The 268,432-nt window shown below is 41.9% G+C and overlaps 2 protein-coding genes across 3 annotated transcripts; one reads left to right on the top strand and one right to left on the bottom strand.

Moving 5' to 3' along the window:
* The first annotated feature begins 7,047 nt into the window (after positions 1–7,047).
* bckdk (branched chain ketoacid dehydrogenase kinase) lies at positions 7,048–64,378 on the top strand. Its single transcript, XM_059655533.1, has 11 exons — positions 7,048–7,573; positions 13,312–13,380; positions 14,895–15,005; positions 19,971–20,018; positions 20,131–20,250; positions 23,148–23,246; positions 25,448–25,521; positions 34,156–34,284; positions 41,327–41,416; positions 56,008–56,163; positions 61,053–64,378. Exons 1-11 carry the CDS (start codon positions 7,319–7,321, stop codon positions 61,195–61,197), a joined length of 1,296 nt encoding a protein of 431 aa, XP_059511516.1. The 5' UTR covers positions 7,048–7,318; the 3' UTR covers positions 61,198–64,378.
* Positions 64,379–68,261: 3,883 nt separating this feature from the next.
* On the bottom strand, positions 68,262–221,309 carry LOC125464407 (lysine-specific demethylase 2B-like). 2 transcript variants are annotated; one of them, XM_059655238.1, is made up of 11 exons: positions 221,149–221,309; positions 172,185–172,409; positions 164,930–165,073; positions 152,939–153,025; positions 149,380–149,595; positions 136,449–136,487; positions 130,563–131,287; positions 86,735–86,898; positions 80,118–80,279; positions 77,769–77,987; positions 68,262–76,925 (listed from the first exon to the last, which is right to left on the bottom strand). In XM_059655238.1, exons 1-11 carry the CDS (start codon positions 221,188–221,190, stop codon positions 76,729–76,731), a joined length of 2,220 nt encoding a protein of 739 aa, XP_059511221.1. In that variant the 5' UTR covers positions 221,191–221,309; the 3' UTR covers positions 68,262–76,728. The 2 variants fall into 2 exon arrangements, with proteins under 2 accessions (XP_059511221.1, XP_059511222.1); XM_059655239.1 differs by having other exon boundaries at positions 149,380–149,541.
* Positions 221,310–268,432: the final 47,123 nt, after the last annotated feature.

The following is a 268,432-nucleotide window of genomic DNA, read 5'->3' as shown; positions in this document are numbered from 1 at the left end:
TTTAAGATCTCAGTTGTCTTCCGGCTCTACGTGCATTGCCACTTTGTTCCTAATGTGCAGATCTTTCCCAGGTTATTCTCCTGTTTCTAATATACATATAAAACTCCTTTGGATTTTCTTTTAATGTTATCTGTCTTTTCCATGTCCTTTCTTCAATCTCCTAATGTATTATGTTGCTGCCCCACACCCCACTTTCTATACTCCTCTTGGGCATTTGCTGTTTTGAGAGCCCAGCTTCTGACATGGGGGGGCACAGTGGTTCAAACCAGGGAGCCAGATTCTGTTCCACCCTTGAGTGACTCTGTGTCGGTTCCCTTTGGGTGCTCCAGTTTCCTCCCACAGTCCAAAGATGTGCAGGCTAGGTGGATTGGCCATGATAAGTTGCCTGTAGTGTTCAGGGATGTGTAGATTAGGTGGGTTATAGGGGGAAGAGTCTGGGTGGGATGCTGTGAGGGTCGGTGTGGACTTGTTGGACTGAAGGGCCTGTTTAAACACTTGGGATTCTATGATTCATATAGATCCCACATAGTCACTCAAATCTATGATTTTTTTCTCTCCCTTTATTCTAATCTTGTATGCCCCTTGACATCCAGGGTTCTGTGAACTTGTTGGTCCCACCCTCCACCTTTGAGAGGTTGGCCCTTCACTTGCTGGAGAAAAGATCTTGTGTATTTACCCTCTCCATGCTCTTCATGATTTTATAAACCTCTTATAAGGTCAGCCCTCAGCTTTCAACCCTCCAGGGAAAATAGCTGCAGTCTGTCCAGCTTCTCCCTACAGCTGAAACCCTTCAACACTGGCAACATCCTTGTAAATCTTTTCTGAACCCTTTCAAGTTTCACAACATCCTGCCTCTGGCAGAATGACCAGAATTGCACATAGTATTCCAAAAGTGGCCCAACCAATGTCGTATATAGCCGCAACATGACCTCGCTTTTTATTTCTACATGTATGACCTCATTTGAGGAGCCGTTTTAAGATAATCCATTGCTTCTTACTGCAGTAATTGACTCTTTGACTTATACTGCATCACTTTTGCACCCCCTCCTGCCTTACCTGAAGATTCTCCAGGACATCAAGCTGCCTGTCCTGTTCTCTTCCCCCCCCAACCTTGTCTCCACAACAGCAATGATGTCATATCTCTGTGTGTCAATTAGTACTCAACACATCTACCTCACACACAGGATGCCATGCATTAAAATAAATATAATCTGACTTAACTTCACACTAGCAGACCTCCCCACAGGGATGTTGGTCCTATTCTAGTTCAGCAGTAACCTGTCAGATTTATACAGATCCCACCTTCCCCAAAAGTGGATCCAGTGATCCAGGAATCTTAACACCTTCCTCCTGCACCAACTCTTTAGCCATACATTCATCTGATTCTGTCTGCCTATTCCTATATTCACTAGCACATTGCGATAGGAGGAATCCAGAGATTACAACCTCTGAGGTTCTGCTTTTTAATCTGCTTGCTAGCTCCTCAAATTCTTGTTGCAGGACCTCATTCCTCTTTCAACCTATGTTGTTTGTCCCGTTGTGAACCCCAATCTCTGACAGTTTGCCCTCCCCTTCTAGAAGCCTTACAGCCATTCAGTGACATTTTTGGCTGTTGCCCTAGGAAAGCAACATGTTAGTTTAAGGAAGGGTGACTGGACCTGAAATATTAACTCTGATCTTTTCTTCATAGATGCTGCCAAACCTGCTGAGCTTTTGCAGAAACTTCTGTTTTTGAAAGCAACACACCAGCCCTGGAGTCACGCATGCAGCTGCAGAAACACCTGACTGTATGCCTCACTATTGAGTCTCCTGTTGCCATTGTTCACCCTCTTTCTGCTTTCCATTTGGGCAGCTGGGCTTTGGATGCACTTCCCGGAGGAACTCTCACTATTGTCATTTACCAGCAAAGAAAACTGTTCTTGAGTGAGGTACACTCTGAACTTTTCTGACTACCAATCTTCCTGCTTGCAAACCAGCTTCTTAAAACCTCAACTATGGCAATGGGCACGGTTCAACATTTATCCACTTACCACAGCTAAGGTACTCTTAGACTTCCACTGCAAAGAATTGACAAGTATTTATTCTCAGAGTTTACTTGTGTTTGGTCACTCAAACTTGCGGGTTTTCTGTGGATTCAGTGACTCTTGGGCCCAGGCTCCAGCTAGGACATGTTGAGGCCAGGTCCCATGCAGCCCCAGGCCTGTGGCAGGTTCTGCCTTGGCTGCAATAGGCGAATAGGCTGCAGCATTGGTGGTGGAGGAGCCTAAATCCAGGACATTGGTGACTGATTACCCGTGGCAGTGTCAGAAGGAGTGTTGGATGGGGAACAAGGGTATGAGATCAGGCCCATGGATTCAGCTCAGTCGTGGACTTTTCCAACAGTGGAGGTGGGCCCATAACGGAGAGCCTGGCTGATGTCAAGCAGCATCTGGAGGACTAGCAGAGGAAGTACAAGAAGACGAGAGAGAGAGAGAGACAAACTCTGTTGCAGTAAATTCTTGCATTATATTCAGTGTTTCAAGATGGAGCTGGAGAGTGATGACACTTTACATTTAACACACAAAAAAACACTTCTTGCTGAATTTTTATATACATGTGACAATAAATCTAAATCCTGACCGATGGAATGAGCCTTAGTTGGATTGTTTCTCAGTTTGAGAATACACTTCACAACTTTTTAATGACTCTACAATATTTATATCCACCCTTCAATTGCAAAAATAACTTCTGGCTACCTTGGAATATCCCTGTGTGCTGTCAAAATACCTCTAACATACCTTCTCTAAACTTTGGTGGAATAACGACTATTAAACACCACAAGATACACTCTTGATCTATACAGTTTATTTCATATGTGTGAAATACTCCAGTAATGTCTTATCATCATACTCAAGACCAGCTGTTCATGATATAATTGAGCACTTTACTAAGCATTACATCTTTGAGTTTCTTCTCTAATTTCTCTGGTAGATACTGACATGCCAATTACATGTTTAAAGTAATTCACAGGTAACTCAGTGGCTAGAAATTAATTAGTCCTCCCTGAAAATCTCAAAAGGACATTGACATTTGCATGATTTGCTGACATGATATTTAGTTTTGCATGAATGGCTAAATTTATCATTTGGTTCTCATTAATCAAAGATCACTTTGTGCTCTCTTAGCGCTTTCTCAATGCCAGACATACTCCTACTGATGGCTACTGCAATTAACTCGTCCTAATTGGACTGTAGTTTTATGCTAACTTCTTCCCATCAGAGAAACTTTGTTCCGTCTTGCAAACTCTAGTAGCATGTAATAGGATCTAACATCATAGGAGTGCTGTTTCAGAAATAACTAGTGAGCATCGTAACAGATTTGCATAAGGAATTGTAACACGGGAATTTCTTGTTCTCTCCTGAACTAACAGTCATGGCTGCTCAATGGTGAAAATAAGTTGTGACTCATTTCTATTGTGGGCACTGGCATTACATCTTTAACATGATTACTCTCATCCTTTTTGCTGTTCTTTTTTCCCCTTGCAACTCTGACTGTATTGAACTCTTAATCTTCCGGCTTGATAACATTCAGTTTTGTTTCCTGACTGATAAATTTTAATCAATTTGTTCAGAGATGTTACTACTCACCTGTAGAGCAGGTGGGTCTTGAACTTGGCCCTCCTGGTTCAGCGGTAGGAACACTACCATGGTGCCACTAAAGCCCTTGACTGTTTCTATATTAACCATGTGCACATTTAGGATTCCCTGACTCCTGAATTAGCCTCAGATTGACCATAACTGATGCTTATCTGCAACCTGGAACTTTCTCAGGATGTGAAGCATTAATTACTGCTTTCACTCCTTCTGCACGCTGAGTGAAAATGAATGACTTTTCACAGAAAGAACATGTTGACTAGAGAAGGGGCATTTAGATGGGGCGTTGAGAATGGTGATGTAAATTTCTGACTTGGAGTTTGGCCAGCATGTCTTGAATCTCATGGAAATCGAATAGACTTCCTTTGCCAGCTCAGAAAAATAAAGATCTATTTGCGACAATTTCTCTCTGACATTTCCATGACTATGGCCTCATTGCAGGTCTCCTTCCACATCAGCTCACAGCCTTTACTCAGACACATGACCTGGATTTTAGTTCTTTAGGTCTCTTATGGATGTGTTTCCAAGGTCAGTTTCCAGGTGTGCACCATTGTCAGTGACAAGAGAGTTTGTTTAATTCAAAAATGTTCTCTGCAATAGTCTCACTTCACAACTGATCCCTTTCACAGCTCATGACCATTGGTAGAATCTCACCCTGGAGCATGGTATAATAGAATTTCAATAATTTCAGAATAGTACCGGGGAGAAGGGGGTCGTCTCACAGGTAACAATGCCTACATATCACCTCAAAAGGACTTGGATTCATCTTGCTGAGTAGAAGTTTTATTTTATCCTCATTCCTTATTGTATTCACTTTCAGCCAAAAGTGTAACGCCTGATTACAGGAGTTCTGAAATGGGTGATGCATACAATGTACTATAGCAGATTCTGCCTCATGCAACCAAGGCGATGCTTTGGCCGGCTGGATATTTTGGTGGTTTGTGTGTTCCTTCTGCAAATCCCCGCTGAAGTTTCTTGTTCTGATTGGTGACTCCTGGAGCCAGCCGTCTCCATAATAAGCCAGAGTGTCCCATCAGTTGGCTGAGATAATAAAATGTGAGGCTGGATGAACACAGCAGGCTCAGCAGCATCTCAGGAGCACAAAAGCTGACGTTTCGGGCCGAGACCCTTCATCAGAGAGGGGGATGGGGTGAGGGTTCTGGAATAAATAGGGAGAGATGGGGAGGCGGACCGAAGATGGAGAGAAAAGAAGATAGGTGGAGAGAGTATAGGTGGGGAGGTAGGGAGGGGATAGGTCAGTTCAGGGAAGACAGACAGGTCAAGGAGGTGGGATGAGGTTAGTAGGTAGGAGATGGAAGTGCGGCTTGGGGTGGAAGGAAGGGATGGGTCAGAGGAAGAACAGGTTAGGGAGGCAGAGACAGGCTGGACTGGTTTTGGGATGCAGTGGGTGGAGGGGAAGAGCTGGGCTGGTTGTGTGGTGTAGTGGGGGGAGGGGACGAACTGGGCTGGTTTTGAGATGCAGTGGGGGAAGGGGAGATTTTGAAGCTGGTGAAGTCCACATTGATACCAGTGGGCTGCAGGGTTCCCAAGCAGAATATGAGTTGCTGTTCCTGCAACCATCGGGTGGTATCATTGTGGCACTGCAGGAGGCCCATGATGGACATGTCATCTAAAGAATGGGTGGGGGAGTGGAAATGGTTCGCGACCGGGAGGTGCAGTTGTTTATTGCGAACCGAGCGGAGGTGTTCTGCAAAGCGGTCCCCAAGCCTCCGCTTGGTTTCCCCAATGTAGAGGAAGCCACACCGGGTACAATGGATACAGTATACCACATTGGCAGATGTGCAGGTGAACCTCTGCTTAATATGGAAAGTCATCTTGGGGCCTGGGATAGGGGTGAGGGAGGACGTGTGGGGGCAAGTGTAGCTTCCAAATCTTCCCCTTCCCCCACCACATGCCAAAACGAGCTCAGTTCGGCCCCTCCCCCACTGCACCACACAACCAGCCCAGCTCTTGCCCTCCACCCACTGCATCCCAAAACCAGCCCAGCCTGTCTCTGCCTCCCTAACCTGTTCTTCCTCTCACCCATCCCTTCCTCCCACCTCAAGCCGCACTTCCATCTCCTACCTACTAACCTCATCCCACCTCCTTGACCTGTCCATCTTCCCTGGACTGACCTATCCCCTCCCTACCTCCTCACCTATACTCTCCTCTCCACCTATCTTCTTTTCTCTCCATCTTCGGTCCGCCTCCCCCTCTCCCCCTATTTATTCCAGAACCCTCACCCCATCCCCCTCTCTGATGAAGGGTCTCGGCCCGAAACGTCAGCTTTTATGCTCCTGAGATGCTGCTTGGCCTGCTGTGCTCATCCACCTTCACACTTTGTTATCTTGGATTCCCCAGCATCTGCAGTTCCCATTATCACTGATACAGTTGGCCGAGATGTTAGGGTTTACTGTGAGAACATTCCTAAAGTGTTTCCACTGTCTTCTTGCTTTGACTGAGTTCTTAGTGGAACAGTTGCTTTGGCATAGGAACGAACGTTTTCACCCAGCAGAGTCGAATTAGCCCTTTCACGGTGTGCGAATTGACTCGGGAGAGGACGCCGCCGTAGTACTGCCTTTCCTTGACAGAATTGGAAGATCGTGTGAACGAATCGCTGCTGTCACTTGCTGCGGGTCGCCAAAGTGCTGCCCTACAAAGCTTGAACCTGTCTTGAGCGTGAGATCCAGACCCTGAAATAATCCTCAATTGTCCTCAGTGTGAGAGGGGGGCTCATTTTTTCAGGGTCTCGTTGTTGATTCAGTTGGACTAGCAGAATGGGAGCCGCTGGCAGTCAAAATTGAACACCTCCCCAACAAAGAGGGCAGTAGAGAAGGCAATATGACCTTACAAGACACCACCCTAATTTTCACCATGAACTGGTGAGAATTGATTGTTGATCCTGACAGTTGCTTCGGGACAGAAGTTGAGGACACGATTGTTTTTACATAACGGAACTTTGAATCTGAGCAGTTGTGACGCAGTGATGTTATAATCGCACATGAGCTCTGTTTACAGCCTGGTTCCGAGCCTGGTCAGTTCAGAGCTGGGCAGCCACAACAGAGAAAAAGCATACTGGAAACACGCAGCAGCTCCGGGCATCACCTGAGCACCAAGAAACAAAAAAACCAAAGTTAATGTTTCGGCTTTCATCAGAAAGGCAGCATTTATTAAATCAGGGTGAAATGAGCCGTTAAATATTTATGATTGAAAGTGCAAGCAAAAAACCCAAGCTGTTATACACGGGAAAGGGTGTTTTTATTTTCAGTTAATTGTAACCTCAGAAAAGCAGCATGGTGACGTCTGGTGTATCCAACGGCTGGGAGGACAGTCCCTTTCTTCCAATTGGTGTTGCTATTATTAATATTTAAATGTCAGGCTGCAAGAGGCCAATGAGTGAGGTTTGGGGGAAGGGGTTGGTGCTGTCTCTCTCTGCGTGTGGCTAGTGGAGTTACCTTCATGTGAGTGAGGGAGCTACTTTGCTGCTTGCGGCTCTGAGCCTGCAGCATGGACATGGACTGCGGGCCCTGCTGCGAGGCTAGAGCCAGCGGGCGAACTGGTCTGGAGAGCAGGGGCACCTGAATTGGCTGTTCATGGACTAAAACCAACAGCAGCCTACAGGAGGAGGAGTGGGGCTGGTGCAGCCAGCGGGCTGAAAGGGGAGCAAGAAAAGCCAAAAGGTGGAGATGATGGCAACGCTACCAGGGAGCCGAGTAGTCGCGTTGACCTTCATGTGCGGCAAGATGGGAAGTGCCACACAGTATCCAGTGCGACTGTATCGAGCGCGGGCTTCCCCGCTGAACCCCGCGAGCGGCGGCTGTACCCTGAGGAGATGCAGGTCCACCTCATCCTTATCCGGTTACTCCGAACTGGCCAGGGAAAGATCGAAAACGGTCACCTCATTCTACAACCAATCTGCCATTGACGCGGCAGCCACAAAGGTCAAAACCGTATTGCCTTTATTTGTATTTTTCTTTTTTTTTGTATTTAACCCCCCCTTCCCTCCCGATCCGTCATCAGAGGAGGCCGGCGTGAGAATTGCCTGTGTAATGATAGAATAACATTCTACACACACACACACACAGCCCAACAATAGAATTCCTAAAGACTGCACTAATTTCAAAGATCTTTGAACACGGGGAGCATTTGTTTAGGTTAGTGTGAAGACCTGTGTTTGGGGGACACACACACAAATAATCACTGTTCCAGGAACTTGAGCTGAAAGTTGTTGCTTGACCTTCTGATGAATGCTGTGACTGAAAGACTGTCTCCCCTCCCCCCATCCTGTTTACCACATAATGCCTTGATATATTTGCTCAGAATATTTTCCAAATGGGATGATCGAGAAGCCCGGAATCAGCCTAATCCGTGCCTTTCTGCTTGTAATTGATTATTCTCAATTCTACGTTCGGAAAAATTTTTTTTTTCTCTCTCTAAAACCTGATATTTTAACGAATTGTTCGGAAGAACTGGCGCCCCTCCTCTTGGAGGATCTGTGAATGCTGTTTACTTCAAAGAACAGCCACAGCATTTGTCTTTCAGACAGATCCGCCTTGCTTGTGAAATCTGCCTGACGGGCGAGACCTTTTTTTTACCCTAGATACTCCACCAGTATGTGGACAAGTTTTCTTTTGTTTGGAAAAAGACACCTTGTTTTCTGAAGCAATATGAGGACCAACCTTTGAAAATGTTAATCGATGCTCCCCAATCAATTAAGTTAGATAGGGAACAGGGAAACTGGTAACTTTCCCCAATTATTTCTACCTGCCTGTTTTGAGTGGGGAGGGGTGATGGAGTTTCCTCTGCACTGGTCAAAATCCTCTGGCCACTGAAAGTGTGGACAGCATGAGGACAACTAGAGAACTTCCAGGCTATGTTCTCCCCTCTCATCTGAACGTGGGTTTTTGTTTTTTGTTTAGAAAAATAAGGCCATTAGTCCCACATTTTTACATACTAATGGCCTTTGTGTAGAGAGAGAGAGAGGGAGGTTCTGGATGTGAGTTTGCTCGCTGAGCTGGAAGGTTAGTTTTCAGACGTTTCGTCACCATTCTAGGTAACATCAGTGAGCCTCCGACAAAGCGCTGGTGTTATGTCCCGCTTTCCCACGCAGAGCAGAGGAAAATCACCTATACAGCGTATTCAAAACGAATGGGTACCCTGTGAACACAGTCTGCCGATTCCTCAGCAATAAACCCAAACAAACAGACAAAATGGGCTCAGAAACCATAACCACTCTCCCCTACATCAAAGACATTTCCGAAATGACTGCCAGACTACTCGGACCTCTTGGCATCAGAGTAGCCCACAAACCCACCAACACGCTAAAACAGCAGCTAATGAGCTTAAAAGACCCTATACAGACAACAAATAAAACGAACGTCATCTACAAAATACCTTGCAAGAACTGTGACAAACACTACATTGGACAAACTGGCAGAAAGCTAGCCACCAGGATACGTGAACATCAACGAGCCACAAAACGACATGACCCGCTATCACTCGTATCCTTACATACAGATAAGGAAGGACACCACTTTGATTGGGACAACACATCCATCCTAGGACAAGCCAAACAGAGACATGCATGAGAATTCCTAGAAGCATGGCATTCCAACCGGAACTCCATCAACAAACACTTTGACTCCAAATCAATCTACCATCCCCTGAGAAAAAGAACAGGAAATGACATCAACCCAAGGAAACCTAACCAGATAAATAGAAAGCGGGACATAACACCAGCGCTTCGTCAGAGGCTCACTGATGATGTTACCTAAAATGGTCACAAAACGTCTGAAAACGAACCTTCCAGCTCAGCATGCAAACTCACATCCAGAACCTCAACCTGAGCTACAAATCTTCTCAACTCGCTAGAGAGAGAAGTGTATAGATAGCTGACAATAATACAGTTGGCACAGCAAAGAACTGGACATCAATTTAAAAAAAAAATTATTTGGCTTTTTTCTTGCACAAAACCTCCACAAAACATCGGTCACTTGTACAAGCCTCACTTCTCAGAATAGCTTTTTGTTATTTATTGTGTGCTGGCCAAGAGAAATCGGGCTCCATTTCAGTCATGTGCTCCTATTTGGTGAAGAAAGCTTCATGTGCACTTTCACAATACATATGGTCACGTGAGTACTTCAGAAACATCTAGCACAGCAGCCAAAGAGGCAAACGTTCACAGTCTTCTCTTTATCTTTCTATCTTACAAAAACAAGCCAAAGAATGAAGTAGGGCAGATGATAAGACTCAGAACTCTGCATGCTGGATCATATGCCCAGTGATAGTATCTATACTCACTTACTTGCTAATTAACCTCATCTAGAAACTGACTACATGTAGCTAATGTATTGAAGAATGCTGCTGTAACATTTTAATCTTCATTGTCATAGTCTAGTGTAATGTAGTGCCAGATTGAAAGCACTTTGTATCCCTGGAGAGGCTGGAATTAGAGTTGACAAATTGAATGCTTGAAGTAATCTTGCAAGACCAATCTATATTTACCCAAGCGGTGCCATGACTACGTTTTTGCCTTTAGTAATGGTGTCACATAAACTAGCAGTTCAGAATTGATGTGCCCTGTCCAAAGTACTGACAACTAGACATTTGACAATATATAGATTTGTTTTTTTAATATAATAAAGACCACAGTTTTTAAACAAAGCACCGTAAGATCAGTATGGGTGATCCGTGTTGCAATAACACATCCCATCAAATTCCAAGTTCACTTCTTGCTTATTTAGGATGCTGAAGTGACTAGTCCACCCTGAGAAAGGTGTGGTTCTCTCATTGCCAGTCCTCCACATGTAGTATGGTACAGAGCTGGTCATCAATAGAGCTGACCCCAGTTAGCTTCCCTGTCAACTGGCAACCAATAAGAATTTGCCAGGGTTTGCTTCCACAAGGAAGTGCACGAAGTATTTTCCATTGTGACCTGTTTTACACCTTTTCAAAAATCAACGTGCCCCCAGAGCCTAACAAAAGCAAACCAAGTGTTGTAATAACAAGATGTAGAGCTAGGTGAACACAGCAGGCCAAGCAGCAACATAAGAGCAGGAAGGCTGACGTTTCGGGCCAAGACCCTTCTAATGTTTAATTTATATATTAAATGAAGTTTGCATATTGTAGATCAACATACAATAGGCACAGATTCTCATCTTTATGTATGTTTTTAAAGTAATTTACTTGGCGCTTGTGCAGGACACACTTGTGAAGGTGGTGGAAGTTGTGATTACATTGGTTGTTCTGAAGGCTTGCCATAACGAATAAAAGCATTAATAAAGTTCTGTCAAATCTGTGAGTACTCCAGTGACTGTTATGACCTGGTGAAATATCCACACCTGCCTGCACCCAGTGTTCATGTGTTTGTACCTTTTTTTTATTTTATTCAGATTTGTTAGCAATCAAGGGTGGGGATTCTGGTAATTAACTTCATCCCTTCTGAAGCCTAGGAGATTAATGTGTAAATCCTGCTTATGTTTCTAAAACATTTGCTCTGCACATAGCAAGTTCCCTCATCAAATGGGTTTTTAATTACTGAAATCCTAGGTCAGAGCCATAGTCCATGTGGATGCAGCAAACACAGGGAGCACAACAGTGGGGGTGATCATTGGTAGGCCTCAGGTCTTTCTCTCCACCTCTGCGATGCACTCAGTGTGAGCACTGATTCTGCTGGCAAGATCATGGAGGTTCATTATCTATGATAGAGGAAGCACAAATGGAGGTTTGCATGACCCCTTCAAAGAGTGCAACATACTCTGGGTTAGGAACAAAAACAAAGTTGCTGGAAAAGCTCAGCAGGTCTGGCAGCATCTGTGAAGGAGAAAACAGAGTTAACATTTTGGGCCTAGTGACCCTTCCTCAGTTCTGAAACGTTAACTCTGTTTTCTCCATCACAGATGCTGCCAGACCTGCTGAGCTTTTCCAGCAACATCATTTTTGTTTCTGATTTACAGCATCCGCAGTTCTTTTGGCTTTTTTATACTTTGGATTAATGTCACATGGCTGTTAAGTATTGAGGTGGAGAAAGATATTAAACTGGCAACGCCAGGCGATTGTGACCACAATATATAATGACAATGTATAAGCATTGTATGTTGTCAAACTGAAATATTATCTTTTTTTAAAAAAAAATCCCAAGGAACTACAAATTCTGGAAGTCAGAAATAATCAGAGATTGCTGGCAAAACTCAGCAGGTCTGGTAACATGTGTAGAGAGAAAGCAGCGTAAACATGGAGTCCAGTGACCTGAACTGTTATGAAGAAGGGTCAATGGATCTGAAACATTAACACTGCTTTCTCTCCACCAATGCTACCAGACCTGCTGATTTTTTTTTAATCAGTCTGTGTTTGAAATTTGTCATACTACTTCTCCTCTAAGACTTAGCTTTAAGACTAAAAATCCGTAGTAATTTTAATATTTTGTTTCCAGTAGAATCATACTAGACAAAATGTTAACTCTGCTTCTATCACCACAGATGCTGCCACACCTGTGGAGATTCTGCAGCATTCTCAGTGTCTGTTTCAGGTTTTTGGAATCTGCAGTATTTTTGGTTTTAATCTTAAGTAATACATGGATAACATAAGAACTGAATGTTAATTGTTGTGAATGGTCGTTGACTAGATGGAGCCAAGTTTTTTTAATTTTAGTTTAAAAAAACACAGTTAGAGGAACATCTGCGACACCAGAAAGCTGTGTGTGCAGAGTTGGGAGAATCTACTCATTTGAGTGATTTGTACCGAACTCCCACTTTTGCCACTTTCGGGTTGACATACAGAGGGGCAGTGCTAATTGATTATAACCAAAGAGCACAAGTATAACTACATAAGTAATCAACGATATTCATGTGATCTCAAGTGTTCTTTTTTCAGCAAGATGATTGAACACTGAAGACCCTTTTCCTGTACTTTGTGTAGGATGCGCCCTGTTTCCTGGATAGTCACAAGTGGAAAATGCCTTCAGTTGTTTGAGTTTGAAGAACAGCTGTGCTCACTTCAGGGCCTACAGGGAACTAAATGCCCTGAATCTTAGATGGGGAAGTGGTCACCCTGCAGCTACAGAAGTTCAGGGTAGTAAGGATAGTAAGAGGGTGGTGGTCACGCTGTTTGGGAAAATACATGCAGAGCAGAAATCCACACAGTGTGACTTCCCCTCTAATCTGTCTGTGGAACTGAATAGAGAAAAGATGGTTTAAACCTGCTCTGCACTACAGGCCTCATTGTAGGGAGAGGTACAGAAATGCAGTGGTCGTAAGGTTTTGATAGAGGCATAGACAGTTGGTTCTGCTGATAATCTCATTGATGTGCAGATAGAGACTGGAAATTTCAGAGGCTTGTTGTAAATTTCTAATCCTCCTAGGCTATGAGAGTAATGCCAAGTGACTGAAGGATTTCGTACACATGTGACAAGAAAATGAGGGATAATGCTCACATTTAACAGACACTGTAGCACTCCCTCAGCACTGCACTGACACATCAAACTAGATTAAATGGTTAGCCAGTAAAGTAGGACTCAAACCCGTAACATCTGAGCGAAGAGGGCTACTACTGAGTGATAGCTGATGGCTGGGGAATGTTATCAGACTTTCTAACCCAAAAAAATGGAAAATAAGGGTATTATTTGCATGTTTGTTGGAACAGATGTAACCAATGGCTACACCTTCTATTGTTTTTTTTTCAGGCATCTGTACGTCTGACACCAACTACCATGTTGTATTCGGGAAAAACCCCAGACGGGAGTCATAACCTGGTAAGTTGCTTTTACTTGCAAGCCTGGTTAGGTAGCGAAGAATAAGATTAAAACAGCAAATGGGAGATGTTGGTCCCAACAACAGCAGCCTGCATTTCTTTAGCACTTCCATGAATCAGTGGTCCCAAAGCACATTCACCGATGCATAATCAAACAAAAGTGTTAATTATGATATTGTATCAGCAGAGAGGAGCAAAAGTGATTCTTGATCAACTGCACAGCCATATTTTTGTGCAAGTTTGAGTTATCCACTGCAACTGTCTTTGATGGAAAATTGCAAACGCATCATGTTTGATTCATTCGCAAATGTTGCCATGCAGAGCTCTATGCTGGAAGGTGCAGTTTACCTCCCCATTGAGTTCACCTCAAAAGGGATCGCCACTGTGTATGGGTATATATTTATTGACTTTTTAAAAATTGCACCCACTTCTTGCAATTATCATGAAGAAGTGGATTCATCAACAGTGTTCACCTGAGTGAAAGGTGGCGAACCAACTTGTGCAAGGGTAAATTGCCAACCTGGTTGATCATAAGGGCCCCTTCTGCCCACTCCTGTAATTTACCAACTGAACTGACTTTAGCCTGAGATGAAGTTGCACTTTATGGGCTCCTAAGAAGACAAGAATTTTTTAAAAGTGGGATCAGGCAGAGACCATTTGAGCCTCTGATGCTGTTCAGTGCCAGACGTGGTCAACCTTTCATCTCCATACTACTTGTCCTCCTTGATTTCATTATAGTTACCTTATGTACCCACGTGTGTTTTGCCGTGTTTCTGAATTCAAGTCATTTGACTTGTGTTGAAAAGAAAAATGATTCCAGCACCAACTTGCACATGCATCTCATCAGGGACTTTGTGGTATTCTGAAATTAACACTTGCACAAGTTGGTTTGCCACCTTTCAGGCAGTTTCTTATCCAATTCCTATATTCGCCTTTTGTGCCTGAAGTTTTAAATGTAAATATAATACATTTCATATAGATTCTTCAGAAGACAAGGGATGTCACATACTCAGCATTTTCTCAAAACATGTGAATTTTTCGAAGATTTGTAAATTAGTCAGGTTAATTCTGTCCTTTCAGAGTCCACGTTGTTTACACTACATTGAGTACTAAAGCGTAACCCCTTGTATATCGAGCTGTAGTTGGAGTTGCTGGTGAGTTGAGCGTTCACCTGCTTTGTGGTAAAGCTCTTATGCATTTGATTTGGAGCTTTTTGTTGCCTTCACCAATTTAAAACAAGGCTGCATATCCATGGGCAGAAATAATGCACCATGCAATTTTAGAAAAATAAATTCTTGAAGATTTGGGATACTTCCAGTGAAAGTGCCAAAGAAAGGCCAGCAATCTGTGGTTTGTTCAAGTGTGCTTTGGGAATCTTGGAACACAACTGGAAGTTAACTTGTGCAGGCAGTCCCCATGTTGTTTTTTCCTGTTTTGAGTGGCATGTGTTGTATGTAGTCATGCATGTGCATCAAACAAGTGATGGTTTAAGATAGTCATTTCTTCTTTGCCCAGCGGAGTGCCAAGTATCTATACAATGAGCTACCTGTCCGCATCGCCCATCGAATTAAGGGATTTCGGAGCCTTCCCTTCATCATTGGCTGCAACCCCACAATTCTGCAGGTGGTAAGTGCAACCCAATAACAAATGAATCTGTTTTTAGCCTTGCTGCTAAACTGAGAAGCCAGTGTTTAAGTTAGTAAAAAGAAATTTATCTGAACTTAAGCACTGCTATGGTTTTGGACACATTGGAAATCTAGTGTCGACAATTTCTGCAGGTAGTACAGAGAGCTTTTACTTTAATGAATACAAACTAATTATTTAAACTTAATAGTGGTGTTACTGGCCAGGCCAGCACTTACTGCCCATCCCTAATCGCCCAGAGGGTATTTAAGATTTAAGCAGATTCTGGATGTGAGTTTGGGTTCTTTGGGTACCCTATGAACACAGTCCGCCGATTCCTCAGCAACAAACCCAAACAAACAGACAAAACGGGCTCAGAGACGATAACCACACTCCCCTACATCGAAGACATTTCCGAAATGACTGCCAGACTACTTGGACCTCTTGGCATCAGGGTAGCCCACAAATCCACCAACACACACAAACAGCAGCTAATGAACTTAAAAATACCCTATACAGGCAACAAATAAAACGAACGTCATCTACAAAATACCTTGCAAGAACTGTGACAAACACTACATTGGACAAACTGGCAGAAAGCTAGCCACCAGGATACATGAACATCAACTAGCCACAAAACGACATGACCCGCTATCACTCGTATCCTTACATACAGATAAGGAAGGACACCACTTTGATTGGGACAACACATCCATCCTAGGACAAGCCAAACAGAGACATGCACGAGAATTCCTAGAAGCATGGCATTCCAACCGGAACTCCATCAACAAACACATTGACACCAAATCAATCTACCATCCCCTGAGAAAAAGAACAGGAAATGACATCACCAACCCAAGGAAACCTAACCAGATAAATAGAAAGCGGACATAACACCAGCGCTTCGTCGGAGGCTCACTGATGATGTTACCTAGAATGGTGACGAAACGTCAGAAAACTAACCTTCCAGCTCAGCGAGCAAACTCACATCCAGAACCTCAACCTGAGCTACAAATCTTCTCAAAACTCATTTAAGCAGATTGCTGTGGTCTGGAGTCACATGTATGTCAAACTAGGTAAGGATGGCAGATTTCTTTCCCTTTTAAAGGTCATTAGCGAACCAGATGGGTTTTTACAACAGTTGGCAGTGGTTACTTGGTACCTGTTTTAAGATGTAAAGACATTTTGCTGTTTGGAGGCATTGATGAACTATGCAGTTAAGCATGAACAAAATGGACTCTGCTAAGGTCAGGCAACGCGTGTTTCTAGCAAGTCAGTTACCTCCGTATTGCAGCTAAAGATCAAAGATCACAGTTTGGTTCAGTTAAACTCAACAAAAATTCCCCTTGAAGAAATCTCAAAACTACGGAGGAGAGAGGAATGTAAGTGTGCAAATTTTGAGAGAGAATTATTAAACTTGATAAATAATTAACCCTTTGTATCATAGTATTGTGGTTACATTTGGTCCAACCAGCCCATATCAGTATTGATGCTCTGCAGGAACCTCCTCCCATTGCTATCATTGGGATCTTTGTTTCAATTCTCCCTCTTGGTCATCAAGACTCTTACTAACTACATCCTACCTGTTCATCTCAACAGTCCCTTGTGGTAATGGGTTCCGCATTGTCGCCATTCTCTGGATGAAGTTTGTTCTAATTCCCTAAGCAATTTCTAGGTGACAATTGTATATTGTTGGCTTCCAGTTACAGATTTTGTCACAGGTTTTGACAGGTAGAGCAAACGTTTCTGCTTTTCTGCATAATTTTACATGTCTCTGTTATGTCAACATTTCCTGTTAGGTAAACTTGTTTGCTTTTGGTATTATCTCTGTAAATTTTTGTCTTTTTTTTTGGATCCTTTCCAGTTTCACTTTGACATTACTCAAAGGCAAGTCAAGTGATGAGCTGGTTTAAAACATTTGGAGCCCTTTTATAATGCTGAGCATATGAATCAAAAGAGAAGTTGAATTTTATCCGGCCTGTTCTGGTTTCCTTCCCTAAAGGGAAGGCAGTGAGCCAGCTGAGTTTGAGAGAGAACCTGGCAGCATTGTGCTCTGTTTTTACTGACAGCTTTCTGTTTCTGCTCCTGTTTTAAACTGTGTTCTAATTTTAATGCAGCCCCTTGGTGCGATTTTTAACTTGTGTCCTCTGGATCATTAGCACAGGCATCTTGATCACAAGAGCCACTAACAAGTGGTAAACAAGTGCTACTTGTATTGTATGCACTGTTACATTATACTAGAGAGCTTTTCATGTAGAGCTGCAACTAACCTTGTTGTAAGGAATGTCAGTGGGGAGTTAGGGAGGGGATTGGTCAGTCCAGGGAGGATGGACAGGCCAATGGGGCGGGTTGAGGTTAGTGGGTAGGAGATGGGGGTGGGGCTTGAGGTGGGAGGAATGGTTAGGGAGGCGGGGATTAGCTGGGCTTGTTTTGGCATGTGGTCGAGGGAGGGGAGATTTTGAAGCTTGTGAAGTCCACATTGATAGCCTTGGGCTGCAGGGCTCCCAACCTGTCCGTCCTCCCTCGACTGACCTATCCCCTCCCTAACTATCCACTTAGATTCACCTTCACTGGCTATAACCCTGCCTCTTCGACCTGTCTGTCTCCTCTCACCCTATTTTCTCCTTTTATCCAACTTCTATCCACCTTCCCCGTCTCCCTATTTATTTCACAAGCCCCTTCCCCTCCCCCATTTCTGATGAAGGGCCCCAACCCGAAACGTCAAACTTCCCTGCTCCTCTGTTGCTTGGCCTGCTGTGTTCATCCAGCTTCACACCGTGTTATCTCAGATTCTCCAGCATCGGCAGTTCCTACTATCTCTCTTGTAAGGAATAATACAGTTTTATGCAGAGTCTGTGATATGGTTACGTTTTCAAAACTTGGCCTTTAGTCATGTAGCTATGTGGGAAAGGTTGGCTGCAGCAGGTTGGGAAGCCACATTTTAAGAAGTTAGAATGATGTACCAGCAGTGGCTAGCATTTAAAGAATATATAATTTGCAACAAATATACATTCCTCTTTAATGTTCAAAGATCCAATAGGAAAAAATGGCCTATCTGTGGTTGGTGTGTGGAGTTAAAGATCAATATTAGGTCAAAGGAAAAGTCTTGCAATGTAAAACTGAGGATTGGAAGGAAAGTAGGATTCAAAGAAGGAGAAGCAAGAAATTTATAAGGAAAAGAGAGTAAGAGTGGACAAGCTAGAGATATGAAAATAAGTTGTAAACTCTTCTATAGTAGATAAACAGGAAGAGATCTCATAATGGGTCCATTAAAGCAGGGAAGGGTGAAGTTATCTCTCCATAGAAGGAAATGGAAGAGGTATCAAACGTATTTGTCTCTGGTGAAGAGAGATGCAAACCAATCTGAAAATGGTACTTAAAGGAATACCCATTAAGAAATAATACTTGAGATTTCAAGAGGACGAATCCCCTGCAACTAACACCCTGCATCCTCGTTGCTTACAATCCATAATCATAAAAGGAGGCTTCTCCATTGCTCCATCCTGGATCCCCATCATAGCCTCCTATCAACTTTAAAGCTCTTCTTAAGGTGGGTTGACGGCTTGTTTTCCCCCCTCCCCGATCCTTGGCGCAGCTCAGCCCGAGTTTATCAGCCTCCAGTTACAGACACTGTGCTGCAGTTACAGCATGCTGCCTTGCCAATTGAACCTAATTGATTCATTTGGTAATTTATCTTTAAATTCTTACTGGTTTTGGTTTTAATGAATTAGTTAGCCAGTTTAAGTTAGTAGTTTAGAAAAGTAACAGCAAGTTAGTTTCCTCAGTTGGTGAAAAGACACACTGGTTGAGTGTTAAACAATTTTACAATGACAGACCTGCTGCCTCCTGGTGTAACTCATTACTTCTTCTGGCTCATGCTCTGCCTTGATTCCTCTCAGATTCAGCTACCAATCTTTGTTTATTTCTGCCTTGCTCCTGTCCACTCAGTTGCTGTAAATGTGGTTAGTGAGGAACATGGTGAACTCACATGAACAGACGTTTCTTGGGAGCCTCTGTGCAGTGTGTACAAGTTATACTTTACCTTCTCTTTAAATTTATATTAGGTGCTGCACCCCCACACTCTGGTTAGTGAGCCTGAGCAGAGTCCATCACCAGGGGCTCATTCAGATGGCCATCAAGGAAGAAACCTCAATGGAAAAAGAAACAGGTTTTTTTTCACAACCCATTGTTTAATGAGGTTTTTATGACCTAAGTCTTAGCGACATGGTTATGGAAGTTCATAGAATCCCTGCAGTGTGGAAACAGGCCCTTCAGCCCAACATGTCCACACTGACCCTTGGAGCATCCCACCCAGACTCATACCCCTATAAATCCACCTAACCTGTGCATCCCTGAACACTATGGGCATTTTAGCGTGGCCAGTCCACCCAACCTGCACATCTTTGGACTGTGGGAGGAAATCGGTGCACCCGGAGGAAACCCACGTGTACACAGGGGGAATGTGCAAACTTCGCACAGACAGTCACCCGAGGCTTGAATCGACCCTGGGTCCCTGGTCCTGGTGAGGCAACAGTGCTAACTACTGTGCTGCCAGTCATCTCTTGATGACTGAATAGCCAATTTTTATCCAGTGAACAAAATTAGGTGACTTGATCCATCGCTGTTACTTGCCTGTTTTGATTTGGCAACATTAAACAAGGAATTGATTGATCTGATGACTCTGTTCTGTTGCTGCCCTGTTACTCAGTGCTCTCACTAAATCAATGTGATTGAGCCAAGCTTTGGTGATCAACAAATATGTTTTTGACTCTGTCAATCTCTACTTTCTTGTGTCTCCCTGCCCCAAATACAGGAAGTGTTAAGGTGAAGTGTGGCACATTAATGTGTGCCTTGCGACAGTCACACAGCTATGACACCTTTGAAAGATGGAGCATGATGTGAGGGAGGGTGAGCGTCATGTTGAATTTGAATTGTTTATTCATTTGGTAATGTGTTCCTTTATTTCAGCATGAGCTGTACATCAGAGCCTTTCAGATGTTGTCTGATTTCCCACCAGTGAGTATGGCTGCAGCTATTTACCCAATCCTCCCCTACCCTTTTTTGGAAAATAGGATTTTCCAGCTATCATGCAAAATCCAGCAATCCTCTCTCTCCTTTGCTCCCTTAGATCATTGACAGCAAGACAGAGACTCAGTACTGCAAGATGATTCGTCAGCTCTTAGATGACCATAAAGATGTTGTGACGATGCTGGCTGAGGGTTTCAGAGAATGTCGCAAATACGTGGAGGCAAGTAAACCTCATCGTTTTGATTCTGTGACATGTAGACCATCTAATGAAGTTTAATTTGCTGCTGTCTTATCTCTTTCTCAACTTGACTGGTCCTTCTTCCACTCCCCTGCTAAAATGAGCATGAGCACATTTATATTTTTAAATTGCTAAGCATTAGAATTCCATAAAACGTTCATCCTGAGCAAAGTAATGTTTGTCACTATCAGCTCAGTTGATGATACTTGACACTGAGCTTGGTTCTCATTCCACTTCTGTGAAATTTTATTCTTTTGGTCATTTTTGATAGAGTTGGTTGTTTAGTGATGGCAGTGTCCGTCCTGTGGGCTAGTCGTATGGCAGTACTGCAATAAGGCAGACTAGAAAGTGGCTACGTTTTGTGCCCTGACCTGGGATAATACTTCCAGTCTCTTTCCAGTCTGGCCCATTCAGGGCCCAATCCCTCTTGGGCAGCTCTGGACCCTCCCTTCCAACTCTATAAATGCTATCCTTATTCTCGCCCATATTTTGCCTTGCTGTGGTCCCTTCTATTTGCTGTGTCTTTGGTTGCCCATCCGTGTCTGTAATCCATGCATGTAATTACTGACTAGTGTACCTCATAAAACACCTACATTCAGTATCCTGATGTGCTTTAAGTGGATGTGGGGCAGCCATCTCTGTTTTGACAATCTGCCTTGCACAAATGCTCTCATCCTTCCGAAACCCCTCAATGCCTTCACTCCTCTTTTATAGGCTTGTAATTATACAGCACCTTTTCAGAACTTCAAGACATCCTGAATGCTTTATAGATGGAGTATTTTTGAAATGCTGTCATTGTCAGTAAAAATGCACCTTCTTGACCAAGATATTTTGGTCACTATTCCCAGCAACATTTTGATTTGGTATGGCATCACCTTTTTTTGCCTGATTAGGCGCTACTTTGGGAAATCTTCCTTGTATTCATGGTGCTAGGCAAATGCAAGTTGTTTTTGAAGGTGAGGAGGCAGCTGGCATGATGGAAGGATTTGTCTTTTGAACCGTCAATGATGTACATGCTTAAACAGCAGGAAACAATGAGCCTTGTAGCTATGCTGCCCACCTCCTTGGGGAAACTGAAAGCTGTGAGGCCCTGTGGAACTTTGTTTTGGTGCACAGAACAACACTGATGTCACAAGCCCCTTGCTGCTAAATGGCCTGGGCATTTCACTATGGTTTCGCCAAATATTTAGTGGAAGGTGCTGGAAATAACGATCAGGCCGTATCCGATAGAGCATAATGTATAATGATCTCCACAGTGCTGCATTGTGGCCCAACAAAAGTTCGTGGCAGGGTCTTAAACTTGAAATTTTGATTCTGCTTGGCCTATTTTACGTCCTGCTCTGGAGAACCACCAGCCCTAGGAGGGGAATTGTCTCCTTTTCTCTGCCCCTCCTCCCCCAGCCTAACTCAGCTTTTTAAAATTTTTTTGAACGTAAAGTTTCAAGCTGAATCTGCCAGTTATTTTGTGTTTCAGTCCTGTTAATTTGTGGTAGTAGTGTTGCTCGATGTAAGAAGACAAGGTCCTTTTTGTTTCGCTCCTGATTGTCATGGTTGTTGTCCAGTTTTTTAAAAAATAATTATTGGGTTGTTGACTCGTTCTGTGCCATTAATTGTTCTAGAACAGAAACAGACCAGACGTGAGGAACTCCCCAGGCATGAGAGCTTTAGGAAGTGGGTTTGGAGTCACCTTTTTTGTCTTACTCCTAGAGTGTTATTTATGCCACTTTCAAATTATTCAAACAGCCTAGGTTCAAGATCTACTTGCTCTGGGAATGTGTAGCAACATATTGAACAGGTTGATTAGAAAATAGAATTCTCCACAGGAAATCTTTTCCATTTGCAACATAAATATTTGGATCTTCTCCCTTTTGACAGCTGAAAGCCAGTCTAGAATCTGTGCAGGCTTGTCGGGCCGAAGGGCCTGTCCCTGTGCTGCATTGTTCTTTGCTCAGCAACTCTTTATTCCGGGAGTGTAATCCCAGAGCTCAGGCACTGCTGCTGTCAAGCTTCCCCTGTAGGAGATGTTTGCAGTGACCCAAGGGGAAACCTTGTGCAGTTTTCCTCCTTGAAGAGTCTCTGCTACCACAAGTACAGCTGGTTGGAAAAACATCAGCCTGTATCGCAACCCTCTGAGGCTGATTATGTTATCTCATGGGGCATTTTTTGCTCTCATCAAAGGTCAAACGTACACTTATGGCAGTAATTTGTATGTATTGAAGTTTATGGAGGGTGTAAGATGCGAATCTAACAGACATTTGGAATAGTTGAATCTGCATTCAGTTCTGGTCTCCCGACTATAGGGAGGATGTCGTGAAACCCGAAAGGGTTCAGAAAAGATTTACAAGGATGTTGCCAGGGTTGAAGAGTTTTAGCTATAGGGAGAGGCTGAATAGGCTGGGGCTATTTTCCCTGGAGGGTCAGCGGGTGAAGTTTGTAAAGTCATGAGGGGCATGGGGAAAGGTGAATAGTCAAGGTCTTTTTCCTTGAGGTGGGGGAGTCCAAAACTAGAAGTTTTAAGGTGAGAGGGGAAGTATTTAAAAAAGACCTAAGGGGTAACTTCACGCAGAGGCTAGTGCATGAATGGACTGAGATGCCAGAGGATGTGGTGGAGGCTGGTACAGTTATAATCTTTAAAAGGCACCTGGATGGGCACAGGAATAGTAAGGGTTTAGAGGGACATGGGCCAAATGCTGGCACATGGGACTGGATTAATTTAGGATATCTGGGCATGTGGGACCGAAGGGTCTGTGTCTGTGCTGTACATCTCAGGGACTCCGAAGAAGGTAACAAAAGTTGTGATGAAAACATAGGAGTAAGAAAATAGCTAACGCAGTGGTTTCTGTTGCATTTCATTATAAGATGATCCTTCAATTTTTTAGGATGAATCATTGATCCGTTCTTTTCTGGACAACACCCTGACGTCCCGACTGGGAATCCGTATGCTGGCAACACATCACCTGACCCTGTATGAGAATAATGTAAGTGTTCAGTATGATGAGGGAGACCTTCGCTGGTCTGTTGAAAATCCCACCATAATTGCTGTTTTTACTTGGGTTTAGTTCAGATTTTAGAGACCTGTTTACACAGCTTCATCCCATATTGCAGATTTGTTGAGCCAACATTTTGAGGAAGGACAGTTAAAATGTCAAGTTCTGATTTACGATGAGCTATCTTGCAGGAGCAATCAAGATGAGCAGCAACTTGTCTATAAGAGAACCTCACTGGTTCTTGGAAGTGAGCTGTGTGACACCATCTTTGGAACCGGAGAAAATGTGCAAAAACCAGGGGAGAGAATTGTTTAAAGGGAGGCATGCCGGGAACCCTGCATGGAGTGAGACCCGTGAGTTCAGTAAACGGTGTGCTGCTCTTCGAATGAGTCCACGTAGATAAAGTACTGGTAATGTTAATAATTAAGCTGTCTCCCACAGCAATCCGAGATAGTAGGAACTGCAGATGCTGGAGAATCTGCGATAACAAGGTTTTGAGCTGGATTAACACAGCAGGCTGAGCAGGAAAGCTGACTTTTTGGGCCTAGATCCTCCTTCAGAAATGGGGAAGGGGAAAGGGGTTCTGAAATTGGGAGCGGGGGGCGGTGCCCACAGCAATCACATTGCAGTAGAAAATGCGGAGAGTTCCCAGAAGTTACTGGGTGACTGCTGTGAAGGAGAACTGTACGTGAGAACAGAGTTCAGGCATGATAACAGTTGCTATTTTAGATTGTACCTTGACTTAGAAATTCCAAAATCCCTCTCTGGCAAATAATGGCTGATGATTTTCTGTGCTGTTGCTGTTGTATAGTCACCCTCCTGAAAGAGGCAGCAGAACACCCAAAGGAGGTATTGTCCAGGGTGTTTTTCTTGGTTGAGATTAAGAGGCTACACTCTCCTCTGCAAACTGTTTTGATGGAGGTTGCTGATGTTGAGAATCTCAGCCAGGTTTGACCTTTTTTCTATCTGAGTCTTCCTGGGGGAGCATGCTGCTGACACCACCAAGAAATAACTCTTACTGACTATTGGGGCAGCATGGTTGCTCGCTGGTTAGTACTGCTGCCTCTCAGTGCCAGGCACCGGGGTAAATTCCACTCTCCAGCAACTGTCTGTGTGTGGAGTTTGCACATTCGCCCTGTATCTGTGTGAGTTTTCTCTAGGTGCTTTTGTTTCCTCCCACAGTCCAAAGATATGTAGTTTAGGTGGATTGGCCATGGGAAATTGCCCATAGTAATCAAGAATTTGCAGGTTCAGTGCATTAGCTTTGTAAAATGCAGGGTTACGGGGATTGGGGGGAAGGGTTGGGTCTTGTTGAGATGCTGTTCAGAGGTTTGGTGCAGGCTCAATGGGCTGAATGGCCTCTTGCCGCACTGCAGAGATTTTCTGATCAGATGGGAAGCTGTTGTCACAACAGAAATGAAAGACTCGTGTTTACATTTTGCCTTTCAGTCCCTCTCAAAATTCCAAAGTGTTTTACAGCCACTTTTGAAGTGGTATGTGGTAGATGCAGAAACAGGTTTTTTGGTGATGTTGGTTGAGGGGCAAATGTTATCCAGGATACCAGGGAGAATCCCCCTGCTCGTTTCCAAAACTTCCCACTGAATCTTTTTCATCCACGCGAGAGAGCAGGTAGGGTAGTCTTTAATTCTGCATTGATAGATGCTGGTGTCAATAATGTAGCTCCTGGAGTACTGCACTGGAGAATCAGCATCTGCTCCTCTGCTGAAATCTCAACCTGTAACCTTCTGATTCAGAGGCAAGTGTATCATGGCTGACGCTTGGCTGAGACATTATCCCTTCCATGTTAATGCGTGCCTTTAATCAATCAGCTTTGACACTGTATGATATAGACATGACTGTGCTGGCTCAATGGAGTAAGACTTAATTATGAGAAGGTAAGACGGTTTCACTAGATTGTAGCACCTTGGAACTTGTTAGTAAATCTGTCCTCTCCCCTTCTCGTCAAGTCTCCCAAACCTTCTTATGGTTCAAATCGTGGAAAAACCATAGGCCCAAAATGCAAGTTACGTCTGTGGATGTATGTTAATATGGTGCGATGTAGTAACACTGGGATGGAACTGTATGACATAAACAGCACTATAGACCTGCCAGGTGGAAATGCCTCTTTCTTTGGAACGTAACATTGTTCCTGAAGTAGTTAAGCTTGTCGGTTTTTTGTGCTCTTTTTGCAGCCTGACTTTGTGGGAATTATCTGTACACGGCTGTCTCCAAAGAAGATCATTGAGAAGTGGGTAGATTTTGCTCGGTGAGTCCTGCCCAGTGTGATGTTAGTCATTTGAAGTTGGAAAGAGTAGAGGGCATGCTGTGACACTTCCAAAGATGAGTCATATTTGCCTTAAAACATTGGCACATGCTCCCCACAGATGATGCCAAAGCCACTGCGCTCCTTCAGCACTTTTTTTAATATTTCAAATCTGTGGTATTTAGACTGAGTTTATTTTTAAAGTTTGTTTTTTTTTCCGTGGCAACTATATGAGTCTTATCCAGGAGGCCCTGGTCTTTGTGATTTTTTTTAAGTAATTGCATTATCAGTATTGTCTGGAAGTGGATGGGTCATGCTAATCAGCTGAAGATGGAAAAGTATGGACTCCGTTTGATTGCGAGCTGGTTTTTCTGCTATGTCAAGGGCAGGGGAAAAGCTGACATTCCTGTCATTGCTGTTTGCGTGATGCAGTGCTTGTTTAAAACTAAATGTACAGTAGCCTTCTCCATTTGGCCAGAAACACGTAATCCCAGATGAAACATTTTCTTTGTCTTTAGTTTTTTCATTGTCTCATTCTTTTTACTCTTACTGTGCCCCCATCTCCTAATTCGGTGAATAATAGATGTTAAAACAGTGCAGTACCTACAGTTGTCAATGTGACTAGTTTCTGACGTTACCTACTTAAGAGCAAAGATAGGGAGGGGAATTGTACAAAAATCAGTCTGCTCAACTGGAGAGACCTGGGAATAGGCTCATATACGGAGCCTAAATCAGGTGAGTAGCCGACTGGATGTGGGTTGGCTGAGAGGGGGAGAGAACACTTTTTAGGATATAACCCAGTGCCATTTCTGGTTCTTTCGCTACAGATTTTGTCTGTATTGAAACACAAGCCAATGAGAGATCTGTTTGGTGAAAAAAGTGACTTTTTCTTACAATTTTTTTTTGTTTTGAAAAAGCATTGTTTTAATTAATAGTCATTTAAAAACATATTTTCTGTGGCAAATGATTTTGGTTCTATTAGCAGTGACCATGCCTTAGCTTTGTTCAAGTGGTGACTTGTAGAGGAGCCCAGTTAATGAGTTATTGGAGACCTGCTCACTTAATGGTGTTACTGTAGCCAATCCCATTCTCATCTCCACCTAAATCTTCTGGAAGACATCGCTAGGTGGTGATTTTTATTTTGTTTAGGTTATCTTCCGAAACATGCTTTTTTTCTTCCTTTTTCCCCTTTTGGGGAGATGGTGGAAACACTTCAGGGCTGATTGTCATGGACCTTCCTTCTGACTCACCACCAAGTCCTGACGTGGGACCTGAACCTGGACCTTCTGGCTCCAGTGGTAAATGCTACCATTGCACCACAAGGTCTCCTACCGGGTAGCGATGAGAAGTGGCTGTCCGTGGTCATTTCTTTCCTTTTGTAATTGTTGCAGGAACACTGAAGGCAGTGCTGAGATTCAGTTGCTCAAATGGTGCTCGACTGAAGCCACCCTTCCTGGTCTTTGTATAACACCTTTTTGTTTTGTGTCTTCATGGCATTAGAATTACTTCACGTTGAATGAACTACTTTTTAAGTGACCTCTTGTCCTGTGGGCAGTCTAAGCAGCCAGTTTGAGTACAGTGAGATTTTCCGAACAGTGTTGAGGTGACTGACCAGTTAATGCTGTTTGTTTGATTGACTCATGTTGACCAAAACACGGGAGAACTTTTTGATCCCTTTGCAACGAGCAGAAACTCTTTTAAACCTTTTGATTGTCCATTTCAGCTTGCTGTTAGCTCCCTCCGGAGCGCTCGACACACAAACGGCAGCTCATTCTGCTACTGTGGGGCTCTAAGTTGTGTCAAATCACATGACCACCTGTCACACCTTAGAACATCATGCCATCTAATTTACACACTTGACGGCTCTGTCATCTTAATATGTAAGATGCCCTCGCATCAAAAATAGTCCAATATAGTAGGAGGCCATTAGCCCAATGAGTTTATACCTGGTGTACTTCATTCTCTGCTTATTTCCCATATCCCTGTGTTTTCTTTATTCTCTTGTGGGATTTCAGTGTTGCTGGCAAGATCAGCATTTGTTGTCCATTCTTAATTGCCCTGGAACTGAGTGGTTTTCCAGGCCATTCCTTACTTGGTTAAGGGTTAACCATGTTGCTGTGAATTTGAAGTTGCCGCGAAGACCAGGTAAGCATGGCAGATTCCATTTGCTGATGTGCGGTAGTGAATTGATCATGATTCATGGTTTTGTGGTTTCCGTTACCAAGGCTACCTTTCATTTCCTGATGTTGCTGATTGAATTTAAATCCCACCACCATCCAGAGCGTTGGCTTGACCTCTGGGTTACTAGTTCAGTGACATTAACGCTTCACACCACCATCCCTACAGGATTGTTTTTCTTCAACTGTTTATTATATTCTCCTTTTTTGACAGCACTTAGAAGGGATTTGATAAAAAGTATTTTGAACTAAGAATTTAGATGGAGTGAGTGGTATCTCAGGGATTAGGAAACAGAAGGAAAGAATGAAGATAATGAATAAAACAACTAGGATCAACAATCTGCCTTAACTATTAATTCTGTATCTATCAATTTATCCAAATCCTAAGATTTCACTTCGTAAACACAAAATAGTTCTTCAAATTGTTGATCCTAGTTGTTTTATTCATTATCTTCATTCTTTCCCTCTGTTTACTAATCCCTGAGATACCAATCACTCCATCTAAATTCTTAGTTCAAAATACTTTCTCCTCCCAAACCTGTTCTGTGTTATCTTGTCAGGCTGCCGAGCAGAGGCGAGGTAGTTGGGGTAGAAGTGAATTATATTCTAAGAAATGAGATGGTTGGTCATGTTAAACACCCACCTGCTGCTCCTAGTGGGAGGCAATAGACTCTCCTTGATGGGTCAGCATGTTTGATGCTGTTATAGAGCCATACAGTATGGGAGCTGACCCTTTGGTCCAGCTAGTCTGCTCCTGGCCCATATCCCTGCAAACCCTTCCTGGCCATGTACTTATCTAAATGTATTTTTAAACAGTGTAATTGTACCCACATCCGCCGTTTCCTAAGGAAGTTCATGCCACATACAAAACACCCTCCTGAGTAAAACAAAAAAAATTAAAATTGCCTTTCATCGTCTTTTTTTAAATCTCTCTCCTTTCACCTTAAAAATATACCCCCTAGTCTTGAAATCCCCCATCTTAGGGAAAAGACAACTGCCATCTCCCCTTCCCCCACCGCATTCCAAAACCAGCCCAGTTCATCCCCTCCCCCCACTGCACCACACAACCAGCCCAGCTCTTCCCCTCCACCCACTGCATCCCAAAACCAGTCCAACCTGTCTCTGCCTCCCTAACCTGTTCTTCCTCTCACCCATCCCTTCCTCCCACCCCAAGCCGCACCTCCATCTCCTACCTACTAACCTCATCCCACCTCTTTGACCTGTCCATCTTCCCTGGACTGACCTATCCCCTCCCTACCTCCCCACCTATACTCTCCTCTCCACCTATCTTCTTTTCCCTCCATCTTCGATCCGCCTCCCCCTCTCCCTATTTATTCCAGAACCCTCACCCCATCCCCCTCTCTGATGAAGGGTCTCGGCCCAAAACGTCAGCTTTTGTGCTCCTGAGATGCTGCTTGGCCTGCTGTGTTCATCCAGCCTCACATTTCATTATCTTGGATTCTCCAGCATCTGCAGTTCCCATTATCACTGCCATTAACTCTTATCTATTCCCCTCATTATTTTATAAACTTCTGTAGAACTGCCTGTCAACCTCCTAAGCTCTAACAGAAGAAGTGACTGCCTGTTAGGTCTGTCTTTGTAACTCAAGCCTTCTGCACCCGGCAACATCCTGGCAAATCTCTTCTGAACCCTCTGTAGCTTCGTCTTCCTATAACTGGTGACCAGAACTAGGTCCCAACTTCTTCAGTCTACCCTCATCACTGAAGTTTGTCATCCCTTGAACCATCCTTGTCAACTGCTCTGCACTCTCTCTCCAATGTATTTGCGTCCTTCCTATAATGTGGCACCTAGAGTATACAGTACTCCAGCTGAGGTCTAACAGGTGTCTGAAGCAAGTTCAGTATCGCCTCCTGCCTCTAGGCCGATCCTTCCAGTGCAATGCTGAGAGTGCTCCATTGCCGATGGTGCTGCCTTTTGGAAGAGAACTTAGAGGCCCAGCCTGCCACCTTAAGTGAGTGTAAAAGATCCCACGGCATTTTTTGTGAAGTAGTGCTGAGGAATTCTCATTGTTGTCCTCAGGCATTTTTAGAATTGAAAAAGCACAGTCAATTTGGTCCATGTTATAGCTTTGTACACTATTATTAAGCAACCCTTTCCAAAAAAAAGTTAGTTCCACTCCCCTGCTTTATCCCTGTATAGCCCTGTGACTTTTTTCCTTTGGAAAGTAAGTATTAAATTCCCTGGATTGAATCTGTTCCCACAGCCCTTTCAGACAGTGCATTCTATAACATTGTAATATTTGTCCTCAGTGCCACTTAGTTCTGCTAATGACCTTCAATTTGGTGACTTGGGTTTTAACCATTTTTAGCCATTGGAAACCGTTTCACCCTTACAGCTCTAAATCCGACACATTCACAAACCCAGCAAACAATTAACCCCGAACCAACACCACCGAAATGTCGTTCAGCTGTTGTCCACTTCTTATAATGGAAGATTCCTGTCTTTAAGTGGATTGCCATGTTTCCTACACTGGCTACTTTTTTTCTTTTGAAAATAATAAGTACCAGAATATCTGTGAAATACCTTGGAAGCTCCTGAGGTCGCACGAGACACTTCACAATTGCAAGGCTGTATGTTCTCCGAAAGGTTGCAGCTAATAGGAGTGCTGTGCAGAGATTCACTGGGGAATGGGCAATCGGTACTGTTAACATACACCTAATAGCTTTGCAGTCACTTGCACGGGTACCAGGTTTTTGCTTCAATTTTTAAACTCCTAGTTAAATTCTGTGTGGTTTTTTTTCTATTTTCTACTCCTTCGTGACATGCACATTGCTGATAAAGCCAAATATATTGTTGCCTATTTCTGCTGCCCAGAATTAGGTGGTGAGTTGGTCCACAGCTATTCAGACAAAAAAAAACAGGTGTAGGTAGGTTGACTATGCTGGATAGGAAGGGAGCTCCAGAATTTTGACCCATCGGTAGTGAAGGAATGGCAACATAGTTCCAAGTCAATATGGGTTGGGGAGAAGCTTGAAGATGGTGCTCTTCCATTTGATTTGCTGCCCCTGTCTTTCAAGGAGGCAGAGGTCACAGGTTTGGAAGGTGCTGTTGGAGGAGCCATGGTGAACTTGTAGATGGTGCCCCTGTGCATCAGTGGTAAAGGAAGCGACTATTGAAGAGGGTGTCAGCCAAGCAGGCTACTTTGTCCTGGATGGTGTTGAACTTCTCGTGTTGTTGGAGCTACACCCATTTAGGCAAGTGGGGAGTATTCTGTCACCCTCCTGACTTGTGGCTTGTAGATGATAGACAGGCTGTGGGGAGTCAGTAGATGAATTGCTGCAGTATTCGTAGCTTCTAATCCACTCTTCGGCACTATATTTATATATGGATAGTCCAGTTTCTAGTCACTGATAATTTCCAGAATGTTGATTTTTGTGGGGGTACAGTTGACTTTAACAATGAGGAATGCAGCTGGAAATATTTCTTGTCCCTGTGACCTGAAATTTAAATTCCCTTGAAGTGTAAAGGAACAACTTAGAAATGGGCTGAGGATATTTGAATGTGGATTGCTTTACTGTAAGTGCAGAGATTTATTTCCAGCGCGCTAGAGAGAAAAGGCTTGTATTTATTTAGTGTGTTTATTACGTGTCTCAAATATTGACAAGTGTTTTGTGAACCATGACAGTTCATTGAACTGTTCTTAAATGGCAAACACAGCAACCAGTGGTGAACCACTCACACCTCCTTTTTGTGTGGCTTCAGCAGAATCCTTGCCTGCGTGAGTAAGGCCATTGGACCTTTCATGACCGTTAACCTAATGAGGATTGTTCAGGAAAGAAGAACCAGATAAAAAGCTAAAGTACAAAAAAAGTCAGAATGCTGACTGTGAGATTGAGAGTGGTTAGAAATTGGATTGGAGCAGCTGGTGTTGATATATAGTCAGTGGACCAGCTGTATTTCTCCTGTGCTGATGTTAAAGGTTGATACAAGTCATGGATTGCATTGGATTCTAGAACATTTAAATAGAGAATTCTGTAATGTACTTTTGATTAAGAAATGGTGACCACCTCATCAAGTGACATTAATTTGATGTGATGAATTCGATGACTAGCTTAGACATGGTCTGAACGTTGGCACGCTGTCTTTGTCTTCTGACGTCCATTTTATTTGCAGTTAAAGCTGCAGGCAACTTTTCCTTCTGGGTGTGGAGTTGAAATTTCAAGTCATTCGAAGGATACCCAAGTTTACGGTATCCTTCACCGCTGCCCTGTCCGCTTTTTTGTCAACATATCTGAGAATTTAGAAGAGATTTCTCATAGAATGAGAGTGTCATTGGCAAATCAGCGTTTTGCTTTGTCCATCCCTATGTAATGAGTGATTAAAGAGCCCTTGGAACTGGCCGGCTAAGAGTCCTCCACGTTGCTGGGGTTTGTAGTCATGTGGAGGCCTGCCTCGGTAAGGACTCAAATATCCATCCCTGAAGGGTTTTAGTGGGCCTGACAATTTATTTTTTTTGTTTGAAAAAATTCAGTGCTGGTTTTGTAAGACTGTCAGTTCTAGCTACAAATTAAAAATTGAATTTAATTTCTGCCATTTGCTGTGGTTACATTATTATCCTGGGCTTCTGGATTAATAGTGCTGTGTTGTTGTTGGTACGCTATGGTTTCTCTTCTACCTCCCTAACGTGTCCTGTGCTCCTCACTGTTCCCTCTGACCAGCTGTACAGATAGCTCTTTGCAAGGTTGAGATCAACATTTGACACGATTAAAATTCATTGTGCACTTTCTGTAGCAGTGATCATTGCCTGTACTCTCCTTTTTCATACTGTCATTTCTGGATGATACAGGTGAGCATTTTCTATTCATAGAATCACTACACTGTGGAATCAGGCCATTCAGCCCATTGAGTCCACACCAACCTCCAAAGAGCATCCTGCCCAAATCCCCTACCTTATCCCTACCCGCCGAGCCTGCACATTGCTGGACACTATGGGGCAATTTAGCATGGCCAGTCCACCTAAACTGCACATCTTTGAACTGAGGGAGGAAACTGGAGCCCCTGGAGTAAAACCCACACAGACACAGGGAGAATGTGCAAACTTCACACAGTCACCCATGTCTGGAATTGAACCCAGGTTCCTGGCAGTGTGAGACATCAGTGCTACTCACTGTGTCACTGTGCCATCCTGTGTCTTCGATGTTCTGGATGAGGACCCTCCCTGCATCTGCACCTCACTTGGGTGTGCAAGTTGAGGCTAGTTAGCAGCACTTCTCATGCTCCCACTTGCCTTCTCCATGCACCAAGTCTCTGGAAAGTTTGCTCTTTAATTGATGTTGCTGGGTGGTTATTGTGGTCTTAAGTAGCAAGGGACCAAATACTAACCTCCCATCTGGTGCTTTATAGCAGTTTCCTATGTCTTGGAATTTTTAATTTCACTCCTATTTTTATGGGTTTTTAGAAAGGTAGTTTTTGAGCACTATTTTCTATCTTTTATAGTGTTTTTTGTTGCTTGTAAAAGAAAGCAACAAGAATAAGTCAATCCTATAAATCCAATTATGTTTGAAGAAGAACTAATTTTTTAAAAAAATCTGTCTTTTGTTTTGAACTCAACTAAAATGTGCAAAAACAGACTTCAGAATGTCAGTCAGCAAGTTTTAAATGACAGCTGACAATTGTTTACGCAGAATTCTCTGGATTCTTATTAAATCCGAAGCAGCGTGTTGAGAAGTATCACCAGGAATGTCCTTGGCACTTCTGAGTTTGTACCAAGGACAGTGATCTGGTGTGTGCATTTCCTGGATGGAATGGGGGTGGGGTGAGATTTGAGGGGAGATCAGATCTGGGAGGAAGCCTGTTTGATCAAACCGCTACGAGGGTATCTGGAAAAAAAAGAGCAAATCCAGGAAGTTGTAGGTGGAAATCAATTTGAACACTGCAACATGATGAGCAAAAATTATATTAACCTCTCATCCTCTTCCACCTCTTTCAACAAACCAGATGCGTGCACAAGTAAAGACTAAAGTGAAATATGTAGGAATGCTCAGCAGGGTTCCCTTCTCCTGCCTCCTCCCTATAACCCTTGGTCTCTTTTTTTATTATAAATTTCATGCCCTTGAATATTGTTTAAAATGCAGCTTCATTAATTAGTCCTGATTGATTAAGCAGAGTTATGCAGCTTTCGGTACAACCGTATGGCAGTGATATTTTTGCTGCATTTCTTAGTGATTATTTATTGTTGTTCCTTAAGTGGTTTTAAATTGTGCAGTACCTAGATACTGCTTCGTTCTGTTTACCGGAAAAAAAAATTCAATAATTCTGCAATGTGATAGCTTTCAAGATTGTAATGGGCTGAATGGTCTAAGTTTGCTCCTGTATCTTATAGTCAGGCAGCATCTGTGGTAAAAGTTGCAGAGTTAATGCTTCTGTCACTCGGACATGAGCAGGCTGGAGTTTCATTTAAAAATGAGCATTGTCGTTTTTGTTCCCTTTCTTCCTCTAGGCGCTTGTGCGAGCATCAGTATGGAAATTCCCCACGAGTGCAGATAAATGGCCATGTGGCAGCCAGATACCCATACATCCCAATGCCCCTGGACTACATCCTGCCTGAGTTACTGAAGAATGCAATGAGGTGAGGCCTGTCTTTGCACGCAATGGAAGGTAATGATAAGAGAGTTCGGACCCTGGGGGCTGGGGATAGGGTCAGTTGAGCTAAGAGCCCCCATGCCCTAGCTGGCTGACCATAGAGAATGAGGGAAAATCCTGCCACTTGTTTTCAGCCCTCAGGCCTTGTTCCATGCTGCTTATTGGTTGCAATCATTAACTTGCTGTGATCCTGTGGTTTGTGACTTGGATTCTATTCTGCACGTCCTTGACTTCTTTAATTTCAAAAAAAGCTTCAATCATAAAATGATTTGCTTAATTACAAATGCAGTTTGGATCCATACAGTAGTATATCAAGGCAACACAAACATTGGAGTTTGACTCTATCCAACAAACCACAGGCATCTCTTTAAACATACATACCTCTTCAATTCCACTTTCTCCAGGGTAATTAGGGATAGGCAATAATTACTGTCCCAGCCAGTGACCTCCACATCTCAAAAATGAATTTTAAAACAAAAGGTTAGAGGGTGAGTTGTTGACGCACAGTCGGCTGCACTTGAGTGCCATAGATGGACTCGCATGAGTCCATCTGTGGAACCAGTCTAGAATTTTTCTTCGGAAGTGAAAGAGAAATTTTGTAAACCCCTGTTTGTTTAGGGACCAGGTTCTGTGGGATGGTTACAAAAGGCAGCCGTTCTGTCTGGGGAGCTGTAGAATTTTCCAGATCAATGGGACAGCTCAATGTTGGAGATAACATGGTGTGAAGCTGGATGAACACAGCAGGCCAAGCAGCATCAGAGGAGCAGGAAAGCTGACATTTCTGGTTGAGACCCTTCTTCAACCCAAAACGTCAACTTTCCTGCTCCTCTGATGCTGTTTGGCCTGCAGAGTTCATCCAGCTCTACTCATTGTTATCTCGGATTCTCCAGCATAGGCAGTTCCTACTATCTCTATGAATGTTGGAGATGCATCGTTTGTTTGTGTGAAGGAGGCAGGATGAGAAGTGCATTTTGTTTCTGTGAACAGCAGCAGTGGTCAGCACTGGAGAATACCATGGTGGGGATGGCGGAGGGAGGTGCAGCGCATTTCGAGGATAGCACTGGCGACATGCTGTCTGGATATTTGCAGCTGCTGTCACTGGTTAGCAGTGTTGGTGGGGGAGAAAACCAAGACTTTTTTCTTAAAAAAAATACCAAAATATGAGTCATGGAAACAGATCCTTTGGCCCAACTCATCCACACCGACCAAGTTTCCTAAACTTAACTGGTTCCGTCTGCCAGCATTTGGCCTGTATCCCTCTAAACGCTTCCTATTCACATATCCATCCAGATGCCTTTTATATATTGTAATTGTACCAGCCTCCTCCAGTTCCTGTGGCACCTCATTCCATACACGCACCACTCTGAGTGAAAAAAATTGCCCCTCAGTTCCTTTTTAAATCTTCCCCCCCCCCCCCCCACCTTAAATCTTTGCCCTCTAATTTTCAACTCCCCTAGCCTGGGGAAAACCTTGTCTATTCACCCTTTCCATGCCCCTCATGATTGTGTAAACCTCTGTAAGATCACCCCTCAGCCTCTGATGCTCCAGGGAAAATAGCCACAGCCAGTTCAGTCTGCCTTTTTGAATTTTTCTGTATCACAAAAGTTTGTAAGCGATGGAATCAATCAATAAACACACACTAAGCCCTTGGTGAGTTGCTACATCCAGGTTGTAGTCGTTTTTCATCTCTACCACCTTTTTAAAAAGAAGAATTCACAATCTGGTTGACTGTTGAAAGAGCTGTGACAGGAGTGCATGTTTGTGGCTGTGACCATCACCTTACCAGATGATAGCTCTGGAATCTCATTGTCCAGCTGGTGAACGTTTCGCTGTGGAAAGTAGCCCCACTGTTCAGAAGCAAACAGTCGTTGGGACAGTGTGAAGCAGGATCCAAAACCCTCCACCTTCCACCTGACAACTGGGAACGCTACCTTTACTCAAAGGCTGCCTCCTGTGCCTGGGTGAGGTGGTCTTAGCTGTGGGTCAGATACAACACAAACAAACAAAAGCTGGCAATGCTGCTACAAACGTCCCAGCAACTCCTACACCACCTTGGAACAACACAGGCAGTTCTCACAGTTTTAAGTGGTGGGGTTTTGTGAAGATTGGCAACGTTGACTCAAAGCTGTCTCATGTTCTGCCACGTCATGTTTGAGTGCCACCGCCCTCCCATTCTCTCTGATCTCTGCTGCCCGGAGAAATGTCAGAGCAGGCATTATTTGGAACAGTGACCCCATTTAAGAACACAATGTGAGTCCCACTTCTCTGGGAAGATCCCTCTGAAACCAGAATGATTAAAACTCCTTGATGTTGACCCTTACAGTTAGCAGTCGTGTTGTTGAGCTTTAACTTTGATTGTAAAAAGAAATATAGTTTTGAAACAATGCTTTCCAAGAATGTAAACTGATCCTGTTTATCACACAGGATACAGCTGGTGGCCAGAACCAGCTCTCACCCCTCCCAGTTCTGTACAGCGTGTACTTGGCACTGCTCTCTGACATGAAGCACTAAGCGAGGGGGTGGGGGTGGCTCTTGCCTGGCCATTATTTTTGTTTAAGCTTTACCTGCCTACACAGTAATTCATCTGAAGAGACAGTGTTAGGAGCTGTGTGGGTCTGTTATAAACTGATGACTTACTGGTTGGAAATAGTTTATCTCAGGGTCCAATTTAATTCCAACCTCTTCTTTAAAAAAAATCTATCAGGAAGCAGTTATTGAATGCTGACTATGTAGGATTCTCTGAAAGGGTTTCTAACTGTCTCCAGATTAGCTTTGACCGTCAGAACATTTTCAAATACCTAGAGCCCATGATGTCCTTCGATTCTGTTCTTTTTTGTATGTGATCCCATTTTCCTCTTGTTCTGAGCATTTCGTTGTCACTCCAGTATGATCTTTGAAACCAGGTGTGGTTCATGCATTGCCGTGCCCAAAAACTCACCCCACAGACTGTTTGTTTGTTTTTTTAATCTACCTGTTCAGGGGTGTTATTACACATCTCTGCAGCAGATATGATTTGAACACAGGCCCCCTGGCTCACAGGGAGGGACACTGGTACTGCTCTACAAAAGTCTGCCTCCCCACACCTCTGAACGTTCTTTTCTCTCACCTCATCACCAAATCACATGTCTTTCCCCCCCTCTGTCTATTAACCCCACTGCTCCATGACACTTGGTGTAAATGTTTTTATTTGCTCGCTCCCTACAATTTAAAATCTTCTGTTGGATTAGACCTATCTCAATCTGTCAAATTTCAGTTGCTATCCTCAACAAACATTAGAGAGAATGAGTGGAACATTTGCCTTGCCTTTCACTCATCACTTCAATTTTCGTACCTGTCCTATTTCACTTCCTTCATTTGTTTCCACTTCCAGCTGAGTCGTGTCTCTGTGTGTCTATTCTGCTTTTTGTTTTTTAATCTGCTGGAGTATTACCAGTCTCTCTCTCATGACATGTTTTATTCTGTCTCTTATCTGCTGGCTCTGGCCTCAGTACAAACAGCTTGTGCATGAGTAGCACTCTGTCATTTGTCCTCCTGAGGCACTGGCCCACTATCTGAATCTTTGACTCTGGGAGAAACTTGTAGCCTCCAAACTTATTCCATCAGGATTTTGCCTAATCATGTTGCCTACCTCTCCACAGAATTATTTGTAAACAGGGCTGGATCCCTAGTGTATATCTGACAAAAATATGAACTTTCCCTTTTAAAAAGGACCGGGTCTGATTTTGCTGTGTCAAGTTACAATGTACGCGGTGGAAATGGTAGGTGAACCTTTTGGTCACGTGTCAAACGTAGGCCATTCTGTTGGCACGGCTGAGCAGATGTATTGGAGCGGTTTCCCTGAATACTTGCCATTGCACTATCTGTGAAACTAAACTGCTAGTACCCCAACCATTGCTCACATTTCTTCCAGCTCCCATGAATCTGGCAACGAGTGCAATGATTAATGCAAGAGAAATGATCCTCCTTTTGGTGCCACAATACTAATTTGCAGAAATTGAATTTTCTCTGCTTCCTGCGGATTTTTAAAAAATATATCAACTCTCACTATCCAGCTGCTGTTCATTGTCAGTGATGACCTACTTTTAGATTTGGTCGCTTCCAGCGCAGACTCTTACTGCCTAACTTGGCAAGAAACCCCATTTTGTAAACATTTGCCTTCCGAGGTTTTCTCTCTTCTTGTGTCTTCACTTTATTTTTGAATGTTGTTTTTCTCCAGTTATGACATTTCCAGAGCAATTGACTTGCAGTGGGAGAGTTGCAACCTCTCAACTTTTAACTATTTTGTATTCTCTCTGTGAAAGTTTTATTTTGATTCACTTTCGTTATGTCACTGGCAGAGCCATAGAACATAGAACACTACAGTGCAGTACAGGCCCTTTGGCCCTCGATGTTGCACTGACCTGTGAAAACAAACTGAAGCCCATCTAACCTACACTATTCCATTATCATCCAAATGTTTATCCACTGACCATTTAAATGCCCTTAAACTTGGCGAGTCTACTACTGTTGCAGGCAGGGCATCACTTGCTACCAATCACTAGTTGCTCTCGAAGATGTTGAGCTGTTATCTTGAACTGCTGCAGACCATCTGATGTAGAGACACCCATAGTGCTGTTATGAAAGGAGCTGCAAGGTTTTGACCCAGTACTTTTCCAAGTCAGGATGGTGTACAAAGCTGTACGATACACCAAAATGGGTGGTACAGTGAAGATGATTATCGAAGAGTGCAACAAGATGTTTGATCAACAATGGCAGTGGGCCTAGGAATGGCAGATGCAGTTTAATTTAGATACATGTGAGATGACGCATTTTGAGAAGACAACCAGGGCAAGGACATACCCCACCAGGGCCTGACCATTAGCTGTGTGTGTCAAATAGAGAGACCTAGGGATTCAGGTCCGTAGTTCCTTGAAAGTGGCGTCACAGGTAGACAAAGTGGTGAAGAAGGCATTTTGGTACACTTGCCTTTATCGGTCAGACCATTCAGTATAGGAGTTGGGACAATCCTATTCTGGCTCTACAAGACATTAGTAAGACCATATTTGGAGTACTGGTGGATGCCTTAAACTGGAAAGGTCCAAAAGTGATTTCCAGGGATGTTACTAAGACTGGAAGGTTTGCGTTATAAGGAGAGGCTGTATAGGCTGGGACTTTTCCCTGGAGTTTCGGAGGCTGAGAGCTGACCTTATAGAGTATTTTTATTTTAAAAAAATCATGAGGAGCATAGATAAGGTGAATAGCCAAGGTCTTTTCCCAGGGTAGAGGAGTCCAGAGCTGGAGGGTATAGGTTTAAGGTGAGAAGGGAAAGATTGAAAAGGGACCTGAGGGGCAACTCTTTCATGCAGAGGGTGGTGCGTGTTTGGAACCAGAGGAATTGGTTAGAGTTGGGCACAATCGCAGCATTTAAAAGACATTTGGATAGGTGCATGGGTGGGATAGATTTAGAGTTATAGGCCTAACACCGACAAATGGGACAAGTTCAGTTTTGGAAACCTGATCAGCCTGGACGAGATGTGCCAAAGGGCCTGCTTCCATGCTGTATGACATTCTATAAATATATAATTGTCTGACAGCTATTGTGCAGATTATGTAAAAGGTCATGTGTGTGTATACATTTATATCATGTATTCTGACATTGACTTTAGATCATGGTTACGTGATAGAATTTCAGCACAGAAAATGGTCCAATGGCTTCCCAGTGTTTGTCCTTCACATGAGACTCCTTTTTTTACCTTATTCCATATCTTGTCTGTGCCTGTCTATCCCTCACTCCCCCTCTCCTTGTCCCACCCCCATGCACACACTCTCTGGCACAAAAAATGGTCCTATGACCTACCAGTGTTTATCCTTCACATGAGCCTCCTCTTACGTTTCTTTATATCGCCCTTTCTTTCCCCACCCCACCCCTCTCTTCTTAGCTACCTTCCTCATAAACATTTGGTTTTCACATTGACCACTCCATGTTGCCTTGGGCTGCACATTCTCACACCTGAGTAATGAAATTTCTGATCTTCAGACATTGGGTCCAAACTCTAGAATTCCTTCCTGGGCCTCTTAGGCCCTTCTATCTACCTTTCTTTCTTTCTTCCTTTCTAATATGTGCCTTAAAACAAGCAACTTTTCCAGACCTTGGGTCTCCTGAAGTTTCTTTTGCCGTCAGATGTATTTCTTAATATTCAGTTTTAGATTTTAATCCTGTTGTGAAGCATCTCAGAATCATTTTTTTTATTGCGTTTTAAAACCATTTTCATTCATGTAACAACTTTGTTAAATTCCTTATCGCTGGACTGTTAATCCAGAGACCTCGGTAATGTTCTGGGGACCTGGGTTCCAATTCCACCTCAGCAGATGATGGAATTTTGAATTCAGTACAATATCTGGAATTAAGAATCTAATGATGACCATGAATCCATCATCAGTTGTCGGAAAAACCCACCTGGTTCACTATTGTCCTTTTAAGGAGGGAAACTATCATCCTTACCTGGTCTGGCCTGCATGTGACTCTGGACCCCCAGCAATGTGGCTGACTGTTAACCGCCCTGTGGGCAGTTATGAATGGGCAATAAATGCTGCCTGACCAGTGATGCCCTCATCCCATGAATGAATAAAGAAAAGGAAGTGACTGTACACTTAGGACCAATATTTTTCAACTCCGAAGTAGAACCATGTTCTTTAAGTCTACCCTTGCCTTTCTCAAGAAAACTGACTTGAGGTAACGTAACACTTGTAACTGTCTGGACAAACTAAACAATTGTACCTTCAGTTTGGTCCCATCTTTGCCAATTGTTTTTGTAATATGGTGATTAGAAATGTGTGCTGGTGCCTGGTTCCCTCTGCCAGATACCTCTCGTTAGAACAATGAATTTGAATCCTTACTGTGTCGTTCTGAATCCATTTGTTTTAGAATGAAGTTGTTCATGCCAAATACAACTGGATGAATGTGTAAGTGCTGTTCAGTATGTATTCTGCTTTATCTCATGGGATTTGTTTGTTTGATTGTTTGTTTGTTTTTCTCTCTCCTTTCATAGAGCTACGATGGAGAGTCACCTTGACACACCATACAATGTCCCTGACATCGTGGTCACCATCGCCAACAATGATATTGATTTCATTATCAGGTAAATCAATATTTTCTTTCCCCCCAAGGTATTTCTACTTTTGCCTATTTCGAGTTGATGGCCTCCTCCCCTAACGTGGAATTTTATTATTTTTTTTGTTTGAAATGTTGTTATTCTTGTGTGAACTATGCACTTTGGTAATTACTCTTGGCCCCAGTTACTGTGGATAACTATGGGGAAACTGGATACCGTGATTATCTGTGCCAGCCCTTTGCTTGATCTGTGAGTGATGCTGTGTCTGACAGTCAGCTGAAAATGGGTGTTTGTTTCTAAAACTGCTGATTGCTGCTCTGAGACATGACACCTTCTCTCTCAGCTGGTATTTACCCAGTGGGAGGTTGTGACTAGCAAATGCTGGCATGTTTGCTCTCAGGCTCCTGGTACTGGGGTAGTCCTTGTCGAAGCACAGTCATTTTCTGATTGAGGGAGGCATCTAGAAGGTGGAGACTGAGCATTGACATAGCCTTGCTACCAATCCCTCTGTCTCACAGCCTACTTCCCAGATTCACGGTCAAGTGACTGGGTGTAACTCCAGCAGCTAACACCACTTCAAGTGGTGTTGCTAATGTCCATTTTAAGGAGGGAAACCTAGTCTGTCCTCCATGTGACTCCAAACTCTCAGCAACAGAGTCCACTGTTAACTGCCCCCTGAATTGGTCAAATAAGCCACTCAGTTCATGTGCATGGGGATGGACAATAAATGCTGGTCTTGCTGGTTCACATCTCGTTTAAGAATTAAAAACAAAATTGGCAAACAAAGTGTGAACACCGATTTTTAAACAGGAGGTAATACATTTTGAAAGGAAGAACAATGAGGTCACTTTTATTACTTGGCAAGTACAAGTCTAGGTGGAGTACAGCAACAAAGGCATCTGAGTACAAATACCTAAATCACACAGTTACACCACACATAAACAAGGCCATAAATTAAGAAATACAAACTCTCTAACTTAAACCTCTGTTGAAATTTGGTTATATCACATGGTGTACTGTATGCAGTTCTAGTTTATATTACATAATGTGTAAAAGACATTAGAGGTTTGCGTAGGAGATAGCAAGAGCTGCAGCTGTTGGATTCAGACTCTTCACAGTGTGAAGCTGGAGGAACACGGCAGGTCAGGCAGCAAAGGAACAGGAAATAGAGGGTTTACACCCTTCAGGTCTGGGGAGGGGGGCGGAAGGGAACTCTGAAATAAAGAGGGAAGGGGCATTAATCTGGAGGAAGGTAGGTGGGATGGTGATAGGTGGATGCAGCTAGGGGGTAGTGGGGGTTGGTCATTGGGAAGGGTGGGGCAGATAGATGGGGAAGAAGTTTTGAAATCTCCCTGCCCTGAGCCTCATGTCTTGTCCAACCCTCCCCCCCTTCTCATCCCCGACTCCCTGACCTGACACAACCAGTCCACTCCCACTCTTCCCACTGACCCAATCTCCAATACCCCCGCCTGCATCCACCTACTGCCAGCCTCTCATTTCCAAGCTCCCTTCCCCCTTCCCAGTCCAGATGAAGGGTGTAAACCCAAAATGTTGACTGTCCTGCTCCTGTGATGCTGCCTGGCCTGCTGTGTTCCTCTAGCTCCACACTGTATTGACAAGAGATTGACATAGTTGATTTGAGAAATACATGGCATGCATATCAGAAGAAGGAATTTTTAAGGAAAGCTTTGCTGCCTGAGCCAGTGTTTGCTGGCTTATTCCGAAATTGCCTTTTGAGAAGGTGGTGAGCTTCCACCTTGAACTGTTGCAGTCCATGTGATGTGATAGACCCAGTGTGCTGTTAGGAAGAGAGTGACCGTAAGGGAACAGTGATAAAGTTCCAATTCAGGATGATGTGTCTTGGCAATGACTGGCTGGTTATTTCACTCTTGAAGAAGCATGTCTGAGTGATCTAATAAAGATCATAAAATTGGGAAGAGTTTTGATTGTGTGGATATAGAGAATGTTTCCTCTTGTGGAGGAGAGAATGCCTTGTGGCCTGCCAACAAACATTTTGAGTGATGAGGAGGTAGATAGTTTCATTGGTAAATTTAGATGAGGAAAGTGGGGGGGATGCTGGAGAAGAACCTAACCACAAACCTCTTGTAAAGGGTTGGCCAAAAGGCTGTCTTTATGCTACATATCCTGTAAAAGCACATGTATTCCACACATGCAATATAGAAGTACAGGTGGAAGAGGAGCAGGGGTGTGACATAAATAAAGATATCAAGTAGTTTTATCACTTCCCACTTTAATAGCCTTCTCTCTTGCCTTGTCTCTCTACCCTTTGACGTACCAGAGTTAGCAAATATGATCCCTTTCTACCAGTATTTAATTTAAAAGCCTCTCTACTTCCCTAGTTATGCAGCTCATTGAAATCCTGGGTCCAGCGTGGTTCAGGTGTAGACTGTCCCAGTGATGGAGTTCCTATATTTCCCAGTCCTGCTACCAGTGCTTCAGGACGTGAGCCCATCTTGCTCTCTCACTCTCTCACCACTGGACCCCACAATCGCTTCTCTAATCTTAATCACCACCTTCCAGTTTGCACATGGCTCTGGTAATAATCCAAAGAGGCCCTGACTGTTAATTTAGTGCCTAACTCCTTATGCTGATTATGCAGAATCTCTTGTCCTGTCTGTCACTGATTATCTACACGGATTGTAACGGTTAGGGCTCAGTGGTTAGGTCTTACAGCTCCAGGGACCCAGGTTCAATTCCAGCCTCTGAAGCCCCCACATCCTGCAGCTGTCACACACCACCTCTTCTGCTTGAATTAACTTCTTAATTATATTTTCAATGGTGAGTTTCTTTATTTTGGATTTTTAAAAATTTAACTCTACCATCAGTTCCTTTATGATTTTAGATCATTTAGAAATAGAATAAACATTAACCGCATGGTACTTATCAAATAATTGTTTCTTCACTTGTGGTAGAGTAAGGACAGATTCCTAGAGGTGGATAAAGTGGAAATAGCAAAGCGAAAGTGCATTCCCTTCCCTTCCTCACTTAATTCCCTGACCTCTCAGAAACAGACCCTTCCTGAAAACTTGTCCATACCAAACAGATACCTTAAATCTATTTCCATTTGCCAGCATTTGGCCCATATCCTTCTAAACACTGCCTATTCATATACCTATCCAGATGCCTTTTTAAATATTGTAATTGTACCAGCCTCCACCACTTCATCTGGCAGCTTATTCCTCACACACACCATCCTCTGCATGAAAACGTTGCCCCTTGGGTCCTTGCGTTTGCAAACCCTGTCCCTCAGGATTCCCTCCAACAATTTACCTACCACTGATCTCCAGGTTCACAGGTCTAATGTTCCTGGCTTTTCCTCAAATAGTGGCACCACGTTAGCTGCCCTTCAGGCACCTCTCCTGGCGCCTATTGATGATATAAATATCTTAGCAAGGTGCCCCTTTTTTATATATTTCCCCTCCCACCTTTAAACCTGTGCCCTTACCCTGGGAAAAAGGACCTTCACCATGCACCCTATCCATGCCCCTCATGACCTATTATAAGCGTTTAGAATGTAACCCAACCCCCCCCCTCCCCAAGGCCTCTAACCCTCCTGGGAAAACAGCTCCGGTCTATTCAGCCTCGTCTATAGCTGAAACTCTCCAACCCTGGCAACAAGGTTGTAAACCTTTTTCCGAACCTTTTTCAAGTTTAACAACATCTTGCATATTGCAGGGAGACCAGAATTGAACACACTATTCCAAAAGTGGCCTAAACATTGCCTTGTACAGTTGCAACATGACCTCCAACTCCTATACTCGATGCACTGACCAAGTGTACCAAATCTCGCCTTTACTATCCTGTCTACCTGTGACTTCACTTTTTAAGAAACTATGAACTTGTGCCCCAAGGTCTCTTTATTCAGCAACAGTCCCTAGGAGTTTACCATTAATTGTCTAAGTCCTGCCCTGATACACCTTGCCAATCTGCCACTTCTCAGCCCATCTGATCACGGTCCTGTTGTACCCGGAGGTCACCTTCAATGTCTACTACACTAATTTTGGTATCATCTGTAAAATTACTAACCATATCTCCGACATTGACGTCCAGATCATTGATATAAATGTCGAAAAGCAGCAGACCCAGCATTGATTCTTGCAGTACACCACGAGTCACAGGCCTCTGGCCTGAAAAGAAACTCTCCACCACCAACCTCTGTCTCCTACCTTCGAGCTAATTTTGTATCCAAACAGTTAGTTCTTCCTGTATTCTGTGTGATCTAACTTTACTAAACAGTCTACCATCTTCTACCTTGTCGAACACCTTTTTCTGAAGTCCATATGGACTATGTCCACCACTCTGCCCTCAAACATCTTCATCATGCCTTCAAAAATCTCAACCAAGTTAGTGAGACACTATCACCCACGCGTGAAGACATCCCTAATCAGTCCTTGCGTTTGCAAACCCTGTCCCTCAGGATTCCCTCCAACAATTTACCTACCACTGATCTCAGGTTCACGGGTCTAATGTTCCTGGGTTTTCCTCAAATAGTGGCACCACGTTAGCTGCCCTTCAGGCACCTCTCCTGGTGCCTATTGACGATATAAATATCTTAGCAAGGTGCCCAGTAAATCTCTTAGGAGCAGGAAAGTTGATGTTTCAGAGCGGGACTCTCTTTTAGACATGACTGCGACCCAAAACGTCAACTTTCCTGCTCCTGATGCTGCCTGGCCTGCTGTGTTCCTCCGGCTCCACACTGTTATCTGTCTCCAGCATTGGCAGTTCTTACTATTTTGTATCTCATCCATTCCCTGTGGTTCCACACACAGGTGGTCTTGCTGATGTTTAATGTGGCCTGTTCTCTCTCTCACGTTACGGACTACAGGGTAACGATTTGTAGAATCCCTTTGGATTCTCCTTAACCCTCTTTGCCAAAGCTATTTCATGTCCCCTTTTTGTCTTCTTGATTTCTCTCAAGTATAGTTCCACTGCCTTATATACGCTTCCAGGGATTCACTTGATCCCTGCTGTCCATAGCAGGCATATGCTTCCTTCTTTTTCTTGACCAAAACCTCAGTTTCTTCAGTCACCCAGCATTCCCTACACCTACCAGCCTTACCCTTTACCGTAACAGAAACATACTGTCCCTGGACTCTTGTTATCTCATTTTTGAAGGTTTCCCATTTTCCAGCCTGTGAATATCTGCCCCCAATCAACTTTTGACAGTTCTTGCCTAATACTGTCTGATTTGGCTTTCCTCCAATTTAGAACTTTAAACTTTTAGGTCCAGTCTATGCTTTTTGGTCATACTTTGAAACTTGCAGAATTATGGTCACTGGCCCCAAAGTGCTCCCCCACTGACATCTCAGTCACACGGCCCTGCCTTATTTGCCAAGAATAGGTAAAGTTTTTTGCACTTTTTCTAGTAGATACATACACATACTAAATTTCTTGTGCACACTTAACAAATATCTCTCCATCCAAGCCCCTAATACTATGGCAGTCCCAGTCTATGTTTGGAAAGTTAAAATCCCCAACCATAACCACCCTATTATCCTTATAGATAAATGAGATCTTCTTACAAATTTGTTTCTCAATTCCCTGCTGGTTATTAAGGTGTCTATAGTACAGCCCCACTAAGGTGATCATCCCTTCCTTATTTCTCCATGTGCTAGGTAACCTCCACACCTCAACTAAGATCAATCTGATTAAGTATCCGAGATAGTAGGAACTGCCGATGCTGGGGAATCTGAGATAACAAGGTGTGGAGCTGGATGAACACGGCAGGCCAAGCAGCATTAGAGGAGCAGGAAGGCTGATGTTTTGGGCGTAGACCCTTCTGTTGTAATGAGGGAAATAAAAGTTGTAGGCCCAAAATGTCCGCTTTCCTGCTCCTCTAATACTGCTTGGCCTGCTTTGATTTAAGTATCCTGTTGTTGTTCCCAGTTGTTTAGTTTAAACATTTCCCTCATTATAACAGTGACTTTCACTCTAAAATTGGCAGTGATTTCACTCCAGACCTTTATGGATGCAAGGCATTATATAAAAGCCAGTTTTTTTTTCCTCTTACCCCAGATGTTTCGTTTCTGACCAGCTGCCTTCATCTCCCAAATAAACCTTTAGTCAGTACAGATCCCTGTCAGTGCTTCTGAAACCAGATGCATGAGTAAACGGAATTCAGACCACAAATATTTGTGGAATAGGATATAGGCTTAACTTGTCAAAATGTCTCGCATGTCACTGGTCTCACTTCCTGCTGTTGCTAAGCTATCTGACTGCTTGCTTGCTCAATGTAGAGTCGTATAGCACAGACACAGACCCTTTGGTCTATCTTGTCCCCGCCAATCAGACATCTCAATTTGACCTAGTGCCATTTGCCAGCATTTTGCCTGTATCCCTCTAAACCCTTCCTATTCAAATACCCATTCAGATGGCTTTTTAAAATGTTGTAATTGTACCATCCTCCACCACTTCCTCTGGCAGTTTGTTCTGTATATGTATTGCCCTGTGCATGGAAGAAGTTACCTCTTGGGTTATTGAGTCATACAGCACAGAAAGAGACCTTTTTGGTCCAGCTAGTCCCACCTGCCTGCATTTGGCCCATGTCTTTCAAACCTTTCCTTTTCATGTACTTATTCAAATGATTTTTTAAAACCTTTTAATTACCTGCATCCACCTGTGGCAGTTCATTCCACACACAGCATTCTGTTCAGAAAACAAAGTTGCCACTCATGTCCTTTTTTTTCCAAACTTCCTCCTCTCTACTTTTTTAAATCCATGTCTCCTAGTTTGGAAGCCTCCCCCACCCTAGGGAATAGACCTCTGCTATTCACCTTCTCTATGCCCAGCATGATTTTATAAACCTCTATAAGGTCACCCCTCAACCTCTACACTCCAGTGAAAAATGTCCCAGCCTATTTTTTTTATATATAACTCAGACCCTGTCTTTCTGACTGATAATGGATGAGCAGAGATCTCCTGTGGTTGGATATTGGGAAGGCTGAAGCCCTTGTCTTCAAAGGCCACTCCAAACTCTGTTCCCTAGCAACTAGTTTATCTCTCTGCTGTTGACTGTCTGTCTCAGACAAAGTAGGTCTATTTACAACTTCAGTGTCATATTTCACCCTGAGCTGAGCTTCCAAACACCATGTCCGTTCCATTATAGAAGGAGCCTATTTTCAACCCTGTAACATTGTCCAAATTTGCTGCTGCCTGAGCTGATCCGCTGTTGAAGCCCTCATTCATGCCTTTATCTGTAGACTTGACCATTTCAGTGGACTTGAGACCGACTTCCCACGTTCCACTCTCCATAAACATCTGAAACACAGCTACCTGGAACCTTACCAAATCCCATTTACCCAATTGTGCTTGCTGACCTCACAGTCAAGCATTGCCTTCGTTTTTGGAACTTTTGTAACCTTGTTTTCAAACCCTCACCCTATTTACCTCCCACCCCACTTGCCTCAAAGATGTCTACACTCCCTAATCCTGACCTGGTGAGCGTTCCAGATCTGAGCAGCTGTCCCACTGCTGGCTTTGCATTCAACTGAATATGCCTATATACCTTCCCTAAACACCTCCCAACTGTTTTCCATGTGAGCTATGAACTATTCTCATCAATATCTGTTGTTGTTATCATTTCTCAACCACCTTTTTGCTGCTAAACTCCCTTCCCAGTCACTGCAGCCAGCTCTGACCTCATTCCTTTGTACTTGTCCTTGTTTCAGCATTCCCCCACAGCGCCCCCCCCCCCTCATCAATTGCATTACAGCCAGTTCACATTAATAAAATACACGGTATAGTGGAACTACATGTGCTGACTTTGTCACACGCCCATATTATCTCCTGATTTATTCTGTATCCCACTGTGTAGCTACTGTTAGACTGATAGACGATCCCTACCGGTGTAATAGAATCTTAGTTATACAGCACGGAAACAGACCTTTCAGGATCTCTAAGTCACCCCTAAGCCTTTGATGCTCCAGGGTAAAGGGCCCCAGCCTTATTTGCCTTCTCCCTATAGATCAAACTCTCCAATCCTGGAAACATGCTTCTAAATCTTTTCTGAACCCTGTCAAGTTTAACATCGTCTTTTCCTGTAGCGGGGAGACCAGAGTTGCACACAGTATTCCAAAGGTGCCTAACCTGTACAGCTGCAGCATGACATACCAGCTCCTATACTGTATGCACTGACCAATGAAGTCCAGTGTACCATACGCTGCCTTTTAAAAACTACCCTGTCTACCTGTGACCCCACTTTCAAGGAACTATGCACCTACACGCCACATTTCTCTTTCTTTCTTTTTTTTGGCGGCATTCCCAGGGCTCCATCATGAACTGTATAAGGCTTGTGCTGATGCAATGCCTCACATTTATCTAAAGCAAACCAGCCTTCCTGCTCTTGTGATGCTGCTTGGCCTGCTGTGTTCATCCAGCTCCACACCTTGTTATCTCCTTAGCGTATTGGCCCATCTGATCAAGGTCCTGTCTTACTCTGAGATAACCTTCTTCACTGTCCACTACACCAACTCACATGCAGATAGTTTATATAAATTGAGAAGCAGTGGTACCAGGCTTTGATCGTTGTGGGACACTGCTTTTTCAAAGAAAAAACTCATGATATGATTTGCTGTGCACAAAACCGTGTTGCCTATCCCTAACGAATCCTTGCCGTTCCAAATACATGTAAATCCTGTCTGTTTCGAATCACCGACAACAACTTATCCACCACTGTCAGTGTCATCTCCCCTTTTTTATTCCCTCCATCCATGTAAATCCTACATCTTCTGATCCAAGATCACTTATTGCTCTTGTACCTATTCCATCCCCCACCAACAATGCTACCCCACCACCCTTCCTGCTTGTCCTTTTGAACTGTTACATACCTCTGAATGTTGAGTTCCCAGCTTTCATCACCGTGTTACAGACATTAAGGCATATGGTTACATGACCATTAACCTGGTACAGTTCTGAGGAAGGGTCACTGGACCAAAAACATTAACTAACTGGGATGTTTATTCACTGGTGCTGCGGGACCTACTGAGCTTCTCCAGCAACTTTCTGCTTTTGAACCTGGCATTTTCACCGTTAATTCATTTTGTTCTGAACATGACAAACATTCGAATAAAGAGCCCATTAGTTTTGCTTTTTTACCCTGTTTTCTGCCACCTTCTTCTCTCCCCCCACCCCCCCAACACACTTTGATCCTATTTACTGTTATTTTTCGTGTTTATACACGCTATCCCTTCTTGCCCCACTCTGGGTATCACTATCCAAACAGCTCCCCTGTAATGCTGGCATGACCTGCTCTCCCCTGTCAGAGTAGTTGAAGGTTGCCTCTACAACCTTAGTTATTCGATTTGCCAGAACACTGGTCCTGGTGAGAGGGTGGGGAGGTCAAATGAAACCCATCTCATCAGAACACCCCCCCCATCTGCCCCTGTACAGGTGCTAGTGCAGTATGAACTGAAACCCTGTCACGCATTTAACTCTGACTTAATTTACTCTGAGCTAGTTTGCCTTTGCCCAACGTAGCAATCCAGAGACTCTTACTTTGGAGCTTCTGCTTTTAAAGTTAACTCCTAACTCCCAGATTTTCTCGATTAACCTCCTTTCCAGTCCTGCTAGTGGTGTTGGTGCCAGGGTGGGCATTACTTCCTGGGACCCTCTGTTCCTCCTCCCAGGCCTCAGAGGGTACCCTTGACCCTGGCACTGGGCAGAACACCACAGTCCTTGGCACACTCACCCACAGCTGTAATAAGTTGTGGAGAAGTCTGGTTACACCACAGCTTTCATACTCTGCCTTATCTGCTTCCTCTAAGCAAGGCAGTGGAGATGCTGATTTTCTAAGGATGTGCCGTATTGCAGAGGAGAGACTGAGTGTGTTAGGTCTTCTGTATCTTGCTGGAGAAGTGAAGACTGAGGAATCTCTCTCTCGCTCTCTCTCGCTCTTTCTACACGTGCACACAGTTTAGAAGGACACCCTGTTACACAGGATTGGCAATGCAGCTTATTGAATGAGCCCCACCATTTAGTATGATCATGGCTGATGGAATATTACCCTGTGTCCCAGGGTTAATCAGAATCTCCCCTTTCAACATACTCCATGCTCTTCCACAGCCCTCTTTGCGGTAGAGAATTCCAAAATTTCCTCCCCCTCACTCCCCCCAAGGATGGTGCTGGCATTCTGGGAATATGGTTAAACATTCATCTGGATGAGGACTCTCTCCACTCCTATGGTGACATTGCTGAGGTTGACTTGAGAAGGAGTTGCTTATCCACTGTCCAGCAATTGAAGGTTCAAAGAGGAGAAAAGATCAGTAGAGTGAGGACATTTTCAAAGAAGGGAAAATAACCAGCTGTCATTGACCACCTGTTTTTATTTTTATCCTCTCTTCATCCTTTTGTATTTGTTCTGACTGGATATTTTCCCCTTAGAATTCGCTTGTTAATCAGTACCTTTTTCCCTAATTGTGAACTAACTGAGTATGACCGAGTGTCTGCCATGAGCCAAGGAGAAAATGGTCTGGAAGTCAGAATTTTGCGAAATGGATCAAACATTTTTACTGAGCTGTTCATGGAAATCTGAAGTTCCACCTTGGGAGAGGAGGCTCGCTACCTGTTTTCCTGCCCTGCCAAATATAAGTGGGACTTCCCTGTAGCCACTGCCCAAACAAGATTAAGCACACGATGGGGTGTGGGTGTGGTACAGGTGAGCTCAGTGGTTAGATGAGATTTTTAAAAAAGATCTTGTACTGCTTACTCCTTATACAGGCAACTTCAAAGGACAGCATAACTTGGTCAAGTGTCATTAGTGACCTATTGTTGAGGTAGTGATAATGGGAACTGCAGATGCTGGAGAATCCAAGATAATAAAATGTGAGGCTGGATGAACACAGCAGGCCCAGCAGCATCTCAGGAGCATAAAAGCTGACGTTTCGGGCCTGGACCCTTCATCAGAGAGGGGGATGGGGTGAGGGTTCTGGAATAAATAGGGAGAGAGGGGGAGGTGGATCGAAGATGGAGAGAAAAGAAGATAGGTGGAGAGGAGAATATAGGTGGGGAGGTAGGGAGGGGATAGGTCAGTCCAGGGAAGACGGACAGGTCAAGGAGGTGGGATGAGGTTGGTAGGTAGGAGATGGAGGTGCAGCTTGGGGTGGGAGGAAGGGATGGGTGAGAGGAAGAACAGGTTAGGGAGGCAGAGACAGGTTGGACTGGTTTTGGGATGCAGTGGGTGGAAGAGCTGGGCTGGTTGTGTGGTGCAGTGGGGGGAGGGGACGAACTGGGCTGGTTTTGGGATGCGGTGGGGGAAAGGGAGATTTTGAAGCTGGTGAAGTCCACATTGATATCATTGGGCTGCAGGGTCCGCCTCCCCCTCTCTCCCTATTTATTCCAGAACCCTCACCCCATCCCCCTCTCTGATGAAGGGTCCAGGCCCGAAACGTCAGCTTTTATGCTCCTGAGGTGCTGCTGGGCATGCTGTGTTCATCCAGCCTCACATTTTATTATCGTTGAGGTAGGTTGGATCCTAATGGAGAACTGTCAAACTGTGACACTGCTTTCTAAAGTGAGGTCAGGACCCCCTGCTTGAAAGACCAGCTGAAACACTAGTTGGGAGCTCGAAGACAGCAACACTCGCTCTTGAGTCATTTTGGACGGTTGTGCTCCTGAGCCAACAGGCAGCTGTACACTGAGATTGACATACAGACAGCTGCACAAGATGATAAGCAGACATGTGGGCAGCCGGACACGCGCACAAGCGGACATGCTCACAGGTAGACGGGCGCGCACAGGCAAACCTGCTTACAGGCAGGCGCATGTTAGATTTGTCCTAGCCTCCGCGCCAGCTGTCACTGAAGGGTTGCAACAATTTTTCAAGCCTCAGTGGGAACAAGTTTGGGAAGCTCTGTTTTATACAACTTCAAAATATACGAAAATCCTTCCCAGGCTTTGCAGTAACGTGTACTCGCTGTTGTTAGTTTAACATGGCCACTTACAAGTCTGTGCCCCTGACACTGCAGCACGTACTCAGAGCTTGCACTGGAGTAAATGCCAACTTTTTTTGTTAAGAATAACAACAATAAAAGGCTTTATGATCTTGATGCCACTGCAGAGCCAGCACTTCAAAGCAGTGGCCAGGCTCTGCCAGTGATCCAGTCACTGGAACTAACTGCAAAAACCAGCCAAGTGCCCAGGTTCAGGTGACTTGACACCAGCTGTTTGTGGAGTCACTGACCTAATGTGATGCGAGTGAGCAACTAGGACTTTGGTTCCTGATTGTTATCCCGCAATCCGTCCAGGAAGGCTGTGCGTGTGTGGAGGTGCAGGAAGATTGGGTTTGAGCGGTCATCCCTATTAGTTACCCCCCCAGTGATGTGATGTCTGAATGGGGTAACAAAGAGAGGATCTGTGACCCAGGCCCAGAGTAGCACCCACCTTTTAGAGAATAGGTCTGGCGGAATAATTGTCTTAAAACAAATCTTTATTGTGTTGGTGTAAATCTTATTCATCTGTACATTTTCTCCTGATATGAGTCTTCCTTTTGTCTGTTCAGACAAAAGATGAGGTGAATGTGCTCGATTTGGTTTTGAAATCTTTGACTAAGGAGAATGAGTTTCCATAGGAAATTGCTTTCCCTTAGACTACACATCTGTCCATAAATATACTGTTGCATATTAATAACCGTCACTGCATGTGGATTGTGCTGGTAACCATGGAGTTGGATAAACAGGTGACCAAAAGTGCGCTCCTGATACGAGCGCTGACTTGGCAGATTTACATCCCACACTTGGCAAACAGGAAGGCACGGACTTGCAGTGGCAAAGTCCGCTGTTGATGAAGTGGGTAGCAGTAGCTGACCTGTCAGAACACGGGACATGACATTACTGTAACAGATAGTAAGCCCACATTAGAAAGGTAATAGCTACAAGCTCAAGGCTGTTTAGTAGTCAAAGCTGTACAAAGTACAGTGAGTGTTGGAAAGAAGACATTGATTTCTCCTGTAGCTGAGCTTGTTAGTTAAACTTGAGCAGGTTGTGTTTGTAATTTTCAGGTTAATGTTTAATAACAGAAATGCACATTGGATTTCTCCACAATATGGTGTGCGCACCTGTCAGTCCATGTGCATGTCCTGGGCTCTGCATCTATGTACTGTGATTCACAATGCAGTGTGTGACTTTAGCTCTCCTCATTCAGTGTAGTTGAGATGAGGTGGTTTGATGGGCAGTGCCAATAAACACTTGAAAGAGACAAATCTGATTTGTCAGATAGTAAGAACAGTCGCTGCTGGAGTCTAAGATAACATTGTGGAGCTGGAGGAACACAGCAGGCCAGGCAGCATCAGAGGAACAGGAAAGCCGACGTTCCAGGTCGGGACCCTCCTTCTTAAAATTTTTTTGGTTTTTTTTCTGAAGAAAGGTCCTGACCTGAAACGTCAACTTTCCTGCTCCTCTGATGCTGCCTGGCCTGCTGTGTTCCTGCAGCTCCACACTGTTATCAAATAACATTTGCAGTGGGATATAAAATGTTGTTGGATCTGATTACGACCAGACATGCCCAAGAGTCGGTACGTCATGTGACAACTGAACCTCAAAGATGCTTATTCCCTTCCCCTGTCAGCTGACATGGCTGTTACAGCTGGCACACTTGGGTTCCTCGTCGTGTTGGTATTGGCACCCAGGACCAGGCTGCCCATCCTCCTCTGGAGCACCTTGACCCTGGCAGATATTGGCCACTGCTAGAGCCCAGGATGGCCAGGGTTGACAGTTCCTGGTCTAAAGAGGGGTGATGGACCAGGACAGGAATGGTGTTGGATAAATGTCCTTCCATCAGCTGTTTCCACATCAGGAGACCTCTCTGAGGTCTAAAGTAGATGTGTTTTCAGTTCTGTGTGTTTTGAGAGGATGCTTTAGGGTCAGTTTGTAGGGGTGTTCTTGCTCTGCCTTAGCATCAGTACCTCTGGTTTCCAGACGTCTACTGTACATGCCCAATTGATCAGACATGGGCTTCAAGCCCTGTAAACCTGAGATCCTGTTTTTAAAAAGCCTTCCTGAAATCATTCTCCCTCCTCGCCTCCACTTTTTAAGATGCTCCTTTAAAACTTACTGTGACTAAACAGTTCATCGCCCACACCTAAACCAAGCCCAAGATGGCAGTTTAATGAGGGAGCGGGATCATGGGGGAGCAGGTGTCTCTTGAGGAGCAGTGAGGGACTGTCAGCCCCTTTTACTGATTTTTGCTGCAGTAGGTTAATTGTGGGTGATCATTAACTGGGTTCACTCATTTTTTTGTCGTGGATTAACCTTCACCCTTCTGGAGCAAAAGATTGGGTTTTCAAGCAGTTAGCTTTTACCTTTCAATGACCACTTTGATGGGAACGGTCAAAACGGGATATACATATCATTGGTAAAATGACAGAATCAACATGCTTGAATTGATTCTAAGAACTTTCACAATGATTTTGGTGTTTTATTAAAACTACTCACAGCTTTGGCCAAAGATTGCCCCATGTACTGATAGCACACCCCACAAAAATAGAGGCACCAGTTGGCATCTCCTTGGGTCCATTTGGCAAATACTGACTAACAGCGAGGACAGAGTGAGACACTATACAGTAACACTCACCCTGCCCTGTGCTGTCACCCTTTTTTTTGTTGCAGGATCTCGGATCGTGGAGGTGGGATTCCTCACCAGATCATTGACAAAGTGACAGATTATCACTTCACCACGGCTGAGGAGAGCTCGCAGGATTCTGCAATGAACTCCTTTTACGGACACACAGTGAACAGCGGGCCCCAGTCTGGGCCAATGCACGGGTGAGGAGCAAACACAGATCCTTCGTCCCACTGGGAAGGCCCCATGCAGTTAGGTTAAATTGTACACTGGCAGAGAGTTTGTGCTGTCTGGAAGTAGCTTGTAGTTAATACGAGGTAGCCCTGGTACGAGACATTTGGACTTGGTTTTGAAGGAGACCAGAGGGTCCAGAGGAGGTTATCTTATGAAGAGAGGTTGACTGAGCTCGGACTTTTTTCATTGGAGAAAAGGAGGAGGAGAGGGGACCTAATTGAGGTATACAAGATAATGAGAGGCATAGATAGAGTTGATAGCCAGAGACTATTTCCCAGGGCAGAAATGGCTAACATGAGGGGTCATAGTTTTAAGCTGGTTGGTGGAAAGTATAGAGGGGATGTCAGAGGCGGGTTCTTTACAGAGAGTTGTGAGAGCATGGAATGCGTTGCCAGCAGCAGTTGTGGAAGCAAGGTCATTGGGGTCATTTAAGAGACTGCTGGACATGCATATGGTCACAGAAATTTGAGGGTGCGTACATGAGGATCAATGGTCAGCACAACATGGTGGGCTGAAGGGCCTGTTCTGTGCTGTACTGTTCTATGTTCTATTCAGTGCAATAATTCTGCCTGTACAGCTGCACTGACCAACATTGGCCATTAGATGGAGCTGGTCACTAACAATATTGTACATTTAAAGTACTAAAAAATTGCTATAATCTTGATGCAGATTTTTATTATGCAGGTTATTTCACTTAGGAATACAATGTACACTAGTACAGTTCATTATTCCAAATTTTAATTTCTCTACCTGAGAAATATATGAAGGACCATAACTCTGGTTTTAACATTGATTCCTGTTTGAAGTTGTGGTTCGCTTAGAGCTACAAGTGTAACTGAGCTCTTACTGTAACACCCACTCATTCTGTTCCTACATTCACACATCAGTGGCAGACAGGTTCTCTGTCCAGATTGCAGAAAGTCTGCTACACCTTGTCCAATTCTATTTACACTAATTTGGGAAGCTGAAAAGTAATGTCAAATATCCTTTTTTTTAAGGAAAAGGAATAAATTGTGTGGCTCTAAAACGGGGATTGAAATAGTCTGTATGCCCCAAACAATTGCTCCACAAGCCTCCAACTCCTTTTCACCTTGCCAATGACACATTTCTCCAATCTTCGTGGTTGATACACGATATATTCCGTATAAAATAATTAGTGAGAAATGACTTTATCCTGATGTTCTCTGTTAAAGGGGGAGCCCTGGTCAGTGGTAATTAATTCATGGTGTCTCTGACAAGTTTCCATGTTAAAGGGGCGAGGTGATACATGAGGGCACTTCTTGCTGCCTGCTGTTTTCTGGAGCAGTTTGTACAAAAAGACAGTAACTTTTCAAAATGGTGTAAGTGGAGGAAGATGAATGTTGTATGTAGCAGCAGTTTTAAGAGCTCTGTTGGTTATTTGCTCACCAACTCATTCCACTTTTTCAAATCTGCAGCAACAAGAGCTCCTGACCCCTTTACTGCTTCACTTTGTTAAATTGAATGTGTGCTTTTGGAGAATGTTGTCCCAGGCTGCCCGGAGGGGACATGAATTTGATTTATTGTCACACGTACCTAAGTACAGTGAAAAGCTTTGTTTGTGAGCAGTACAGGCGGATCAAAGTAAGCAAGGACATAGAGATCAGAGGGTGGAACCAAGTCTTTGGACTGAGTAAGGTGTACAGTGTACACTGCACAGGGTGTGTGCTAGGTAAGATGAAGATTAACAAGATGGGCATTATTTGAAGTCGGAGAGTCCGTTCGTCAGTCCAATAGCGGCAGGGAAGAAGCTGTTCTTAAACCAGCAGGTTCAAGGCGTTCAAACTTCTGTATGTTCTACAACCTGTGCCGTCAGGCAGGAGACCATTACTGGGATGTGATGGGTCTGATAATGTCCATGGGTGGCAGGTTGGCTTCTATGATGATCTGGGCTGTGCACATCACCTTCTGTAGTTTCTAACAGTCCTGGGCCGAGCAGTTTCCATACCAGAAAGTTTGCTTTCAATGGTGCATCTGTAGAAGTTGGTGAGGGTTGTGATGGAAATGCCGGATTTACTGAGCTGCCCGAAATGTTGTGCCTTCTTGCCCGTCACATCTACGTGGGAAGTCCAGGACAGGTGGTGAGTTATTGTCACCCCTAGGAACTTGATGCTCTCCACTCTCTCCATTGGTGTATATGGGGGGTGGGGGGGTTTTTGCCTCCTTTTCTCTCTGAAGTCAACGATCAGCTCTTTAGTTTTGCTGACATTGAGGGAGAGGTTGTTGTCATCATACCATAGCACCAAGACCTCTATCTCCTGTCTGTATTCTGACTTATCATTCTTTTGATATCTGTCCTACCACAGTGGTGTCGTAGGCAAACTTGTAGATGGCACTTGTTTCGAATTTGGGTACACAGTCGTGGGGGGCTGAGAAGGCACCCTTGTGGGGGTGGGGGAGTGCTCCAGTGTTGGGTGTTACTGTGGAGGGGGTGCAGTTACCTATCCTCACTGATTGCGGCCTGTGGGTCAGAAAGCTGAAGATCCAGTTGCAGAGGTTGGAGCCGAGACCGAAGCCTCAGTTTTGGGATCAGTCTGGATGGGATAATGGTGTTGAAGGCGGAGCTGTACTTGATGAGCAGGAGTTTGACATAGATGTCCTTGTTGCCCAGATGTTCCAGGGATAAGTGCAGGGCTAGGGAAATGGCATCTCCTGTGGATCTGTTACATCAATAGGCAAGTTGCAGGGGACTGAGGCAGGCTGGGAGACTAGAGTTGACGTGGGCCATGACCAGCCTGTCAAAGCACTTTATGATTAAGGAGGTTAGAGCTACTGGGCAGTAGTCATTAAGACACAAAGCACATGCTTTTAGGTGTGGGGTGATGGTGGTCTTGAAGCAGATGGATTCTTCTCCCTGTTAGAGGGAGAGGTTGAAGATGTCAGTGAATATCTCTGCCAGCTGGTCCACACAGGATCTAAGTGCACAGCCAGTGACACCGTCCGGGCCCATCGCTTTCCTTGTGTTAACTCCCAGGAACACCGATCTGACATCTGCAGCAGTGACAGGGGGAACAGGGGTGTATGGGGCTGGCAGGGCACATGACACCACGCTGCTGACATTCTGCTCGAATTGAGTGCATCAGGGTGGGATTTGTCCACTGTCAGGTACGGCTTCATTTTGCGTGCTGTTATCCTGTTGTGCTCCGAGAAGCTACAGCAAGGAAACCTCTAGAGCTGTATCATCAGAAATCTAGGTTCCCTGTTTAGCTACACAGCAAAAACCATATCCCCTGATCCCACTAAACCATGGCACCATCCTGTCAGCTAATTTAACATCACTGCAATCAGTAATATGAAGTCAGCCTACACAATGTGTCATTGAACTGAATGCACTCCACATATTGACATGTTTTGTTTCTGTTGTAGGAACTGCTCAGCATCCACACACTGGGGATAATTGGCTACAGTTCACAGGCCTGGCCCCTGCCCTGGGCGGAGGGGGGGGGGGGGGGGGGGGGGGGGTGCGGGGGAGCGGGTGTGGGGCTAGGGCTATGGCATGAGGGTCATTGAGGGTGGCAGTGTGTCTCTGGGAATTGATTCACACAAACACTTCCTCAACCCACTGTTCTAATCTGGAAGCTCCCAGTTGATAAGAATTAATCAAAAAAAATCTGTGACAGTGCAGAAAGAGGCCATTCAGCCCATCAAGTCTGCACTGGCCCTCTAAAAGCATCCCACCCAGACACAGTCCCAGCCCTGTAACCCCACGTGGGGTTTTTTTTTTACCACGGCCAATCCCCCCCCCCCCCCCCCCCCCCCGTCCCCGCCACCAACCTGCACACCTTGTGGACTGTGGGAGGAAACCGGAGCACCCAGAGGAAACCCACGCAGACACGGGGAGAATGTGCAACTTCACAGTTAACCCGAGAAGATAGACCCCCTCCCTTCCGCCTGCCAAGCCATCATGGGAAAGTCTTGTATCTCCTCCTTCGTATCCTGTTTTACAGGGCATGAGCTTTGCTGGCAACTGCCTTGATGAAGACCCTATCTGTGACTGGTGAGCCACAGCAATATTGCTGGCCATACAAAGAACTGGAGACTTCCCAGAAGAGGTTGATATCCCTCTGGAAGGATTGAACAAGCTATGGCTCTGTTCTTTAGCAGAAAAAAATCAGACAGTGCCTGATTGAGATCTTTTAAGACTATGGAGGAGTTTGATTGGGTTGACCGGGAGGTGTATAAATGTTAGTTAGTAATAAATTCACTAGGGAGTTACAGATCAATGTTGCTGTCCAGAAGTGGTGAGAATGTGTAATGTGTTCACAGTGAACAGTATAAATATGTTTTAAAGGGAAATCAGACAAATGGGAGGGAGAACGGTTTGGAAGGACAATTTAACAGAGTTGAGCAAAGTGGGGCGGGAGGAAGCTGATGTGTACAATAAACACTGATCTAGACCTGGGGTTGTTATCGAACAGCCTCTTTGTGGATGTTTCACATCAGGGCTAAGGTCATCTCTTGGATGTGTTTTCCACCAGTTTAGTTACTATTAATCCTGAAGTTTTGAGATGAGCCACTAACTCAAAACCAAGCTGATATTAGTCAGCAAATTACTCATGGTTTTAACATTTTAGCCAGTGACTGAATGAATCAAAGGGGCATGCAGATGATTAGAGATGACTAAAACAGTATAATTCTGGATGAAGCTGATCCCCTAATCTCCAGTGATATTCGGAATGAACACTGAAGCAGCATTGTAAACTGATGGAGAGTCCCTTCAGGCAGTTACCAGAATCGTGTAGTTGTTGCTGTAGGGGTTGTTGTCCCATCTTGTGTGTGATGGCTTCTCCGAGCAGGCTTCAGGAATAAAACTCTCCCTTTTCCTCTGTTTCTTGTCCAGGTTTGGCTTTGGCCTGCCTACCTCCCGTGCTTATGCTGAGTACCTGGGTGGATCACTCGCCATTCAGTCCATGCAGGGCATTGGGACCGATGTTTACCTGCGGCTCAAGCACATTGATGGGAAGGAAGAAAGTTTCCGCATCTAGGTCAAGAGCCGGTCCAGCTTAACCCTCTTCTGTGGAGATGATCGCTAGGTGGTTATCGCACTAACCCCATCGCTCCAAACACAACTCGACATGAACTGCAATAACTTTTGAAGACCTGCTTTTGGATGAGGACTAAAACCATCCAGGAAGGTTATCTTGGCTTCACTGACAGTGAAGGAGTTCAGATTTGACTTGCTGAACGAAAGGGCTGCGGGAAAATATTGCTGTGACAAGCAGTTATTTGACTTGTGTGAACGTGGACAGTGGACTCCTGTTAACTGACCCGATGCTAACATTGGCTACCAGTGATCATTTTGGTCAGCAGTGCCCTCTGCTGGTGTGTGTCTGCATTTTCCTTCCAGCAAGGGACAAATGGTTAACTGCCAATGTTAAGCAGAAAAAATCCCAGTCCACACTCTCTTTCTTTTTAACTCTTTGGATGTAGAGACACATTTATTTACCACAGTTTAAAATTCAGACATCATTGTACTATGCTTGTATTAATCTTTTCTAAGACTTGATGGTAACTATTTCTGAATTTGACAATCAATCAGAGGTTACCCATTTTCCTATTGAAGTTGCAGGTTGTGCTGAATGCTGGAGGCTTGATACGTTAATACCAACCCTGTGTGTGTTGTGAGGGGAAAATACAGTTTCATTCCAGATCAAACACTGTTTCATTTAATTTGTTATAAATTGAAATTGCAGTATTTTTAGATACTGGTGCTACTTATTTAATTTGAAGCTGCAGCACTCTCACTAATCAGAATTACAGGGTGTTTGTACAGTCCCTGCAGGAAGTAACTGCTCAAAGGGAGTTTGAAGCAATCTGTTCACACGTTTGATGTCACAGCACAGCAGTAACCCAGCTGTTATTACAGATTCAAGATGTGGGAATTCATTTTTGCAAACAGTATATGCTGCTGGCTTAGCCTTGCAAGCATCCTTTTTGGTTAAAGCTGTGTTACTTTCACTATTTACAGCTCAGATCCTGTTGTCAATTTGCCTTGTTATTCCTTTTTTTTGAGCTTTATGTTGTTGATGTTAGGTCCATGCACTGTCACCAGTTCCTCATGGGTTTTGCTCTTCTTCCTCTGGAATGCAGCCAAGTGTCTGGTCCCCCTTTGTCACACCTGGTTGCCCCATTACTGAACAGGCCTTTTAACTGTTCATCTGGGAATTTTTTTTTAAAGCTACTGGGAGCTGTGAAACATCCGGGTTACAAGTACAGAACAAAATATCATAACGTCGAATTGCCCGTAGGCCTGTTTTATCTCTTTCTCTCGGGGTTGAATAACGATGATCCCTTAAAAACCAAAATACACCATTTTAGAGTTTTCCCTCCCATCAGACGGAGAAAGTTGATTCATTTGGTCAGAATTGTGTTTTTAATGAATTATTTTTCTTTGAGTAACCTGTTTCCTTCTATATCCAACTTTAAAAAAAATTGTCCACTCTGAAGATTTGTTCCCCCCCACCATGGGTTGAAATATTCGATTCCTGATGGTGACAAATTTATAATAATTTGCATTTAATGTTCAGAAAGAGGTTAATAATAATAATAGAAACATGTTCACTAGCCTTCATGATGTTTTAATAACTTACTCACTTTGAGTTAAATGTTCCACACTTATAGGTCCAGGAAAAATCCAAAATGCTGACAAAGTAATTCTTTTTTGAAGTTTCCAAGGAAAAGCGACTGCCTATGTATTTATGGTATTGAATATAATGAATAATTATCAATAAATTGTCACAGAAAAGGAAAGTCTATGATGCTATGGAAGTCTCAAATTATGGCTTTATTTGAATTTTTAGCCTGTCTCTTGCTAGTTATCTGCCATCAGGAAATGTCACAAAAAGGCTGTAATAAAGTTTTTAATGAGAAATAAAAAGCACAAATTCTAAAGTTCACAGATTTTTACAGTTTTTAAATAGTAACAGCGAGACCAGGGACTTAAGTGAAGTCTCTCCCTTGCCCAGATTTTCTGGACAGCGAAATGTTAACTGTTCCTCTCTCCACAGATGCTGCCAGACCTCCTGTATTTCTCCAATTTGTGTGTCTTTTTTCAGTTCACTTGTTGGGGGTAGGAACACTGGCAAGGTCAGCATTTATTGCCCACATTTTGCCTCTTCCCTCCACCCCCCCCACCCCCAATCCTCTTATCAAACCCATTAGTTAGTGCTGAAGGAACTCCTACAGTGCTATAGTGGAGATTTTCCAGTCTATTTTTTTGGAGGAGAGAATGGTTCCCAAACACCCCTGCTGTTGTCATTCTGTGTGGCAAAGGTTAGTGTTTGGGTTGTTGGGGAAGCATGGTACACACTGCTGTCTGTGGTGCTGGTAAAGGGACTGAATGTTTTAAGGCGATGCATCAGGGTACTGTGTCCTCGGTGGTGTTGAGCTTTTTTGTTGTTGGTGCTGCAGTCATCCCAGCCTCTGAGTTGTTCTCCATAGCTGTCAAAGTGAAAAGGAGGAGTAAGCCGTGGTAACGCAATGTGATGGGGGGGAGGAGGTGGAAGGAGGCCCGTAGGCTACTACCGCCAATAACAGCAGCGACCCAGAGGGCCGGGAAGCAAGTAGCCATTCCGAAGAAGCACATTACTAGCTCCACCCCTTTCCCATTTCTACAACTTTGGTTTTTGGGACAAGTGTAAAATCTGACCAAAAGAAAAGCAAATGAGTCTGGCAGCTCAACCAATCCATTTACAGTGAAAGTTTTCTTGATAATGTCATAGTTGCAGTGAAGATTATTGTCATACTTCCCCATGGAAGACTTTGTGGTGAAGTACACAGCAATTATGCTCTCAAAATTTGTTATACAGAGATAGTTCCTGGATGCAAAAAAAAAGTTAATTTTGTGCATCAACCCTGTCTTTGCAGGAATTTAGAAACCAATTTGCTTGATTGTTAACAAAATGCTTGTGACAGCAGTGACTTTAAATTTATAGACAATGGGAAAGAAGAAAATGGAGTAATTGCACACTTGTGATGTGAAACCAAACTGCAGCACTTAATGGTGGTCTTGTTTGCACGTCAATTATGCAGAATACGTATTTTTTTAGTATTTAAATGTTTTGCAGGTCAGCTGTGAATTTTCCAAAGTTAGTGAGATATTTTGACCTCTGAATGTAATGATTTATGATTGTGAAGATACTTTGCATTAAACGTATTCATGTGAAACTACAGTTGACCGAGTACAGCACCAACATGATGCACTGTCGCAACAGCAGCAATACTTCTGAAACACCACTGACAAGAGGTAGGTGAGCTATCACCCAGATACTATAAATGGCCTTTAAAAGACAGGATGGAAAGTTTCTAAAGCATTCTTGTAAAACATTTCAGCTTGAAGTACTGATTATGAACAGTAATAAAATTTATAAAAAACCATTGAACACATTTACAATGATTTGATTCAAGGTTCCTCACCCTAAAATGTTTAAGCAGTTTACCAGATATGTAACCAAAATCAAAGCACTTTATAAACCCCTACACCACATACTCTCACTCTCACCATATGTGACTTTCTTTGACCCATAACTGAAGTGCAAGCTTGAAAAATGACAAATGTGAAACAGGCTGACAGTTCACTTTTTTGGTCATTTATGAAGGGGAAGGGAAAATCAACACTTCCAAAAAAAAAGTCTGGTTTTCAAGTAGTACACTGAAATGTTTCTTCGAGAAAACAGGACTTGAAGCCTGATGTTTCAGAAGAGCAATCCATTGCTCAAGACGTAAATTTTCAACAAAGCATTACAACTGTCAGCAATTTATAACCAAGGCAGTTGTTTCAACTTAAAAGCAAACATCTATCAGTTCAGGAAGCTGTTATAAAGACAGATTACGTTCAGCAATTTTAAACACCAGGCCAACGTTAGCATTTTGCTGCAGGGTGGCTTTTAAAAAAGTTCATGGTTGATGTTGCTGGTAGACTGTGCTCTGATAAGCCAAAAGAATTGAGAAAATTAGTTTGCCATTAAGAATTATTATGTCTAATGTCACTGAAGATTTAGCTATCGTATTAAGAAATCACAGTGCTTCCCGATAATTTAATTAGCACAAGTGATGTCTATAGCATTAAAAACACCACAGGACTTCATTCTTGTCAGACAAATTAACAAATTTAAAATCAAGGATGTTTTATTTTTAAAAATGAATGAGGCACACCAACAGCGATTGAATTTCTTAGATTATATTGAACATCTGAAGCTCCCATGGTGTGAACTGGCAAACATAACCACAGATAAATTGTCAAATTTAACTGGACTTATTAAAAAGCATCAAGGACAAAGTTGTATCAGAGATAATGGGAACTGCAGATGCTGGAGATTCCAAGATAATAAAATGTGAGGCTGGATGAACACAGCAGGCCAAGCAGCATCTCAGGAGCACAAAAGCTGACGTTTCGGGCCTAGACCCTTCATCAGAGAGGGGGATGGGGGGAGGGAACTGGAATAAATAGGGAGAGAGGGGGAGGCGGACCGAAGATGGAGAGTAAAGAAGATAGGTGGAGAAGGTGTGGGTGGGGAGGTAGGGAGGGGATAGGTCAGTCCAGGGAAGACGGACAGGTCAAGGAGGTGGGATGAGGTTAGTAGGTAGCTGGGGGTGCGGCTTGGGGTGGGAGGAAGGGATGGGTGAGAGGAAGAACCGGTTAGGGAGGCAGAGACAGGTTGGACTGGTTTTGGGATGCAGTGGGTGGGGGGGAAGAGCTGGGCTGGTTGTGTGGTGCAGTGGGGGGAGGGGATGAACTGGGCTGGTTTAGGGATGCAGTGGGGGAAGGGGAGATTTTGAAACTGGTGAAGTCCACATCCACTTGATGACATGTCCATCATGGGCCTCCTGCACTGCCACAATGATGCCACCCGAAGGTTGCAGGAACAGCAACTCATATTCCGCCTGGGAACCCTGCAGCCATATGGTATCAATGTGGACTTCACCAGTTTCAAAATCTCCCCTTCCCCCACTGCATCCCTAAACCAGCCCAGTTCATCCCCTCCCCCCACTGCACCACACAACCAGCCCAGCTCTTCCCCCCCACCCACTGCATCCCAAAACCAGTCCAACCTGTCTCTGCCTCCCTAACCGGTTCTTCCTCTCACCCATCCCTTCCTCCCACCCCAAGCCGCACCCCCAGCTACCTACTAACCTCATCCCACCTCCTTGACCTGTCCGTCTTCCCTGGACTGACCTATCCCCTCCCTACCTCCCCACCCACACCTTCTCCACCTATCTTCTTTACTCTCCATCTTCGGTCCGCCTCCCCCTCTCTCCCTATTTATTCCAGTTCCCTCCCCCCATCCCCCTCTCTGATGAAGGGTCTAGGCCCGAAACGTCAGCTTTTGTGCTCCTGAGATGCTGCTTGGCCTGCTGTGTTCATCCAGCCTCACATTTTATTATCAAGGACAAAGTTGTGTTTTTTTTAAAAAAGAGACAAGCCTAAGAAAGAGCATTTTTTTTTCTGAATTATATTACAGCTGGAGCCCCAAGCCAAAGTGTCCCAGACATTGATCATGTGCTATTGCACATTAGTCAACATAATGAGTTACCAAAAGGGGGAAATTAACAACTGCTAACCCTCAAGCAGCAGCAGGCAGATAATGCAAGAATCCCATGAATATACAGATTTTCCACACAGTATTCAGTGTCTACACTGATTAGTTAGACAGACAGTCAGTCTCTGGTGGGGTAGTGTGATTAAAAACAAAAATCAAATTTCTAACAAATGTTATTTGCTGCCGGGGCTGATGATCACCTGGGATAGTAAGCAGCATGCATTGCAGCAATTTGCCAAGGGTTCTTCAATAGTACCTTCGAATAAACTTACCAGTACAGGTAGGCTGTACCCACTAGCCTTTACAATGTCAGTGGATGCCGCATGCTCCATCTCAATGGAAACCTTGGCACAGAATTAACCATGGAAAAGAGCACAGAGCCAGGATTTATGTCCTTGTCCGAGGCCTACAGCTGATCACTTACAGCAGATCCAGGAACAGGCTTCCTGAGAGGTCCTGTGATCTAAAACAACTCCTTTCATCCACAGATTTGCAGCTGCCTTTGACTTTATAATCCGTTTCTGAAGCAGAGAAAGGAATCTGTAGCATTGCAAAACCAAGATTTTCATCACCATGCTATCATGTCCAGAAAGGACCACAAGAGGGCTCAAACCAGCAATCTTCTGATAACACTAAGATGCATGCCAATATTTGAACATTACCATTAGATCACATGAGAGTAAAACACTTTCCAGAGTTACAACACCCTGAAGTACACTGAGAGACTCTTTGGTGAGGTCTGAAGCACAACTTTAACCCCTTTGTATTTTTGAATTACCTTGTTCAGACATGTTATGATAGACTATGTGGGACAAAACCCTAGACTTTCTGGCCTGTACTTCCCTGTATTCACTCATCTATTGAATCTGTTGGGGCCATTCCAGTACTTGGGGAAAGATTACACAATCAAAACTAGCACATCCATTCTTTTGTACAATGCACTTCCTTGTTTAGGCACGAGGAGGAGCATTTAGCAGGCTTACATTCTCACAGGTGAACAGAAAACAAGCAGGTATTTGCCTAGCTTTGCTCTTGAATGCACTACCTAAAAAGGATTGAAAAGCAGAGAGACAAACAATGGACAAGAGGCGAGTAAAATAACTCATGAAAATATTGTTATCCAAAAGAATTATGTACAGGATTCCCTGTTCCAGAATGTGTTCACTTGCCTTCCAGATATCTTTTCAAACCATTCCAAATGGACGTGCGTGGCAGGAAGTGGGGTGAATCCACTTCTGATTTCCCTTCATTAGCCACAGTCTTGTCAAACACAAACTCATTGTGAAATCCTACACACCAAAAGGCACATTTCATACCGAGGTTCCAGGTCACAAAATGTAGCAATTAGAACAGGTGGAAAACCTTTAAATTTAAAGTAAAACTTTATTCAAGTGTAGTTGAGATTTCTGATGTATAGCATGTTTTTGTGCAGATACAAGAACCAATCAGCAGAATGTTACGTACAAGTGGTATAATGCCTACAAAACATCAAGGAAGAAATTACTCAAAGCTTTACAAAACTCTGCATTTATTTTCTATTACCTAGAAGAACACAGGGAACAAAAAGTCACAAACCGAATTGTTGGGCGATCCACATGAGCGTGTGTGGCCCTCACTAAGTATGACATATATATAAGCAACAGTAAAATGCAAGTCTCAGAAGATGGAGGGTCCCTTCGGCAGTCTTCCACTTTTATTTTCACTGCAGAGGACCCTGAATATACTTGGTCAATATTGGTCCACATTTAAATTGACACACCCTCCAGTATGCTGACCATTAAAGCCAGTTCAGCTGAAACCAAAGTGTGGTGTAACAACATTAAGCACGAACATAGATTGAACAGATATAAACAAGGCGGCCTTCTATTTCCCCATGTAGGAGGAGATTACAAGATGGACGGAGTGGCAAAGTTCACTCAAACCCTCATCTATTGTCAGATTTCACATGCTGGTACAACATGGTTAATGAGTTAATTAAACCTAGTTGAAAATATTTGAACTGAATCATACACTGAATATTTGGACTACATTTAAAACAGAATTTCATCAAAACCCTCAGGCTTGAAACATACAGAAGGGAGATCAACTTCTGTATAAACAAGCAACAGAAGCCAGAACTGCTTCAAATGTGTCATAATATACTGTGCCAGAGGCATGAATCTTAACTGGCAAGAAAACTCAATGGAAGGGGACAGGCTAAAATCAGAAACTGCACCATGTGACACAGCAATCTTTCATGCTGTAACATGAGTTGAGCTCAAACCTCTGGGACCACTCCTAATATTGTTTCTCTTAAAAAATATATACTTTTGATTGTCCTTTCATGAAATTCTGCATACTTTAAAAACACAGGAGGTTGATAAAAAGGAAAAACAGCACTCAAAGTACAACAATAGGCTTTAGTGTTTACTGCAGGTATGTGGCTAATTATTTCATCTCCGAGACAGTTACAGTCATGAAGATTTAGAATTTATTTTTACAAAAACTCCACACGACGATGCCATTCCCACAATACCTAGCAAACTGCTGTAAAAGTTCCAAACAACAGTTGAGTTCTTGACTTTCTCCCAGTCATCATTTGTTTCATTTTGTAAGCCATATCCTTCAAACTGCTGTGAACATTTCTACACTTATAGACAATAACATTTGTTAAAACAAAAATTGGAAATGATATCCCAAAAACAAGAATTTAAACTTCCCAGGAAATTTTAAATAAATGCAGTGAAGCTATTCTGAAAATGCAATAAAAGCTGCAGCCACCAAATAAAGGCATCCTTAATTTTTCTGGCTGTCCAGACACAATTGGAGAGATTTTGAGGTTATGAGCTCATTATATACACAATTACTGGTTTTAATGCAGACGTTTTAGGTGCACCTAAAGTGTCAGATATTCCATCACGTTAAGAGATTCAGTATTAGGGCAGCACCCTTGGTAAAGCATAGCTCAGGTCTCGTATTAAGTCAAGTTTAAGAGAACTGAGTTTGGGAATATTCCAATTGAACTCAAGCCTTCAACTGGTATGAAAGTACCAAGTGCTGTCCCGGGGTTGACCCTCCGAATATAGCACATATGCCAACCTGACTCCCAACAGACAAGGTGCACATTCAACCGCCGAGACTTACTAGACGCACAGATATTGGTCAGAATCAGATCAGAACTGTTACAGAACTTGTGCATTTTGGGAATAGGAATGATTTCTATTACTCCAAGAATAAAGTAAGCCTTCACAAACCAATTAGAAAAAACATTTTTCTTGGACATTCATATTACTACAATAAACACCACCTTAGCAGATCTAAATTGATAAATTTAAACAGCATCCTACAGCTTACTGCAGTTGATGACAGCCCTCAGCTCATTTTATTGCTTCTGTTAACCTGCATCTATTAACTGGTTAAGTCTGATAAATAGGCAGTGACATCATATAGACTCCATGCACTTTTCCACTAATGTCATCAAGTTTGGCTGTAGGTTTGTATTATTCAAAGGCTGTGGTAACATGCACAGACTTTAGTTTTATGGAATGTTATTTAATAGCCAGTTAGACTTGAATTCAAAAGAAATTTCCCCTCATAAATAGGATAATGAGACAGGAGGCACTATTCTAAAGGAGTAGGCATAAATCAACAGCATCATGCTTTGGTTTACCAAATTCAGTTATCTGGAGGGTTTCTCAAAACAAACTGAACAGCAATTTGCATTTATTTGAATATACTTTACACACAGAAAATGCATTTCAACTAATGTCAGTTGTAAGATTTGCAATGGCACTGAAGGTGAAGTACAAAGGATGAGCATTTATCGATGGCTTCACTAAGGCAAGTTTTGGTTGGGCTTTTAATTTTCTCCATGTGGCATTAATAGCTCCTTTTCACTGAATCAAATATGATTCCAGTATAGAAAGAGGCCATTCAGCTCAATACCAAGACACTGCAATCAGCAACAGCAACTCACCTGTACTTTCAGCTTCTTGCCAAATCCTTCATTAAATATTACTGACAGCTGCTTTATTAAACATCTGTCAAAACCAAATGAAAAACAAAGTCACGTTTGGAAAAGAAATAGAAACAGAGGGGATTTAAAATGTTCTTGAAGAGATGGGCATGTAATGCAGTGCATTAGGATAAGGCTGGCAAAAACAAAACTACAATATATGTTTTTAAATAATAACCATTGAATTTCACTACAAACACAACTTCACTCAGGTGAAATGATAGCATTGATGGCAGAATTCAGAACAAAATCTAGCTTCTTCGGAACAATTTTACACACAATTATATTCCCTGGTAGAAATTCCTAAAACAAAAATCGACACCTGAGTGAATAACTGTGGACAAGCATATGGACGTACATGGAATAGTGTAGGTTAGATGGGCTTCAGATCGGTACGACAGGTCGGCACAACATCGAGGGCCGAAGGGCCTGTACTGTGCTGTAATGTTCTAACCCTGCAAATTAAGAAAATAAAACTGCTGTGAAGACTTCAAACCAGAAATTGTTAGTTCCCAATGTACCAGGATGAAGTATATTCTACCGAATGAGCAAGGCCAATGAGGCAACAGAAGTGTGAAAACAGAAGTATGAAGGCCTACCTGATTAATCTTCATTGCCCTTATCAACATTTGTATCATATACTACACCACTGACCCCTAGCATAGTCAAGTAATCCCATTCATTCTTTGGCAATCAATGACAAAACAAAGACTGAAGATTCAGAGAGTGATACAGTTTGCTTTTTTGCCACTTAGGATTGTTTTGGAAAAAGGAACAAATTTACAACCAATGAAAGAAAACAGTGTTCAATTAGATATAAACATGAGAGGGTCCTGTGGCAGCCTTGCCATTTTGTCATCATAGCCATTCTTCTTCTTTCCAGTAGAATGCCCTGCAGCCTATCCAAGAGTGATTTCCTCTGCAATGAGTCAGTAGAATACATGGGCAATATATGTAAAATTTCTAAAAATGCTGAGTGGAATTGATAATTCACAGTGGACTGACAGTATAAAATTAGATGACGACAAATTCAAATGCTCAGAGGGATGTGGAGAAGAGCAATACTGCTGCATTAATTAACATACATATGGACGGTTGCTTGGGCTCCAAAAGTATTACGCTGTTGTGATATATAGAAGGCTTACTTTCCTATCAATGCTCCAGAGTCCTAGTCCTTTGAATGACACTGCCTGTCAATTTTGCCTCATTTTGGTGATATCCAGGGAAGGTTTATGGAAGTGAAATAGGAGCTTTCATAAGACAACACTGTATATTGAAAAGCACATTAACAACAGAAGGTCAGATGGCTGATTTTTTTAAAAAGCAAAATGAGCAAGGACAGATTTTAAAAAAACACATAAAGCCTCTCCATGTGTTTTAAAAACATCAGGCCCCCGAGAGTGCAATCCCAATTGTTTGCTTAGTATCTGTAAATGGAAAATGAAATTAAAAGCTTTCATTTAGTTTTTCTTGATACAATATATTTACCACATTCATACTGTCTGACAGCCACCAGCCACACATGATGCTGTGAATATTAAAAGATGCAGTGATTTCAGATGTTGGCAGTTCAATTAAACTAGCTTCCCAGTTTATTAGTAGGACCTTTCATTGATAGCACAGTGACACTTAACAAATAATTATTTACCAAGTTATTTGTTAAGTGACAGAAAATCAGATCACATTGAACTGCATACATTAGGTTAATGTGCAATGTCCAAGAGAGCATTCAATAGATAAAAGCAGTGTGTATGTCAACAATTATTTTAATCACCTCATGTTTACATTGTTACTGGCTATTTCTCAGTTTTCTATGTCATTCCTTTTTAAAAGTTTATATTTACAAAATTCACAAAGCAGTTTTGTTTTAAAAAAAAGGTAGGCTTAAAAAAATGAATCCAACTTTTTATGGATTGAAATCTTTTTGGATGGCAGCATTTAATTTTCCTTGCTTTTGATTGAAATATTCAAAGATTTTGCACCTAGACATGAGAACAAACGAAAGTAACAGACATGTGGATGATATTGCCCTGTTGTCATTAATTAAAACTAATAAAAACTAGCAATAAAACAACAGACAGGACAATATTATGAAAACATGTAAAAGGGGAAATTAATTTAACTGCTGCCATTCGTGTGTGTGTGTTTTGGAGATCCACTTTGAATTGGCAAACCAATCCACATTATTAAGGGTAAACAACTAAATGTTTTCCTAACAAACTACTGAATTAAAGCAATGATCCTGTGTGTTTATCTATTAGTCAAGAGAACAAACACTTTTCCAGCTAAAAAAATTAACTTTGTGCTTTAACAAAAACACTCGCACAGTTGATTTTTCCAATACCGATGCCAACATGAAGTCCAATGTCATGTTTCATCTTCCTAGTGAAATGACTAGTGGTGTAGTTTCAGGGAAAAAAAATTAGATGGCAGTTTTAAAAAAATAAATTCAGTGTGTGCCCTTTTTATTTAAGTGACCTTTTGAATCCTGTCTTCATACTAAAAAGGACATTCCAAACTTAGAGTAAACATTTTCCCAGGAGCCCTGCACATGAAGGAAGACAGACATGCTAAAAATGGTAGCTCAGAGTATAAAAGTAAACTTTTTTTTAAAATAGGAGGAGAAAAGAGCACGAAGGATTTAAGCACACATGCACAAAAAAAGACCCCTCAAATCCTGGAGGAGATTTTCTTAAAGTGGTATTACCAATTTTAAAAATAATTGAAATTGGATCTCCAAATTTGAATTTCCTTTGCATTAAAAACTGAATATTCTTAAAACTCTTTACAAACTAGTGCAAGAGGTGGGTTTAGTTTCTGCTGGCTACATTATCATAGAATATTTCTTTAATAAGATGCTAAATAAAATAATAGAAAATACATTTAATTTTCTAGTTGATATAAGAGTTTAACCACAGGAAATTCACAGAACAAGTAACCATGTGATGTAAACGTCTATGACACTGTTGCTAAAATTGCTTTTGTACTAGTCTCACGTGCGGATTTCCTTGCACCATTAGTATGTAAACAGATGCATCATTGTGTACTTATATAAAATTTATTTATGCACACAATTTGAATTCAGAGTGCACACATGAAAATGATAATCCATACTAGGCCAGCTTCCCTCTGTGACACCACAGCATAAACCAATACCACTGAAGCCAAAAGTTAATTAGAAATAAGAAGGCTAGACTTACAGAAAAATACTTTTGCTGAAATTAAAAAAGAAACATGTCCCCACTATAAAACGAGGAATAGAAACATCTCGTCTATAATCCTTTAAGAAACATTTGTCAGGTGTTGTCACACTAACAGATTAAGCATACACAGTTGACTGTTCATTTTACACATTCAGATCTTCATGTATGCAGCATGACCTATTAACCAATGTGTTTGAGAGCTTGCACTGCATAAACAGTGGAAAATGCTGCACTGTTTAAGAGGAAAAAAAAATTTTGTACAACAGACCAAGAAAGATAAAATTTCTTTAGAATATCACACAGGTTTTCAGTTTTTTTTTACTGACGATTTTATCTTTGGATCAAACAAAGCCGTCAATGTTTTGGTTTTATGTATAAATTTAATTACACACCCCTTAAAGTTTAGACTATTTCAAACCCAACTTTAACAATCGCCCTATTACTTACAGAAAGCAGCAGGTGCCTTAGTATAAATGTACAGAATTTTACAACTGCTGCTTTAATCAAGTACCATCTACATTCTAAAGAGTGTAGGTGTGGCAGAAATTTAGTACATTCTTGTACAATAAATTTGTTTTCTTTGTAAAGATGAGATATACAGAACAGATATTCTGTTTTAGCCATTAGACAGCATGCTGTGACCAGTACTTGAAATCCTTTGCTGCTAATATTTGTAGTAAGCAGAATACAATTGAGGACAAGCAGAGGGTTTACATTATTTTCAAAGCCAGATAAGAAGCAAGGCTGTAAGGAAAGTCCTCCATTTATCAAACATTTACTCACCCTCTCCAACAGTGCATAGACTAATGATAGAAGCTTAAAGATGGGTGCATGGTATTTGTTTGACATAAAAACATTTAAGCACAGTGGAAAATTGAAAAATGAGCCTCTTATTAAATTTAAAAAAAAACAAAATGAGAGTCTTTGCTCCAAAGGAGGAAAAACCTACAAACAGGCAATGTAAGAAATATTAAACATCCTGAACTCTCAAACTCCAAAAAGGGTTTTTGAAAAATAAAAATTCAGGTAGATTTTTGAGAACCAGTTCAGTTGATATAAAAGTCTTCTCACCAGAGAGGGCAGCAAACTAATTCACTTGTATAACATTTACGGTAGTGGGCATATTTGCCAGTAAAACACATATCCAATGTTAGGGCAAGGCCAAACAAATAAAACAGTGTTTTCTCAGTAAGCAGAAGTAAACCTGAGTTTGTATCAGTTGTTTCTTGAAAGGTGTGGCATGCCAAACTGCTCATAGTGTTTCTATTTAGTTCTGTTTTTGGCAGCATACTTAGATTAAGAAAAATTCTGCTATCGACAGATGCACTTTAAAATTTCTCATTGTTAATGAACCAGTCATGTTTACAGTTTTACATAAACAAGCTGTACGAATCTTTCTAGCACAGGGTAAGTTTGGGTGGGCATGGTTAATTACAATTAATGTTAGTTATTAAAAGCAAGTGCTTTGCACAACACAGATGGTTTCATAAAAAGGTCTTATTTTGTTGTTGCACTGACAATGAACCAGCTTTGAACTTAAGAGTATTGTGTTCCTGAGCAGTGACTGCATGATGGAATATTAATAAGTTGGTACAATTGGTGTCAAAAGTCCTACATGTTTATTTATCTAATGGTCTAAAACAGTTATCATGTTTCCATTTTGTCTATCCTACTTAAATGAGATAGAACAACTACTGGTGAAGTTGTTCTTTTCAAAGTAATAATTTTTAAAAAATGCAATCACTGCACATTTTGCATTTCTCAGATTAAAACACCACTTAATTAGGCCATGAGGGCTGCCATGGTGCATTTTTAAACACTATGAAATATGCACAATATCATTGCAGATTATTAATAAGTAAAGCACACCCTACAAAACACAACTTTGTAATAAAACATGTTAGACAACACAGCACACCCGTTTTTCACAATTCTGAGCAGAACTAGAATGTCACAGCAATCAATTTGGCCTCAATAAAATGACCTAGAATGTTTTGATCAAAGGAATAAGAAGTCAGTGACAAAAATCCATAACAGGAATGAATGAAGTCTGTTATTACCAGGAATTATTTCACTAACCAGGTTTTGCAAACTGACAACTTATTTTTCAGTATTAAGATAAACGTGCTGACTCTCAACCTATGCATCATAGGTTAAAACTGAAGTGCAGCAAAATGGAATGTCAAAGGAAACATCATACACTTCTTCAGAAGTGTAACTAAACAACACTTGTTGAAAGTACTGGTATTATTTTGGACTCTCCTCAAATTTAGACTTGGAGGAAATAGTGACTGTCTTTTCCAAATTAAATTGCAGCCCATCTTTAAGCTTTGTACTTTTTTTTCCAAACATGCATAATATCTTCATGTTCCGTGTATTTTTAAATATTCCCTAAATCTACCATATCACCGTTTTCTCTTCAAGGGGAAAAGGAGAGACGAGGAGGCGGGGGAAGAGGTTTACTACTAGAGCATAATGGTCAGAACCCTGTATTTGCAATACAAAAACAATTTTTTTTCCAAAACCATGCTTCATTTTCTAAGTGAAGGCAATTACACCAGTAATTACCCCCCCAAAAACTGTACAGCAGTCACTGGATCACTGACTTTGCCGGCAGTGAACGACATGATCATCATGACGACTCCAGACTATCAAGGCATGGCCCATAAATACACGTACACCCCAAGCAGCAGGCGGAGGCAATTCTGAAATAATATATTTGCACTGTCTCCATCTGGACTCAGAGGAACATTTCAGCAAGGCTTATGGGTGTTCGGGAGGCTATTTTGTCAACTGTAAACTTCTCCTCTTTAATAGTTTGTCTTCCATGAGTTCAAAGGGGGCAACAGCTGCCAGCCCTTCCACAAGCTGCTGACAGGCTTGGGGAGAAATCAGTTTGCAATTCCGAAGGTCAATTCGAGTAAGATTTGGGCAGTCTTTAAGCAGCAATAGGCACTGATCCGTTATTCGATTGCAACCTGGAAGAAAAAAAATGTTGAGAGAATTAAGACAACAGTATTTATTGACAATTATTAATTTAATACAGGCATTTCTAAATGAAAGCTCTTTTCATTCCTTCCCTTAGTTTCAGCACAGCAATGTCAAGCAGACATCGTAATTATTGATGTGTCTGCTAATTTGGTATGCAGTCCATCATCTTGGTGCTAAGTGCAGGTACTTTTACAGAATTGCACATTTTTTGTTTGTAAACAGTACAGACTGAGGCTATTTCGCTCACTGTAGATAAGGTGTAGAGCCGGATAACAGCAGACCTGTCAGCATCAGAGGAGCTGGAAATCTGACGTTTCGGGTCTGGACCCTTCTTCGCTCATTGTATCTGTGTCACCTTTCCAAATGAGCATTTTGTTTAGTGCCATTTTGCCCATCTTCTCCCCATACCGACACATGTGGCTACTTTTCAAATAAATGCCCATTCACCTGTGAATATCTTGGTCAAGCACACCTCCACCATTCACTGGCAGTGTATTTAAGGCCCCACCCGCTCATTGTGAGAAAAACCTTTTCCTCATATCACTTTTGTTCCTTGTACTAATCTCTAACATCCACACCATCAGTATGTTCAGATTACAACAGTCTATACAGAGGCATTTCTACTACTTAAACTATTTACTCAATCAGTTAGTAAAGCTTAGTCTTTGTTAATTACTTAGTATGATCATCACTGTGGACAACCAGTGAATTATTTAAAAACTACAATAACACCATTGCCTGAACTGGCTACATCTTTAAGATTATACTCATCCATTCAGTGACTATAAAAGAAATAAAAGATGTTGGTGAGATACTAATGATCTTTTTACCTGAAAGGTCAATTTCAGTCAGTGTTTCTCGTATAGACGATCCAGGCGCCGTCAGGAGGGCGATGGACTGATCAGTCATATGGTTGCACTGGCTGAGGTCCAGCTTGTTCAGCATTGGCATGTGACGAGTCATCAGTGCCAGTGAGCAGTCAGTGATGTCCAGACCAGCTAAGTGAAATTCTGTCAGGTTCCAGAGTTTGCTCTGATTGTGGTTCTGACCTAAGGAAGGCAGAGAAAGGGTAGCTGCTTTCAAAAATCATGTTGAGATTACAAATATTGACACAATCACAGACACAAAAGTAAAAGATTTCTAAGATAATAAACTCAAACATTTGGAAGCAGAGTAATTTCAGACATCAGCAAATGCATTTTATGCAAAATCAAAATGGTGGACAAAGGGAAGTGGAGGAAGTTGTAATAAAAGATAGTAGGAACTGCCGATGCTGAAGAATCAGAGACAACAAGGTGTAGAGCTAAATGAACACAGTAGGCCAAGTAGCATTAGACATGCCATGCGGTAGGGTTAAAATTGTTACAGAAATAGTAGGAACTGCTGATGCTGAAGAATCTGAGACAGCAAGGTGTAACAATATGTTTTGTCAACTGCCTTGAGTTTTTTGTTTTATTAGGCTGTAACTTGATTTTACACTCTGACAGATCACCATGACAAATCTTCAAAAAGCAGTTCCATGTAGACTGCTTTGATCCTTTTCTAGATCAGTTAAGATGTTGTCACATAGACTTTAGCAAGGCCTTCATCAAGGTTCCACACATTAGACTGGTTAGTAAAGTTGTATCATGTGGGATTCAGGGTGAGCTTGCCAACTGGATACAAAAATCGGCTGGTTGGCAGGCAACGGAGGGTGGTAGTACAAGGCTGTTGTTCAGACTGGGGGCCTGCAACCAGCAATGCGCTGCAAGGATCGGTGCTGGGTCCACTGTTGTTCGTCATTTATATAAACAATTTAGATGAAAATATAGAAGGCATGGTTAGAAAGTTTGCAGATGACACCAAAATTGGTGGTATAGTAGACAGTGAAGGTTATCCAAGGGTACAATGGGTCCTTGATCAACTAGGCCAATGGGTCGAAGAATGGCAAATGGAGTTTAATTCAGATAAATGTGAGGTGTTGCATTTTGGTAAGCAAACCAGGACAGGACTTGTATAGTTAATGGTAGAGGCTTGGGGTGTATTCTTGAACAGAGAGACCCAGGGGTGCAAGCAGTTTCTTGAAAGTGGCATCATAGGTAAGACAGAATGGTGAAGGAGGCATTTGGCACACTTGTCTTCATTGGTTACAGCACCAAATACGTAAGTTGGAACATAATGTTACAGCTCTATAAGGCATTGGTACGGCCATATTTGGAGTACTGCCTACAATTCTGGTTGCCCAGAGATAGGAACAATGAGATTAAACTAGAAAGGATGCAAAACCAATTTAAAGATGTTTTAGAGATTGGACAGTTTGAGCTATGGATAGCTGGGGCCTTTTGTCCCCCTAGAGTTTGGAGGCTGAGGGATGACCCTTATAGAGGTTTATAAGATCATAAAGGGGCATAAATAAGATGAATAGCCAGGTAATTTCCCCAAGGTAGGGGAGTCCAAACTAGAGGGTATAGATTTAAATGGAGGGAGAAACAATTTAAAACGGAACCTAAGGGGCAACTTGTTTCACACAGAAGGCGGTACATATACTGGAATGAGCTGCCAGATAAAGTGATGGAAGTGAGCACAATTACAACATTTCAAACAGCTACATGGATAGGAAAGGTTTACAGGGATACAGGCCAAGCACAGACAAATGGGACGAGTTCAGTTTAGGAAAACTGGTTGGCACAGACAAGTTGTGCTGAAGGGTCTGTTTCTGTACTGTATGACTATGACTGAAAAGCAACTGTTAATTCTGACTTGGATCTGAACCAAGATTTAATGCTGTATGTTTGGGCCTCATAAACCAGGTTCACTTTCCTTTTTAAAATCAAGCTTCCCACTTCTTAAATTATTACACTAAGAATGGATGTGGTTTTTGACGTGGTCAGTAGAGCATGGTGCAGAAAATGTTAACTGGATGCTGGATAGCAAAAATAAAAGAATATGAACATCTTAAAACACACTGACATCCATTTCCCATTATGTGGCAGTCTCAACTGTTTGAAGATGATGAAAATAATTATAGCTTAACAGACAGTAAGTCAAAATACCAGTGAAGAGTCATGCCAGGAACAGTTTAAATTCATACACATCACTGTACAAACAGAACTACAGTTCAGTGTTATGTTTTTCCCTACTGCAGTAAAATGCTAAAAAGTTGCCAATGGATTAGACACGTGTTAACTCTTCGAACTGACCTACTCTGCAATCTGTAGGTGGTGAAAGCAACTCTTTCATCTGTGAGTCTTTGAGGTCCTCCACCCAGCGAAGATCAAGCATGTGTAGAAGGGGGCAGCTCGCTGTACAAAGTGCAGAGATTGCACTCCAAATGCAACCTGCTAGTGCCAGGATTTTCAAATCTGTCATTTAAGAAAGTTTAAAATCAACTTAAAAAGTACGTAACAATACAGAATAGGCTGTTCATTAATCTTTAACCCACAAAATATCTGCAGACATAATTGAAGTAAACCTTCAAGTGATTGCTGCTTTCTGGATGATGTTCAAAAATTGCACAAGGTGCCATTTACCAGGACACTGCATTAGATGGAAAGTCCTCCATTCCAAGTAAAGCAGTGAGAGGAACCTTTAGCTGTTCTTCTCGGAATGGAGCTCCTTCTCACTCTGTGGTTAACCAAAAACAGCAGGGCTAGTCAGTACAAACCCTCCATGTACAGTAAAACTTTTTAAAATTTTCAAATACTGAGATTTCAACTCCTTCTTATCAATTAAAAAATGACAGTCACACTACTGACTTCACTGCTCATGTTGTACGGAGACATAACAGGTGCTGATGGAAGTTCAACTTCTTCTTCATGTCACATACCATCTTAAATTGGAACTATATTCCTTTTCTTCACTTTAATAGTGTCAGAACACTGGAACTCTCTTCCTAACAACATGGTACTTACTTAAACAGGATTGCATCAGTTCAGTGATACAGCTCACCACAACCTCTGAAGGATAATTATGGGTGGGTAATAAATGCTGGCCTTGTTTTTTATGCTCACATTCCTAAATAGATTAGAAAATGACAAACTGCATCATTAATATCGTAGATGATAGAGGATGTATAGTAACATGCCTTGTCACGATAACTGTAGCAGGGGCTCTCTGTTAGAATTGCCGATGACAGCTATTCAATTTGAGTGGGAAAAGTGAAAGCTCCCAAATACTGAATGTTAAGTCAGAAGGCATGTGGTGCTACCAATGCGTAGGGAGTGAAGCGTATGCTTGAAATTTCATGAGACCTATCTTTATTATATTTTGAAGTGAAATTCATCTTTGAATAGAAAACTGTTAAGGCATTCTGAATTGGTTTTGATTTGGGGTTTTACTGTTACAGTAAAAAAATTTCAAATCTCAAATCTGGTCACTAGATCCCTTTCACTAAAGTTGCAAGGGATTCCTTTCCTTTCAGGTTATGATCAACATAGGGACCAGAACACTTACATATGGTCCATTTTTTTTCCATACAATACTGCACTTGTATCCAGGACAGGACTGTGGAATGTGAAGACAGGGGTAATTAGCTATTTTTTAAAAAAATGCTTCAACCCCCTTTTGAAGTGATACCCCTCCGCCTTTCTATGCTTGATGTAGTCAACAATAAATAGTACAAATGTATTCCTTAAGCAGGTGAAACACAGGCAGAAGATAATCTTCCTTCAGAAGAAAACAGGAAGACATCTGACCTGTGGACGTACTTTCCAAATACGCTATATTGCACAAGATTTGGTTTCCTAATAAATTTGAATTTGTTTCTTTTAAATTCTTTCATACATTGAGGAAATCACTGGCAAGTACAACTGTTACTCATCTCTAATTCCCCTTGAGAAATGCTGCTATCTTGGATCAGTGCCATCTACATGGTGCAGTATGTCAAAGGAAGGAACAATGCAGCAAAGAAGGACCAGTAATTTAGTTTCACGACAGATGGGGTGTGTACACAGGAATTGCAAGGGTGTTGTTCTCATTCTTCTGCTGCCCTTGTCCTTTTAGGCGGTAGAAGTCACGGATTTAGAAACAGTAAAAGTGACTTGCTGCAGTTGTGCCTTGCTGTTGCTGCGCATTGACGATGGAAGGTGTGCCGATCAAGCAGGATGCTGTCTTGAAGACCTTATAGTTTCTTGAGTATACTGGAGCAGCACTCATCCAGGCAAATAGGAAATGCATGGGACAATTTGGGAGAGTCAGGTAGTGAGTTATTCACTGTAGAATTCCCAGCCTCTCACCTGCTTTTCTAACCACAGTCTTTATGACTGATTCAGTTGAGTTTCTTGCCAATGGTAACTAACAAGATGCTGATATGGGGTATTCAGCAACAGTAATACCATTAAACATCAAAGAGAAACAGTTAGTTTCTCTCTTGGAGATAGTCACTGCCTCACATTTACACGGCACAAATGTTGCAGCTTGCCCTCATTAGTTGGCTGAATATCATCCAGGTCTGACTGCATTTGGCCACAGACCTCTTCAATGTCTTAAGAATTCTGATTGCACTGAACACTATGTAGTCATTATGAAGAGCCTCACTTCTGATCTTGAGATGGAGGGAAGGCCATTAATAAAACAGCTGATCATGGTTGGGCTCAAGATACCACTACAGGCGTTCCTCAGGATTAAGTCCTGATACAGAGGTGACTGCCCTACAAAAATAAAAACACAACTACCTTCTTTTGTGCTAGTTATGACTCCAACCGGTGGAGAGCTTTCCCCAATTCTCATGTGAAATTTTGCTAGGGTACTTTGGTACCACATTTAATAAAATGATGGTTTGATATCAAGGGTAGTTAATCTTAGTCACCACTAGAATTAAGCTCTTTTGGCCAATTTTGAATCAAGAGTCTAATGAAATCAGGAATCAAGTGGCCCTGGTAGAATGTAATTGAGCATTTCTGAGCAGGTTCTTGCTGTACATGTGCTGTTCAATACTATTACCGACAACCCCTTCCATCATATTGCTGATGACCAAGACTAGACTGATGAGGCAGTAGTTGGCAGAGTTGGGTTTGTCCTGCTTTTTAGGGATGGAATGCACCTGGGAAATTTTCCTACATTGCCAGGTCAATGCCAGAGTTGTAGCCGTACTGGAACAGCTTTGTCAAGGCCACAACAAGTTCTATAACACGGGGTCTTCAACGGCATTATTGTATTCAACTAAGAGAGTCCATTCTGCAGTTAAAGTAAACGCTTTTAAGAAATATAGTCATTTGGCTCATAGTCTAAAACAAAGGTGATTATTTGATGTTGTATTTAACTCATTTTGTTGCAGTTTGTCTAACAGGAGCAGATAGATTGGAGATATTTGTAGGTACACATTAAGAAAATTAAGAGTGCATAAAATTTGCCAAACTACCATTTCCTAAGGGTATCATCTATTGTTCACTCATTTTTCACCATCTTATAGCCAGTGAGCAGCTTAAAGGCAAAGGATACACTGTACAGGGTTCCCCAACTTACAAATGCTTATACTTATAAACAAGATTTAATAGTACCATTAATTTTAAGGATTTTATATGCAAATGTTCGCTTACACCTATAAATAGGTATCTTATATTTCACTGTATTGTGTTCTGACTTATGCACAAATGAACTAATGAATGTATTGAGGAATGGATCCCGCTTGGAACCTGGGTACTGCTGTATGTGACTAATTGATACATTATAAACTTCATTCAAGGCAATCACCCTTTGGAATGCGAGGCATCACTCCATGTCATACAGCATTGTGGAATGATGAAATAAATTCCTTAACCTATTGCCGATTCATGATGTTCATGGAGAAATTGCTGTTATAGTTAACTTTGCAAAAATGCATGGGGCTCAGTTCATCCTCAGAATCAAAATTACACACCTAATAAATTCTACATGCCTAAGACATGGCGAAGGCTTCAGTGTTTCTGGTGGTTATAATGTCACACTATGATCCAAGAATACCTTCCCTGACCGTCCATCCTGACAAACTGATTACTGCTATAGCGAATCCTGTAATAAGGGAAGTTGGGCATCAAGTGTATCACATGGCTAAATGGGAGCCCTGCAACTGTATAAGTTAATTGGACAAATGTTACAGAGTTATATAAGTGTTTATACATCTCAAATCACAACAGATTTCAAATTTTGTTACAGTCCATTTAGATGGCAACAGTCTCTTGAGCAATATGGACTGAATTCCCCTCTATATCAGTGACTTGCAACGTCCTACAAGTACTTCAATTTGAATCATGAAGTGCTACAATATTAAGATATTTACATTGGCACTGCAAAAAGCATGAAGAGTGTGACCCTTCCCCACCCCTTTTCCCCAGGGATACTTAGGTTGCATCATCAGGCTCTGACTCAGGATTCAGGCTTCAATTAACCCTAACTCCAGTGACTATGAAAAGTGAAACCACTTCAAATTGACTTGATAGTCGTAAATAAATGCCCACTTTCACAATTCTAATCTTCTCATCAAATACGTCTTCAGTTAGCTATAAACTAGCTCCAAGCCAAATGTATTCTCTTCAAATTGGACTAATTCAAAGCAAAATCTTTAAACACAATCCTGAAGCAGTCTATCCAAACACATTACAGCAAAACTAATCTAGGCAACATAATTCAGGAGCTAGCTGAAATACTCCCCCCACTTGCCTGAATGGATACAGCTCTAACAACATGCAGGAAGTTGAACACCATCCAGGCCAAAGGAGCCTACTTGACTGGCACCATACCTTCAATTGTGCACTCCCACCAGTGATGCATCGTGACAGCTGTAAGAAGCATTGAAGAAATACAAGATAATAAAATGTGAGGCTGGATGAACACAGCAGGCCCAGCAGCATCTCAGGAGCACAAAAGCTGACGTTTCGGGCCTAGACCCTTCATCAGAGAGGGGGATGGGGTGAGGGTTCTGGAATAAATAGGGAGAGAGGGGGAGGCAGACCGAAGATGGAGAGAAAAGAAGATAGGTGGAGAGAGTATAGGTGGGGAGGTAGGGAGGGGATAGGTCAGCCCAGGGAAGACGGACAGGTCAAGGAGGTGGGATGAGGTTAGTAGGTAGATGGGGGTGCAGCTTGAGGTGGGAGGAAGGGATGGGTGAGAGGAAGAACAGGTTAGGGAGGCAGAGACAGGTTGGACTGGTTTTGGGATGCAGTGGGTGGGGGGGGGGGGAAGAGCTGGGCTGGTTGTGTGGTGCAGTGGGGGGAGGGGACGAACTGGGCTGGTTTAGGGATGCAGTTGGGGAAGGGGAGATTTTGAAACTGGTGAAGCCCATCGTCTCAGCCTGCTCCTGCCCCACCGAACTCATCTCCACCTATCTGGACTCCATTTTCTCCCCTTTGGTCCAGGAACTCCCCACCTACGTCTGTGACACCACCCACGCCCTCCACCTCCTCCAGGACTTCCAATTCTCTGGCCCCCAACACCTCATCTTCACCATGGACGTCCAGTCCCTATACACCTGCATTCCGCAAACCATTTCCACTCCCCCTCCCATTCTTTAGATGACATGTCCATCATGGGCCTCCTGCAGTGCCACAATGATGCCACCCGTAGCTTGCAGGAACAGCAACTCATATTCCGCCTGGGAACCCTGCAGCCATATGGTATCAATGTGGACTTCACCAGTTTCAAAATATCCCCTTCCCCAACTGCATCCCTAAACCAGCCCAGTTCGTCCCCTCCCCCCACTGCACCACACAACCAGCCCAGCTCTTCCCTTCCACCCACTGCATCCCAAAACCAGTCCAACCTGTCTCTGCCTCCCTAACCTGTTCTTCCTCTCACCCATCCCTTCCTCCCACCCCAAGCCGCACCCCCATCTACCTACTAACCTCATCCCACCTCCTTGACCTGTCCGTCTTCCCTGGAATGACCTATCCCCTCCCTACCTATACTCTCTCCACCTATCTTCTTTTCTCTCCATCTTCGGTCCGCCTCCCCCTCTCTCCCTATTTATTCCAGAACCCTCACCCAATCCCCCTCTCTGATGAAGGGTCTAGGCCCGAAATGTCAGCTTTTGTGCTCCTGAGATGTGCTCGGCCTGCTGTGTTCATCGAGCATCACATTTTATTATCTTGGATTCTCCAGCATCTGCAGTTCCCATTATCATTGAAGAAATACACCAAGGTTCCTCAGACCACCTACTAAATCCATAACCTCTTGTCTAGGATGATGCGGGCAGCAGATCAGGAGGGAATACTGTTGTGTGTCCACTCCCCTCCAAGCCACACACTACCCTAATTTAGAACTGTATTCAATGTTCCCGCACTGTCATTTGGCCAAAATCCAAGTACAACACTGAACACCAGAAGGAGGAGGAATTCAGGCCCTCAAGCTTGGTCCTCCATTTAATATAATCATGGCTGATCTTATTGTAGCCTCAACTCCACTTTCCTGCCTACTCTCCATCACACTTCAACCTATTACCTCCTTAAATTTATTCAATGTCCCAGCATCAGCCGCATATTGAGGTAATGGTTAAATCCACAGACTCATGACCCTTTGAGAGAAGTAATTCCTACTCGTACAAGTTTTCGATCTGCTACCCATTATCCTAAAACTATGAGTTCTACCCACGTGAACTGCAGTAGTTCCTGGGAATCTTCAGCATAGTATTTCTATGTTATAATTTTAAATGGAATGCCTACTGTAGGGAATGTTCTTAAATTGGCAAATTTAAATTAAGTTAGTACATAATTAAACTGTTCCACATTCCTGACTTGCAGTATTACATTTTTAACAAGGATGTTAATACAATCAGCCTTGTTCTAGAGATATCTGTACAAGCACAAGATATCTTCTCAGATTTCACAAATACATGAGCCAGGCTTACTCTGTAATTTGTTTATTAGCCAACTGAGTTGCTTTTTGGATATGTTTGTCCAGCTAAGGTTCAGTATGATGGGCTGTCTCCTGATGATCCCACTCAGCATAGTTGGAGTGATTGATTTGCAGCCACTCAGGTTAATTGTAGTCCACAACCGCTTGTCACAGCACCTGTAACCATTGAGAAAGAAACAAAATATAACTAGTGAAACCATGCAGTGGATACTGGGAAATTCAAAATAAAAACAAGCATTTTGATATTTAATACTAAGCACGTTCACAAGCACTCAAATTGCAGCCTTAAGAATGTAAATTAATTTAAGAGTACCAGGTTGTTCACTGTGTAATAAAATGAGTTAGCAGGTACACAAAATATGACTAGGTTTTGTGCACAGAGTGTCCAAGTTTATACATGATTTGTAGTTGCATACTGACTTTCTCATAGCAATGTGTACACAATAGCTATTTAAATTAATTCGTGACGGTTAGGACCACCTGGAATAAGTACCAAAAGGTGCCACATTGGAAGGGTGTTCTGTAAAAAAAGTTTATACGTAATATCACAATTCTGTCCCTCCCTGCCCCAAGACCACTCCTTAGTCCAAAAAAATTCAGTAAGTCTAACATCTTTAAGCTTAAAGATGTAATACACAGCAATACACAAGAAACACTATATTATTGTACACAGGCATTCATGACAGTAAATGTTAAAGTGCCAAAACTCAGATTTTACAAATCAAAGTAGATATGATTCAGAGAATTTGATGTCCTCACCCCTTGTACATTTAGCTAAGCCACCATTTGTTGCCCATCTCCGAGTGCCCAAAAGAACTGCCTTTTTGGGGTGCAGGGACACCCATGGTGCTGTTATGGAGTTCCAGGATTTTGACCCAGCAAATAAAGGAATGGCAATATAGCTTTAAGTCATGATGGTAAGCAACTAGGAGGGTGGAGTGATGTTCCTATATTTGTTGTCCTTGTTCTTCTGTGGGACAGGTGGCTTGGAAAGTGCTGGCAAAAATCAGCCTTGAGTTGCAGTAGTACATCTTGTAAATGGTACACTTCAGCTGACCAGCTAGGTCAGTAATGGTAATAAAATGTGAGGCTGGATGAACACAGCAGGCCAAGCAGCATCTCAGGAGCACAAAAGCTGACGTTTCGGGCCTAGACCCATCATCAGAGAGGGGGATGGGGAGAGGGAACTGGAATAAATAGGGAGAGAGGGGGAGGCGGACCGAAGGTGGAGAGTAAAGAAGATAGGTGGAGAGGAGAGTATAGGTGGGGAGGTAGGGAGGGGATAGGTCGGTCCAGGGAAGACGGACAGGTCAAGGAGGTGGGATGAGGTTAGTAGGTAGCTGGGGGTGCAGCTTGGGGTGGGAGGAAGGATGGGTGAGAGGAAGAACCGGTTAGGGAGGCAGAGACAGGTTGGACTGGTTTTGGGATGCAGTGGGTGGGGGGAAGAGCTGGGCTGGTTGTGTGGTGCAGTGGGGGGAGGGGACGAACTGGGCTGGTTTAGGGATGCAGTAGGGGAAGGGGAGATTTTGAAACTGGTGAAGTCCACATTGATACCATATGGCTGCAGGGTTCCCAGGCGGGATATGAGTTGCTGTTCCTGCAACCTTCGGGTGGCATCATTGTGGCACTGCAGGAGGCCCATGATGGACATGTCATCTAGAGAATGGGAGGGGGAGTGGAAATGGTTTGCGACTGGGAGGTGCAGTTGTTTGTTGCGAACTGAGCGGAGGTGTTCTGCAAAGCGGTCCCCAAGCCTCCGCTTGGTTTCCCCAATGTAGAGGAAGCCGCACCGGGTACAGTGGATGCAGTATACCACATTGGCAGATGTGCAGGTGAACCTCTGCTTAATGTGGAATGTCATCTTGGGGCCTGGGATGGGGGTGAGGGAGGCGGTGTGGGGACAAGTGTAGCATTTCCTGCGGTTGCAGGGGAAGGTGCCGGGTGTGGTGGGGTTGGAGGGCAGTGTGGATCGAACAAGGGAGTCACGGAGAGAGTGGTCTCTCCGGAAAGCTGACACCTTCCAGTCGCAAACCATTTCCACTCCCCCTCCCATTCTCTAGATGACATGTCCATCATGGGCCTCCTGCAGTGCCACAATGATGCCACCCGAAGGTTGCAGGAACAGCAACTCATATTCCGCCTGGGAACCCTGCAGCCATATGGTATCAATGTGGACTTCACCAGTTTCAAAATCTCCCCTTCCCCTACTGCATCCCTAAACCAGCCCAGTTCGTCCCCTCCCCCCACTGCATCACACAACCAGCCCAGCTCTTCCCCCCCCCCCACCCACTGCATCCCAAAACCAGTCCAACCTGTCTCTGCCTCCCTAACCGGTTCTTCCTCTCACCCATCCCTTCCTCCCACCCCAAGCCGCACCCCCAGCTACCTACTAACCTCATCCCACCTCCTTGACCTGTCAGTCTTCCCTGGACCGACCTATCCCCTCCCTACCTCCCCACCTACACTCTCTCCACCTATCTTCTTTACTCTCCATCTTCGGTCCGCCTCCCCCTCTCCCCCTATTTATTCCAGTTCCCTCTCCCCATCCCCCTCTCTGATGAAGGGTCTAGGCCCGAAACGTCAGCTTTTGTGCTCCTGAGATGCTGCTTGGCCTGCTGTGTTCATCCAGCCTCACATTTTATTATCTTGGAATTCTCCAGCGTCTGCAGTTCCCATTATCTCAGGTCAGTAATGGTGATGTCTAGCCACTCATGGGTGATGGACATTGAGGTCCTCCATCCGCAGCACAATCTGTTTTATGCCACCTTCAGGGCTTCTTCAAAGTGGTGCTCAACACAATGAAGTACTGATTGACCAGGTGGTTTTCTTATCTTGAAGCCTCATGAGTTCAGGAGTCAATTTCAAGGATTCCGATACAACTCCCTCCTGACCAGACCATTGTGTTGCCACCTCTGCCTGGTCTGAACTGCTACTGGGACGTGACATACTTAGGGAGGGTTATTAGTGCTATTTGGGATACACAGTCACACTCACCTGAATCATAACTTACAGACAGTGTAACTTGATTAATCAATGAGACAACATTCCCAATTTTGGCTCTAGCCATAGTTTTGCAGGGTTGACAAGGCTGATTTTGCCAATGTCATTTCCAGTGCCTAGGTCAAGACCAGGTGATATGACCTGTTTCATTCTTTGTGACACTTTGTGGTTTGATACAAAGAGTACCTTGGTATAACACTTCAGAGAACAGTGAAGAGTGACAGTCAAGCACATTGCTGTGGGTTTGGAGTCATACGTAGGCCAGATCAGGCAAGAATGGCATATTTCTATCCCTAACAAAAAAAAGCTTGGTAAACAAGTTTATTTTAAATATATATGGTGTAGCTTGTGGATGACAAAAATAGTTGTGAAGGCAAATGGCAAGGATGGTACAGAATGTGCAGAGGGATGCAGACAGGTTATGTAAGTGGGCAAAGACTTGGCAGATAGAAACCTTGTGAGCTTCCTTTCACAGGAAGTGTAGAGGAGCTGAATATTATTTAAATGCCTTGACTCCATAAAGCTGCTTATGGAATCCTCATACATAAAATTGCAAAAAGCTGGTATCCAAATTCAGCCGGTAGAAGGACAAGGCCTACATTCCATTTGCCTTGTTCCAAACATAGCACAGTACTGCTACACACAGCACTAGTCAGATCACAGTGAAATCTATGAACAATTTTGGGCCCCTTTTAAAAGGAAAGATACACTGGCATTTGAGAGTCTACAGAAGGTTCACTAGGTTGATTCCAGATATAAAAGGGACTGTTAAGAGGAGAGATTGTGTAAGTTTGGCCTGAACTCATTGGAGTTTAGAAGATTGAGAGGCAACCTTATTGAAAATACAAGATTCTTATGGCAGATGCAAAGAGATTGTTTTCTCTTGTGAGAGAGTCTAGAGCCAAAAGGGAATAATGTCAGAAAAAAGGGTTGCATGTTTAAGACACAGATGAGAAGTAAATTTCTTCCATCAGAAGCTAACAAATCTGTGGAATTCTTTACGACCTAGGGCTGTTGTATCTGGGTTGTTAAAAATCTCTCTCTTTGCATATATTTAATCAGTAAGGGAATGAAAGGTTATAGGGAAAAGATAGGAAAGTGGAGTTGAATGTTATCAGCTCCAACATCTTATATTCTCATGATCTAATTGACAATTGTTTCATAGTCAGACTGAGGGCCTGATCACTCACTAGTGGCCTGGAATCAATATACTAGCAGCAGTTAGCACCTCATTGATAGCACTGTATTCAACTGAGCCCCTGATTGGCTGGTGTCTTGATCCTGGGAAAGGCCCATTGTTATCAGAGATAATGGGAACTGCAGATGCTGGAGAATCCAAGATAACAAAGTGTGAAGCTGGATGAACACAGCAGGCCAAGCAGCATCTCAGGAGCACAATGAAGGAGGGTCTAGGCCCGAAACATCAGCTTTTGTGCTCCTGAGGTGCTGCTTGGCCTGCTGTGTTCATCCAGCTTCACACTTTGTTATCAAAGGCCCATTGTTGTCTAGCTAATACAACAGGCCTTCTCCAGAAGGGGCGACACAAGGCTCTCACTGACTCTCCAGCCAGACATCAAAATTTCTGTCAACTCCATTAAGTATCACCTGGATGCTTCATCATCATAATCTGCAAATTTTTAAGATAATGCTAAGTCCTGAGCATTAATTCACATGCCTTACATTTTCATTTTAAATTCTTTCATGGAATATGGGTGTTTTCTATTCACAATGACCTTTAAGAGATGTGGTGAGCTGTCTTCCTGAACCACTGCATTCCATCAGATGCAATCTGCTTTTAAGAACTGAGTTTAATTGTTTGCATAAATTACAGACTTAAAATTTTAAATTGTTATTAAACTACACATTTCATCTGTATACCAAGCAATGAAAAAAAACGTCAGATGTACTGTAGAGCTACCTAAATAGGAGTTATGCAGTTGAGCTGCATCGGTAAATTTCTCTTCCACTTGTGTTGTTTATCTCCTGAATAACCAGTATTATACTAGAAAGCACCAGCTGTGCTTTATCATGCATCTTCAGTTTTGTAATTCTGCAAAACACAGAAATTACAATCCTCTTGGCTGCTGAAGACAGTAGCTGGTGTTTCTACCTTGAATCTCACTAGATTAAGATAAAGTTGGAGGCATTTTGGCATCTAAGAGTGTGTAGGGGAGTATCCTGACTAGGCTACACCTGAGAGGTACAGGTTCAGGACAGGGTTGGTGTAACCAATAGACTAAGGAGAACCCAGATAAAATGAGAAATGTGTAATTGAGTCAATGAAGTACTGACTATTCAACAGCTATAACATGAGGACAAGAATAAAGATTGTCAGCTGGTGTGCCAGAATTCAGATTATGGTATCTTATAACAGGAGGATAAAAAGGTGGGTGGCTTTTGGAGAGGATGTAATAATAATTGCAGCGGGGGATATTATATTTTGTAAAAGGATCAAAATCCTACATGACATGTTGTCCAACTCATGCCAGATTGGAGGTTAGGTGGATCAAATGGATAGATTTGGATAGATCATAGCAGGAAACATGGAAATTAAGGGAAGAGTAGGAATACAACTAAGATTGTATTTCCTGAAATTTAGGCTATTACGGGTGTTTATTGAAGTCCAAGCTATTTAGAATAACTGATAGTTCTAGATTGCCCAGCCTACTCTAAGGGAAATAGTGCGAGAATGGGGGCCATTTAAGAGCTATGTTTAGGAATACTGTTCTTTAACACAAAAATAGTGGAAGAAGTTTGCAAATGTCTCTTAAATGATAGTGATACTAGCTCATCTGTTATTTAAGATATAAAATTGGTTATTAACCAGAAGTATTAACGGAATTTGGGCTATGAAGTCAAACCAAAGATCAGCATGATCTCATTGCAATACCAGGAGATAATGGCCCATTTCCTGTCTATGTTCCGATATGGTTTCGACCTCAATTAAATGGGCCTTTAACAGAACATAACACAAAAGCATTGAATGTCCATCTATTACCAACAATAAATGTACTATGGAAATTCTTCAGAAGCAAGGAAATGAAAGAAATGTGAAATTCACCAGCAGGTGTCAGCATAACAACATATTCCACCAAATGTGGACACTTGCTCAGGACAACACACTATGTTTGCTACATAAAATCTTTAACCAGTCATAATTAGTATTTACACTTTACAAAAATCTTAGCAAAACAAAATACAACTCTGAAAAGCCTTTCAAATGTAAAATGATCTACTATGGCATTGACCCAGTGTTAACTGTAATGTGAAAGACACCCTGTTTCAGAAACCTGATGCCTTGCTTTACATGCAAATAGCTGGCCATATTAACAAAATGCGGAAATCCACCATGTGAAAATCAGGACATTTTAAGAGTATATCAAAAAATATTTGAAATTTCTACTTAATTACACAATAGCTGTTGATTTTAAATTTAATTGTGCGTTCAGCTTTTTGGGATATTTTCAGCTACTTTACATTTTTATTAGCAGCAACATTACAACACCTGTTTGTAGAAATGTTCTCAAAGAAAACATTTTCCTGTGAAGTTTTCTGTATTAATCATCCCAATTATCATCATTTGGAAGAATGGTTAACACGTGTTGACAATCCAACTATTTAATTAGGGTACGTTCATGGTGCAGTGGTAATATCTCCCCGTCCCTGGGCTGGAAGGCCCGGGTTCAGGTCCTACCGCTCCAGAAGTGTGTAATAAAGCCTCTGAACAGGTTGATTGGAAAACGAAGGTGTTTTTAAGACAGCCCTCGTGGTGCAGTGTTAGCGTCCTTATCCCTGGACTGGGAGGCCCAGGATTAAGACCCACCTGCTCCAGAGGTGTACCATAATGTCTCTGAACAGGTTGGTTAGAAAAATAGGTGAATAAGTTTAAAAAAATTAAATTCAAAGGGAAAAGGGACTTTTGTAGCATACTGGTAATATCCCTTCCTCCAAGTTGGGAGGCCTGAGTTCAAGTACTACTTGTTCCTGAATTGTGACATAACATTTCTGATAACAGTTTGATTAGAAAATCTTAAATTCGGAGGGAGGACTCTTGTGGCATGGTGGTAATGTCACTTATTCTCAGCCAGTAGGTCCAAGTTCAAATCCCACCTGCTTCAAATGTGCATAACAACATCTCTAAACAGTTTGAAAGAAATTTAAATTATTAGTCTCACCGCTATTTGCTGCACTATACCCATGGGAACATAGGCAGGGTCCCATGTCTCTACTAACATGCTGTGGGAAGTGTGCTGAAGACAGAATCAGTGAGCTCAGCTCTCAATATAGTTGAGACTGCGAATGCAATATCAGATTTCCAGATCAAATCCAGAACCAGGCCACTTAAATTAAAATAGATATATAAACAACCTCTCTGACTACAGATCTCACTGGGTGGCACGGTGGCTCAGTGGTTAGCACCGGTGCCTGGCAGCACCAGGGACCCGGGTTTGATTCTCCTGTACCTGCGTGGGTTTCCACTGGATGCTCCAATTTCCTCCCACAGTTCAAAGATGTGCTGGTTAGGTGGACTGGCCATACTAAATTTCCCATAGAGTTCAGAGATGTGTAGACTAGGTGGGTTATAGGGGAAAGGAGTAGGGGTAGGAATAGGTCTGAGTGGGAAAGTCTGACGGTAGGTGTGGACTTGTTGGGCTGTAGGGCCTGTTTCCACATTGGAGGTATTGTGTTCTATCTGGAGAATTAACCAATGACAGCAAATATCAAAGGAATGTCTTATATTATTTTAATTTGGGGATGCGGGTGGATGTGAAAAGAAGGGAAACAGACTGGATGAAATTAGGAGTTGGATAAAGCCAGTTAAGAGGTGCTCTTACTTCCTTTGAGTCACCCAAGAATCTGTCCTGTGCCCATCCTATTTCTCAACTACAAGATGTCCAGTGTCATCATCCAGGATGAAGTCAGGTTCCATGCAGGTAGTGGTATACCCAACTTAACTGTATCACCATCTATCGTCATCTCCTCCTCCTCTTCACTGGCCCCCACCCAACTAGAATTACCTCTGATTTGTCACACTTCTTCTTTGACCTCCAATACTGGATCAACAGAAATTTCCTTCAACTCAATAATGAGAAAATTCAAGCCATTGAATTCAGTTTCCACGAGAAACTCCATGAGCCACCAACTTAATCCCTCTCCATAGTCACTGTCAGAGACTGAATTTATACTCTGTGCCAATGTTACCCTGAGCGAAACTTTCAAATATATTTCAGCTCCATCACTTCTAAAACAAAGTCAATTTTTTGCCTCGCCTGAGCTTAAATACTGCTGAAATCCTCATTTGATGCCCTGGTCATCTCTCACATTGACCATCCCAATGGTTTATGGGCCAGCCTCTCATCTTCGTTCTCCCCTCCATAAAATAGAGCTAATTTAAAACTCTACAGTCCATATCCTAACTTACTCAATTGTGTTCATCAAGCATGGTTGTGCTTGCTAACCTATGTTTGATATTGTTGGAGTTGGAACCAAATGAAAAAAGCTTAAGTCTAGTTTTCAAATTCCTCCATCCTACTTGTCTCCATATATCTCTAATTCCCCCACGACTCTCAATAGCTATGTACTCTTCCAATCTGAGCCATTTTTACATCTGTAATCTTAATCAATCTACTAGGGCTTATGGCAGAGTGATAGATGTTGTACATACTATTAATGTTACAGCTACTTGGCCATTGGATATGAATACATGCCAGTAAAGATTTTATCTAAAACAACAAACACAAGATGCCTGGGTTCAAGTCCCACATGCTCCAAAGGTGTATACTAACAGTGACATTGCCTTTACTTGCTTCAGCTCCAAACTCAAATTCCTTTCCTAAACCACATCGCCACCCTTTCCTCCATTAAAGACAGACTTGCATTTATGTCTGAATTATATTTCTTTTTATTATGTTGGTGGAAGAATAATTACTGCCCTGGATACCAAGGAATAATTCCTGTATCATACTTCAAAATAGTGCCATGGGATCTTTTTATGTTCACTAAGCAGATAGACGAGGGCTTGTTCTAATGCCTTATCCGAAAGAGCAGCATTCCCTTAGTACTAGATTGGAGTTAAAACCTTGATTTTGTGCTCAAACTCTGGGAATTGGACTCGAATCCAGGCTACTGGGACTCAGAGGCCAGGTACTACTAACTACTCTCAATCTGACCTGGAATCAGAATATTGACATGAACCATAAACTTTGTTCCTCCCTCCACAGGTGCTGCCTGACTGGTGAAATATTTCCTACATTTTAATGCCAGGATGAAAGAATTGCCTTAAGTGGAGAGATTGAGGGAATTTCACCTATACAATTACACCTCATTTAACACTCCTAACATGACCCTAAAAAATGTACACTAAAGTTAGAGCATGCTGAACAAAATTACTTGCCTGTAAGGAAACATTGGCATTTCACAAAACCTTATTAGCTGCCTTAAATCTAACTGGCCCGAAAATCCCCTAATTTACCAACAAGTTACCTTTTAATAGCCATCTCTCCCAATCCATCATTGCCAGCAAGACCTGGGAGAGGGCTGACAAATGCTGAAAGAGTTGCAAAGTGAACGTTTATGTTAAAAGAAGTCCTGAGTGTGCTTCACATTAAAACATCAAATCTAACTGGCAACTCGTGGGAAAGCAGTTCTGGAATGTCCCTAATGTATGAACCATGTTAAAAAATGAAATGGTGCTATTAGAACATGCTTTAAAAGGGATATATCTGAACTCTGGAGTTTAGAAGAGTGAGAGGTGATCACATTGAAAATTTTTGACAGTATAGGTGTTGAGAGGCTGCTTTTCAGATTGGGATTCTGGAACTAGCATGCATAGTCTTAATAAAATCGATTGTTTAAAATGGAGATGAAAAGCTATTTCTTCACCTAAAGGGTTGTGAATCTTTTAAGCGTTTACTGCCCTGTGTGTAGAAGAATTCCAGTCTCCAAATCTATTCAATGCTGAACCTGACAAGATTTTTAAATTTTAGGGTACTCGAGGGATATGGGCATTGGACAGAAAAGATCAGGTCAAAAGATCAGTCATGATCGTTTGAATGGCAGAGAAGATTTGAGGAGCCACATAGCTAATCCCTGCTCCTTTTTATGTTTTCTTTCAATCGGGGTCATTAAATTAATTAATTCACCAATGTCACTGCATCTCAGTTTAACAATTTTTAAATACAATCCATAGTTCAGCATTAAAACCAAGATTTTTTTCAATGGGTGATGTTGTACATACTATTAATGTTACAGCTACTTGGCCATTGGATATGAATACATGCCAGTAAAGATTTTATCTAAAACAACAAACACAAGTCATAATGCTTTCACATTTTAAAATTCCTCAGTTTTTGCCAAGCACTGATACTAATAATTCAGATTTCCAAAAAAATAGTGCAGTGATTAGGCACAGTTACTATAGTTACAGCTGGCATTCACTATTGTTCAAGTGCACATCTGTTTGAACTTTTTTCTCTAACTGGTAACTCGTGGGAAAGCAGTTCTGGTCAGGCAATCATCCACATAAAATAGTTCAGTTTTATATCCCACAAAGGAAAAATTGGACACTATTCAACACATGACTGCTGTAAAATGTTTTGTACAGAAATGGTAGAAATCTCATGACATTGCTCACAGTAAGCCAGTTAATATACTACTATATAAAGATAGGAGCATTTCATGTAGTGCACAATGCACTTATTCTGTTGCTCCTGTAAAGATTAAAATTGAAAGTCTGAGCATTGCTAAGTAAACAATGGACAATGCCATTTACAGGTTAATTGCTAAAGGAAATATTACCCCTCCCCAAAATCAATATTGTTAAGTGATTTCTGATACTGTGGATATTCTGCTGCAGAGAAATCTTCCAATATGTTATCCATCACTGCTATTGCTGTGTCAAACTTTTTTTTTGAAAACCTTGAAAATTGAGGGTATTTTTTGTAAATTGGACTGGCAATTACCTTTACAGTATCTTACTCAAATGCACATAGGTAGGAAAAGCTGAGAGTCGGGAGCAAAATCAAGTAATCAATTAAGCCACCAAGAACCCATTACCATAAGGAGGAAGTAGGGCATGGGTGAAGAAAAAAAACTGTTGTACCATGTTCCTGCTCAATTAGACAACTTTAAAAATTCTAGTAACAGTAGCTTAATTTTTAATAATAATCACTGCAGATAGAAATCTCCTGGACTCAGAAGCAGCTTTACTCCACATGGGGCTCACTCCAAGGTTACTGATCTTATGAATTCCAGAACAATGCCTGGATAACACTGACTCCTGACTTCTAAAATTAACTGATCGAAAACCCAGAAAGCACATTGCTTACTACCTTCTATTAGCAACAAGTAGTGGTGCAGTGCTTACAAATAGGAAGTTCACAGTTTGTTTTCAAAAGGGCATAACTGTCTGTATTGACAGTCTTGCTGTTTATGTATTAAAATGTGTCTGGTTTTATGGAGCCTGTCATTTGAAGTATGCTTGGGTGTTAACTGTAAGGTCTGCTACATTGCCAGCTTTTCTATTATTTTAAGTCACTGCATTAGCTATCTAGCAGAAAACAATAACCCACAGAACATTTTAAGGGAAGTCAAAAATCAAGTGTTTTTATTGATCGTGTTGACACAGCAATAGCTTTATATTCAGAAATACGTATAGCTATTTTACATTAACCCTTCATTGGCAATGGTTAGAGAAACAAAGTAGATTTGCAATTCCTATTAACCGAAAAAAGGACTCAGAAACCTGACTCTCTTGCCATATTTGACACATTTACTTCAGAGTTATTCAATCCCGAATTTCATTCCACATGCGATAAGGCAGTACATTTGGTGTATATAATCTATTGCTATGTTTATTGGAATTCAAAATTGTAAATTCTCGACCAAGGTTTGCTTTACTCTGTATTAGACTAACATTTTTCTCTCAGAAGTCTGGTCAACTCAAGAACAGCTGGCAAATATAACTGAACTAAATGAAACTGTCGCAGATTGACAAGAATGTAAGTGGCCCTGATGTAGGAAATGAGACAGGCAAGATTGCTATGTTCCAGGTGCTTTACCTAATGTTCACAGGAAACACTGCTTGTTCCCTTTTCTTTAATACGAATATGTGAAATGCAATTCTTAATCTGGTGAAGATAAAAAAATGAACCTTTTATTCCAAAGGCAGGGCCTCCTAAACAGTTGGCCATGACCCTCATGGGGTTGTGACAAGATTTCAGGTCTCAAGCTCTGAGCATCTAACAGTTGAGGCCTCTAAGTCCAAACTTGTTTCCTAACACTGGGCGTGACCCAACATTCACATTTTTGAGGCCTCTAACTGCTGCAAAAATAAAGGCAATGAGCAAATGTTTTTTTCCCCCAAACGCCCTTGCAACTTGAACACTATTCCCACCTCACTTAATCACATTCAGTGGCTGAAACTCATTATCTCGCTCTTAGAAAGCACTCACAGTATTCTCTGGTATTCAAGCAAGTCTGTTGGGGGATAGATTTCAGGCCACGGGGAGAAACTTCCAGGATAGAAAACGCTTGCTGTTCTTTGTTTTGAAATGAACCTATATGAGCATGTTACGACACATCTCTATGGCAGGTGGGACTTAAAACTTCCTTATGTGCAAATCACCCAGCAACTGCCAGTTATTGCACATGTTCAGCTAAACCAGTTACATGCAAAGCTCAGCATCTAAAGCTGGAATTTCTAGAGCAACCTTTCCACTCATTGTTCCATACATTGTTCTGAGAACATTTTTAAAAATGCTAGATGTTTTGCAGGTGTAACCGGGGACCATCTGGTAGATCTTCAGCGATGGTCAACATGTGGCTTAAGAGCTTTGTAGTTTTGGGCAATTACTGTTCTTTGACCATGATTGACTGCTGTGGTTTCTTGACCTGTGACAACTGTAACTGATGCAATGACTTAGTCACAAAAAGGTGGACATGCCATTTTCTGTGGAAGCAAAGTCTTTGGTGGAGCAAACTTTAAACTAACAGAAAATAGATTGAGATAACAGTGTGGAGATGGAGAAACACAGCAGGCCAGGCAGCATCAGAAGGGTCCCAACCTGAAACGTCAGCTTTCCTGTTCCTCTGCTGCCTGCCCTGCTGCGTTCCTCCAGCTCCACTCTGTTATTTCCGACTCCAGCATCAGCAGTTCTTACTATCTCTGCTAGGAAAATAGATTGAGTCTATTTCTGTCCAACAGCAAGCAATGAATAACATGGTCAATGGATTATGGTGACATGATGGTTAGTTGTGGATGACTGGGGTGAATTTGCTAAATCCAAGATGATATTTTGTTCCGAAGTTTACTTGCTGCTAGCACAGGAATTGTGGAGTTCAAAACTGAATAACAGTGAAGTTGTCGTAGTCCTACTTGCTTGACAGCGCGAGAGCGTGTGAGAGCAAGAGATAGAGAGCAAGAGCGCCAGACAGCGAGAGAGAGAGAGAGAGAGAGAGAGAGAGAGAGAGCGCGAGAGCGAGAGCGAGAGCGAGATAGTGTGAGGGACTACTGGTGGTAGTTTAACTGAAGGGTGACCATGCCTCAGGTAAGGAGAGAGGTTGAGAAAGAGAGGGTCCTTCATGGTAACCTCAGCTGGAAAGGGAACTGAACCCATGCTGTGGCATCACTCTGCATCACAAACCCACCATCCAGCCAACTAAGCTAACCAACCCTGGTAGGCTTAATAACAGTACAACTCAGGTGTGAAATACCAATTACTTAAATTGTTTTGGGGAATGAGAGAATAAAATCAAACCCAGAAAAATTCTGACATAAAAATAATCTAGTATGAACTGTTCTCTTCCTGGTCATAGATGATGCAAATTTACCCACTACTTCAGTCTAGAAGTATGGGAAAGAACAAGTCTTGTGGCATTAGATATGACTCCCTGAAGAATTACAATTCATTTTCATAATATTGATAATATCACCCCCACCAGCCTCCGCATCCAAAGCTATCATTTCTATAACCTCCAGCCGCATTCAGTAACCAGGTGCAAGTGCCGCTCCCCCATCACCATATCTCTTCCATTCCCAACACCTCCCCACATCCCCACAGCACCAAGTGTAACTCCTGCCTGTTTACCTCCTTCCTCCTCACGTTCCAAGGCCCCAGACATGCTTCCAAATGAAGCAGCGATTTAGCTGCCCTTCATCCAAACTGGTGTTCTGTATTTGCTATACACAATGCAATCTCCTCTATACTGGGGAGATGAAATGCAGACTGGGTGACCATTTTGCGGAATGTTCTATCTGTAAAAATGACCCCAAGCTTCTAAGTGCCTGTCACTTCAACATACCACTGCTTTCACGGCAACGTTTCTTTCGCAAGCCTCCTGTGGTGTTCCAGTGAGTCCCAATGCAAGCTTGAAGAACAGCATTTCATTTTCCACGGCAGACCCTATAGCTTCTAGGACTTCTAGAGACTGATTCCAGCCTTCCATGGTTTTTACCCACTGCTACACCCTGGTTCTGTCATGACATGGGTTGCTTTCAGCACAGCTGACCCATTCTCTCCTACCCTCAGTTCTCACCATTTATTCAGGTTATCTTCTGACCTGGCCTACTATCAATAATCTCCCTCTCTCTGGGCTCCGTGTCCACCTGTGCTCTTCCACGCCCAGCTCTAATCATGTCTTCAAAGTTACCACTCCTCTCCTCCGCCATCCCACCGTCCCCACCATCTCTTTATCAGTTCTGATAAAACAGTCACCAGACTTGAAATGTTAACTCTGCTTTCTTCCCAAAGATGCTGCCAGACCTGTCAAGTTTCACCAGCAATTTCTGTTTTTTCTGTTTTTGTACTGAAATCAGTCTTTGGTGTGCACAAGGTAGCAGGACAGATAGACAAAATATTTAAAAGGCACACGGGAAACTTGATTTTATTAACTCAGCAGGAATGTTATGCAGGATCTATGTAAAACCTAATAACTTTTAACTTCAGTGTTATGCTTTTAAAATTCAAAAAGCATCTTCAGTTACCTTGTTATACTCTTCCTGCTTTTTGGAGTTGCTCCACACATGATCCTCAACTCCATGCAACTGTCTGACACAGCCATTTGTGAAACCTTAGCCTCCTCCAGGAAATTAAGAAGGTTGGAATAGATGGACTTTTAATTAGCTCGGAGCTGAACTGGTCTAACAGGTGCAGGCCTGTTCTGAGGCCCACTCTCGTCTGGTCAAGTGAAGACGACATTGGAAGTATTTCCAATTGTGCAACATTACCGACTGAATTTTTAACTGACCTACTTCTGTTCTGATTCAGCCCTATATGTCCCAGTCTGCATTACGTTGAAACCAAAATTGAGAATTATTTAGGCTATATAGCCGATTATAAATATCACAAAACGTGAGTATTTAGTGACACCAGTTTCTGCAACCCATCAACCTCCAGGGCAGAGATAGCAGGAACTGCAGATGCTGGAGTCAGACAACAGAGTGTGGAGCTGGAGGAACGCAACAGGTCAGGCAGCAGAGGAGCAGGAAAGTTGACATTTTGGGTTGGGATCCTTCTTCAGAAATGCCCACTGACTCCCACAGCTACCTGGCCTAACTTCCTCTCATCCCCCCATTCTCTGGCAAGAATGTGATCCCCTAATTCCAATTCCTCCACCGACGTCGTGTCTGCTCCCAAGATGGAGCATTCGACTCCTGACCATCCCAGATGTCCTCCTATTTCAAAGACTGCAACTTCCCTCCTCTAGTGATCAAAAATGCCTTCAACAGCATCTCTTGCATTTCCTGCACTTCTGCCCTCAAACCAACGCCCCCACCAAAAAAAGACAAAGTCCCCCACCCGTCTTCACATATCACCCCACCAACCTCCGCATCCAGCGTATCAGTCTCCACCACCACTTCTGCCACCTACAATACAACCTTACAACCAAAGAGAGATTTCCCTCACCACCTCCTACCTGCCTTTTGTAAGGACCGCTTATTCCGCAACTTGTCAGCTCCACACTTCCCACCAACCCCACCATGCCCGTCACTGTTCCCTGCAACTACAGGAAGTGCTACATCTGCCCCTACACCTCCCCCCTCACCTCCATTCAAGACCCTGCACAATCAACTTGGTCTACTGTATCCACTACTCCCAATATGGCCTCGTCTACATCGGTGAGACCAAGTGCAGACTCAGACAGTTTCGTGGAGCATTTGCACTCTGTACGTGATAAACAACAAAACATTCCAGTCGCCAACCATTTTAACTCACCTTCCCACTCCCTTGAAGACATGTCCATCCTGGGCCTTCTCCAGTGCCAAAATGACACCACCACAAACTGGAGGAGCAACAGCTCGTATTCCGCCCTGGCAGCCTACAGCCCAATGGACTTAACATAGAATTCACCAGTTTTAAAATCTACCCAACCCAGCCTTATCCCATGTCCAACTCTCCCTCTCATCCCCGCCTCCTTGATCTAACACAACCTATCCACCTTCTCTCTGACCTATCGATCCCATCCATCCCACTGACCAATTCCCCACTACTCCCTACCTGCACTCACCTATCACCATCCCACCTACCTTTCCCCAGCCCCACCCCTCTCTCCATTTATTTCCCAGCTCCCTTGCCCCTCCCATTTCTGAAGAAGGATCGCAATCCAAAATGTCAACTTTGACGCTCCTCTGATGCTGCCTGGCCTGCTGTGTTCCTCCAGCTCCAGACTGTCTCAACTACAGAGTAGCTTTGTCAGAGCGCTTAAGCACTAAATAAAAGTAATTAGTTCAGTAATATCATTAAGAAGCTTTATCAGATTTTTTTCTAAAAGTCAACACCTCCTGTGTGAACAGCAAGTAATAAGATAACACACACACACACACACACACACACACACACACACACACACACACAGAGAGAACAAATAAACCCATCAAAGTGCTTTTTAAACAGGCTGGAACATGTTCATTTTATATGCTGTACAAAGTAAACTACACAAACATTTAGCGTTTCAATCAATCTAACTACTTCTCAGCAAACACATTGTCCTCTGAAATACCAGTTGCAAATATCAATTTATAAACTGCTATGGTGCTCAGTGTATTTAACATACGAAAGAGCAGTTAGCAGCTCTCATTCCAATTCAATAACAGCTATGAAATAGCCAGATTACAAGGGATATTTGTCATACAATGCTGTCGTTCAATAAATTTAAAATCAAACATTGCCAATATTTTTAATTATGTACCAAAAATTTAAAACAATAGTTTCAGATCCATATCAATTCATACTGCATCTCAATAGTCTTGTTCTAAATTGCTTCTCAGCTCTACGTCAGAAGCTTACACTACCGTCTCCACCAAATGAGCTGTCAGGTGACAAAGTAAATGCTACCAATAGGACACTAGAAACTGGTTTAGCTGTAGCAATTGGGAGGATACAAGATAATAAAATGTGAGGCTGGATGAACAAAGCAGGCCCAGCAGCATCTCAGGAGCACAAAAGCTGACGTTTCGGGCCTAGACCCTTCATCAGAGAGGGGGATGGGGTGAGGATTCTGGAGTAAATAGGGAGAGAGGGGGAGGTGGACCGAAGATGGAGAGAAGATAGGTGGAGAGGAGAGTATAGGTGGGGAGGTAGGGAGGGGATAGGTCAGTCCAGGGAAGACGGACAGGTCAAGGAGGTGGGATGAGGTTAGTAGGTAGGAGATGGAGATGCGGCTTGGGGTGGGAGAAAGGGATGGGTGAGAGGAAGAACAGGTTAGGGAGGCAGAGACAGGCTGAACTGGTTTTGGGATGCAGTGGGTGGAGGGCAAGAGCTGGGCTGGTTGTGTGGTGCAGTGGGAGGAGGGGACGAACTGGGCTGGTTTTGGGATGCAGTGGGGGAAGGGGAGATTTTGAAGCTGGTGAAGTCCACATTGATACCATTGGGCTGCAGGGTTCCCAAGCGGAATATGAGTTGCTGTTCCTGCAACTTTCGGGTGGCATCATTTTGGCACTGCAGGAGACCTTGGCAGGATAACTGGTTTATGAGTAGTTCACAGAAGCAAAATAATGTAGATGTTGGAAATCTTTATCCTTCAATCAACTAGAGTTTAACTCAACATTTGTTGTTTGCCCCTTTTCCTTGATTACAAGGATGGCAATACATTTTAAACAATCTGCAACATTTAATCATTTACTGAAGCAAGCTGTTAACAGTAAATGAATTTTAGTGCTACTGAGCTGGTTGAGCATTAAATTAAACTTCATACAGTTTAAAAACTCAGATTAAATGGGACTCATGTTCATTGCTCTTTACAGAAATATTACTGTGCAATTAGTTTAAGTTCACAGTAAATCAGTAAAATCTACATTAATTTCCTCTGTGATGATTAAACAGCACAGTCTTTGGAGGGGCAGAGTATCTCTGACTACACTACTTTAGCTGTTAAATGGTTTCTGATAGAAAGGCAGCACTGCTGCCAGGGACCAGAGTTTGATTCCATCTTTGAGTGACTGGCTGTGTGGAGTTTGCACATTCTCCTTGTGTCTGATTGGGTTTCTGCTGGGGGCTCTAATTTCCTTCCACATTCCGAAGATGGGCAGATTAGGTGGCTTATGCTAAATTGCCCCGTAGTATCCAGGGAAGTGTAGGAGAGGTGGATTAGCCATGGTAAATGCATGGTTATAGGAATAGGGTAAGTATCAATTCGATGGGCCAAAGGGCCTCTTTTCAGTGGAGGGATTTTATGATTATATGATCTAGAGATTATGAAAGGTGCAATGTAACGGCAAGGCCCCTTTCTTTCAGAAAAATACAAATGCACCAATTACATGCCCTATGCAAATAATGTAATGATCTTTCATGCCTAAAGGTCATCTTTTACATTTTCAATAATTTCACAGCTATTTCCAACGTTACATATAGGTCCAAAATTGAAGGTAGTGGTCACAGTGAGGCTGTCACCATACACGTAAACATTTGGGTAAAATTGACATCAACCATACAGCTGCTAAATGCAGAAATCCAGAAATTACTCTTTGCTACTTCAAATTGTAATGCGTCTCTTGAATGAAAGGATCCAATATGCTTCCCTGGATAATTAGTCACTAGTACTTTTCAGTATCCTGTTATCAACTCAGTAGATGTCAGAACGACATATCTGGAAAATTTTTATCGCAGCCTTTCCCAAGTCAATAAAAGATTAATGTACTGTTACATATGGTCTCACAAGACCTCGGGGGTTCACTGAAGGCATCACAAATGTTTACATTTAATTAAAAATTATTTTTTTTTACAGACAGAATCTATGTCTCAATCTGCGCAGTTTCTCTGCATTTACAAGTAAAACATAACAGAATTCTATATTCTATCCTGTTATAACAAATTCAATCAATATCAAAGTAACACTTGCAATTTAAAAATTACTGAAAATTATCAATGTATAAGTTTATCTATAGGATTAATCATTACAAATGAAAGAAAGGAAGTGTTTGAAACCCCAACCACAGTTGCACTTTGCCAAGCTTTGATGCTGAAACTGGACATGCCTGGACTTTGCTTTCACTTCTTTGTAGTCAAGAGTCAGGGACTTTGTGCATTAAATATTTAACTCCACAGAAAAACAATTTGAGCTTTGAATTTGAAGCTGTTAAATTCTGTTGTTATAAAATTAATGTATTTTCAGATGATTATTTGAGAACAGGGTCACCACAGCAACATTTTTGGCAGTCCTATTGATTGTGATAAACTATTTTCCAATAAAACAATGATGTGATAACTCTCCCACTATCTACAGCACTTGAACTACTGTTCACTACCACTTTCTCAAGGACAACTAGGAGGTGTGCAACGAGGTATGGGAAATAAAAAAAATCCAAAGAACTATGGACACTTGAAATCACAAACAAAATCAGAAATTGCTGGAAAATGTCAATAGGTCTGGTAGTTCAAAAGAAGGGTCACTGGACCTGAAACATTAACTCTGTTTTCTCTCCAGACTTGCTACCAGATCTGCCAAGTTCCTCCAGAAATTTTTGATTTTGTTTCTGATGGGAAATAAATGCTGGCCAATGATGCCCATATTCCATGAATGATTTTTTTTTTCCAAAAAAAAGTTGGAAGACCTCAACTTGACCACATTAAATATAGCTCAACCGTGGTGAACTAAGTGCAGTTCTTTTCACTTAAGAGTATTTAAGAAAGTACCTGCTTTAAAATGTAGTATGACTAATTGAACGCCTACACTGACAATCAAGAAAAATGTGTAACCATTTTAGTAGGGATAACTTTGCATCATCACCTGTTATTTACAATTCAACTTCCATCAGATATGGTTCTCTCTCAATTTGAGTAATTTTACTCTTTTTAAAAGTCATCTTGGCTTTTGCACTTTGCTTTCCTTATCTATACTTCAGTATTATCAATAACTGTTCAATTTATAGTTAGTTTTCACTACGTTCTTTTCCCTTCATGCCTTTCGATTTGAGGAGTATCTTTGAAAATTAAAAAGAGTCCTGTACTTGTTTTCACAGAGCCTAGCAGATGCCCAAAAAGTAATGCTCTCAATGACTGAATGCTTAAGTTGGTGATATATTGACATTTTGACATACATCCATCCTTGAAACATTTCACTAAAGTCATTTTACGTATTTTTAAACAGTCATAAATCATTAACTGATTTATGATCGACTGATTTATGCTTATTCTGTTGCTAAGCACTTGAATTACATTCCCTGCTATGTGAGTGACTTGCAATATTAACAAAAAGGGAAGGGAAGAACAAGTAATACATGTTGTACAAATTTCCATTTTATTTTAATCCAAACAAAAAAGGACAGATTTCTCAAAATAAATAACAAGGTGTACAGCTGGATGAACACAGCAGTTCAGGCAGCAGAGTAGGAAATCTGACGTTTCGGGACAGAAAGAAGGGTCCAGACCTGAAATGTCAGCTTTCCTGTCCTCTGATGCTGCCTGGCCTGCTGTGTTCATCCAGCTGTACACATTGTTATCTCAGACTCCAGCATCAGCAGTTCCTACTATCTCAGATTTCTCAAAAAATTTTTTTTTCTCCTAAACATTTTTTTTTGACAATTTGGAACACTCATGTTGGGTCTCTGGTGGTAGGATGCATCTTCAAATTGATACATTATCAATGCCATGGGACGCTGCACTGTCACTCAACCCAAAGAAATTATACTTCAACCTTTGGGACGGCACGGTGGCTCAGTGGTTAGCACTGCAGCCTCACTGCACCAGGGATCCAGGTTCAATTCTAGCCTCGGGTAACTGTCCGTGCGGAGTTTGCACATTCTCCCCATGTCTGCGAGAGTTTTCTCCGGGTGCTCCGGTTTCCTCCCACAGTTCAAAGATGTGCAGGCTCGGTGGATTGGCAATACTAAATTGCCGGCATGTTCAGGGATGTGTGGGTTATAGTGGGATGGGCGTGGGTGGGATGCTCCAAGAGGCGGTGTGGACTTGTTGGGCCAAAGGGCCTGTTTCCACACTGTAGTGAATCTAATCTAAATCTAATCTAATCTAATCTAATCTAAAACCTAAGGATGCAGGTACAAAAACTGAAATGAAACTAAGGAAATCACAAAACTCTCTTGCCTTCTCCCTATAACCCTGCACATGCTTCCCTTTCAAGTAATCTAGGCCCTTAATTTGTAAAACTAATGGAACAACGAAATAAGACACAATAGGATATAAAACTGAAGTTAAATTAATAACTTAATCCATAAATGGCAATACCCAATAAAACTGAACAATCCATCATGCATTAGCTCAATTTTGTAACCAATTTAAATAGTGAACACCAAATAATAAAATCTGCCATGATGCAATTAAGGGAGTGCTTGCCCATTAGGCTTGGGCTTCCCAAACTTGGAATCAGACAAGATTCTGTGCTGCAAACTCCAAGGCAGCAATTGTTGCTCTTCAGCTCCGAGTTAACAGCTGAGAGGCTCTTTTAAATCTGTGCATTTTCTAATGGAAGCTGTGGCCTAGATGATCAGTTGTAGAGACACAAATTCTTTTCTTTGAAACAGTCAGCTAGGTTTTCTTGCCTACCACACACTCTCAGCTGTCACAGAGGGGAAATTACAGCAACTTTCAAGGCTCCAACTAGGGTCATAGTTTGGGAAGCAATGCATGAGATTGTTGCCACACACCAATATCGTAATATACAGATTTTTAAATGACTTAATCCCATTTGAAGTTATAATGTTTCGCACTATTCAGCAACTTATTTATGTTAGTGTCCTTGATGTGAAAAAGTGCAATCAAATCTATTGACTCAAATGTATCCAATCATTGTCATTCTCAAGTTTATTGAAGAATCTGTTTACATACAGGCAAGAATACTGAGACTGCCCAACTAACAACTCCAGAATCTGATCTCACTGACTTTTTGCACGTGGTCATTTACACAACCCAATTTCAAAGGGAACCATAATAATTGCTTTCATTTTTAAAAATCTACAGATGATATTTTTACAAAATGAAATTGCCACTCTTAAAAACTGATGGTGAATGACTTAGCTACATTTGGCTGGAAGGAATGCTAAATGAAATACATTTTCAATTTGAAGCAAAACAGAAAACTCACTGTTTAAACAATTTTAATATATTTGATGCACTTTGGAAATAGGCAGTTGAAGCAGTTCACTGCAAATGGATTTTTGTTTGAAGATACAATACAGGATGAGCCTGAAAACAAACCAATGTTCTAATTTTTTTGGGTGGAATTTGGTTTCATTTATATCAACACAAAAATTGGAGGGACTTCACTTGCATGTTCTTATGGACCCAAAGCTTCAGTCAACATTCCCCAGCTTCAGCCTTCCATTTAAGTATCACTTTATTGATCAATGGCTGAATTTGCACAATTTCTTTTTAAAATATAGGGAAGTAGATCTTACTTTCACACAGTTGGTGAACCACAGATTGGTTTTGTCACAATACATACATAATCCACTAGGTCACTTGGACATTGTTACAGAGGCAAACTTATTCCTAAAACAATAATTAGAAACAATACCTACTATCACCAAGTCCAAATATGATACACTAAAATATACACAGATGAAGTAGTGACCTCGAAAAGATGCAGATTGAGCTTGCTAAACATCACAATTCCAAACAATCCAAGCTTGGAAAGCATTTTTGTTTCAAAACTCTCAGATAATATTGGAAGGATAGCACAAATGAGGTTTTCAGTCTGATAATGCTGGAAAGGTCAACAGTTGTTATTAAATGTGATCCCTGACAAGTGTCAAAATGAGATTTTAGATTAAGGTTTTCAGCAGTAACCAGCCTCAACAAAAAAGTCTATCAAAACATAATTAATTAATAATTAAAATACAAGGAACATTACTGCTTTGTTTCATTCTGTGTCACACACAACAGAAACATGTTGCGTTGCCTGAATTCATTTTGTGGTTAAATGTTGCAGTTGCATTTCAATGGCAGTTAAACATCCCAGTTACTCTGGCCAGAGTCCAGAACAGTTCCAGAGAAATTACAGTTGTTTGGCCTTATTACAGTAATGATAAAATATTTCAAAATTTAACTGCCTGCATGTGACAACTAAAATTTATCAAGCAAACGTTTGTAATGAATTGTGCGACTAACTTATTTGCCATTAAAGATAATCTCAGCACTCATTTTTCAGCTTTGGAAACAAATCTACATGGATAGAGAAGGATTTTAGCCACTTTTGAGGCCATAATGAGCCTAAAATTGTAGTTTAACTGGGGATTAAGATAGATATTCATCCAAGCAAAACAATTCTTCACAGGTTTTTATGCTAGTTTCTCTTTTTTTCCTGCCATCTGACCATCATACTGTCTCTAGGAATTTGATGCAGTCAAATCTCAAGTAGTACACATCTATAATATAAACTGTGGGACTTATATGTAGATTTTCTACTGCCATTTGGATGGCTTGGTTCTGGATTTTTATTCAGTAATCAGTGGCATTTCTGTATGACTGAAGTTAATCGTTAACTTGTAACCATTTCTGTAACCATGAGGAGTTCTTCACAGCTCTTGAAGCTTAGCCATACAGTGCACTAATGGACAATTTTAAATTTTTTGCAACCCAGAATGGTAAATAATGGGCCCCCAAAGGTTGTCAGAAAATTCTGGATATTTTTTAAGCTTAGGAAATGCCCATAACTGAGAGACTTATTTTCACGTTGGGCTTTCAATATGTTAGTTCCATGAAGACCTTTGAACAGGATAGCTGTACACAGCCGTTTTCCTGAGAAGGGAATGACAGATTTAGTGAGTTCAGTTATCTTGCAGTGAAAAAGTTAGTGTTAGTTTCAGTCTAAAAAGCATCAGGATAAAATCCTTGAATAGATTGTTTTAGCTGAGTTCACGGAAGCTCAGGTGTGGTAGCTCCAGGAAGAAGCTATTGCAGTTCCAGTCGGAAGGTCGCAGCTTCAAATGATTCAAACCTACCAAAATGTTAAATATAGGCATTCTGTTGTGAGTATTACAGAAGTGGTAGTAATTAGTAGTTTAAGCATTACACTTTAGGTTTTGTTTCTTTTCAATTTTTAAAGGAGTGCTTTGGGATTATATTTTTACTGCGTTTAAAATCTTTGGATATGCAAAATGAGTAGATTGTTTGGACCAAAAACAAAAAAGTTGTTGAAAGAGGTCAGCAGTTCTGGCAGCATCCGTGAAGTTAAAAAAAAATCAGAGCTAATGTTTCAGGTCCAGTGACCCTTCCTCAGAACTGATTATTTTCTTCACAGATGCTGCCAAGTCGACTGAACCTTTGTATAAGTCAGGAACAAAAGAGAAAAAAAAAAATCAGTTCTGAGAAAGGGTCACCGGACCTGAAACATTAACACTCATTTTTTGTCACAGATGCTGCCAGACCTGCTGAGCTATCCCAGCAACTTTGTTTTTGTTTCTATTTACAGCATCTGCTGTTCTTTTGGTTTTTAAGATAGTGTGAATCGTTCTACTGTATCTTCAATCCTTTTGTTATTAACTTCCATTTTGCTGTAAAAAGCAAAATTTGCAGCATTATGCCCTTGCATTTCAAGGAGAGACCACTTTAAAATTCAAGCTAATAAAATTAGAATCCACCAAGCCAGGTCCTGTAATAACATTAGCTGGTATTAGAACAATCCCAAGGCAGAATCTACATTAAAACTTAACCTTTCTCAACAGTTACTATAGTCCGTCTCAATTGTGCCAGAATACTATGAAATGCATTTAAAATGTCACAAATTCTCTGAAAATGTTAATCATTAAAATTGATATTATTGTCATACATCTTAAGATATTTACATTTATCTCAGAGGGTCTTATTCCTGACAATTTAAAACAACTTTGATTCTCCTAATAGAACAAAACTACTTTGTCCCTGATCTTGCAGTCAGTGACAAAAGGAACAGTCCTCTCGGTACATCATGCTGATATTGTCCTAAGAAGAGTTTTTAATTTTTAAATGGAGACGTGCCGTCGTCAGGTATCTGTTCCACAAAGGACCCTGAATAAGGGATATTATTGTTCTATCTTTGAGCAAGGCAAGTAGTCGTAAGGCTCTTGAACCAATAAAGAACATTCACTGAGTATTTAAACTAGGAATTATCAATGAGATTTAAACGTGTATTGTTAGCAAGATAAAGATTGGGAAATAAATTTTCAAGAGAGGCTTTTTTAAAATAAACAAATTTTTAAAGGATGTTCCCAGTACTAAATTCTGAGAGAGTGAGCCTCTACACTTGTAAAAAATTGCAATGCCAGCAAGGTTTATCAACAGCAATTATAACTGATCACATGATTAAAATAGGTTTATTTGTACCTAAGTACACTTTACCTAGCCATTTCTGCTGACTGACTATCTGGCTAACTATTAGGTAGGAATCACAACTTTGTGGCCTACTTTGATTTTAATGATCTCCTCATTTTGCTCAATGCCGAATCTGTGGACAGGATATTGTTACAGCATAGCCTGAGGAGCAGCAGGGTAACTTGAATCTTAGCATACACATTTTTTAGGTTGGAGCTGCGTATGTGCTTAGTCCAGAAGATTCTGTCTAATTTATTTCACAATCAGTGAGTATCATTAGTCAGAACAAAAAAATCCAGACTTATGAGTCGACAATGCACTACTGGATACACATTTAATTAGAACTGACAATAGGTACTAAATGTTTCCAGAAGTTATTTAAGCTTACATGTGGGAAGTCTAGGGGTGCATGGTCCTAAACACTAACATCCTAAGATGAAATTGTTTGATTGTACAGAAATAATTGGTTCTGGTATTGATAAAAATACAACTTCACAAGGCTTTCACAGGAGATTTATCCTCTTGTATATTAGGCTTAGAAATGAGGCTAAAATATTAATCTGCCTCTTTTTCTAAACACAGTGTGGGGATTTTTTTTAAAGTGCTACTGAAAACAGTAGAAATTAGGTGGATTTTACAGTGGGTAGATTAGGCATTAGATTATCTCTCAGGCAGTAAAGTTTGAAAATCACCCCCCGGTACACAGAGATAAAAAAATTAATTTTTATTAGATTTATCATAAACAAAATGAATTGCTTCACAAAGTATTTATAACAGATTTCTAAAGTGAATCACCACTTGTGAGTTTGAGGATAATTATTAAATTCCACAAAATAGCCTAGACATCCCTCCATACAAGTAATAAGAAAACTGAGATTAGAACATTACTATTAAACTCCATCTTATGTTTACTGCAAAAATTTTAATGACTTAACAACACAAACAGAATATTAGTCATTCACATACATGCAAAATATATCCATGTGTATGGTCATACAAGACAGATTTTATACAGCTTATGCGTGTCTCTTGTGTTTGAGAGTCAGTTACTCAGTCCCATTGGAAAAAAGGGAGAAATATACTTCTTTGACTATGACCATCCATCAACAATCATACTGCTGTTAAGTTTTTGGTTACTGACAGTCTTCAATATCTAAAACTTCACTATTTTATAAAGATTGAATTGTATCACATTTCATTTTTAAGATACAATAAACAGACATGGCACTCAACCCAGAATGAAACATGATACTTTAAAGGGGGGGAAAATGTCCAGAGCATGTTTTGTCCTCAATAAATTCCACCGCATTCAAACATGATCGATGAAATCTGCTATCAGTGTAACAAAAGATTGAAACTCTCAAGACAGCAGTATTATTTTACACCATGATAAAAGGCTAATGAGGTTATTTTTCTACTCCAGCAATGAAAAATACAGTCAGCATTGTCTATAGTTTACAGTCAAAAATCATTTGAATAGCAAATTCTGCAAAATTAGAAGTTTCCATGAACTTGAAAAATATTAAATGTATGTTTTGATGTAAATTATTTCTTCTATCTCTTTAAAAAGTGAAGATTGTCCCTTACTCGTCTTCTTACAGCTTTAATTGCTACAACACACAAAACTGCTGAACCTCTCTACAACAAGGCTTTTCTCAGACACTAGTTACAATCACAACCCATGTCTACATCAAAGTGTGAAGCTGGCTGAACACAGTAGGCCAAGCAGCATCTCAGGAGCACAAAAGCTGACGTTTCGGGCCTAGACCCTTCATCAGAAAGGGGGATGGGGAGAAGGTTCTGGAATAAATAGGAAGAGAGGGGGAGGCGGACCGAAGATGGAGAGAAAAGAAGATAGGTGGAGGAGAGTATAGGTGGGGAGGTAGGGAGGGGATAGGTCAGTCCAGGGAAGACGGACAGGTCAAGGAGGTGGGATGAGGTTAGTAGGGAGGAAATGGACGTGCTGCTTGAGGTGGGAGGAAGGGATGGGGTGAAGGGAAGAACAGGTTAGGGAGGCAGAGACAGGCTGGGCTGGTTTCGGGATGCAGTGGGGGGAGGGGTCGAGCTGGGCTGGTTTTGGGACGCGGTGGGGAAAGGGGAGATTTTGAAGCTTGTGAAGTCCACATTGATACCATTGGGCTGCAGGGTTCCCAAGCAGAATATGAGTTGCTGTTCCTGCAACCTTCGGGTGGCATCGTTGTGGCACTGCAGGAGGCCCATGATGGACATGTCATCTGAAGAATGGGAGGGGGAGTTGAAACGGTTCGCGACTGGGAGGTGCAGTTGTTTATTGCGAACCAAGCGGAGGTGTTCTGCAAAGCAGTCCCCAAGCCTCCACTTGGTTTCCCCAATGTAGAGGAGGTCACACCGGGTACAATGGATACAGTATACCACATTGGCAGATGTGCAGGTGAACCTCTGCTTAATATGGAAAGTCATCTTGGGGCCTGGGATGGGGTGAGGGTGGAGGTGTGAGGGCAAGTGTAGCACTCTCTCCGTGACTCCCTTGTTCACTCCACACTCTCTTCCAACCCCACCAAGCACTTCCTGCAGTTGCAAGGGAAGGTGCCGGGTGTGGTGGGGTTGGAAGAGAGTGTGGAGTGAACAAGGGAGTCACGGAGAGAGTGCTACACTTGCCCTCACACCTCCACCCTCACCCCATCCCAGGCCCCAAGATGACTTTCCATATTAAGCAGAGGTTCACCTGCACATCTGCCAATGTGGTATACTGTATCCATTGTACCCGGTGTGACCTCCTCTACATTGGGGAAACCAAGTGGAGGCTTGGGGACTGCTTTGCAGAACACCTCCGCTTGGTTCGCAATAAACAACTGCACCTCCCAGTCGCGAACCGTTTCAACTCCCCCTCCCATTCTTCAGATGACATGTCCATCATGGGCCTCCTGCAGTGCCACAACGATGCCACCCGAAGGTTGCAGGAACAGCAACTCATATATTCTGCTTGGGAACCCTGCAGCCCAATGGTATCAATGTGGACTTCACAAGCTTCAAAATCTCCCCTTTCCCCACCGCGTCCCAAAACCAGCCCAGCTCGACCCCTCCCCCCCACTGCATCCCGAAACCAGCCCAGCCTGTCTCTGCCTCCCTAACCTGTTCTTCCCTTCACCCCATCCCTTCCTCCCACCTCAAGCAGCACGTCCATTTCCTCCCTACTAACCTCATCCCACCTCCTTGACCTGTCCGTCTTCCCTGGACTGACCTATCCCCTCCCTACCTCCCCACCTATCGTCTTTTCTCTCCATCTTCGGTTCGCCTCCCCCTCTCTTCCTATTTATTCCAGAACCCTCTCTGAAGAAGGGTCTAGGCCCAAAATGTCAGCTTTTGTGCTCCTGAGATGCTGCTTGGCCTGCTGTGTTCAGCCAGCTTCACACTTTGTTATCTTGGATTCTCCAGCATGTGCAGCTTTCATTATCTCTCCCATGTCTACATCAGCTTTCTGCAAGACCTGATGAGCTAAGCACATCTATCAAGGTCCCATTATACTCCAAGATAATCTTCTTCACTGTCCACTACACCAATTTGTGTTATTTGCAAACTACTAACTATACCTCCTATATTCACATCTAAATTATTTATTAAATGACAAAGCAGTAGACCAAGCACAAATCCTTGTGACAAACCACAAGTCAAGGGCTCCAGTTTGAACACCAACCTTCTAATACTACTGTGTTTTCTACCTTCAAGCCAATTTTGTATCTCCTGAATCCCGTGATCCAACTTTGTAACCAGTCTACCATGCAGAACCTTGTTTTGCTGAAGTCCACATAGACAACATTTACTGCTGTCTTCACCAATCTTTTGTCACCTCTTCAAAAAACTCAATCAAGCTAGAGTGAGATACAATTTCCCACGCACAAAACTACATTGACTGTGCCTAATCAATCCTTGCCTTTCCAAATGCATGCAAATTCTGTCCCTCAGAATTACCTCCAACGACTTTACCACTGGTGATGTCAGGCTCACTGGTCAATAGTTCCCTGGCTTTTCCTCACCACCTTTCTCAAATAATGGCACCACATTAACAAACCTCCAGTTTTCTGGCACCTCACCCATGGTTGGCGATGATACAATTATCTCAGCAAAGTGCTCAGCAATCTCTTCCCTAGCTTCTCACAAAGTTCGAGGACACACCAGATCAGGTCCCAGGGATTTATCTACCTTTATATGTTTTAAGACCTCTAGCAACACCTTTCTTTTAAATTCATTTGAGCAATATGGGCATCGCTGGCCAGCCAGAATTATTTGCCCATCTCTAGTTGTCCTCGAGAAGGTGGTGGTGAGCTGCCTTCTTGAACCATTGCAATCCACCTGCTGTGGGTTAACGCACAATGCCCATACGGAGGGAATTCCAGGATTATGGCCATTTGTAATGAACCTCTTTTCAAGATATCGCTATTTATTTCCATGTACCCTAGCTTCTATGTCTTCTCCGCCATAAATACCGATGCAAAATATTCATTTCGTATCTCACCCATCTCCTGTGGTTCTGCACATAGATGACCATGTTAATCTTTAAGGGACCCTATTTACTCTTTTGCCCTTAAGGTACAAAAAGTCTCTTGGGATTCTTCTTAACTATTTGCCAAAGCTCTCTTATGTCCCCTTTTTGCCCTCCTAAGTTCCCTCATAAGTACACTCTGACTGCCTTTGTACTCCTCCAGGGATTCACTCAATCCCAGCTGTCTATTCTTGACATATGCCTCCTCCTTTTTATTGAGCAGAGCCTCAGTTCTTCCAGTCATCCAGCATTCCCTACACCTACCAGCTTTGCCTTTCACACTAACATACTGTCTCTGAACTCAGAGATAAATGGGAACTGCAGATGCTGGAGAATTCCAAGATAATAAAATGTGAGGCTGGATGAACACAGCAGGCCAAGCAGCATCTCAGGAGCACAAAAGCTGACGTTTCGGGCCTAGACCCTTCTGAACTCATTTCATTTTTGAAGACATCCCACTTCCCAAATGTCCCTTTACCTGTAAATAACCTCTCCCAATCAACTTTTGAAAGTTCCTGCCTAACACTGTAAAAATTAGTCATACTCCGATTTAAAACTTTAAGTTTTTGATCAATTCTTTCCCTTTCCATAATTATTTGAAAACTAGTAGAATTACGTTCACTAACCCCGAACTGCTCTTCCATTTATACCTCAGTCACTTGCCCTGCCTTATTTCCCAGGGGATCAAGTTTTGCTTCTTCCCCATACATTGAATAATTTCACAAACTTTGATAAAACTCAACTTTTACAATCTCAATGAGAGTAATGGGACTTGATTGCCAGCACCATACACCAGTGAGGTGAAACAATTCTTGTGAGTTGATGCTTAAAAAAGGTTTTCTTCATATTTTCTCAGCAAGAGGCAACTCTTTCCTCAGTAAGTAGTTTTCCCCAGATCATTTTCCCCCACAAAGACTTTGAATATCTTAGCAAATCATCTCCCCAACCTCACTCTTCACTTTCCTAAGGTGAGCAATCAGTGTTTGCAAAGCCTGCCAATTTGCCGGTCGTTTTATACACAGGCTAACAAAGCGTTCAGGACAGGTTTCTGTCGTTATCAGGAGTTACTATTTACTAGAAATGAATAGATCTTCACTACAGGTAAGCAACTACAAATTGTTGACAGAAAAATCTTCTAATTAAAACAGCAACTCCCTTATAAACATACTATTCATGCTGCCACTCTACCCATTGTTCATGAGCTTTAATTTTGCTGACAACCTTTTGTGTGAAACTTCAAACACGTGAGGTCCACATACATCACATCAGCTACTTCATCAAAAAGCTCAATCGAATTAAACATGGTTCACTCTGCTCTTAACAAATCTCTGCTGGCTTTCCTCAATAAGTCCACTTTGTGCCGAAGTAGTTTCTAAACTGTTCCCAAAGATAAACTGATTGCCTGCTGTTCTGCTTCTCTTTATACAAGGCTGAATAATTTCCAATCCTACGGTCCCCGACACCACTCCTCTCTTCGAGGTGGATTAGAAGAATTGGATCAGTGTCTCATTGGTTTTCAATCTTCCTCTGGTATCCTCAGCTGCATCTGATGCAACTCTGGTGACTTTAGAACTTTAAATATAGCCAGCCATTGCAATAGCTTCTCTGCATCAATTTTAACCCATCCAGTATTTCAAATACCTGCTCTTTTAATACAACTTGGATATTTCTTATTTCTTGGCGAGAGCAGATGACAAATACTCATCAGCCATGCCCTCTGCTTCTATGTGCAAGACTCCTTTTTTTGTCTCAAACATGCGTTATTACCTCTCCTTTTGCTTTTGGATTCCTTTTAATATTGGGTGCCTGAACTCTTTTCTTTTAAAGATAGCCCACTGTGACCTCACTCCAGAGTTCTGTCATTTCTGAGCATGATCTCAGTTACTGCCCCAACATCATACTCCTATAATGGATTACCTGCACCTGGAGCTCACCAAACTAATTTATCACATTGTATTCAAATAGACACACAGTAAATCTGATTTGGATACTAAGGAGTAGCTTAGAATCCCAGTAGTGCAGGCTCGGATCTGGAAGTCACTAACATATGACTTAGGGATGTATGGTCACCAATTCAAGTCTGGTTCCACAAGACAATATACGATATTGAAAAATTTAAGTGGGAAAAATTGGCACAAAAAGCCTAAATTCATGCTGAAACTGCTTAGATATGTTTTTAGATCTGCAACAAATATGAATGTTTTAATTCTTTTAACCCTGAAGAGTTGCACAAAACTAAAAATTACTCTGAAATCAAGAGGATGAGGAATTGGGATCTTTTTTGTTTCTAGAAGTAATACTTGCTGGTGTAAACAGATTGGAACTCATTCAAGTGGAAAGTTGAGGAACCTGCCGAACAGTAGTGAAAATTATAATTTATCATTTCCTCAACAGCTACAGAATGACAACAGCATTGACATCTGGGATATGGGGAAATATCAAGAACAGTTTTAGTACCCCTCTTTACGCTGTTTTGTGAAAAGGATAAGATTAAAAATATAGATTATAGAAACTATGGCAGTACAGTTTTTTTTTAAATGCAGCTATCAATACCAAATGAAAGTTAATCAATCAATCATTTTTATGTGATGCTAAAAAAACAGACTAATATTTAATTCCATGCAAATATAATACTGCATAAAGGAACAAAATGCACTAAAGTTTAGACAGTAAGGCATGTCTCCAATACAAATGTAATTCTTAGAATCATACGGTAAAGAAGCTGCCCCATTGGCTCATTGAGTCCACACCTACAACTGTTCCAAGTCTGCACCAGTCTCACTTTCTAGCAATTGACTCATAGCCTTGAATGTTATGACATTTCAAGTGCTCCTCCAAGTATTTTTAAATGTTGTGAAATTTCTAAAACTTTGTTTTAGAATACTCCTGTGAGGAGCCTTGATACATTTGATCACATTCATGTGATTGATAAATACATTGCTACCATTCAAATTAATCCATTAATTAACTAAACAACTTATTTCGTAACTATCATTTCCTTTTTTGGAGCAAAATTTCCTCTTCCCTTGAAGCAAAGTGCAGGCAGGCCTGGATTGCAAACAGATTTCATCCTAGAGTTCGTTTGCAAGTCCATTTGTACCCAAGTCTGAACACAATGTACGACAATATAAAAAGGAGCCATTCACGAGTGTCATAGAGTTGTACGGCATGGAAACAAACCCCGCAGCCCAACTTGTCCATGCTGACCAGATATCCGAAATTAATCTAATCCCATTTGCCAGCATTTGGCCCAAATCCCTCTAAACCCTTGCTATTCATAAATCCATCCAAACGCTTTTTAAATGCTGTAACTATATCAGCCTCAACCACCTCCTCTGGCAGCTGATTCCATTAACACACTATCCCGTGTGAAAAGGTTGCCCATTAAGTCCCTTTTAAATCCTTCCTTTCTCACTTTAAACCTATGCCCTCTAGTTTTAGATTCCCCTACCCTGGGAAAAATCCTTGGCTGTTCTCCCTAACTGTACCTCTCATGATTTTATAAACTTCTATAAAAGGTCACCCTCAGCCTCCAAAGCTCCAGAGGAAAAAGTCCCAGCCTATTCCGTCTCACCCTATAGTTAATTTTCCTATGTCTTTAAAATTACATGTCTGTATGGGATCACATTTGTAACTGTGAGCATTCACTAGTCAGTCATTCGTAAAATGAGGGAGCCCCTGTACAACAGATTCTGGAAATCCCACTGGAAATACTTAAATCAGAAGAACAAACAGCAACCAAGAAATAAAAATAATGGGCTGATTTTTTTTTGGACTAATTGCAAGTTGCATCACATTTTGTGGAAGGATTCTCGCCATATCTTATGATACACACCTCATTTTCTACCTACCAAGCCACACAAAATCTCACATCCAATTCTAGCCACAACTTACTAGGCACCATTCCTAGAACAACTTGTCACGCAGCAGATATCTGCCAAAAGATTGGCATCCCTTGCAACAGCTTTAAAAGACACACTTGGACAAATGTTGGCAATCAGCCATTACTGTCACCGGTATAGAGGCCGCAAGGCCAAACCACCCACAACACACAGTCCGCATGGCTGACGCTCTCTTATGCATACAACCCTGTTCTTTCACTTTGTCACTGTATAGTCAACAGGCCATAAGAAGAAGGGTCCTGACATGAAGCGTCAAACTTTCCTGCTCAGCCTGCTGTGTTCATTCAGCTTCACACTTTGTTATCTCAGGTCATGTAGTTTACTTGTTCTTAGGTACATCCTCTTTGAAGACCACCCTCCCACCCCTAAGCCCAACCTCCAACCTCTGGGGCCAACGAACATAGAACAGTACAGGTCCTTCGGCCCACGATGTTGTGCCAAACTTATAACCTAATCCTAAGGTCTGTCTAACCTCCACCCCTACCTTGTACTATCGTCCATATGCCTATCTAATAGCTGCTTAAATGCCCCTAATGAGGCTGACTCCACGACCTGGCAATGCATTCCACACCCCTACCAGATCTGCTATCCTCAAAGACAAAATTTCTTTTCTTCACAGACCTAAAATAGTTTACACTTTATTCTGAAGTTATGTCCCCTAGTTCTAGATTCCTCCTATCCAAGCCTTTGGAATTCATTTTTCATCTATCTTAAGAATTTTGACACATCTATCCTGGGCCACCTCCAGTGCCACAATGACGCTATATCCAAACTGGAGGAGCAACATCTCATATTCTGCCTTAGAGGTTTACAGCCCAATAGCCTCAACTGTTTCAAAATCTCCCCGCGCCTCTGGCCTCATCCCATGTCCAACCCTCCTCTCATCCCTGCCTCCTTGACCAGAAACAACCTGTCCATTTTTGCTCCACCTATTCACCCCACCTTCCCACTGACCAATCCCCAGTACCCCCTACCAGCATCCACCCATCACCATCCTACTTACCTTAACCCAGCCCCAACCATTCTCCCACTGTTTACTTCCCAGTTCTGCTGAAGGGTCCCGACCCGAAATGTCGATTTTCCTCTGATGCTGCCTGACCTAATGTGTTCCTCCAGCTCTAGCATCTGTAATTCTTGCTACCTTTAAGTTTCAATGAGGTGACAATAGTGATTGTAATTTGTACGTATTCCACTGGCTGGGAATCCCTTTGGGATGTCCAGAGATTGTGAAAGATTCGATTAATTCAGGCTCTTTCTATTCTAAGCAACTGCTAGACAAGAGGAGGAACAGGAAAAAGAAAATCATACAGCTCATCTAGATATTCAATATGATCATGGCTAATCCTGGGAGTTCAACTCCATTTTTCCACCCGCGCTCCAAATCTGCTGGTTCTCCAAGACCCTAAAAATCTGTTCAGCCTTCAACATTCAACAATCCACCAGTCTCAGAGTCAGAGAATTTTAAAGATTCACAACTCAATGGTGAAATTTCTGTATTTCAGTCCCAAACGGTTGGTCCCTTATCCTGAAACCTGCCTCCTTGTTCTGAATTACACACCCAGAGGAAATAAAGTCTCAATATTAAGTCTTAACATAATCTTGAAGATTTCGTTGACAATCTTCTCATTCTACCAAACCTCCAAAACAAAAACAGATCCAATTTATTCAGTTTATCATAGGACAACTCTCACATTGCTAAAAGCAATCTAGTCAACCTTTGCTGTACCTTAAATTGCACACAGTATTTCAACAGGATCTCACCGAAGTGCCATACAATTGAAGCAAGACTTATTTTGGGCACAGTTTTTCTGTGTGCCTACCTTTCCCATGGTGCAACAAATAACCTTCTCATAGATTATGTCAGACCTTAGAAGGCAATAGGAGTTCCAGTCTAATAGTGGTTTTTCTATTTGGTGCTGTTTATATTCACATTCTGATGGTCCAGTCTCTTTGTGTTAGCTTCCTAACAAATTATGGTATCCTTATCATGTAGCAGATTTATAGACTCACAGGAAGATGGGTGTATGATCCTGCAACTAGGGTGGGACTACAAATTTAGTATAAAAGTTTGGAACCAGCTCAAGAAAGCCTGACACCCAAAACCATGCCAATAATGAATTATTCTTAAATTGGTCACCTGTCCACATGTATCACTTGAAGTTACTGTTCAAATGTTAGGTAAAAATGTAATTTGTAAGAAGAAGTCAATTAAATTAGGAATTCTAAATATTGTACATTTGAAAGTGTGATTTTGAAGTTGCATTTATAGGATATTTGTTTCAGAAGAATCAAGCATCATCCTGAATTCGCCTTGCCAACCAGCTAATATTCCAATACTATTATGTAACTATTGCCTGAACGCAAAGCACTGAGCGGATCTGGGTACCTTAAGGAAGGATATACTGGCTTTGCAGGGAGTACAATGTAGGTTTACAAGCGTGATATCTGGAATTCAGGGTTGTTTATGAGGAGGAATTATACAAATTAGGTCCATTTTCTCTAGAATTTAGAAGTCCACGATCAAAGTCTTCAAGATATTAACATGAAATCACAGAGTACATAAAGACAAATTATTTCCTCTGGTTAGGGATTCTAGAACTAGGGGCTATAGTGTGAAAATTGGGGGCAGACTGTACAGGAAAAACATTGATAAGCATTTCTATGTAAGAAAAGTCGAAGATGTCTGGAACTCCCTTCCACAAAAGGCATTCGATGCTAGGTTAGTTGTTTGTTTTAAATCTGAGATAGATAATTTTCTTGTAAGTAAAGGTATCACAAGAGAGAGAGAAAAAAAGTGGATGCTAGAAATCAGAAACAAAAACAAGGTTTCTGGAAAAACTCAGCAGGTCTGGAAGTATCTATGAAGAAAAAGCAACGTTAATATTTGAACTTGAAGAACGGTCACTGGAGCCGAACTGTTAATTCTGCTTTCTCTCTACAGACGCTACAAGACCTATAAGCTATCAAGTGATATTGGGCCAAAAGCAAGTATACAGAGTAAGGCCAGAGTTCAGCTATGATCTCACTGAAAGGCAGAACGGCCTACTCCTGTTCCTATGTTCAAGATGCAGTTCAGCTTTAACATGGAAAACATTGCTTTCAAAGTGGTTGGGGATGTGCATTCAATATTGTAACATGCTGATTTCTTGACTTTTGATATCATTAATGTGAGCACTTAAACACAATCAGGGATGTTTACACTATGAATGGTAACTGTTTGAGCTACTGCGCCTATCCTGCTCTTTGTTAGAGGAAAAATCTAGTTCTACTGCTTTCTTTACAGTGATGAAAATATTTACGTAAATTTCCCATAAAAGATATAAATGATCTCCACCTCATGCTTCTGGTAGCCCAGCATTCCATTCTCCAAAAAACTCAACAGATGCCACAGTTTCTCAGTCACTTCCTTGTTTGGTTTATGCATGGGAACAAAGTAAGTATAAACCTGGTCTCCTCTTAAAAAGGGTCCTAACTAGATAGATATGGAAATCTAAGTTGCAGCTTGCGGAGACTCCTGAATTATACTGGTATCGTGGACTGAGATGGGACACAACTAAATGGAAATAATTTGATCCAATACTCACCAAGTGGGCACACGCAATAACTTCATGGTGATAAAAATCAAAGTCTTTCTTTGGAGTAGACCTACTTATAATGTTAAATCCTAAATATTAAAATCCTCAGAAATCCAATTCCATCAACTAGATACTTTCATAGTTTCATTTAAGTGTAAAGTCCTAAACTTAGTCATTCTAAGATATTGCAGAATGCAAATCTAAATTTGAGGGAAGAAGCCTCCTTGAGATGTATCAAAAATGATGGAAATGTCACTGCACTCGTTTATCTGTTATAAACTGTCATCGGGAGCTGTGACCAAGTGAACATGTCTACATGCTTTACAGCATCTTGACATGTGCCTAAAGAGGGTTGTACGAGGAAGATGTAGGCTAAGTGACAGCTGCATCTGGTTGTGGATATTTACTATGCAAAATATCCTACTCTCAAGCGCATGCCAATTCCAGTCTGTGCTCTGTGCATTCCTTGGGCTACAAGGTGATTCAGACTAAAACTAGTGACAATTACTATTGAATATTTAAAATATTATCTTTTCATTGCTTGCTGCCACCTAACTTATTCTATCATCTTGTAATATTTAGTGTCTAGAAGTGATGGGTTTCCCCCCCCCACCTTCATAAATAAAGCATTGTCTAACCATTCATATTGTCATTACTCTACAAGTAAACCAGTTAATTTATCTGGAGATAATTCTAAAGAAATTTAGAATGTTGCAGCTTGCCTCTCATCAGATTCCAAGTCCCAGGAATATATTTGAAAGGCTGCCACCCTTTTAACTTTGAAACTCCTACTCCTGCACAAGCCAAGTTCTTCACAAACTCCAAATGCACAGCTCCTTTCATAACCACAAGGAAAGAGCATTTCCATAATGACACCATGAACTACAATTTTCTTTGTATAAAGTTAGCATTCTAATTTAGGGTCCGTCCAGTAAAGAAGCAGCCTCCCAAAGGACAACCATTTTCAAAACCTCCAATGGCATAAAATTGATTATTCCCAGAGTTAAGCATTTAAAGTAACAGGAACTCCTCAAGCACACAAATACCTTCAGGAAAGTAAATTATTATTAGCTTGATATTAATATATGCTACTTAGTGAATCTAGGATTAGACTAACGTCTCTTGCTGATTCCCATTCCCTGCAACGTTTCAGAATCAAACAATTTCAATTCAGGCCTTTAAGCATAGTAGTCAAAACTTACGCAATAGCACGACAAGGAAAACTATGGCTTTGTTTACAGAAGTGATTTAAAAAGCTAGTGTGGAGGTATGCAATAAAACAGATGTGAACAGTCTTTTGTTTTGTGACAAATGTAATTGGACTGAAAGAGGTCTTTCAATGTGCACTAGTACATATTGCAAATTGGAACTATGTACAAAAGTCTACAAACAGGCTTGGGATTTATATTGCACTTTTGCTTGTATATATTGCACTTTTGATTGTATAGAAATAAGTAGATAAAAAATTATATATTGTCAAAGTCTGTCTAGCTTCCAGAACTGTACTTTACAGAAGAAAATCAAGTCTGGGAATAGCAGCACATCCCTCACCTTCCTGGACCTCTCAGTCTCCATCTCAGGCAACCAGCTTGTAACTGATGTCCATTTCAAGCCCACCGACTCCCACAGCTACCTAGAATACACCTCCTCCCACCCACCCTCCTGCAAAAATTCCATCCCCTATTCCCAATTCCTCCGCCTCCGCCGCATCTGCTCCCACGATAAGACATTCCACTCCCGCACATCCCAGATGTCCAAGTTCTTTAAGGACCGCAACTTTCCCCCCACGGTGATTGAGAACGCCCTTGACCGCGTCTCCCGCATTTCCCGCGACACATCCCTCACACCCCGCCCCCGCCACAACCGCCCCAAGAGGATCCCCCTCGTTCTCACACACCACCCTACCAACCTCCGGATACAACGCATTATCCTCCGACACTTCCGCCATTTACAATCCGACCCCACCACCCAAGACATTTTTCCATCCCCTCCCCTGTCTGCTTTCCGGAGAGACCACTCTCTCCGTGACTCCCTTGTTCGCTCCACACTGCCCTCCAACCCCACCACACCCGGCACCTTCCCCTGCAACCGCAGGAAATGCTACACTTGTCCCCACACCTCCTCCCTCACCCCCATCCCAGGCCCCAAGATGACATTCCACATTAAGCAGAGGTTCACCTGCACATCTGCCAATGTGGTATACTGCATCCACTGTACCCGGTGCGGCTTCCTCCACATTGGAGAAACCAAGCGGAGGCTTGGGGACCGCTTTGCAGAACACCTCCGCTCAGTTCGCAACAAACAACTGCACCTCCCAGTCGCAAACCATTTCCACTCCCCCTCCCATTCTCTTGATGACATGTCCATCATGGGCCTCCTGCACTGCCACAATGATGCCACCCGAAGGTTGCAGGAACAGCAACTCATATTCCGCCTGGGAACCCTGCAGCCATATGGTATCAATGTGGACTTCACCAGTTTCAAAATCTCCCCTTCCCCCACTGCATCCCTAAACCAGCCCAGTTCATCCCCTCCCCCCACTGCACCACACAACCAGCCCAGCTCTTCCCCCCCCACCCACTGCATCCCAAAACCAGTCCAACCTGTCTCTGCCTCCCTAACCGGTTCTTCCTCTCACCCATCCCTTCCTCCCACCCCAAGCCGCACCCCCAGCTACCTACTAACCTCATCCCACCTCCTTGACCTGTCCGTCTTCCCTGGACTGACCTATCCCCTCCCTACCTCCCCACCTACACCCTCTCCACCTATCTTCTTTACTCTCCATCTTCGGTCCGCCTCCCCCTCTCTCCCTATTTATTCCAGTTCCCTCCCCCCATCCCCCTCTCTGATGAAGGGTCTAGGCCCGAAACATCAGCTTTTGTGCTCCTGAGATGCTGCTTGGCCTGCTGTGTTCATCCAGCCTCACATTTTATTATCTGGGAATAGCTGGTCATTGATTCTATAAATGATTCAATAGATACTAAGAGTTATGCAGCACAGAAACAGACCCTTTGGTCCAACTTGTCCATGCTGACCAGACATTGTAAACAGATCTAGTTCCATTTGGCCCATATCACTAAATTTTTGTTGTTCATGTACCTATCCAGTTGCCTTTTAAATGTTGTAGTTGTACCCACCTCCACCACTTCCTCTGGCAGCTCGTTCTATACACGCACCACCTTCTACGTGAAGAAGTTACACCTCAGGTCCCTTTTAAGTCTTTCCTCTCTCACCTTAAACCTATGCCCTCTAGTTTTGTACTCCCCTACCCTTTTTTCAGGAAAAAAAAGACAGATCTTGGCTAATCACCCTGTCCATGCCCCTCGTGATCTTATAAACCTCTAAGAAGGTCGTGCCTCAGCCTCCAACCCTTCAGGAAAAACAATCTCAGCCTTTCAGGCCCTCCCTATAGCTTAAACCCTGCAATCCTGGCAACATTAATTTAAATCTTTTTGAACCCTTTCAACCTCAACATCATCCTTCCTTTAGCAGGGAGACCAGAATTAACAGTAGTCCAAAAACGGCCTAACCAATGTTCTGTACAGCCACATGACATCCTAACTCCTATACTCAGTGCACCATGAGTTTGCGAGAGATTCTGGACACATACTGAACAAAAGTGTTTTCAGGGAACCCTGGGGTAAAGGAAAGAGTTGAAATTAAAATACAGCTGAAGCTGAAGGCTTGTCCGAGGAGTCCAAAAGAGTGTCCGGTACCATATGCCATCTGGTCTAAAGTGGAAGCATAACTGGAAAGGCATGTGAATCTGGGAGCATTGGGACCAGTGGGACCGGTAACCATTGGTGAATCATCCATGCCAAATCATTCTTGTCTTAAACACAGGTAGTGTATTGAGGGACAAAAAAAAAAGTTGCTGGAAAAGCTTAGCAGTTCTGGCACCATCTGCGGAGGAGAAAACAGAGTTAGCGTTTCGGGTCCGGTGACCCTTCCTCAGAACGTAGTGTATTAAGGATCTGTGGTGACTTTCAGGTCAAGTCACTGGGTGCGGATCAATACCGATAGAGGGGTCTTTCCAACTACAAGCAACTGTCTTTGACATCATATCAGTGCAGCTCTATTCCAGAGTGTCACGGACCAAACTAAGTGGATTGCCAGGATCCCAGGATTATCTGGACAATATTGCGGTCAGAGTCTCTCCGAAGAGAAGCTTTGGAGAAACCTCAAAAGGAAGACTAAAAAGGTTCCAGGAGCACAGCCTACAAATAAGGGAGAAATGTGGGTATTTTAGGGACTCCACTGGACCACGTATAGTCCTTTGCAATCGATTACATGACACCAAGAATATGGAGGCTATTAGGAAGGTCCCTAGAAGAGAGAATGTGTCTCAACTGAGATTGTTCTTGGGGCTTGTCAATTATTATGGCAAGTCTGTCTCGAATCTGGCAACTGTGCTAAAACCCATCAAATGCTGAGAAAAGGGTGGCCATGGAAATGGACCCTGGTAATATGAGAAGGCTTACAGGAAGGTGGAGCAAGCCTGAGGAATGTTAACTGATTTTGATCTGAAGTTACCAATACACTTTTTGGGATTGGTGCTGCACATGGCGTCATACATCTTATTGAATGGAGGGGAAAGGTCTATCGCATTCACATTGAGGTCACAAACAAAATCAGAGGAGAATTATGCCAAACTTGAAAAAGGAAGGTTGGGCATCGTTTTTGGCATTAAGTTCACCCATTTCCTTTATGGCAGGCACTCCATACTGCTGACAAACCACAGGCAGCTAACCTCCATTTTTGATTTGTATATGGAGATACCTTGAATGGCAGCAGCATACCTGCAGAGATGGGCACTGACTTGGTCAGCCTATTCATAGGAAATCAGATACTGATGAGCAAAGGAAACACAGCAAAGCAGATGTCTTGGCAAGGCTACCGCTACCAGAAAGCATAGATGCTTCTGATTGGGACCTGAAAATTAAGGCTGTATCGCATCTATTTTCAAGTATACACCGTGCATTCACATTTGTGAACTTGCGTGTCCAGGCTAAGCAAGCTCGACCAGTGATCTTACTGGTTGCTCAACTCCTTATACAAAAACAGGGCCCCTCAAAGTAAAATAACTTCATATCAAAAGCAGATTTTTGCTACTGACTTTTTAAGCACCACAGAAGTTTACAATTGTTTTCAACTGACAGCAAAATAGGTTAAGATTCAGAATGCAACATGCATAGTAAGCAAACCTTTAGATCCATGTTAATTGTTTTATGTAACAAGTTATTTGAGAAGCAATCCAACTTACAAAACAAGAAAAATAAATACTAAACAAATTAAAAATGTCAGGATAGTAGTAGCGGTGGACATGGTGGTTATAAATTTCAATTCTTTAGGGGCACTTTTGATATAGCAACTTTCAAATATTCAATTTATCACAACTGTCACAAAAAGAATTCATTCACAGGATGCGAGCAACACAGACCAGTTATTTGTTGTTCCTTCTTGATTGCCCTTGAGAAGGCAGCAGTGGGCCATTTACTTGAAAGACAGCAGACCGTTTGGGATTGTTGGAAGGGAGTTCCAAGATATAATACAATAATTAATGTAATGCTTTGAATTTCCCCCACTGTATTCCAGTTCAGGAGCCTACATAATCTAAAACCAAACTGTACACTACAGTGACTATGTAAATTTCAGAGTGCCCATTCTTAAGCAAAATACTTCAGGAAGTGCAAGTCTAAAACAAAAAGAGAAGATGTTGGAAACTGTCAGCAGATCCAACAGCTCTGACAAAAGGCCATCACGCTGAAACCTTTATTTTGCTGAAACCTTATTTCTCTCTCCACACATGCTGAGACACCTAAATATTGCCAACATTTCTGGTTCCAGATTAGGCAAGTAATCATTAAGTTTTGACGGTACAGTCGCACAAAATCCTGTAGGGAAATAGAGGCTCACTTCATTTTTCTTTACAAAAAATCTTATGGCTGTATTTCATGTACAAGTAACTGGGTTACCAAAATTATGATTCATCAGGAAAAGGGAAGAACTGAATGACAAATACTGGCAGAATTCATTTCTAAGAACTTCTACAATTAAAATACACTTTTAACATCACTGCACTTACCATTTGCTCCAGGTCTTGCAAACTCTCATACAGATGCACAGATCCTTATGGCTGAGGTACCTGAATACTGCCAGCCACACTTCCCGTTGCATCACATGTGCTGAGCCACCAGCCAATGGTAAAGAATCAGGCTCAGGACTATCGGGTGGTGGTCGCACCACATGCCGCTCCATTTGAAATGGCTTAGGAGGAGACTGCACAGAAAGTTTGCTTAGTATCTGAGGACGAGGCAAACCGCCTAGAACTTTGTGGCAAAGTTGACTGGATGGTCCATTTTTCTTCTGCAGTGAAACATCCACTGTCCTAAAGGAGTTTTTTTTCATATTCTCCCCTCTCAGGGAATAATAGTTATTTTCTCTATCCTTTGAGGCCAAAAGCGAATTTGTTTTTACACTTTTTGCATTTTCTACATCATCTTCCTCCTCTTCATCATCTTCCTCACTAAAAATATCATTAGAAAGCCTTCTGAGCTTGGACCTTTGGTTATCAGCCTTTGCATTTGACCTTGGACTAGATCCATCACTGCTTCCTGTTGATCTCTCCAAGCTGGATTCTGATCCAGAACTTGAATTGGAGTCAGAATCAGAACTAGAGCTAGAGCTGGTTGCTTCGTTTCGGTTGACACGTTTCATCATTTGCCGTATCCGTTCTATTCTCTCTGCGTCTTCTGATTTTTCATGATTTGCTTTAGTGCATTCTTCAGAATTTGGAGTTGTTTTGCGTTTCTAAAGAACAAAAAATCAAACTAAACAGTTAAAAAGTTAAAAACCCTCAAAATGCTAAATTTCAAAAATCTGCAATGTCAAAATGTTTTAATTGTTACAGTAAGCTTCAAATGATAAAATGGTTAATTACTTTCCATTGTCAAAGAAATTAATGCTTCCACTTAATTTTCATTTACCTAAAAGAGGGCCAAACAAGAGGCAGGGCCTTGAAAAATCTGGCTCCTACTTTTGATTAAAGATCATAAATTTAGAGTTTGAAATAAGTGAAGCTACGGTGAATTTTGTTTAATCTATTATTTTTTGAAATGTGAAATTGTTTCCAAAGTAATGTTGACAAATGGAAATTAATAAGAGAGTAAAAAGCATCACTTCCCTTCTGGCTTTATTCTGTTCCAAATGAAGTTACTGCTCTTATATAAAATGTTTTAAAAACCTCTGTGAGTAATGAACTCTAGAATGCAGTAACCAGACAAATGTAGCAACCACTTGACCCATAGCATGCAAGTCCAGCAGTAAAGCTCATTGGTGGGGCTGGAAATGGAAGGAAAGTTACGCAAAACATCAATTGAATTCAGCTATCTTTCAAACGCACTATGAAGTCATTAGTGTCTCAACCAAAGGATGGGTCTCAGAATGCAACTGTGTAGCTGCATTATTTATATTAAAAGATCAGCTAAATTTCTTTCTCAAGAGTTGGACTCAGGCTTCAACTCATTTTTGCCACAGAAGCAACATCAAGATAAATACAACACAAAACACTTTCAAGAAGATCTGGTCCCCTTCACAAAAGTAAAAAACAATTTTAAAATGAGAGCGTTTACGCAATTTCATTAGATATCAAAACTAAAATAACACAATTAAAAAAGTCTGCGATAATGAACAAATTGTCAGGCAAGAAAAGAGGAGACAGACCATGATTTCCTTCTCTCTATTAGAAAATCTGCAGCATTGTACAAAATGATGCCGTTTCACTTTCTACAGTTAATCTAAGCAAATACAGGTCGGGTCTTGAATTTTAGCTTCTGGACTAAATGAGGATGAACGGTAAGTGAAACTGATAGTCAACTAAACAGATTTACAAGCCATTTCACCAAAACTGTACAATAATCAAGTAGGGCCTATGAATTTGATGATTGTGCAAGTGTAATGCTGTCCTGAACAATATAGCATCTGGTATTTTATTTAACACTAACCAAACTTTCAATCACAAAATATTGCATGATGACTATTGAACATTCAGAACGGTCTCTTCCTCAGTCATGGCATACAAGGAACAGGAAAAGTGCTCTTAAGAAAACATTTGGGACTGTCAGCTCGCACTTAAATGCATTATATACATGCCTAACCTTAGGCAAAGCAAAATAAAAAATGATTATTTAATCAAAGTGATCTTTAATATCTTGCTATAAAAGTAAAACTAATAGAAAATGCTGCAGACAGTCAGCAAGTCAGGCAGCATCTCTGAAGAGGTGGTAGTAAAATAGCCAGTTCTGGTCAAAATGGGAATAATTGGGGCTTAGTAGTAACAGTCTCACCTCTGAATCAACTGCAAGTTCAAGTCCTACTCAAGCCTGAAATCTGGGTTGGAACTTAATGCAGTATTGATGGAGTGCTGCACTGTCAGAATCTTTAGATAATATCACAACATATCACAAATGTGATATCACAAAACATATCACAAATCTCATGGAGCCATTTTTGAAGAAAACTTTGACAGTTATTCTAAGGCAAAGTTCTTCCCTCTCAAGCAACATCACACGGAGAATATCTGGTCATCATGTACCATTTGGGACTCGAAGTCCCAAAAGTTGTGGACACTAATTTATGTACTTTTCTATTGATGAAACAATAACCTGATTCTTTACTCAGCGATCAATTGTTTCCAATAACTGTTTTTGTTTTATATTTATCTATTTTGCTCACAAATGATTTCAAATGTTGGCACTACAGAATGACAGAAAGATGATTTAAATTTGCCTTTTCTTGTTAAATAGACGTTGCTTTATAGCATCCAAAAAATTACTGCAAAAGCAAAATATGTAAGTGATTATAAAATGCTACAGCAGCCTTGTCTGGGAATAGAATTTTGGTTCAATTAATATTGTGCTTGGGGCCAAAAAAATCTAAATGCAGAGACAGCATAAACTATAAATTCATAGTTCTACAGATTAAGATCGCCAAGTGAGCACTCAAGTAACTGATTGAGCACAAAATAAAGCAAATTACAGAGAGTTTAAGCTACCTTCTCTGGAAAGCTGAATTTGAAAGTCGCAATTGAGGATAATTTTTTTTAAGACCATTATGTCAGAAACAATGTATTTTAAAGGCATAACAGATATCAATACTTACTTCAGCAACCACAATACATGAGCAGATATCAGTAAGGAAAATAGAGATTTCTATTGTACTGTCCACAGCCATTGGATATCTCAAAGACTTGCAGCCAATTAAGCAGCTCCAAGATATAGTCATTTGTATAACTTACAGAATACGGCAGCCAATTTACATAGACCAAACGCACACAAACAACAATATGATAATGACTACATACACAGTTTGTGATGTTGATTGAGGAATAAATCTTGGTCAGGAGACCAGGATAACATTTGCCTTTGGAAGAGTAACATGAGGCTGTTTAATCCATCCAAGTCCAGACAAATTAGACCACAGTTTAACATCTCATCTGAAAGACAGCACCTCCTAGAATGTAGTACTCCGTCAGTAGTTGACTGTAGCATTAACCTTATTATTTTATGCTCAAGCCTTAGAGTGGGGTTTCAGTCCAGAACCTTGTAACTCAGAGGCAAGAGTGAGTTCAACTAAGCTTCCAAAGACACAATCGTACAATCCCCATTTGGCCAACAAGTCTACATGGACTCTCTTGAACAGCATTCTGCCCAGACTTACACCCCCACCCCCCCAACTGTATCCCTATATTTCCCATAGCTAACCCACATACCTACACATCCCTGGGCATTACAGGCAATTTAGCATGGCTAATCCACCTAGCTTGCACTTTATTGGGCTGTCCATACAGTCACTAGGGGTTGGAATTGAACCTGGGTCCCTGGCGCTGTGAGGCAGCAGTGCTAACCACTGAGCCACCGTGCCATCCGAACAATGCTCAATAACAGCCATGACCTTGTTAATCAATGGCAGCTACAGTAAAATTAATTAGCCATCTTTGTTGCAAGCCAACACTTAGATAACAAAGTTGAATACATTGACTCAACATTCATTATTTAAAATATGAAGAGTCATTTTAGACAGCATGCAAAATGCATAACTTTATAAATTCCTTATTATTCAACATCAGCAGCATGGTAGCTCTGTGGTTAGCACTGTTACCTCACAGCGTCAGGGACCTGGGTTCAATTTCACCCTCGGACGACTGTGTGGAGTTTGCACATTCTCCCCATGTCTGTGTGGGTTTCCTCTGGATGCTCCAGTTTCTTCCCACAGTCCAAAGATGTGCAGGTTAGGTGGATTGGCCGTGCTAAATTACCCATATATAGTGTTCAGTGATGCGTAGGTTAGGTGTTAATCAAGGGAAGTGCAGGGTTACAGGGTTAGGATAGGGTGATGGGTCTAGGTGGACGCTCTTTGGAAGTTCGGTGTGGACTTGTTGGACTGAATGGCTTGTTTCCCCGCTGTATGCATTCTAAAGTTAAGCAGATTGATGCAGTATCAAATTAATGATACTACTTGGCAAATTAACAAAACAAACAAATCAGGCAGCAGAATTTCAAATTTTGTTAAATTGGGCTAGGTGTTAAGTTGATAAGTTGTATGTTAACTTAAGTGTATCCTTGAAACGATACTGGCTCAAATCTCGAAATTGTCAGAGAGCATACATACAACTGAAGATTTGCATCATGACATTATGGACATCCTAATCATCTGTACATACATTGGAACTGGCTAGCCAGTTCCAAATTCCGTTAGACAATACCCTCACCACCCAGGACCCTGGATTAAGGCAGAGAGTTGGGTTAGATACACGTGATGAAGCTTGACAATTACCACGAAAATCTTCATTTGAAACCTGGCCTATCAACTGGATAACTCCATAACTAACTCCTCAATAACTGCATCAACCCCTAGCCTCAACTACCTAACAATTCACCCATGTATTTACTAATTCACACTAATTCATTTAAAGACCAGGCCTTTAATTACTTCCCAAAATGGAACAGATACAGACATAAAATAGGAAACTGTCCTTTCCTTTTCTCCATCACTCCAGCCCTCAGCTTCTGGAGTGGATGAAAGCTTATATCTATCAAGAAACTTAATTTAACTGACTGCAGCAGTAAATCTGAGGAAGTATTCCCTTATAGCTGGCAAGATCTCGGCTATGGTAGGCAAGCCAGTATGATACAAATGAAAGGGACATGCTTGTAAAAGATTTACTAAAGCAGCAACAGGTCAGCATACTGGGATTGATGAGAGTCTCCAGATTTAAAAATCAATAAAATGTACGTCATTACCTTATGGATTCTGTGAGTTCTCAACAAGGTCAACTAGCTCTATTAACTGATCCAAAACAAAATGAAAAGACATACACGTGGCCACACAGTATCAAGGTATTGCCTGGTGTCAGAACATCAACATCAGCAATAGTTAGTTCCTTCTAGAGGACAGCCTGGATGTTCAGAAAAATAAAGTTAAGAAGGATGGCGCTCAGCAGAAAATTCTTACCATTCACTACTGTGATTATGAGAGAACCTTGCACTCATTAGATACTCAGCTAATTCATAGAGAGACACACAAACTCACTGTGAGTTAGGAAGGAAACTATTTTTTATTTGGGCTTTAAAAAAAAAGAACAAACAAAATATAAACTGAAATGTTTCTAAATTATTTGATCACCCTAATACTTCTGGTGTCTTAGAATAACCAGCAGAACACTGAAACGGAGTATAACTGGCTTCATTTGTGGAGTTTGTCAAATTGAGTTGTACAGTAACTGCCATTTAGAGTATCAAATGTACAGCTTTGTGCCTTCAAAACTGAACAAACAAAAATATTGAAAGGGTACCCATTTTAAAAAAAAAATCAATCTTCTTAGTTAAAAAATATTTCATAAAATTCATCATTTTAACAGAGACACACCAAAGCTACATGCATGCAAATTTTAAAATCTAGCAATATTGCCTACCTTCCTCTTTTGAAGTTTGTCATCCTTTCCACCTCTTAGCTAAAGAAAAGGAAAGCACAAAATTGAACATATAATTAGCCATTAATCTGTAATAAGTGTATTTCTGTATAGTGAAAACAATGTTTCTGAAATGCCTAATAGGCATTTTGCATTGTAAATATATAAATCTTTGATTTTTAATAAAGGAAGAAATTAAGAACATGTGAAGCCAGTTTTGAAGTTCTGAGATCATTGGTGTCCTGTGACTTAACTCCAGATACCTGTCTTTGCCTCATGTTCCTTAATACCTTTGATTAACAGATCTAGCAACTTCAGATTTAAAGTTAAACAATGTTCCTAACATCAACTGCCGTTTGCAAAAGAGAGTTCCAAACATCTACTATCCTTTCCGCATTTCCTAATAGCACTTCTGAAAGATCTGGCTGTAATTTTTAAATACGTTCCCAAGTATGAGACACCCAAGCTCACAATTTCCCACCCACCCCTCAACTCAGTCTACCTGTCACATTTAAGATTTCTTGAAAATTGGATGCTTTACTATAGGCTGGTGGATTTGAGGGTAGATGATAGACAATGAGAATCTGTAAAAGCCACAGGATTGAAGGCACAGGATAGAAATGGAAGTTCATCAGAAAGACCATCATCTTGGCCAGAACTTGTTTGACAATAGTTTTTAATAGCATGGAGTTCTGTGAAGTCATCTTTCATTTATTGTAAATGTACTGATGCTGCAGAGACCAGCATTCCCTGATTAATTCTAATCACAAATACAGTTTACTGGTCTGTACTTTCTTTGCTTTCCTAGTTGTTTAACAAAAGTTAAGGTTACAAAGTGATAGAAGCTTTCACAACATCTGATGGTCCCTCATTCAATCATTACTAAATTTAGTTAGTGTTAGTATTTAGTATGCTAGAATAGCTACCCTTTGGATAGGGTTAGAACACTGTAGGGTTCTAAAAGCTTGTGAACCTCTCTACCTTCACCCCTTGTAATTGTCACTGTAACTATATGTGGTCACATGGTTGCTAATGAAAAACAAACACATAGTTAGAATATATTTATTTGTGATTTTATTTACAATGAAGTTTCATTCACACCATCCATCTAGCCTCCATTGGGTTTTCTTTTCCTTTCTCTCCCATGATGTCTAGGTGCAGTCTTGGTGTCCATGGATGGGGTGGAGAGAGCCTGTTCTATGAAGAAGACTGATCACCTAACAGTTTTGGGTGGGGACGTTTATGGTTGGAAGGCTCAGACATGCTCATAGGGTGTCCTGTCAAGATGCAGGCTCACTCTCAACTTGAAATTCTACAGGGTTGTGCATTGCAGGCAGAGTGAAGGGGTGCTGGGCACCTCTGGCATGTCCCACGAGAGGACTTTGGGGAATCCATCTGTGGCTCCTCCTCGGATTAGCTGCCTACTTACACCAACCTGTTTCCTTATGAGGCAGAGGCATTTGGAATGAGTCAAGGTCCCGCATCGCACGGTTGCCTTGCTATTGTTGCTGAGCACCATTGGCTGGAGCAATGCAGTTCAAGTCTGTGTGCATATCGATAGACATTCTGCATGCTGGATCCGGCTCTTCATGGCAGCCATCAACTGTCTATGCAGACAGCCAGTCATGTGCATGCCACTGTCATCACTGTACCGGTGGCATTGATGGACACCTCCAATCTTCAATCTAGTTTGCCAAGTGTCTCTGACGAATCTGCTTGCTGCTCCTGTGACTTTGCATTTTAATAAAATTGTTAATGACCAACAGCTTGAGGTTTTCTCCTGCTTCGGGCTGAGCAGATGGCTGGTCTCTAGCAGGTCTGAGTGCCAGCAACGTGGGGTATTTCTTCCTCAGCCAGCCGTGGAGATGTGCCAGGGATATGCTCCTGCCTCAAATCCTGCTGTAACATCAGATACCACTGACATATCTGTTTCAGAGCTGATAGGGATGCAGCGAACAACCATGCCACTGCTGCCTCCTGAGGGGTCTCAGATTTCTTCTTCAGGGTGGGAGGCGGTACTGTTGGCCAGAGAGACTGCTGTCTTCAGGGAACAGAATGTATGAATGCCACTGGTACCTGCAGATAAAGACAGTGGGAATTAGTTGCAAAATACACGTAGAAGCTTGAACACAGTAAGAATACATTTACCGTGATAGTAATGGGAGAGCCAAATCAATCTTACTTGGTTGATAGGACACGGAAGCCTCGCCATCCCTGTGTGAGATGTCTCCATTCTATTCCTCAAGCTCAAGATTCTCTCCTTGTCTTCGCACCCCACACAAGTATAATGCACCCTACCACTTGCTTTAGCCCCCTCTGTCCTATTGCAGCTGTTTTCTCCTGCAATGACATAAACAGAGGGATTGAGCGAGATGAAAGAGATTGGCACAGTAGTTAGTGTTGGTCAGTGCAGGAAAGGTGGTGATGTGCTCTAAATGAGTGAGTGAGTGAGTAGAAAATGTAGAAGGCAACAAGGCTTACATGTTACATATTAAAAAATGAAAGCAGTGATCTTGAGCTTTGACAGGAGTTGGTGCAGTGGAGTTTGAGAGAGAGAGTGAGGTAACAGAGAAGATTGTGTCACTCACCTTGGCAAAGCACAGATGATTAATCTTCTTGTAGTATTGTTGAGCATTCCCGAGGCTGTGAACACTGCACTCTCAGGTAGCCACTTCAAGCCAGACTGTCTCGCACCACGTAGTGGTTTCCTCCATGAGTAAGGAAACAAGATGACCCTCTTCTACACTATCTCATCACCAGGATCTCCAGGCCCCAATCAGCAAAGTGGCTTGCCAAACTACATCCAACAACCATCTCTGAAGCAATTCTGCCCATTCAGAACTGCAAGAGAAAGGTTAATTCCTGACTTGTAGTGGTGGACCAGATGCAGAGCTGTGTTTTAAGTATAGCCCCGTTGACAGGAAACCTAGACGGTCCAGACAGCAGCAAGCACTTCACTGCTGGTGAGTGCTTGATAACATGAGTGTGGTACGTAACAAATAAAGCAGCAGACAATTGCACAAGATGATTTACAAGAGCTCAGAGTGAAATTCTCCATGAAACTCCACAAAATTGATATTTTGCCAATATTAGGGAAAATTCAGCTCATGGAGTTAGTAGTTTCCTGACTACAGACATAAGACAAACTGATATATACATTTCCATGGTTTCCCTCTTGTACTTCTCAACATTGACAGCTGTAACTAGAGCTCACTGTAGAAGCACCCAAGTACTAGCATCAATTGTAGTCCATCAACATTTATTACTGAAACTAAACTTGGAATTCCAGGTTGAAGCATCTTTTTCAATTTGGCAATTGCAATCCTCTCTAATCCTGCAACAAATTGTTCACTCTATTGACAAGTTTAAGTGTCCAACAGACAACTGAAATTATAATTTTACACTATACAAAACAAAGAGTAACATTTTGCCCAAGTGAAACCCAGTTAAAATGAAGCTATAAAAGTAGATAAATCGGCAGCCTACAAATCAAATATCTTAAAAAGTTTTAAATTCTCGGAAATATTGAAAATAAGAGTAGGTCATTTGACCCTTAAGGCCCCTTCACCATTCAACATGATCATCCAACTCAATACCCTGATCCTGCTTTCTTCCCATACCTTTTGATCCTTTTAACCTCAAAAGAACTATATCCAACCTCTTGAAAACGATGTTTGGCCTCAATTGCTTTTTGTGGCAAAGAATTCCACAGGCTCACTACTCTGGGTAAAGAAATTGCTCATCAGACTAAAGTGGCCTATCCTGCATCTCGCTGGTTTTGGACATTCTGGCATTCAGGAACACCCTGCCAGAGTTTATTCCATCCAGTCCTGTTAGAATTTTATCGATTTTGATGATATGCCCCTCCTGGGTCAGTTTGCTTAGTTGGCTGGACAGCTGGCTTGCAATGCAAGAGTGATGCCAACAGCATCAGTTCAATTTACACACCAGCTGAGGTCACCATAAAGGGCTTCCCTTCTCAACCTCTTTCCTTGCCAGAGGTAAGGGGATCTTTCGGTGAAGACAAAACCAGTTGTGTCTCTCTCACATGCTCTCTCAAACTCCAGTGAATAAAGTCTGAACTGATCCAATCTGTCCTCGTATGTCAGTCCTGCCATCTCAGAAAAATCAGTCTGGTAAAACTTCATTGAATTCCCTCCGTAGCCAGAACATCCTTCCTCAGGTAAGAAGAACAAAACTGCACATAGGCGTAGTCTCACCAAAGTCCTGTTGTGTTGCAGCAAGATGTCCCTACTCCTGTACACACATGGTCTTGCTGTAAAGGCCAACAGTATCATTTGCCTTCATCGCTCACTCTGTGTCAACTAAGTGGCCAAGGATAGCCAAATCTCATTCCACTCCCACTTCTCAATCTATCACCACGACATGCAAGGAACTGATGAGTAATTGAAATCCAAGCACAGGTGAAACCAATGTTTTAAATTTCAATGTTAGCAAATGCATTAGTTTTCTCCTCCTTTAGGAGCCAAGTTACTATCCAGATATTAAAACGAAAATGTTTATTCCACATGGCTAAGAGACAATCGTGACAAGTTAACAGTGGTACTCAGCTAACTGTAGAAAGCCAAATGCAAATCTTGCAGTTTTTTTCCAATATAACAGCTGAACATTCAGCAAATCTTTTTTCAGATAAGAGGTGAGCCTATTTTCTGACTGTTAGAGCTGTTTCAGACAAAATCTACAAAAATAATTGTAAATGTGTCAGTTTAACTTCCAGCCAAGTATGGACATTCATCTCATTCATAAATACTGCGATGTTAAAAAAGTAAAAATGCTCAAGCAAGGAATATCCTGTTGTTTAATTGTGTAACACAAAAACACCCTCACCCCAGATTAAGAGTTTAACTTGGAAGACTAAAATCTCAAATATGTATGCTCTTTCTGATCCGGAGGTCTAACTTCAATGCCAAAGGTGGGAATGAAAGGTATTTTTAAAAATGCAGTGGTTCTAGCCAAAGTGTTAAATATTTTAGTCATATTTTATGCCATGCTTTTGTTCAAAATGTTCACCTCACTCCTTAGTCATTTAGTTTATTCAACTCCTAGGTTAAAATTTCACAATTAGATTGTGCCCTGATGCGTTCGTTAAACAATATTTACAATACTTAAATATTTACAATAAATCCCCACACATTAGGTTCAAAACATAACTTCGCTAAAAATTATTCCTTTAGGTTGTGTTTTCCATACCAAGTAAAGCTAGATGGTTAACTTGAGCAAAGAAGTTAATTTGCTGTGTTTACTTGTTAAAAGCTGTATCACAGCATCACATGCTGCTATTTTGACTTCATTACGTCACTTTGTGATAGGGGAATACAACTACAGAGAAGCATACTTCTACATTACAACTGTAACTGCATTTCAGAATTACTTCATTATCTGTAAAATTGGGTTGGATGCCCTGAAATCATGAAAAGCGCCATATAAATTCAAGTCTTTTTACATCCAGTTTTGAGCAATCACTTCATGTAGCTCGTAGGTTTTTTCTCCTGCCCAACGAGTGAATAAAAAGGAAAAAAGGGAAAATTTAAAGTTTAGGAACATTGGAAGAGGTTTGTTTTCCAACTCCCTCAAAAATAGCTTGATTATATACATGGACACTTAACCAGCGCATACCTTGAATTGACACTTTCCAAATTGGCATTTAGGATTGAGAATTATACTAAAATCAGGAAATGACCACATAACCAATATTCAAAACCAGCATGGCTGTCTTCACTTGTAACAATTTGGGAGCAAGTATATTGACTTGACAAGACCTTCAATTCCTTTTACCCCCTCTTCATATTATCAAAAAGATAAACGTTTACTTAAAATAGCATATTGATAGAGGGCATGGCAAATGACAAACCAAAAGGAGAACCTAATGTAGAAAATTGTTGAACTGCATTTGGCGAGGAAGTGAAGATATTTTAAAACTTATTTACAACATTTTAGTTATAGATTTCTTAGTTTCATCTTTTAGCAATGTAGATGACAATATCCTCAACTGTACGAGGTCTGCGCTATATTGTTCTATGACTCTTGGAACAAGAAAAGTGCCTCAAATCAACAGTCTACTTTTAATCTACTGTTGTTACAGAATTATTCTTAAAACTTCAAAAAAATCTGGAATGATAGAAGACTATGAAGGAATGGACACAGGGTTTAATCCGTTAGAGTTCTATTAACAGGAAAAAAAAATCAGGACTAAAAATAATATTTGTGTAAGTTACTGATTTTTGGACATTATTACAGACAATAATCCCTGAGTTTCCAAATTACATTTAGATGTCATTTAGAAAGTCTATATCAGATTGAATAAGAGTTTAAGTAAGGTTTGGAGATGGAGCAGTAGAGTTTAGTACCATTGGATCATTCCTATCCACCCAAGGAGAGAAACATCTAAACAGTTTAACACAAATTGAAAAGCTGATTGTTGTTGTCTGCTTGTTTAGTTAGCTGGAAGAGTCTGTGGCCATGAGTGAGCTGAAAGTTCTCCATTTGTTTGGTGCTTTGAGAACTTGGGTATGCGCAAATTGGTCTCTATATTTGCATATGTAGTGACTCTATTTGCAAAATGCCCTGGACCATCCTGAGGAAATATGGCACTCTACAAATACAATTTTTTCCTTTCAGAGACTTAGACTTTATAAATATGTAGCAGGACATGTGTGCCAATGCTCATGATCACCTACGGTGAAACAAGTAGCATGCGGGATAAAGATTCAATGGTAATTATTTTTTGATGTATTCATTGCGGCAGAATGGGAAGAGTATCCAAATGGACAAGCAAACCTCTGGCATGAATATTCATGATTGAATCTGTGACTGTTTCAATTCCATAACCTTCAATTTCTCTTCATTTTGCTTCAAAGTTGTTATGGATCATGTCATCATATGAAGCAGTAGTACCTTTTTTCTCAAAAAAAAGGCGATGGACAGTTGCACCAAGACGACAACTGCTTTACAGTATGCTTCACAAAACACAACAGCCCTTAGTCTTGTCAGATAAAAGTTCATGTGATAAACAGACCTAACTGCTTTATAGTCATGCATAGGACACATCGTGAGCACTCTTCCGTATTTTCAAGATCAATTTTAATTCTGGTCATGAAAATTCAACTATTGTAAAAGAAAATGTAATTGTGTATGTTCAGGAAATACAAGTTCAGGGCACCAGTGAAAAGTGCACAGTACAGAATAATGTATGAATGCAAAGTTTGGGCAAAGTCTTAAAATAGTCTCCTCTGTATGGAAGAATTTTAGCTTTCAGTAGCAGCTTTCTTTTGCAGTGTGCAAATTGAGCACAGCTTTCCAGCCATTCTCTCAGTGTACTATTAGGGCATTCATAAAAAGACATTTTCATTCAACATCTAATTTGGAGATTTACTTATTTGCTTATTGGCAGTGAAGACATTACACAACAACTCATGTTAAGCAATTCTTCAGATACAGTGGCTCAAATTAATTCACCTTTCTCTTTAGAGATCTTCAAAATGCAAATTTTGTTGATAGGCTTTTGTGTAAAACAAGCTTTTCCCAGTGATAATGAAATGAGGCTGGATGAATACAGCAGGCCCAGCAGCATCTCAGGAGCGCAAAAGCTGACGTTTCGGGCCTAGACCCTTCATCAGAGAGGGGGATGGGGTGAGGGTTCTGGGCTAAATAGGGAGAGAGGGGGAGGCAGACCGAAGATAGAGAGAAAAGAAGATAGGTGGAGAGGAGAGTAAAGGTGGGAAGGTGGGGGGGGGGGGGGGGGGGGGGAGATAGGTCAGTCCAGGGAAGACGGACAGGTCAAGGAAGTGGGATGAGGTTAGTAGGTAGGAGATGGAGGTGCGGCTTGGGGTGGGAAGAAGGGATGGGTGAGAGGAAGAACAGGTTAGGGAGGCAGAAACAGGTTGGACTGGTTTTGGGATGCAGTGGGTGGAGGGGAAGAGCTGGGCTGGTTGTGTGGTGCAGTGGGGGGGAGACGAGACGAACTGGGCTGGTTTTGGGATGCGGTGGGGGAAGGGGAGATTTTGAAGCTGGTGAAGTCCACATTGATACCATTGGGCTGCAAGGTTCCCAAGCGGAATATGAGTTGCTGTTCCTGCAACCTTCGGGTAGCATCATTGTGGCACTGCAGGAGGCCCACGATGGACATGTCATCTGAAGAATGGGAGGGGGAGTGGAAATGGTTTGCGACTGGGAGGTGCAGTTGTTTATTGTGAACCGAGCAAAGCGGTCCCCAAGCCTCCGCTTGGTTTCCCCAATGTAGAGGTAGCCACACCGGGTACAGTGGATGCAGTATACCACATTGGCAGATGTGCAGGTGAACCTCTGCTTAATGTGGAATGTCATCTTGGGGCCTGGGATAGGGGTGAGGGAGGAGGTGTGGGGGCAAGTGTAGCATTTCCTGCGGTTGCAGGGGAAGGTGCCAGGTGTGGTGGGGTTGGAGGGCAGTGTGGAGCGAACAAGGGAGTCACTGAGAGAGTGGTCTCTCCAGAAAGCAGACAGGGGTGGGGATGGAAGAATGTCTTGGGTGGTGGGGTCGGATTGTAGATGGCGGAAGTGTTGGAAGATGATGCGTTGTATCCGAAGGTTGGTGGGGTGGTGTGTGAGAACGAGGGGGATCCTCTTTGGGCGGTTGTGGCGGGGGCAGGGTGTGAGGGATGTGTTGCGGGAAATGCGGGAGACGCGGTCAAGGGCATTCTCGACCACTGTGGGGGGAAAGTTGCGGTCCTTGAAGAACTTGGACATCTGGGATGTGCGGGAGTGGAATGCCTCATCGTGGGAGCAGATGCGGCGGAGGCGGAGGAATTGGGAACAGGGGATGGAATTTTTGCAGGAGGGTGGGTGGGAGGAGGTGTATTCTAGGTAGCTGTGGGAGTCGGTGGGCTTGAAATGGATATCAGTTACAAGCTCGTTGCCTGAGATGGACACAGAGATCCAGGAAGGTGAGGGATGTGCTGGAGATGGCCCAGGTGAACTGAAGGTTGGGGTGGAAGGTGTTGGTGAAGTGGATGAACTGCTCGAGCTCCTCTGGGGAGCAAGAGGCGGCGCCGATACAGTCATCAATGTAACGGAGGAAGAGGTGGGGTTTGGGGCCTGTGTAGGTGCGGAAGAGGGTCTGTTCCACGTAACCTACCAAGAGGCAGGCATAGCTGGCGCCCATGCGGGTGCCCACGGCCACCCTCTTTGTCTGTAGGAAGTGGGAGGAATCGAAAGAGAAGTTGTTGAGGGTGCGGACGAGTTCGGCTAGGCAGATGAGGGTGTCGGTGGAGGGGGACTGGTCGAGCCTGCGGGACAGGAAGAAGCGGAGGGCCCTGAGGCCATCTGCATGCGGAATGCAGGTGTATAGGGACTGGACGTCCATGGTGAAAATGAGGTGTTGGGGGCCAGGGAATTGGAAGTCCTGGAGGAGGTGGAGGGCATGGGTGGTGTCACGGATGTCGGTAGGGAGTTCCTGGACCAAAGGGGAGAAAATGGAGTCCAGATAGGTGGAGATGAGTTCGGTGGGGCAGGAGCAGGCTGAGACGGTGGGTCGACCAGGGCAGGCAGGTTTGCGGATTTTGGGAAGGAGATAGAAACGGGCCGTGCGGGGTTGGGGAACAATGAGGTTGGAGGCTGTGGATGGGAGGTCCCCTGAGGTCATGATTTCCCAGCGACTCCATTTTCAAGTCTCAGATTTCTGCCTCCCCACCCAACCCCACACTCAAGTTGCCAACTCCAGAACTCCCATCCCTCAAATGAGCAGCAGGGGCCTTCAACTGTCGAACAGCTTTCATTGCTGCAAGTGTGTTAACTGAGGGCTTTTATAAGGAAGAAGAAACAATTTTTTGTGCAAATAAGGCTGTGAAAGGGTATGGTCTGAAGGACCTATCCCCACCAACAAAACACAAGGATTTAAAGGGGCCTCACAGCTGTTAGCTTTAGGTCCAGCTCCATGACAGCCTTGTTGCCACCCCATAATCTCACCTTGCGACCACAATGGGGTCATGACCAGTTTGGGAAGCCCCAACCTAAAGTCAGAGTTTACTGTTATGAATAGCATTCACAACTTTGATAAATCTCACACCTTTTATATTCTAGCCCCAATTTTAGTCATAATGCAGACAAAAGTATGAAAGTGTAAATCAGACGCTAATTGCACATAACAGCTAAACATAAATGAGTAAGTTGTTAATAAAGTTTCCTTGTACTCCGAAGCTTCACTCGTCTTATCTAGAATCATCACTGAAATAAATGAAGTGAATGTAGTCACAATCCATGTGACAGTAAACTGAGCAGGAAAATTTAGGGCTTACCCAATCCATTACAAGTTAACTCTTAATATAATGATAAATTTACGTGTTGGTAATAAGCAGCGTTAACTCTAAGAGTTAATTTTTACAAGTGGGGACTCAGATTTTAGTTATGTTGAAACTTTAAAAAGAAAAAGATATGAGTAAAACTTTCTTTTGTGCCCCTCAAACTCACCTCTCTTCACCCCCCCACCTTGTTTTTGCTTTCTGTACCTGGTTTTATCTTAAAAGCAGGAAGTGCCAATTAGAGTTGTGAATGCATACCCTTAATTCCTTATAATTCAAAGTTTCCAAAACTGGAGCCCTGATCCTCAGAGATTAAGCAAGCTGGAAGGTATAAAGGGAGCAATGGCTGCCATGAATCTAATGACTGTGAGGTCCCTTTAAATCATGCTTTCTAATGAAGGGCATGGTTCAATGGACAGGTTTTTGAGGCCTGATTCCTGGTGCAAATAGACTGCTAAAATATAGGTTCTCCTTTACAACCTTGACATACTTTGCAACAGACAGAACCCGCTCAGTGGCATAAACCCACAAACCTACTTGCTCTCCTCTCAACCCTGCACACTGCAATGAAAATCACCAAATCTTACTCCTGTGCCATGAGAAAACAGAGTCACATTGAGATCAAGTTTGGGAAAAACTGATGGAAAAAACTGAATTGAAAGAACCTTTAAGTGAGACAGTTATTTATCCTGTTCAGATTCCCTGCAGGAAGTGTTGCACCCCAATGGCTTTCTAATATAGGGTAACTGCAACTTTCAAAGCGGAATCCAATAGAATGCCTGAAAGCAAGTGTGCTGTCATGCATGTTTGGGTTAATTTGTTGCCAAGAATAAAATGCAGCCTAATGCAAGTTACACTTCATCATTGGCTGAGAGAAGAAATAGGGAAGTACAGGGACATGGACAAATTGCCATTAATTGGATTACTTTTTCAAAAAGAAAGAGGTGGAAAACCCTGCTGCATCTGAACAATTCTAGTAACAGCTCTACAGTTAAAATAAAAACACAACTTCCAAGCTGTAGGATTTCTGCAAGTTGCACAATTTTAACTTCATCCTTCAAATTGCATTTTGGCATCACTTACTCCATTTTTGGTTCTTTCATTCTATTTCATAAGTTTGATAAACACTTGTACTGTCAAGCTTGGCTGACAACCCAGATAAGACTATTGCAATTCAAGTTTTAATGAGAAACAGACTAAAGTCCGAAACAGGGTACAACTATTGAAGGCTCAAAGCCAGACCAAATCACGCCAGTAGGAAAAATAAGTGGTTTGGACAAACAAAACAAAATGCCAATTGCACCCAAGTGAATGTGATTATTTTAGAGATTTCAGAAAAGGTTTTATTAAAAATGAAGAGCAATATTTTCCTACACGTCCATCTTGTCTCTGGAAAAAAGCTCATTTCACAAGAGTTTTATACACACGTACCAGATATTTAATGAATGGTCTAAGGTTACTGATTCTGGATGCTCATGTAATCATCTGAGGCAGACACTGCATTTGTGGCAACCTCTGGGATAATTTGTGCACTGAATTATTAAGCCCATCCACTGCCTGGCAGAATATTACATCTGTACGCTTCTTCTTAACACATATCAACTGGTAGGTTTAACATTGCACAGAGTGAATCAATCTATATTTATTGACAAAAAAATCATATATGATCTTTGTTGCCCTGTCAGCACAAAACTGAATTTAAAATTTGATTAAGTTTACACATTTTTTTAAAAAATGGTTATTCTCCTTTGTTACGTTCTGTCTTTATTGACAAAACCTCAAAAAAGGTTGTAGAAGATGTGGATGGCCCACCAATATCATCACTGCAAAGCTTCAAACATTTTCTAACCAAGCCATGTTACTAAATAGAGATAATGGGAACAGCAGATGCTGGAGAATCCAAGATAACAAAGTGTGGAGCTGGATGAACACAGCAGGCCTTTCGTGCTCCTGAGATGCTGCTTGGCCTGTTGTGTTCATCCAGGTCTACACTTTGTTACTAAATAGAGTCCACTTGGGCAAATTGGTTTGTATTTAGTGCCACAACAAGGAACAAATAAAAAGACTGCAGTGTGTACTGGCTAAGATGTCTATTCTTGAAACATGTCATCTTCAAGAGAAGAAAGTTACAAGTTTTCCAATACTACTTCATTTGATTGAATTCACCATTTCAAGTACCTGAACAATTTCAATTTATCCAATTTATTAAACATCCAGATCAGCATAATCCTGTAACTGCGTTATATCCAGTGGGACATAGGATCCCGTAACAACACCTGCACATTCTAAAACCACAAATACTTTATGTTCAATTTGCTTGACTAATGTTCTAATTCAGAACATTATATTGTGCATTACAATAATTAAAGATAAAACAGGTATTTCCATAACCTATTTAGCTGCACCAACAGGAATACATCAGAGGTTCAATGGACTGCATAAATGACAACCTACATGAAGTATTTCCCTGCCAATAAGCCAACATATTGTGCAGGAATGCAAATGCATTTGCTTAGCAGTGCCCATATGTGATGTGAGTTCTTTAAGCTTGTACTTGGATAAGCACCTAATATATAAAATGCCAACTATTAACCAGTTTTAATCATAGATCTTTAAACAAAGTATTTTAAAAATTGCAATACCTTTTTACTTGGGCCCAGATCAGTTGGTAAATCTTTTTCTTTTCTTCGTTTGAGTCCTAGACCATCATCAGATTTCCGTCTGTTGGGATGATATTCCTCCACTTTTGGACGTCCAAGGTCTTCAGACTTTCGCCTCCCTCCATCTTCACCTTCTTTAAACTCCTTTAAGAGAGACCCAGGAAGATTGGAGGCGAATTTAAACCCAGGGCCTCTCTTCTGCATGAAGATCGGAAATGGGAATAAACGCACATTACCACCCGCGATTGCAGAGAAGCTTGCGCTGCGCTGCCTGGTGTGGTAAGTGGTCTACATATATTTTACTTTAATTCATTTGTCCCTTTGTGTTTTGTTTAAGTACAAAGCTACAAATGTCACAAGGATATTTTCAAAGTCACATTTCCTAAAGATTAGGCATGTACAATATCATAAGCATGTGCTTGGCTTAATCCAGATTGTTATGCAATATTTATAAACAACAATGTCCCATTTATTTCTTTAAAACTAATTCTAAACATTCATCAATTTTACTAAGAATTTTCAGCCCAACCTCAAATTCACCTGGTCCATCTCTGATACCTCCCTCTCTTTCCCCATCTCTGGTGACCGCCTCGAAACAGACATTTATTTTGAGCCCACTGACTCCCAGAGCTATCTAGACTACACATCCTCTCATCCACCTTCCTACAAGAATGTGATCCCCTACACCCAATTCCTCCGCAGTGTCTGTTCCAAGATGGGGTGTTCCACTCCTAAACATCCCAAATGTCCTTCTATTTCAAGGACCATAACGTCTTCCCCTCCGGTGATCGAAAATGCCCTCAACCATATCTCTTGTGCTTCCTGCACTTCTGCCCTCACATCCCTGGCCCCAACAAAAATAAAGACAGAATCCCCCTCATCCTCACATACCACCCCAGCAATCTCTGCAATCAACATATCATTCTCTGCCACTTCCGCCACCTGCAATACAACCCCACAACCAAGAAGAGATATTTCCTTCCCTATCCCTATCAGCCTTTTGTAGGGGCCACTCTTTCCGTGACTTACTCGTCTGCTCCAAACTCCCCACTAAGCCCTCCACCCCGGCACCTTTCCCTGCAACTGCAGGAAGTACTACACCTGCCCCACACCTCCCCCCTCACCTCCAAACAAGGCACAAAACAAACCACATTAGACAGAGGGTCACCTGCACATTCGTCAATGTGGTCTACTTTATCCGCTGGTCCCGATAAGGCATCCTCTAAAAAAAAAAATCGGTCACAAACCATTTTAATACCCCCTCCCACTCTCTGGGTGTCATCCATCCTGGGCTTCATCCAGTCTCACAATGACATCACCCGCAAACTGGAGCATCATCACCTCATTCTGCCTCAGGAGCCTACAGCTCAATGGCCTAAACATGGGTTTCCCCAGTTTTACAATCTCCCCACCCTGAGCCTCATCCAATGTCCAACCCTGCCCCACATACTTGACTTGACACAACCTGTTCATCTTCTACCACCCATTCCCCCCTTCCACCTCACTGACCAATCCCCACCACCCCCTATCTGCACTCATGTATCACCATTCCACCTACCTTCCCCAGCTCCACCCCTCCTCTCTATTTATTTCAGAGCTCCCTTCCTCCTCCCCTATTTCTGAAGAAGGGTCGCGACCCAAAATGTCAACTTTTCTGCTCCTCTGATGCTGCCTGGCCTGCTGTGTTCCTCCAGCGCCACACTGTCATCTCTAATTCTGAAAGTATGACCTTTTAGGTGTACCTAAAGTACAAAGAGACCTGGTAGAAATTTACAAAATAAGAGATATAGATTTAGTTACCAGTAGTTATCTTTGCCCTAAGATGGGCATTTCAATTGTAGGGAGCATTTTTTTTTTAAGATGAGAGGAGAGGAGAGGAGAGGAGAGGAGAGGAGAGATTTGAAATGACATGAGGGGAATTTTTTTTTAAATGGTGAGGATAGATAGCGTCTGGTATGAATTTCCTGAGGAAGTGATGGATATGGGTACAATTATAACATTTAAAAGGCATTTGGATAGGTACATGAATAGGAAAAGTTTGGAGAGATATGGGCCAGGATGAAGCAGGTGGGATGAGATTAGTATAGGATTATGTTCGACATGGACTGGTTGAATTGAAGAGTCTGTTTTTGTGCTGTATGACTGACTCTATGCAACTGTTCTTTTGAATGGTTAGGTTGTACTTACAGTACTAAACATGTTTATACAAAGTTCTATGAACATATCCATAAAATTAACACCAATAAGGATTAATACAAGTGAAATCTGGTAATGGGGTAACCTGGCATTTTCAGACTGACCACAGCTGCATAATGCAGGTCTCAAGCACCTTGTAGGGTTACTTGGAGGCAAGGGCGAAAAGTCCAGTAACAGGAAACCAATGTTGGATAGGCAAATCCATCCTCAGTGAAATTTCTATTTTATCTAAAGTCATTGAAACAAAGTAACTGAATGAGTATTAGTAATTTTTGATCCACTGTTTAAATTCACAAATGCATGATAATTTCATATGTTGGGAGTTCAAAGAACATCTGCCAGTTGGCCATGTTAGACAATGGAGCCAGACTTGTGAATATATGGTATTTCAGTAGCGGTTTCTTATCTTAGCAGCACAACAGAATGAAAAACAATGGACAGGAATAAAACCTCTCTTTGCTTGTTTCTGTCATTGTCTTTGCAGCCAACACCCAGAGAAAATGCAAACTGAGGAAATAACCAGTCACTGAGAATTCAAAAGGTATCCACAAACATCACTGCTAGGGAGACCATTAAACAGCTGTGATCTCACTTTGAAATCTAACACCTCAAGGACTTCAAGAGCTTTCAAACTGCATAATCTTCATTCTTCATGTCTATACCAGACAGACTCCTTTGTAAAATGTTACCTGTGTTTGCACGTATTTTGTTAACTTTTTCTCTCAGATTTAGAAGGTAATAAAAAGCCTTTTCTTTTACTCAATAAACTTTACTAAATTGGCTCCTTAATTTTGTCTAACACAATAATTTTAAATTAGAGTATAATGGCTGTATGTTAAGGAATCAAATTAGTCATTGCAAATTATTAAAGTGAGGGAATAAAAAGAGGGGAGCCAATTTACCCCTTATCATCTGGTCATTACAAGATAGAAAGGGGACACTGCATGATTGAATTTAGAGATTTGTGCATATGGAAACCCAAATAACTTTGTTTGTACAGCCCAAGATGGTCAATTAATAAAATAGTCAAATTGGTTTATACCAGATCTATAAAATGGAGGGAGGGAACAAAGAGCCAGATTACATGGAAGTTGAGTGTTGGTGGGGTAAGAAGAGAAAGATGAGAAGATCCTTCATTATGCAAGAATATGGAGATCTTATAGTAGAAATATAGAAACATGTAAAATTGTGAAACAATCAGAATTAATTTCAATTGCTTCTAGCTTAAAATAATTTCTGAACAAATTATTCATGCCTAAATCTCTCCCGTTTTCTAAGTTAGGTTTAGAATTCCTTTAAATCATGAACTTTCTTTTTAAAAAAAGTTTATTTCATCAACACTTACTTTGCCTGTTTTTCCTTCCTGGTTACATTTTGGACATTCCCAGCAATTTGGCAACTCATCATTTATAAGCCCTTCAGACTCCTCCACCTGATGTTAAAAGGAACATTGAATGTATCGTACACATGCATGAATCAAACAATATCAGATCAAAAATAGCTAGGTAACTGAAGCACATCACCCATATCTGTCAAATGTCTGCAACATAGCAGGCAAAATGTTAGCAATATTAGTGATTTTTTTAAAAAATGAACAAATGTTGCCTTATTTTGATTGAAGGAAAGGTTGAGCAATAATCAACTCAATTTTATAGTACAACATTCCGTTGCTGAAAATGTTAACATTATTTGCTACACATTTTAGTGTGTACGCAGTTTACTTTATCACTTTGGACTGGATTACAAAGGAGAGAAGAGTCAACAAACAACAGAGAACTCTTACTTTAATGAAACAACCTGACCAGCTGAAACATTCAGAAGCCTAACTCATTGGGAATGCTAAGTATCGTGATTTTAACAAGGCACTATGCATTGATGGACTGCAAACTTAACTTGATTGAAATGAGCCAGATAGACACAATTGATTGACAAGGCAATTTCCTGCACTCTGTCCATATCCATAATGTCATTAGAATCCAGAAATCTGTTGATTTTGATCTTGAACCTGCTCAATGATTGAGCTTCCACAGCCACCTCGGGTACAAAATTCCAAAGATTCACTATACTCTGAAAGAAGAAATTCCTCTTAAATCCACCTGCACCTTGTCCTGACATTGCATCCCCTGTCAGGAAAAGTATCCTAGCTATACACATCTTGCCACAGCCCATGAAAAACTTGTAACTTTCAATAACTCTCATTCTTTGAAACTCTAGGGAATATCGAACCAGTCTCTTCATTCAATTCCATTATCCCAGGGATTAATATAGTGCGCTGCAGTTCAACCCCCTCTATGAAAAGTATATCCTTCCTTAGATAAGGAGATCAAATCCGTACACAATATTTCAGGTGATATCTAACAAAGCTTCTATACAGCTGCAGCAATATGTGTTTACTTATGTACTCTAATTCCTTTGGAATGAATGCCAACGTACCATTTGCTCTCTATCACTAATACTTCGGGGGGGGGGGGGGGGGGGGGGGGAGGGAGGGGAGCGGTGGGGGCGGAGGTCGGGGGAGAAGGATTCCTTGTTGGTAGTGGTAGGTTGATGCAGTATACTTAGGTAGTCTGGCTTACCTGTGTTGCTGAGAAACTTCTCAGTCTCTGTCTCCAGTGTAGCAACTGCAATCTCTTTAGAACATAGAACGGTACAGCACAGTACAAGCCCTTTGGCCCATGATGTTGTGTCGACATAACATCCTACTAAGATCGATATACCCTGCATACCCTACATTTTACTATCCTTCATGTGCCTATCCAAGAGCCGCTTAAAAGTCTCTGAAATATCTGACTCCGCTACCACTGCTGGCAGCGCATTCCACACGCTCACCACTCACTGTGTGAAGAACCTACCTCTGACATTTCCTCTACACCTTCCTCCAATCACCTTTCAATTATGTCCCCTTCTAATAGTCATTTTAGGCATGTCTACTCTAAAAACTAGTGCAAAGATTTAAATCGATTCAGTATTAAGTGATTTTTTTTCATATGAGAAAGGTGCACGCCATCGAATATCCTCTCAAAAAAACTAAACACATCCCCAAATGTACCCATCTCACACATTCTGGGACAAACTGCATAAAGTATCATTATTTCAAATTCATTTTCATTGCTTTTGAACGCTGAATCTGGTTCTCATGCAGCCAGATTCAGAGTCTCCATATGATTCTCAGAATTGTACACTTATTGCTTAAGACAAAAGAGGAAACAATCAGCCTACTGGTTCATAGCTTCTCAGTAAAGCATTTCCCTCAAAAGGTCCATCCAATTTGCTTTTCAAATTCTCCCCTTCCAGCACCAACAACAGCATCAAATCCCCGGCCATAACTGTTCATGAAGTAAAAATGTTCTTCCTCAAACTTTCCCTGTATCAAGTCCAAAACCTTAAATCTGTGTCCCCCGATCCTTGCATCCTCAGTTAATGACAGCAGCTTTTCTTCGTCTATCATATTTAAACCTGGAATAAACTTGAATACTTTAATCCAATCTCCCTTCAATGGCACAGTATCGGGACAGCAGGGTTAATATAGCAAAAGTCTGAACTCAGAGCCAAACAAAAATAAAGTACATCATAGGAAGCAGGTGTGTGATTGGATAGTGAAAATTTTCTGTGAAATCCTATCAATCTAGTTAGGGAATTTCAAATCAGAGTGATTAGAACAAAATTGAAAATCGGTGAAACACAAGAGGAGGCATTCATTAGCTTTTTAAAAAAAATGCAAATAACTAAAATTCAAAAACAAAAGTAACAGGACAGGTGATGCGTTGCAACTCCAGTATGTGGCATCCCATTGATAGAACTGGAAAAACTCAATTTTACTTACAAATTCCATCCTTCTCTCTCATTCATCTGTTCCATGTCCAACTTCTTTTCCCTACCTTGACTTCCGTTTCCATTTCTAGGGTTAGACTGTCTTCTAATATCCAATTCAATCTAGCAGTTTCCATAGTTGCCTTTACAACATTTTAATCACATTCTGCTTCATGTAAGCTTCCATTTCAGTCTCCAAGTTTCTCAACCGCATCTGCTACCAACATGTCTTCCTTTTCCCTCAACTGAGGATTTCTATTACCATTGTGTTAGAAAGGGTCCTCAGTGGCATCAGACTCATCTTCCACATTTCTGCCTCACCCTTTGTCCTTCCCTCCCAGAACAATAGGGCTCCCTTGCCCTCACTTCCTACCCCAGTGACCTTGGTTTCAAATGATTCATCTTCTGCCATTTTCTCCAACTCTAGTAGACGTCATCTTCAAATACATCCTCCTGTCCCTGGTCAGCATTCAGTAAGGACTATACCTTGTTACATCCCCAACACTTCTTCACCAACCCCGATGGCACCATTCCTTCAATTGCAAAAGGTGCAACACTGTCCCTTTATTGCCTCAGTGTCCAAAACTTCAAAATACACCTTCCAAGTGAAGCAGCAATTTATTTGTACTTTTTTTCAAATTTAGTCTACTGTCTTCACATCTCCTCTATGGCGATGAGGCCAATTACAAACTGGGTACTAAGTACTGTGGAACACCTTTACTCTGTTTGCAAGAATGACCTTCACCTCCAGTCACTTGCTGTTTCAATAACCATATTGCTGGAAGGTGGAAGTCATTACAGCAATAACCATTTTTCTGTCCTAGATCTGCTGGAGCACTCCAGCAAGGACCAAAGCAAACTGGAGAAATGGTACCTCCTTTTCTGCTTGGATACTTTACAGTTTTCAGGACTCAATACGGGGTTCAACAACTTTAGACTGTGAACTCTGTCTTCTGTTTTGATAAGCCACGCCAAGTGTCTGGTTTGTGTGGATGCGCTTTCAGAAGAGCCAAACCCTCAGCAAACTGGTGCATGTTTAATAAAAATTATGAAACAGTTGAACTTGTAGCTTACGTTTTAGTGGGAGGGGGAAATAGTTTTCCATTTATAGGATATTGCAAGCATTCCTAGGAAAGTGGGGGGGCTGTATCATTGGGATGGCATTCATCTGACCACCGCAGGGTCCAATGGTCTAGTGAGTTGAATAATTATCTTGCATTACTAAGGTTATACAGAGGGTTTTAAACTAATGGGGAGCAGTCAAGGCACCATGAGGTAAGTTGCGAAGATGGAATTAAGCATATAAACTGGACGAATATGCCAGCAGTTAGAGCTAGAAGCGGCAAAACAGTAAAAAGACAAAGCTAACGATTTAGTTTTTTAACATGCCTAGCATTCACGGGAAAGTGGACGAACTGGCAAGTTAGATAGAAATAAATATATGCATGAACTAACCAAGGCTCAAATGATAATATTCTACACTACATGACTTTTCAGAAAGACAGGAAGCTAGGAAAAGGTGATGGGGTAATCCTATTTAGGATGACATTAGTATAATAGTGAAAGAAAAATGGAATTCCCAAGATAGAGATGCAGTTCGAGCAGCAACAAGGAATAGCAGAAGTAAATAAATGGTCACCAATTGAAGTAGTTTAAGTCACTAAAAGTAATTAGTCTAAGAAGGTGTATACAAGAAGAAATAATAGAAAGGGGTGCAGCAAGACAAATGCAACGCATATCATGGGTGAATTTCATCTATTTATAAATTGGATAAAATCAGATTACAAAAGGTTGCCTGGACAATGAGTTTGCAGGGTTTTATTTGGGTCAGTTTACAGAGTGTGAGCCTCACAGCGCGGAAACAGATCCTTGGATCTAACTTGTCCGTGCCAACCAGATATTCCAATCTGACATAGTCTCACCTGCCAGCATTTGGCCCAGATCCTGCTAAACCTTCATATTCATAAACACATCCAGAAGCCTTAGTGTTGTAACTGCAGCAGCCTCCACCACCACCTCTGGCAGTTCATTCTATAACATTCTATAACCTATGAGAAAAAGTTGCCCTTCGCGTCTTTAAATCTTTCCATTCTCAACTTAAAACTGTGCCCTCTAGTTTTGGACTCTCCTAACCTGGGGAAAAGACCTCAGGCCGCCATGATTTTATAAACTTCTTTAAGGTTCCTTGTCAGCCTCCTAAGTTCCGGGGGAAAAAAAAATCCCCAGCCTATTCAGCCTCTCCCTAAAGCTCAAATCCTCCAATCCTGGCAACATTCCTGTAAATGGCGAGGTTTGAGAAGATTTGTAGCTCAGGTTGAGGTTCTGGATGTGAGTTTGCTCGTTGAGCTGGAAGGTTAGTTTTCAGACGTTTCGTCACCATTCTAGGTAACACATCATCAGTGAGCCTCCGACAAAGTGCTGGTGTTATGTCCCACTTTCTATTTATCTGGTTAGGTTTCCTTGGGCTGGTGATGTCATTTCCTGCGTTGGTGACGTCATTTCCTGTTCTTTTTCTCAGGGGATGGTAGATTGGCTCCAAATCAATGTGTTGATTGATGTGCTGCACCTATACAGCGTATTCAAAAAGAATGGGTACCCTATGAACACAGTCTGCCGATTCCTCAGCAATAAACCCAAACAAACAGACAAAACGGGCTCAGAAACCATAACCACTCTCCCCTACATCAAAGACATTTTCAAAATGACTGCCAGACTACTCGGACCTCTTGGCATCAGGGTAGTCCACAAACCCACCAACACACTAAAACAGCAGCTAATGAACTTAAAAGACCCTATACAGGCAAGAAACAAAACGAACGTCATCTACAAAATACTTTGCAAGAACTGTGACAAACACTACTTTGGACAAACTGGCAGAAAGCTAGCCACCAGGATACATGAACATCAACTAGCCACAAAACGACCTGACCCATTATCACTCGTATCCTTACATACAGATGAGGAAGGACACCACTTTGATTGGGACAACACATCCATCCTAGGACAAGCCAAACAGAGACACGCACAAGAATTCCAAGAAGCATGGCATTCCAACTGGAACTCCATCAACAAACACATTGGCTCCAAATCAATCTACCATCCCCTGAGAAAAAGAACAGGAAGTGACATCACCAACCCAAGGAAACCTAACCAGATAAATAGAAAGCGGGACATAACACCAGCGCTTCGGAGGCTCACTGATGATGTTACCTAGCATGGTGATGAAACGCCTGAAAATTAACCTTCCAGCTCAGAAAGCAAACTCACATCCATTCCTGTAAATCTTTTAGAACAAAAAACAAAAAAAATTACAGTACAGGAACAGGCCCTTCAGCCCTCCAAGCCTGCACCAACATGCTGCCCATCACAACTAAAGCCTCCTATCCTTCCAGGGACCATATCCCTCTATCCCACCATATTCATGTATTTGTCAAGACGTCCTTTAGAAGTCACTATTGTATCTGCTTCCACATCATCCCCGGGCGTGAGTCCCAGGTACCCACCACCCTCAGTGTAAATAAAAACTTGCCTCGCACATCATCTTGAAACCTTGCCCGTCGCACCTTAAACCCATGGCCCCTGGTAACTGACTCTTCCATCCTGGGAAAAAGCTTCTGACTGTGCAATCTGTCCATGCCCTTCATAATCTTGTAGGCCTCTATCAGGTCCCCCCTCAACCTCCGTCATTCCAGTGAGAACGGCCCAAGTTTCTCCAACCTCTCTTCATAGTTAACATCCTCCATACCAGGCAACATCCTGCCAAATTTTTTTATATCCTCTCCGGCGACCAGAATGCAACACAATTTCTAAAATATAGCCTAACTAAGGTTCTATAGAGCTGCAACATTACCTGCCAATTTTTAAACTACACGCCCCAGCCGATGAAGGCAAGCATGTCGTATATCTTGTTGACTACCTTTTTCACCTGCACTGCCACTTTCAATGACCTGTGTACCTGTACACCCAGATCCCTCTACTTATCAGTACTGTTAGGGGGTCTGCCATTTACCGTAGATTTTCCATTTGGATTAGACCTTCCGAAATGCATTACCTCACACTTTTCTGGATTAAACTTCATCTGCCATCTCTCTGCCCAAGTCACCAACTGATCTATATTCAACTGTGTCCTGTGACAGTCCTCAGCACTATCCACAATTCCACCAACTTTTGTGTCATCGGTAAACTTACTAATCAGACCAGTAATATGTAAATGATTTGGGAAATGCATTACAAACAGCAAAAGATCACAACACTGACCCCCAAGGAACGCCACTAGTCACAGCCCCCCATTCAGAAACACACGCTTCCTCTGCTGCCCTGTGTCTTCTATGAAACAGCCAGTTTTTTAATCCATCTTGCAAGTTCACCTCTGACCCTATGTGAATTTACCTTCTGTATCAGCCTGCCATGAGGGACCTTGTCAAAGGTCTTACTGAAGTCCATGTAAGCAACATCATCTGCCCTACCCTCATTGATTATCTTCGTCACTTCCTCAAAAAAAACTCAACCAAGTTAGGGAGACACGACCTCCCCTTCGCAAAACCATGTTGCCTCTCGCTAATACGCCCATTGATTTCTGTCTTGAATAATCCTCTCCAATACTTTCCCTAGAATCCTCTCCAATAATTTTTTTGCACCATCTCAAGTTTAACAACATCCTTCCTACAAGGAAGGCTACCAAAGCTGTGCTCAGTATTCTAAAAGGTCATGTTGCAGCTGCAACATGACGTACCAACAATGTACTCAATGCACTAATCAATAAAGGCAAGCATGCCAAATATGTTCTTTACCAGAGATAACACGGTGTGGAGCTGGATGAACACAGCAGACCAAACAGCATCTTAGGAGCAGGAAGGCTGACATTTCAAGCTACGACCCTGCATTAGAAAATCACGAAGAATAAAAAAGAGGAGAGGTCCTTTGCAGGTCTGGGAGAGGGAGGCTCTGAGCTGGGGTAGGCTTGATTGCAGAGCCTGGAGATGCCGGTGCATTGCAGCGAGTGTGTGTTTCAGGACTCGCAGGAAGAAAAGCTTCTGAAGGGTCTCAATGTCCTGAACATAGATATTGTCACAGTTGGGGGCCAAATTGAGAAGGCTTGAATGTGGACTGTAGTCCATTGGAGATGATCTGGTTCCACAGGGAGGTACTAAGAAAGGTGATGTGACTGTAGTAACTGGTTTGCTTCAGGACATGGTCGAGCAGTTTCAAGGCCAAAGAGGTCATAAGAGAGTTGCAGTGGGAGAGAGATCCCCTGAGGTTTGTCTGGAGGGAGGAGGGTAACTTCTTCCGGTTAGGCATCCTTAGAAGAGGCTTTGCAGTGGGGTTAATATTGTATCAGGAACTGCAGACGCTGGAGAATCCGAGATAACAAGGTTTGGATCTGAATGAACACAGCAGGCCAATCAGCATCTTAGGAGCAGGAAGGCTGACGTTTCGGACCTAGACCCTTCATCAGAAAAGGGTTTTTCTGATGAAGGGTCTAGGCCCGAAACGTCAGCCTTCCTGCTCCCAAGATGCTGATTGGCTTTCTGTGTTCATTCAGATCCAAACCTTGTTATCTCCGATTCTCCAGCGTCTGCAGTTCCTATTATTTCTGATACCTTCTTTACCACCCTGTTTACTTGCAACGCCACTTTTAATGCACCTGTAGCCCTAGGTCCCCTTGTTCAGTAACACTTCCCGGGGTCCTACGACTAATTGTACGAGTCCTGCCCTGATTTGCATTATCAAACAGTAACAACTTACATTTATCTAAAAATTCCATCTGCCACTCCTTGGCCCATTGGCCCAACTGATCAGGGTCCCCACTGCACTGAGATAATTATCTTCATTGTCCACATCATATCAAAAACTGGTGGTGATCTGTAAACTTACTAACCATACCTCTTATGTTCACATCTAAATAATTTATATAAATTACAAAAAGCAGTGGACCTAGCACCAGTCCTTGCAATCAGCTGTGTGTCACAGGCCTCCAGTCCAAAACGCAACCTTCTACCGCTACCCTGTCTCCCACCTTTAAAGCTAATTTTGTATCCAATCAGCTAAATCCTCCTGGTTCCCATGTGATCAAATCTTACTAATTGGTCTGTCATGAAGGACCTTGTTGAATATTTTCTGAAGTCCATACAGACAACATATACTGCTCTGCCTTCAGTCTTCTTTGTCACTTCTTCAAAAAACTCAATTAAGTTAGAGACAGAGACATGATTTTCCACACACAAAGCCGTGTTGACTATCCTTGATTAGTCCTTTACTTTCCAAATGAACGTAAATCCTGTCCCTCAGAAACCTCTCCAACAACTTACTCACTATTGACTTCAGGCTCACCAGTCTATAGTGCATTGGCTTTTCCTCGCAGGCTTTAAATAACGCACATTAGCCAACTTCAAGTCTTCTGGCACCTCATTTGTGGCTGTTGCTGATACAAATATCTCAGGAAGGGGCCCAGACTCTTCCCTAGTTTCCCACAAAGGTCTGGGAAACACCCCATCAGGTCCCAGAGAATTATCTACATTTGTGCATTTTAAGACCTCCAGCACCACCTCTTCTGTAATATGAACTCTTTTCAAGATATCACTATTTATTTTCTCAAGTCCACCTGCTCCCATGTCCTTCTCCATAGTAAATACAGAGACAAAAGATTTGTTTAGTATTTCACACACCTCTTGTGGTTGCCCACACAGACAGCCATGCAAGGAGCCCCATTCTCTCCCTAGTTACTCTTTTGCCCTGAATGTATTTATAGAATCTCTTTAGATTCTCCTTAGCTCTACTTGCCAAAAGCTATCTCATGTCCCCTCTTTGTCCTCCTGGTTTTCCTCTTAAGTAATCACCCCTATCACCCTTCTACTCCTCTGGGGTTCTGTAACACCACATTCTACAGCCGACCAGACAGAAGGCTATTCTAGATTTGATACTGTACAATGAGAGAGGATTAATTGATAGCTTCGAAACAAAGGTGCTCCTAGATAGCTGAGATAACTAGGGAAGTGAATTCCACATTCAGTTTGAGGAAGGTAAATTGGGGTCTAAGATTAGTGTTTTAAATTTAATTGAAGGAAATAAGAACATCAGGTTTGTGCTTGCTAAAGTTATTTGTGGTATTATGGGGTTATAAGATGGCCAATAAAAATGCACTGAAAGACATTTAAGTAGATCTTTCATAATACTGAAAAGGTATGTTCCATGAGAAAGACAGGGTCTTGGAGTGGGATACATCATTCTAGGTTATCTATGGAAGTTAAAAATAGAATTTTTCTTTCAAATTGGCACCATAGTTTCACAAAGATCAGTTTCAGCTCAGATGACAGAACAGAAAAAAAAGACCAAAAAAAAATAGTAAGAGGGATTATAACAGAAAACTCGCTGGATAGGAGGAGTTTCTACAAGTAGTTAAAAAAGGTAAAACTAACTAAAGTGACGATTCATTCTCCAGATAGAGTCTGGGGTATTAATAATGGAAAATGAGGAAATAGCAGCTGCATTGAACAGATATTTTGTCTTTTATACGTGAAGACACACCCAAACATCCCAAATAAAACTGTACATCAAGTAGTAAAAGGGAGGGTGGAATTTCAAACAACTGCAATCACCAGGGAAAGGTTACTGAGAATTAAAGGCTGAGACATCCTAGGTTCTAATGGACTTCATCTTAGAGTCTAAAAATGAAGTGGCTGCTGAAATAGTAAACACGTTAGTTTTAACTTGACAAAATTCTTTAGAATCTGGAAAGGTCCATCAGATTTAAAAATGCAAATATATAGTTCCTCTTATTCAAGACTGAAGTGATACAGAAAGCAGGAATTACAGGCCAGTTAACTTCGCATCAGGGAAAATGCAGGAACCTATTATTAAAGACTGTTACAGCAATGCACTTAGGAAAACTTAACACAAATAAGGCAGAGTGAGCATGGTTTTGTGAAAGGGAAATAGCGTTTGATGAAATTAAACTTTAAGAAAATAACTAGCAACTTAAATAATAGAGAAGCTGTAATTGTGGTGTGCTTGAATCTCTAAAGGTATTTCACAAAGTGTCACTTAAAATGGTTGCTGTGCAAAATAACTATGTGCTGCAGTGTATGTAATTTGTAGAGTGGGGAGGGATGGATGGGAGAATTTGGAGAAGGGGTGGGGGTTGTTGGAGAAGAGGAGATCGTGGATAGACTATCCATGGCATTAATAGAGAATTGGTTTGCCTAATGCAGACAGTTATTAATATTTTCTAATGATGCAAACATCGGTAGGACAGTCAGAGTATAAAAATGGATAAGGATAGGTTAAGCGAGTGAGTAAAATTCAGTAAACGCAGAGTATAATGAGGGATAATATGAACTTGCCCACTTCGGCAGAAAGAAAGAAAAGCTGCGTTTTATTTAATTTGAAAGCTTGGACAATCCAGAATTTGTACAGGAATGTGTGTGTCCTATTACATAAATTATAGAAAGTTAATTTCAGATACAAGTAATTAGGAAGTCAAATAAAATGCTGTCACTTATTGCAAGGGGATTGGAGGAAAATCAGTAACGTTTACTACAGTTATACAGAGTGTTGGTGAGACTATATATGTAAACGTCTTATGTCTTATTTAAGAAAGAACATAACTATTAGAAGGTTCATACATCTGATTCATGGTATGAAGGGTGTGTCTTGTAAGCAAAAAGACTGGTCAGTTGGGCCTGCATCCACTGGAGTTTCAGAATGACAGGGAATCTTACTGAAACTTGCAAGATTAAGAGGAAACTTGACAGAGTGGATACTTGGTGGAAAGACTTAGTGACAGCATGGTAGAAAAGCATATGAGAACTTGGGCTTCATAAAAAGAGACAGAGTACAAAAAGAGGGATATTGGGCTTTGTTCCTATAAAGCTGTTTTGATCACTAAAATAATGCATTCTTGAGACATGTGCAAGCATACTCGAGGGGGTGCAGGAAAAAATTTACAATAGTGGTTCCAGGGATGAAGAACCATAGTTATAAGATTAAGTTGGAATGGTTGGGTTGTTCTCCTTGGAGGAGAATAGATTTGATAATAATGTACGAGATTATAACAGGCTTACATTACATAGACAAGGTAAAACAATCCACATCAACAAATCCATGTCCCCTAGTCCTGGTACAAAAAGTTTAGGCAAGAAATGCATGGGAAGCTTTTTTCTTAGAAAAGACAGAAGTGGTAAAGATCTGGAACTCGCTGCCTAGAAGGGTGAAGGAAGTGGAGTTTATGAATGATCTAAAAAAAGAAAACCAGTTGAGCAGTTTAATGAAATAATTCCACAGGGTACAATGATTGAGTGGAGGAGTGGGACTGACTGGATTGCACCTAGCATGGATTTGATGGGCCACATGATCACCTTCTGAACTTAAATGACACTATTACTACCGGCACAAAACTATCCACTTAAAATGACTCGTTTCTCTATCACACATTCAAATTAATCTCATCAACAACCTTTTAAATCTGAAAAAAAACAGGAATTTAGGAACTTTAAAATATGACCAATGAGGTCAACTAGGTCAAACATACCTTCAGACATCCTGGATGTAATATTTCATTGCAGATGGAGCATTCCATTAAGCTAGCATTAAATTTCTCTGCTTCATCCACTACATTGTCTTCCTTTCCTGCCTCACCGCAAATCTTGCAGACTGCAGTGTGTGGTAGCACGGGCTGCAACAAAGTGTTAGAGGTCAATAGATTCTAGTCTAATTTTAAAAAATATACTGTGTAAAACACCCTATTTCTAACACCACTCAGATAGTAAACACTGCAGATGCTGGAGTCAGAGGTAGCACACAGTGTGGAGCTGGAGGAACACAGCAGGCCCTTTTGAAGGAGGGTCCCGACCCGAAACATCAATTTTCCTGCTCCTCTTACGCTGCCTGACCCGCTGTGTTCCTCCAGCTCCACATTGTTATTCCAAATACTTACTATTCATTACTTTAGTTTTTGTGACATTTTGGAACTCCAGATAAATTTCAAGATGATGGTGTATGTAGCAGCATCAATGCATCATGTTGCACAAGTCATGAACACAAGTTTAATTCTACTGTGACTTTCTAATTATAGCAACATAGCTTGGATTATTGTTCAACAAAAGCCCAAAATCACCTGCGACTAAAACTGGTTGCATTGTCTATCTCCAGCTACTGTGATGTGCTTTATAGATATTAGTGTAAATAGTGTGATTATGCTCATGCAAGAGGAATCACTAAATCTACAGAAGGGCAATTGTTAACACACACTCTGCATAGACTTTTGGCATAAAACAAAACCGTCAAAGTTTGTTAGCACTATCAAAATAATTGCATTAATCATCGTAATAATTGGCAACACATTTTCTACGCATCAGAAAAACAAACTCCGCTATTATGTCACTACGGGCAAGGACTCATGACTCTGGTTATGGAAGGGCTTGGATTTCAAGTTAGTAACATATGGGTGCTGGTTACTTGTGTGAAGGTTCTGAAGAAAAAGTAAGTCAGGCAGATTTTCCAGAATATGACCACCTCTAACACGTCTGAAAGAGCAGGAAACCCCAGGAGTGTTAATGAATGGTTTGCAATACACTGGGTCACAACTGGACTGTAAAACTGTGGGTCATAGGGGGGCACAGTGGTTAGATCTGCTGCCTCACAATACCAGGGGCCTGGGTTCAATCCCAATCTTGGGCAACTGTGTGGAGTTTGCATATTCTTCCAAGATCCACTGACTGGCAATGAAATCAATAGCATGTTAATTAGTTTCTAAATAAAGTTGGTTGGGAGAAAAGCGTCAGTCATTAAAAAAAAAAGAGAACCAAACTATTTTCTGTAAAACAGCCCTGTAGCCTCTCCTATGCCCACTCAAGGGGGAAAACATTATCTCAGTTTCCTGTCACATTTGAAAAGCACCTCTGGCAATGCAGTTGTCTCAGTATTGCACTGAAATGAGTGTCTAAATTTGCCACTCAAGTCTTAAATTAGATTGTGAACACACAAACCTTCTGACTTAAAATGATGAGGTGCTTTAACAAGCTGTGTACGGTCCATATTTTGTTATCAATTCCTGTGGAGAAACTACATAATTCAGACGAAAACCTGTAGTAGTAATTAGACATTTGTTGCATAGAACTGGCATATTGTTGAAAAGAAATTTGAAGTTTTCTGTCATGCATTCATCAGGACAATTTTCAAGCACATCATTTCAAGGGGAATCTCAGCATTTATGTGGTATGAGAGGACAGCGCCAGTTAGTTGACAAGTAGATTCTGATTGGTAGAGGTGTTGCCAAGGAGGATGCTCAGGTTCATGATGATTGACAGTTGACAGCCAAACACTAAACTTTAAACGAGAGGTTAAGTCTAAACCTGCCTTAAAAAATAATGTACCAGGAAAATAGTTGTCAGCAATTTTGCTGAGTTGAAATAGAAGTGTTCTCCCTGACAACAGAGATCAGGGATCTGTGTATTCATATTTGCAGCTTTCAGTCCACACAAGCATACTAATCTGCCAGTATTAGGCACATACAGCCTACATCATACCTGCATTGAAATTCATCTACCACATTACTCACATGCGAGGTAGGTATAGGAGAAGTGTGAAATTGCTAGTTTCACTTGCTGCTTAAACTTAAGAAACCTTACCAATCGAGAATAATCAGAAGTAGACTGGACAATTTTCAGAACCAAAAAGGAGACCGCCATAGGGCCTTCGAACAATACACAGCGAGAAATGACTGGATCAAGGCCATTACCATGGTAGGATGCTTCTGATGCACCCTATTTCAGCATCAAGTTTGTATGGTGAATGAATGGCTCAAGTCCTATTTTAATCAGGGTGCTCGTAAGCTCACTCTTAAAGTGCACAAAATTGTAGGAGGCTCAATGTGTCTACTATCCAATGAAGATATGCTTGTGGTAGACAGCAGTGAAGAACCTTTTGCTGATTTCTCTATTAGGACATTGAGAAAAGAACTTTTTACTCAGAATGGAGCCTGTTAAGACATGCAAGGAATTTCTTACACACAGCTGCAAATTCACATAGAGTAAATGCATCAGAAACATTTGACAGTGGGTGCTAAGGTGTTAGTCTATCGAAGACATATTTCTCATGGAACTCAAAAAGATTTTAGCAAGAAACAAAAAACAGATTGCTGGAAAAGCTCATCAGGTCTGGCAGCAAATGTGAAGAAAATCAGTTAACATTTCAGGTCCAGCGACCCTTCCTCCCAGCTGATAGTAGCTAGGAAAAATGCCAGTTTATATGCACAAGATAGGACAGGGTAAACAGGGTAAGGACTAAATGATAGATGGGGATAGGGCCCAGAGAGAGAACAGCTGGATAGACAAAGTAGTGGGCAACAATGTAGGTGGGAGGGTGAATAGCTGTTAATGGGGACTGTTGGTGGCTAACAATAGGTAACATGCAATAGCAGACTATGTAATAACAAGACCCGTGTATGGGGTTGGGGCTAGGACATGGGAGTTCAGGCCCAAAAATTATTGACCTCAATATCAAGTCAAGTCAAGTCCGGATGGCTGGAGGGCTCCCTAGTGGAAAGCGAGGTGTTGTTCATCTAGCTTGTGCTGAGCTTCGCTGGAATTTGTAGCAAGCCTGAGACAGACAGAGATGGTGGCCAGGGAACAAGGTGGTGTGTTAAAGTGGCAGGCAACTAGAAGCTCAGGGCCTTTTTTTGCAAGCAGAACATAGATATTCTGCGAAGCAGTCACCCGGTCTACACTTCTTTTCTCCAATGTAAAGGGACCACATTGTGAGCAACAAATGCAGTAGGCTGTGGGATGTGCAGGTAGAGTTTGGGTCCTTGGATACAGAGAAGGGAGGAGGTAAATGGGCAGGTTTTACACCTTCAGCAGTTGCAGGGGAAGGTACATGGGGCTGTAAGAGTGAAGGAAGAGTGGACCAGGGTGCCACAGAGGGAAGCATCCCTGTGGCAGGTGGGCAAGGGAGGGAAGGAGAAAGTGTCTAGTGGTGGCACCTCACTGTAGGCAGCAGAAACAGCAGCTGATTATCTTCTGGATGTGGATGCTGGTAGGATGGTAGGTAAGGACAAGGGGACCGTATTGTTGTTATGGAAGGGAAGACAGGGGATGAGGGCGGAAGTGCGGGAAATGGGTCAGACCTGATTGAGGGCACTGTCAACAATGCTGGGAAATCCTCGGTTGAGGGAGAAGGTGGAAATTTGAGAGGCTCAATTGTCGAAGTTGGCCTTGTTGGAACGTACCTGATGAAGACAGAAATTGGGAGAACGGAGAAGATTTCTGCAAGCCCTAGGTTAGGTAGGATCCCATGCAACACATCTATTTGGACATGATTCTAAATTTTGCTGAACTCAACTCTGCAAGTTTGAGTTTAATGAACACTGGTTCACATAAATGGTGGCAGGTCAAATGGCAACAGCAATGACATAGCACCGCACTGCAATGCTATACTGTATGTATCACGCAAGAACCGATTCGTTGAATAGGGTAGTAAAATGTCAAATAAGCATATTGACAGTGCATGGCTATAGATATGCAAGTTCTTCACAAATGCAAAGGGCTCTATCACATACATGGAAAACTTGTTCGAGATTGGTTGACAAATTATTCAACCAGTCGTCAATTCATACCATACAGAACCAGTCGTCATGTATAACATGGGGTAAACTGATATCATTTTTGTGCATTTTAGGTACCTGTAAATATGCAGGATACAGTGAGACATGAGGATATATTTTATATATATATATAAAATTATCAGAGAAGCTTGTTGCTTTTGCATAGGTTCAGCAATTGCTCTTTTGTTCCCTAGCTTGCCCATGATTCACTTAGGACTGCATTTCCAAATTTCTTTGGGCTTCACTGAATATTTGTGGTGAGACCCAGCCTTTGCTGACCCTACAGCCACTAAACTGATGACCATCCAATTTTCTTAGATCCCATGTGACATAATTATGGTTCTTTTTCTTCAATTTCTATCTCTCTCTCTCTGCCTCAAATTTGTCAGCATTACACATAAAACAAAACCAACCCTTGACCCCATTGCCCTTGCCAACTGCCACCCCCTTCTTTAAGCTGCCTGTCTTCCCCAAATTCTTTCCAAATCCATTCCCAGAATTCCACACTGTTTAATCTTTCTAATCAGACAGTTGTTCCTACCAAATTAGCAAAACAGCCCTCAGAAGTCAATATGCTATGACAAAAGCAAACAATCCCACCACATTGTTTTCAGGCAGTCTGCAGCTTTTGACACAGTTAATTCTGACATTTTCCTCTAATGCCTCTCCACTACCACATCTGGGTGGACTGCATTCACTTATTTCCATTTTTATCTGGCCACCAATATCTTCTCTTTCCACTTCCAAAACGTTACTTCTGATGGTGTCCATAATTGGGCCTTTTCGATTTCTCATTTGATATTGCCCAAGGGTAGCATATAACGAAAAACACACCAGTTTCCAAATAGAACATAGAACTGTACAGCACAGGAACAGGCCCTTAGCCCACAGTGTCTGTGCCAACCATGAACTAAACTTATCTGCCTGCACATGGTCCGTATCCCTCCATTCCATGTCTGTTCATCTGTGTCTCTAAACACTCCTCAAACTTTGCTAATGTATCTGCTTCTACCCACCTTATCTGGCAGAACATTCCATCATCCTCTGTATAAAAAGATTTGCTCACACACTGCCTTTAAACTTGCCCCCTCTCAATCCATCCACTGTTTCAAAATTATCAGAATGATTATTCTATATCTAGCAGTTTCTTCCAATTAAATAACGGGCAGACTGAAGCTATTGTCTTTTCTCCCTGCCACAACTCTGTTCCCTTGCCATGATTCCACATGGTTCTCTGGACTGCTAGAGTCCGAACAGGCCAGTTCACAACCTCAGTCATGGTTAACCACAAGATATGCCTTCAATCTCATATGTGCCTGATCATTACAGTCTAATTTGACTTTTGTAACTTCATATACTCGCAGCCTAAGCTTTTCTGGCACTGATACCCTCATAGATGGCTGTGTTCCCTTTCGCCTTGACGATGAGTGCTCACTCAGCTGTAACTGTTATCTTGGTATCTCATTAAGTATCCTCAGTGCTGCACCTAATGTGCTCACCCCCATGCCTCATTGAATTTTTGTTGGTCTCCCAACTTGGTGTTAATGATCAAGTAAGGGATATAGCAGCAGTGGAGGTTACAGCCTAATAATCCAGAGGTTGGGACAAATACTTCAGTTACACAAGTTCAAATCCGCAAAAATTGTGTGGCACCCTTTTGTTAAATGGGATAGATTCAAATCAGATCTAATAACTCAAAATTGGGCATCCACAGAATTATATTCAGCCACTCTAAGACACGCTGAGATTCAAAAAGATCTGATCACCACCTTGTCAAAGACTGTAAGGGATGAGCAATGTTAGTTAGAAGAAACTCAAATCTCATGAGCAAACAAAGATAAAGTCTTTATAATACCATTATTTTGGTTAACACCCGCACCCTTGAGGCAATATACATCAAACTTGCCTTATTTTCTGCAAGATTTAAACACATTTTCAGGATCAGATGCATCTCTACAACTGTCAAAGATCTTTCCTCAGCTTCTCTTTCTCTCCCCTCTTTTTGTTTTACAACAGTGGTTACACATCAGAAATAGTTAATTGGTTATAAAGTACTCTGGAACATCCTGCAGTGCTACACAAGTACAAGATCTTTATTCTTTACTACTTTCTGTTAACTTTCTCCATCTCAGAGTCATATAGATATACAGCACACAAGCAGAGCCTTTGGTCCAACTCCTCATCCATGTCGACCAGATATCCTAAATTAACTTAGTTCCATTTGCCAGCATTTGGCCCACATCCCTCTAAACCCTTCTCTCATATAATCATTCAGATGCCTTTTAAAGTTGTAATTGTTCCAGCCTCCACCACTTCCTCTGGCAGTTCATTCTACCCTCTGCATGGAAAAAGTTGCCCCTTAGGTTCCTTTTAAATCTTTCCCCTCTCACTTTAAACTAATGCCCTCTAGTTTTGAACACCGCCCCTACCCTGGGGAAAAAGCTTGACCGTTCACATTGTCCATGACCCTCCTGATTTTATAAATATCTATAAGATTCTCCCTCAGCCTCTGACACACTTTTACTAAAGGTGTTATGAAATCATCGATTCATTCACCCTTTCTTCAAGTATTTCAAGAAGTGCAACAATGGGACTTCGGAAGCTCCCCTTTGCACCTTCTGACTATAGCAGCTGTTTGTTTTTGCTGGTTATCTCCATGAAAAAAAACAGCAGCTTCAGTCAAGTGAGCATTTTCAGTACTTCATTTTGGATTACAAGACATTGCAAAACTCTCTTGTCCAACTGAAGCAATATGGCCTATCAAATTATTAACAACATAAAGCAAATCAAGTAGACACACAGTTAAGATAAATAGATGGTGCATGCAAACACTTGGTTAGATCATTGGTATTTTAATTTACAAGATTGATGTTGATTAATTTGTGGCTCTATATTTTAAACTAAACCATCTGTACACAAGTCAAGAAACAATAATTGAACATATGAAATGAATGTATTTCTTTACATAATAATCAAGTCTATTTGAAAAAAATTTCCATCAGAAACCAAAAAGAACATTGTTGCCTATTACTAATATTTCTACCCCAAGACAGGTTTAAGAGTAGAATAGGCTGTGCCAATCTCAAAATTAAAGTCAAAGTAAGCTCAGCTCCATGGAAACTGTTTTTTTTAAACAGAATAATTGAACATTATTTATAAACACAACGTATATCTTTGTACTCACTGCAATACATTGCCGCTTGAGACAGGACTGCTTCATTCTGCCAGGACCTCCAAACTTCTTCATGTCTTTGCAGAAGTGGCATTCGCCACACTCTGAGCGTTGGCAAGCTTCGCATTTGCGACATCGTGTCCTGCGTCTTCGTGCTCCACTTGTTGATTTATGGACAAGTATTTTGGGTCCTGATGATGGGGCAGGCCGCGGTTTTAGTCTTGCTGAGGCCCTGGACTGTATCAAAGCAGAAAAATAAACTAAAATGTGCAACTGCAAAACAGGAAGATTTACTACCAATTACAATGCAGCATTTTTCCAACCATTCTCACTTAATTCAATGCCTTACCACGCTGGGAAGGTGGTGGCAGCAATAATGTCACTGGACTAGTAATCCAGAACCCTAGGCTAATGGTCTGAGGCATGCATTTGATTCCCACCATGGCAGATGAAATTTGCATTATGTAAAACTCCAGAATGAAAAGCTGGCCTGATAGCAATCATGTAACCATTGTCGAGTGCCATAAAAATGCATTTGACTCACTTAATGTCTTTCAAAGGGTGGAAATCTGCCATCCCTAGTTGGCCTGACCAACATGCAATTGTATGCCCACGACAAAATGATTGACTTAACTGCTGTCTTGTCAGTTAGAGGGGGGCAATAAGTTCTGGTTTAGCTAGTGATGCCCTGGTACTGTAACCAAGTTTAAAAAAAATGCAAAAACTACTTAGTAGTTCAGAACTATCATACCCTTTTTAAAATCAAGAGAAGGCCTTTTTAAACATTTAGCACTATCTAATCTGTCTACAACAGAGTTGCTTTTGCAGAGCTGAGCCAGCCTTTTTACGTATTATAGCATTTCTTGGTCTCAGCTTGTTGATGGCTTTTTAAGAGAGATCCCAAACCTCACTAGACTAGTTACTCTAGTTGAACACAGTAAAAGGCTGGTAGCACAACTTTACTCTGGTAATCAAGACGTGTTGAATAAACCTACTCTCACCTTGTGAGCATACAAGGCTCAACACCGTCTGTGCATGACTTCACTTAATTGATTAGCTAACCAAATCAGTGTTTCAATGTACAGCACCTGTCTGGAGTGAATCTGTAATTAAGAATTTTATTTGGCAAACAATGACTATAAAACATGCATTTGTGCGTTGGCCATTCTTAGTTCAACAGATGCAAAAGTGCTTCTGTGCTGAAGATGGAGCAAGAATCAATGAGTAGTGCATGTCCATAATAGGGGCAATCACATACTTAATAACATTCAATTCTGTATTGAAGTTATGATAGTGATCTACTGTCTTGTCCTGGAGACCTGAGCGCTTGGGGTGGGCGCAAAATGGTAAGTAACATGTCATTAAAACGAAACAAAATGTAACACAAGAACAACATGGAGGAGAGTGCCAATTAACCAACATTACTTCATTTCCTCAATAAAAAGGCTTGCCACTGTGGACAGATGCCCTCCTACTGTGAACTGATGCCCCCTCTACCATCACACACCTAATATCAGTCTATGCACCAGGCACTTTGCTTTACTATGCCAACTGGAAAAGAAACAAACTCTTTACTGCCCAAATGGATTAACACTGACAAGTATCAGTGAAATAGACCTTTCATGCAGTGTTCCAAGGAAATTTTAAAAAAAGAGTACTGTTGAATAATCCTGCAATTCTTCAGTTCCTTTCAGGAGCATCCAGGGAATTAATTGCCAATTCCTGGAAACTCCAGAACAATCCTGGAGGGTTGACATCCCGATCGGCAAGACAAGGTATACAAATTAACTTCAGCAGGTTCATACCTGCCTGTACTTCATCTGAACACATGACAAATTGTGGCATTTCTTGCACACTGAACTGGAGTGGCTAATCCTGTAATGACATTGCAGGTTTCAATCTCTTGACTCAAGAAGTGAGTGCCATTAACAGGGCCATGGCTAAAATGCACAGATGATGCAAGTTCTCACAATCACAATTATATTTAGGTTAAGAAAGAAAACAAACAACCATAAAAAAGTGTCAAACTCCAAATCAGCAAACTTTTAAGAGGGTGATCACTGCCAAAATTATAAAACATTTGACAGGAAAACTAATTGACCACCAGTGAGAGATATCCTGTACCTATGGTCGTAATAGGGAGGGACCAACTAACTAATGTTAAATCAAGTATAAAGTTTAAGGAGGAGGCACACGAAAAATATTAGACATGCAGGGTGTGTGTTAAAAACAGTAAAAGTTTTTCTTTTAAAAAAGTAAATTCAGTCAGTGAAAATAACAAAGGGTTGATTTTATTAGCACTTACATTTCCGGTTTTTCCATTCTTAATTCACACATTTCAGTTTCTATTTAGTCTACAAGTCATGAATTCAGTCTCAACGTCAGAGGGAACACGTTCATGATAGTAAGACAACTGGCTTTATTTTTGCTACAGGAGCTCTCCCTCACACACTGGTGAAATTCTGGTCATATATTTAAAAAGTAAATAAAAGCAAAAAAGGAATTTGAGAAAAACCAGCAGGGAAATCCCAAAGTCTTCTTTAGGCATATAAACAGTGAGTGTGGTTTGGGGAGGAGTAAGGTTGATCAGAGACCAAAAAGGTGATTTACACAGGGATTTAGCTTTGGTGTTCAATGAATACTTTTCATCTGTCTACACTAGAGAGGAAGATACTGTTCAGGCCATGGTGACAGAGGAAAAACTGTCAATAGAAGGGTTTTAAATAGTAAGGAAACAGTCTTGGATAGTTGTTGGTACTTAAAGTAAACAAGGCACCAGGATCGGGTGACATGCATCATTCAAAATCCATTCAAAAGAAGTGAGGGTAGAAATGGGAGTTGGGGGGGGGGGGGGGGTCACTGTCGATAATATTTTAGTCTTCCCTGACTGTGGGGAGATGCCAGAAGGCTAGAGAATGGCAAACATTATGGCCTTGTTCAAGAAAGGTCACAAGGATAATCCCAGCAATTAATGATTAGTTCACTTAATTTTGATACTGGAGGACTTCCAGAAACAATTATTTAAGATAGCATTTGCAGTCACATAGAGAAAGGCAGGCTGATGAGGAAGATCAGCACAGATTTATAAAGGGGAAATCATGTTTACCTAATTTGCTGGAGGTTTTGATAATATAACAGAAAAAGATCAATGAGCGCAACACTGGTAAACATGGTTTCTAAAGGGTGTTTCACGACAGACGAAGCAAGGGGAAAGTTTTAGGTCACAGTATAAAAGGATCAGTAGCAATACAGATGCAGAATTAGCTAAATAATAGGAAACAGTATAATGGTCATGGATATTTTTTCAGGATGAAGTAAGACTTGTAGTGGAATTTGGTATCAGGGCACTTTTTCCAGGGACATTAAATGATCTGGATCTTGGTGCACAGGGGAAAATTTCAAAATTTGCAGATGACACTAAACTTAGAAGAACTGTAACCCATGACGAGGAATGTGAGAAACTCCAAAAGCACCTTGAGAAGTTGGAGTGGTGAATTGGTATCAATGAGGTTTAAGGTAAGGCAGAAGTGTGACATGATGCAATTCAGTCAGAAGAACATGAAAAGACAATATAAAATAGGAGTTATAATTCTAAAAAGGGGTTGCTGGAGCAGAAAGACCTGGGCACAAACGTGTACTAATCATGGGTGGTGGCAGTACAGGTAGAAAGTGCAGTCATAAAACATAATATTTTCAGCTTTAACAGAAGCATCGTGTACAAGAGTGAGGAAATAACATTGAACTTCTAAAAGACACTTGTTAGGCCATAGATGGAGTATCGTGCATAGTTGTGAGTGTCACATTACAAAATAGATATGAATGCACTGGTGAGAGTACAGAAGTGATTTGCAAGAATGGTTCCAGGGATGAGACAATAAAATGTGAGGCTGGATGAACACAGCAGGCCAAGCAGCATCTCAGGAGCACAAAAGCTGACGTTTCGGGCCTCCCCCCCCCCCCCCCCCTCCCCCCATCCCCCTCTCTGATGAAGGGTCTAGGCCCGAAACGTCAGCTTTTGTGCTCCTGAGATGCTGCTTGGCCTGCTGTGTTCATCCAGCCTCACATTTTATTATCTTGGAATCTCCAGCATCTGCAGTCCCCATTATCTCCAGGGATGAGACACTTCAGTTAAGAGAACAGACTGAAGAAATTGCATTATTCTCCTTGGAGAGATGGCAACTGAGAGCAGATTTCAATGAGTGAGCTGGACAGAGTAGATAGAGGGAAACTGATCCTATTCATGAAAGGAAAAAAAAAGTGGTAGGATCAAGATTTAAAGTGAGGTGCAAATGAAACAAGGGTGGTGGAGGGGGAAATAAAAAGTGACTTTGTACACAGGTGAGTAATTTGGGCATGGAATGCCTAGAAACATGGAGGAGCCAGGTTCGAGTAAGGCATTCAATGAGGAATTAGATGATTTTTTGCATAGAAATGGTGCACAGGAATAGGAGGAAGAGATAGGAGTTTGGCACCAGGTAATAGAGCAAATGCAGGCATGAAAGGGCTAAACAGCCACCTTCTGTACCGTGACAATCCTGTGATTCATGAAGTCACAGAATAAATACAACATTAAGATTTTCACAAAAAAAACAAGCTGTTATCATGTTGCTGCTTGCGGGGCCTGGTGTATACAAAGTGACTGATGTAATTCCTCAGTAACCACAATTAAAAAATACTTTATTGATTTAAGGATCTTTGACAAGTTGGAGGTTGCGAAAAGGTTTTTATACATGTAAGATTAAGTTTGAATTAATCTCTCCACTTCAGGAAAAACTCAAAAAAATTGTTGATGAGAGAGAGCTAAAAAAGCTCAAATTATATGAATTTATGATTAGAATAATTGTTAGTCAAGGATACTTGGCGCTGACCAATTGCAGAGTTCCAGTCAAGTAAAATTAGAAGGACTGGGGCATCAGCAGGTGTAGAAGAAATTAAGAGGAGGCCCGAATTCTCGCAAGCAACCTTTGCTTGTTGGGCCCCGGTTTTCACCTCTCTGGACCAGGAGGCCCAACAAGCGGTGTGAAATAACATCTATGAACAGGTCACTAATGAAGTATTGACAACAGCGACGACAACAGAGAGGGATGTACATTACAAGACATTTTACACAACTGAGGTACTGCATACAGTTCTTGCTGTCTCATTATAGGAAGGATGTGACTGCCCTATAGACGGTGCATTTACGACTGACCAGGATACTGCCTGCCTGGGGCAATTCAGCTCTGGAGAGACTAGATAAAATGGTGCTGCCTCCCTTTAAATATCCCACCTCCTTGACCTGTCCATCTTCCCTGGACTGACCTATCCTCTCCTTTCCACCTATCTTCTTTTCTCTCCATCTTCGGTCTGCCTCCCCCGCTCTCCCTATTTATTCCAGAACCCTCACCCCATCCCCCTCTCTGATGAAGGGTCTAGGCCCGAAACGTCAGCTTTTGTGCTCCTGAGATGCTGCTGGGCCTGCTGTGTTCATCCAGCCTCACATTTTATTATCTTGGTGAAGGGGGGAGTGGGTCGCTGTTTGAGACAAAGGCCAACAACCTGGGGGCAGAATTTTAAGGTAATGGGCAGGAGTTTGAGGCGATTGGGGAAAACCTTTTTCACTTTGAGCTCAGCGGTTAATTGGAATAGCAAGTACTGGAAAATGGGACTGGATGGATGTTCAATGGCTGGTGCATACTTGGTGGACTGAAAGGTCGCTTTCCATTCTGTAAAGCTCGAAGAACCTGCATTAGATTCAAATTCTTCAGTATAAAACAGCCACCTCCACAGAACTCGGATGTACCTTTCTCAGGATAGTTATTCTGTTTAATTGCAAGGATGGTTATGTGCTACTGTACAAATTCCTGCTAATTTTTGAAATCACAACCATTGTAAAGTCAGATCTTTTTTTCACACATTTCATGTTTAGATGAGTTAAAGAGGCATTGGATTCTGTCCCATTTACTAAACTGCAGGTCGAAAATCCAAGGAGTTAGAATAAGGGAATGATTCACAACAGATTGGTACCATTTTATACATGAACAAAACAAACAGAAATTTAAATAGAGTTTGACAATAGGTTGAGATATAAGGAACTGCAGATGCAGGAGAATCTGAGATAACAAGGTGTAGAGCTGGATGAACACAGCAGGTCAAGTAGCATCAGGGAAGAAGAAAGGCTGACGTTTCGGGACTAGACCCTTCTTTGGAAATGGGAGGGGAGGGAGATTCTGAAATAAACAGGGAGAGGGGGGAGGCAGATAGAAGATGGATAAAGGAGAAGATAGGTGGAAAGGAGACAGACAGGTCAAAGAGGCGCGGTGCAGCCAGTAAAAGGTGAGTGTAGGTGGGGGGGGTTAGGGAGGGGATAGGTCAGTCCAGGGAGGAAGGAAAGGTTAAGGGGATGGGATGAGGTTAGTAGGTAGGAGATGGGGGTGGGGCTTGAAGTGGGAGTGGGGGATAGGTGGGAGGAAGAACAGGTTAGGGAGGTGGGGACAAGCTGGGCTGGTTTTGGGATGCGGTCGGGGGAGGGGAGATTTTGAAGTTTGTGAAGTCCACATGGGAACCCTGTAGCCCAAGGGTATCAAAGGGAAATATGAGGTGCTGTTCCTACAACCCTTGGGTGGCATCGTTGTGGTGCTGCAGGAGGCCCAGGATAGACATGACGTCTAAGGAATGGGAGGGGGAGTTGAAATGGTTTGCGTCTGGAGGTAGGGTTGTTTAGTGTGAACTGAGTGTAGGTGTTCCGCAAAGTGGTCCCTACGTCTCCGGTTGGTTTCCCCGATGTAGAGGAGGCCACATGTAGAACAGCAGATACAGTATACCACATTAGCAGACGTGCAGATGAACATCTGCTTGATGTGGAAGGTCTTCTTGGGGCCTGTGATGGGGGTGAGGTGGGAGGTGTGGGGGCAGGTATAGTGCTTTTCTAAAACAAAAGATAGCTGTTGTTCTTGCTATTCTTCAAATTTACACTATCCATAAATTATAGCTCAGAAACAGAAATATAATTCTAATGAATCCAGTGGCTCAGCATCATATTTTCAGCAGCAACACCATCTTATTTTTGATCTTACGTTATTATGACAGAATTTCTCCTTATACACATCTATACAGACGCAAGCGACGTTTATGCAATTTTAGTGTTTTCAATGCATTTTGTGTCGGAAGGGGTAGTAGCCTACTGCCCATCTTCAAAAACCACTGGTAGTCATGCACATGACTAAGGAAATTACTATTTTTGAATTGTGGATCAAAATGGGAAAAAAAAGGTCACTGCGTTAGACTGTGGAAAGAGACACTGCAAATTTAAAACTGAAAATCATTGTGAATTTCATTTACACTGTTGCATTGTTCAAGTCATAGGGGAGTATGCTGGACTCATCTGCACTGTTTAGCGACACCTTGCCAGTGCACACAGAGAGACAGGCGGTTTTTCAATCAGGACCAATTTTGTGAGTCATGTGAACAATATGGTGACAGAAAATTTCCAGAATCTAAAAAGATAGCATTCACTGTCTCCTTGTAGTGGTGAAGTAAGAAAGTATTAATAGACAGCTAGCTATTCCATCTAAGATAACAAAGTGTGGAGCTGAATGAACACAGCAGCCAAGCAGCATCTTAGCTTTTTGCTCCTAAGATGCTGCTTGGCCTGCTGTGTTCATCCAGCTCCACACTTTATTATCTCGGATAGCTATTCCATCTTACCATCTGCCATAAGCTACTGCTTCCAACCTCTGAGACAGAACAACTGGTGCTTTAATTACCCCAAGTCTTCAGTAATAACCTGAAACAACTTAAAAGATTGAAAATTAAAAAGACAATGACACCTCATTGAATCTTGTGGATTGATACCATTGAATTGTCTCGCTTAACTTTATTCCCCTCCACCCATAACATTTATTTTTCTTGTCAGCGTATCTGTCTACATATGTAGGGGATATAGAAAGGGGTGCAGTTTAAGAAGAGAATTCTACATTAAATCAGTTATTTGTTGCTCACGGTTAGAATGGATTTATTTGTAATAAAAATGGTAGTTCCCTGTTCTGTAAATTGGAGATTCAGAGTAACTTGATTACATCTTTAAATTTAGTGACCACCCCAGTATATCAGCTGAACTGTTTTGAAACCAGCAAGATTACATTCATCACTGTTGTTGTTATTTCACAGCACAAAATACAACTTTGTCATTGGTGCCGGAATCATTGCACTTCAAATGTTCTTGCTTGAGGCATGTAAATGCTCTAAAGGTGCAAAATAGAACAGTCTCTTTCTGAACATCAATATATCTATCATCTGAATGTCCCACAAAAATGAAACTGTTGATAAATGTAATTATGCATTCACCAGATAAGGGACTCAACGCTTCGATTAGATAATTTTGTTACATAGCAACTATTTGAGTCTGAAAGTAAACAAGAAAAAGCCCACTGCTGAAGGTCACTAAGTCTCCAGCACTGCTAGATATCAGACGCTAGAGGATTACAGACAACTGCAAGCAGGGTGCCCAGGAGATGAAAGATGGACAGTTGATCCTCAGTCAGAAAAAGATCTGAGGAGTTAGTTCTACATTGTGGTGATAGGTTGCATGTTGATGAGATCCAGATCACTGAAAAGGTTCGATGTAACACAACTGGTTCACTTAAAATCTTTTAGGAAAGAAAATATGCTGCCCTTACCTGATCTGGCTACATGTGACTCCAGACTCTCAGCAATGTGCTGACTCTTAACTGCCCTCTGTCAATCCCTAATTGCCCTTCAATTGAATGGCTTGCTAGGCTGGTTCAAATATCGGCCTTGCCACATTCCATGAACGAATACATTTTTAAACGTTTATAAAGTCTGCAAGAACATTAGTGAGGAGACAAGCAATACTTACGCGCTTATTAATATCAATTTTCCAGCACACTTATGTAGGGCTAGGGTAGGCATTGGGTCTGGGTTCGATGCTCCTCAGGAGGGTCAGTATGGACTCAACCACCAAATGGCCTGCATTCCACACTGTAGGGATTTTATGATTTATGAAGTTTCCACTCTTATCTTAATTGTGAGCATTGATATTGAACTTATAACGTTATGCCAGATAATAACAATCTATCTTCAGTGCAAAGAGGTAACAATAATCCATTGTGTTACTATATACTGTAAGTAATGGAACTGTCGTGTTATTCTAGGGGTAACAATCCAAAATTAGTTTCTGATAATAATTAACATGTTAAACATAACTAAACATTATTTTAGTTTTAAAATTAATCTGAACTTTTGCTTTTCTCATATTCTACATGTTCTTCATTTTGTTAATTTTGAACAATGATGTAGGGTCACTTAATCTTCCTGGTCAACATCATACAATTATTCCAACAGTAGACTGCATTGTTACTGACAACAGGTGGATTACAGTAAATCTGCAAAACAGAAGAGAAACATCTTATAAAGCGACTGAAACTGAATTTCTTCATACTACAGAAGACGACGTGATAACCTACATGCTGGGAAGAGCCTGATCATCTTTGTTTGATGTCCCCTAAACAAGTTATACTGGAGAGTACATAGAAAGAGGATTAATCTATTTCCTGATTTTGACACCATTAGTTTCCAAGAAATGCCCACATGCCCTGATAGGAACAGCTAAAAAAACCAAAGGGTAAATAGAAAGCCTTCAGGTGTGCATGCATGCCTGACTGCATGAGTCTGTATGGGCAGGTCGGGTGGTGGTGGTTGGGGGGGGGGGTGGTGGTGGGGGGTGCTCAGCTTGTGTTTTTCTTGTTAAAACTAGGAGCTGGTGCCAAGAAAAAAAACATGCAAGGCTCTATATGAAACAATTTTCTGTATACTAGCCTTTGAACCAATCTTGGACTCAGAACAGACCAGAAACGGTGTTTCTGTGCATTTTTTATTTGGAAAGGACAGGAAACCGAAGATGGCAACAAGAAAGGGATTTTTGATAGGACAACAACAGTGCGGTTATCCAAGGTGACAGAGCCTGCTAAACCACTGGAAAGGGTTATGGAAGGAAGCCTCTTGAAATCGTGAACTGTTGTGATCCAAGGAAGGGGGTGCATAGACATATGTCTTGTTGGTGTCCCTTTAACAAGATATACTGGAGAGTATGTTGAAAGAATGGAATTCAACTGTTGGTGAATGCAGACAAGACCCAAAAATGATTGGTTGAGAATGTAAGCGATCCTACAAAACAAAAAAAAGGTCAAGTTGGAAGGACTGAGATGCTACATTAGTGCATTCAGAAGTGAGTATACTTAGAATTGCACAAGGTGCAACTTGGTATTGGCTGCTTAGAGAAATTTCCTTTATTTTAAAAGTCCTTCATCTACCATTGTTTGAATTATGTTGGTTTTAATTGTTTTGACTTAACATTTTTTAAAAATGAAGTGAATTTTACTAATTTTTTTTGTTGGCATCACAGAAATTACTTTCCTTTTTCGAAGTTTTTAGTATCAAAGAGGATTGTAATGAGATCTTGATTTAAAATATTCAGAATGAATTAAATTGTTCATTCCCCTTTTCTGAATAAACAGAGGTGGAGATCATCTCCATATTTAGTGAAATTTTTGCTTCAGCTTTTGAATATCTTTTGCATTCAACTACTCCAACTTCTAATGAGAAGAAAAGTACTGCAGATACTGAAAATTCAGGTCTGGCAGCATCTGTGGAGAGAGTAACAGTTAACATCGAGTGCAAATGATTCCTCTTCATAACTGAAGACTCATTTTGAACTCAAAAATATTAACTCAGTTTCTTTCTTCACAGATTTTGCAAGTTTCCCCTGCACTTTGTTTTTAAACCTCATCTTCCAGTTTGGAAATGGTAGAAAAGAAGAAAATGAGATACAACATACAAACGTAGAAAAGTCGGAAAAGTAGATCATTTGGCCCTTCCAGTTGGTTCCTCCATTCATTACAATCATGGCTGATTAAACAACTCAGTATCCTGTTCCAGCTTTCAGCCACATACTTGACTTCTTTAGCTCCAAGACTAAATCTAACTCTTTATTGAAAACATTCAAATTTTTGGCTCAATCACTTTGTGGCAGGGAATTCCACAGGTTCACCCATAGAGTGAGGAAATTTCTTCTCATTTCAGTCTCAAATGGCAACCAGATGAGTTTTAATATACATAGCATACCGGTGAATAAACCCTTTGAAAGAAGGTTCATTTAAGTCTTTCAAAGCTAATATATTATGTTACATTAGACTCTCCCAGTGCATACTGCATAATCCAAAATCATTGCTGAATTGTACAGTAGGACTTGTGGATAACAAATTGAATTGGCACTGTAGGGTTTTTACTAACCTATTACATAATAAATTAATAAATTTGGCTGCTAATTTAATCCCAAAACAAACTGGTACAAATGCTATTCACATAACCCATTATACATGTGCACAATCAGTACAACAACTGCTGCTTTTAAATACACAAACACAAGTACAGTATGAAGTCCTCCCAAGAATACAACTCTTTCACAGGAGAGACTGGAGGAAATTACCTTATTCTCAAAATTGCCTGATGCAAATCATGCAAACTTATTTGCTGAAAATCTTGTTTAGCTTATGACAACTATATGAAAATAGCAGATAGAAAGTGATCGATTGGTCCATCTAGACTGCATGACTACAGTGATATTTCCCATGCAATCACTGGAAGAATCAAAAGGTACCAGGCAAAGGTGTAGAGAAATAGGGAAAATAACCTGTACAATCTCCAACCTCTAGGTGATATTAAGGTAGTACAGGAAATCACATCGAATCTAACAGAAACAAAATCATTCATGAATCAATTACTACAGTTGACGGAAAATCTGAAAGGAATAGTTTCTATTTTTAGAGATCCCTGAACCAATTAATGGGGATTCTTCAATTAATCACTGTATTTGAGAAGATGTAGAGGTGCCAGTGTTCGACTGGAATGGGCAAAGTCAGAAATCACATGACACCAGGTTATAGTCCGACAGGTTTATCCGAAATTACAAACTTTCAAAGCTCAGTCCCTTCATCAGGTGAAATGACTGGACAAAAGGAGCTGCGCTCTGAAACCTTGTGATTTCAAACAAACCTGTCGAACGAGAACCTGGTGTTGTGAGATTTCTGACTATTTGAGACTTGGGCTCAACAATAGCTATATTCCTTTTCTTTTGAAAAAAAAGGAGGGGTGGTAAATACTGGTGGTCTCCGAATAAATAAAAGTGAAGTAAACAGTGGCAGTAGTGAGAATTTTGGTCCTTAAAATCTCAAATCAATAAATCATGGCTAATCTTCTATCTTCACACGCACTTGCTGCATCATCTCCACATCTTTGGATTCCTATAGTATATTTTTTTTAAAAAAAAGGATTTATCATATCAGCAGGGATGACCCAAGGGTCCGACCCCACCACCCAAGACATTTTTCCATCCCCACTCCTGTCTGCTTTCCGGAGAGACCACTGTCTCCGTGACTCCCTTGTTCGCTCCACACTGCCCTCCAACCCCACCACACCCGGCACCTTCCCCTGCAACCACAGGAAATGCTACACTTGCCCCCACACCTCCTCCCTCACCCCCATCCCAGGCCCCAAGATGACATTCCACATTAAGCAGAGGTTCACCTGCACATCTGCCAATGTGGTATACTGCATCCACTGTACCCGGTGTGGCCTCCTCTACATTGGGGAAACCAAGCGGAGGCTTGGAGACTGCTTTGCAGAACACCTCCGCTCAGTTCGCAACAAACAACTGCACCTCCCAGTCGCAAACCATTTTCACACCCCCTCCCATTCTTTAGATGACATGTCCATCATGGGCCTCCTGCACTGCCACAATGATGCCACCCGAAGGTTGCAGGAACAGCAACTCATATTCCGCCTGGGAACCCTGCAGCCATATGGGATCAATGTGGACTTCACCAGTTTCAAAGTCTCCCCTTCCCCAACTGCATCCCTAAACCAGCCTAGTTCATCCCCTCCCCCCACTGCACCACACAACCAGCTCAGCTCTTCCCTTCCACCCACTGCATCCCAAAACCAGTCCAACCTGTCTCTGCATCCCTAACCTGTTCTTCCTCTCACCCATCCCTTCCTCCAACCCCAAGCCGCACCCCCATCTACCTACTAACCTCATCCCACCTCCTTGACCTGTCCGTCTTCCCTGGACTGACCTATCCCCTCCCTACCTCCCCACCTATACTCTCTCCACCCATCTTCTTTTCTCTCCATCTTCGGTCCGCCTCCCCCTCTCCCTATTTATTCCAGAACCCTCACCCCATCCCCATCTCTGATGAAGGGTCTAGGCCCGAAACGTCAGCTTTTGTGCTCCCGAGATGCTGCTTGGCCTGCTGTGTTCATCCAGCCTCACATTTTATTACCCAAGGGTTTAAGTGCTTTAAAAACTTGTTTCTCCCCCACATTCCCCACCCCGTCATTTCCATAATATTGTGAAAAATATGAATAATTGAGAAAAAATTACTTCCATCTAACTCGGGACCCTTAAAGCCCAGTGCCCTAGGTTACAAAGTGATGGACAAACTCAGCAGATCTGGCACCACCTTTGGAGAGGGAATCAGAATTAACCTCAAGTCAGATGTGACTATTTTTCAGAAGTGTTGAGTTAAATCAGACTTGAAACGACAACTGTTTCTCTCTCCACAGACGCAGCCAGACCTAGTGAGTTTCTTCAGAGTTTCCCCATGCTGGTTTCAGATTGCCAGCATCTGCTGTATTTTGCTTGAAGTTTTCAACCTTAAGTGACAGCTAGAATGGCTTGATGGTCAGGCTGGCCCTGGATCTCTAATATGTTCACAGTCGAGCATTTACAGTTCTCTAATGCAAAAGATGTCAAACAGTCATAACCTTAAGTGATGACGCATCACATCATATCGGTCTTCTATCACTGCCTCCTTATTTTGAGATTCTGACCCTTATTCCTCCAATCTCCAGGAAAGAGGAAATCATCCTTCCAGCATCTACTCTGTCAGGAGCATTAAAAAACATATATATTTCGATGATGTCACATTTCACTCTTCTAAACTCAAGAGACTATGAGTAGAATAGTCCCATAGTCTACTCTACTCATAGTCAACCTCCCTATCCAAGGAATCAATCTAGTGAATCTTCGCTGCACTCCCTAAAAACGCAAGTATATTCTTCCTTAGTATGGGGTCCAAAACTATACACTGTACGCTAGGCGTTGTTTCTCCAAAATTCTACATATGTGAATGTTGTCATGCACTTCTAAACACCAGCCCACCAAATCTTGAGCTGCCATTCCTTGAGATATGGCAATCTAACAGCATATACTCTTCCTAAATTCCCAAATGCTGCAGTAGCAGCAGACCTCCTGTGTTGCCAAGTATCTCTAATCTTTACATGTGAAGTTCGTTTTTAAATCAATTCAGCTGGTTTTTGTTTTTAAGTTTAACTAGTTTCTTGATTGAGTACAAACTTTAGGCAGATTACATTCAAAATTTACCATAACCTAATGTGTGGCCTAGCATCTCCTGAACCAGAAGGAAATTACACGATTCAGTTTTTCAGTTTTCAATATCAATAATTGTTTCTTGCGCTGTGACACCACCTGGAGATTTTTCTCCCTCCAATGTTGCTCGCAGACTCAAAACCTGCTCAGTGTCTCTGGTTCATAATGGAAGCATTACTGTTTGGGGTTCCCATTTTTGCTCCCACCGAAAGCAAGGATAGTCTAAAGCAGATCCTTTGCTAACTGCACTCAATTACAGGCTCTAACTCCAATCCAGGATCTCAGCATAGAGATAGTAGGAACTGCAGATGCTGGAGAATCTGAGATAACAAGGTGTAGAGCTGGATGAACACTGCAGGCCAAGCAGCAGAGGAGCTGGAAGGCTGACGTTTTCGGCCTAGATCCGTCTTCAGAAATTTCTGAAGAAGGGTCTAGGCCCGAAATGTCAGCCTTCCTGCTCCGCCCAGCATATCATCTAGGCTGACATCAGTACTGTACTGAGGAATACTGCATTCTTTCAGTACACAAGATATTAAGCCAAGATTCTATCTTACTAGGTGGGCAAACAAATATCCGAAAATACTGCACAAAGTGGAGCAAGAGAACATTCTCAGTATGCTGGTCATAATTTGACATTCTGTATAACAATTTGAGACACAGCTTTGGAAATCGATTGCCATATTTGCCAGCAATATAAACAACCGCTTTGTTGATCGGGACCTACTTGTAGAGGAGGACAGTGTGAAACAAGCTGGTAGACTAGAGGAGGTGGTGAATGTTAGTGAGGAAGATGTACTAGGAATTTTGAGGAACTTGAAGATAGATAAGTCCCCCGGGCCTGATGGGATTTATCCAAGGATCCTATGGGAAGCAAGGGAAGAGATCGCAAGGCCTTGGGTGATGATCTTCTCGTCCTTACTGTCCACGCGTATAGTGCCTCAAGATTGGAGAGTGGCAAACATTAGTCCCTTGTTCAAAAAATGGGAATAGGAATAACCCTGGGAATTACAGGCCAGTTCGTCTTACTTCAGTGGTGGGCAATTTATTGGAAAGGGTTCTGATAAATAGTATTTATGATTACTTGAATAGGCACAGTTTGTTTCGTGATAGTCAGCATGAATTTGTGAGGGGTAGATCATGCCTCACAAACCTTATTGAATTCTTTGAAAAAGGTGATCAAACACTGGATGAAGGAAGGTAGAGCAGTGGATGTGGTATACATGGATTTAAAGTAAGGCATTTGATAAGGTTCCCCATGGTAGGCTCATGCAGAATGTAAGGAGGCATGGAATAGGGGGAAACGTGGCAGATTGGATTCAGAATTGGCTGACCCTTAGAAGACAAAGAGTGGTAGTGGACGGAAAATATTCAAAACGGTGCTCAGTTATGAGTGGTGAACCACAAGGATCTGTTCTGGGTCTTCTATTTGTGGTGTTTGTAAATGATTTGGGTTGAAGAAGTGGAAGGGTGGATTAGTAAGTTCACGGACGATACAAAGGTGGGTCGTGTTGTGGATAGTGCGGAGGGCTGTTCTAGTTTGTAAAGAGACATTGATAGGATGCAGAGTTGGGCTGAGAAGTGGCAGATGGAGTTTAATCCTGAAAAGTGTGAGGAGATTCATTTTGGAAGGACAAACTTGAAAGCAGAATCCAGGGTTGCAGAAAGATTCTTAACAGTGTGAAGGAGCAGAGCGATCTCGGGGTTCACGTCCACAGTTCCCTGAAAGCTGCCACCCAGGTGGATAGTGTTGTTAAGGCATATGGTGTGTTAGCTTTCATTAATAGAGAGATTGGAGCATAATTTCACGGCTCTTGAGCTCAGCTATAAAAAACCCTGATAACAAGGTGTACAGCTGGATGAACACAGCAGGTCAAGCAGCATTTGAGGAGCAGGAAAGCTGACGTTTCGGGCCTAGAACCTTCTTCAGAAATGGGGGAGGGGAAGGGGGTTCTGAAATAAATAGGGGGGGGGGGGGGAGGCGGATCCAAGATAAGTGAAGAGGAGACAGACAAGTCAAAGAGCCGGGGATGGCGCCTGTAGAGGTGAGTGTAGGTGGAGAGGTAGGGAGGGGATAGGTCAGTCCAGGGAGGACGGACAGGTCAAAAGGGGCAGGATGAGGTTAGTAGGTAGGAAATGGGTGCGCGGCTTGAGGTGAAAGGAGGGGATAGGTGAGAGGAAGAACAGGTTAGGGAGGCAGGGACGAGCACGAGCTGGGCTGCTTGCTTTCAGGAGGTTGGAGGGGGATTTTGAAGCTTGTGAAGTCCACATTGATACCATTGGGCTGCAGGGTTCCCAAGTGGAATATGAGTTGCTGTTGCTGCAACCTTCGGGCGGCATCGTTGAGGCACTGCAGGATGCCCAGGTTATCTGAGGAATGGGAGGGGGAGTTGAAGTGGTCGTGACTGGGAGGTGCAGTTGTTTATTGCGAACCAAGCAGAGGTGTTCTGCAAAGCAGTCCCCAAGCCTCCGTTTGATTTCCCCAATGTAGAGGTAGCCACAACGGGTACAGCGGATGCCGTATACCACATCAGCAGATGTGCAGGTGAACATCTCCTTGATGTGGATAGTCTTCTTGGGACCTGGGATGGCGGCGCGGGAGCAGGTGTAGCACTTCGTGCGGTTGCAGGGAAAAGTGCCAAGTGTGGTGGGGCTGGAGGGGAGTGTGGAGCGGACAAGGGAGTCACGGAGAGAATGGACCCTCCAGAAAGGGTGGGGAGGAAAAAAATGTCTTTGGTGGTGGTGTCGGATTGCAGATGGCAGAAGTGTCGGAGGATGATGCGTAGGATCTGGAGGTTGGTGGGGTGGTATGGTGAGGATAAGGGGGATTCTTTTTTGGTTGTTTTTGCAGGGACGGGGTGTGAGGGCGAATGAGTTGCGGGAAATGTGGGAGATGTGGTTGAGGGCGTTCCCGACCACTGCGAGGGGGGCATCCAGCTCTACAACTTGTTATCACGGATTCTCCAGCATCTGCAGTTCGTATTATCTCTGATACAAAACACTGGTTCGGCTACATCTGGTGTACTGTGTCCATTTCTGGTTGCCTCATTACAGGAAAGATGTGGAAGTAATGGAAAAGGTGCATAGGAGATTTACCAGGACATTGCCTGGAATGAAGGGAAGGTCTGATGAGGAAAGGTTGAGAGCGCTAGGCTTTTCTCTTTAGAACGAAGGACGAGAGGTGACTTGATAGAGGTGTACAAAATGGTCAGAGGTATAAATAGAGTGGACAGCCAGAGACCTTTTCCTCGGGTGGAGGCAGCTATTATGAAGGGGCATAGTTTTATAGTGAGTGGAGGTAGATATGGGGGAGATGTCAGAGTAGGTTCTTTACTCAGAGTGGTAGGGATGTGCAATGCCTTGCCAGAGAGGGTAATGGAGTCGGCCTCATTAGGGGCATTTAAGAGGCTCTTAGATAGGCAGATGGATGATAGTATAAGATAGGAGTGGAGATTAGATAGACCTTAGGTTTAGGTAAAAGTTGAGCACAACATCATGGACTGAAGGGCCTGTACTGTACTGAACAGTTCTATGTTCTATGTTCTATAAATGAGCTTTAAAGCATTGTGACATGAAATGCACCTCTATAACAATGTATTCTGCCAAATTACTGGCAGAGTTCAGCTAGCTATATGGCCAGCGGGCAGTGTAGGATGACACAAATAGCACAATTTTTCCATCTCCATATCCGCTATGGTGCCTCATGCCTCCTTATCTTGCACAATGTTTGATGCAGAGCGGCTGCTCTGAAACCTATATAACTACTTATCGATCTACCTGCTGAGAAATGCTCATGGTCCTTCATGGGTTATGGCTCATGACTTGTCGTGCCGTTGACAGCTTTGTTCGAGTTGTTTCATAATCCGTAGTAAAAAATTGTGTGTTTGGTAGCACTCAGTTTCACCAGAATACAACTTCTACATAGTACCCGACATGCATAAGTAGACGGGATCTCCAAAGATGATCTTGAAACAAGACCATTTAACTCAGTGACTGGACTAAATAATACATACCTTCTCCTTGCTTTTCATTAACTCTACTGGTTGTCTTCAGTGATTTAGTATCAGCAACAATGAAAGCATTCAAAACCAGAAGGTCCAGTCAACTTTAACAGTTTCTATAGCAAGGATTGGCAACCTATATGCACAGGTGATGTTGTTATATTGGATGCAGGAAAAATACAGCAAGTTTAAGACATTAAGCAACATCCAATATATCACTGTGTATTAGTGATAATGGGAACTGCAGATGCTGGAGATTCCAAGATAATAAAATGTGAGGCTGGATGAACACAGCAGGCCCAACAGCACCTCAGGAGCACAAAAGCTGACGTTTCAGGCCGAGACCCTTCAGAGAGGGGGATGGGGCGAGGGTTCTGGAATAAATAGGGAGTGGGGGGGGGGGGGGGGGGGGAGAAGCGGACCGAAGATGGAGAGAAAAGAAGATAGGTGGAGAGGAGACTATAGGTGGGGAGGATATAGGTCAGTCCAGGGAAGACGGACAGGTCAAGGAGGTGGGATGAGGTTAGTAGGTAGGAAATGGAGGTGTGGCTTGGGGTGGGGGAGCAAGGGATGGGTGAGAGGAAGAACAGGTTAGGGAGGCAGACACAGGCTGGGCTGGTTTTGGGATGCGGTGGGAGAAGGGGAGATTTTGAACCTGGTGAAGTCCACATTGATACCATTGGGCTGCAGGGTTCCCAAGCGGAATATGAGTTGCTGTTCCTGCAACCTTCAGGTGGCATCATTGTGGCACTGCAGGAGGCCCATGATGGACATGTCATCTAAAGAATGGGAGAGGGAGTGGAAATGGTTCACGACTGGGAGGTGCAGTTGTTTAGTGCGAACAGAGTGGAGGTGTTCTGCAAAGCGGTCCCCAAGCCTCCGCTTGGTTTCCCCAATGTAGAGAAAGCCACACCGGGTACAATGGATACAGTATACCACATTGGCAGATGTGCAGGTAAACCTCTGTTTAATATGGAAAGTCATCTTGTGGCCTGGGATAGGGGTGAGGGAGGAGGTGTGGGGGCAAGTGTAGTATTTCCTGCAGTTGCAGGGGAAGGTGCCGGGTGTGGTGGGGTTGGAGGGCAGTGTGGAGCGAACAAGGAAGTCACGGAGAGAGTTGGTATCTCCAGAAAGCAGACAAGGGTGGGGATGGAAAAATGTCTTGGGTGGTGGGGTCGGATTGTAGATGGCGGAAGTGTCGGAGCATGATGCATTATATCCGTAGGGTGGTGGGGTGGTGTGAGAGAACGAGGGGGATCCTCTTTGGGCGATTGTGGCGGGGGCGGGGTGTGAGGGATGTGTTGCGGGAAACGCGGTCAAGGGCATTCTCAACCACTGTGGGGGGAAAGTTGCGGTCCTTGAAGAACTTGGACATCTGGGACGTGCGGGAGTGGAATGCCTCATCGTGGGAGCAGGTGCGGCGGAGGCAGAGTAATTGGGAATAGGGGATGGAATTTTTGCAGGAGGATGAATGGGAGGAGGTGTATTCTAGGCAGCGGTGGGAGTCGGTGGGCTTGAAATGGACATCAGTTACAAGCTGGTTGCCTGAGATGGAGACTGAGGTGTCCAGGAAGGTGAGGGATGTGCTGGAGATGGCCCAGGTGAACTGAAGGTTGGGGTGGAAGGTGTTGGTGAAGTGGATGAACAGTTCTGGCATCTGCTCCCACTATGAGGCATTCCACTCCTGCACATCCCAGATGACCAAGTTCTTCAAGGACCGCAACTTTCCCCCCACAATGGTCGAGAACGCCCTTGACCGCGTCTCCCGCATTTCCCGCGACACATCCCTCACACCCCGCCCCCACCACAATCGCCCAAAGAGGATCCACCTCGTTCTCTCACACCACCCCACCAACCTCCGGATACAACGCATCATCCTCCGACACTTCCGCCATCTACAATCCGACCCCACCACCCAAGACATTTTTCCAACCCCACCCTCGTTTGCTTTCCAGAGAGACAAACTCTCTCCGTGACTCCCTTGTTCGCTCCACACTGCCCTCCAACCACACCACACTTGGCGCCTTCCCCTGCAACCGCAGGAAATGCTACACTTGTCCCCACACCTCCTCCCTCACCCCTATCCCAGGCCCCAAGATGACTTTCCATATTAAACAGAGGTTCACCTGCACATCTGCCAATGTGGTATACTGTATCCATCGTACCCGGTGTGGCTTTCTCTACATTGGGGAAACCAAGCGGAGGCTTGGGGACCGCTTTGCAGAACACCTCCGCTCTGTTCGCATTAAACAACTGCACCTCCCCATCGCGAACCATTTCCACTCCCCCTACCATTCTTCAGATGACATGTCCATCATGGGCCTCCTGCAGTGCCACAATGATGCCACCCGAAGGTTGCAGGAACAGCAACTCATATTCCGCTTGGGAACCCTGCAGCCCAATGGTATCAATGTGGACTTCACCAGGTTCAAAATCTCCCCTTCCCCCACCGCATTCCAAAACCAGCCCAGTTCGTCCCCTCCCCCCACTGCACCACACAACCAGCTCAGCTCTTAACCTCAATCGTTAAGCATTGGTGCAAATGTCCAGATCCAACAATGGAAGCATTTGTTTTGGTCTAGGTAACATCTCAAGGTTAGTGTGCAAAAACATTCCAGACAATCGTAACCCAGTAAAGGCATAGTTCAAAAAAAGTTTAAAATTGCATTGGAGCCCCTATTTTATCAATATCTTGATTGCATTTGTGCACTTTATTTACTTTGTCTGATCCACCAAGGAACAGGCTTGTATTACCATAGTATCTACTGCTGGTGCTGAATAAAAATTCAACAGTTCCACAGTATTTGGAGTTTTGCCACCAAGAATTAGTCATGAGAAACCTGAACCAGAAAATAAAACAGAAAAGATCAGTTTAGATGGCAGAATATCTGATAGCCCTTTTGACCTAAACAGCTTCTCAAAAAAAAAACAATGACTTCCGAAAGCTGTGACAGAGATAAGATGTGAAAAACGATCAAAGTTGGGGGTAGGGGAAGGAAATGTACTGAAGAAATGGCACAAGTCATAGAGCAACGTATGATTATTTTACAACTCTATGCACAACATTCTAGCAGGAGACCTATGAAATTTCCTACCACATAAACAATAGCGACTGTCCAACATCGTTCAAAAAGTAAAAAAATGAGTATGCTATTATTTCAAACTCCAACCTTCAGTCCCTGCAGTACCCCAATCCCTCAATCTTCAACTGCAACTGGAAACTTACAATTAATTTCAAAGTGCTAACTTCCCCCACCAAACCACAAATATGTGCTGATCAACCTTAGATATGCTTACTTACAGCAATCAGAAACTTTGTCTTAAGGGACTCAAGTCCACTTCAGTACTAGAATAATATTTTGTGCATTAGATTTCCATTGCCAGTATGTCTGTTATTCAAACTTTGTAAATAACTAATTAGTTAAATCAGCAACAGCAAACCTCTGGATTGAAGACGATCAAAACACATGCCATCTCAGACTGAGATAATGGGAACTGCAGATGCTGGAGAATCCAAGATAATAAAAAGTGTGAAGCTGGATGAACACAGCAGGCCAAGCAGCATCTCAGGAGCACAAAAGCTGACGTTTCAGGCCTAGGCCCTTCATCAGAGGTCTAGGTCCGAAACATCAACTTTTGTGCTCCTGAGATGCCGCTTGGCCTGCTGTGTTCATCCAGCTTCACACTTTATTATCTTGGATTCTCCAGCATCTGAAGTTCCCATTATCACTAGTAAATGTTTTCACTCGGCTTAGTAAATGCTAATGTTAAGTTTACATGTTTTAAAATCTTCTCTGTAGATATTTCATCTATTTCAGCTGATTTTCCAGTTTTTAAATGTAATTTATCTTAAGTATAGTATTACTGGACCAATGAAATTAATGTCAAAACTATGCCCTTCTTCCAGATAACTTGGGATGGCACACAAGTACATTGGAAACAAGAAGGATAAATGAAGCAAATCAACAAGATTAACAAATGAACGCAAATTTAGATGCTGGACCGAAAAGGGTCTTGTGGTGTAGTGATAGTGCCCCCACATCCGGACCAGAAAGTCTAGATTCAAGTGTCACCAGCTCCTGTTGCCTGAATGGGTTGATATTAAATAAGCAGCAGTTGGACTGCAATTAAATGTTTGTTTTGTAGAGTTTTTGTCAAAACATTCAGTATTTTGCTTTTTCATCTTAAGTAAACGCATTTGCCTCAGTTGATATATTAAACTTGCGAAGGTGCTGAAATATAATGCAGTATAGTGGACTCTAAGAAATCGGTGCTTGGGGCAAACAGCAGTGAGAATAGCCAAAGGGGAGTTACAGTAACGAGCAATTGGAAGAGAAATTCATCAAAAGGCGTTGTTTAATCACCTGTCCTCTTCAAAGTCTACGTAGGAGAAATTATCAAAGCAGCATTAGAAGACATATAATCTGGTTTTGAGATTGGGAAGGTGAATGATAACAGTTTGATTTGCAGATGATAAAGCACTTTGTAGCAAGCACAGAAGGAGGATTATAAGAACTAGTACACAGGTTAGTAAGAGCAGGAATGAACCATTGAATCTAAGTGAACACTGACAAGACCAAAGATGCACATCTCAATCACCAAGAAATGTTCACATATTCAGAGAACAAAGAATTACAACAGGTACAAGAACACTATTTTATTTCATTAATCATTCACCAGGATTAAAACATTGCTGGCTAAGCCAGCACTTACTGCTCATCCCTAATTTCTCAGCAGGAAGTTATGAGCCAACCACATATCCTTGGGTCTAGAGTCACAGGCAGGCCTGACTGCATAAGAATGGCAGATTACTTCTTGATTCATTATTTATTATTGTGCCATGTCCCGAGATTACAAAAAGTATGTTTTGCATGCCAACCAGAAAACATCGTATGTTACAAGTGCACCAGTGTAAGAGAACAGAACACAAAATATAATGTTACCGCTACAGAAAAGATACAGAGAAAGATCAACTCTAATTATGAACGATTATATTCACAAGTCTGATAACAGCAGGAAAAATCAGTAGTGAACCAGAAGGGTTTTATCCAACAGTCGACAATGGTTCCATGATCATTAGGCTCTTAATTCCAGATTCATTTTTTTGAAATTGAATTCAAAGTCCACCAGCTGTCATAGCAGGATTCAAAGCCAGGTTCCAGACATTACCTGGATTTCTGGTCTAATGGATAGACCAGATTAGACTAGCTAGACTAATAAAACACCATTATCTAGTGATAACATCACAAGGCCATTGCTCCCCTTTATTCCTACTTAGGGATTTTAATTCCCTCTCTTATTTAGTAAGAATAATAGTTAAGAGTTGGAATATGCTATGGAGGGAAAATTTCAAGAAAAAGGCAAAAGAATATCTGTGTCGGATAGCTTTAAAACTAAACTTATGACAAATGAAAAACATGTCAGAAAGAAAGGATTCAAAAAGACCTTAAGCCGAAGTCCTGCCTTCAAGCCAAGCAGACATGAAGAAGAAATCAAGTAGTACAGCAGCCACATGGAGAGATTCAAGCATTCAAGAGGGGGTTTATGAACAAGGGAACAGACAATTTACACGGTAGAAATGTGGGAAGAGTTTCAAGCAGAGTTTATCCAATGGTATATTCAAAATTGGACTATAATGACTTGTTTCAGTGCTATGGATTCTACATAAAAATAAATAAGCAAGTTAAAAAAGGTAGTGATCTCACCTAGGGTTGAGTTATAAACTAACTCAAACAAATATATTGATTCAATTCCTGTCTTGTTAATTATTCCTAGCTAGTAATTATTGTCAGGCTAGCCCACCTATCTGCAAAAAAAAACTGAAATTATGAAAGTGAAGCACACAAGGTTCTAGAGTGCAACTTCTGCCTGCATGAGGAATTTAGCAGCGGATGAACAATGTTGGAAAATTTTACAAGTTTTACAAGCAAATTTTACAAGTGACTACATTGAGGTAATTAAAACAAAAGGCCAAAGAAAGCAACTGGATTTATATTAGGTCCTTCACAGCAACAGAATGTTGACTTTTGAAGAATAATAATAGTTGTAATTTCTTCTGGTTCCCAACTTGCATACAACATGATCTTATAAATGGCCATGAAAAAATAAAAAGCGTTTTTGGTGTTGATTATGTGGCAAAATATTTTCTAGGCCATGCCTGTTCTTTCATTGTAATTTCTATATCCACTCAAAAGCTTATTAAATATCATCCATAAGGCAGCATATCCAATAATGCAACACTAGCAGGGAGGTGATGGCCTAGTGGTATTATCACTGGACTGTTAACCCAGAGACCCAGGTAACATTCTGTGGACTTGGGTTTGAACCCCACTATGGTAGCTGGTGGAATTGAAGTTCAATCTATATCTGGAATTAACAGTCTAATGATGACCACAAACCCATTGTCGATTGTTGGAAAAACCCATCTGGTTCACTCATGTCCTGTAGGGAGGGAAACTGCCATCCTTACCTGATCTGGCCTACATGTGACACAAGGCCCACAGCAATGTGGTTGACTCTTAACTGCTCTCTGGGCAATTAGGGATAGGCCATAAATGCTGCCTCGCCAGTGACACCCTGATCCAGCAAACAGACTAAGAAAAAAAAATTTCTTCTGTACCGCAGTGGGATGCCTAACAGATGAAGTTACGGAAAAGGCATGGATCATCATTCACCTCTGATCCAAACACCTGGTATGCATACTTTGCATTACAATTGTTCAGTTTCTAAAAATTAGAATAGATGTTTATTCTGAAATTCATAACCTACCAAAACTCCATAAATTTGTCATTGCAAGTTAGAAAACTAAATTCTCAATACAACACTTTCAAGTCAGGACCAATAGTTTCAGTACTTATCATTGATATTTACATATTAACACATTTCCCCTAAAATAAACATGAATCACAATTAAAGTAACGTACTTAAAATACTATCTGAGTGCCGTTGTTACTCTCAAAAAGTTGAACCAGTCTAAAAGGTACATATTTAGATCATAATTCTTCAATATGAATCCTCTTGGTTGAATCCCAAAAGGACAGAGCTGCTAGACTGTCTGTGCCAGCTGATGATGGAGCCAGCATGGATAAACATACTTGACCTCATCCTTACCAATTAGCCACCCGCAGATCTATCAGTCCATGATAGTATTGGTAACAATGACAACCACAGTCCTTCTAGAGATGAAATTCCACCTTAACATTGAGGAATCAATGTGCGTAACACTATTACCATGCTAAATGGGACAGTCTTTGAACAATCTAGCAAATCAAGACTAGGCATCCCCACGCGTGCTGTGGGCCATCAACAGCAACGGAACTATGCTCCAGCACAACATGTAATGTCACGGCCTGGGATATCCCCCAAACAACCACTACAAAGCCAGAGGATCAACGCTGGCTCAATACAGAGTGCAGGAGGGCATGCCAGGAGAACACCAGGTGTACCTGAAGAGGAGATGTCAACCTGGTGAAGACAAACAGGGCTAACTGTATGCCCAACAGCATAAGCAAGTGATAGACCAAGGTAAGAGATCCCATAACCAACAGATCAGATCTAAGCTCTGCAGTTCTGCTACGTCCAGTTGTGAACGGTGGTGAGCAATTAAACAACTCACTAGAGGAGAAGGCTCCACAAATAACCCTATCTTCAAATGATGGAAAGGCTGAGCACAGTGTAAAAGAGAAGGCCAAAACCTTAGCAATCTTCAGCCAGAAGTGCCATTTGGATGATCCATCTTAGCCTCCTCCTGTGGTTCCAGCATTACAGATACCAGTCTTCAGCCAATGTGATTCACTCCACGTGATATCAAGGAATGGTTGGAAACACTTGATCCTGCAAAGACTACAGGCCCTGACAACATTCCAGCAACAGTACTGAAAACTTGTGCTCTAGAACTTGCCACTCACCCAGTCAAGTTGTTCTAGTACAGGAACAACATTGACATTTATGCAACAATGTGAAAAGCTGCTCAGTTTATATCCTGTACATTAAAGCTGGGCAAATCCAACCCAGCAAAATTACTCCCATAGGCCCAACCAGTCCCCCTCCCACCAGACAGAGTCCACCACACTCATTCACTTGGCAGAACTGGTTCTCACAGTCAACAATTTTTCCTTTTGATTCCTCCCACTTTCTGCAAATCAAAGAGGTGGCCGCGGCCACCCGCATGGGCCTGAACTATGCCTGCCTCTTCTGTAGGATTCATGGAACATTCCCTTTTCAACAAGTACACTAGCACCATCCCTCATCTCTTCTTCCACTATATTGATGACTGTATTGGTGTTGCATCGTGCTCCTGTGAGGAGCTAAAACAGTTCATCAACTTTGCCAACACCTTCCACCACACCTTCACGTGCACCTGGACTATTTCTGACACCTCCCTCCCCTTCCCGGACCTTTCCGTCTCCATCTCCAATGACCAACTCACCACTATCATCTATTTCAAACCCACTGACTCCCACAACTACACCACCTCTCACCTACCCTCCTGCAAAAATGCTCTCCCATATTCTCCATTCCTCTGCCCCCAGGATGAGGCATTCTACTCTGACTTCACAGGTATCCTCCTACTTTAGGGACCATAGCTTCCCCTCCAGTTGTTAGGGATGCTCGCAAGTGCATCGCCACCATGTCACATGTTTCTCCCTCCAACAAGGAAAGTCCCCTTAGTCCTCACACACCATCCCACCAAACTCGGTATACAGTGCGTCATCCAACATTGCCAACAGCTAAAATCAGACCCCACCACCAAAATGATATTTCCCTCCCCACCCGTCTGCTTTCCACAGGGACCATTCACTCAGACTCCCTTGTCAGCTCCACTGTATCCACCAATCCCTCTGCCACAGCTGGTACCTTCCCCTGCAACTGCAGGGGGTGCTACACCTGCTCCTCCACCTCCCCTCGCACCCCCATCCAAGGCTCCAAACAATCCTTCCAAATCTGGCAGAGATTCACCTGCACTTCATCTAACCTCATCTACTGTATCCATTGTTCCCGATGTGGTTTTCTCTATATCAGGGAGGCCAAACATAGAATCGGGGTCCTGTTCACAGAGAACGTGCACTTTGCACACACCAACCAACCCAAAAACTTCTGGTTGCCATCCACTTTAAGTTCTGGGCTCCTCTCCCCAGTCCTGGTGAACAGTTTCAACCTAAAATGTTGACTTCCCTGCTCCGTGGATGCTGTCTGACCTGCTGTGCTTTCCAGCTCCACATAGGTTGACTCCAGCAAGTTACTGCCCCATTAGTCTAGTATCAATCGTCGTCCATCAGTAAAGTGACTGAAGGAGTTGTAAAGCAGCACCTGCTCAGTAATGCCCAATTTGAGTTCCACCAGGACCACCTCAGTTCCTAACCTCATTACAGCCTTGGTTCAAACATGGACAAAAAAAAGACAGCTGAATTCCAGACAGAAGGTGAGTGGCAGCCCTTAACATTGAAGCTGCATTAGATTAAATGTGGCATCATGGAGCTCTGGCAGAACTGGAATGATTGGGGATCAGTAAACTCTGGTGGGTGGGGTCATACCTGGCACATAGGAAAATGGTCACTGTTGTTGCAGAGCAATCATCTCTGCTCCAAAACATCGCAGCATGGCTTCCGCACATTAGTGTCCTAGGCCTAACCATCTTCAGCTGCTTCATCAACGATCTTCCCTCCATCATAAAGGTCAGAAGTAGGGATATTTGCCTATGATTGCATATTGTTCAGCACCATTCGTGACTCCTCAGGTACTGAAGCAGTCTGTCCAAATACAAGATCTGGACGATATCCAGGCTTGGGCTGACAAGTAATGTTTGTGTCATACAAATGCCAGGCAATGACCGTCACCAATAAGACAATCTAACTGTTACTCCTTGACATTCTATGGTGGTACCATCACCGAATCCTTCACGATCAACATCCCGGGGGTTACCATTGACCAGAAGCTTCACTGGAGTCACCACATAAGCACAGTGGTGATAACAGCAGGTCAGAGGCTAGGAATACTGTGGCAAGTAACTCACCTGATCCCCCAAACATTGTCCACCATCTACAAGGCACAAGTCAGGACAGTGATGGAATGCTCCCCACTTACCTGGTTAGGTGTAGATCAAAATAAAAAGCTTGACACCATCCAGAACAAAGCAGCCTGCTTGACTGGAATGACATACACGAGCATTCATAGAATACACTGCAGAAATTCAAATCTTCAGACAGCACCTCCCGAACCCACAACCACTTTCATCGTAAGGACAATGGTAGCAGGTCTGCTGAAGGTCTAGGCCCGAAACGTCAGCTTTTGTGCTCCTGAGATGCTGCTGGGCCTGCTGTGTTCATCCAGCCTCACATTTCATTATCAGGGTAGCAGGTAGTTGGGAACACCATCTTCAAAGTTGCCCTCCAAGCCATTCACCATTCTGACTTGGAAACATCACTGTCACTGGGTCAAACTCCTGGAATTGCATTCCTAATAGCATTGTGGGTCAACCCATAGCAGGTAGACTGCAGCGGTTCAAGTTCACTTTCCTTGCGAACATCTTCTAGTTAATCAGCTGGCTTGAAACAATACTTAAGTAAGCAATTCCAGCTGGCAGGAGAATCTTGTCCCCTAAAATTGCTCATGCTCCTTCCTCCGAGTCAGAAGGTCAGATTTAAGTCACACCTGCCCCAGCTGTGTGCCACAATGTTATCTGGAGTGATTGATTAAAAATATGGATAGACTAATTGCCCCAAAGTTTTCTTGGAAAACCAGTGCTGCTACACAAACATCAGGTCTAAGACAACATTAGACCTACTGCTGGCATGGTTAAAGTAAACGCTAATGTGATTCTCTAATTACTGACATTAATACAGTTAATTGGAATAAAAGACTAATTTATCAAATATTCTATGTCATGAAAGAAAATCACACAGGAGTTAGTTAATCAACAAGTCACTTAGATTTCCCCACAACCCATTTCTTTGTTTCTCCTTCTAAAACCACAAAATTGAAGAAGTGGGCAATTATATTATGTTGCAATTCTAAATTACATTTGTTTGATCCTTGTAAGTGCAACAATGTTTATGATTAAAAGTGGCTATTCAGCCACATTTACTTTTCAATGGTAGGTCAGTAATGGACAAGTAAACAGGATTTCCATCCAACACACAGTATGAAAACAGAAACAGTGTCATAGACAACAGGTTTTCAATCTGGGAACTGTTATCCCAAAACATTAAGGAACCCAGATCCGGCAATGGGGCATTAATATTTCCAGGTGTGGGCTTTACTTACTTGAAAAGGCATCTAAAACCCATTCTGTAGTAACAGCACAAATTCACATCCAGGATCATCATTCAAGTAATGATAATCTCTAATACAAGAAATATACAGGACAACAATGCAATATTGCTTGTAGAACTAAAATTTGCTGGACTGAGCTCAGCTATTTTAGTTTTGTCAATAGCAGTACCTTGGAGTTAAAGGAAAAAAGCTCTCGAGAAAACCTACTGCAGTGAACCAATTCTTGTCCCCAGCAGCAGAGCTCACAGATTGTACCTGATTTTGCTTTTGCTATTTCAGGCAGTCCTGCAGAGCAAAGGACATTCCTAAAACTAGAGCCAGAAATCATCTTGGACCAAAAGTAATGTGCCGAATTTCCCCTGTAAACCTCTCAACTCCAAGACTGACAGCATTTAAAAACCTGCGCTTCCCATTTTATTATTAATTGGAAACAGGATTTCACTTCACAGAAGTAGAGGAGAGTACTATTTTCCAGCCACCCTTAAAAACATTTAAAACATCTAAGTAGAAGGGCATAGACAGTGTATCAATGCTATTAAATGGTTAATTCAATAACTGCATAGTTGCATTAAAAAGTGAAGAGGACTAGAGAAAGAGAAAACAAAATTTCAAAAAACCTTGTAATTGATGCAGAAAACAAATACTATGATTTCAGCTAACTGGTATAAGCACCCCAAGGAGTTTTGAATTCGATTGCACCAAGAATAAATTTAACGGGTTATCACATCTTTTTCTTAATTCTGCCAGAGAAGTTCCATTTAAAGATTTTATTTACACTGCACATTCCTTTCAGCCGACAGCAAAAACTTATAATTTTACAAATATTAGCCTGCTGGTTGGGATTTTTAAATGCAGTACAAAAGCCAATTATTTTGTGCACGTTTTCTTCAAATTCCGCAAATTGCACGTTGCTGTTAACTACTTTTTTTTGAAAAACAGTATCAGTTTTAGTGTGCAGTCAGGAAATGCTGAGTGAGCAAAGTCAAAACTGGAGAGTTCAATTTTGGTTCATGTTAAAAGTATAACAAATATATCAGTCAAAGCATCTTTGAAACCAGCATCCTTTTAACCAAGAATCAAATCCAGATTATAATTCCTTTGCAACTGCAAATATTTCTAATCTGTGGCTAACACTGAAATGTATATATATATATATATATATATATAAATCACATGATTGTTACAATATTAATAAAAGCTTGGCCAAGCAGAAAAATATTTATGGGAAACCAGCTGTATGACCAATTTCAGTACCTTCTTAACTCCAACCATGACTATTCACTCAAAGATGCAACTAGTTTAAACCTTTAAAGTGACAGTCACTGTCCTCTTATGCTGGTCATAAACACATCCTGTTTATGCAAACAGAACAATGGTTTCTAAAAAAAACAAATACCAAAAACCGTAAACTTGGTATCACCAAAGCAAGCTTTTAACTCTAGGATATTTGAGTGGTGCTCCCCCCCACCTCCTCTAAATCCTAATCAGGATTGTCACATTTTAAACATTGTTGGTCAGAGGCAATGAGAAATGTTCAGTATGTATAGCCATCAGGTCTCTAACTCCACCCACACATTTCCCCCAAGCCTAACTTGGTATTGGCTACACACCAGCACTTGCTCTTCAAAATGTTACAAACTAAACTTCATTTATTCATGCTACATATCCGGATTTAGTCATCACTTCAGAAATACCAGCAGCTTCATGCACCAACACATCTTTCAATGAAAGATGTCTGATTCAGAAGCAGTCCAGATATATTATAGTCCGGATGTTTAAATTTATCTGTCTGATCACACCTGATTCTTTTGAAAATGTATTTTAGAAGCTTAATAATTTTAGGCAAGAAAAGTTGACTACAGCAAGACAATACACCATTGATACAACTTAAAGACCTGCCAATTATTTGTAGCGTGTAGCTGGAATACTGGAACCTCAGTTCGTCACCATATAAATCAATGATATGCGTGTTTGGATGTTTTAAATTAGTGTTGTCACTTAATTTAGGAAACACGAGAGGTTGGGTAAAAAGTGACAAAGTTATAGACCTGGACTTAAGCGATAGGCAAATTACAGTGCTCACCATGTACGTAGAGAAGTTATTAATTTTGGATCTATGTTAGACAAATAAGTTTCTCAGAATTGGGACTGAAAGAACAAAGGATCTTGGGTGCTTAATATGCATCTAGATATAGGCTATTCACACAGGAACAGACAAACAAAAAAAGTTTTCTTGAGAGTGAATCCAGGGAAAGTGACTCATGTGGATGGAGTCCCCACCACTTACTCAGATCATGTGCGGACCAGCTAGCCGTAAAATTCACAAACAACTACAAAGTGAAATCTACACCTGCTTCAAGAAGACCACCATCACCCTGGTTCCAAAGAAAAACCATGTGGTGCATCTCAATGACTACTGTCTGTTGGCTCTGACCTCCAAAATTATGAAGTGCTTAGAGATTAGTCATGGATCACATCAATTCCAGTCTCAATCCTTTGCGAGATGCTTATTGGCACAACAGGTCTACAGTGGATGCCATCTCCCTGGCCCTGCATTCATCCTGGAACACCTGGATACAAAAGGATACCTACATCAGGTTGCTATTTATTGACTACAGTTCCATCTTCAACACCATAATTAAAACCAAACTCATCTCTAAACTCTGAAGTTTCAGTCTTGTCTGCCCCATGCGACTGGATTCTCAACTTTGACCCATAGACCACAATGAGTACAAATAGATGACAACACCTCTTCCACCATAATCCTCAACATTTGTGCCCCACAAGGCTGCATACTCCGCCCCTTACTACATTCCTATACACTCATGACCGTGTAGCCAAATTTCACTTCAACTTTATTTACAAGTTTGCTGATGACACCGTTGTACGGCAGATGTTAAACAATGCTGAGACATAATATAGGAAAGAGATACAGTGCTTAGCGGCATTGTGTAAAGACAATAATCTCTCCATCAATGGCCGCAAAATGAAGGAGCCAATGATTTGACTTCAGGAAGGGAAGCGAAGGGCACACAGTGTCTGCATCAATGGTACAGAGGAGGAGATAGTCAAGAGCATCAAACTCCTAACGGTGATGATCGATCTATCTTGGTCCGCCCATGTCAACGCAGTGGTCAAGAAAGCACAACAATGTCTCTACTTCCTCAGGAGGGTAAGGAAATTCAGCATGTCCACAAGGGCTCTTACCCAATATAGACTCTTAGAATACCTTCTCTGTTGCATCTATCTGAATACATCACAGCATGATTTAGCTACTGCTTTTCCCAAGACCGCAAGAAACTAGAGAGGGTCGTGAACGCAGCCCAGACTATCACACGAATCAGCCTTCCAACCATCAACTCCCTATATACTGCCCACTGAATCAGCAAAGTAACATGATGAAAGACCCCTCCCACCCTGTTGGGCATAAGGTATAAAAGTTTGCATACATGTACAGATAGATTCAAGAAGAGCTCCTTCCCCACTGTTAATAGATTTCTGAATGGCCCTTAAATTTTAAATTTAACATTGATTTTGCTCTCTGTGCGCCTTCTCGTAACAATGTATTCTTTGCTGTTCTAATACACTTTGTATGGTAAGAAGATTTTCACTGCACCTAGGTACGTGACTATAATAAATCAATTCCAAGACAAATTAAAAGGTTTGTCTTTATATCAATTAGCCTATTCCAATGATAAATAAAGGGGCTAAACTTGTAATTGTAAGCTAAACTTGTAAATGTGTAATTTGCCAAAGTAATGGTCAGTGTTGCCGCTTAGAATCATAGAAATTTTAGCACATAAGAGGTTCTCAGCATATCACATTGCAGTAATTTATCTAATCCCATTTCCTTTTATTCCTCATTATCTCCAAATAAAGAAAGAGAGTACAAATAATCAAAATATCATGCCTACTCAATTTGCCCAAAGTTGAATCCACAGATACGGTACTGCAGAAAACACTTATATGAATATGGGATGCAATCATATCTTCACTTTTAAAAAGGTAATTCATCTTGTTAGCCCATGCAGTTGGACTGTGCATCTGCTTGTAACAATCATAAAATTAATATAGCCCAGGAAGGCCATTTATCTCAATTTAGTCATTTCAACTCAGAACATTCGCTCAATAAGATGCCAAAAAAAAAGGCATGGGTGAAGAGGATAGGGTAGAAAAAGAAAAGCAAGGAAAAGAGACAAAATTATGGGAAAAGAAAGAGGCAAAGACTAAAAGATGGATTGAAGTAAGGGAAGTGTACATGATGTGGTCCAAATATTACAAGTGAAAATGGACTCAGTTTTATGTGGTGTTGATTATAATTCTTCCTGCAAACGCAGAAATTAGGAGAAAAAGTGGGCCATTTGAGCCTGCTTCTCAATATGATCATGGCTGATCTGTATCTCAACGTCATATTCTGCTCTCTCCCTCAGCTCCTTATTTGGAGATAATGCCATTAAAATCTAAAACAAAATCTCTTTCTTTAATAGATTCAGTGACCTGGCCTTCACTTCTATGGTGGAAAATTCTACACATTTATCACCCTCCAAGTGAAGAAATCTTCTCTCATCTTGGTCCTAGACTACCCTGCATCCCAAGGATGTGACCCTTGCTTCTAGATGACTCAAGCAGGGAAAACATCCTCCCTGTATCTTGCTTGTCCAGGCCTGTTACAATTTTATGTTTCAACCAGATTCCATAATCCTTCCAAACACTGAATAAAGGCCTGATCTAACCAATCTCTCCTCATAGGACAGTTCCATTATCGGCCTAAAGAATCACTACTACGATGGCAAGTATATCTTTTCTTAGGTTGGGAAATCAAAATTGCTCATAGTGCTCCAGGTGTGGTCTCACCAAGGCCATAACTAACTGCACTAAGGCATCCCTACTTCTGGCCACAAATCCTCTTTCAATGATAGTTAATGTACCATTTGCCTTCTAAATTGCTTTCTGCACCTGCCTGTCTACTTTCTTGACAATAAAGTGTGGAGCTGGATGAACAGAGCAGGCCAAGCAGCATCTGTACAAGAACACTCAGATTGTTTGTACATCTACATTTCATGGAATTGGAGTTTTTGCAGCATGGAACAAGGGCCTGTAGTGATTCTGTCTGCCCTGGTCATCCAACATCCACCTACTCTAAACCCATTTTCCAGTACTTGGTCTATAGCCTTGTATGCTATGACATTTCAAGTGTTCATCTACATACTTCGTAACTGGCATCTCAAACTTTTAGGCAGTGAGTTTCAGATACCCAAAACACATTGTTCCTCAAATCTCTTCTAACCTTATTGCTCCTTACCTTAAAACTGTTTTTCTCTGGTTATTGACTCTCTAAATGACTGTGAACTGAAATGAGATTTGGATGGTTTTTGGAAGCAAATAACCTGATACTTACTGTAGATACTATTTACACAATTACTCCTTCAAGCAAAACAGGAGCCAAGACCCTCTGGTGGCACCGTGGTAATGTCCCTATCCCTGGACCAAGAGTTCAGAGTTCCAGTCCCACATGCACCGCAGGTGGGTAACATCTCTGAACAGGTTGATTAGAGAAAAAAACCAGGTTAATAAAAGGGGCAAGAGTTTCTCCCCATCTAACCTGTCTGTGCCCCTCAGAACTTTGTACACCTCAATCAGATTCCCCAATTTGATCTAAAGAAAACAATCTTTTCATAGCTGGATCACTTCAGCTCAGGTAACATTGTGACAAAATCTCTTTTACGTCCTCTTTACTGCAATCATGTCCTTCGAACAGAGTGGCCATCAGAATTACACACAGTACTCCAACTGTGGCATAACTAAAGATACAGCTCTATCCTTGCCCTATATTGTAGAACATAGAACAATACAGCGCATTGTTTTCAATGCCTTAACGAAAAAGAAAAGTATCCCATTTCTTCTTAATCACCTTGTCTACTTGTCCTGCTGTCTTCAAGGTTCTGAGGACATGCACATCAAGGTACCACTGATTTTCATAGGTCCTACCAAACAACATGTACTCTCTTGCCTTTTTTATCCTGCTAAAAATACAACACCTGGCTTTTCAGGATTAAATTCTATCGCCACTGTTCATCCATCTCAACATATTACCAATACTTTGCCTGTTTTTCACAGTTTTCACGCTGCTGTCTAAGAAGGTCATATACCCCTACTCCAATTAACTGTGCAATTGTCCATTTACTTCAGCACTGCATTTGCTTTAACTGCTGCTGGGCAGACCCAGACCTGTAATGCAAGTGCCTACAAGCCTGTTGAGGAGTCAAAATGTCCTTTCCCGCATCCAAGGATATTTTTAGATCCAAAGTGACATCCTTTCCCATCCCAGTTGCAACATAGAAAGCATTATACTACTATATTGCATGCTTCAGGAAACTGCTAGTACATTAAAGTAACATTTATACAGCATATAGGTTTGGACATCTGCTGTATAGGCCCTCTTGTAACACAGTGGTAACATCCCCACTCCTGGACCAGGAGGCCCAAGTTTAAGTGCCACTTCCTCCAGGGGCACTATTCATCTCAAACAGATTGATTAGAAAAATAGATTGAAGTCTGCTATAAACAGTGCTGAATCCATTAGTAAATCTCAACAAAGCGCTCAATTGCTGCACCTGATGTGACATAAATAGATGGACTCCATTCCCTGCCTGCTCTTCCATTTCACATGGCTGGAGTTTGGGATATATGAAACTCACCAACTAATTCAAAACGTTTAGAACAAACTACAAAACAGTCTCAAATTAAGATTATCCTACAAATCAGATTTTTGTCAAGTTATGTTAATACTATTAATTCTATTCATACTAAAATCTAAACATGAAGGCAAGAAGTAGAATTTGCAAATTCGTATAATACTGTGTTAAATTCCTTTATGTTTAAAGAGTGCAGGATGCATAAAAAGACAAAATTACAATAATTTATAGTTGCCATTTCTTTTAATAAAAAGCACAGCATAAAACCATTAAACGCTAAACTAAATGTAATTTGTACAGAAAACTACTGAAAATGCAGATTTAGGTGAAGGCCTGAAGAAGGAAGATGCACCTCAGCTTCCTCTTGCAATTGGTACAGTTGATGCATAATTTAAAACGCAAGGTCAGTGCATAGCTATAAAATGTTCAAGCCCAATACTGAAGCTGTGCATGTACACCCAAAATCATGCTTGGTTATGTGCATTGAGTCCTCTGAACAATTTTCAAATGTCACGTTCTTATACTTGCTCTGGATTTTGAAATAGTAGTGCCAAACTTGGGGCTTTTTGCGTGAAACTCAAAATCGGTGTTGACATAGATGCTTCTGAAGATAGGCAGAGTAACTAACAGCATTCCTTAACTGTGCTTCGTTTTTTTTTAAAAATGGGTAGCCCAGAACAGATACCAAGCTGAGCCAGTGAATCAAAAGTATTTGTACTGCTTCGTTATATCATATTTCTAAAAGGATACTGACACACCAAACTAATTCAAAAGCCAAAACAGCATTGACCAGATAAATAGTTTGTGTTTCTGGTGGCAGATTGGGAGACGTGTCAAAATCTACATCTTGGCAACCAGCAATCCAGGCCAAAGTTTTAAATTTAAGAGTAATTGATAGAGCAGAAACTGCATTGCAGAAATCATTGGAAGCACTGAGGAGGAGGACTTTAGTACTGCAGAATAAAAAGAATGTTGCAACTCAGTTGAGCTGAGTTAGACAAGAGTCGGAGGTCTGTCTGACTTTAAATTGCAGCTATAAAGATGTAAGCCAAATTTGCACAAAAAAAAATTGGAGTTGGTCAGCAATTCAGATTATCCAAAGAAGTACACAAATGTGTAAATTTAGTAGGGCAAGTTATGTGGAATGCCATCAAGCTCACTGAGTCTTTAACTTTTTACTGCTTGTCAAATTGCTCAATTTTTGCTGCATTTGTCCCGCTTCCCACCCTATTGAGATTCCTTGTCTGTTTATTCCAAAACAAAAACTTTCACTGCCAGACACTGTTACAAAGAAAACTCTAAGTTAAAACTTGGGTAAAAAAAAGTTATCCTGATACTATTCTGGTCCTTAAAGAAATGAACTTGAGTTATGGTTTTGATTTAAAATTCTTCGGTCCATCTCGTGATAGCACCATGTGTCCATATACAAATTGACTTAAGTGGACAGTGTGTAAATAAAAATCAAATCATGAGTAATGCAAAAAAAAAGAGGAAGTTCAACTAGTAATAGCAATACTGTTTGCACATGTCATCAGACAGGAACCTGAAGTCCATGCAATAAGGAACCTCTACACTTTAATCTTGGCAGTGGACCTGTGTTGCACAATTATACAGCTTTTAAAACACTGGCTGAGCAAAACAGTTAGTCAAAAGGCAGCAGGCTGTGAAGAAAGCCTTTCCTAGCATTTGTTACGATATTACATGCTGGAGTGCAAATTATCTGATTAGATTATTATGTGTAGTTAATAGCTTACCGTAAAGTTACATTAGAACTGTATATCAAAATTAAATTGGATATTTCTGTCAAGTACTTGGATTAAGTGAAATTGGTAGAGTTATTGATTGTGCTGTTGTTCCCAAATCCTTTCCTATTTTCCCCAACACTATTTTGAATCCTGCCATTCAAATTGTGCCCTGCTGCAGTACAGAAATAACTTAGCAAGGTCTTATTTGACGGCAACAAAGATAAGTTTTCCCTCCACATTCGTCTCAAACTATCTGCAGCCTTTGGCACAGTTGACTACACCATTTTTTAAAAATGTTGGATATTTTCTAATCAGCTTGTTCAGAGATTTTGTCAGGGATCTCTGAAGTCAGATGGATTTGAACCCAAACTTCTTGGTCCAGAGGAATGACTATTGCTACTACACCACTATGCCTACCTCGCCATTATCTTTCTTTTCCCATTCACCAAGTCATCATGACTTTTTTCCTTCATCCGTTAATTACCACCAGTAAATCACCCATGTAGCCAACTGGGTATCTCATGTAAAGACCATTAAGGGCAATACTACCCACCAAAAGATGAGGGGAATTTAGGGAGAGTAATAGGGGGCTAAATCAAAATGGAATTGGAGGGGGAATAAAAGTACTTTTTTTTATTCTCAGTTGATTGGGGATTCCTCTCATCCTCATCCAATTCTTAACTAAATTGCAGCCAAAGAATTACTTCTGTTGGTTTCTCTTTCTGTTCTCACAAACAGATCTCTGACATCCTCCAAGGGTCTATTCTGGGTTTCCTCTGATTGTTCATCCAATGTCCAGTACTGGATGAGCAGAAATTTCCTCTACTTGTACAAAGGAAATATTGAGACAATGAAGCAGGGGCCAAAAAACAAAGTGTTTGCTACTACCGTCCCCATACTTTGCCTGATAGTCTGAGATTATGGCCATATTTGTAATCTTGATGTTACATGTGATCTAAAGATGAGTTTTTGTACTCAAATTCATGTCCTCATTAAGTTATAGGAGTTGCAAACAGACAAACATACAACTTATTGCTGAAACCCTCATTTGTTCCTTTATTATCTCTAAAGATGACTGTTACGAACACACTCTTGCACAGTGTTCACACTTTTCCATAAAACTGAGCTCACTCAAAACTCTTCTGCACATGTCCCAACAGCAAGTTCCATTCTGTTATCAGTCCTGTGCTTGCTCACCTGCATTGGCATCTGAACAAGCAGTCTATTGAATTTACATTTCTCACATGAGAATTATTTATTTTTAATATTACTTCATGACTTCAACTACTCCGTCTCTAATCTCCAATCCCAAAAGCTTCCAAAATGTCATGTTCCTAATTCTGGAATCATATGCATCCAAGTTTTAATTGCTGATGGTTATGCGTTCAGCTGCTTAGGTTCCAGTTCTGGAACACCGTCTCTTTACTCTTCCAGTTTACTTTCTTCCCGCAAGTCTCTCCCCTCAACATTTAACTTTTCAATCAAGCATTTGGTCATTTCACCTAATAATTTCACCTTATGTCATGCTTAGTTTTATCATGGTCCTCTGATGTATTCCACACCTTGAAATGATTCACTGTGGTAAAGGTGTTATATAATTTTTCACTGTTTTCTTCACTGCCAATCTTCTCATTTTCTTTATTTATTTTTGCTTATATTCCTCCTGAATGCAGCAACTGCTTACCGGGGTTTGGTTCCAAGGACAGCAGATTCTCAATATGATATCTTACCCAAGAGGCCACACTTCAAATGACAGCTTTGGTATTCTACTGAGGAAGCATCACTACCAAACTCAATCCTGTCTTCACTGACATTCATACTCAAAGTGATTAGGAGTTAACATTTTCCAATCAGTACTTTTTGCTCCTTTTGATCAGGATTGTTTATGGGTCAACCACAGCTCATTGGCAGCATACTCACCTCAATCTGAGGAAGTTCGAATACCAAACAGGTGAACACAAAATTTAGATTGACATAACTCAGAATTGAGTAAATGCTAGTGACCTTCAGATGATGAGTTAAAGAAAGTCCTGTTTGCCCTCATTGACAGATGCAAAACATCCCACAGCACTATTCAAAAAGCAATTCTTCTGAAACCTGGTCTAATCCATACTTCAATCATGAAAAAAAAACTAAAGAAAGTCATAATTGCCTGCTGGACAAGTATCTGTCTTATTGCTCACATTAAAATAGTGGCTAATTTTTCAAAAGTACTTGGAAAAACTACAAAGGTACACCACAAAAACTGTGGGATGCAACCAATAGGGTCACTAGCTGAAGCAATTGTTACCATGCAGCTCAAAATGCTAACAGCTGCATGGCCTCTGTAAATCAGTATTTCTTTTTAAGTGAGCTTGGCCTTACTGACCAATTTTGGAGGCCTGCAACGTGCCAACGGAAATGGTTGGATGCTTTATAATTTCTGTTCTCCTGGTCTTACACCAATTCGCCTATTCATTTCCTCCCCCCTCACTAAGTGTACCTTCCACTCACCCGCAGATCGAGGATCGTTAAACACGCAAGCACCAAAACAAGATCCCAGTGGGAAAACATTTGGGTAGCACCAATCTATGGCCATGAAGAATGTTATATAAATTCAAGTCTTTTGAATTTGCAACACTGTAGCAACTTTTATCTCTTGTAATCATGGAACAACAATAAATCACAGCTCGGAAGGTTCTCACAGAAGTGTACTGTATGCATGCAGTAATGACTTCACAGTGGGTCACTTACAATTTTACATGATCATGTTGATGTATAATTCAAATGACCTGAACAAAACATTAAATGATTCTAGCCAGAATTAAAAAAGGTTTAAAAAGTCAAGCATTGGTATACATCACAAAGTGGGGTCAGCTAAACTTTTTGAAAATCATTAGTCAGAAATTTAGATTGCAAATACAGAAATTCCCTTCAGAAGAACGCATTCATCCCTACTTTAGAGCAGATATGTTCATCATAACATTAAACAATGGTAGTATTGTACATGAGATTCCAGCTGTTAAATCACCTAACGTAAATAAAAATTGGGATGCCCAGTTTGATTGTCTGTAAAGCACTTTGGGACATCCTGAGATAATGAAAGATACTATATAAAAAACGTGTATGGCAGAAACAACTAATAGAGTTAATACTCTCATCTGATTGTATAATATTTTCTAGGTGGTGTATGTTGGGACCACTGTTAAAGCAATCTTGGTGTTGTGTCAACACAGTTAAGATAAAAGGAAAATAATGACAGAACTAGAACAGTGCAAAATCCACAAATTGTCAAGGAAAGATACAAGAGTTAGCAAAAATATTTCACTCAGTGACAGTGAACATGTAAACAGACATGAAGTAAAAGATTGTGAATTGACCTAAAATTAAGTATTTTTAAAAATGTCAGATCAATATGTTGAGAAGCTGCAGGGCTTTCCGTTTCTTCAAACTGAAGAAGTTGTTTGGGAAAGCCCCACGCCACACTAATTCTGGATGATGAATGTCAATGGGTTTTTAGGGGATTTTGCATTACAACGGTTTGAAACAAAGTGCCTTAAGATTCCAGGGGAAATTTCACAAGAGTTTTATCGCATAAGGGGTTCCTTGCTCAAGGACAGTACAATGCAATAACTTTACATTTATGATATCTTGCAATAATTTAATCTTGTACAAACGTGTGCAAGCCTGGTCATGTGATCAATCCACTTATTTGACTGGATGCGTCTCAAACACCAACACTTCCTGAGCCTTCTCATTGCATATTTTTATAAGAGATTATAAACATTAAAGCACAGAATCTAACCTCCTGTTGACACCTCTATCAACATCCTGGAGATGACCTTTGACTGGAAACTGAAACAGAACCAGCCACTAACACTGCAGCCAGGTGAGTAAGTCAAAGACTGGGAATTCTGTAGTGAACAACTTACCCCTGGACTCCTCAAAGCTTACCCACCATCTACAAGTCAAGGACATGATGGAATACTCCCCACTTGCCTGGATGGGTACAGCTCCATAAATACTCCAGAAGCTTGGTGCCATCCAGGACAAATTAATATTTGACCTGCATTTGATTCCATCATCTGAAACAGTGAACCCATCTGCCACTGGCATGTGCCATTTACAAGACGCAGCAACTTGCCAAGCCTCCTTCAACATCATGTTCCAAGACTATAGATCCTCACAATTAGAAAGACATAACTTCAAAAACATGAAGACCTCCAACTTCAGGTTCCCCTCTAAGTCACTCCCATCCTGACTTGGAACTATATACCACCCCTTCACTGTTGTTGGGTCAAAAACTTTTAAAAAAACTCTTCCTCAGGGCACTGTGGGTTTACCCGCATCAGATACAACCAGTTCAACTGCATTTGGTACACTGTGACACATAACCACAGGTTCGAGAGCAATTGCCAGCAACTCACTCATCCACGAACAAATTAGTAAAAAAAATACATTTTGAAAAGCACAAATTTCAAAGAACCTGGAAGTAACCCCTTACCATTGCAATTTATGCTTTGAAAGCTGTAACCACAACTCTTTCTTGGTTGTTAAAGCTGTTTTTGTCCTCCTTTATGGGTGCTTCTCAATTTTTATTTTTAATCATGTTAAAGCTAGGATGACAAACTTTTAATGGAAAATTCAAAGCAAGAGCCAGACTAAATAGAGAAAATCAGGCTTTATTTTAATCACTGAAGCTCAAGACAACAGGCAAGAAACTAACAAGGTAAAATTAAACTAGGTATAATCAATAATTATTTTCACACTTCATGTGCCTGAAAGCACAGTTTCAAAAGTAACGTAATTAGTTTCCAAAATCATAAAAATTATAAATTTTATTGTTGAAATTACTGGACATCTCTAGTAGGGATTTAACACAGGTTGACTACTAAAATTAACACCTGTAGCATATCACATGAAATCAAATATTCTTAATATCTGACTGGAAGTTTAAACAGCTGATGTTGAAATGGAATTTTGCTACATGGGGTGCAGATGGCACACTGCGATCACTTTGTGCCTTATATCTATTAGTCTCATTGTAGTACAGCCTGAGTAATTACTACATACATCCCAATAGTACTGATGTGGCATGATGGCATCTTTAGACATGGTCACAAATGGTTGAAGTAAGTTGCTAAATATGTATTGCATTGCTTATCTAAATATTCAAAGCTGATTTCTCGCTATTTGACATGGGAATTATAGTTCAGAAAGAGAGGCTGTACCGAGCAGGAAATGAAACAAACTACATGAATTGGTGTCACTGAAGTACACAGATAGAAGGCAGCCTTTCCATAAATGGTTCAAAAATACTTTGCGGAGCAGAGCAGAAGTGACTCCACCGTAACTTGCAGTTAAACGCAAAAATGTCCAGTTCCCAGTAAAGTTAAATTCAAAGAAAAGCAGTCACTTCAACTCAACCAATATCTGCATCAACCACTATCTGCATTATGGAAGAGACGAGGGGGTGGCCAAGTCTGGTCCAAGTTCAGGCCCAAGTCTGCTTTGTCATTGAGCAAGATCATTGATCTCAGCTATACTTTTATACACTCTTCCCAAATCCTCAAAGCACATTTGGAAAGACTGCACGTCTCATCAAAGACTAGAAAGAAATACTCATACTTAGCTCTAGAAAGAAATTAGAATTCAGAAATCTGAGTAAACAACTCGGGACCATAAAGAATGGGATCTTCCTGCATTAACAAAATAACTAAAGAGACTTTCTTGAGCATTTCGCTTTAATAAAAGGCTTTGGGGAAAAGGCTGGAAAGAGGATGCAAGGAGTGTCTGATCAGCCATGACCCTGTTGAACGGTGGAGCAGGGTCAAGGGAGCGAAATTGTCAAATGACCTGATTCTGTACCTATCTGTTATGGTTGTAAATTTTAAAAAAAAAACTAAAATGCTATATTTTCAGACACATCATCAGACTGGATCCAGGACCACTGAATGAGACTATTTGAGGATTCCCTCACTCTGCTGAATAAGGCAAGAAAGAAGTTTCTTTTATTCATTCACAGGATGTGCACATCACTGGCTCGGCCAGTATTCATTGCTCATCCCTAATTGACCAGAGGGCAGTTAAGAGTCAACCACATTGCTTTAGGTCTGGAGTCACGTGTAGGTCAGACCAGGTAGGGATGGCATATTCCTTCCCTAAAAGGGCATTAGTGAACCAGATGGGTTTTTCCCAACAATTCGCAATTTCTGACTCAATTTCAGATTTCTGTTGAATTCAAATTCCACCACCTGCCATAGTGGTTCCTGAAGCAATTACCCAAGCCTCTAATATTAAAGTCCAGTGGTAAAAGCACTAAGCTGTCACCTTCCCTTAGAAAACGGGGCAGGGCGGGGGGGGGGGGGGGTGTGATGGTGGTGTTAAGAAGAAAAAAAAGTCTACAGCCTCAAAACACTCCAGCTGAAAACTGCAACATTAACAGGTGATAAAAGACAACCCAACAAATAACTTTCTAAGGAGAAATTTCAACATGCACTGTTACTTATTATTACAGGATTTCAATTAAATCTTTTACAGGTACTCCCAATGTTTGTCTGGACTAGGTTACAGTACTAGTGAGAATTTCATGATGTAGAGACATGTCCCATTTTCTATCTTTTTAAAAGTAAAAACTCATGGAATGTGGACAAATTCTGGCCTAGCCAAAGATATCATCCATCCCGAGTGGTCCTTCACCTGAAGATGGTGACCTGCCTTCTTCAACCACTGCGGTCGATGTGCTGTAGGTAGACTCGCAATGCTATGAGAGAGGGAGTTTCAGGATTTTGATCCAGCAACACCGAAGGGACGGCAATATGTTTCCAAGTCAGGACGGCGAATGACAGAGAGGAACTTTCAGGTGGTGTCCCTGTGTATCCGCTGTCCTTATCCTTCTAGATCGAAATGGCTGTTAGTTTGGAAGGTGCTATCTAAGGAGCCTCAGTGTAATAATTTATTTAAGTCAGAAATAATTAATTTTATTAATTAAAGTACATTAAGTACATCAGTGTCCAATAAACCAGCTATTACCCAGAAAACTTGCTACAAACCACAAATCCATAACACCAATACAAAATCTCCAGTAGAGTGAAACCAACACATGTAGCTAATACTGTAGACAAACAAAAATAATTGTTTCAGATGTGCATCTTGTTACACAGCTCAGATCATTTGCACACCATTATAACAAACAAACATCGAAGTCCTCATTAAAATGGTTTGTAATTATGAAACATGTTTTACACAAACATGTGGCGTCAAAGATCTACAGCTAGAAAGAGCCTGTTTTTAAATAGGATCTTTGCTATTTCATAAATATTAACTGTGAAAACAGTAGACTGCACAACAGAAATAAAATGGCTGTTATTTCAAGCCTGCAACATTCTCATGGACAATCTTGTGCGTTGCAAAGGCAAGGCTCAACATGTACTTAAAGAGGAACCAGCTAAAAAAAGAAAATGATACAAAAGGTTTACTGCAACAAAGAAGTGATCTGCTTTGTATTTTAAGTACTCAATGCCAAAAAGTAACAGAATTTGTTCAGAGTTAAGAATGATCACTTTCACATGTCACAGTAATTATTCATCTATACCTCAGTAAAGCTTTAGAAATGCATCGCATGAAGCCACATCCTCTTAAGGCTGCACAACCTCAACTATCTAATGCCCTCTACATTTGATATTGAAAATCAGATGTTGGTTATCACATTTCTGATTACTTTTAAAACAAAATAATCCGTGGTATGTGGAACTTGCCAGCAAGTATTTTTGACCATCCTTAACTGCTCTCGAGAAGCTGTAGGTGAAAATTACAGTTTCACATATAACTGTGTGATTTTCTTAGCTGCTTTGGGAGGGTAGTTAACGTTTAGTCACACTAGCCTATTAATAGAATGTCCTCCTTTTGTCTCATGTCTCCACTCACACCCTTGGTTCTTCCAACAGGACTTCTCAATGTTCAACCCTCAATGCTGGCTATTCAGTCATTGTACATTTGTCCTCTACAGCTCTGTATTCACCTCTCCTCATTGCCACCACCCTCCCCCACATTTGTCGTTGCTCCACTTCAATCTTGTTTGACATCCTGTTTCTTTTCCTCAACCCTGCATCTTACCACACACGAGCAGCATTACAGAAATGCCGACTTGTAAAACTAGAAACTGTTCAACTTACCCAATTAGCTAAACTAACTCTCCTTTAAAGATACTGAAAGTTTAGAATGACATTAATTAATTCAGCTGAGAAAAGTGAAGCAGAAGCAAATTTCTCAAAACAGCATCTCAAAATCTCAGACATTGTTGCTGAGCCATCTGTTATCTTGGGTTTGATTAACAATTTTGCTGAATTAGCTTATCTCAGTTCGGACAGTGGTATGTATGCCACCCAGGAAGTCTGGTAGAAGTGGACAAGTAACTGTTGCATTGGCAACTGGCTTCAGCTACAGTAACCAAAACTAAAACAGTGGCAATTTCAGTTAAGTAGTGGCATGTAATACAAAGCACCCACCCCAAAGATGTCAACACCTGTGAGGGGAAAATAAAATTGGGAAGAGTGGACCAGAGATTGAAAGAAAGGGAAAGCAAGATAAAGTAAGGAAAGTGAAAGCTTCAAGTTAGCCCTATTTTCCAGCATTCCCATAGCCCTACAATCTTAAAGTAGTATCTAACTCCTCTTGAGAAAAACACTGGTTCCAACAAACTTGCATTCTAAATCATAACTTAAGCAGAGAAAAAAATTCAATGTTCTAACATTGTAAACAGTTTCTCAAAAATATAGCAACATAAGGAATGAATGACAGTAAAGATCTGAAGCAATTCACTGCCTAGTTCAACATTTATTGGTACTAATTTCCCAATTACTGGGGCAGATAATAAGAAAAATATTCCACCAATATAACAACCACTCAAGACATCAGTAACTAAATAATAGGGTGGAGTATAGCAGCTAGACATGGTAGCTCAGGCAAATAAAATGGGCTTCAGCCATACCTCTCAAGTCCTAGCACCGTAAAACCAAGCCATACAAAAACAATCAAGAGAATTATTGACCAAAATACTGCTCGCTTGACACAAAGGCAATCTCATTATTCTAGAAAATAACTAGTTTATTTAAAAACATTTCTCAAAATCTCATCGTAAAAGTAAACACTTCTTTCCTCCCAAAAGAATGTAAATATATTTCAGTAAAGATAGTAGTACAATCTACTATCCTGTTGTTTGAAATCCATAGTGTATAATTAGCGAATCACAATCTGTGTTTCACAACATGGAAGCACTTAATAACTACTGATAGACTCACTTATGAGTTGGATCCCAAGAAATTGCCAAATTGTACTAAACACAGTACGCTAAATGGTCCAGATCTACAACTCCCTGACAAGTGCAGATTTTAACCTATTTTGAATTTGCTCATTTTTCTTAAATTAATATCTGTCCTCCACATCAAATTTAGTGCAACCATTACCACTATCCTATTTTTGTTTTTATTTTGCAGTTATTTACATTCAAGGATGAAGCGAGACACCTTGGGAGTGCATGATACAGACACTCACTGGTAGATTAAACTAAAAACAATATAACCTGTCCCAGGTTCTGAAAATAAGCACCGTAAGACTGTAATGACTGCTCAATTCCTATGCTTGAGACAACAAATGGTACAAAGGGCCAGGCAAACAAATCTGAATTTCAATTTCAGATTTTGCCCAAGGAAACTAGAGTTATATGGGTTGGGTTTGCACTCTCTTTAATTTGAAAGAAGGAAAGTAGTGCTTTATAACCTCAGAAAATTTCTTCTTGCAAAATATACACATCTGATTAATGATTCAGTTTAGGAAACAAGCCAAAATAACAAAAAAAACTTTGACACATATCCCTTTCATGTTTAAGTGTATCCACTCAAGATAATTATCAGCTGCAAGAGTAAAAGCTCAACATAATGTCTACGTACCAACCTTTCAATAAAGTTAGGAATGTACAAAACCATTGGAACCCTCAGCCCCTAAGCTGTTGCTTTCCAGAACAATGGACTTTTGGTAAAACATTAGCTCATTAAGCCCAGTGGTTAGCTTGCCAAGTGCCAAAATGTCTATGTCCTTCATAGTGTCACAATACTTATTTTACTTCCTTGCCCCTGACAAAAAAAAATCACTAACACCAATTTAGAAAAATATGATTCATAACAGGCATATAACAGCCATATTAAAAATCTGCAGTGTGCATGATGCATTATCAGGTAATTATTTCTTTCAACACATTTAAACAAAATAGATATTTAACAAAACAATACATAATACTGATTATACAAAATTAAAATAACTAGATATTCTTAGTTAATTGGTATTGAAATGTGCTTTCCCAATCAAACAGGCTTACATGTAATTATTTAAGCATTTGATCTACCACATTCAAGAATACACTGAAGTACATGGGAAGCTAGAGTTTTTTTTAAATAACACTACAGATCAGTTATACACAAACAATCATTATGAGCAGATGATGCACAACACAGGGTATTCTAGCTAAGGGAAGGTGTGCAAAGATTTATGGTTAATGAAAGCAAATTCCAAGAAGACTGGCTTGAATAACTAGGTCACTCCTTTTCTCAAAAGAAGAGTGACACCTTCAGCTACGAACTATCCCACTTCCCTGAAGGTTTCTCATTTCTGTGTAAAGGGCACCATAATTTTCCAGGGGTGTATGTTTTCTCAGGGCAGGATGAAAGGCCTTGCCCAGTAGCAACAGCAGACACTACTGACTGAGACTTTCTCCCCAACAGCACCACACAACACACGCAGGCACATTAAGCCTTTAAGTAAAGTAGAAAATGATCCTTAAAGGCTGACCTGAGAGGTGTCATAATCTTCATCATCAGGACTCAGTGCCATGACCTTTCACAATTCATGCTGCCCAACCAAAGAAATCCAGTCATGGCTCTATTAAGCACACTTTCACAGAATACACTCAACATTCATTAAGGAGCTTCCTCCATCTAACGCTGCTGAACCTAACTTCACAATGAAAAGCCTGGCTATCCAGTTGATTGACAGTCATGCTGCCCAATCGGTGTTGCGAGTTCAAAGATCTCCCCGCCCACCACTGTCACATTGTCCAATCGAAAAACCGGTTTGGGGGCGGGACCCGCGCTGCAGCTTTCGGAGGCGGAGGGGGTGGGGAGGAGAAGGGATGTCAATCACAGCGCGCGGGCGGTGCGTTGGTGATTCAAACGTGAGCACGCGCGGAGAAGCGGCACACGCTGTGCGCTGATGGGCAGCATTCCAACAGCCCTACGTCCACTGCGCATGGCAACTGATAGCCCCCGCCTCTAACGTTCACGTACAGTGCGCGTGGTGGCGTCATCCCAGTTTCTATTGGTTCCAGGGTTTGTCAATCAAAAACGTCAGCGGTCACGGTAGTGATTGACATCTCCCGGCGTGATGGCGAAAGCTGAAGGAATGGGTGTGAGGTCTGAGGGAGGTGGGAAACATCGGGGTTCAGCCTCTAGCGAATGTGAGATTTATTTATTTTCTTTTTGTTTGCTGCTTGTGAAAAGGTAGGGATGTGACTTGAAAGGGTGTCTCGCCTGCCCGTGGAGGATTGGGGGCAATGGCATTTATCACAATCTTGTGAATACTAGAAATCTGAAATCAAAGCGGAATTAATGTTTCAGGTCAAAGGCCTTTCAGAGTTGGGAAACGTTAGAGATATTATAGGTGTAAACTTCTCTCCACCGTAGAGTGATCAGTTACTTGGAGGCACAGTGTTTTAATATAAGGAGAGGATTTGAAGAAAAGGTTCTTAGTGTCGTAGAGCTGTACAGCACCGAAACAGACTCTTTGGTCCAACTCATCCATGCCGACCAGATACCTTAAATTAATCTAGTGCCATTAGCTAGTATGTGGTCCATATCCCTCTGAACCCTTCCAATCACGTACTCATCCAGATGCCTTTCAAATGTCCTAATTGTACCGGCCTCCACCACCACCACCTTCTCAGGTAGTTTATTCCATATGTGCTCCACCTTCTGCTTGGAGAAAAAGTTTCCCCGTAAGTCCGCTCTAAATCTTTCCCTGCTCACCTTAAACCTATGTGCTCTAGTTTTGACCCCCCCCCCCCCCGAGGAAAAGTCTGTGTCCCCTACCCATGCCCCTCACCCTCCGCTCAGGGAAAATAGCTCAAACCTTCAACTCTAGCAACAAATCCTTTCTGAATCTTTCAAGTTTCACAATCCTTCCTTATAGCAGGGAGACCAGAATTGAATACAATATTCCAAAAGTGGCCTGGCCAATGTCCTGTACAGCCACACCATGACCTTCCAACATGTATACACAGTGCACTGACCAATAAAGGCAAGCATACCAAACACCTTCACTATCCTGTCTACTGGGACTCCACTTTCAAGGATCCATGAACCTGTACTCGATTGTCTGTTTTGATTAGCCACACTCCCCATGACCATACCTTTAAGTGTATAAGCCTTGCCTCGATTTGCCTTTGTAAAATGCAGCACTTCACGTTTATCTAAATGAAACTCTATCTGCCACTGCTCAGACCTTTGGCTGATCTGATCAAGATTCATTTGTACTCTGAGGTAACCTTCTTCACTGTCCACTGCACCTCCAGTTTCGGTGTCATCTACAAACTTACTAACCATACCTCTTATGTTCACATTCAAATCATTTATATTAATGACACAAGGCAGTGGACCAACACTGATCCTTATGGTGAACTGCTGGTCATAGGCCTCCAGTCTGAAAAGCAACCTTCCACCACTATTCTCTGTCATCTACCTTTGAGCCAGTTGGCTATACAAATGGCTAGTTCTCTGTGTATTCTATGTGATTTAATCTTGCTAACCAGTCCACTATGAGGTACCTTGTTGAACACCTTACTGAAGTCCCTGTAGATCACATTCATATAGATCACATCTGTTGATCTGCCCTTATCAATCCTTGCCTTTCCAAATACATGTAAATCCTGTCCGTCGGGATTCCCTCCAAGAACTTGCCCACCACCGATGTCAGGCTTACCGGTCTATAGTTCCCTGGCTTTTCCTTACCACCTTTTTTAAATTGTGGCATTGCATTAGCCAGTCTTCAGTCTTCTAGCATCTCACCTGTGGCTATCAATGCTACAAATATCTTAGCAAGGGGCCCAGCAATCACTTCCCTAGCTTCCCACAGAGTTGTAGGGTAAACCTGATCTCGTCCCAGGGATTTATTCACATTTATGCATTTTAATATGTCCTGCACCACCACCTCTGTAATATGGGTGTTTTTCAAGATATTTCCCCATCTTGAACTGACTATCTGAAAGGCTGGTAAAATAGGAACCATATTAACATTTAAGAAGTGTTTAGATGAGCACTTGAATCACTATAAACATACAAAGTTACAAGCTAAGTGCTGGAAAGTAGGATTAGAATTGGTAGATGCTTCATGACTAGCACTGCCACAGTAGGACAAAGGACCTCTTTCTGGGCTGTAAAGCTCTGACTCTACATAAAAGGGGTCAAGGGATTATGGAAAAAGAATAGAGGGGACAATTTTGAGAATTGAGGGATCAAAAACTGCTTTCATTGGAACATGGCTTTTGGGCAATCCTAGTAGTATAGGACCCAGAATGGCTGACACATACACATGCATGTGGCGTGGATCACATCTGACACCATATAACAATAATGATGCATATTGAATGGCTATCTGGAGGAAACATGCTGAGCATGCAAATCATGATGTTAAATCACGTGCAGCACTGATTTAACACTGTGCTACCATTTCGGAGCTTAACGTTCCACCTAAAGCCTAACCTTAACTTTGCTCAGCTGAAGGTATGTTCAGCAGCAGTAAAGGCCCACAACATTGCTACATAAAGGGATTGTAAAAAACTTACTAGGTCAGTTATATATTTTCAGTTAAGTGTTACCAGTATCTGATACATGCAGTCGTTTATTACAGGTGCTAAAGTCTGCAGGGAGTGGTATTGGTTGCTGAAGGACTTTTTGCTGACTTCAAGGTTTCTTCATAAGCAGGCTGCTCCCAGATATGAATTCACTAGTGGACATTCTCCACAGAATACAGCATGATATGGAGAATCAACAGACGTTATACAAAAGAGGATAAGCTGTAGGAAGTGGGAGAAGGGCTCTGAGCAGGAGGAAAAGTGTTTTCTCTCAAAAGGGAAGGTATTTCCTGGTGTTTCAAAATCAAAAAGGTAAGCCAATGAAGATATTGAGAGACACTGGAGCAAGTCAGTTATTGATGCTGGCTGATGATGTCATTTGTTTTCTAGAGGATCTGGTGAAAGAGAAAATATTAATTGAAGCTGATTCATGGGAGTGACTACCAAGTCTAATTGTACAAGAGTTGGATTAAAGAAATGTTTAGTAGACAGAGAGGTAGTACTTGGAGTTGTGAAACAAATACCTGTGGAGAGAATTGATCTTATTTTGGCAAATAACCTGGCAGACTCAAGAATATTGGCTTCACCACGGTGGTAGAACAGACAATGGAGGTGAAAGAAACTGAGCTACCTGACATCTAACAAGCAGTAAGCTCTTGACGAATGGGAATTAATATCTTGTAATGACTATGGATGTTTCTGCAAAATTTCCCAAAGCTGTTTCTTTAGAAAAAAATACTACAAAAGAATTTAGACAAGGAACTAGAAGAGCTAAAGGGGGTAATGAAAAGTTGTTAGCAAACAGGATTAAGGAGAATGCCAAGGCTTTTTATACATACATAAAAAGCAAGAAGTTAGCAAGGGAAAGGGTTTGCCCACTCAAGGACAAAAGAGGGAATCTATGTGTGTAGCCAGAAGTGGTAGGTAAGGTCCTAAACAAAAACTTTGTGTCGGTATTAACCAAAGGGAAGGAATTGGTGGAGGATGTTCTCAGGGGAGGGAGTATGGAGTTTCTAAGCCAAGTTTCTTTAGAAAGGAACAGTTGTGATGCATTTTTAAAAGTATTAAGGTAGATAAATCCCTGGGTGCTGATGTGATCTAGCCCAGAATATTGAGGGACGCAAGAGAACAAATTGTTGGAGCATCTTTGTATCCTCTTCGGTCACATGTGAGGTCCCAGAGAACTGGAGAATAGCCAATTTTGACCCAATGTTTAAGAAAGGTAGCAGGGATAATCCTAGAAATTTTAGGCCTGGGGGTCTCACATTGGTAGTAGGGAAATTATGGGAAAAGATTCTCAGGGAGAAGATCTAACACATTTAGATGCAAATGGACTTATTAGCGATAGACAGCATGGCTTTGTGCAGGCAAGGTCATGCTTCACTAACTTGATTGTGTATTTTTGAGGCGGTGATGAAGATGATTGTTTAGGAAAAAGTGGTTGATGTCGACATGGACTTTAGTAAAGCCTTTGACAAGGTCTCTCATGGTGGACTGGTACAAATGGAGAAGTCTCATGGTGTCGGGGATGAGCTTGCAAGATAGATACAGAACTAGCTTCGTCATAGGAGGCAGAGGATGGTGATGGAAGGATGCTTTTCAGAATAGAGGGCTGTGACTAGTGGTGTTTCGCAGGGATCAGTGCTGAGACCTCTACTGTTTTGTGATCTACATAAATGATTTGGAAGAAAACGTACCTGGTCTAATTTGTAAGTTTGTGGATGATACAAAAGTTGGTGGAGTTGCAGATAGTGAAGAAGATTATCAGAGGATACAGCAGGTGAGAGATCAGTTCAAAGCATGGTAAAATGCCAGATGGAGTTTAATGTGAGGTGATGCATTTTGGAAGGTCAAGTCCAGGTGAAAATTATACAGTGAATGGCAGAACCATTAAGTGTATTGACATGCAGAGGGATCTGGGTGCGCAGGTCCACACATCAATGAAGGTGGCAGCGGCTTTACTAAAAAAGGCTTATGGCATGCTTGCCTTCATTTGAAGGGGCATTGTATATAAGGTTAGACAAGTTATGCTGCAGCTTTATAGAACTTTAGTTAGTCCTCACACTTGACATATTGCTCACAGTCCTAGTCGCCACACTACCAGAAGGATATGGTTGCTTTGTAAAGGGTACAGAAAAGATTTACCAGGATGTTGCCTGGTATGGGGTATTTTAGCTGTGAAGAAAGTTTGGATTGACTGGGTTTGTTTTTACTGGGACGCAGGAGTTTTAAGGGCGACCTATTAGAAGTTTATAAGATTGTGAATCACATGGATAGAGCGGAAAGTATGAAATTTTTTTGCCAGGGTAGAGGGGCATTACTAGGTGTCACAGATTCAAGGTGTGAGGGGGGGATGTTTAAAAAGGAGATGTGCCTGAATGCATTGCAAGAAGAGGTGCTGGAAACACAGTAGCAGCATTCAAGAAGCACCTGAACAAATTCATGAATAGGAAAGGAATAGAGGGACACGGACCCTGTAAGTGAAGACAGTTTTAGTACGGAAGGGCAGAACTTGTCAGCACAGCCTTGGAGGGCTGAAGGGCCTGTTCCTATGCCGTATTGTTCTTTGTTCTTGGTAGTGGAAAATAAGTTCTTTTTTTGCAAGGTTTGCATTACCCAAAGAAATACATTCAGATCAAGGCTCAAAACTTATCTTACAGATATTTAATGAAATAAAGACTAGTTTGAGAATCAAAGTATTCACATGTTCCGTGTATTGTTTGTAATCCTAAGATGCATTGAAAAGCTGGCACCAAACTTTGAAGACTATGAATAGAGCATATTGCCAAGAATGACTAAATGATTGGGATAAGGAAGCTCCATTGTTATAATTTGCCATAGGGCTATCCTAATGAGGGGGACAGGATTTTGTCCTTTTGAACAAACATATGGCCATGAGGCAAGGACGACTTGAATTAATTAAAGAAAAGTTGACAAACCAAAGCTCAGAATATTGCTTCTAATTTATGTTTCAAATGTCAACTGATTCAGAATTTGACTAAGACTTGTGAGTTGGCTAAAAACATCTGAAAGAAACTCACCAGATGATGAAAAATAGGGTAAATAAAAAAGCCAAAGTTTGAAATTTTGTTCCAGGAAACAGGATGTTGGTGCTGTTGCCTGTCTCTGGGGAATCATTAAAAGCAGGGTTCACTGGATCTTATCAAATTAAGAAGAGACTCTGATGTAACTTATGTTGTAAGTACTCCAGACAGAAGAAGGAGTCAAAGCATGTGCATGTTAAAGAGATTTTATTGTAGGGATGATAGTCAGGAGAAAATTGTACTTACAATAATGAAAGAAATTGGGAATTAATAGAAATATCAGAACAATGGCAGAATGAATCTGAAATAGAAAATTCAAAGGTTAACTTCTCAACAACCAAATTTGAAAACACAGAGCTACTGAACAGGTTGGATTGCATCATGCCTTAACTTCCAGAAAACCACTGAGGTGACTAAGGAAGGTTATTATAGAAATATAATCAATGTATGGAATTAAGCTAGAAAGAAAACGGTTTTGGTTGTTCATGATGTGGATGTGGGAAATGATGTATCATTAAAACAACAAAATAATGTTTCATTCCAGAAAGATTACCTTAGATAAGGGAATAGATCAAATTTAAGATGGACAATAACATTATTGAATCGAGTCAAAGCAGCTGGAACTCACCTACTGTGATAGTGACAAAGCCAGGTGGGTCAGAAGTGGTCTCAAATCCCATACCACAATTGGAAAAATGTGACAAATGAATGGATATGCCAAGTTTTTTGCAATTTGTAAAAAGTGTATTGGTGAATTCATTTAACCAAGAGCACTAAAGAAATCTCAGCTTTTGTAATCTCAGCTGGACTTTATCAGTGCAAACATATCAGCAATGTTTCAACGGTTGACTGATAAAGCAATGAAAGACCTTAGTAATTATAAAATTTACCTTGATAATTCAGTTGTTTTTGGCAAACCTGGGAAGAACATTTACAACGTTTGACTGGATTGTTGAGAGACAGCTACTGTGGAAAACTCAGCAAGGAATGCGTAGATTTGCAGAGCTTTAATTGAACCAGCAAATGAAAGAAACAGTGAAGAAGTGAAAAAAATTGTATGCAACTTTGAATTGCTGGGTGATTCAAAGTAATTGTATTTTCCACTTGCTACTGCTGTGGAAATAAAAGGAGGCAGAATTAGAATTTTTTTTCCATTCTGAGTCAAAACAATGAAATAGCAGGATTAATGATAAAACCTAAGCATATGAAATTGCATTTATGGTATCAGTGCTGAGGAAAGAGTGCTGCAAGTGATATTGAGGGCTAGAAGTCACTGAGGACCAGACAGGAAAATTTTGCAGGCATTAAAGATCCACTTGGAACCCTATCTTAGTGTTATTTTTGAATGGTAAACGATCAGTATCATAGCTCAGGGGGAGAGGGTGACTATTGATCAGTATGTGACCACAGTGTTGCATCTATCTGAATCCTGACAACTGAAAGATGATCTCTTCAGAGATAGGAGTATCATAGATATAAGGGTTCCTGACGTGAACCATACCCGCAGAGGGGCACCCTACTCTCAGGAAAGCTATTGAAATGTGCAGAAACTTTGAGGATTTCAATCATCAGTTAGAGTATATCATTGTGGAAAGAAATGAGACTTTTCATTTTGCTAAGACAGTCCAAGCCAAATGAGAAGAACAGATTTGGAAAAGGGAAGAAATTTTGCAAAATCGCCAGCAGAAAAACCAAGGCCAGAGGACGGGATGTAAATATTGTGGTAAACATTTCAAAAGAAACTATCATGTCAAGAGTGGTGGAAGTGTGCTGTAACTGCAAGAAGCTGAATCAATTTGGTAGCAAGTGTTTAGCTAAAAGGAAGCAAAATAAACCTGTAAAGGTGGGTGCTGTAGAGATAGCACCCCATGATTCCAATGTGTTACTTTGTGTATTACAGTTGCTTGACATCATCAGGTCTAAAGGTGATAAATGGTTTGTGACTGCAAAAGATGATCATATGTGAACTTGACGTATAACATAGATAGTGGTGATTTGTGCAGCATCATGAGTCTTGGTGACGCAAAATTGAAGCCCTCAAAAGTAAGGTTGAGACTATATGATGGAATGAGGATATGCTGAGAACACAGTGCAATGGGAGAAATTAATACCTGGAGTTTTCAGATAGTAGACATTAAGCAAAATTCACTTGATCTCAGCTGAAGGAATTCTAAAGCATGAACTAGCAACCATAAATGTGCCAGAAAAGCTTGGCAACATTTCACAGCCCACCACGCCATTAACTGCCAAACAGATCCTGAAAGACTACAAAAATGCTTCCACAGATCGTTGAAGACTTTCTCATGAATATTATCTTGAAGAAGTAGATAAAACCATGAGAACAGTTCAGCATCTGACAACGCAAGTTTCAGCTGTCCCCAGGTTTGGGCTGAAAGACACTTTTGAAGTGTTGGAGAAGAAGGGAGTAATCAAGAAAGTGACAACTCCCACAGACTGGATTATCAGCATGATGTTCATTTGGGGGATATAGATAGTTGTGTGTGCTTTTTGGCACTTTCACTGCCCAGAAGCGGTTAATGCAGTCATCAGGAGATCTGTGATCTTCCAAATGTGCAAACTATTGTGGTTGAGCTGCCAGTCTATGGATGTGAAGATATAATGGAAGAAGCCATCACAGGTGACAATCAGAATTTGGTGTGCCTGCAAGGGAGAGCTTTTCAAATGAAGCTGATACTGAACTTGGAGAAGATGTCATCAAAAATGCTTGAAGTCAATTATATAAGTCATGAGTCAAGTACGTAGGCCAAGTACTGAAAGCAAAATGACTTTGCCCACATCCTGACAACTTGAGAGCTGTAAGAAAGATAGAGCAACCAAAAGATGTGAAAGCAGGGTAATAATTTGTTGAATTTGTGAACTCTTTAGTAAAGTTCTTGCCTGATTTGTCATTATAATCTGAAGTCTATGCAAGCTGACTGCAAAGAATGTGCAGTAGTATTAAGGCATAGAACAAGAAGTGGCTTTCATTAGAATCAAACAACTAGTGATGACAACACCAGTGCGGAGGTACTGTGGTGTCAATGAAGTTATCTAGCATGCGATTCCAACATGACAGAACTTAGCAAAACCCTTCTGCAAGCAAGGACAACCACTTGTATTTGCACCTAGTGCATTAATGCAAGCCAAATGGTGTTAAGCTCAGACAGATAAAAAAGCACCTGTCTATTGTCCTTGTTTATGAATATTTCAGTCGGTACCCTGTTTGAGCGATACACAGTTACAATAGTTTTACTTTTTTTTGTTTTTCAGAATGGACAAAGTGGGCAGCCATGGGTACCATGGGCCCGAGATATGCCTGCCTCTTTGTAGATTATGTGGAACAATTCCTCTTCCATAGCTACACTGGCCCTAAACCCTACCTCTTCCTCCATTACATCGATGACTGTATCAGCGCCGCCTTGTGCTCCCACAGGGAGCTTGAACAGTTCATCCACTTCGCCAACACCTTCCACCCCAACCTTAAGTTCACCTGGACCATCTCTAATACCTCTCTCCTCTTCCTGGACCTCTCTGATTCCATCTCTGGCAGCCACCTAGAAACCGATATTTCAAGCAGATCGACTCCTACAGCTACCTAGAATACACCTCCTCCCACCCACCTTCCTGCAAAAATGCCATCCCCTATTCCCAATTCTTTTGCCTCCGCCACATCTGCTCCCAGGATGAGGCATTCCACTTCCAAACATCTCAGATGTCCTCGTTTTTCAAGGACCGAAACACTGGCCCCCTACACACCCCCCCGCCATGGTCAAGAATATTCTCGACCGTGTCTCGTGCATTTCCACAACTCATCCCTCACACCCCTTCCCTGCAATAACAACCAATTCAGAATCCCCCTCATCCTCACGTACCTCTTCACCAACCTCCGAATCCAACGCATTATCCTACGACACTTCTGCCGTCTGCAATCTGACCCCACCACCAAAGACATTTTTCCCTCCACAGCTTTAACTGCTTTCTGGAGGGACCACTCTCTCCGTGACTCCCTTGTCTGCTTCACACTCCCCTCCAGCCCCAGCACACCCGGCACTTTTTCCTGCAACCGCAGAAAGTGCTACACCTGCCCTTACACCTCCCCCCACACCTCCATCCCAGGCCCCAAGAAGACCTTCCACATCAAGCAGATGTTCACCTGCACATCTGCAAGTGTGGTATACTGTATCCACTGTTCTAGATGTGGCCTCCTGTACATTAGTGAAGCCAAACGGAGGCTTGGGGACTGTTTTGCAGAACACTTACACTCGGTTCGCAGCAAACAACTGCACCTCCCAATCATGAACCATTTCAACTCCCCTTCCCACTCCTTAGACGACATGTCCACCCTGGGCCTCCTGCAGTGCCACAACGATGCCACCCAAAGGTTGCAGGAACAGCACCTCATATTTCACTTGGGAACCCTGTAGCCCAATGGTATCAATGTGGACTTCACAAGTTTCAAAATCTCCCCTTCCCCAACTACATTCCAAAACCAACCCAGCTTGGACGCCTTCCTAACCTGCCCTTCCTCCCATCTACCCCACCTCCCACCTAAAGCCCCACGCCCATCTCCTACCTATCAGCCTCATCCCGCCCCCTTGACCTGTCCATCCTCCCTGGACTGACCTATCCCCTCCCTAACTTCCCACCTACACTCACCTTTACTAGCTCCACCCTGGCCTCTTTGACCTGTCTGTCTCCTCTCCACCTATCACTTCCTTTATCCAGCTTATATCCGCCTCCCCCTTTCTCCCTATTTATTTCAAAATCCCCTTCCCCTCCCACATTTCTGAAGAAGGACCTAGGCCCAAAACGTCAGCTTTCCTGCTCCTGTGATGTTTCTTGGCCTGCTGTGTTCATCCAGCTCTACACCTTGTTATCTTTTCATTTGTATCTTTTTTGAGGTGAAGTGGGCAACATCATTTATTGCCCATCCCTGCTTGTCATTAAGTAGGTGGTGGTGAGCAGCCATTGTTAAATTTTGCAGTCAGTTTGGTGTTGGTGGATTTCAGGATGCTTGGATTTTACAGCTTATTTGAAATCCTATGGCCTGTTTATATGATGGTGGTTAGCTGAAAGACAAGATAGTTCTTCAGAGATAGTAAGAACTGCCGATGCTGGAGTCTGAGATAACACAATGGTGGAGCAAACCAAACTTGTGTGATTCATGTCCCTCTGTGCATGTTGCAATTTTTTACTGCTCAAATAATAGGCCTTTTTACTATTAATCCTGCCAAAATGGATGACTTCACATTTATCAACATTTTGAGGAACACAGCAGGCCAGGCAGCCTCAGAGGAACAGGAAAGCTGACGTCTCGAATTAGGACCCTTCTTTAGAAAAGATTCTTCAGGTAGTTCTTCACTGCTGTTTTCTTTTGACAGGTGTGTCTGTATGTTGCACTATGAATTCTCTTTGTGTTCAGCAGTAAATAACATAAGAACCAGTAGTAGAAGTAGACCATCTGACCTTTTGAGCTGGCTGATCTTTTCATGGCCTCAGCTCCACGTACCCATATTTTCACCATAACCCTTAATTCCTTTACTGTTCAAAATATTATCTATCTTAGCTTTAAAAACATTCAATGAAGAAGCCTCAACTACTTCACTGGGCAGGGAATTCCACAGATTCACAACCCTTTGGGTGAAGAAGTTCCCCCTCAATTCAATTCTAAATCTGCTACCCCTAATTTTGAGGCTATGCCCTCTTGTCCTAGTTCCACCCACCATTGGAAACATCCTCCATGCTACTATCTTATCGATTCCCTTCATAATTGTATATGTTTCTATGAGATCCTCCCCTCATTCTTTTAGATTCCAATGGATATAATCCCAGTCTACTCAGTCTCTCCTCATAAACTAACCCTCTCAACTCCATAATCAATGTAGTGAATCTCTTTTGCACCCCATCCAGTGCCAGTACATCCTTTCTCAAGTCAGGTGACCAAAACTGTGCACAGCATTCCAGGTGTGCCCTCACCATCACCCTACACAGCTGCAACAAAACCTCCCTACTTTTAAACTCAGTCCCTCTAGTAATGAAAGACAAAATTCCATTTGCCTTCTTAATTACCTGTTGTACCTGCAAGCCAACCTTCTGTGATTCACATACAAAGACACCCAGGTCCCTCTGTACAGCAGCATGCTGAATTTTTTAACCATTCAAATCATAGTCCTTTTTACTGTTATTCTACCAAAATGGATGACTTCACATTTGTTAACATTGTACTCCATCTGCCGAACCTTTGCTCACTCACTGAAACTATCCATATCTCTCTGCAAACTTTCAGAGTCCTCTGCACACTTTGCTCTACCGCTCATACTGTCATCCACAAACTTTGATACACATGGTCCCCAACTCCTAATCATCTATGGATGAGTAAATAAATTTAGTTTTTTGATAACTCAAGAAACCTGGTTAAATGATCTCTTTTAAAACACAAACTCATTTCATATGGGAGAAAAGCATCTACATGAGAGGGATAATGGGAACTGCAGATGCTGGAGAATCCAAGATAACAAAGTGTGTGGCTGGATGAACACAGCAGGCCAAGCAGCATCTCAGGAGCACAAAAGCTGATGTTTCGGGCCTAGACCCTTCATCAGAGAGGCCCAAAACGTCAGCTTTTGTGCTCCTGAGACACTGCTTGGCCTGCTGTGTTCATCCAGCTACACACTTTGTTATCTTACATGAGAGGGATCCTTTCTAAGTTAACCTTGCTATGCACAATGAGGTGTAGATGAATGAAAAAAGGGAGCTAGTTCATCCATACTCATGTTGGATATTAATAATTTGGAGTATTTGTCCAGAATTGTAAGAACTTGGAGACCTTCTCCCAAGGATTGGTCATAACAGGAATTTGGTAAATAGATTGTAAGGCCAGATACACAAGTGGAGTCATATCCGACATGAAAAAATATTGCCATAGCAGTTGTTTATTGCAGTGAAAGTCAGTGACAAAGTAGATATTATGTTTCTGCTTGAGTGCAGGTTATGAATCATTATTAATGGTAATGGTCCATTTCTTCATGGAAGCAAAACCAAAAATAAAATTGGATAATAGATCCATGATAGTTACACAGGCAAATGTGGAGAAAATTGTACCAGAAAAGTGCACAACATCTTTTGAGTTAATTTGTCTTGAGAGATTTTTTACTAAGATGTGAAGCTGCATCAAAAACCACATCTTCTCAAGGTGCTTGCAGCTGATATCATTATGTAACTGCGATTAACATCAAGTCAATAACAAAGATAATTAGCACCTTATATGGTAAAAATGGGAAACTTGGAGTATATCACTTTCATATACAGTACTGAAATATGAAACCAGTGGTGTGGACGATGATATGAAATGCCTATTGCACTGAAAAGTGGCGCTAATTTCTGATTTATGAGCTAGCTACAAAAGAAATGCTCATGCTTGTTATTGAAGTGTAGTGACAGTTGTGGAGCCAAAGCCAATACCCCACACTTGATTCCAAGGACCAGTGTTCTATTAATCTGAGCGAAGCTAGTCAGTGAGAATCAAGGCACCTTTCTTTGCGGGTATACTTTATTAACAGAGTTTTACAGCATCTTTCCCGCAAACCAGTCCTATTTATTCTTCTCTTGCATCAATCCAGTCTTTTAAGTAATTAATTAACCCAATAATCTGCTTAAGTACTTGCTATATTAATGATATTGATTTTATGTGTTAGTATAAAACAACAGTAGCAAAAGGTTTAGTGACATAGTGGTAGTGTCCCTCCATCTGAGCCAGGAGAATCAGGTTCAATCCTACCTAACCTAGGGATATATTGCAGCATGTCCAAACAGGTTAATTAAAGAAAACTGAAGACAATTGGTGGCAGAGCTCTGCCCAAACATCGAGCTACCAGTGATTGATACCAGAACATATGACAAGTTTGACAGCTAGCCACGGTGATTCCGTTTTTAAGTTTTGTAAGACTATGGAGTTCTTGTGGTGCAGTGGTAATTTTCCTACCTCTGGACTGTGAACTTGGCTTCAAGTCCCACCTGCTTTATTGGTGTGTCATAACACTTATGAACAGGTTGCTTGAGGGCTTATTTGGCATAATGGTATAGTCCCTAACTCCAAGCCAAGAGACCCAGGTTCGAGTCCCTCGTACTCCAGGGGTGTATAGTAATAACATCTCTGAATTTTAAAGATATCCAAAGCAACAATAGTAATGGGTTTTGTGGTAGTGCTCCTACTGTTGGGCCAGCAACTCCAGTTTCAAATGCCTCCTGTCCCAGAGGTGAGTCATAACAAGTTTACACAAATTGAATACAGCTTGAGGGTTGTTTTGGTAACGTCAGGGTTCAAATCCCAACTGCTCCAGAAGTGTGTAATAACAGCTCTGAAAAGGTTGCTTAGAAAGTACCTGTAAATGAGTCAGAATTTCCTGCAGCTCAACATTATTGAAACAAAAGCCATCCTGATGCATAATTGCTAAATGTTCTGTGCCCTTTTCATTACACGCTCACTTCAGAAGAGTCTTCCTTAATCTCTGCATCCTTCTAGCTTTAAAATGCTATTTTTCAGCTGCCTTCTCCAGTTTCTCACCTACATGTATTTGGACATGATGTTGAACAGCAAAGTGCCTTGAGACATTTAACATGAAAGAATACAGAAAAAAAAACCTCGGGAAAGAAAATTCATTGGCAACCCAACATGGAGGGACAGAATAGAAAGGGTGAACAAAGACTTTATTAAGTTGATCAGAGGTAATGGGAACTGCAGATGCTGGAGATTCCTAGATAACAAAGTGTGGAGCTGGATGAACACAGCAGGCCAAGCAACATCTTAGGAGCACAAAAGCTGACGTTTTGGGCCTAGACCCTTCATCAGGAAAAAAAAACTTTTTTTTCTGATGAAGGGTCGAGGCCCGAAACGTCAGCTTTTGTGATCCTAAGATGCTGGTTGGCCTGCTGTGTTCATCCAGCTCCGCACTTTGTTCTCTCTTTATTAAGTTGATGATTTTTGAAAAGTTTTGAAGCATGTTGGAAGAGTTGGAGGGGTTCAGCAGGCAGTGAGCAGAGGGGTGGGAAGAAGGAGGTAGAAATGGAGTTTCAGGTGATTTTGCCAGCGCCTGAAAACATTGAGGGAATGCATAAAAACCCTGATTCAGATGACAAAAGGGAGTAGGACAGGGTACAAAACCAAGTGATTATAGAGATAAAAACTGAATTTTATGACAAATCAGCTATTTGTCAATTTTGATGAGTTTCCTTTTTACGTTAATTTGTGGGACATAGCTGCCCTGAGGAGTTGGTGGTAAACGACCCATAACATCACTAGGGAGGGAATTCTAGGATTTTAACTCAGCAGCCTCAGTAGTCAAACAACCCGCACAACTCTCCACATTTGTTTTTTCCTTGCACCCACTATCAAGGCCATCAGCACAAAGCTTCCACACACTCCGACCCAACTCTGTCATTTAAGTCTTCATCTCCCAACATTACCCTCTGAGCCCAGAGAGTTGAGCCATGCCTGCTGTCATGCAACACCATCCTTCTATCAAAGCCAAGCTGGTTTAACTATTGATGATCTCCACTCCCACAGCCAACCATGTACTCCAATGCACTTCTCCCATCCTTATGTGCTGAGTTGCCCCCCTTCACAGTTACTGCCTCTTCTGTGACTTGGCATGCTGTCTTCTATCCTCACATTGCTATCTCCATCTTCCCTATCACAGCAGTAACCTCTGATAACCTTCCTTGACTTTCATTGAACTGACCCCCAGGACTGACTGTGGTCAACTTTGGATTGACTTAGATGGTCACCCCCAACTAATGAGTAACAGGGCTTCTGATTGACCTTTGTGTAGCTCCCTGACTGACCTATCCCACACAGGTTGCATTGGACCTGGTGGACTAACTTTGGCCCAGTCTCTAGACTGTAGTGATACAGAAACCCCAATCCTGACTATCCTAAGTGGTTGGCTGACCATGTCCAAAATCCAGGTCCAAGATTAGATGCTGCCTTGTCAGAATGTGATGGGACCCCTTATTAATGAGAGTTCCTCTTGACTGGACAACTAACAGGATTATGCCTGTTAGCCTTTGGATGTGGCCATTCTGGTGAAGTACGTGCAGCGTGTTTGAATCATAGAATCCATGCAGTGTGGGAACAGGCCCTTCAGTCCAACAAGGCAACACCACCCTTCAGAGCATCCCACCCAGACCCATTCCCTAATAACCATGCTAATCTACATATCCCTGAACACTATGGGCAATTTAACATTGCCAGTCCACCTAGCCTGCACATCTTTGGATAACGCAAACACAGGGAAATGTGCAAACTCAACACAGATAGTGGCCTGAGGTTGGGATCGAACCTAGGTCCGAGGCACTGTGAGGCAGCAGTATTAACTGCTGAGCCACCATTCCACCTATGCAATATGACGTTGATGTAACAAAGTGCCATATAGAAACATGTCTACCTCTTTGACTAATGACTGCAAACAACCATGACAAGCCACCCAGCTTTGTGTTTCTGCAAAACAACAAGGCTAAACAAAAGTACCATGAATTTTTAAGTTCAGAATGAGATGGCAATGTGAAAAACATAAAGTTCAACTTGAGGCAGAGATTTGAGCATCCAGGCTCACGTAGGCTCAAAATGAATGATGCCAAGAGAACAACAAGGAGCCCTGAGATGTACCCTGCTCCAGTAATCCATGAGGTGCATGCTTGGCCCTTGCTGCAAATTCGCCTGGCAACAGCTTTACAATGAAAGGTGCTGTTATTCTCTGAAGTGCAGTATTGAAGTGAAGAATGTAATTCTAGGTAAGTTGGCAATGTGCCATGAGATGTGGTGAGGCTGGTGCATGTCTAATGTACACTCCATAGATGGGTGGGTACAGGCAGCCACTATCCATGGTGTGTAACCTCAGTTGTTGGGAACTGCTGTCCAAGATGGAGGCCCAGAGTAGTAAGTGGGGAGTTGGAGCCACCAGATATCTGCTCTTTTGTGTTGGGATTTGCCAACAGCTACTTCCAGTCCAACATGTTGGAGGAAAGTAAACCAATATAAATAAAGAGAAATTAGCCAATAATGAGATGTTAATAATTGCAAATAGAACTAAGTGATCCCACAACCAACAGATCAGATCTAAGTTCTGCAGTCTTGCCACATCCAGCCATGAACGGTGGTGGACAAATAAACAACTCACTGGAGGAGGAGGGTCCACACATATCCCCATTCTGAATGATGGAAGAGCCCAGTGCAAAAGATAAGGCTGAAGCATTCGCAGCAATCTTTAGCCAGAAGTGCCAAGTGGATGATCCACCTCAGCTGCTTCCTGTGGTACCCAGCAGTACAGATACCAGTCTTTAATCAATTTGATTCCCTCCACATGATATCAAGGAATGGTTGGGGACACCGGATACTGCGAGGTCTATGGGCCTGACAACAATCTGGCAATTGTACTGAAAACTTGTGCTCCAGAATTTGCTGCTCCCCTAGCCAAGCTGCTCCAGTACAGTTACAACACTGGTATCTCCCCAGCAATGCAAAAAAATTGCCGAAGTATGTCCTGTGCATAAAAAGCAGGACAAATCCAACCAGTCATTTATTGCTCCATCAGTCTGCTGTCGATCACCAGTAAAGTGATGGAATGTATCATCAACGGTGTCATCAAGCAATAACCTGCTTAGTGATGCCCAGTTTGGGTTCTGCTAGGGCCACTCAGCTCTTGACCTCATTAAAGCCTTTGTTCAAACATGGACTAAAGAGCTGAATTTCAGAAGTGAGGTGAGAGTGACAGCCTTTGATATCAAGGCTGCATTTGATCGATTGTAGCATCAAGGAGCCCTAGCAAAACTGGAATCAATGGGTTTTGGGGGCAAACTGTCCGGTGTTTGGAGTCATACCTGACACACGGGAAGATGGTTGTGATTGTTGGAAGTCAATCATTTCAACTCCAGGATGTCTCTATAGGAGTTCCTCAGGATAGTGTCTTCAGTCCAAACGTTTTCAGCTGCTTCATCAATGACCTTCCCTCCACCATAAGGTCAGAAGTGGGGATGTTCGCCAATGATGCACAATGTTCAGCATCATGCATGACTCCTCAGATGTTCATGTTCAAATGCAACAAGATTTGGACAATATCCACGCTTGGGCTGACAGGTGGCGAGCGACATTAGTGCCACACAAATGCCAGGCTATGGCCATCACCAATAAGAGACAATCTAACCAACACCACTTGGCATTATATGTTGTTACCATCACTGAATCCCCCACAATCAACATCCTGGGGGTTATCATTGACCAGAAACTCAACTGGACTCATCACATAAACACAGTGGCTACAGTATTATTAAGTGACTGCATCTCCAATTGAAGGAACTTACTAAAAATGAAAAAAAAGCAAAAGGTAGTCACCAAATAAGATTTCCTTGAGAGTTACTTTTAGATAAGGGATGGTGGAGAGATGGAGTATTGTGTACAGTTCTGGTCACCACATGATAGGAAGGATGCGGAAGCATTGGAAAGGATGCAGAAGAGATTTACCAGGATTTTGCCTGGTATGGAGGGAAGGTCTTATGAGGAAAGGCTGAGGTATTTGAGGCTGTTTTTGTTAGAGAGAAGAAGGTTAAGAGGCAACTTCATAGAGACGTACAAAATGATCAGAGGATTGGATAGGGTGGACAATGAGAGCCTTTTTCCTCGGATGGTGATGGCTAGCACGAGGGGACATAGGTTGAAATTGAGGGGTGATAGATGTAGGACAGATGTCAGACGTGGGTTCTTTACTCAGAGAGTAGTAAGGGTGTGGAATGCCCTGCCTGCAATAGTAGTAGACTCGCCAAGTTTAAGGGATTTAAATGGTAATTGGATAAGCTTATGGATGATAATGGAATAGTATAGGTTAGATGGGCTTCAGATTGGTTTCACAGGTCGGTGCAACATCGAGGGCTGAAGGGTTTGTGCTCTGTAATGTGCTATGTTCTAAGAGCAGGCCAGAAGCTCATAATACTGCGGTGAGTAATTCACCTCCTGACTCCCCTAAAGCTTGTCTACCATCTACAAGGCACAAGTCAGGACTGTGATGGAATACCCCCCCGCCACTTGCCTGGATGAGTGCAGCTCCAATGAGACTCAAGAAGCTTGACACCATTCAAGACAAAGCGGTTGCTTAATTTGCGTTACATTCACAGGCATTCCATTCCCTCTCCCACCGACTTGCAGTAGCAGCTGTGTACTATCTACAAGATGCACTACAGAAATTCACCAAAAATCCTCAGACAGGACTTTCCAAATGTGTGAGCACTTCAATCGAGAAGGACAAGGACAGCGGATATATGGGAACACCACCACCTCCAACTTCCCCTCCAAGCCACTGACCATCCTGACTTGGAAATATATTGCCGTTCCTTCAGTGTTGCTGGGACAAAATCCTGGAATTCTCTCCCTAAGTACAATGTGGGTCAACCTACAGCAGGTCGACTGCAGCTATTCAAGAAGGCAGCTTGTCACCACCTTCTCAACTAGGGATAGGCAAGAAATGCTGGCCAGCTGTGATGCCCACATCCCACAAATGAATAGAAAATTAAGTTTCTCAGCACTCACTAAGGAGATTCTCATCTCACCATTTTTAAAAAATCAGACTTTCTTCTACACGTACCAATCTGATTTTTCCTATTTTACCATACTTTCCCAACTGAGTCATCTTTATTCATATTATTCAGGGGCTGGAAGACTCATGCAAGAGTGTAAGAGAACAACAGAGGCATTCAAAGACATAGCCAAACAACAACCCAACAACAAACACATTGATTTGGAGCCAATCTACCATCCTCTGAGAAAAAGAACAGGAAATGACATCACCAACCTGGGGAAACCTAAGCAGATAAATAGAAAGCGGGACATAACACCAGCGCTTCATCGGAGGCTCACTGATGATGTTACCTAGAATGGTGGACGAAACGTCTGGGAGCAAATCTTCCAGCTCAGTGAACCAGCTTACATCCGGAACAAAATAAAGACCCAGTCTTTTGTGGACCGAGAAGAGGAGAGCGTGACTGTGTTGGAGGTGGAAGGAAGATGTCGGGTTGGCTGTGCACCCTTGCAACCGGTGGATCTTAATGCTGGCTTTGGCCTAACGCTGGTTCAGGGGAGCAGCCAACCTGCAACGATGGCTATGGCAAGTGCTCGTGCCCCGGGTCAGGTAACACCATCCACATTTCCGTGAAGAAGGTGGATGAAGGTGCACCTGTGGACCGCGCCTTCTTCGTGAAGAGGGTCCTGTTGGACTGTTGTGGGTTCGCTGCTGCGGACATTACTGCCTGCAGGATTTCCCTGGAGGAGGTTTTTATGATGTAACCTTCAGGAGTGCCAAGCTTTGCAAGCGCTTCCTGGAGGTTTTGAAGGAGAAAGGAGGTGAGGGCCCCCTCTCTGTACTGACCGCTGTCCCGCTGTCATGATGCCGGTGCAGAGGAGCCGTATGGTGACTGTACACATGTACAATCCGCATGTGTCAGCAGTTGATGTCCTGACCTTCCTCGGAAGGTACGTGAAGGTGGAAGGGGACCTAACCAACATCATGGACCCCTTCGGGATCTGGACCAGTAAGAGGCAGGTCAAGGTGATGCTGAGGATGGGCTCAGACGGGAACATCGTACACCCACCATCCAGCTTCGCGATCGGCGGGAGCAAGGGCTACCTGACCTACGCAGGGCAACCTAAAGTCTGCCATGCCTGTGGTAGGTCAGGTCACGTGGTGGCCGATTGCAAAGCCACCATCTGCAGGAACTGCAGGGAGGAGGGACACCTTGCAAAGGATTGCCCAAAAGAAAAAAGCTGCAACCTTTGTGGGGAAGTGGGCCACCTCTATAGAGCATGCCCGCAGCGGGGGACCACCTACGCCCAGGTCGCCGGCAGGGGAAATGCGGGGCAAGCCCCTCCCTGGAGGAGAGGAAGGCACCAGGGCCCTGCAAGGGCCCCCCTAATGTGCAGGAGGGCCAGGTCATGCAGGAGGGCCCAGACCCGCAGGATGGACCCGAGGCCAGCAAAGCACCCCTGCAGGCTCCGCTCTCCCACGACAACCCCAAGTCAATGGAGGAGGCAAGAGGTGACCCAGGGGAGTGGACGACAGTCCGGAAAGCAAGGAGGAAGGCGTGCCGCAGGCCCAGGCACCGCAACCATCAGGTGGGAAGAGGCAGCTACAGTGGGGCTATAGGAGCTCCTCTGACAAGGGAGATTCAGAGGAGGCCCGCCCAAAGCAGAAGCTAAAGATCTCAAGAGAGAAGGAAAGCAGCACCCCGCTCCCAGGTGACAGGAGGCATCCTGAGGCTCCCTCCGACACCAAGCCACGCGCCGCTGGGGCCCTGGAGGCCCGCCCGGAACTTTCAGGCGGGAAGGAGGAAACAGCATGTCCCCAGCCTGACCCAGAGCCGGACTCTCCTGCCTCCGTACCCCCGACAGGGGGATGCCACCTGGAAGGCATCATGGACGGTTTCCTGAGCCCGGAGATCGTCCAGCAGTTAGCCCGGGCAATGGGCATGAAGGGACAGGTGGAGGGGCTGGACCTTGGACTTGGGGAGGGTACTGCGGTCACTGCCCACAATGTGGGTATGAGTTGCGAGCATTAATGTGCGCAGCGTCAAGTCCACTGCAAGATGTGTGTTCACGTTGGCCTACCTGACCACCGTCAAGGCGGACCTCCTGTTTCTGCAGGAGTGCGGGATACTGCACCTCAGCAGGTACGGGAAATGGTCGGGCACCTGGACCTGTGGGCCTTCGATCTGGTCGGGGGGTAACGACTGTCGGTCCTCGGGCCTGGCTATTCTGTTGCTTCACCATCTCTCAAGTTCAGGAGGTGGTTGGGGGGGGGGTGCCTCCTCGTGGGTGATGTCACCTACAGGAATGCTCCCTGAGGTTGATCAATGTGTACGCCCCAGCGGTACAGAGTCAGCAGTTGGCCGTCCTGCAGTGGCTTCCACCCCTGCTGGCTACGTCCAGGCTGGTCATCCTAGGCAGAGACTTCAACTGCATCATTGATGCAGATGGAAGATCCGGCGTGGGGACAGCGGGTGGGGGGAGTCAACTGGACGTCACGTCCAGATTCCTGTTGGGCATGGTGAAGGATGCCAAGCTGCTTGACGTCTTCAGCACCCCTGCACACAGTGCGCAGCGGAGATACACCTGGTCGCAGCCAGACGGGTCTCTCCGCTCAAGGATAGACTTCCGGTTTGTGACACGGGTGTTCTCGGTCAGGTCCACCGGCGTCGAGTCGGTGTTCTTCTCTGACCACTACCTCCTGCTGGCCGACTGTCACTTACAGGATGACCAGCAGGCCTGCAAGGGGACGTAGAAGCTCAACATGACTCTGTTGACCCCAGAGAACGTCGAGGAGCTTAAGAGGGAGTACGCCGGTTGGAGAACCGTGAAACCCCTCTTTGAGTCTTCGGGCGACTGGTGGGAGACGGTGAAGGAGAACATCAAGAGGTTCTTTGTCCTCAAGGGTGTTCGGAAGGCGAGAGAGAGGCGGGGAAAGCTGTTGCGACTCCAGAAAAGGGTGCAGAACCTGCTCCTTCTGCAGTTGGTGGGGGTCGATGTCACGGAGGACCTCCGTGAGGTGAGGGGCCAGCAAGCCTCGCTATTCGTCGCGGAGGCCTCCAGGATAATCTTCCGGTCCAGGGTCCGCTCCGTGGAGCAGGACGAGACCTGCTCGTGTTTCTTCTTTCAGAAGGTGCACCAAGAGAGCTCTGTGCTCAGCTGGCTGAAGGAGGACGACGGCTCGGTGACGTCGTCTCGGCCCGACATTTTGAGGATCAGCAGATCCTCTATGCCAGACTGTATGACACGAAGCCCACGGACAGCACTGCCTCCAAGTCATTCCTGTCGTCTATCATGGAGGTCTTAGACGACGGCACGAGGGAGTAGCTGGACTGGCCGATATCCCTGGCCAAGCTGACCAGAGCCTTCAAGTCCTTGGAGAGGAATAAGACTCCCGGGAACAACGGCCTACCGGTCGAGCTGTATTCCGCTCTGTGGGACCTGGTCGGCCAGGACCTGCTGGAGGTGTACGATAGTGTGCTTCGGGCAGGGGAAATGTGCAAGTCTATGAGGAAGGGCATTATCACCCTCATTTACAAGAGGAAGAGGGAGAGGGAAGAAATTAAGAATTAGCGTCCCATTTCACTGTTGAACGTGGACTACAAAATCCTGGCCAAGATCATAGCCAACCGGGTCAGGTCTGTCCTGGAGTCGGTGATTCACCCTGACCAAACCTGTGCTGTGCGGGGCAGGAAGATCGCTGAGAGCCTCACGCTCATCAGGGACACAATCGCCTACGTGCAGGACAGGCGGGTGGACACCTGCCTCGTCAGCCTGGACCAGGAGAAGGCCTTCGACAGGGTCTCTCATGCTTACATGAGGGACGTCCTCTCCAAATTGGGGTTCGGGGAGCGCATCCGCAATTGGATCCGGCTACTCTACACCAACATCGTTAGCGCAGTCTCGATCAACGGGTGGGAATCGGACAGTTTTCCCGTCAGATCTGGAGTCAGGCAGGGCTGCCCGCTCTCTCCTGCCTTGTTTGTGTGCTGTGTGGAGCCCTTTGCCGCATCCATCAGGAAGGACGTGAGCCTGAAGGGCGTGACTGTCCCAGGCAGTGGAGGCCTTCAGGTCAAGACCTCCCTATACATGGACAACGTCGCCGTCTTCTGCACCGATCATCGGTCGGTGAGTAGGCTGTTGGACATCTGCGGCCAGTTTGAACTGGCCTCGTGTGCCAAAGTCAGTAGGGGTAACGGCGAGGTCATGTTCTTCGGGAACTGGAACGACTGCTCCTTCATCCCCTTCATGGTCAGGACAGACTACCTGAAGGTGCTGGGTGTTTGGTTCTGTGGAGCTGGGGCGTGCACTAAGACCTGGGAGGAGCGTATCACCAAACTGAAGCAGAAGCTGGGCAGTTGGACGCTTCGGTCCCTCTCCATCGTGGGTAAGAACCTGGTTGTCAGGTGCGAGGGGCTTTCAGTACTGTTGTATGTGGCACAGGCATGGCCTATTCCCTGGACCTGCGCCTCTGCGGTCACCCAGGCCATCTTCCACCTCATTTGGGGATCGAGGACGGACCCGGTCCGCAGGGACACCATGTGCAAAGACCTGGAAAATGGGGGAAAGGGCATACCGAACGCCACCCTCGCCCTAATGGCTACCTTTGTGTGTGGCTGCATCAAGCTGTGTGTAGATTCTCAGTACGCAAACACCAAGTGTCACTACTTACTGAGGTTTTACCTGTCTCCAGGTTTGCGAAGGTTGGGCCTGGTCTCGTTGCCGCGGAACGCTCCGAGTAGTTGGACCGTCCCTTACCACCTGTCCTTCGTGGAGAAATTTTTGAAACGAAACACCTTTGACCACGAGGCCGTCAGGCAGTGGTCAGCACATAGTATCCTCGAGACCCTTCGGGAAAAGGAGAGGGTGGATCCCGCTGTGTGGTTCCCCACGCAGACTGCCAAAGTCGTTTGGCAGAATGCCTCATCGCCAGAACTTTCAAACAAGCACAAGGACATTGCTTGGCTGGCGGTGAGAGGGGCTCTGCCAGTGAGATCCTTTATGCATGCCCGGAATCTCTGCGCCACCGCATGCTGCCCTTGAGGTGGCTGCCGGGGCGGGGGAACGAGACTGTCGATCACCTCCTTCTGGAGTGTGCCTATGCGCAGGAGGTCTGGAGGGGGATGCAGTGGTATTTGTCGTGGCTCATCCCGAGCAGCTCCATGACATGGGACTCCGTGCTCTACGGGCTGTTTCCTGGGATGCACACCGAGACCAACATCAACTGCGCCTGGAAGACCATCAATGCGGTGAAAGACGCTCTTTGGCCTGCCCACAACTTGCTGGTCTGCCAGCTGAAAGAACTGACCCCGACCGAGTGTTGCAGACTGGCGCACTCCAAGGTCCAGGACTACGTGCTGAGGGACGCGCTAAAGATTAGGGCAGCCGCCGCCAAGGCGCGGTGGGGAAAGACCACGGTATGAAACCCCTCATCCAGAATAGAAAAAAAGGGCCCTATCTGGTAACTGGGCCCAGCTGGCACCTTCCCCAACTGGTCAGGGGGCCAACGGGGACTGTGCAGGGAGACGACTGCCGGAGTATTTTCTTTGCTTTGTTTTTTTTTCTTCTTTGTTTTGTTTTTTTCCTTTTAGTTGGTGTACATACCCCCTGGGTAACCCGGAGCGGCTTGCATGACTGGGTAAGTGTATAAATCTGTTTTTTTTGTACATCCTATGAATAAAGTATATTTTCTCAAATAAATAAAAAAGGTGACAAAATGTCTGAAAACTAACCTTCCAGCTCAGTGAGCAAATTCACATCCAGAAACTCAACCTGAGCTACAAATCTTCTCAAAACTCGCTAACACAGCTAAAGATTATATTATAAAATATTGAAGGGCAGGAGCTAGTGTAGGGCAACAAAGATAGTAAGAATCAGTGAACAAGGTATAGGTAGATAACAAGATGTAGAGCTAGATGAACACAGCAGGCCAAGCAGCATCAGAGAAACAGGAAAGCTGATGTTTCAGGTTGAGACCCTTCTTCAGAAAAGAATCATTTTCTGAAGGAGGGTTTCGACCCGAAACATCAGCTTTCCTGCTCCTCTGATTCTACTTGGCCTGCTGTGTTCATCTAGCTCTACATCTTGTTACCTCAGATTCTCCAGTATCGGTAGTTCCCACTATCGAGGTATGGGTAGACTTAGCTATGGACATGATGTGGAATCAAGTTTCCTGGGGAGAGATAATCTCAGGCAAGGTCTCATCTCAGTGGTTTGATTTAGTGGGTTAGGGGGTTTGTGAAGGAGTTAGGTCCCAATGAAGTTAAACTATGTATTTAATAGCCTAACCTTTTCTGAGTAACTATTTTTAAATTTAAATGGATACTTTCAGAGGGTTCCAGGAATTGGAGAATTGCGGTGCAGGATCTTCAGTTTCTTATATAATTCCTTTGGAGTCTGCTATGATGGGGTTTTCACAGGGTCCCCCATGCACACCTTCCATTTACACTGGAATAATGACTGTCTATCCAGTGGGAAATCTAGCCAAAGAGCATAGAAGGTGGAACATGAGAAGGTAACAAGGAGGGGGTAGTAATAATCAAGTCTGGAGATGACAAATCTACAGGTAAGTGAGTGATAACAAGGTGTTTCTCTTGTTTCTCAATCTGTTGCTTTTTGCACAGCTCTTACACTATCCTCGCTTTCTCTTCGTTTTCCTCTGATGCTATCTTCTTATTTCCTGTCCTTGGTTTCTGTTTTGTTTCTTTTGTCCTGCCTATGTCTGGCGCAAACCATTGATCCCTACCATTTGTCCCTTGGCTATCTTTGTTTCCTGGTATCATTTTACATTTCACTCATCAATCTCCTGCTTATTCTAGCAGTCTGTTCTGTCTTTAATATTCTATTTCTCTCTCTGTCACACCTTGTTTGATGTCCTGCTCACAATAGTTACTCTCTCTTTAATCATATTTTCTACCTGATACACTTCTTTGGGAGTTTGTCCCTTTCATATCTGTCTTTAGCCAAGCCGATTCAGCATCCTCTCAGGTATTTATGACCCTTATGAAGAGGAAACTAAGAGCAGATGTTCGCTACACTGTTACACATCAGATCACTCACTGACTGCATTACACTTCCTCCTGCTCTTCCTAAATGTAAAATCTTAGTCTTAGAATTTATGGAGCCTTATGTAATGTATATATTATATTTAATTAATCACAGGTCTGCAGGAGAATTTAGCTTTCTAAGTGGAAATGAAATCATAGTGACTTTGAAGGCTTCCATTTATGCTTGAAAAAAATGATTGACATGCCTGAACTTCCAGTGACTCTGACTCTCCATTATCAGCCCCTGCTATCTAAGAAAATGGAAGCTGTATGACCCCACTCAGATAATGAGTGATAGAGTAGAAGAGATGAGGATGTGTGCTCAGGATTAAAATTCCTTTTTGGTATACAACTGACAATATAGTACATGACACGGTTGTCCACATCCTTGCGATCTTCCCATCAATCTGTGCTTCATTTTCTCATAGCGTAAATCTACCACGGTTTGCCAAATTTTGCATAGTTTCCTTCCCCTGTGTTATTGTTCTGTAAACAATTATAACTACGCTGCACCAGTCTTTTTGTTCCAAACCTGTCTCGCTATCAGTCCCCTTGCCTTGGGCAATTTTCTCTTTTGTCGTTTAGCAGAGTCTACCTCTGTCCCATCAGAAATGTTCCCATTCTCCATTCTTTCATCTCTCGTGCTTTATTTACAAATTACTAAATATCTAATTTTTTTTCCAGTCCTTACTAATGGTTATTGCTCTGAAGCATTAACTCACTTTCTTCCATTCAGGTGTTGTCTGATCTGCTATGGATTTCCTACCTTCCTTTGAGCCGATCCCACTCATCCACTGTCCGATTCTAGGTGTGGTGGAGTGGAGCTGGGGAAGGGCAGTGTGAAAACTTTCTGTCACCTCTAGTTTAGTTTGAAGATTTTGAGTTTTGTGCTTGTAGTCTCCCATCTAATCCTCATTGGCCAAGTTAAGTAGGCTGTCATCTTTTGTTTTTTCTATGCTTTCCATTTCTCTAAAAATCTGCAACTTCTTCAACACAAAACCTCCCTTAAGTGTTAGAAACGTGGTCAAATTTCATTACAGAATGTAGTTTTGTTACGTTGACAAGGCAATGGAAACTGAAACCATCGAGTGGAACCTGTTACTGTGTTGTGCCTTGGCATAAAGTTGTTTGATCTCTAAGGCACTTTGATTTACTAAGCAAATGGATATGGTAACGAATCTTCCCTTTGAAATCTACTGGCATTATTTCTACCAAGTCTACTTGCATGGATTAATCAACTACATTTAACTTTTTTGAAAATAATTTCATATGTTCTCAAGAGGTAGAATTTCTTACTATCTGTTTATGTGAAATAAGTCAACTTTTTTTCTGAAGATTAGCCCCAAACTGAATCGTCAACTTCCCTGCTCCTCTGATTCTGCTTGACCTGCTGTGTCCCACCATCTCCACACTGTGTTACCATCTTATTAAAAGTTTTTAAACAGTTATAAATTTCATTATTTAAGTATTGTTTGCAGTAAGCGTAAAATTACATATGAAGATAACAGAAATAGCTAATGGTATCTTCAGGCAAATTCAATTAAAAAAATTTACATTTTACTTGATCAGCCTCAAGTCTGCTCACAATTGTTGAACATGAAACCATGAATGCTTTTCATAGAAAACCCCATGATTCAATAATGTGCTTAAGGGAAGGAAATCTTCTCTCTTTATCTGGTCTGGCTGCATGTAACTCTCGACCCACAATGATGTGTTTGTTGTGAAATGGTCTAGCAAGCTTCTCAGTTCAAGGATAATTAATGATGAACAACAAATGCTGATCTTGCCAATGACAGCAACGTCCCAAGAAAGAATGAATAAAAAAGCCAGTGCTGATTAATCAGTGTAATGTGTTTGATGGACTACACATAGACTTCCAAAAAGACTATTGATAAAGTGTCACATGACAGGATTGTCAGCAAAGTTTGAGTCTATTGAATAAAAGGGACAGTAGCAGAGTGGGATGAGGGATAAGAGGCAGAGGTTAGATGCGAATGGTTGTTTTCTGTGTTGGAGGAAGGTGTCTTATGGCATTCAGTGTTAAGAACCTCCGCTTTTCTAGATATCTATTAATGACGTAGGCAAGGGTGAACAGGGAACAACTTCAAAACTTGGAAGTACTGTGAATTTTGAGGAAGCTAGTGATAGACTCCATGAGGGTAGATACAACTAGGTGGAATGAGTGGACATGTGATAAATGAAATGTAATGAAGAATGTGTAAAGTGATGCATTTTGTTAGGAATACCAGGAAGAGGAAAATGACTAAGGATAACAGCCTATTTTGCTTGGCTAATAAGGCTTGGATGTGAGATTGCAAACACACAATTCAATATCTTCAAACTAAACTGGAGGTTACATAAAGGTTTCTCACCACCCACAGAATATCCCCTTTCCCCATCTCCTTTCCACCACATCCAAAATAGGATAGTGAACATATGGGGCAGACCCAAAAAAAGGCAGCAAGTCCAAAGCAGGAAGAAAGTGAGTTAATATAAGTTAAAGGATGCAATCTTAATGCAGGTCTAGGAGCAGAGTGGCTAAGAGTGTATGCACATAAATCACTCTTACTATCAGAGTAGATTCAACCATAATTATCAAAAGGGAATTGAAAAATAATCTGAAAAAAAATGTTTAAAGCTATGGTTTTAAAAAAAAATTTCAGGGCAGTAAAGTAAGTGGGTTGCTCTTGCAAACAAGTGCATGGACACAATGGGCCGAATGGCCTCCTCTGCTGAAACCATGCTATGTTTCCATTGACCTTGCCACTGCCTCTGGTTTTCTTGAGGCAGTCACTATATTCAGTCAGTCTCATTAATTCTCCTGTTGCAGCCTCTTCTCCGCCTTCCTCCTTTATGCAACATATGCTTCTAACCTCTTGATTTCTTCAGCGTTGAGAATTGTTTACTTAACAATCTTCTTCAACATTTTGTCCTTATTCAAATCAAATTGGAAGGTCAAGTGAAATGTTTTATGCCTTGACAAGTATGTTTGTGCTATACATTGAAGAAGATCTTGTAAATTTCATATCCGCAGGATGCCCCCAAAATGCTTTGCAGCCATTGAAATACTTTTCATGTGTAATTGCTACTGTTAGATGGGGAATTAAAACAATTAATATGCATTTCTTCAAAGTTCTTCAAAATTCCTTACGATCTTACCTGTCCACTGAAACTTGCAAATCAAGCCTCAGTTTGACATGTCAGTTGAGAAATAGCACCTCCAGCAATGTAGCACTCCCTCAGTATAGCATGAAGTGTCAACCTGGATTATATGTGAAAGAAATTTCCTAATTTCACAACTTCATAAAATAAACTTGCATACAATATAAAACCTGAAACTTTCAAAATGTACAGAAACAAAGAAAAGGTGCCAAATAATTAGTTGCAATGCATCACCATTTTTTTATATTGTCTCTTTACTGTTCAATGAGATAACATGACTTTAAATACGTGAATAATTCATATGTAATTCACTCAAACAAAGCAACTTTTTTCTACAAATTCAGGCCCATTCCTTGAAGAGTAACCAGAATTCAAAAACATCCCTCAGTAACTCTATTTTCAGTTAAATTACTAAACATAGTTCACAGAAGAACTCTTGTCACTAGGCAGACTACTTAACCCCTATGCTGAACCCAATGTTTAGAGAAGGCTTTTAAGCAATATTCAATTAACCCACAGTGACCCACAATACATTAAAGACGGTCAAATAAAGGTTATATAAGTTCATCCTAGAATTGCTAATAAATACAGGCCGATCCTGCTCCTGAGTGTTTTTATATTTTTAACCCACTAACTTTGGCAGGATCTTCTGGCCTTTGGAAGGCAGTTTGCTTCCAAATGCCAAAACTGTTTTGCACTTCGGGCAGTACTTCATATGGAATAGATAGTATTTAGGTTATTCTGTGCGATAGCTTCCCTTGAGCAGTAGCAGGTTTGAAGTTTTAAACTCTGCTGGCCAAAGATTGCCAACTTATACCATAGACAGAAATCCTCAGCTGCAATGAGCACAATCACAATTATAAGCTTTCTTTTAAATCCATATCTTCTAGTATTAGAAAAATCATCTCAATGTCCACTGTATAAAGGAACTTAATTCCTTTAATATGGTGTAACGAGTAGAATAATATAATTATATTAAATTAATATGTATTGAGAGTAAAAAAAATGTAAAATATAACAAGACAGTAATTTTTTTCTGTTGGCCTATAATCTAACAATTTGACAGATTTGGGAAGACTACAAGACATTTTTAAACTATGCAAAAGCAGAAATAGACCAGATGTTTGGCAATTCTTTGTTTTATTAAGAGTAATGATCCCCTGGATTGCTTTACTAGCTGATGTGGGTTATGACTATCTGTGCACCTTCAAAGGGAAGCTGGTCAAGCTCTTGATTGGGATAAAGAACAAATTGTATAGAGATGGGTGGGTTAACATATAAAACCTTGTGTGATTTCCTGAAGTGTTCTTGTTGCACAAGAGGATTGGAGAGTAATTTTCTAGAGCATTGGTCCTTAATTTTTCCTTTCTTTTGCATTTCGTTGGGAATGATGTTGCTAGATAGGAAATGAGAGATACAGATGCTGAAAGTATCTAGCTATAATGTGCTGGGTATCATGGTGTGGAATTGAGATAACAAGTATGGATCGAGAGGAACACAGAATTCTTTTCTGAAGAAGCCAATTGGCTAAGTTACATGTTATTGAAGAAAGGACAGCACAACAACTGTTTAGGTTTGCTGTGACTGTGGGAATCACATGATTATTGCTGAGGTGTTGTCAGAGTGATACTTTTCAGTCTTGCTCATTGCAATACATATGAACATGGGGAATGACAGTTAGGAAAGAGCTGGCTGGTCCACAAGGTCAATTGCACACCAGGAGAAACACCAGCTTTCCTGTTCCTCTGATGCTGCCTGGCTTAGTATGTTTTTTCCAGCTCCACACTGTGTTATCTCTGACTCCAGCATCTGCAGTCTTGCTATCTCATGGTGTGCAATTGATCTCCAAGACATTTTCCACCCTGATTTGGAATTATTTTGATGTTCCTTTGTTGCTGCTGGTTCAAAATCTTGAAACTTTGTTCATATAGCACTTCACCAACATGACATAGACTACAGTGGTTCAAGAAGGCACCAGCTTTTCAAAGGGCAATAACTATTGTCCTTGACAGTGATGCTCACAACCCAAGAATGAATGTAAAAATAACAGGTGTACCTAAGTTAGTACCTGCTTCAAATTATGTTGGCCATACAGATGCTACTTTGAGACCAGCTGTGCTTATTAACTAGTGTGTATCATAGGTTTGTGGAATATCTGTGAAAAAAAGACAGGAGTGCTCAGTTGTTTTGATGCATTAACTGGGTATGTTTTTTTTATTGTGTATCACAGGCAGCTTTAAACCAGCTAAAATTCACATCCATTGACATGATGAGTAATAAATAAAACAGTTCAGGAATGTAGATATCTTTTCTTCTACACATTTTTTGATGTGTGCCGCAACCACTGAATGTGTTCTGGACTGGTTAGGGATCTGAATTAATATTGGTTGCTTAGTCCCCTGTTAATTTGAACAATTCAAGTTAAGTAGGCAACAGTCAAACTTCTTGTTTAAACAGGTTAAAGGGTGGTTTATTACGACCCATTACCGAGTTTTCCCTGTAAACAGAGAGAAGATATTTTCAATGAAAAGTTACAAAAATGAAGGTTATAACAAATATCCGTAAGATGAAAGGATACCTAAGTGTAGCAAGCCCCAAAATCTCTTTCTGGTATACCATTGAATCCCATTGCTTGAGTTCTTTGTTACTGAAGCAAAAACTTAACACTTGAAGTATGATTCAGTAGCTGCAATGGCTTCTGTAGTTGAATAGGTAGCGTTTTCCTGAATGGGTAAGCTCTGAGGGGCAATGGGTTTTAGGACACAGAGAAAGATCCTTGTTATTTAGTAGTTACGTGGTTTTGATACTTTCACACTGCCTTTCTATCAGCAGAAAGATATTTGTTTTACTTTTCACTATGTTCTCCCGTCATGAAAACACCCACTGAGGATGTTCTCAATGCTTCCTTCTTGGTGTTCTGCACATTTGGCTGTTCTTAGCCAGATTTTTTAACATGGTTCAAAGTTCAAAATAGTGATATGTTAATTCCAAGGAATCACGTATTCCACAAAGAAGTCATTTATGAGTTCCTTTGAATTTCTTCCTCTTGTATATTATATACATGTTAATCAATTAAAACCTTCTAAGTGATTAAATATTTAACAGTATCTTAGGTTTGTTTAATACATCCTCATCAGCGGTGTGATCCTTTGATCTTTTACTTATAAATTCTGTGTCTGATACCAGCTCTCTCACTAACACCTGAAGAAGGAATGAGACTTTGAAAGTGATGAAGGGTCTAGGCCCGAAACGTCAGCTTTTGTGCTCCTGAGATGCTGCTTGGCCTGCTGTGTTCATCCAGCTCTACACTTTGTTATCATGAGACTTTGAAAGCTTGTGTTTTCAAATAAACCTTTTGGACTATAACCTGGTGTTATGTGATTTCTGACTGTATCCACCTCAGCCCAATACCAGCGCCTCCACATCTTGTATGCAGTTATTTCTAAAGCTCAAATTCACACACCTTTATTGTCTGTTGGAAACTTCTGGTATTTTAAGATTCTTTACGTATCTGGGTACATCTGTCCGTAATGCATTTAGAGGCAGCAGCTGTATAGTCAACTGACTTGTAGCATAAACTTCTTGTTTCCAGTTAAAGTCAGATTAGCCTTTTGCAAAAATCTATAATGTCATTACTCCTTTCTTCATTGCAGTGTGTGTCTCCAGACTTTATTGACGTGATTTTCTTTGCTGTAGGCTACTGCCTCTTTTATTGGAGGTTGACTTCCTTTGCAAGGCCAAGTACAATTCACAATGAATAAACAGCATTAAGTGTTGACTTGTGGCAACAGAAATTTGAATTATTGCTTGAGTTCATTTGATTTTTCTTGGTTCTAATAAATTACAACGATCAATCTTTGTTACCTGCAACTTTCTATTGAGGCTAACAATGCTGCATTTTAAATGAACATGTGTAATTTGTGCGACTTACTTTGTTTAGTCTTACTTAGATACAATATTATTACTCAGTACTTTCCTTCAGTGCATGTCCATCGTTTGTGCTCATTCATATTATCCGTTGATACTGGGCAGTGGCTCCTTGATCTGTAGCAAATCAGAGGCAAATGTACTGTAGAGATCAGAGGTTCCTGTTGACTGTCAAATCTTCAGCTTTAAAGCAGGAAACTCATTTATCTCCAAAATGCAGCCACAAAGGCCAAGACATTGGAGGTTTGTTTCAGTTATTGGGGCTTGTTAAACTACTTTGTGGCCTTCTTCCTCCATTCACTTGAGCCTCAAACTCTTCACCTTTCTCATACTCACAGGCAGCCCGCATTCTCCTGTCATCTTGGGAGGCCATGTCACTCCGTTTCTCCCATCATGATGATAGGTTATACCTAATAAGCAGAAAGAAAGAAAGATCAAGACAAACTAAGAAAAATGCAGTAAAAGATTGGCAGACAGATGGACAGACAGTGACACAGCTGCCATTTAAAATATATTTGTCCAGGAGCACATCATGTAAGATAACTAGATTTTCAAATTGTTGCATGTACTGGAGGTTGAAGTTATGTGGTAGCAATGCATCATTATCGCACATGTATAGCTACTTTCACAGTCAGTTTATATCTATTAACCTTGACCTGGTCCAGTAGTTCTGGCACCCTGTCAGGAACGTGACAGGAGCAATGACAAGATGTCAGACACTGCCATGTACAAAGTAAATACAGCCTCCCTCCACTCTCCTGACATTTTGCCGGGGAGCAAAACCATAGCAGGCTATTTTGTTAACATGTTAAAAATAATACTGGTTCATGAACATTTTCAAGTATTTATTTTTGAGTCAAAACAAATCTGCCTTTGATACTGGCATCTTTGATTTTGTTACCATACTGAATGCTCGAATTACAAAATTTGGTGCAATTTATATATTTTGAGCCGTATGGTTTTCGGTTTAAGTCAAGCATCAAATCTCGGCCAATAATTCAGCAATGTACTGAAGGAATTTTTTTTCACTACAATAGTAACTAAAGCATTGCTGGAAATGGGACAACAATTTCTACTGCATAAGAAAAGGGTGCTGGTTTATTAGCAAGTCCGTTCTGATTGGTCAAAGTATTCCCATGCGAAATGTACCCAAAAAGCTTTTCCCCCAGAATTTTGTTGAATGTGCAATGCCTAGACTTGTTTCTTTCGCCTGCAGAGAACAGATTCCAACAAATGAATTTATGTAGCTGCTAACAAGTGTAACTGATACATAGAACATAGAACATTATAGCACAGTACAGGCCCTTCGGCCCTCGATGTTGTGCCGACCTGTCATACCGATCTCAAGCCCATCTAACCTACACTATTCCATGTACATCCATATGCTTATCCAATGATGACTTAAACGTACCTAAAGTTGGCGAATCTACTACCATTGCAGGCAAAGCATTCCATTCCCTTACTACACTCTGAGTAAAGAAACTACTTCTGACATCTGTCCTATATCTTTCACCCCTCAATTTAAAGTTATGCCCCCTCATACTCACCGTCACCATCCTAGGAAAAAGGCTCTCCCTATCCACTTTATCTAACCCTCTGATTATTTTATATGTTTCAATTAAGTCACCTCTCAACCTTCTTCTCTCTAATGAAAACAGCCTCAAGTCCCTCAGCCTTTCCTCGTAAGACCTTCCCTCCATACCAGGCAACATCCTAGTAAATCTCCTCTGCACGCTTTCCAAAGCTTCCACATCCTTCTTATAATGCGGTGACCAGAACTGTACGCAATACTCCAAGTGCGGCCGCAGCAGAGTTTTGTACAGCTTCACCATGACCTCTTGTTTCTGGAACTCGATCCCTCTATTAATAAAAGCTAAAACACTGTATGCCTTCTTAACAGCCCAGCCAACCTGGGTGGCACCTTTCAAGGATCTGTGTACATAGACACCGAGATCTCTCTGCTCATCTACACTACTAAGAATCTTACCATTAGCCCTGTACTTTGCCTTCTGGTTACTCTTACCAAAGTGCATCACCTCACACTTGTCTGCATTAAACTCCATTTGCCACCTCTCAGCCCAGCTCTGCAGCTTATCTATGTCTCTCTGCAACCTACAGCATCCTTCGTCACTATCCACAACTCCACTGACGAGTTTTAAGATCAATGCCAAAGGCTGGGCAATCTCCTCCCTGGCTTCCCAGAGGATCCGAGGATAAATCCCATCCGGCCCAGGGGACTTATCTATCTTCACCCTCTGAAGGATTTCTAATACCTCTTCCTTGTGAACCTCAATCCCACCTAGTCTAGTAGTCTGTATCTCAGTATTCTCCTCGACAACATTGTTGTTTTCTAGAGTGAATACTGTTGAAAAATATTCACTTAGCACTTCCCCTATCTCATCTGACTCCACACACAACTTACCACTACTATCCTCGATTGGGCCTAATCTTACTTTCGTCATTCTTCCTTAAATACCTATAGAAAGCCTTAGGGTTTACCCTGATCCTATCCGCCAACAACTTCTCATGTCTCCTCCTGGCTCTTCTGAGCTCTCTATTTAGGTCTTTCCTGACTACCTCGTAGCCCTGAAGTGCCCTAACTGAGCTTTCACATCTCATCCTAACATAAGCCTTCTTCTTCCTCTTGACCAGAGATTCCACGTCCTTCGCAAACCACGGCTCCCACACTCTACAGCTTCCTCCCTGCCTGACAGGTACATACTTATCTAGGATACACAGGAGCTTTTCCTTGAATAAGCTCCACATTTCTAATGTGCCCATCCCCTGCAGTTTCCTTCCCCATCCTATGCTCCCTAAATCTTGTTTAATCTCATCGTAATTGCCTTTTCCCCAGCTGTAACTCTTGCCCACTGGTATACACCTATCACTTCCCATCACTAAAGTAAACATAACAGAATTGTGATCGCTATCACCAAAGTTTTCACCTACAGGCTCATTACCCAGTACCAAATCTAATGTGGCTTCGCCCCTTGTTGGCCTATCTACATACTGTGTCAGGAAGCCCTCCTGCACACACTGGACAAAAACTGACCCATCTATAGTACTCGAACTATAGTGTTCCCAGTCAATATTTGGAAAGTTGAAGTCCCCCATGACAACTACCCTGTCTCTCTCAGTCCTATTGAGAATCATCTTTGCTATCCTTTCCTCTACATCTCTGGAACTATTCAGAGGCCTATAGAAAACTCCCAACAGGGTGACCTCTCCTTTCTGTTTCTAACCTCAGCCCATACTACCTCAGTTGACAAGTCCCCAAACATCCTTTCTGCAACTGTAATTCTGTCCTTGACCAACAATGCCACACCTCAACCCCTTTTACCATCTTCTCTGTTCTTACTGAGACATCGAAATCCCAGAACCTGCAACAACCATTCCTGTCCCTGCTGTATCCATGTCTCCGAAATGGCCACAACATTGAAGTCCCAGATACTAACCCACGCTGCAAGTTCACCCACCTTATTCCGGATGCTCCTGGCATTGAAGTAGACACACTTCAAACCAACGATAATGGGAACTGCAGATGCTGGAGAATCCAAGATAATAAAATGTGAGGCTGGATGAACACAGCAGGCCAAGCAGCATCTCAGGAGCACAAAAGCTGACAATAAAATGTGAGGCTGGATGAACACTGAGTGCTCCTGAGATGCTGCTTGGCCTGCTGTGTTCATCCAGCCTCACATTTTATTATCACACTTCAAACCAACTTCTTGTTTGCCGGTGCCATCTTGCTTCTCTGAAACTTTATTTTGGACCACCCTACTCTCAACCTTTTCTAAAGTCGAACTACAATTTTGGTGCCCATCCCCCTGCTGAATTAGTTTAAACCCACCCGAATAGCCGTAGCAAATTTCCCCCCCCAGGATATCGGTACCCCTCTGGTTCAGGTGAAGACCATCTTGCTTGTAGAGGTCCTACCTACTCCAGAAAGAGCCCCAATTATCCAAGAATCCAAAACCCTCCCTCCTGCACCACCCCTGTAGCCACGTGTTCAACTCCTCTCTCTCCCTATTCCTTGCCTCACTAGCACGTGGCATGAGCAACAAACCAGAGACAACAACTCTGTTCATCCTAGCTCTCAGCTTCCATCCTAGCTCCCTGAATTTCGGCCTTAAATCCCCATCTCTCTTCCTACCTATGTCATTGGTGCCAACGTGGACCATGACTTGGGGCTGCTCCCCCTCCCCCTTAAGGATCCCAAAAACACAATCAGAGACATCGCGCACCCTGGCACCTGGGAGGCAACACACCAACCGTGAGTCTCTCTCGTCCCCACAGAACCTCCTATCTGTCCCCCTAACTATGGAGTCCCCAATGACTAATGCTCTGCTCCTCTTCCTCCTTCCCTTCTGAGCAGCAGGGACAGACTCTGTGCCAGAGACCTGTGCCCCACTGCTTTCCCCGGTAAGTCGTCCCCGCCAACAGTATCCAAAACGGTATACTTATTGTTGAGGGGAATGGCCACATGTTGCAACCTGACTGAATTTCTTAAATCACTTATTTCATTTAGCACACGTGAGATTATCAAGTTAGTGCAACACTACAACAAAATCAAATGTTAGACATCTTGAGGTTTGCAAGCACACCTGGTTGGTAATGACCAGTATGTTGCCTGCTGTGGATGGGTATCAGAAACGGAAAGGTTTTTGGCAGCAAGAGTAGGGCTCAGTGGCTTTCATTGGACTTTGCCTTTTCAATATTGGGCCCCCAATCAGGCACTGACTGTCTTTGATACCCTGGAACCCTGTAAACAAACATGTTTGGGTTTGCTTTTCAAGCTTTCCACATGGTGACTTACCCAACCTCTCTCCCACCCATCACTGTTGAGTACAACGGTGGGGTAAAGCCTTAGATGGGAATTACCTAAGGACCTCAGTTAATACAGGGAGAAAGGCTGAATGTGTGAATATACAAATTATGGAGAAGAAAAGTCCATTCAGCACCTTGATCCTGTTCCATCATACAATAAATCATGACTGATCTGTTTAAGTTTAGAATTATACATTGCCATCCACAGCCAATATGCTTTACTGCCTAACAAGAACCTATCCAACTCCACCCTAAAAATATTCAATGACCCCAACCCCACCACGCAAGGCAGACAGCACCAAATTTACATAACTCTGAGAAAAAAGATTTCTCTCCATCTCTGTCCCAAAAGAGTGGCCCCTAATTTTTAAACCACAAGAGGAAATGTCTTTTCCACATCCACTTTGTCAAGATTCTTGAGGATCTTATTAGCTTCAATCAAGTTAGTACTCTCTTCTAAACTCCAGCAGAAACAAGCCCTGCCTTTCTAACCTATCCTCATAAGACAATCTGCTCATTCCACCTATCAATCTAGACCTCCTGTGAGCCACCTTTAACTCATTTCCATCCCTCCTTAAATAAGGAAACCGAAACTGCACACAGTATTTGAGATGTGGTCTCACCAATAACTTGTATAACTGAAGTATCAACATCCTTAAGTTTATGTTCAATTCCTCTCCTGTTAAAGGATGACATTCCATTAAGTTTCTTTAAAACTGTACATTGTCCTGCCCAGGACTTAAATCAGAGCAGAGGCAAGAAGGTAACAAAGTATAGAGCTGGATGAACACAGCAGGCCAAGCAGCATCTTAGGAGCACAAAAGCTGACGTTTTGGGCCTAGACCCTTTTCTGATGAAGGGTCTAGGCCCGAAACGTCAACTTTTGTGCTCCTAAGATGTTGCTTGGCCTGCTGTGATCACCCAGCTCTACACTTTGTTATCTCGGATTCTCCAGCATCTGCAGTTCCTATTATCTCAGAGGGAAGAAAGTGGCTGGTTCCCCACCTACTGCCCTGCATCCAATTAAATATCCCCCAACAAATTTGACTTGAGGAGGACAGTAAATTCTGCCCATAGTACAAATGAGGTATAGTTGGGCAGGAGCACATTGGCAGCCAACTTTACATACCACTTGATTATAAAAGAAGACTGTTATATCTTCTCTTGTTTTAGGCTACAATTCAATTCTCATTGATCCAACTGTGCTGATCCCTGCTGGTCAATGTGATTATGTGACTACTGAAAATAGACAAGGCTGCGCTGTGGTGCCCCCATGGGTGAATAGCACACTGATATTCATTGTTGATGTTAAATGAGGAGTGAGCATGATGAATGCATCATAAATAGTAACCATTGAAAGAGATCATTCAATACATCATGCCTGTGCCAACCCCTCAAAAACAGCTATCCCAATTAGTCCCACTTTCCTACCCTACTCCAAATTCCTTACTAGAATTTATCCAATTCCTTTTCATTTGTTAGTATTGATTCTGCTTTCCCCACTCCTTCAGACATTACATTCAGATCTTAATTTTTGTTACATAAACACAATTCTCGTCTGAACTGAATAAGTATCGTTGACCACTTTTAAGCCATCTACTCAAGAATTTTAGTCAAGTCTAAAATCTAAATTACAGTTAATTAAAAAGAAAAATGCAACCATTTCTAAAAATGCATTATTATGTCTCTCAGAATGTCTCTGAGTGCTTCACAGACAACAAATTACTTTGATGCATAGTCACTGTTGCTATGCAACCTTACATTATGGAGATTTACCTAAATTATTGGATAGTCATACAGCAGATTGCCAAATATTCCTTTCACAACAAACAATACCTTTAATAAAGCCAAGAATTATGTTCCTCTGAAACATCAACAATGATGACTGTGGGTACACTCAGGTCGAAATGGAATAGATTTGTTTCACCCGTTTGTTTTGGAGCATGAGTCCCATTTGTAAGCACAAGGCTGAAGAGTGTGATTCTCAAATGCTGTTGAAATTACTATTTAGTTTTTCAGAACACATCATGTTAAGCAGATTTCAATGGATCTTTAAGTGGGTGGTTTGTGTGTCTAGGGAGTTGCAGGTCACCCCGTTATACTGAATGCATGATATATTTTCAATCGGTAAAGTAGGGGTTTAACCTTGAGTAACAGATGGAAATCAGAGTATGTCTTATAACTGTATGTAGATAAATCACTTTACAATGATTATACAAATTACAATAGACCACCAGGAGACTGGGAATTGAAATACTCAGAGGATTTAACCACAAACTACAACTTATATTAAAATGGGCATATACCAGATGGCTTGCCTGTCCAAGCTTCCTAGTCTTTGTGACTCATTTAGAGGTCTGTCATAATTTTCCATGAGCTGCGCACAAAGTTTAAGTGATAATTTACATTAATTTTCTTATGTCTTTAATTGCTAATACTTAGAGCATCTTGATATTCTGATAAAGAGTAAATCCATCAATGACATGACAACACTGAGAACAACCCTTTCCAAACCACCAAGACTTTCAAACTGAACAATTTGACTAGTACGAAATAAAGGTGCAAGTAGAACTGATTATCTGGGACTTCTGGTCCCAATTATAGGTAACTCATTTTGTCCTTTTCCTTACATAGTTTGAAGCAGTCTATACTTCTATAATGCAAGATGTATCTAAACAGCATGAAATTAGACCCCTATTGTACTTTTCCAGGTTTGGAATTAAATGACCCACCTTACAGAAATCACTATGATCGAGACATTGTTTCAACTCTGTCCTTAGGGTTTTCTTCAATACATCAGATTATTTTGAATAATTTTTAAGGAGGTGACGAAGGTGATCAATGAGGGTAGAGCAGTGGATGTTGTTCATATGGATTTCAGTGAGGCTTTCGAGAAAGTCCCTCGTGATAAGCTCATCCAGAAGATTAAGATGCATGGGATCCACGGTGACTTGGCCACGTGGATTCAGAATTGGTTTGTCCATAGAAGACAGAGGGTAGTGGTGAAAGGGTGGTTTTCAGGTAGGAGGTCCATGACCAGTGGTGTTCTACAGAGATCCACATGGGACCTCTGCTGTTTGTGATGTATATAAATGACGTGGATGAAAATGTAGATGGGTGGGTTAGTAAGTTAACAGATAGTACAAAGGTCAGTGGAGTTGTGGATAGTGTAGAAGGTTGTCAAAGGATACAGATCACTTGCAGATATGGGCAGAGAAATCACAGATGGAGTTTAATTCAAATAAGTGTGAGGTGCTGCATTTGTAGCAATCAAATGTTCAGGAAAAGAATGCAGTTAACGGGAGGACTCTGAACAGCATTGATGTACAGAAGGATCTCTGGGTTCAAGTTCATAGCTCCCTGAAAATGGTCATGCAGTTCGATAGAGGGGTAAAGAAGGCATATAGCATGCTTACCTTTATTGATCAGGAATTGCATTCAAGAGTCTGGATGTCGTGTTGCAGCTTTATAAGATTTTAGTTAGGCTGCACTTACAGTATTGTGTTCAATTCTGGTCGCCACATTACAGGAAGGATATGAAGGCTTTGGAGAGGGTGCAGAAGATGTTTACCAGGATGCTGCCTGGATTAGAGAGTATGAACTATAAGAGAGGCTAGAAAAACTTGGGTTGTTTTCTAGATAATAAAATGTGAGGCTGGATGAACACAGCAGGCCAAGCAGCATCTCAGGAGCACAAAAGCTGACGTTTCGGGCCTGGACCCTTCTTCAGAGAGGGGGATGGGGTGAGGGTTCTGGAATAAATAGGGAGAGAGGGGAAGGCGGACCGAAGATGGAGAGAAAAAAAGATAGGTAGAGAGAGTATAGGTGGGGAGGTCCTTGAGTGGCAGAGGCTGAGTAGAGACTTGATAAAAGTCCATAAAATTATGACATGTTTAAATAAGGTTGACAGTCAGAATCTTTTTCCCAGACTTTAAATATCTAATACTAGGAGGCATGCATTTAAGGTTAGAGGGGGAAAGTTCAAAGGAGACATCAGGGGCAAGCTTTTTACACAGAGAGTGGCAGGTGTCTGGAACGCACTGCCAGGGGTGGTGGTGGAGACAGATACAATAAGGGCACTTAAGGGACTTTTAGATGAGCACATGAATATGCGAAGAATGGAGGAATATAGACCAAGTGCAGGCAGAAGAGATTAGTTCAATTTGGCATCATGTTTGGCACAACATCATGGGCCAAAGGACCCGTTCCTGTGCTGTTCTGTGTTCTAATAATCACATCTACCAGACATTCCTTCCCTTTTTGCACATCTGACAATGGATGATAATTTTCACATTTATGTTGTGTATTAAATTAATAAAGATTTTAAACTAAAATTCCTCTATGATGTTATCCCACAGCCAAAAATTAAAGACATTTTATACTCTTATTTTAAACTGGTATTTAAATTCTCATGATCTAATCAAAACAATGCAGTCAATAGAACAAATGATGTGGAAGAAATAGGTCAGAAATTGATATGCTGAACTAATGTGTCAATGTGCAATTATAGTTGTGAGAAAATAGCACACTTTAGTAATACAGTGAAACAATATGAGGTCTTTTATTTTTGAATAGAACTGCACAGATTAGCTCATTTGGAACAACAGTAGGAAAAACGACAAATTACAAAAGGTTTCTCAGTATCTGTGGCAGAATAGCCTGCCACTGAAGCAGACTTATGCTCATCATCATTGAATTAAAGGAAGATCAAAAAGGAAGACCAAGGAAAAGTGAGGACATAATGAACAAATGAAGGAAGCATACATAAACTGACTATTCAATGATGGATCAGATCATCTCGATTGCAAAATGGAAAGAAGTATGGAAGAGTCTGAAAAGAAACATGAAGTACTTAAGGCTATGGGAGAATTTAAAAGGGAAGGAAATTTGTGAGTTAGAAAACCCAGGGTTTGTGTTTGATATTAATTAACAAAGTACAATAGGTTCAACAGCTTGGAAGGAAAAAGGAACAGCTCAAGTTGGGGAGACCAAAATGTACCTCTGCTAGTGCTGCTGTATTCTATAAAAGGATTGCCCGCAGTTTCTCATTTCACTGCTGGGAATAACATGAAAACGCATAGCCTTACACTAATTTGAAACATTGCTAAATATCCAGAAAATTAAATGTTTATAAGTGGAAGTGAATGCCCAGAATGTTGCTTCCACACAGGCTTCTCCTTCTGATCAGAATCTAACCCTAACCCTAATCCTTGCACTGGGAATTCTACTTTGGCATTGATGTTACAGATGTTTAGCTGCCTTGGAAATATTCTATGATTTTTATGTGTGTACAAGAGAAAGTGGCGCTTTACATCAGTTTCAGTTTTCACCTATCATAATTTAGAGTCGCCAGATCTAGAACTACTTGTAAGCATTGCCATAGAAGGTGTTTTAACCTAAAACATGTCTTCTGCTTTCTTTCTCTACTTAACAATATACATAAGGCTGAACTTCACCAAAAATTGGTCAAGTGTTAATTTCAGGGAGCTTTGTGGAGTGCTTCTATCATGAGCTGCAGCATATTACCTCACACATTTCTCTGCAGCTCATCTCATTATTTGGGCACCGTTCCTCTCTGGTGCCTTGCTTAGACTATTGTGTACTCATCAATGGCATAAGTGCTCATCACTGCCATCGCCTCCTGGGATTCTCATATTGAAAGCCCAGCTACACACCAATTCAAGCTTGCCAGCCAGTTGCTGCCCTTCACAGTGCACGTAGCAGGAGGGAAACAAAAAAAAGGCATCTATAGGCATACCGATGGCATGAGTGAGACTTCATTGAAAATACAACCTCATATTTGTAAATGTATCACTACTGTACATCATCACCTGCCTGACCAAATGTTTTAATGATTTGCTGATACAAGCTACGCAGACTGCTAGTCCTTAGTGTCACATCATGTTAAAACCTTGTGTCAGGCAGTGCAACAGTTTTCTTTATATCCAGCAAAGCACACCAACTTCTCATTGTTCAATATGGGAGCATCACATACATGAAAGTTTTTCAAAAGCATGAAAGCATTTAACAAAATCTGGCGATTACCTATCAATAAGCATTCATGGGTGCATTTTCCGTGGTAACGTTTCTACCAAAATTGAATCAATCAGCACACTTCTCACATGCATCATAAATGTTGGTTTCCCCTTCAATTTGTATTTATTGCAAAATGTCCTGATGAGTGCATGATGAAAGCTTTAACTTTTTCTTTTAACAGTGCTAAAATTAACTTTATTTGCACAACAACAAAAGAAAAGAAAAACAAAAAAATTGTGCATTTGCTTCTGGTAATGAATAATGGCTGCATGACATTTGGGCAATAGCAAATTTATAGTCATTGAATGATCACCATATTAATGATGTGGTTCTGTAAATGGAGCATGTATACAGTCTACTGTGCCCTGCACCTAAGTGAAACCAGCTGCATGGCAGCGCCTGCCCCCTGGATTGAGCATTGACCTTATCACAGGGAAACATGATAAATTGGCATTTTCTGGTACAAATTGCTATTAGTAACAGTCTTGATACATCTGTGTGTAGAGGAATGAAAAGTCCTATACAGGCCCCCAGTGCATCTTTGGATGCACCCAATCGCATAAAAATGTAACATAGCTGTCATCTTAACGAGTGCTGGAATTGGATGGCCACCCATCTTCTCAGTTCACAAGCTCCTGCTCCAGCAGTTGAGACAGTACTGTGACAGTGTCCTGGGGCATTCTCAGTCTGTAGAATACTATGATTACAGATGCCTTCAACCAGTACCATGAAAGTGGCTGATTAATGCAACTGCTGCTCGAAGAGCCTCACATCACCATCAGACAGAGCCTATGTGCTCAGACAGGAAAACACATGCTAACTCTGCTCACTACAGCTGTGGTTGCAGCCATTTTCCATTTCCATTGTGCATTTGGATTTGGATGAGGATGGAAGGTTGCATTTGGCACAGTGAGTTATTGCAAACAGTCAGATAATCAAAATCACCTCCAGCCCTCAAAACCTCTATATCCTTTTCTTCTTTAGACTCCCTGTTGAGCCCATCAGTTCCCTCAGAGCTCTGTCATTTGAGTCTCCATTCCCCACAGCCTAACCATGTCAGTATCGTACTGCACTGTCCTCCCCTCAAAGCCAGAGTGATTGTTATCATCAATGTCTTCCCCTCCTGAAGTAACCCATGTTTTCCAATGCGTTATCATCGCTGACCCTTATATGTTGAGTTGCCTCTCCCCACCCTGTTACAATTATTGTATCCTCTGCCTCCAATGTCCACAATTGATTTCCCCAGCTTTCCTAACACTGCCCCTGATAATATCCCTTAACTTTCATTGAGTAGACATCAAGGATGGACAGCTTCAGTGGATGTGTAACCCAGTCCCTAACTGATGTTTGTAGTTTTCTGACTGACTTATTGCAAATCCCCACATTTCTTGAACTGGATCTGCATGACTGACTACAGCCAACTCATTAGACTGCAGTGATACGCAACCCCTGATTCTGACTGCCTGGACTAAGATCAGACACTGATCTTGGCTGACTGCAGTCACCCTTGACTTGATTGAGGTCAACTCCCCTTGGACGTTCAGACATGTCCACTTGGTTGAAGCTCATTCTGTTTGTGTACTATGTAAGCTGCTGGCATATGTTGTACATGAGTCATTGATGTACTTTGATGCTGTATGGCAACATGTCCATCCCCCTGACTGATCAGTGCTGACAACCGTGACAAGCTGTCTGGCTTTGCGTCTCCATTAAATGGCAAGGCAAACCAAAGTACTGTGTGCCTTTAAGTTCTGATTGAGGCGGCAATGCGCAAAAAGGCAAGGCATGCCAGGATGCTGTGAACATGATATTGTATTGAGTAGCATGGAACTATGTTGTTCTATTTCTGTGTAGTACTTTCAAATCTTTGCTTTCATTCAAATCTGTAATGCCAATCCTGAGCCATCACAGCATTTCAGCTTTTTGACTTGATTATGAGAAAACAAAATGCATATATAACCCCAGAACTCTATATAGCTGCAGCAATATCTCCAGACATTTATATTCCCCTTCTTTGAGATGAAAATTAACAGTGTTAATTTTTAATAATTTTAATTTTTGTGATTTCTGTATACTGTCATGGCAATGGATCATTACTAAGATTAATTAAGGACCTAGTGAACATTTAAATGCAACAAGTAATTTTTAAAAGAGGAGATACAGCCAAAATATGACTGTATTTTGTACATTTTGAAAATGTAAATTCAGTGGTTCTCTGTCAAAGCCCTGTGTTGATCATTCTTAGTTCTGAAAAGAACCTTGGAATATCGTATCCAAACATGCCAAGAGAACATCAAACAGAAAAACCCTTCAAAGACATAGACACAATTCAAACCAAACTGAACTGTGATCTCCTGTTGCTCATGAAAGCTTTGGAAACTCGTGGCAAAGAGTATTTTCCATTTTAATTTATTTTTCACCAAAGCTTTGTGTGAAGATTTATGGTGTAACAGTGTGTTGCTCTTACTTAATTTCATTTTAATATGCCTGATGCATGCAATAATTTGTGCTGACTCTGAAAAATACTACAAGAGTGTTTTACTTGCTAATGTGCTAACATGATCTCTCAATCAATTCATAATGTAATATTCTAGTAGCAGAGAAATGATTGCATAATTTAATCAAT

The sequence above is a fragment of the Stegostoma tigrinum genome, chromosome 27 (assembly GCF_030684315.1).
Source record: "Stegostoma tigrinum isolate sSteTig4 chromosome 27, sSteTig4.hap1, whole genome shotgun sequence".
In the NCBI taxonomy this organism is placed as follows: Eukaryota; Metazoa; Chordata; class Chondrichthyes; order Orectolobiformes; family Stegostomatidae; genus Stegostoma; species Stegostoma tigrinum.
Note: the sequence above shows the minus strand (reverse complement) of the source record. Positions and strands in the feature narration are given on the sequence as shown.

Excerpts from the sequence above, each read along its gene's own strand:
- LOC125464407 (XM_059655238.1), bottom strand. The coding sequence starts at position 221,190 with ATGGCACTGAGTCCTGATGATGAAGATTATGACACCTCTCAG. Across the intron at positions 149,596-152,938 it reads AGGAAGGAAAAACAGGCAAA|AAGAGAGGCCCTGGGTTTAA; the intron begins GTAAGTGTTGAT and ends ATCTTCATGCAG. Across the intron at positions 136,488-149,379 it reads ATCTGGGCCCAAGTAAAAAG|CTAAGAGGTGGAAAGGATGA; the intron begins GTATTGCAATTT and ends CCTTTTCTTTAG.
- bckdk (XM_059655533.1), top strand. The coding sequence starts at position 7,319 with ATGATGGCAACGCTACCAGGGAGCCGAGTAGTCGCGTTGACCTTCATG. Across the intron at positions 15,006-19,970 it reads ACCCCACAATTCTGCAGGTG|CATGAGCTGTACATCAGAGC; the intron begins GTAAGTGCAACC and ends CCTTTATTTCAG. Across the intron at positions 56,164-61,052 it reads CAGTCTGGGCCAATGCACGG|GTTTGGCTTTGGCCTGCCTA; the intron begins GTGAGGAGCAAA and ends TTTCTTGTCCAG.